This window comes from Chiloscyllium plagiosum, unplaced genomic scaffold, assembly GCF_037043375.1.
Source record: "Chiloscyllium plagiosum isolate Xiang-an unplaced genomic scaffold, Cpla_swu_hap1 HiC_scaffold_7, whole genome shotgun sequence".
Classification (NCBI taxonomy): Eukaryota; Metazoa; Chordata; class Chondrichthyes; order Orectolobiformes; family Hemiscylliidae; genus Chiloscyllium; species Chiloscyllium plagiosum.
Window position 1 is genome coordinate 28,343,054 of NW_028270145.1, and position 288,358 is coordinate 28,631,411.

The 288,358-nt window shown below is 43.1% G+C and overlaps 4 protein-coding genes across 14 annotated transcripts; 3 read left to right on the forward strand and 1 right to left on the reverse strand.

The window, feature by feature from the left end:
* The first annotated feature begins 1,102 nt into the window (after window positions 1-1,102).
* On the forward strand, window positions 1,103-112,255 carry plekhm3 (pleckstrin homology domain containing M3). 7 transcript variants are annotated; one of them, XM_087988871.1, is made up of 10 exons: window positions 1,103-1,226; window positions 3,302-3,408; window positions 5,602-5,624; window positions 10,913-12,332; window positions 22,375-23,280; window positions 54,144-54,289; window positions 59,769-59,962; window positions 82,829-82,892; window positions 97,222-97,379; window positions 109,679-112,255. In XM_087988871.1, the coding sequence occupies exons 4-10, from the start codon at window positions 11,750-11,752 to the stop codon at window positions 109,851-109,853; spliced, it is 2,226 nt and encodes a 741-aa protein (XP_087844997.1). In that variant the 5' UTR covers window positions 1,103-1,226; window positions 3,302-3,408; window positions 5,602-5,624; window positions 10,913-11,749; the 3' UTR covers window positions 109,854-112,255. The 7 variants fall into 7 exon arrangements, 5 of the variants coding, with proteins under 5 accessions (XP_087844997.1, XP_043549221.1, XP_043549222.1 ...); XM_043693286.2 differs by lacking the exon at window positions 5,602-5,624; XM_043693287.2 differs by lacking the exons at window positions 3,302-3,408; window positions 5,602-5,624.
* A 53,472-nt stretch (window positions 112,256-165,727) lies between these two features.
* fzd5 (frizzled class receptor 5) lies at window positions 165,728-168,407 on the forward strand. The gene has a single exon (XM_043693292.2). The coding sequence runs from the start codon at window positions 166,621-166,623 to the stop codon at window positions 168,313-168,315; it is 1,695 nt and encodes a 564-aa protein (XP_043549227.1). The 5' UTR covers window positions 165,728-166,620; the 3' UTR covers window positions 168,316-168,407.
* A 36,475-nt stretch (window positions 168,408-204,882) lies between these two features.
* On the reverse strand, window positions 204,883-272,622 carry ccnyl1 (cyclin Y-like 1). Of its 2 annotated transcripts, XM_043693293.2 has the most exons (10): window positions 272,118-272,622; window positions 250,679-250,753; window positions 240,380-240,414; window positions 231,798-231,898; window positions 230,920-230,955; window positions 222,586-222,637; window positions 220,521-220,640; window positions 211,568-211,734; window positions 208,418-208,580; window positions 204,883-206,584 (listed from the first exon to the last, which is right to left on the reverse strand). In XM_043693293.2, exons 1-10 carry the CDS (start codon window positions 272,311-272,313, stop codon window positions 206,468-206,470), a joined length of 1,062 nt encoding a protein of 353 aa, XP_043549228.1. In that variant the 5' UTR covers window positions 272,314-272,622; the 3' UTR covers window positions 204,883-206,467. The 2 variants fall into 2 exon arrangements, with proteins under 2 accessions (XP_043549228.1, XP_087845000.1); XM_087988874.1 differs by lacking the exon at window positions 220,521-220,640.
* Window positions 272,048-281,774, forward strand: mettl21a (methyltransferase 21A, HSPA lysine). Of its 4 annotated transcripts, none has more exons than XM_043693300.2 (4): window positions 272,048-272,151; window positions 278,986-279,168; window positions 279,848-279,959; window positions 280,655-281,774. In XM_043693300.2, the coding sequence occupies exons 2-4, from the start codon at window positions 279,022-279,024 to the stop codon at window positions 281,050-281,052; spliced, it is 657 nt and encodes a 218-aa protein (XP_043549235.1). In that variant the 5' UTR covers window positions 272,048-272,151; window positions 278,986-279,021; the 3' UTR covers window positions 281,053-281,774. The 4 variants fall into 4 exon arrangements, with proteins under 4 accessions (XP_043549235.1, XP_043549232.1, XP_043549233.1 ...); XM_043693297.2 differs by having other exon boundaries at window positions 272,113-272,199; XM_043693298.2 differs by lacking the exon at window positions 272,048-272,151 and adding an exon at window positions 272,159-272,302.
* The last annotated feature ends 6,584 nt before the right edge of the window (window positions 281,775-288,358 follow it).

Genomic DNA, 288,358 nt, shown 5'->3' on the forward strand with positions numbered 1-288,358 from the left:
GAGAGATGATGAATTCGTGAATACTGTACTAGGAGCGATCCAGTCAGGTTTTACCCAGAATCTGAGTCTCTCTAGATAGTTCTACAGTCTCCCTTCTCCGACCTCCGGTTTTCTCAGCTTTGCTGACCGTGCCCTATAGTCAGACGGTTAGTTGAGCAGTGGACAGCTTGATGCAACAACAACAACCTTGTTAGGACCTAATGGCCTTTTCTCGATTTATAGATGAGGTGTTGCTGGATGATAATCGGGGTGAGGAGGAATGTGAGAGACGGAGCAGGTCATTCTCACAGTTACTAAGGGAGGTGATGGCCTCGTGGTGTTATCACTAGATTATTAAACCAGAAGCCCAGAAAATGTTCTGGGCACCTGTGTTTAAATACCACCATGGTAAATAGTGAAATTTGAATTCAATAAGAATCTAGAATTATGAGTCTAATGATGATTCTAAAACCAGTGTCGATTGTTCTAAATGTCCTTTCGGAAGGAACTATTGTCGTTACCTGATCTGGTCTGCATGTGACTCCACACTTAGAGCAATTTATTTGCCTCTTACCTGCTCTCTGGACAATTAGAGATGGACAATAAACACTGATCTAGCCAGTGATGCCCTCATCCTGTGAATGAATTTTTAAAAACTATTAATCTCCATTCTTATTTTCTCACCGAAGGTGAGGTAGTTAACTGTTTTATTGTGGAGGTTGTGAACTGAATTGCTTTCCATCTCTGTACAGGATACCATTCGTTCAATGAACTCTCATGGTCTGTAATTAATGGGAAAGATGAAGAGCTGGTGTTGCTGTTTTAAAAGTTTGTGGTCTGGTTTGATTGATTTCCTTGAACTATGACTGCCGGTGATAAATTAATGCGGAAGAGAGCTGGTTAATCTGCTCTTAAAATGCTGTTAAATGCTGGAGTGATGGACCTGGGATTTCTGTAGTAGAGGTGGGATGCTGGAGTCAGGAATAGAATGTACCAGCGAGGAACTTGCAGGGCTGAAGGAAGTTGGAGAGCTAATGAGGAAGTTAGAGTTATTGAGGAAGTGAGGCAGATTGGTGGAGCTCAGGGCAAAAGGAGGAAGTGAAATTAGGCAACGTTTGAGATTGAGAGGATATGGTGGACAGCATATCAGTTCGCTTCATGCGAGCGATCATGGTTCAGGCCGTGGTTTGAATCAGCAGCGAGGGAGTGGATATGTCATCGACAAAGACGCTCCTCTCCACAAGGAGGTAGGGCAGATGCATCTGTGAGGAGAAACTGCAGAGGTCTTGCAGAATTCAATAGCAGAACCTCATCATTTATTTCTTCTTTTTCTGTCACAACATGTTGGCTTAAGTTGAAATGTTTGCCAGGAAATCAGGCTGTTAATGCCCCACAGGAGCTGGGAAGAGGGTTGTCAATTGGGGTGGAGGGCTACTGAAGGTCCTCTTCCATGTTAGTGCCATGTGGAGGACATTGACATTTGGGTAGGGGAAAGAACTCAACTGGACGGATGCCAAACGCTCCCTTGATGGGCTATTGTGGGATCTGGGCAATTGCTCCTTTATCCTTTTGATCCCTAAACAGTGCAATGAAAGGACACCAGAACAAAAGCAGAAATTGCTGGAGAAACTGCTGGCAGAATCTGTGGAGAGAAAGCAGAGAATGTTTCGAGTCCAGTGACCCTTCCTCAGAACTGATGGTAGCTAGGAAAGTGGGTTATTTATGCTAAAGCTGTAGGCGTTTTAGTGGTGGTGGCGGGGGCGGTGACGAGTGAGAAGAGATGGAGCCCTTTTCAGTTAGGGAGACCAAGGGGCGAGTAATAGTATACTCATAGAATCATAGTAATGTATAGCATGGAAACAGACCCTACGGTCCAACTCATCCATGCCAACCAGATATCCCAACCCAATCTAGTCCTACCTGCCAGCACTTGGCCCGTATCCCTCCAAATGTTTCCTATTCATATACCTATCAGGCTATTAATACTCATCCAGATGCCTTTTAAATGTTGCAATTGTACCAGCCTCCACCATTCTCTGGCAGCTCATTCCATGCACATACCACCCTCTGAGTGAAAACGTTGCCACTTAGATCTCTTTTATATCTTTCCCCTCTCATCCTAAACCTATGCCCTCTAGTTCTGGACTCCCCCTCCCCAGGGAAAAGACTTTGTCTATTTCCCCTATCCATGCCCCTCATGATTTTATAAACCTCTATAAGACCACCCCTCAGTCTCCGACGCTCCAGGGAAAATAGCAGCAGCCTATTCAACCTCTCCCTTTGGGTCAAACCCTGGCAACATCCTTGTAAATATTTTCTGAACCCTTCCAAGTTTCGCAACATCTTTCTGATAGGAAAGAGACTATAATTGCACACAATATTCCAACGGTGGCCTAACCAATGTCCTGTACAGCCACAATATGACCTCCCAACATCTGTACTCTGAGAAAGAAAAGCTGATAATGGGCACCATAAGTAGGTGAAAATGGGCATCGTGCCCCCACTGTATGCTCTGGACACGCTAACTTCTCAGCAAACATTGCTGTGTTAATGGTGGCTTGGGAATCCTCCCCCCACTCTCCCCCCCCACCACCACCACCACCACCACCAAAAAGCAACCTTTGACCAAGATACAGCTGGGTATCCTCAGCTTTGCAAGTAATAGCTAAGCATATCCTGCAGATGCTATTCCCAAGGGGCAACACGTGAATCACCAGAGGAGAGTACTGAAGATAGATTATTGAATTGGACAGGGGTGGGAAGAGCAGACTTTCCAAGAGGTTCTTTGGCGACCATTGGACAGGTGGAAATGGAACCAAGTGAAACGACCCCAATGGGCAGCGATGCAGAAGGATGGTGCCAAAGAGGGATCATGTCCTTGTCACATTGCTTGAAAATATTGTGGGCTTATAGACAGGTGATGTGGCTAAGGTGCATAAAGAGCAGGATCTTGTGTTTCCCCTGGACCTGTAAATGCCAAAAGCTCTGAATCCATGTTTGCACCTTTTAGCAGACCGTCAGTAAAAAGGTCTGCGTTGCAGTTTATCCTTAGGAAATGTATTAGAGATGAAGTAGGAGACCTCCTGAAAATGGGCCTTACTGTTGTTCCTGCTCTTTATGCAGAGTTGCAGCACTTGATTGGCTTTTCATTACGTAATGCTCCATTAAATATTGATGCTCCAGGATTATGAGTGCCAGCCTTTTTTACTGCAACTTGCTTCTGAATCTGCATGTGAGAGCTCGTTCTCTGCTGCACTCTAAATCAATGAGGTCACCTCTTCAGGGCCCAGAGGATGCATTGTTTTTGTTTCTCCCTCCTCAGCAGTGCTGATGACTGTGTGTCCTGCGCGACAGCTGAACAGGACTGGGCTGGGACGTGGGAAGAGAACCCGTAGTGCTTGAAGTGCCACTGCCTGTCACAACTGAAAGGTAACTCTGAGTGGAGAAGCTTAGTGGATGCTTTAACGACAGTGTGGGGGTTGCAAGAATAAGGGAGCGAATTAAAATATTGGTGATGCAATGTACAAAATTAACAATGAATAGAGCACAATAGGCAAAGAAGTAATTAAAGCTGGAACAGGAGACACTGCAAGCAGACTGGCAGACAATCCGAAATTGTTTCAACTACACCAACTGAGATTGCTTTTAGAGTCTGAGTTTTTATACTGTTGACAATTACGATATTATTGTTTTGAGTTGTCAGCTACAGTGCAGTGGGCCACACTTTCACCTCTTGAGCCAGAAAGTTGTGGGTTAAAGTTGTACTCCAGAAATTAGAGCACACCATCCTGGTGTCATTCCAGGACAGTGCTGCCCTGTTTGGAGCTGCCGTCTTTTGGATTTGACTGGGCCTCAAAGAGGACGCAATAAGTCTACAGAGGGATATAGATAGGTTAGATGAGTGGCCAAAAATGTGGGCAGTGGACTACAACATGGGGAAAATATGTGAAGTCATGCTCTTTCGGCAGGCAGAACATAGAAGCTGAATATTATTTAAATAGAGAAAGAGTGCAGAAAGCATTGGCACAAAAACAGATTAGGGGGTCCATGTGCATGAGCCATAAAAAGCTAGCTTGCGTGTCATAGGGAAGGCAAAGGGAATGTTGGCCTTTATTTGAAAGGAAATAAAGTTTTAAAAAAAAGATGTGAAACTATACAAGGCACTAGTCTCACCACCCCTAGAATACTGTGAATAATTTTCTTGTGAAAGATTTACTGGCTTCGGAGGCAGTCCGGAGCAGGTTCATGAGATTGATCCCAGGTACAGAGGATATTTCTTATGAGGAGAGATTGAGTAGGTTGGGCTTGTACTCACTGGAATTGAGAAGAATGCAAAATGACCTTACTGAAACATAGGAGATTCTTATTGCGCTTGACAGGATGGATGTGGAGAGGTTTTTTGCCATTGTGGGAGAATGTATGACAAGAGGGTGTAATCTTTGGGTAGGGCAGAGGGAAAGGTGAGGAAGAATCTCTTCTGTCATCGGGTAATGAATCTGTGGAATTCTTCACAGCAGAGAGCTGCGGAGGCTACCTTGTTCAGTATACTCAAGGCTGAGATGGACAGATTTTTAATCAGTAAGGCATTCAAGAATTATGGGGAAAAGGCTAGGAATTCTTCACTCACTCAACTGCTTATAAACTCCGTGCCATTCTAAGAAAAAGAGCAGAGGGTATCCCTTGTGACTTGTCCAGTATTCAATCCTTAACCAATAGCTGAGCTGCCCTATCGTTTGTCCGTCATAATAGCTCAAACTTTCTCATAATTGAGAGGTCCAATATTGTAGCCATTTAGTTGGAATTAAGGAACAATAGAAGAGCTATTGCTTACATTTAGTTGGCCACCAAATAATGAGATGGAGTAAATTTTCAGATTATGGAAATTTTCAAATGCCACACAAAAGTGATAGTCATCCTAATATGGACTCAGATAGTAACAGTGTGAAGGGCAGAGAGGGGAAGGAATTTCTGAAATGTATACAAGAGAACTTTTCAGTGTGTTTTGAGGAAGGAAGTCATGCTGAAAGTAGTTCTGGAGAATGAAATAAAGCGTATTTTAGTGTGAAATCATTTGAGGAGAAGTGATCATAATATCAGGTATGGAACAGTTATCGGAAAGACAAAGGAACAATCAACCATGAAAGAACTTAGCAAAAGGAGGCTCACTTCATTGAGTTGTAAAAGAATTTGGATCCAAATCAAAACTTGATTGGCAAAATAGTAATCGGACAAAGGGCGTACCCTCAGAGTGGAAATGTTTCAGAATAGACTAATTCCTCTGAGAAGGGCGTTCAAAGCTACCGTCTCTGGTGTACTGAAGATGTAGAGGTTAGAATGAGACACAAAAATGATGCATCTAACAAAGATAGTGTTTCATGCTACCAAGCTGAATACAGGAGGGACAGAGGAGATTTATCAATGGTAATCCAAAAGTCAAAAAGAGAGTATAAGAATAGATTAACTGTGTCTAAATAAAAGAAATCCAAAATTCCTTTTATAAACATAAATTGTTCAAAGGTAGTCAAAGGAAAAAGGAGGCGAGGACCTTTAAAATAAGAGAATCATGTGTGAGGTACTAAATAAGTATTTTGTCTCTGTTTTTCTTTTGCTGTCACATCAAAGGAAACATTACCAGTGTTGAATAGGTAAGAAGGTACACCAAAAGTTAGCAGTACTCAAGATTGAAAATTCAGAATATATGGAATGCATGTTGTAGGTTTGCTTGCTGAGCTGCTAGGTTTGTTCTCGGGCATTTCGTCACCGTGCTAGGTAAGATCATCAGTGAGCCTAAGTTGAAGGAATGCTGTACTGTCCAGCTTTCTATTTATATGTCCTGGTCTGTTAAGATGGGTGATATTAAATAATACACTAATTTTTTTTCTCAGATTGGACAACTTCACACCTTATCTATATTATATTTCATCTGCCATTCATTTGCCCACTCTCAACTTATCTAAGTCACCCTGAAGCCTCTTTACCACCTTTTCACCACTCGCAATCCCACATAGTTTTGTATCCACAGGCAAATTTGGAAATATTAATTTGATTCCCTTGTCTACCATCTTCCACTCTAAAACAGCTCATTTATTCCTATTTACGTTTTCTGTCTGCTAACCAATTCTCAATCCATGCCAGTACATTACCACCAATTTCTTATGTTTTGGTTTTGCAGACTAATCTCTTATATGGGACTTTATCAAAAGCTTTCTGAAAATCCAATTACACCACATTCATGATTCATGTATTCTACTGGTCATGTCCTCAAAATAAAAACTGCAGTACATTTGTCAAACACAATTTCCCTTTAAGTTTAAACTGACTCTGTATAATCCCATTCGCATTTTCTAAATGTTCCCCAATGACTAATGTTAGGCCAACCAGTCTGTATTTCCTGATTTTTCTCCTTCCCTCTTATATTAAATGGGGGTAATATTTGTCACCCTCTTTCCTGCCAGGACTATTCCAGAATTTTGGCAGATGATAGCCAATGCATCCACTTTTTCCATGAATGTACACTGCGATATAGTTTCAGGTCTGGGAATTTCTCAGCTTTCGATCCAATTAACTTTTCCAGCACTATTTTTGATAACTAATACTCATCTTTAATTTTTGCTTCCCTAGTATCTCTTAGGTGTTCTTTGTGAATTCTTATGTGAAGACCGAACTAAAGTAGTTGTTTAATTGCTCTGCCATTTCCTTGTTCTCCATGATCAATTTTCTTGCCTCAGACTGCAAAGGCCCTTTATTTGTCTGTAGTTTTTTTTTCTTTTTATATTCTTACAGAAGCTCTTACAGTCTGCTTTTATGTTCCTTGCAAATTTAGTTTCCTACTCTATTTTTCCCCTGTTATGTAGCCTCTTGTTCTTCCTTTGCTGAATTATAAACTGATCCTGATCATCAGGCTTGCTATTTTCTCTAGCAACTTTATATGATGCCTCTTTGAATTTAATACTATTCTTATGTTCTTTTGTTGGCCATGGTTGAGCCACTTTTGCTGTTCTTCCACCTGAAAGGAATTAATAACTGTTGCAATACATGCATTCATTCCTTAAGTATTAATCATTTCTGTATCACTGTTATGCCTTTTAATGATGCTATGCGGTCTGCAGCAGCCAACTCATCCCTCATACTTTTGTAGTTTCCTTTGTTTAGATTTAGGACATGCCTTTCAGATTTTCTTACTATACTTTCAATCGCAATGAGGAATTCTATCATGTTATAGCCACTTTTTCGTAAAGGATCTCTAAATGAAATTATTAATAACCCTTCCTCGTACAAAACTAAATCTAGGATAGCCTCTTCCCTAGTCGGTTCCTCTCTTGCTAGTTTAAAAAAAACATAACAGGTTTTTAGATTAGATTAGATTACTTACAGTGTGGAAACAGGCCCTTCGGCCCAACAAGTCCACACCGACCCGCCGAAGCGCACCCACCCAGACCCATTCCCCTACATTTACCCCTGCACCTAACACTACAGGCAATTTAGCGTGGCCAATTCACCTAACCTGCACATTTTTGGAGTGTGGGAGGAAACCGGAGCACCCGGAGGAAACCCACGCAGACACGGGGAGAATGTGCAAACTCCACACAGTCGGTCGCCTGAGGCGGGAATTGAACCCGGGTCTCTGGCGCTGTGAGGCAGCAGTGCTAACCACTGTGCCACCGTGCCGCCCACTTTTTTTTTTCTTTTCCCCGCCGAAGCGCAACCCACCCATACCCCTACATTTACCCCTTACCTAACACTACGGGCAATTTAGCATGGCCAATTCACCTAACCTGCACATCTTTGGATTGTGGGAGGAAACCGGAGCACCCGGAGGAAACCCACGCAGACACGGGGAGAACCTGCAAACTCCACACAGTCAGTCGCCTGAGGCGGGAATTGAACCCGGGTCTCTGCTATAACGTGTGTTTCGTTAACGTGAATTCGCTGAAATGTGAATGACGAATTGAGGACACTGTTTCTACAGCGTGAACTTTTAAAACGTGTGTTGGCTGCAATGCGATTACATCGCCAACACTTTAAGCGCTGTTTCTAAAGTAGGATTTTTCTATAATGCAGGGTTTCACGAGTATGCAACTATCGCACTATAGAAGAACTACCTACGGGTGTAAACACCAGGAATTCATCTGCCATAGCAAATCATGTTACCAATAATGTGCAGTCTATATGCAAATTAACATCACTACAGGCAATATATGGAAGTTTGCATGCGTTGGTTAAAAGTGAAACTGTTTTGTCTAGGTTGATTAAGCAATGGAGAGTGTTGATGAGGGTAGTACATTATTTGGAGTTTCAAAAGAAATTCAATGAAGTAATGTACCATGACATGGAATTGTTAGCAAAATGAAAGCTCACTCCTGAATTGTTGTGCAGCTCAAATCCCCTTCTAAACCAATGACAACTGATGAACTCCTCACTCCCCATGGTCCTTCTGGTCCTGACTTTCCTTATCACTCAGCAGACATGATGCCTCTCCCCTGCCCTGACAGTGTCTCCTCTGATACCTCACTCGAGGATTTATGTGACACTATCCCCTTACCCGCCTGGCACCCTATCTTCCCAGCCCACTTTGTTTTACGTACTGACCTCCTTCCAGTAGTCGTCAACGTGGCTTAAGGGCTTTACATCTATGGAATACAGCAATGGTAGGGGATCCAATCTGCTGTCATTGCGGATTGCTGGATTGGACTGCGTGACTTCGGCTTGGAAGTTGTTGAAAAGATCCTCCTAAGATAAATGGGCAACATTTAGTCTGACTTGGTTAGCAAATAGAGATTCAAACTGTGGAAACATGAGGAAAGACGTGGTGCTGGAAAAACACAGCAGGCCAGGCAGCATCCGAGGAGCAGGAGAATCGACATTTCGGGCATAAGCCCTTCTTCAGGAAACGTCGATTCTCCTGCTCCTCGGATGCTGCCTGGCCTGTTGTGTTTTTCCATCACCACATTTTTCAACTCTGGTACTCCAGCATCTGCAGTCCTCACTTTCTCCTAGTTGAAACATGAGGAAACTCTGGTTGAGTGTAAGTAATTAGACAGCTTGATTGAGGAATCAACATAGATAGTGCTTCATCTGCATCATTCAATGAATTACAATTCCCTTCCTTCCTTTTCCCTTAAATGTTTTTATTTCTCATTCCTCTATCTCTGTCTCAAATTCCTGTTATCTCTGCGTCATGGATCAAAAAGCAGCATGTTGCATGTTATCTGTCTTGTCTTTAATTTTAATAAATGATCCAAACTCCACTATCGATCTGAGAAAGATGTGTTAATGTTGTATGGTTCAGGAGTTGCACTTCCTATGTACAGTTCCGCCAAACTCCAAAAATCCTCATTGACTTTGACTTTGTTTCTTAGGGTGAGAAGAGTATTATCAAGACCAGCAGTGTATTTAGCTGGTATCTTTAACCCGATACAGTATCCTAAGGCTTTGCAGGAGTGTAAACTTAATTTGGATGCAAGCCATATATGGAAATACCTGGCAGGCAACTAGCAGCTGCACCAAATAGACAGACTGGAAGATGGAGCAATGATTAAGTGATGAAAGTTTGGCGAGTTCAAGTGGAGAATTAGAGATCTTGGATGGGGTTGGGGGCACTAGGAATGGCACTGGATGACATTATGGAAATAAAGAGGATCAAGGATGAGCATTTTAAAAATTTAAACATTGTTTAATCAGGAGCCATTTTCGATCAGCAAGCAAGTTGTGTTTGGTGAGCAATCTAATAAGAATTAGGATGCAGGCAGCTTTGGGTGATCTCATGTTTACAGAGAGGTAGACAGTGAGGGGCCAGCTAGGAATGCACTGGAATAATCAAGGCTAGAGGTTAGTAAGGCCCGGATCAAGCTTTCAGCAGCAGATGAACTAAGGCAGGGCAGTATAGGGTGATATTACTGAAGTAGAAATGGACCTGATGATGTGGATACATGGTTGGAAGCTCATCTTGGTGTTAGATATCATACCAAGTTTGTGAATAGTCTGAATGAAGGACATTGGAAGCACCTTTCCAGTCATTGAAGTCAACGTTGCAAAGTCGGGAAAAATGCCAGCTGAGTTTAGATAACTAGAAGAGGTAGGCTGGAATCTAATCAAGGTGGTTTAGGTGATTTACATATATTAATCTAATCAAACGGTTTAGAGATGTTACTATGCAGCATGGAAGCATGTGAGAATGAAAACACAGGCCTAGCCCTGTTATGGAGAATGAGGTCCTGCAAACAGTGCTGTGATAATGTCCAGCTAATAAATATGTCCTCATAATGTCTGGGACATGGGAACCGGAGTAAGGGAGTCCTGCCAATGTAAAATGGATGTTTTTACATCCTTGGTAGATGCATGGCAGATGAAGTATAATATGGATAAATCTGAGGTTATCCACATTGGTAGCAAAAGCAGGAAGGCAGATTATTATCTGAATGGGAATATTTGAGAAAGGGAGAGGTGCAACAAGACCTGGGTATCTTTGTACACCAGTTGCTGATAGTAAGCGTGCAGGTACAGCAGGTAGATGATATAATGGTCATTGTAGTGAGTGGATTTGAGTACAGGAGCAGGTATGTTTTGCTGCAAATGTGTAAGGCCTTGATGAGACCACACCTAGGGTATTGTGTGCAGTTTTGGTCCCCATATCCTGTTCCCCTTTTCCATCTGCCCTGCCCTGGTTCTGCAGTCCAAACTAGCCATCCATGTAATTAATATAAGTAAATCACCTAAACCACCTTGATTAGATTCCAGCCGACCTCTTCTAGTTATCTAATCTATGTCTAAACGACTCGAATTCTTCTTTATTTGTGTATTAGACGTGTGAGAAATAATGTTTTTAATGTTGATGTTGACCCTCTACCCTGCATGTCTTGAAATTAATGTCTGCTGTATCTTTTGCGATGGCAAAGACAGAATGCAAGTCATCTGTTTTTCCTTCTCCCCTCAGGGGTTGACCTGAAATGCCTGTAACCAACTCACGACGTGGGCAACAATTGAACAATGGGTATGGCATGCCTTTGAGAAAAACATCCGTACTAAACATTTTGAGAAACGACCCACGCTACAGCCCAGAAACGTTCTAATTGATTGTAAACTGACAGTCTGCACTCGCTTTCCCGGGACAGGTGTTTGTTCTACGATACAGGCACATTACTTTGTCAAGATGGATTTGTGATCTAAAAGCACCTCTATGTACTTCAATCACTCCACACTATTGTCGCACAATGATAGATGACAGGATTGCTGCATTGAAAAGATAGAAGAATTCAACATTGACTCTCTGACCATACTGGCCCATCAACGTGCCTTTGCTTTGATAGCACCTAAGAGGCCTCCAGCTGAAGAGCAGCAGGAGTTCTTTTATTTGCTGATGACAATATTTTCATTTTAGTGCTGTAATTTTAGATATTTTCAGTTTCTTTGCTCAGCATCTTTCTGTATTCCCTTGCATTTTGTCCATTTATAGCTCTTCCAGACTGAATAAAGGAACTACTCCTAATCTACCTTCAAGTGGGTTTAGCTGCCAAAGTGACATGCCCTGCTTGTTCTACAGTATGCTGTCAGATGCACGGGTTAAGTGTGTAATCCGTAAGTAATGAAACTGTCCTCTTGTAAGAGTTTGGTGATGAGTTGGAAGACTATGACTTATTGACATTCAAGGAACCTTTTGAAGAGAATAGGGTTGCTGAACTCTTGAGTTGGATTTGCTCCCTTTTTGATCAAAATATTTTGGACTGATCGCCTAATTGTTTGTGGCTCAGTCCAGAGCTGAAGACTGCAGCTGATGGAGGCACTGGAAGCAGATGATATCAGCCCTGCTTTGGAAGCTACTGAAGAGTTCTTCCTCTTCAGTGGCATTGATGACCAGGTAGGGCATAATGATCTCCCAAAACAGGAGGTGTTTGGGATCCAGGAGGTCCCGGTGATAATTGGGCATGATGTCCTCAAGGTGAAGGGTGAGAGGTCACACAAAACAGATGACACCAGAATTGCATCGCAGAAAATGAGCAAATCAGCGTACGCAGAGCAAATAGAAGTCAGAAGAAGTTCCCCCACCAGCAAACCAGTTGGAGTGGCTAATGGGCCAACACAGCAGTGGTCAGATGGTGCAGACACAAACAGCTCCATCTCAAATAGTTATGGAGCACTTCACTCCAGAATTGGCAATCCAGCAGAAGAATGGTCACCCAGCTGGTCACCGGCCTTCCAATCGCAATCTGACATTGTTCTATCTCACTGCAGATCACAGTCTGGGCCCATGCAAACCCACTGCCCATTGGATTCGGACATTCCTCCCTCCCGCATCTCTTTCCCATCCACACTTAGCAAAGGCGGGAACTTTGCTGTGGCCAGTCAAAGCCAAGACAGTAAGTACAACCCATCATGCAGCAACTCTCCCCTTCCTGTTATATCCATAAATGATAGTCATATTGTAACTATGATATCTACTGGATTGTTGACTTTTATTTCAAGTGGATTAGAATTCAAAGGGTTGGAGATTTATGTTAAATTTATTTAAATGCTCTGATCAGATTGCTTCTGGAGTACTGCGTTCTGTTTTGAGCTTTGCAAGTTAGGAATATTGTATTATCGTTCGAAGGGTACAGTGCAGATTCATCAGAATGATATCAGGGTCAAAAAGATTAAATTATGAAGAACAGTTGCGTATACCAGATTTCTATTCTGTTTAACATTGAAGATTAAGGAGAGAGCTCATTGGGATGATCAAATTCCTTAATAGGGTCGAGAGAAAGTGTTTACTCTGGTACAGGAGTCCAGAATAGTGGTAAAATTATAGCTGGACTATTCCAGGTAATGTCAGGAGCACTTCCTTCCCTAAAGACTAGTGGAAATCTGTGACTTCCCTAAAAATCTGTGGTGGCATTACAGGTATTATTGAATATCTCAAAACTGAGGTTCGTAGATTTTTGTTGGATTGGATGTTAGGGGTTGCTGAACTAATGTGGGGAAATGGAGTTATGATACAGATAAGCCAAGTACTAGTTGACTGGTGGAAGTGGCCCAATGAATTGAATGACTTCCTGTTCTTGTATAGGCCCACGTTAAATCAGAGTTTAATGGCACGAATCCCATCGGCTGTTCTCCCTTGTCCGCCAAGTTAAGAAAATTTACGTTACCAAACAGAACCTTGACACTGATCTAAAAGTACACAGGCTCACCCTTTGATAACAGCTTTGCAGATTTTTATTATTGTTTGTTAATTCTGTGCCTTTTTTTTTACATCTTCAGTCTGCTTTCTGTTGGTGCCTTACATCTAAGGTATGGTTTCACATTTTGGTTGTGACCCTGAATATCAAATGACATCAAAGGCTAATCTTTGTGAAACTGGGAAAGGGAGAGGGGAATCTTCCTAGGATTCTGCCTTTGATTGATAGCTCAGTGATCATTGTTATGACATCATGATGAATACATTAGGCAAACTATATCAAGCTACCTGGCATCTGTGGGTCCAACTTGGACTGGTACCTTCAAGAGAAAAGGGAATGAACTATTTTATCATGGTATAGAATAATAATAGAAGGAATTGTTTAGAACTAGCGAAAACGTTCCAAAAGAAGGTAGTATTGGATATCATAGGAGTTTGATATTGAATCCCAGAAGGACAAGTGGATCATTGATTTTAGATAAAAGTGAAATATTAAAATGATGAGGTTTGGGAAATTAGAAATATAACAGGTGAACCCCTTTGATGCTGTCTGCAAAACCAAGTCAAATACTGTTTCCCTTAGGTGCCAGCTGTGGCTCAGCAATAGGACTCCCATCCCAGAGTCAGGAGGTTATAGCTTCAAGTCTCCTAAGGCTTTGACAGTCTGACGCTCTAGAGCAATACTGGAGAGTACTGCACTGTTCAAGGAATTGACTTTTTGTTGCGATACAGTATCGAGGCCGCATCTGGCTCTGCAGTTGTAAAAGAATTTTACAACTGCACTATTTCGAAGAGGTGTAAAAGGGTCCTCTCCACTGCCCCTGAAGGGTATTTATCCTTCAGTCAAAATGGGATGATCTGGCCATTTCTGTTTATGGGACCTCATTCAGTTGCATTGGTTGCTGTGCCTCCTACATTATCTCAAAAGTACTTAATTCGCTTTAGAACCCTTTGGAACATCCTGAGATCATGAAAGGCACTGTACAAATGCAATTTTTTCCCTTTTCTCAAAATCAATCTTGATTTTTAAAAACTTCAATTGAGTTGATGCCAGGATTTGGCTCTGCTTTTACTTTGCTGATCTTGAAAGATTCTGACATTGCAACATTGAGAAAGGCAAAGCTGTGAATAGTCTTATGGTAGAATAAAATGGCGTCCAGAAAAGCTGTGTAATTTCAACAGAAATTTGAAGCATCCACCTTTACTGATGATCTCGAAGGCCTTGATGGAGTCTGTGAAAGCAGTGTAGAATGGTCAATGCTCATGGTAATTCTTATATAACTTCCAAAATGAAAAACTAATGGCAGTTGTTTCGTCTGTTAGTTCTGAAGTCACAAAGGTTTCAGGGTTTATTTTCAAGACTAAACTACTACTCCAGATTTATTTGCAGGTAAAACTATGTGCAAAAGTGAAAATAGGTCAGCACAAACCAAAAAGAGAGAGATTCTGGATTGACTGCTTAAAATCAAAGACTCCAATAAGTCCTTTAGGTGAATCTCTGGTGAAATGATTTCTCCAGGGTTCCCATTTTCTTCCTTGTACAGAAAAGGCAGTTGAGGTAGTTGTAGGTCAACTGTTCTCTTGAATCACAAAGACACTGTCTAGTTTGGTCCAGCAGAAACAGATGTATGAGGATCATCTGTTGTGAATTAGCTAAAACATAAACAAAAGGGTTTTACCATTTGACAGTAAAAGAAATCGTGAAAGAACAGACCAATTATTACACTCCCCTCCGTAATTTATTTAACAACTTGCCAGTTGTGACTCATGACGTTAAGCAATGATGACCTGATTCCAAGATACATTGCCCTCTTTAGATGTGAGAGTAACCAGGAAACATACACTTAATATAGCGCAGAATTCCAAGTTTCCTCGAATGTCTTAATGCCCTTAGGGAAGGTGTAGTGTATCGTTAAGCTGCCTCAACCATGCTGTGCAGTCACATGGTCAAACTTGGAGATCTCACACAGTTCACCAATTCATTCTCAGTAAAAAGGCTTCTTTTGATTTAAAAGAGAAAGGAGATTTAAGGTCATTTAAAATTTCTCAAATTGAAATCCATGATCTATGCACAAATGAAAAGTTGTAAGTGGAGCAATACTATATTGAAACAATTGTGTGCAAAACACACAAAAATACAGTTCTGTAGCAAGTAATACATTTCATCAAGGCTGCCTTGTACTGGACAGAAAGATGCAGTAAATGCACAACTTCACATATGAGTAGTGGTTTTTAAAAAATAAATAAATAAGGTGTATGTTGCCAATGGTTAGACCCAACATAAAAAGAAAACTTCCCTATGGTCCTTAATAAGGAGATGCCTTGGCAATTACTGCAATCAATATGGTCCCCTTTGTGTCTGAGCAAGGCAACTTTATTTGCATCACGCACATCTTGGGGCTTTAAATTTCCTTGCAACAGAGTCGAGGTTGTAGAGATGCTTCAATAATGTTGGTTTCTACTTTGATAACTTCACATGGATGCCCTCTCTCCCTAGCATGTAGGGAAATGGCAGTGTTTGAGTTTTAATGCAGTGGGTTCATTGTCCAGCTGCCCTCAGGCTAGGAAAGTCTGAAACAGCACTAAGAATGTTCTCATTTGCATAGAGTTTGAGGTGTTACTCCAACCTCCTTTCCAACTGCTTGCTCGGTTCGGTAGTGATCAAGGATCTCTGCCTTTCTCTTTAAGGAGTTGAAACTCTGGTTGAACTTTTGGTTGAAACTCTGTGACAGCAAGTAGTCTTGGCCAATGTTGAACCTTTGACTGAGACCCGTCAGCTCAAAGCATCAAGAATCCTTTTTTGCTAACAACTTGCTTGTAGTTCATGAGGCCTCTCCAGTTGATTGGGTGTATTTCTAGCAAATAAGCCTCAGCCCAATCAGCATCCACCTGATTTATTGTCCTTGCACAGTGACTGTAGAGTTATGTATGGTGTTGTGCAGATGTTCCTACTCTTGACATTACTCAGGCCTGAAGAAGGGCTTATGCCCGAAATGTCGATTCTCTTGTTCCTTTGATGCTGCCTGACCTGCTGCACTTTTCCAGCAACACATTTTTAAGCTTGGACGGTGTTGTCCAATTGAGGGAGTTGAGGAACTCATGGTTCCTTTCTGGATACAGCAGGCATTGATCTGAGGATAATCTTTCTTGAAGTGGTGTTGTTTACTTGGCTGAACCCTAATAGAATCATAGAGTCATAGAGATGTACAGCATGGAAATAGACCCTTTGGTCCAACCCGTCCATGCCAACCAGATATCCCAACCCAATCTAGTCCCACCTGCCAGCATCCGGCCCACATCCCTCCAAACCCTTCCTATCCAAATGCCTCTTAAATGTTGCAATTGTACCAGCCTCCACCACTTTCTCTGGCAGCTCATTCCATACACGTACCACCCTCTGCGTGAAAAAGTTGCCCCTTAGGTCTCTTCTATATCTTTCCCCTCTCACCCTAAACCTATGCCCTCTAGTTCTGGACTCCCCGACCCCAGGGAAAAGACTTTGTCTATTTATCCTATCCATGTCCCTCATAATTTTGTAAACCTCTATAAGGTCACCCCTCAGCCTCCGACGCTCCAGGGAAAACAGCCCCAGCCTGTTCAGCCTCTCCCTACTCTCAAATCCTCCAACCCTGGCAACATCCTTGTAAATCTTTTCTGAACCCTTTCAAGTTTCACAACATCTTTCCAATAGGAAGGAGACCAGAATTGCACGCAGTATTCCAACAGTTGCCTAACCAATGTCCTGTACAGCCGCAACATGACCTCCCAACTCCTGTACTCAATACTCTGATCAATAAAGGAAAGAATACCAAACGCCGCCTTCACTATCCTATCTACCTGCGACTCCACTAATACTGATCTCTTGTGCATTTGCAGTTTTGTGTGGGGTGATGTGGTAGTGGTAATGTTATTAGACTTGTAATTCAGAACTCTAGGCTAATGGCCTGGTTACAGGACTTCACATTTTGAATTCAATAAAAGTTTTGTGAATAAAAGGCCAACCTAATTATGATCCTATTTGTGCTTTTCTAATTCTGAACTCTATCATAAAAAGTCATCTGGTTACTGTTGCCCTTCTATATTATCCTTAACTAGGATAATCTGAATATGACTCCAGGCCTAAAGCAATGTGGTTGACTCTTGACTGTCCCCTAGACAATTAGAGACGGACAGTAAGTGCCAGCAACGCTAACATCCCATGAATAACTAAAGAAAATATCCTATCTGGCCCCTGTCTTCACTGTATGGATTCTCTGGTCCACTACTGGTAACAAGACCTTAAGATTCATGAGACCCAGGTTTTGAAATTCCCTTCTACACCTTTCCTCATGTATATCTAACTTGCCTCATTTAAGACACTTGTTAAATCACAAGTCTTACCAAATTTTTGGTCACCTGATTCGAAAATCTCATCATGTGGCATGATGTCATACTCTGTTTTGTAATGTTCCTGGGAAGTGCCTTAAAATGTTTCAATATGCTCGAAGAGCTTTATAAATTTGTTGCTGAAGTTTGAAGGGACATCACCCTGTTCCCTATGATCATTAAATGTTTTTCCTAGTCCCTTTGACATCTGATATTGATCTTATTGGCAAAGGTACACACTTTGCATCCAAAAGCACATATGGGATCAGCATCTTAATTCTAACTACCCATTTTTCTGCTATATCTCTTCCTTATCCAACCAGAGAATATAAACCAAAGGTTTCAATGTGGAATTGTTAAGCTATGATCTAATGCTATTATCGAATGGGGCCAATTCAATGTTTACAGTGGTACACATGATCTCTTGGACTGATTTCAGTTGTCTTGACTGGATTGTAAAGGAATTTTCTAGAGTATATTTGATTGGCCCTGGGTTGCTTTTCTCTTTTATTTTCTCCCCAGGAAAATACCTGGCTGTGCGGTTCTGGGAGAGGTGGGAGGGAAATGTGGGCTTAATGCTTCTGCCATCATGAATCATTATAGTAGTCGTTATGATAGGACCGGTCTTTTTCTGCTACAGTTTTGTCTCTCGTATCTTGTTCGCTGGCTTTCCATTTCATTTTCAAATTTTTGTTCTTTTAATGTCATGTAGTTGGGGGGAAAAAGTGATGGAAAGAGATGGGGTCTTGAGGTTCGGGCAGCATGGTGGCTTAGTGGTTAGCACTGCTGCCTCACAGCACCAGGGACCTGGGTTCAATTCCCGCCTTGGGTGACTATCTGTGTGGAGTTTGCACATTCTCCCTGTGTCCGCGTGGGTTTCCTCCAGGTGCTCTGGTTTCCTCCCACAATCTAAAGAGTGCAGGTCAGGTGAATTAGCATGCTAAATTGCCCATAATGTTAGGTGCATTAGTCAGAGTAAATTATAGAGTAGGGGAATGGGTCTGGGTGAGTTACTCTTTGGAGGGTCAGTGTGGACTTGCTGGGCTACAGGGCCTGTTTCCACACTGTAGGGAATCTAATCTTGTCTGCCTCGTTGGTGAACCAGCACGACTGAATACATCCTCCCTAATCCTAATGCGGTCTGTACCACTTTAATTGAGAAGCGCTCTTTTTCTAGCTTTTGTTCCCCATAAGTGACAGGAGTGGAGAGAAAATAAAAATAGCATTTTATGGAAGTAGAAAAATCCCAGGCCTGAATGAGGCTTTTTCTTGCCCGACAGCAGGTGGTGCAGATCTTCCTCTGGCAAAGAGTATGGTTTTGGTTTTGGTTTTGCTAATTGCAAAGCCTTAGTGTCTTCATTTTTTTTTTAAATTAAATCGTTGCAAAAAATGGGAAGTTAACTTCTGAGGCAAAAGTAGCTTGTCATTCTATAGCATCTTTTAACGCGGTAAACATTTTGAGGCTACTTCATCTGAGTTTTTTTTTAAATATACGGAGCCATGTGAAGATATATTGGGATCAGTGACTGAAATTGATGAACAGTGCAGGTTTTAAGCAGCCAGTGTAGGTCAGCTGCTAAAGACATGGGTGCACACGCACGCACACACACACTGGGACCCCCCCCACCCCAATCCACGTATAAAATAGCAGCAGAACTTAGGTGCTGGAAATATAAAGCAAAAATAGAAGCTGTAGGAAAAGCTCTGCAGGTTAGGCAGCATCTGAATAGAGAGTTTCAGATGTGTAACCTTCAATCAGAGCTATGATTTTCAAATGGCTCTCTTCCCAGATACCGTTTAACCTGTTAAGCTTTTTCTGACCTTTTCTGTTTCTATTTTACGTTAGCAGCATTAGGTTTGCAGGCATGCTTCACTGCTTGTTTAGCTTTCACGTTTCAATGCTAACACATTGAAGGATTTGTGAAAGAATTGTGACATGAAGGATTCCAACATCAAACCAATCGTACATGCCATTTTTTGTTCCAAAACCAATTCTTCTTGCAGAATTCTAATGGGTTTTTTTTTTTAAAAGCTGTATTCTGACTCCGCAAATACATCCAGGTGACATTATATCTCATATATCTTTTGAAAACTGACGTGTTATCAAACTTGAGAGATGCCTTGAAGATGGAAGCACTACCCAGTATGGTGCTGAAACTAGGATATAGAAGTTCCTCTGCTCAGTGTCCAATTAGCCTAATCTCAGCCCAAGCTCTGAAAGGGATAGCACCACTGAATTCTGAAGGAATAGCTCCTGCTGGACTTTTCCAATCCTGGTGGCTGTTCCTTGCACCGTGGCTGGATATTGAGCAATGTTTGATTGCAACTTTTTTTTTAAGGTCATTAATGGGATTTGAGTGTTGCTGTCAAGGCTGGCATTTATTGTTCATCCCGAATTACTGTTGAGAAGATGGTAGTGAGCTGTCATTTTGAACTGCTCCGCTTTAATCAAACACTTGAGTAATGTCTTGCCATCTCGCTGGCTGGTATCGCCCATCCCAACTGCACTGACTCTTTTCTTGGTAAGAAGGGAATTACTGTGGGTTGTGGTTTGTCGGTGCCTTGCCTGTCACTGTCAATCCTTCACCCGTTTCCATTTTCAGGTTTGCTAATCTGTTAAACAATCACTACTCATTAACCTACTGCTGGTTGGGCAACCTTGTTGTAAGAACACTGTAGCGAACTGAACAATACAGATGAGAAAAGAATCACACAGCATGTTCACAGAACTCAAGGCTTCTGGTACTCTTGTCTGTAAATGAGAAACACCCTACTGGCAAAGCCAACACTCACTGTCCTGACTGTGAAGAATGATTACTAGGCAAAGTACCGAAAGCAGACTGATCCAAGTCAGCACTCAAAAAAAAGTTTGCATTTATACAGTGACTTTCACAATCTCACAATTGCATATGTATATGAAAAGAACAAAGTTAAAAATCACACAACACCAGGTTATAGTCCAACAGGTTTAATTGGAAGCACACTAGCTTTCGGAGCGCTGCTCCTTCTTCAGGTGGTTGTGGAGGATGAAGGAGCGATGCTCCGAAAGCTAGTGTGTTTCCAATTAAACCTGTTGGACTATAACCTGGTGTTGTGATTTTTAACTTTGTCCACCCCAGTCCAACACCGGCATCTCCCAATCATAAAAAGAACAGCATAGGAATAGGCTAAGTCTTTGCTAGCACTTATATGCAACATGAGACTGATTCACATCTATATCTTCTAACCTTAACTATGTGCCCTTTGTCCCTCATTGTTCGCTTCAACTACTCCATATAGTTGCAAGTTCCTTTTGATGAAAAAAAATTATTAGAACTACCTCTTACTAACAAAACTGCATGTTTGTATCGGATCTGCCAAAGGTGAAAACATCTTCCAGTCTACCGATCAAACCTCTTTTTTTTTAAAAGAAATCCCAAAAACCTTTTCAAGTGTGGTCACTGTTTAACTGCTGAAATGCAATTTGCCAGTCCAAGAATAGCAATGAGAAAATGGACCAGGTAGTCTGATAGTAAATGCTGTATGCTGCAAGATGAATGTTACAAGACACTGGGAATCTCCCTTGCTCTTCAGAATTTTGTGGAGTGTCTTGCGTCCTCCTGAAGAGGAAAATTAAGGACTTACTTTCAGATTTCATCTGAAAGATGACACTTCTGACAAGTGTTAGCTCATATTTTCTGCTCCAGTGTCTGGATTAAGAATTGAACCCATAGCCTTTTGGCTCTGAGGGAGCTACTAACGGAGTCTCACCATTGTCAGGAGAGGAGCAAACAAAATAGGAAGAAAATCATATCTTTCAGGTGTTGGAGCAGGTGAGGGGGGTGGGGGGGGGGTGGGGAGGAGAGAGTAGTGTGAAAATTAAATTAAATTGGTGAGTTTTGATCTTTTGACTCTCAGACATGAGCTTGAATTATGCTCAAATTTGGGGAAAGTTGTCTTTTCTCACTCGATTGACATTTTTGTCTTAAAGTAAATAAGTTTAGAACAATTTTGACTTAGTTGCCTGGGATCAGTAACTTGCTATATAAAACTACACTTTAGTTTGATGGTTGATGAACATTTCTTGAAGGACCATAGTTACAGAAGGAATGAAAATGTTACAATCAAGTCCAGAAAGTGCAAGTTTAGCAATTAAGTGCTAAATGTAGAGTAATGCAATGACAAAAACTGCTGTTGTGAACTGCATGAAGATTTTCCTCAATTTCATGGATATAAGATATACTTCTGAAAAAAACACTATTGATATCCAATAACTCAGTAGTCAGTGCAATTTTTGAAAACTACATCAAATTTGGTATTTTTTTTAGTGTCCAGAATATATGAAGAACCTTTAAGATATATTAAAAGGTCCATGAGGTACTCCGTCATACTTTGATCTGCAGTTGCAGAAAAAGACATTAGATTATCTTATGTTAGCCAAAGGTAGGTTTTAGGGAGTGATTTATTTTAAAAAGAAGAGTTTAGGGAGGGATTTCCAGAATGTGTGGCTCATGCAGCCCAACAATATGATAATGAGTCATGAGCCGATGTATAATGGGAATACATAGGATGTCAGAAGCTCAACAAGTGCACAGATTGCTGAAAGTTGTGGGTCTGTTTACAGGGGTGAAGCTACAAGGGGATTTTAAAAACAGGAGTGGAAATATTGAATTCAAGACGAGACCACACTGGGAGCCAGTGTAGATCAATGAGGATGGGTGATAGGTGAATGGAACTTTGTGCAAGTTAGAATATGAACAGTAAATGTTTTGGGTAAGTTCCAGGTTTGCATGGGTGGAAGATGGGAAGACTGACTCATGCATTAAAATAGTTTGAATCTGGAATTGACAAAGACATGGGTGATCAAGGTACAAATCTTTCTCTGTCCCATCCTGCAGATCCTCTGCTGCTGGGTCGAGATGTCATAAAGAAGGGAAGCCTGGCCAGAAGGCAAGATAATGCCAGCCCGTGGAAGGAGTGTTATGTTGAGCTTTGTCCCCGTGAGCTGTGTCTGTACAGCGTGGGGACTGGAGATGACTGCCACCTCTGTAACGTGTACTACCTGAGCCACTGCCAAAGTATTACCATGTCGAACAACCATGGTGACCGTGTCCTGGAGGTTCTCTTCTCCAATGGCGCTCAGATGCAATTGCAAGCACGTTCCCAGCAGGAGGCTGAAGACTGGAGGCAGGACCTCCTAGCACAAACACTCTCCCTAAGCCTGCCGCAACCCTTGAACCTGCCAAACAGGACCCCACCACCAACAGACTGGCATCCTGGGACTAATCAAGTAAAAACCATCCAGCCTACTGTTGTCCAATTGCGCACAAAAGGTACCCTACGGATTGGGGTGCTTCACATGCTGATGCCTCAGAACAAGTGGAACTCTTACACTTTTGTCCTTAGCCAAAGTCAACTCAAGTACTTTCGAACTAATAACCTACAAGAGGAACCTTTGGCATCTTACAGGATTAACCGAAGTGTTGACGTTCAGTTTGAGGCAACGGTGGCGTCTGCACTTCGCTTCAAGATGTATTTTCCTGAAGAGGTTCTCGTTCTCATGGCCGACAGCCAACAAGAGACTCAGGAGTGGTTGGAGGCGATCAAAGCTGTGGTCAACTCCAAGCAGGTGGCTGATACCTCCGAGTGCTTCTCAGCCAGTGATCAGAAGACAAAAGGCACAGACTCCAGCGGTGTGGGCACAAAGAGGAATAAGCGCTACTCTGTGACCAGCAGCTTTCTCAGCCTCCTGACGGTGATTGCGGTGGAGAAGGGGCTCACAGCTCAGAGCTTCAGGTGTGCAGGTGAATGTTTACATCCTTTTACTAACTTAAAACGAAAAGTGATAGGAGCTCAATCCGCAGGGAAAGCCTTTTTCTTTCTTTCTTTCCTTCCGTCCGTCCGTCAGAAACCTCTTCTGATAATCTAACTCCCTTAGCCCCTGTATCATTCTGGTGATCTGGACTGAACCCAATCCAAGCTCGGTATATCCTTCCTGAGCGGTTTTACCAATAAGGCCTTAGAGCCTAAAAGCAAAGATATGATGAAACTTTATTAACATCACTCCAAGCTCAGCCAGAATATTGTGGAACTTTCTCAGCACCATTGTTTAGGAAGGGCACGAAGGCACTGCAGAGTGTACTGAAAAGAGTTGCTCAATGCAGATTGCTGGATACAGCCATATACATGGGCAGGATTACATTTGCATATGGATGTGATCACGTGCCTTACAGGTGCTGGCAGGTGTATTGATATACCAACAGCATGACCACAGATTGACTTGCTTGCACTAAATTTTCTAATGTGACCAGACTAAATAATTAGAAATATTTACGTGAAATATCTGAAAAGTTACTCATCTGAATTAAGAGATTGCAAGAATTTACATGTCATTTATCCTATCATGTCCACATTTGTCCCTAATTCCAATTTGCAATTCTTAATCTGTGACCTTGCAAAACAGAGTTTTCAGTGCATATCCCAGGGACTTTCTGAATCTATGAAAGTTCCTGACTTTACCATTCTTAAAGACAATGAGTTTCTGATTCCGTCGCTGAGTGAAGGAATTTCCCCTTGAATCCCTTCTCAACCTCTGTTTGCCTTTTCTAAATCTGTGCACCAGTTATGGCTCCCTCAACTAAGGGAATTATGACCATCCTATCGATTGTATGCAGATCTTTTGGAGTTTTTCTCACTTCTATTAAGTCTTCCCTGCCGCAACTCTTTTTTTTATTATTAAGAAAACAGCCCTCGCCTAACCAATTTTTCCTCCTAGCTAAAGTTTTCCAGTCTGCAAATCATCCTCCTAAATCTGGGTGAAAGTGAGGACTGCAGATGCTGGAGATCAGAGTCAAGGTTAGAGTGGTGCTGGTAAAGCACAGCAGGTTAGGCAGCATCCGAGGAGCAGGAAAATCATAAATCCTCATCCTCATAAATCTGCTCGGTAATGGTAAACTTTATCCAGATAGGGAAAATCTGGGGGGGGGAGATGGAGGGATGTAGTGATAGTAATGAGGTTTGCCAGTTGGACTCAGAACATGAGTTCCCTGATTGGGTCTGTTAATCTGGTCCAGTCAGGGAGCCCTGGCTGATAGAAATAAACAAGAATGTGGGAGCTGGCTCTGAGGGAGCCAGACTAGTGTCAAGTACTATGCACATGTAAATAAAGGATGACTTGGTGATGGGATACTGGTCTCTGTGGAGTTATTTCAGATTTGTTAAGCCTGATTTCCCTTTTGCTAATCCATGTTGACTCAGTCCAATCCTGTCACTGTTTCCCAAGTGCTCTGGTATTAATTTTTTATAATGTACTCTAGCATTTATCGATGTCCGAAATTAAGCTAAATGCCTACGATTCCCAGTTTTCTGTCTATCTTTTATTTAAGTTGTGGGGTTATGTGCGTCCTCCTTTATGAACATAGAATATGCTTTTAATTGGTCTGTCTTCTCATTTAAACTTGCCCTGTTTCTGACTGTAAGGGACTTGAATTTGTTGATACTAATTTTTTTTCTCTTTTTGTACGTAGTGAAGCTTTACAACCAGTTTGCACATTCCCTGCAATCTTGCTCTTGTATTTCTTACTAAAGCCCTTCGTCCTCCTTTGCTGAACAACTCCCAACCCACAGGCCTGTTGCTTTTCCTTGCCAAATTGCAGGCCCCTTCTTTGGATCTTGTACTATTTTCGATGTTAGCCATAATCAGACCACCTTATTTTTGTGCTGGAGAGGAGTGAACAGTTGTTTTTGACTCCGATGGATCAAGGGTGTTTTTCTTTGCAAGTGTTTCTATGAGGCATAGGTGATATAGAACAGTCCAACTATTTGGAGTGTTCAGCGGCAATGAGGGCAGACACCTCCTTCGCGAAACTGGGGACAAGGAGAGCCTCAGTACACAGTGACATTTAGTATTTGTGTACTGAGGCTCTCTGCACAGGTTGATGTTGCCATACACAAAAATGGCCATCAGGATGAGATCAGTGTTAAATTCCACCCCCATCTCCCCACCAAAATCTGGGGTACATGGTATCTTGCAGAAACAGCCCATCTTTGACCTCCACATTAAAAAGAAAATGGCTTCGGTTGCTGTTGTGCTGCAGGCTGAGAGAATGGACCAGACCTGTACCATATACAGCAGCGGCAAGAGTACTTCACACCTTACCTGCAACGGAGAGGGAGCAATGGTCTCTCCAACTGTCTGGTTTCTGCCTCCCCTTGGCAATACACTTCTCCCAAATTTTGACGGATGCTACGGTCCCAGCACCTTCAGGTAATCTGTCCTGACAGTGTAGAATTTAGGATAGTCTAGATGTCTGTTTCAGTTGAAACATAGCCTCTCAAGTCCGTCATTGCCATCTCCTGTGTCCTGTTTGTTTCTGGCTTTCGTAAGAAAAGGTTACTAAGAACCGAATGACCCTAGTAACTTCAAACATCACATTCATCAACAGTTGCAACAAATTCCAATGTTAATGATTCAGTGAAGTTGCTTTAAGTTAATCTTACATAATAACTTTCTCAAAATTTGTATTCATTTCATTTCCTGGCCAAATATTTCACATGCCTCCTGGGGTTGTGTCACTGGGGTATGTTTTAATGTTAGAGTAAACTTCAGTTCATTTATCGCTTCAGTCGAGGATCTTCTGGAGAAGTGAGTGAAGTTGAAGCAGTGTGATCTCAAATATCCACACTTAATTCAATAATAATATCAAGATTAAATTCAATGATATGAATTTGGCTATTTTTAGGCTATAATTTATTGAATTGTGTTAATTTGTTCTGGGTGGTCAGAACCCTATTGTGAACTCTCATTGCAGCCCTGATCCCATTGTAGGGTCTCCCTGGGGGTCCTGATTCCTGTTATAGGCATTCCCTGAGAGTCCTAACTCCACATAGGTCCATCCTGAGTGGGGCTGTCAACCTCTATTCTGGAGTGGAGGGATGGTGTGATGGGGCAGTCTGGCTCTTATTGTGGGCTCCTCCTGGTATTTTGTGGAGTTATAATACCAAAGATGATTAAAATCAGTTTAATTGGTGAGGTGAAAATTAGTGCATCTCAATTGAATACTTGTGTTTCATATTTGGGACAATTATGCAAGCCTAGCACAGATTGCAAGTCAATATTGTGAGGATCCTATGTGAACTAAGGTTGTGCAGTTCCAAGTGATTACAGAGCTACTGCCTGATCTACCCACAACTCCAGTTTATAATTCCACTCAACCCAGAGGATGAATGGTGTCTATGTTAGCAATACCAGTCTGATACAGCAGGGGCTGCTCTAGGGAGGCAGAGCTTAAAGTTCCATATTGGTACAGACCAGAGGGAATCCTGCACATGTTATTCCTAAATTGAATATCCTTGTCAACAGGACAATGAATGGGGCATCTTCAGACTGAGGAATCTTTTGCATTTTGAATAGCTTTATAAGTGCTACTTCCTATTCTGCCTTGCCTCCTGTTATTTTTTCAGAGAGAGCACATTTTTGCATTGACATCACATCTATTACAATCTGCGGACTAATAATGCATCTTGCAACCAATGAAGTACATTTCAACTGTGCACACTGTGTAGTGCAGGTAATGCCAAATTGTGCACCGCATTCTCCACAAATAGGAATATAACCAATCAAATCCATTTAGCTTTCGGCGAATGAATATTGACCAGGGCATCAGGGCGTATTCCTTTAATTTTCTTTGCAGTAATGCTGTGGGAACTTTTTAAAATCCAGCTGAAGTGGCCTTAACAATTCGAGAAAAGTGGCACCACCGAATGTGCAGAGGGGGATAGCCTTCTGACTAAAAACAAGAGTTCCAACAATTGCTCGTATCCCACAGTGAGTCTGGGTACCTCAGTAGAAAGAGCATGTAAGTAGAAGGAAACAAAAGTGCTCCTCCTACTCAGCATTAACCTTAATACTGCAGAGCATAAAACACAACCAAAAAAAAAACTAATCAGCAGAATGGACCTTGGAATGAAATCTCCCCTTGCTGATTGTGAAATTGGAATTATGTTATTTACTGTCGCTTTGATACTAACTAATGCAGGGCCTGTCAGCTGCACCAAGTTTGTGCAGTTAGTTGTACCTCATACCAAAGAACTTTGATTGACTGGCTGGTTATAAATCATATCACCGAAGCTTTAAGCTCATGAGAGCTGAGACTTTTTGCCTGCTATTTAATTTTCCTTTTGCGTCGCTTACATATTCTGTGCTTTCGTACACACCTGACAGGACGTGGTCAGGTAACCGTAGCTCTGGTGACCCAAGGTCATCACCTGAATACACCCAGCACACCCCGTGCCTATTTATCACTTGAACTCTCAGCAATTGACAAGAACAGCCCTGTTGCTTTTGTCAATGGATTAAGTGAGGAGGCAGCCACAGTTACATTGTGTGGGACTGTTTTTTAGGGTGGGGAGAAAAGGGGGAGGGGGGGAAAAAAAACAAGTTTTCTTTTAACAGCAAATTCCTCAGTCCCTCGGCACAGATTCCCGTAATTACTCCCATTGTCCTTGCCTGAATAGCGAATAATGCGCCAAAAGCCATGTCTAATTGAGACCTTACTGACCAAACAAATCCTGCATTGTTCAGCTTGACAAATTGAGGCCAGAAAGTGGCAGCGACAGTGTGGAAATTAAAAGAAAGTGCCAGAAAGACCATTAAAGCTACAGTAATAACCCTGTCTTGCTCTGCAAGGTCCGACCAGGCCAATGGATGGCAAAGCTTTTGTTTTTCTAAATACATATAATCCCAGCCACTGCACCTCAGGGCCTGTGTTATTTATTTAGTAAAAGTGATTTAAATTGTAATACAAGATGTGTGGGCCCTGTCCCTGGCAGCTAATTGATTGACGCTTAAATGCTATTACAAATGTAGAGTGGCAGGATGTGGGCTGGTGTGTTTTGTTGCTTTTATTTTGTGTATGTAGCTGTTGAATTGGGCTGTCAGAACCTGAGGAGGAGAATCGAGGGGTTGCAAGCAGCATACACATTAAGGTAACATCTGTGTTTACTGAACTGGGCAGGCTGGTCTGATTAAAGCTGCTGAGCTACTTTTAACTAACTTTATGCTGAGTGTTTTAAGTAACTCATAGAAATGGATGACCATTTGTTCTTTGAACCTGTTCCATCATTTAATAAGACAATCACTGATCCGCTGCCTAACTCCATTTACCCATCTTGGTTCTGTAGCCCTTGAATTCCCTGTGTACACTTCGCTACATATTAAAGATGCAATGGAATATGGCACTGGTGCAGGAAAATACTGTTGATATAGGCATTCTGCCATGATCAAGTTAAATGCCACAGCAATTTTGAGGGGCTGAATAGCCTACTTTTTATTTCCTATGTAAAAAGAATAGATCAACCTCAGTTCAGTTATCAGAGGTAGCAATGTTAAAAATCTCACAACACCAGGTTATAGTCCAACAGGTTTAATTGGAAGCACTAGCTTTCGGAGCGCCGCTCCTTCTGGTGATTGTGGAGGACACCATTGTAAGACACAGAATTTATAGCAAAAGTTTGCAGTGTGATGTAACTGAAATTATACTGTAACAGTTAACCTGAGAAACTTTTTTAGAAAATGTTTTGTGATTTACACATGAAAGAAGTGAAACTATCATGGTATTCGAACAGATGAAAGACTCCACAAACAATCAAGGTATTTTTCAATGTATAATTTCAGTTACATCACATTGTAGGCTTTTTTGCTATGAATTCTGTGTCTTACAATTGTGGCCTCCACAACCACCTGATGAAGGAGCTCGGAAAGCTAGTGCTGCCAAATAAACCTGTTTGACTATAACCTGGTGTTGTGTGGCTTTTAACTTTGTCCACCCCAGTCCAACACCGGCATCTCCAAATCAGAGGTAGCAGCGCAGTGTTGGGTAGCAGTTGCCTTGGGAGCCTTTGAAATTGTCTCCAGAAGATGTTTCATGGTGTTAGGTAAAACCTAAGTAAGCAAACTTGCTGATTACTATCTAGAGTCAGCCATTGAGATGTACAGCAGGGAATCAGACCCTTCGGTTCAACTAATCTAGTCTGATTTGCCAGCACTTGGCACATATCCCTGTAAGCCCTTCCTATTCATATACCCATCCAGATGCCTTTTAAATGTTGTAATTGTACCAGCTTCCATCATTTTGTCTGGCAGCTCATTCCATACATGCACCATCCTCTACGTGAAAAGGTTGCCCCTCAGGGCCCTTTTAGATCTTGCCCCTCTCACCTTAAACTTATCCCCTGTAGTTTTGGACTCCCCTACCGTGGGGAAAAGACCTTGCCTATTCACCTTACCCATGCCTGTCACGATTTTATAAACTTCGATAAGGTCATCCCTTAGCCTCTGATGCTCCAGAGAAAATAGCCTCAGCCTATTCCTACGCTCAAACCCTCCAACCCTGGCAACATCCTTGTAAAAGTTTTCTGTGCCCTTTCAAGTTTTGCAACATCCTGCCAAAAGCAGGGAGACCATAACTAAATGCAGTATTCCAAAAGTGGCCTAACCAATGTCTTGCACTGGTCCTTCAGCTGATACATTAGTACTCCTTCATGTAGAGCATCTCTTGGAGGAAGCACAGAGCAGGACAATGGCACAGAATGTACTCTGGGTGAGGAATTCAATGTTAATCACTGATTAACTCTTAGCACCACCACTGACCAAATCCTAAAGAGCGGACTTGTTATACTGGGCCTGCAGAAGGCAGTGAGGGAACTGACAAAAAGTAAAAATGTACTTGATCTCATTCTCACTTATCTACCTGCTACAGATTGATTTTTTTTTTAATGACATTATTGGCAGTTGTAACCACAGCACAGTGCTTGTGGAGATTTGGTTCAGAATTCACATTAAGGAAACCCTACGTCATTTTGTGTCACATTAGCAACTTACTAATTTCTGATTAGATTCTGACCGTCTCTAGCACGTCAAAATTGGGCACCTGTTAGGTGCTGAGAGCCATCAGTATCATCAGCGAAACTGTATTCTGCCACAGTCATAATCTCATGCTCTGGTCCACTCTACTATCACCAATCTTGGGACCAAACAAAACTGCAAATGTTGGAAATCAGAAACAAAAACAGAAAATACTGGACAAGTCGAGCAGGCTTGGCAGCATCTGTGGAGAGAAATCAGAGTTAACCTTTCAGGTCCTGCGACACTTTTTCAGAATGGTTGGTTCGAACCCTTGGTTCAGTGAAGAGTGCAGAAGGGCATGCAGGATTTGTACTAGGTGTGCCTAAAAGTGAGGTGTCAACATGGTGAAGCTACAGAACAGAATTACCTACATGCCAAACAGCAGAAGCCGCATACAGTGTTCAGAGCAAAGTGGTCCCACAATCAAAGGATCAGATCTAAGTTTTACATCCAGTTGTGAATGAAGGTGAGCAATTAAACAACTAACCGGAGGAGGACGCTACATAAATATTCTTACCCTCAAATGATAGGGTAGCCTAGCACATCATTGCAAAAGGCTAGGCTGGAGCATTTGCCATATTGATGATCCTTCTAAGCCTCTTGCCAAGATACCCAGCATTACAGATGACATTCTTCAACTCCCATTGTTCACTTCAAGATTATGGGTGCTGACATTGTAAGGCAATAAGTAATGAAGACTTGTGCACCAAAAAAACTAGTTGCATCACTAGTCCATCTGCTCTTGTGTGGCAACAACACTGGTATCCACACAACGAGGTGGAAAATTGTCCAAGGTTATCCTGCCTATGAAAAACAGGACAAATCCAACACAGCCAATTACTGTCCTGTCAACTCTTATTCATCAGAAAATAAAGTCCATGGAAGGGGTCATTTACAGTACTATCAAATGATACCTCAACAATTAAAACCTCGCAAATGCTAAGTTTGTTTTTAGCAATGGCTACTCAGCTCCCAACCTTCTTACAGCCTTGGTCCAAAAATGGACAAAAGCGCTTAGTTCCACAGATGAAGGGAGAGTGATTGCCTTGACATCAATGCAGCAATTGACTAAGTCATAGAGTCAGCATGGAAACAGACCCTTCGGTCCACCCCATCCATGCCGACCAGTTATCCCAATCCAATCTAGTCCCACTTGCCAGCACCCGGCCCATATCCTTCCAAACCCTTCCTATTCATATACCCATCCAGATGCCTTTTAAATGTTGCAATTGTACCAGCTCATTCCATACACGTACCACCCTTTGTGTGAAAAAGTTGCCTCTTAGGTCTGTTTTATATCTTTCCCCTCTCACCCTAAACCTATGTCTTCTAGTTCTGAACTCCCCCAATCCAGGGAAAAGATCTTGTATATTAACGCTGTCCATGCCCCTCATAATTTTGTAAACCTCTATAAGGTCACCCCTCAGCCTCTGATGCTCCAGGTGGCATCAAGAAATCTTAGCAAAACTGAAGTTAGTGGGAATCAGGTGGCGGGGTGTGCTCTCTACTAATTTGTCATATGTAGCACATTTGAAGAGGATTGTGGCTGGTTGAGGCCAATCGTCTCAGTCTCAGGCTATTGCGGCATGAATTGCAGCTACTTGACTCCGAGGTAGGGACTCGACCACTGCCCTGCTGGAGCCCTAATTCAGTTTGGGTAATATCCCCAGGCCCAACTATCTTTACCCGCTTCATCGTTGACCTTCCCTCCAAATAAAGTCAGAAGTGAGGATGTTTGCAGAAGATTCCACAATATTAAGTACCATTCGCAACATCATAGATGTTGAAACTCTCCTTGTCCATTTGCAGCATGACCTGCACAACATGCAGGCTTGTGTTAAAATGTGACAAGGAACATTTGAACCACACAAGTATCAGCCAATGTGCATCTCCACCAAAAGAGAACTGTTCCTCTGACATCTAAAAGGTGTATTGATGTTGGGATTGCCATCACTGAATTCCCCCACTGCTGACATTCAGGAGTTACCATTGACCCGTGGCTATAAAAGCAAGTCAGAGGTTTGGGATACTGTGGTGGAATAATTCACCTTTCTCACCATTGTCAGCTACCAGGCACAAGTCCGGATGGGAGCAGCTCAATGCCATCCAGGACAAAGGAGCCCACTCAATCGGTACCCCATCCACCACCATCAATAGTCACTCCCCTGATGCACAGGGTAATAAAATGTACCAGCTACAAGATGTACCAGCAGCAACTCACCAAGGCTGCTCCTACAGCACCTTTCAAAGATGTGACTCCTCCCATCTGGAAGGGCAAGGGTAGCAAACCCATTGAGGGGCACCACGTTCCAGCTCCCCTCCAAGTCACATACCCTGCTGACTTGGAACTGTGTCTCTGTAGCTTGAACTCCTGGAACTCTCTCCCGAATGGCATTGTAGAAGTACGTAAGTCTGAAGAACTGCATGGTTCAAGAACTCTGCTCATCACCCCCTTCTCAAGGATAACTAGGGATGGGCAATAAATGCTAATTGAGCTGGCAATGCCCATAGCAGAATAAAAACAAAAAATAAATTTTCAGTTGATGCAAGACCCAGTATTTTAGAGGAGTGCGTTCCAGATTTCCCCTACTTTTGTATTAAGAACTGCTTCCTCACATCACTGCTTTGAATTGCCTTGCCCTAATGTTAAGGTTTTGCCTCCTTGTGCTGCACTGCCTTGCAGAGAAAAAAAGTTTTGCTTTCTACTCCATCAATTTCTTTTATAAATTTTAATACTGATCTAAAAGCAGCAGGTCTGCTTAGGTCACCCCTCAATCTTCCACAGTCAAGGGGATATAAACTTGTGCAACCTGGCCTCATAATTTTGGCCTTTCAGTCTCAGTTACGTTCTACTGAATTTGCGCTGTATTCCTGCCCCACTCAAAGCAGTTGTAGAGTCTTTCATTTTGTTTTAGGCTGAAGGACCATCTCTCTCTGGTGAGTTTGCTCAATCTGTTGGAAGTGTAATGTACTTCCTCCCCAATTATTCTCTGCAATTAATTTTTGTCTTCCTCTCCTGATTTTGCTGGGATGCAGGCTCTTAGAAGCCAGCTATTCTCTCAGCCCTTATTCACAAGTTGACCTTGAGCTTAAGTGGTAGTGAACTAGTCTACTCTGGAGGACATCACAACTAAGTTTCCTGCTTTTAACCATTGCCTTCTGGTTGGAGTTGCAAGGCTGGGGGAACAGTTAGACTGTAACACTTGGGGGGGGGGGGGGGGGGTGGTGAAGAGAGAGTGTTAAATGTTTTGAGACAAATTATTGAAATTGGTTTCAATGAATTTGAAACATGAAATCTTTTTTCTCCAGAGATGCTGAATGACTTGCTGAGGTTCTCCAGTACTTTTTAAAATTTTAGGTCTCCAATATCTGCAGCACTTTGAGTGCTCTAAACTCTAATGTTGCTCAGTTCCCAGAATAATTTGTAAGAGGCTGTTGTCGAGTATCTTTCAAACATCAATACCTGAGGGCTTTTGCTGCCTTGGCTAAACAACGTATTTAGCTGTTTGTTCTGGTTTGATAGTTCCGTATTGTGAAGTGAATGAGACATTCCGTGTTCTTAATGCTTTTCTGTATTGCTACAATTCAAATGCCTTTGGGTCCTTTTCGGAGCATTGAAGTGCGACTCCAAGATTAACAGTTACATAGAAGTCCCTTATCCAATTATTGTGACAAAAATAAAGTATTTTTGCTTAAATTTTATTAACAGTTCTCTCATGATGCTACATTTTAAAGGCAGGTCTTTTTTTTAAAGAAGATATCACCTTCAGAGTACCACCTTGCAACTATAGTATGCTTCTTATTCTTGATTGTATTTTCTGCCTTGCATCTGTAATTCCCACATGCCCTGTCATTAGACTCAGGGTGGTATGCCACTCAGAAAAAAATCCTTTTGGTCCAGTGAGTCTATGCCAGTCAAAAACTGCCACCTAACTATGTAATCCAATGTTCGTGTATTTGGCGCATATCCTTGTACACTTGTCGTGCCAAGGTGTACATCTAAATAGTCCTTAAATGTTAGTGGATTTCTGCCTCTCCAAACCTTACAGGCAATGAGTTTCAGATTCCCACCACTACCTTGGTGAAATTCCTTTTCCTCGCATCCCCTCTAAATCTGTGCCCTCCATAACTGACTGTTCCGCCAAGGGAAAAAAGATTTTCATAACATTGGACCAGGTTGATGTGGTGTAGGTGAATTTTCAGAAAGGTTTAACAACATGCCACATCGCAGACTTGTGTGGAAAGTCATAGGTCATGGTATAAGAAGGTCAGCAACCACGTGGATGCAAAATTGGCGAAGTGAATGTAAACAGAGTGCAATAGGCAATAGATTTTTTTGGCCTGGAAAAAAGTTTGCCAGGGCTTCCCCAGCCGTTGATATTGGAACGTTTACTACTCCTGATATATATTCATGTTTCAATCTTGGCCTGTAGGGAGCAATAGGAGAAAGTGAGGACTTCGGATGCTGGAGATCAGAGTCGAGAATGTAGTAATGGCAAAGCACAGCAGGCCAGGCAGCATCTGAGGAGCATGAGAATTGATGTTTCAGGCATAAGCCCCTCATGAGGTTTTCATGCAGAGAAGTGGAGTGATGCACTTTAGTCAGAAGAACATTGAAAGACAATATAAAGTAATGGATACGGGTCTCGGTGGGGTACAGGACCTAGGTGTAAGTGTGCACAGATCATTGAAGGTGTCAGAAGTGGTGTGAGCAGTTAATAAAGCATATGGTACTCTCCGTTTTGTGAGCTCTGTACCAATGGTTCTGTTCCAACCTCTCAGCCAGAAGCCCTTGGTTCAAGCCCATCAGCTCCAGAGGTTTGTAATAACATCTCTGAACAGGTTGATTAGAAAATATCTACAGTGTTCTTGGCTTCGTTAATAGGGACTTAAAGTACAAGAGCAAGGAGGTGATGTGGAACTTGTTTAAGGTATTGTTAAACCTCACCTTGAGTGCTGTGTACAGTTGTGGTCGCCCTATTATAGAAAAGATGTGAATGCTTTGGAAAGCACGCAGAAGCGATTCACAAGAATGGTTACCAGAATAGGAAACGTTAGTTATGAGGGTAGATTGAAGAAGCTGGAATTGTTGTTCTTGGAGACGAAAAGGCTCTGAGGAGATTTGATAGAGATTTTCAACTCCTAGGTGAGCTGGACTGTATGAGTAAGGAGAAACTGCTCCCACTCATGAAAGAAAAGAGAACCAGAGGACGTAGATTTAAAGTGATGCGCAAAAGAAGTAAGGGTGCTATGATGAAATCTATTTCACCCAGCCAGGATATCGAATGCACTGCCAGGAAATGTGGTGATGGCAGGGTCAATTGACAGATTCAAGAGGGCATTCAGTGATTATTTGGATAGCAGTAGTACACAGAGATCTCTGGAAAAGGCAGGAGATTGGCATTAGGTTATAGAATCAGTGCAAGCACAATGGACCCAATAAACTGCGCCATACCAGTTCTATGATTCCACAGTCCCATTTGCCTCTGTCCACCTTGAAGAGTTCCTAGTTCCTGACCTCAACTCCTTGCCTTCCAATGATAATTCCCATATGGACCATGATATCTGACTGCATTCATCACCACCTACCTCCTCAAAATGGTCTGCATTCTCTCACTGATATCCTTTGCCCTGGTCCCAGAGACAATGCCACTGTGGGATTTGTGTGATAGTTGCAAAATCTTCTAGAGATTCTGCAATGAATATTGCATTTCTATATCTTCACAATGTGGTGAATGTGCTCCCCAATGTGCTTTCATCCTCACTGGTATTCCGTGCTGAAGTCAATTTGAGAATGCCATATTTCCAGAGGATTCTTGTACTGTCTGCCCTGTAGTGACTGCACCCACACTTCAACCTCAAAAGCAACGGTATAGAGGGCCATTTGGCCCATTAAATCCACGCAGACTCTCTGTAGGGCGTTCCAGTCAGTCCCAATCCTCTGCTGTGTCCCTGCAGATGTGCAAGTTTATTTTTCAGAAGTGTGGAACCACTTTCCACATGTTGCTACCCAAGGTGCATGAAGCACCCTGGAGTTCCTGCAGGCACTGTTGTTATGGGAATTGGGGTGTTAAATAAGGATGTCAACCAAACCTGCAGGCCTTCCTGTCTCAGTGTTTGGAATTATGTGATGTATGACTGCTGTACTTGGAAAGTGCCAGTGACCAGTAAAACTGTGCAAGAGGCAGACCTTTTAATATAGTGCAAGTGCCACAATACTTGCTGAAGCAATAAGTATCTAGTACAATTCAACAGAATGGAATGTGAAATGTTGCGGTTCATTGCAACTACAAAGTACATGTGGATGAAGCTGATATATCTCCATAATCATTCTCTCTCACTTAATAGAGGAACTTTTAATATGTGGACATCATAATATTTTCGGTCTCTTCTTGTTACTCCCTCATCTCATTTTGCAAACCCCCTGCAAAAAAGCTAATGTGGTTGCTTAAGACTGCTTTGACAGTGAGTCCTTAAGAAATGCTGTAAAAGGATATGGATGGGAGAAAGGCAACTCTCCCTCCCATGATGTTACCGCGAAGGATATAAGGTTAAAACATGTTTCTTTTGAAGCCAATGTGTTTCAAAATGAAGCTTTGAATGAACAAAGCTTTGTCCCAATTTCTTATCCACCCCCCCCTCCCCCACCCCATCCATCCACACTAACACCAACGCCAACCTACCATGTTCACCCTCCCTTGTTTTTTAGTCTGATTGAATGTTCTATTCTTTAGCATTAGTCAAACCCTGACCCTGGGAAGTATGACAAAGGGCTGTATGGTCTGGACAGGGAGTGCACACTCTGCACCCTCTTCACTGTAGGTAGACTGTCTTCCTGTTGGTGAGGTACTGAGACTTCCCATTCATGTAACAAACAGGACTAATTAGTGCCTGAGAGTGAATACATTTCTCATTGCGCGTCGCTTTTGAATACAACATCAAAGGAACGACTTCCTTTTGTGGTTTTTTTTTCTCTTTTTTTTTTCCAAGATCTATGTAAATAAGTAATTGTATAACTCAATTCAGACATGGTGGTACCAAAAAAAATACTTATCCGCATTATTGAAGTACTGTGATGCATGGCATAGAATGCTGAATAGAGCAAGCGCTACTGAGACTCAGGGCATACATTTCTTCGATCGCTTGAGATAAAATAACTCTACCTTTATCAAAAGGAATCCTGCAACATCTGTGTTAGTCGAATCAGAACAATTCCAGAGCTGATGGGAGGTGAAGTGGTGACTGGGTTTGGTTGGGGGCAGGGTGGAATGGGAAGGTGGAGAGAGGAGAGGAAGGAGATCCCTGAGGCATTGTGGGATGGTCCTCTTCCACCCACTCAATAACAATGTCACTTCAGAACAGCTCAGGAGTAGGCATCTGGTGATAGCATGATCAGTATTGAATAAGGATCATAATAGTCATAAACACATTCCAGTTGAACAATTCCAAGGTTAATTTCACTTGCGTCAGTGCCTCAGATGGAATTCCAGTTGCATCTGTGCATTTGTCCAAGACAAATGCTTCTTTAGCAATATTTGGAACTTTTAAAAACTTTTTAGCAATAATTCAAACTGTTGAAGATAGTTGTATCTCAGTAAGACTGAGTGCAATAGATAAATACTGGGGCCCGTGTACCTAGTAACACCACGTGCAACCCTGTGGGATACAGGCAAATGTATTAGATCTAGTAACTTGGAGTGTTTATTTCTGATCTGACGGACTGAAATTTTACAATGCTATTGTGGCTGTGCAATTCTCAGTTTCAAGTACAGTCTGTGAAAATGTTGTAGAGCTGTATGTCTCCTGTCAGTTACAGGCTCCCCAGTGTAGAAATAGTGCATATGTTTGCCACTGTCATTTCTGCAAGAGAAGGATCCTTTTCAAGCTCTGCATTACCATCCATGCTCAGGAGAAGCTGCAAATCATGCTTCTGTAATAACCCAGCGGACAAGAACAAAATGACAGCAGACAGAAGTATGATCCCCTTGAAGTAAAATCTTCACAGCACATTGCAGATGGGGTACTCTCTCTGCATCCACATTCTATTACTGACGACAGTAGGTGAAGGGAGGTGCAAGAAAGGATTGGAATCTAAAGACAGTGTGGGCTAGTTGGGCCAAATGGCTCCCATGTAAGATATAATTTACTTTTTTGAAATCTTTGTCTTTCCTCTATAGGCTGTTTTCAAAGTGCACGTTCACATTCCCCACCCAAAGAAAATCAAAATTCCTGTCAGAAGGAGAAGCTCCCTGGCACAAGTGCATTGAATGCCCTTTCTCCTTGACACTCACGATGGGGTTCATTTCTTCCATTGATGTAACAGTGGTATTTTCTGTTTTAAGCACTTTCTCTGTGGAATCTGAAGGATGTCCTTCTTGCTCAGGGGATTAAAGTCAAATAATACAAACCTGCCAGTCAGCTCTTTGTCTCCCAGTCACTGGTGTCTCTCAGTCCACTGTTCTCGCAGAGAATGCCTAGACTGAGACATCAAAGCTTTAACTGAGAAGTTCCATGAAAATGGATTCTTCCACATTGGAAAGGAGGACGTGTTTATATAGCACCTTTCACAACCTCAGGGTTTCCCTAAAATGCTTTACAGCCATTACAGTACTTTTGAATTGTATTAACTATTGGACTACAGGAGCAGCCAGCAAAATTCCGCACAAGATTCAACAAACTGCTGATGCTCAGATAATCTGTGTCAATCATTTGTTTTGATTGTAGGACAGATATTCGTCAGGTCAGAGCAGTGCAAAACAACAGGTGTATCAGCTTAAATTTTGTGCAGAAGTACAAATCTGTAATGACTCGCTAGTCACTAACACAGCGGAATCAGTTAAGTCACACAAATGGGGAAAAGGAGTCTGCCACTTGGCTGTTTGAGGAGAAAGTGAGGTTTGCAGATGCTGGAGATTAGAGTCGAGAGTGTGTTGCTGGAAAAGCACATTCGAGGCGCAGGAGAATTGACGTTTCGGGCCAGAGCCCTTAATCAGGAATGAGACTGATACTGCTTGACCTGCTGTGCTTTTTCAGCAACACACTCTCGACTAGGCTGTTTGAGCCTGCTCTGCCATTCAATAAAATCATAGCTGTTCTGATTTGAGTCTCAATTCTACATCTCCACATATTCCCAATCATCTTTGATCTCCTTGGTCATCAAGAATCCACATAATTCTGCCTTAAAAATATTTAAAGATTCTACAACCCACAGCCTTTCTGAGGAAGGGAATGCTAACATCAACCTGAAGCTGACATCTTTTGGATTGAGACAAAAACACCAAATCTTTGTTAGACAGCGTCTTGAGTGACCACTTTCAACAGAGCTTTTTCACTCTTCTTTGAGACCTAGTTTTTATCTCGTTGCGCAGTTGCTGTGGCAACGGACAGCCATTGTGTTTTTACTTGTGCTTATTTTTATTTCCAGCTGGCAAAACTGAGTCACCTGAGGTGGAGTGGTATGTCGTTTGGACATGCAGTCATCCTTTACAACTCTGGCTGACAATGCTGTGTACACATCATATAGTATTCCACCCAGGTGTGTTGCACCAGCCTAAAGGACATAGCATTAAGGAGCATGGAAGGGTGGGTTAGACACTGTGACAAAGAGAAATTGGCCTTGGGGTCGTTTATTAGTTTAAAAGCTGGTGGATAAATTCTCACTTCTTTGTGTTTGGTTCCATTTGTTTTTCGCATTTTTCCAGCTGAACCCCATGTTTGGGAATAACTCCCTATACTCTCCAACTAACCTCCAGTATTTCTTCAAAAAGGGCAGCCATTCGTGATCTTAAAAGTTTATAAAATCATGAGGGCATGGATAGGGTGAATAGACAAGGTCTTTGCCCCAGGGTAGGGGAGTCTAAAACTAGAACACATGGGTTTAAGGTGAGAGGGAAAGATTTAAAAAGGATCTAAGGGGCAACTTTTTCATGCAGAGGGTGGTGTGTGTATGAAACAAGCTGCCAGAGGAAGTGGTGAGGCTGGTACAATTACAACATTTAAAAGGCATTTGGATACGTACATGTATAGAAAGGGTTTTGAAGGTAATCAGCCAACTGCTGGCAAATGGGGCTAGATCAGTGTAGAATATCTGGTCAGCATGGACATATTGAACTGAAGGGTCTATTTCCCTGCTGTATGTTTCTGCGACTCTATTTCTGAGCCTTGATGGCAAATGTTACTGTGATGTTCTGTACAGAAAGCAACAGAGCAACTTTTCTGAATCATTCTTGGGAGATGAGCATTGCTGGCAAGGCCATCATTTATTTTTGATTATTCCTAATTACTCTTAAGATGGTGACTATTTGACCACCGCGGGCTACATGATGTAGTCATGATTTGGAGATGCCGGCGTCGGACTGGGGTGTACAAAGTTTAAAAATCACACAACACCAGGTTATAGTCCAACAGGTTTAATTGGAAGCACACTAGCTGATGAAGCAGCGTCGCTCCGAAAGCTAGTGCTTCCAATTAAACCTGTTGGACTATAACCTGGTGTTGTGTCATTTTTAACTTTGTACATGGTGTAGGTTTGCGTCAGTGCTGTTATGAAGGGAGTTCCTGGATTCTGACCCCATGACAGTGACGAGTCAAAGTGTGGCACTGGAAAAAAGAACACTTTTTTTGTTTGACTCTTACTGTCCAGCATCTGCAGTCCTCACTTTCTCCCGTGACAGTGAAAGAATGGCCATATGGCTCTAAGTCAGGATGGTCTGTGGCTTGGAGTGAACTTGTACATAGTGGGTCTTCCATACATCTGCTACCCTTGTTCTTCTGGCTATTAGAGATTGCCATTTTGGAAGGCAGTATTGAATGAGTCTTGGCAAGTTTGCTGCAGTGCATTTAGTGGATGTTACATTTCGCTGCCACTGTATAGTGAGGTAGTGAATGATTTTTTAATTATTCATTGATGGGATGATGGTATCACCAGCTAGGCCAGTATTTATTGTCCAGACCAAATTAACGAGAGGGCAGTTAAGAGTCAGCCACAGTGCCGCAGAGCTGGAATCCTATGTGGCTTGACCAGTTAATGACAGCAGGTTTGTTTACCTGAAGGACATCAGTGAACTAGATGGATTTTTATGACAATGGACAGTGGTTTCAGGTTGCCATTTTTATTGCGAATTTTTCTTAAATTCAGATTTCGCCATCTGCTGAGGTGAATTTCAAACCCTAGACCCAAGAGCATTCTGGATCTAGTCCAGTGATATTACAGTGAATGTTGAAGATGCTAGATGTTGTGCTGATCAAGTGAGCTTCTTTGTCATGGATTATGTTAAGGATATGCTCTTATAGTGGAACCTTGTCTACACTATGGTGTCAGGGATCACTAGCTAGCAGGGTAACAAGAATCCATGCCACCATGTTCTGAGAAAGGGTCACTTGACTCGAAATGTTAACTGTGATTTCTCTTCACAGATGCTGCCAGACTTACTGAGCTTTGTCAGCAACTTCTGTTTTTATTTCTGATTTATAGTTATTTCTGTTTTTATTAAGAAATCATACCATGCTACTCTCCAAAGCTGAAATTAAAATTGATGAAATAATGGAAGGTATAGCATGTCAAGCAGAAACATAGTTGGTCCTTTCGGCAATACAATATTGAAGTCAGTTTGCAGCTCGACATTCATCCTGACGCAGGCTATGAAACACTTTTATTACCATCAATAGATGACAGAAGTGAAACGTAAACCATGGAACAGTACAGCACAGGCCCTTCAGCCCTCAAAGTTGTGCCAACCTTTTATCCTACTCCAAGATCAAACTAAGCTACATAACCTTCATTTTACCTATCCAAGACTCAATTAAATGTCCCTAATGTATCTGACTCTACTACCACTGCTAGCACCCACCACACACAGTGTAAAGAACCGAACTCTGACCTCTCTCCTAAACCTTCCTCTAATCACCTTAAAATTATGCCCCATTCCTGCCCTGGGAAAAAAACTCTGACTATTTACTCTATGCCTCTCATTATCTTGTACACCTCTATCAAGTCACCTCTCATCCTTCTTTGCTGCAATGAATAAAGCCCTGGCTCCCTCAACCTTTCTTCATAAGACATGCCCTCCAGTCTAGGCAGCATCATGGTATATCTCTGCACCCTCTCCAAGGCTTCCACATCCTTCCTATAATGAGGCGACCAGAATTGAATGCAATATTCCAAGTGTGGTCTAACCAGGGCTCTGTAGAGCTGTAGCATAACCTCATGGTTTTAAACTCAAACCCCTGCTAATGAAAAGCAACACACCAGACGTCGTATTAACAACCCTATCAACTTAGGTGGTAACTATGAGGGATCTATGGACAAGGAACCCAAGATCTTTCTGTTCCTCCACACAGCCAGGAATCCTGCCTTCACACTTCACACTTTTCCAGGTTCAATTCCATCTGCCACTTATCAGCCCAGTTCTGCATCTTGTCAATATCGTATTGCAACCTACAACAGCCATCCACACTATCCATCATTCCACCAACCTTCATGTCATCAGGGAGGAGAAAGTGAGGTCTGCAGATGCTGGAGATCAAAGTTGAAACTTTATTGCTGGAACAGCACAGCAGGTCAGGCAGCATCCAGGGAACAGGAGATTCAACGTTTCGGGCACAGGCCCTTCTTCAGGAATCTCCTGTTCCCTGGATGCTGCCTGACCTGCTGTGCTGTTCCAGCAATAAAGTTTCAACCTTCATGTCATCAGGGAACATACTAACCCACCCTTCCACTTCCTCATCCAAGTCATTTATAAAAATCACAAAGAGCAGAGGCCCAGAACAGATCCCTGTGGAACATCACTGATCACTGAACTCCAGGCTGAATACTTTCCATCTTCTGTCTTCTATGGGCCAGCCAATTCTCTATCCAGACAGCCAGATTTTCCTGTATCCATGCCTCCTTACATTCTGAATGAGCCCACCATGGAGAATCTTATCAAACACCTTGCTCAAATCCATATACACTACATCCACTGCTCTACTATCATCAATGTATTTTGTCACATCCTCAAAGAATTCAATGAGGTTTGTGAGGCATGAACTGCCACTACAAAGCCATGCGGACTATCTCTAATCAAACTATGGTTTTCTAAATAATTGTAAATCCTGTCTCTCAGAATTCTCTCCAATAATTTGCCCACCACTGATGTAAGACTGACAGGTCTGTAATTCCGAGGGTTATCCCTATTCCCTTACTTGAACAAGGGAATAACATTTGCCCCCCACCAGTCATCTGCTACTACTCTAGTGGACAGTGAGATGACAAAGATCATTGCCAAAGGTGCCGCAATCTCTCCCCTCACTTCCTATAGAAACCTTGTGTGTATCCTGTCTGGCCCAGGGGATGTATCTGTCCTTATGGTTTTCAAATTTTCAGCACATCCTCCTTAACATCAACTTTTTCGAGCATAACAGCCTGTTTCATGCTGTCCTCACAGACAACAAGGTCCCTCTCGGTAGTAAATACTGAAGCAAAGTATTCATTAAAGATCTCTCCTACTTCCGACTCCAAGCATAAGTTCCCTCCACTATCCCTGATCGGCCCTACTCTCACTCTGGCCATCCTCTTGTTCCTCACATGAGTGTAGAATGCCTTGGGGTTTTCCTTAATCCTACCCGCTAAAGCTTTCTCATGCCCCCTTTAGGTCTCCTAAGTCCATTCTTCAGTCCCTTCCAGTCTACCTTGTAACCCTCGGGAGCCCTGTCTGATCCTTGCTGCCCCAACCTTAAGTAAGCTTCCTTTTTCCTCTTGAGAAGATGTTCCATGTCACTTGCCACCCAAGGTTCCTTCACCCTACCATCCCTTCCTTGCCTCAGTGGGACAAATCTGTCCAGCGCTATCTGCAAGTGCTCCCTGAACAATCTCCACATTTCTGTTGTGTATTTCCCTAAGAACATGTATTCCAAATTTAAGCGCCATAGTTCTTACCGAATAGCATTGTAATTTCCTCTTCCCCTCCCCCAATTAAATACTTTCTCATACCACCTGCTCCTATCCCTCTCCATGACTATAGTAAAGGTTAGGGAGTTGTGAACGCTATCACCGAGAGATCTGACACCTGGCCTGGTTCATTGCCAAACACCAAATCCTCGAGTCTGCCTATCTACATATTGAACTAAGGAGGTTCCAATCAATATTAGGGAAGTTAAAGTCACCCATGACAACAACCCTGTTACATTTGCACCTTTCCAAATTATGCCTCCTAATCTGCTCCTCCATGTCTCTGTTGCTATTCGTGGGGAGGGTTTGTAGAAAATTCCCAACTGCTCCTTTCCTGTTTCTGACTTTCACCCATACTGACTCTGTGGACAAACCCTCCTTGACAATCTCCCTTTCTGCAGCTATGATACTATCCCTGATTAGCAATGCCACACCTCCACCTCTTTTACCCCCTTCTCTCTTCTTTTCCCCCCCACCCCCAAATATTCCTTTTGAAACACCTAAATCCTGGAACATCCAACAGCCACTCCTACCCCTGTGATTTCCAAGTTTCTGTCATGGCCACAACATCACGGTTCCAAGTGTTGATCCATGCTCTAAGTTCATCATCCTTAGTCCTGATACTTATTGCGTTAAAATAGACAAACTTCAACCCATCACATTGACTGCACCTTTGCCCTATCAACTATCTAGCCCTCCTCACAGACTCTCTGCATGCTGTATCTGGCTGTTCACTAACTACTCCATCCTCTGATCCATTGCTCTGGCCCCCACTCCCCTGCCAAACCATTTTAAACCCTCCCGGAGGCTCTAGCAAACCCCCCACCGCCCCTCCAGTTCAGCTGCAAACCATCCTCCTTGTACAGGTTCCACCTTCCCCAGAAGGTATCCCAATGATCCACATATCTGAAGCCCTCTCTCCGACACCAGCCATGCAGTGACATGTTCAGCTACACTTGCTCTCTGTTCCTAAGCCTCACTAGCCCGTGGCACCGGTAGCAATCCTGAGATCACTACTCTGCTCATCCTGTCTTTTAGCTTCCAACCTAACTCCCTATATTCCCTTTTCAGGTCCTCATCCCTTTTCATTGGTACCAATGTGTAGCACAACTTCTGGTTGTTCTCCCTCCCCTTTTAAGAATCCTGTAGATTCAATCCGAGACACCCCTGACCCTGGCACCCCAGAGGCAACGTACCATCCAAGAGTCTTGTTTATGACCACAGAATCTCCTTCTGTTCCTCTCACCATTGAATCACCTATCACGATCACTCCTACTCTCCACCATTACCTTCTGAGCCACAGAGCCAGGCTCAGTGCCAGAGACCTGGCCACAAAGGCTTTCCCCTGGTAGGTCCCCCCCCAACAGTATCCAAAACGGTATACTTATTGTTGAGGAGGACAGCCACAGGGGGTCCCTGCGCTATCTGCCTATTCCTTTACCCTCTCCTAACTGTCACCCAGCTACCTTTATCCTATAACTTAGGTATGACTAACTCCCTATAACTCCTCTCTATCACCCCCTCAGCCTCCCGAATGATCTGAAGTTCATCCAGCTCCAGCTCCCTCATGTGGTCTATGAGGAGCTGAAGTTATTAACAAGCTTGTCTTTAATTAAGTCAATCTCACTTCTTTGCTTGGATATGTGATATGTTCCCATGTTTTCAAGTTTATTATACTTTAAATCAATAATTTGAGCCTCAGGCTTTTGTCTTGATCTCTGGGCTGGTCAGAACAAGGCGGCGAAAAACCCTGATTCCAGATTCCAGCTCCCAACTTCTGAACACTGGAATGTGCAAAATGTGGAGATGTTCCTTGAAAACTGAATTGGGTTAAGACGTGAGGCAACCTCAGGCTTTTTAAAATTCAATCATAGGTAGTAGGTATTGCTGGCTAGACAGCATTTATTAGTTTTGCTAGTTCCTATTGAGAAAGTGGCAGGAAGCTGCCTCCTTGAACTGCTGCAGTCAATTTGGTGAATGTATACACAATACTGTCAGGGAGGGAGGTTCACAATTCTAATTCCAGCATAAAGGAAGTGATGTATGTCAAAGTGAGGATGGTGAGTGGCTTGGAGGGAAACTTGCAGGTGGAGCTCCCATGTATCTGCTGCCCTTATACTTATAGATGGTGGTTGTCATGTGTTTGGAAGGTGATAATTTCTGCAGTGTATCTTGTGGATGGTACATTCTGCTGCTGCTGATGGTGGCGATAGAGGGAGTGGGTGCTTGTGGATGTGATGCCAGTCAGGTGGACTATTTTTGTTGGATGGTGTCAAGCTTCTTGAATGTTGTTGGACCTGAACTGATCCAGGCAAGTGGGGAGTATTCCACAGTACTCGAGAATTATGCCTTGTAGATTTTGCTGCAAGGTTCTTCATTTCTGACCATTACTCTTGTAGCCACAGTATATACATGACTAGTCGAGTTCAGTTTCTGGTCAATGCACTTGTCCCCATGACTTGCCCGGACTTGTCCTCCCTGCCTATCTCCTTTTCCACCTATCCACTCCACCCTCTCCTCCCTGACCTATCACCTTCATCCCCTCCCCCACTCACCTATTGTACTCTATGCTACTTTCTCCCCACCCCCACTCTCCTCTATCTTATTTCTCCACGCTTCAGGCTCTCTGCCTTTATTCCTGATGAAGGGCTTTTGCCCGAAACGTTGATTTTACTGCTCCTAGATGCTGCCAGAACTGCTGTGCTCTTCCAGCGTCACTAATCCAGAATTTAATCCATATAAGACCATAAGAATCAGCAACAGAATTAGGCCATTTGGCCCCTCGAGCTTAATAGGATTGGATAGGGCCATGGCTAATCCGACATTCCTCATGTCCACTTTCCTGCCCGTTTTCCAGAACCTTTGATTTCCCCCATTGATCAATAATTTATCTATTTCAACTATAAGTATGCACAAGGACTGTGCCCCCCCCCCCCCCCCCTTCTGGCAAGGAGTTCTAAAGACACTCAACTCTTTGAGAGAAGAGATTCTTCCTCTCAGTCTTAAATTTGCACTGCTTTATTTTGAGACTATGTCCTCTGGTCCTAGACCCTCCCATAAGGGGAAACATCCTCTCGGCATTTACCCTTTAAAGCCGATTGAGAATCGTATATGTTTCGATGAGATCACCTCTCATTCTTCTAAACTCCAGTGAACAGAGTCAGAACCTCTTTGGCCTTTGCTCATAAGACCATCCCTCCATACTGTGGATCATACCCATGAGCCTTATCTGAATTGCATAATATCTGTCCTATTTGTTACCTTCTCAAAGAACTCTAGTAAATTTGTCAGACATAATCTCCCCTTCATCAAGCCATACTGATATAGTTTGATCATATTCTGTTGCTTTGTCATCACATCTCTAACCATAGACTCTAACATTTTCCCAGTAATCGATGGCAAGTGAACTGGTCAATAGCTACTTGTTTTAGATGTAGGTTTGCTCGCTGAGCTGGAAGGTTCATTTTCAGACATTTTGTCACCATACCCGGTAACATCTTCATTGAGCCTCCAGAGGAAGCACTGGTGGTAGAGCCTGCTTTCTATTTGTGTTTGGGTTTCCTTGGGTTGGCGATGTTATTTCCTGTGGGGACATCATTTACTTTGGTGATGTCCTTTCCGTTCTTTTTCTCGGGGGTGGTAAATCGGATCCAAGTCAATGTATTTGTTGATAGAGTTCTGGTTGGAATGCCATGCTTCTCGGAATTCTCGTGCATGTCTCTGTTTGGCTTATCCTAGGATGGATCTATTGTCCCAGTCTCAGTAGTGCCTTTCCTACTTGTTTATTTTTTGTCTCCTTCCTTTTTTAAATCCAAGAGTTTTACAATGGCAATTTCCCAAACTGCTTGAACTTTTCCAGAGTCTAAGTATCCTTGGAAGATTACTACCAGTGCATCCACTATCTCTTTAGCTGCCTCCTATACTATTCTGCATCCCAGCAGGTGCAGGGTACTTCGAGGTCTCTCGCCCCCGTTAGTTTCTCAAGCACTTTTTTTCTTGTGATTGTAATTGTATTTATTTCCTCCTCTTTATGTCCCTTGATTATTTGGTAATTTTGGATTGCTATTAATGTCTTCTACTGTGTAAACTGATGTATTATTTACTCAACTCCCCTGCCATTTTCTTATTACCCATTACAATTTCCATAGCCTCACTCTCTAACGGGTCTCTTTATGCCTTCTCTGCTCCTTTTCATATGTTTAAAGACACTGTTGCTGTCAGTCTTTTTGTTACTTGCAAGTATGCCCTCAAAACTTATTTTTTCTCTCCTTTTTATTTGGTCTTCTTTTGGATTTTAAAACTTTCCCAATCCTCTGCTTACCACTAATCTTTGCCACGTATGTTTTTCTTTTCAATTTGATGCTGTCCTTAACTTCACTGATTAGTGATGGTTGGCACTTGTCCCCACTAAAATATGTTTGCTGTGAATCTTGAACTATTTTCTTAAACATTGATGGCTATTTCTCAATCATCTTTGCTGCTAAACTCCTTTCCTAGTCCACTCCAGCCAGCTCTGCCCCACATTCTTTGTGATTGCATTTATTTAAGCTTAGCACCAGTTGTTTCTGACCCACGTTCTCTTTCCAATCCTCCCACTTCCTCCAAACCAAAGGAGTAGCCATGGGCACCCGCGTGGGCCCCAGCTAAGCCTGCCTCTTTGTAGGATATGTGGAACAGTCCATCTTCCGCAGCTACACTGGCACCACCCCCCACCTTTTCCTCCGCTACATCGATGACTGTATCGGCGCTGCCTCGTGCTCCCACGAGGAGGTTGAACAGTTCATCTACTTTACCAACACCTTCCACCCCGACCTCAAATTCACCTGGACCGTCTCAGACTCCTCCCTCCCCTTCCTAGACCTTTCCATTTCTATCTCGGGTGACCGAATTGACACGGACACCTACTATAAACCGACCGACTCCCACAGCTACCTAGACTACACCTCCTCCCACCCTGCCCCCTGTAAAAACGCCATCCCATTCTCCCAATTCCTTCGTCTCCGCCGCATCTGCTCCCAGGAGGACCAGTTCCAAAACCGTACAACCGAGATGCGCGCCTCCTTCAAGGACCGCAATTTCCCGCCAGACGTAGTCGACGATGCCCTCCACCGCATTTCTTCCACTTCCCGCTCCTCCGCCCTTGAGCCCCGCCCCTCCAACCGCCACCAGGACAGAACCCCACTGGTCCTCACCTACCACCCCACCAACCTCCATGTACAACGTATCATCCGCCGTCATTTCCGCCACCTCCAAACGGACCCCACCACCAGTGATATATTTCCCTCCCCTCCCCTATCAGCGTTCCGAAAAGACCATTCCCTCCGTGACTCCCTCGTCAGGTCCACTCCCCCCACCAACCCAACCTCCACTCCCGGCACCTTCCCCTGCAACCGCAAGAAATGCAAAACTTGCGCCCACACCTCCCCCATTACTTCCCTCCAAGGCCCCAAGGGACACTTCCATATCCGCCACAAATTCACCTGCACCTCCACACACACCATCTATTGCATCCGCTGCACCCGATGTGGCCTCCTCTATATTGGGGAGACAGGCCGCCTACTTGCGGAACGTTTCAGAGAACACCTCTGGGACACCCGGACCAACCACCCCGTAGCCCTACACTTTAACTCCCCCTCCCACTCCACCAAGGACATGCAGGTCCTTGGACTCCTCCATCACCAGACCATAGCAACACGACGGTTGGAGGAAGAGCGCCTCATCTTCTGCCTGGGAACCCTCCAACCACAAGGGATGAACTCAGATTTCTCCAGTTTCCTCATTTCCCCTCCCCCCACCTTGTCTCAGTCAAATCCCTCGAACTCAGCACCGCCTTCCTAACCTGCAATCATCTTCCTGACCTCTCCGCCCCCACCCCACTCCGGCCTATCACTCTCACCTTGACCTCCCTCCACCGATCGCATTTCCAAAGCCCCTCCCTCAAGTCCCTCCTCCCTACCTTTTATCTTAGCCTGCTGGACACACTTTCCTCATTCCTGAAGAAGGGCTTATGCCCGAAACGTCGATTCTCCTGTTCCTTGGATGCTGCCTGACCTGTTGCGCTTTTCCAGCAACACATTTTCAGCTCTGATCTCCAGCATCTGCAGCCCTCACTTTCTCATCACTACCATTGCCAGAATGTTAACAGGACCAAGAGTCTTTGAAGTATCCAGTGTCTCCAACCATTTCTTGATATCATGTGAAGTGTATCAGTTTGTGTATATATAGACTGGCTTTTTAGCAGTTGATAATGGCTTGCTAGGCTATTTCAGATGGCAGTTAAGAGTCAACCACATTATGGTGGATCTAAAATAACATGTAAAAGTGAAGTTGCTGTGAGATATTGTGTTACAGATAATCTTTATTAACTCACATACCAGTTTGCTATTTTCACTGTATTTCCACACCTTATCAGTCCTTGCTTACAAGCAATGTTTACCTCTGAATAAGTGTAGCATGCAGAACAATACCATCCCTATCAGGTCTCCACAAAACATTATAATATTAACCAGCCCTTACCAACCATTTCCTGGACCTGAATAGATTTCCCAATTAGTAAGTACCTGTTAAGTACCTTTTAACTGGGCCATTATCCCTGGAAGAAACTAACTGACAAAACATCACTTCCATGAAATTGCATGAATGCATGAAACACCTGCCGGCAAATATTAAATAAATCTCTCAGCCCAGCTCCAGTAACTAGTTTAATATTCTTTATTCTTATTAAGTATAGGTATGGTTTCTAGTTTACTTAGAGCATATAGGCCTAGTATTTTTACTAATATTTACTAACTTTAAAAGACAAAAAGGACTAACACTTCTTAATTATGCAGGCAGACTGGATAGACACTCTTAATCCCATCAGAAGTAGCAGGCAGCATTTAGCACGTTTTAACCCATCTCTGTCTCCCAGGGCAGAAGCCCTTCAAACCTTTGTGTAGTATAGATAAAAAAATGTAACACCATAGTAGTGGAATTTTAATATATGTAAGAACAGTGTATAAAGGGGCTCAAACTTGTGCTGGGATTGCTGAATAAAGAGGCTATTTTTGCCACTCACCGATTTTGGTCATTATTTGAACGTGATCCTGAAGCACCCCCGTGTCTCCACCCAGTTAGTCATAGAGATGTACAGCATGGAAACAGACCCTTCGGTCCAACCCGTCCATGCCGGCCAGATATCCCAACCCAATCTAGTCCCACCTGCCAGCACCCGGCACATATCTCTCCAAACCCTTCCTACTTCTTGATATCATGTGAAGCAAATCAGTTTGGCTATAGACTGGCATTTTAGCAGTTGTTGCAACTTAATGGCTTGCTAGGCTATTTCAGATGGCAATAAAGAGTCAACCACATTATGATGGATCTAGAATGACATGTAAAAGTGAAGTTTCCATAGACCCATCAGACCATAGAGCTGCTGGCTGTCTCATTGCTGTGTGTCAACAATCACCATGTAAGCCAGACCAGGTAAGGGTGGCAGTTTTCCTTCCCTACAGGGCAATAATGAAGCAGATGAACTTTAATGGCAATCAGCAATGTTTTAATGGCCACCATTAAACTTTTAATTTCAGATTTTATTGAATTCAAGTTTTATCATTTGCTGTGGTGGGATTTAAACCCACGTCCCAGAACATTACCTTGGTCTGTGAATTGCTAGTCCAGCGATAATAATCCTCTCCTGACCGTTGCTGCACAATCTGTTACAAAGACAAATGCTCACTTGTGGACAGAGTTTGTGGTACAAGATCCTGATATTACTTCATGTAGTCACTGTACTGGAGAGAAGAGCGAGCAAGCTAGGTGTGGCCTGTTGTTGCTTCTATTTCGACTGAGGGTTCAAAGCTTTGTGTTTTTGGGACAGGGACACTTAAGAGTGGTGTGTGCACTTGACTGGTTTTTTTTTGGAATATCTCTTTGCAAATGCTGCCTTCCACAAAGTTGTCTTCAAAGTGCTTCTGTGGAGTTCTGCTCTTGTTCAATTAATTGTACATCCATCCCGTATGAATCCAGCTCGGAGCATTTGGTGGCACAGTTACTGAAATGGGAATGATGCAGTTATTAGCATGGCCTTGTTGAGGGGGGTGAGCTGTTAGTTGGTGCAGTGTTACATATTATGGCAATCGTGGAGATATTCGGTGACACATTAGCCTTTCACCTCCAGGACCTGTGTTGAAATCTATTGTGGACATGTGTAATAACTTCATAGGGGCAGTATAAATCCTGTTTCCAATAGATATAAAGGCCATTCCCAATTTGGAACGAGTTGGCAAAGATGTACAAAGCTATCACTGGTGCAGGAACCTGAAAAAGCAGGGTGCATGACTGGATCACTGTAGAGTGAACTGTAAATAAAACCAAACTGACATATTTTCCTATGGATGCATAACAATTGCTCTTTTTTTTGTTAAAGGAAAATTGTATACGGTAGTAAATTAGAAAACCTGTAGTTTCTACATCCAATTCATCACTTTCTCTGAACAGTTAGCAGCTTCAACATTTGATACATGTAGTTCTTCCACAGCACAATAGTTGTGTTATTGTGAAACACTGTGTTAGAGAAAAATCACACTTTAGGAACAGTGCTTAAAGTGTTGGCGATGTAATTGTGTTGCAGCCAATACGCGTTCTAAAAGTTCACTCTTTAGAAACAGTGTCCCCAGTTCGTCAATCACGTTATGGCAAATTCGCTTCAATGAAATGTGTGTTATAGCAGAAATATCTTGACACCCATGGCTCAACAGAGTGACATTCTCACAGCTGAGTCTGAAGGTTGTGAATTCAAAGCTCACCTCCAGAGATTTACGCTTAAAATCTATGCTAACTCCCCTTTGCAATGCTGAGATGGTCACACTGCCATTCATACCAAGTTTTAGATAAGACATGAAACTCGACTCCTGTTAACCACCTTGGGTAGATGTAAAGTGTTCCATTTTAAATAAAGGCTGTTGTCCACAGTATCTTGGTTGATCAGCAACCAATATCACTGAAAAATATAATCTGGTCATTATGTTGCTGTTTGTGAGATTTGTCAGTGCACGTTGTCTTCTGTGTTTCATAGAGATGTACAGCATGGAAATAGACCCTTCTGTCCAATCCGTCCATGCCGCCCAGATATCCCAACCCAATCTAGTCCCACCTGCCAGCACCCGGCCCATATCCCTCCAAACCCTTCCTATTCAAATACTCATCCAAATACTAGCCTCCACCGCTTCCTCTGGCAGCTCATTCCATACATGTCCCACCCTCTGTGTGAAAGAGATGCCCCTTGGGTCCCTTTTATATCTTTCCCCTCTCACCCTAAACTTATGCCCTCTAGTTCTGGACTCCCTGACCGCAGGGAAAAGACTTTGTCTATTTATCCTATCCATGCCCCTCATGATTTTGTAAACCTCTATAAGGTCACCCCTCAGCCACTGACTCTCCAGGGAAAACAGCCCCAGCCTGTTCAGCCTCTCCCTATAGCTCAAATCCTCCAACCCTGGCAACATCCTTGTAAATTTTTTCTGAACCCTTTCAAGTTTCACAACATCTTTCTGATAGGAAGGAGATCAGAATTGCATGCAATATTCCAACAGTGGCCTAACCAATGTCCTGTACAGCCACAACATGACCTCCCAACTCCTGTACTCAATACTCTGACCGATAAAGGAAAGCATACCCAAAGCCGCCTTCACTATCCTATCTACCTGCCACTCCACTTTCAAGGAGCTATGACCCTGCACTCTGAGGTTTCTTTGTTCAGCAACACTCCCTAGGACCCTACCATTAAGTGTATAAATCCCTTCCTTTCATTATGGCAACTTGCATTGCAAGAATTCTCTTTTTGTTTTCAATAGGATGTCAGAGACCGGTGGGACTGTCCTATGGGAACGCAAAGGTATGTGCCTACAGTGGTTGGTACTATTGCCACACCTGTCATGTCGATGATGTGTTCCTGATCCCTGCTCGACTGGTTCACAACTGGGACACCGCAAAGCACAAGGTGCGTTGCTCCTTCTTGAGCTGCAACAACAACTCACATTTATATAGCACCTTTTTAATGTAAGGACTCCACAAGATATTTCCTCTGGGTTGAAACTTTATTGCTGGAACAGCACAGCAGGTCAGGCAGCATCCAGGGAACAGGAGATTCGACGTTTCGGGCACAGGCCCTTCTTCACGAATATTTCCTCTGGGCTACATCGGGAGATATGGCAAGTGAACAAAAGCTTGGAAGTGTGTGGAGGAGAATCTGAAAGGTGGAGAGGCAGAAAGAGAGATTTAAGTAGGCAATCACACAACGTAGTACCAAGGCACATGAAGCACAACCAGCAATGATGGAGTGGTAGCAATGCGAGGATATATGAGAGACCCATAGTGGAGGAGCGTAGACCGTTCAATGGTTTATTTTCTGTATGGCTGAAAATTTAAAAATCAAATCTGTGCTGATTTGGGCCCTAGTGCAGATCACTGAGAATATTGGCAATGGCTGCATGGAATCAGGACAGGCAGTACCAAATTTCATAGCAGCTTTATTAATTCTCGAGGTGCTATTTTTTTTCAATTTTTTTTTTGCTATACATTTCCTAATTCTCTCATCAGCTTCTCGTGATTTCTCTTTCATCTCTTTTGTGGAATCTGGGTATATAGGAAAGGTCAGCATTTGTGGCCCAACCCTAATTGCCCTTGAACTGCGTGTTCACAGAAACATAGAATATTCGAGCAGATATGTTGGCCATTCAATATGGTCATGGCTGGCCATCTAACTCTGTATCTGTTCCTGCTTTTCCCCCATACCCTTTGATCTCTTTAGTCCTAAGAGCTATATCTACTTCTTTCTTGAAAGTCTATGCTGTTTTGGACTCAACAGTTTCCTGTGGCAAAGAATTCCACAGGCTCCCCACTCCATTGGCGAAGAAATTCCTCCTTGACTCATCTCTGGTTATTGAACCTGGAACATCTCTAGTTTAGTCTGTCTGATTTATCTCCAACTCTTCTTAAACATGCCAAGCTATCAGGAGAGTTGTACAAAATAAAAGCAAATTACTGCAGATGCTCGAATCTGAAACCAAAATAGAAAATGCTGGAAAATCTCAGCAGGTCTGGCAGCATCTGTAAGGAGAGAAAAGAGCTGACATTTCGAGTCTAACTGACCCTTTGTCAAAGCTGAGTTGTACAGTTTCTTTTGAGAGAACATTGTATGAGCCATTGTACTAGGATGATAATCATGACTTGACATCAGCATTTTGAATTCATTTGGTATTGTAGTTCTGTGCTGTATCCTCTGAGAATATGAATTGGAATATTTAGTCCCAACAAGGCCAATTTTGACGGTATTAGGCAAGAACTTTCGAAAGCTGATTGGAGGCAGATGTTTGCAGGTAAAGCAACGGCTGGAAAATGGGAAGCCTTCGGAAATGAGATAACAAGAATCCAGGGAAAGTATATTCCTGTCAGGGTGAAAGGGAAGGCTGGTAGCTATAGGGAATGCTGGATGACTAAAGAAATTGAGTGTTTGGTTAAGAAAAAGAAGGAAGCATATGTCAGGTATAGACAGGATAGATCGAGTGAATCCTTAGAAGAATATAAAGGAAGTAGGGGTATACTTAAGAGGGAAATCAGGAGGGCAAAAAGGGGACATGAGATAGCGTTGGCAAATAGAATTAAGGAGAATCCAAAGGGTTTTTCCAAATATATTAAGGACAAAAGGGTAACTAGGGAGAGAATAGGGCCCCTCAAAGATCAGCAAGGCGGCCTTTGTGTGGAGCCACAGAAAATGGGGGAGATACTAAATGAATATTTTGCATCAGTATTTACTGTGGAAAACGATGTGGAATATATAGACTGTAGGGAAATAGATGGTGACATCTTGCATAATATCCTGATTACAAAGAAGGAAGTGCTGGATGTCTTGAAACGGTTAAAGGTGGATAAATTCCCAAGACCTGATCAGGTGTACCTGAGAACTCTGTGGGAAGCTAGAGAAGTGATTGCTGGGCCTCTTGCTGAGATAGTTGTATCATCGATAGTCACAGGTGAGGTGCCGGAAGACTGGAGGTTGGCAAACGTGGTGCCACTGTTTAAGAAGGGCGGTAAAGACAAGCCAGGGAACTATAGACCGGTGGGCAAGTTGTTGGAGGGAATCCTGAGGGACAGGATGTACATGTATTTGGAAAGGCAAGGACTGATTCGGGATAGTCAGCATGGCTTTGTGCGTGGGAAATCATGTCTCACAAATTTGATCGAGTTTTTTGAAGAAGTAACAAAGAAGATTGATGAGGGCAGAGCAGTTGATGTGATCTATATAGACTTCAGTAAGGTGTTCGACAAGGTTCCCCCTGAGACTGACTAGCAAGGTTAGATCTCATGGAATACATGGAGAACTAGCCATTTGGATACAGAACTGGCTCAAATGTAGAATAGAGGGTAGTGTGGAGGGTTGGTTTTCAGACTGGAGGCTTGTGACCAGTGGAGTGCCACAAGGATCGATGCTGGGTCCTCTACTTTTTGTCATTTACATAAATGATTTGGATGCGAGCTTAAGAGGTACAGTTAGTAAGTTTGTGGATGACACCAAAATTGGAGGTGTAGTGGACAGCGAAGAGGATTACCTCAGATTACAACAGGATCTGGACCAGATGGGCCAATGGGCTGAGAAGTGGCAGATGGAATTTAATTCAGATAAATGCGAGGTGCTGCATTTTGGGAAAGCAAAACTTAGCAGGACTTATACACTTAATGGTAAGGTCTTAGGAAGTGTTGCTGAACAAAGAGACCTTGGAGTGCAAGTTCATAGCTCCTTGAAAGTGGATAGGACAGTAAAGAATGTGTTTGGTATGCTTTCCTTTATTGGTCAGAGTATTGAGTACAGGAGTTGGGAGGTCATGTTGCAGCTGTACAGGACATTGGTTAGGCCACTGTTGGAATATTGCGTGCAATTCTGGTCTCCTTCCTATCAGAAAGATGTTGTGAAACTTGAAAGGGTTCAGAAAAGATTTACAAGAATGTTACCAGGGTTGGAGGATTTGAGCTATAGGGAAAGGCTGAACAGGCTGGGGCTATTTTCCCTGGAGCGTCGGAGGCTGAGGGGTGACCTTATAGAGGTTTTCAAAATCATGAGGGGCATGGATAGGATAAATAGGCAAAGTTTTTTTTTCCCTGGAGTCGGGGAGTCCAGAACCAGAGGGCATAGGTTTAGGGTGAGAAGGAAAAAATATATAAGAGACCTAAGGGGCAACTTTTTCACGCAGAGGGTGGTACGTGTATGGAATGAGCTGCCAGAGGATGTGGTGGAGGGGAGGCTAGTACAATCGCAACATTTCAGAGGCATTTGGATGGGTATATGAATAGGAAGGGTTTGGTGGGATATGTGCCGGGTGCTGGCAGGTGGAACTAGATTGGGTTGGAATATTTGGTCGGCTTGGACAGGTTGGACCGAAGTGTCTGTTTCCATGCTGTACATCTCTATGACAGTCCTTCCATTCCTTTTAATTGTAATTAAAAAAAAATTTCCTCATGGACATTGGGTGTTGCCAATATTCATGGCCAATATTTGTTGCCCATCCTTAAACACCCTTGAAGTGAGTGGCATGTTGGACCACTTGAGAGGATAATTAAGAGTCAACCACATGGTTGGAAGTCTGGAGTCATATGTAAGTCATAGCAGATAAGGTTGGCAGATTTCCTTCCCTGGGGGCAATTGGGTTTGCACAACAATCAATCATCATTGTCAAAGTTACCATTACTGAAGGAGAAAGTGAGGACTGCAGATGTTGGAGATCAGAGTTGAGAGTGTGGTGCTGGAAAAGCACAGCAGGTCAGGCAGCATCCGAGAAGCAGGAGAGTTGAAGTTTCTGGCGTAAGCCCTTCCTGATGAAGGGCTTGTGCCCGAAACATCGATTCTTCTGCTCCTCGGATGCTGCCTTACCATTGGTGAAACTAGTTTTCAGTTCCATATTTTCGTGACTGAATTTAAATGTTGCCACTTGCTATGGTAGGATTAGAACCCATGTCCCCAGAGTATTAGTTTGTGCCTCTGGATTACTAGATTTTTCTTCTTCTTCATTCACAGGTTGTGGGTGTTGCCTGCTAGGCCAGCATTTGCTGCCCATTCCTAATTGCTACCACTTTGAACCATTGCACTTACAACTGAGTGATTTGCTAGGTAATTTCAGAGGACATTTAAGAGTCAGTTAATTTGCTGAGAGTCTAGACCAGACCAGGTGAGGAAAGTAGTGAAACAGATGGGTTTTACAGCAATCAACGATGGTTTCATGGCCACCATTATTAATCTAGTTTTATAATTCAACATTTATGAATTGAATTCAAATTTCACTTTCTGCTATTAGCCCGGGTGTCTGTATGACTAATCCAGTGACCGTACCTCTACCCCACTGGTTTTACAGATATTTCATTTGATGTGAAATAATGAGAATGCAAAGCTAAGACTCCGGACTTCTGTGCTGTGCAGCTATCCAGGAGAATTGGGTTTCAAAATAAGAAAGAGAAAAGGTGCTTTTAGATAGCAGCAGCTTTTACAACCTCAACATCCCAAACTGCTTTCCAGCCATTTGGGTACTTTCTGAAGTCTGGCCGCTATTGGAACCTTGGAAGGTCCCACAGCAGCAGTGACTAATTTTCTTGAACATTTCTGATTGAGGGATTAGCATGACCAGGGCATCAGGCAATTTGTTTCTGCCTCACAAGTTTTCACATACTGCATTGTAATAATGACCAGATATTCTTTTTCATTAATCATTTTGGTTCAGGGTGACATTTTAGCCAGGACATTATGCAGAGTTCCCCTCATCCTCTTCAAGAGAATGCTTTGGAATCTTTCAAATCAACCCAGGAGGGACAAGTGGCTGAAGTTTAAGGTCCCATCTGAAAAGTGACACTTCATCAGAGTCATACTCCCTCAGCACTGCACTGTCCACCTAAAATATGTTCCTACCTTCCAAGTGGGACTTCAAGCCAAGACCTCCTATTTAGAGGCCAGAGTGCTATGCACGGAGTCTGTTGATTACAATAGAAGTTGTTTTATTTTGACTGAAACCTTCTACAATTACTGTCTCACAATTTTAAGAAAAAAAATCATTGTCAAAATGTGGGTGTTGGTGGTTGGACTGGTAGGTATTTATTGCCTATTCCTAGTCACTTTGAGAATTTGAAGCACTTTGATGTAACTGTATGTGGTTTGCATAGGTGCTGGAAAAGAGAATTTAAAAAGTCAACTATGTTAGTGTGACCTGGAGTGTCTCAAAGGCCTGGATGGTTTAAGGACAGTGGGTTTCATACCCCACTGGACATGCATCAAGCAGTGGACTTATACAACAATCAGATTTTATAAACCGAATTCCAGTTCTTCAACTATGATTCAAACTTCCGTTAGTTGGATTAATAGTAAAGTAACCTAAACACTTACCCGATCATATTCTTTCTGCCACTAATCATCTGTTTTCAAACTTCCTCTTTCTCTGTAGGTTTCAAAACAAGCAAAAGAATTCCTGGAGTACATATCCGAAGAGCCACTCATTGATATCCGGCAGGATAATCCACATCTGTACGAGCACGTGGAAGCATTGGCCACTGTCCTCCGCTTACGGCAACAGCTCAAATCGCTGAGAGCATACCTGTTCAGCTGCAGAGCCTCTGTGGCAGAAGATTTGCGCAGAAGGTATGCTTCTCAAACATATTCCCAGTTTTGACATGAAACTGCTATATAATAACTTCCTATTTCATTCAGTGGATGTGGGCATCACTGGTAAGGCCAACATGTATTGGCCAGTTTCCCTGAGAAGGTTATGGCGTGCCACGTTCTTGACCTGTTCCAGTCCATGTGGTGAAGGTACTCCTGCAATGCTATCAGCATTTTAACTCCGCAATGAACAAGCAGTGGCATGTTTCCAAATTGGGGTTGAAGTAACTCCACAGTTACCAAGTCCCCCTTTATTTACATGGGGAGAGTCCTTGACACTGATCCAGCTCCCTCAGAGCCAGCTCTGAGTGAATAGAACCTCTGACACTCCTGTTTATATCTGTCAGCCAGGGGTCCCTGTTTGGGACTATTAATCTGATTGAGCTGGGCAGGGACCATCCTAGGAGCAGGAGAGTCCACGTTCAAGCATAAGCCCTTCATCAGGAGTGAGGTTTGTAGTCCAAGGGAGCTGAGAGATAAGGGGGGGGGGGGGGCTGTGGGGAAGGTGGCTGGGAATGTGATAGGTAGGTGAAGGTGGGGGTAAAGGCGATAGGTTGGAGTGAAGGGTGGAGCGGATCAGTGGATGGAAGGTGGACAGGTAGGACAGTTCAAGAGGGCAGTGCTAAGTTGGAGGGTTGGATCTGGGAATAAGATGGGGGAAGGGGAAATGAGGAAACTGGTGAAATCCACATTGATCCTGTGTGGTTGGAGAGTCCCAAGGCGGAAGATGAGACATTTTTCCTCTTGGCGTCGGGTGACTAGAATCTGGTGGTGGAGGAGGCCCAGGGCCTACATGTCATTGGTGGAGTGGGAGGGAAACTAGTGTTCAACCACAGGGCGGTGAAGTTTTTTAGTGAATGTGTCCCAGAGATGTTCTCTGAAACGTTCCACAAGTTGGCGTCCTGTCTCCCCAATGTAGAAGAGATCACATCGGGAGCAGCGGACACAGTAAATGACGTGGAAGTACAGGTAAATCTCTGTCGGATGTGGAAGGATCCTTTTGGGGCCTTGGATGGAGGTGGGGGGGGGGAGGTGTGGGTGTAGGTTTTACACCTCTTGTGGTGGCAGAGGAAGGTGCCTGGAGTGGAGGGTGGGTTGGTGGTGGGGGGGGCGGCGGCGTTCTGTTCTTGTTGCGATTGCAGGGGTAGCATTCAAGGGAGGAGGTGCAGGAAGTGGAGGGGATACGCTGGAGGGCATAGTCAACCATGTGGGAGGGGAAATTGCTATCTTTGAAGAAGGAAGCCATCTGGGATGTTCTGTGGTGGAAGTTTCTTGGTAATCCAAGATGGAGGATGGGAAAAATTTCTGGCTGTAACAGGCTGCTCCTTTTTTTGAGGTATTTTAGGTGTTGGAGGTGATTTCCTTAAATTCCAGGAGCACCAATTACTGTTTTATATGCTGTTGCATTGTTTTTGAACTTTTGGAGAAAAAAAGTCAAAATAATGGCAGTTTTGAAAGGCAGAGGGACAGACAAAGACAGCACATGTTCAGGTCAGTGCAGGGGAGGGGGAGAGAGAGAGAGAAAGAAACCCACATTGCTAACTGACATAGCAGTGAACCTGTGCAGTTACTGCCTTTGCTGTTGAATTCATGTATCACCAGACATTGGAGTGCGTCTAGGAAAATTAAGTGACATTCACAACTGATCTTGGAGGAGCCTGTTTGGGAGAGGTCACAACACAGAAACAGATAAGTGAATAGTTTTAAGTGTGGCCTTGCTGTAAATCTACAATAATGAGTAGAGTGGGGTCTTTCTTGATTACGTTTTATTGAGATATGTCTCTTGATTAAACGTAAAGCCACAAGTATTAAATTAGCCTGAAGCAGTGTTTTGTAGAGCACTAAGAAGGTGCTACTTTCTGGGTCTGCAGTTTGGAAGAAGCGAAAATGTAGAGTGATATGCTCTTGTTGGATGTGGGAGTTTAGGGAGAGTTTACGTGTTACTGAGGATTATATCTGCAATAAATGCCATTGGTTGCGATTCCTAATCAGATTGAATGGATCAGTTGGAGAGACAGTTCAAGGCAATGAGGAATTTACAAGAGCAAGGGGATGGATGGATGGCAGTTATTGGAAGGGAGAAAAGTCGCAGATGCAGTCACATAGATGGGTTAACTCCTGGTAAGGTAAGAGAGATAGGCAGGTAATGTAGGAATCTTCTGTGGCTATCCTATTTAAAACAAGTATGCAGTTTTGGAAAATGAAGGGGGTGATGGATTTTCAGAGGAATGTAGCACGAGCAGCCAAGTTTCTGGTATCGAGACTGACTCTAATGCAACGAGGGATACGTTGGGTTCCAAGAGATCGATTGTGTTAGGGGACTCTCTAGTCCGAGGTACAGACAGACCTTTCTGTGGCCAGCAGCGAAAAAGCAGAATGGTGTGTTGCTTCCCTGGTGCCAGGATCAAGGATGCCTCAGAGAGGGTGCAGAATGTTCTCACGGGGGAGAGGGACCAGCAGGAGGTCATTGTCCACATTGGAACCAACGACATAGGAAGGGAAAAGGATGAGATTCTGAAAGGAGAATATAAAGAGTTAGGCAGGAATTTAAAAAGGAAGTCCTCGAAAGCAGTAATATCCAGATTACTCTCCGGTGCTACGAGCTAGTGAGGGTAGGAGTAGGAGGATAGAGAAGATGAATGCATGGCTGAGGAGCTGGTGTAAGGGAGAAGGATTCACATTTTTAGATCATTGGAATCTCTTCTGGAGTAGAAGTGACCTGTACAAGAAGGACAGATTGCACCTAAATTGGAAGGGGACTAATATACTAGCAGGGAGATTTGCTAGATTTGATCAGGAGGACTTAAATTAGTAAGGTGGGGGGGGGTGGAACCCAGAGAGATAGTGAGGAAAGAGATCAATTTGAGACAGGTACAGTTGAGAACAGAAGTGAGTCAAACAGTCAGGGCAGGCAGGGACAAAGCAGAGAACAAGGTAGGACTAATAAATTAAACTGCATTTATGTCAATGTAAGGGGCCTAACAGGGAAGGCAGATGAACTCAGGGCATGGTTAGGAACATGGGACTGGGATGTCAGCAATTAGAGCACCATGGCTCAGGGATGGGCAGGACTGCAGCTTAATATTCCAGGATACAAATGCTATAGGAAGGACAGAAAGGGAGGCAAGAGCAGAGGGGGAGTGGCGTTTTTGATAAGGGATTGCATTGCAGCTGTACTTGGGGAGGATATTCTTGGAAATATATCCAGGGAAGTTATTTGGGTGGAACTGAGAAATAAGAAATGTATGATCACCTTATTGGGATTGTATTATAGACCCCCCCTAATAGTCAGAGGGAAATTGAGAAACAAATGTGTAAGGAGATCTCCGCTATCTATAAGAATAATAGGGTGGTTATGGTAAGGGATTTTAACTTTCCAAACATAGATTGGGACTCAAGATTAGAGTGGTGCTAGCAATGCACAGCAGGTCAGGCAGCATCCGAGGACCAGGAAAATTCCTGCTGTGCTTTTCCAGCATCAGCAGTACCCACTTCTGCACAGACTGGGACTCCCACAGTGTTAAGTGTATAAAAGAACATTTTCTGATTCAGTTTGTGAACATACCTACTAGAGAAGGTGCAAAACTTGACCTAGTCTTGGGAAATAAGGCAGGGCAGGTGACTGAGGTGTCAGTGAGGGAGCACTTTGGGGCCAGTGACCATAATTCTATTAGATTTAAGATAGTGATGGAAAAGGATAAACCAGATCTAAAAGTTGAAGTTCTAAATTAGACAAGACGATATTAGGCAAGAACTTTCAAAACTGAAAATATGTTGCTGGAAAAGCACAGCAGGTCAGGCAGCATCCAGGGAACAGGAGAGTCGACGTTTCGGGCATAAGCCCTTCTTCAGGAGGTGAGGTGCGGGAAGACTTGGAGGTTGGCTAACGTGGTGCCACTATTTAAGAAAGGGAACTATAGACTGATGAGCCTGACGTCAGTGGTGGGTAAGTTGTTGGTGTGAATCCTGAGGGACAAGATGTACATGTATTTGGACTGATTAGGGATAGTCAACATGGCTTTGTGTGTGGGAAATCATGTCTCACAAACTTGATTGAGTTTTTTTGAAGAAGTAACAAAGAAGATTGATGCGGGCAGAGCAGTAGATATCATCTATGTGGACTTCAATAAGGCGTTCGACAAGGTTCCCGAGACTGATTAGCAAGGTTAGATCTCATGGAATACAGGGAGAAGTAGCCATTTGGGTACAGAACTGGCTCGAAGGTAGAAAACAAAGGGCGGTGATGGAGGGTTGTTTTTCAGACTGGAGGCCTGTGACTAGTGGAGTGCCACAAGGATCGGTGCTGGGTCCTCTACTTTTTGTCATTTACATAAATGATTTGGATGCGAGCATAAGAGGTACAGTTAGTAAGTTTGCGGATGACACCAAAATTGGAGGTGTAGTGGACAGTGAAGAGGGTTACCTCCGATTACAACAGGATCTGGACCAGATGGGCCAATGGGCTGAGAAGTGGCAGATGGAGTTTAATTCAGTTAAATGAAAGGTGCTGCATTTTGGGAAAGCAAATCTTAGCAGGACTTATACACTTAATGATAAGGTCCTAGGGAATGTTGCTGAACAAAGAGACCTTGGAGTGCAGGTTCATAGCTCCTTGAAAGTGGATAGGATAGTAAAGAATGTGTTTGGTATGCTTTCCTTTATTGGTCAGAGTATTGAGTACAGGAGTTGGGAGGTCATGTTGCGGCTGTACAGGACATTGGTTAGGTCACTGTTGGAATATTGTGTGCAATTCTGGTCGCCTTCCTATCGGAAAGATGTTGTGAAACTTGAAAGGGTTCAGAAAAGATTTATAAGGATGTTACCAGGGTTGGAGGATCTGAGCTACAGGGAGAGGCTAAACAGGCTGGGGCTGTTTTCCCTGGAGTGTCGGAGGCTGAGGGGTGACATAGAGGTTTACAAAATTATGAGGGGCATGGTTAGGATAAACAGGCAAAGTCTTTTCCCTGGAGTCGGGGAGTCCAGAACTAGAGGGCATAGGTTTAGGGTGAGAGGGGAAAGATATAAAAGAGACCTAAGGGGCAACCTTTTCATGCAGAGGGTGGTACCTGTGTGGAATCAGCTGCCAGAGGAAGTGGTGGAGGCTGGTACAATTGCAACATTTAAGAGGCATTTGGATGGGATCTGAATAGGAAGGGTTTGGAGGGATATGTACATCTCTATAACTCTAATTTCTTGTTTGGGGTCATAGTGTACCAACACCTCAGAGGATGATAGCTGTTTTTTCACTTCCCTGAAGTCTATGGCTTGGCTCCATGATCTTTTCCAAGGCTGGCCCTTATTTTTAAGAGTTGATGCACAGGTGCCAGGATATGTATGAAATTTCTGTCATGGTTCACCTAGCCCAAGGAAAGACCTAAGCTCTGGTACTAACATCGTTGTCAGAGCACCTTTGATTTCCCTCACTTTATCTTCCAGTGCACGAAACCTGGTCTAGTCCACTCTAGCCTAAATAGATCATTGGCAGCACTTGGAACAGACATCTATCCCTTCTAAGGTATGCGACTGTCTGGGAGAAAAGTCTAAGGACCATATTCAAATTCTCTACATGCTCCTTATTGGTCTCCCCCAAATTAGTACATCATCCAGATAAATGGCAACCTGAGATAGACCTTGTAAAATGTTCTCTATTGTCCGCTGAAAAATTGCACAGACTGACGATACCCCTAATGGCGATCTCATATATTGGCACAAACCCTAATGGGTATTAATTATACCTCTGGGAATCCTCATCTATCTGCAATTGCCATATGCATGGGTCATGTTCAGCTTTGTGAAGGACAGACCCCACCCCGCCCCCCAAATCCTCGATGTGAGGGACTGGGTATTTATCCAGCTGTGAAAAGCAGTTTACAGTTTGTTTCAAATCCCCACAAAGGCTTCACATTCAGTACAACTGGTGCTGCCCATACACAAACTGGACAGGGTCTGATCATTCTGCTTCCCTGCCTCCTGATTTCTGCCTCTGGTTTTGTCCATAAAGTAAATGGCACTGGGCGGGCCTTGCAGAATCATGGAATTGCTTCCTGCCAATATGCAAGGTGGCCTTGGCTCCTCTGATAGTCCTGAGACCTTCCTGAAAAACCTCCGGGATTTAATTAGGATTTCGGTCAGGCAACCATTTTCTAATCTAAACGTTGAACCAATCTACGTGAATCTTTCTCAACCAGTTTTGCCCCATAAAGCTGGGCCCAAGCCTTTTATTGCAATCAGTGGTAACCAGCTGCTTCTCCTATGAGACTGGAACCAAAGTTGTACCCTTAAGGGTTCCCCAGTGTAGATTCTCAGTCTGTCTGAGGTCTTGTGCAAACTTGAAAGGTTAGAGTCCAGAGTGAATTTTGTTAAAGACAGGTTCTTCAATCGCTGAAACAGCTGCATTTTTTTCTCTCCTATTTATTTTTAAAAGTTTTTTTTAATTACCCGCACTACTGCCTATCAGCGGTAGTGCTTATATTTTCCCCAGCACCCATGATGTGCATGTGCAGATGTGAGACGCTGAGAGACAACAGGGGTACAACTCTTTATTCATTTTCCACCACCAGGAAGAAAGGAAACATCCGAGTGGCCAGTGACAAGCAGTGCCCTTCAAAGGGCAATGCTGCATTATCAAAAAAAGAGAAGGGGAGGGTAGGGATTAAATCAAAATAGAGTTGGGGGGGGGGGGGGAATAAAACATTCCACTCCCTGCAGTGCCCACCTCTCCCTGAAAACCTCAAGGGTGTTGGTACTCACTGTGTGCTCCTTCTCCAGGGATACCCGGGCACAGACATAACCACAGAAAAGGGGCAGGCAATCGGCCCTAACAACCCCCTCCACAGCCCGCTGCCGCAACCTGTTTATGGCCAGTTTGGCCAGGTCCAGGAGCAGACCCACGAGGAGGTCCTCAGACCTACCCTTCCCACCCTCTGCACCAGCTGTCCAAAGATCAGGAACGTGGGGACTGAAGTGCAACCAAAAGCAGAGATGAATGTTGTTAAGAAAATCAAAAAAGAGTGCAAACGCCCACACCCAATATATACATGGCCCACGGACTTCACAGCATCACAGAACAAGCAGTTGGGCTGGGAGTCTGTGAACCACTGCAATCTGCGGTTGCAGGGGACTGCTGCATGAAACGCCCTCCATCCCAGATGAAACAGGTGTTTTGGTATTGACCTCCATTAGAACCAGGTGACCATTTAACCAGATGTTTATTGTGATCGGTTCTGATTGAATGTTGCTAAGCAATTTAATTGTTCCAAACCAGATGGAGGTGGGTTTTCTAGGGTGTGCATTCTCCTGAATACCTGTGTATGAGCTATTTTACTCAATTTAGGTCTAATGGGACTCTTGTTACGCTCTTAAGCGCGCATACTGGCAGAAACTGCAATGGCCTACTGGCCTGGATCCTGAAGAACATTTTAACTGTTTGGCTGAGGTTTGGCTTTGTTTTTGGGTTTTGCTGTGGGCTGAGTCCCTCTGCTCAGGATATATCCTGAGTGAGGCTCTGCAATTGCCTTCATTTAAATTATGTTCCCTTAGTTCTGTAGGACTGGCGAGGGTATTCATTTCCATCAGAATACCCTGTAACTCATATACTCCACTTGCTGCATTTTCCATTGATAAAGCCAGTTATGGTGCCTGTTTGAAATCTAGTTGGGCCTCAACTAGTTGGCACTTTTGTATGGTTACATGATTAATTCCACAGACCAGTCTCCCAGCGTCTCACTTGGGGTTAAACCAAAGTCATATGCCTCTGCCAGTGATCTTAACCTTATCAAAAATCCCAATATGATTCACCACGTTCACAAACTGTCGAGTAAAACAGCATCTTAGAGTTAGAGCAGGCTCGGAGCTTTAATGTTCCTCAGCTAAATCCATCAAAGGTTTTAGTGTGTGGTGTCTCTGGGAAAGTTAGTCTTCTAATAACCAAAAAAGCTGCAGGTCCACACGCTGTCAGGAGAATTACTCATTACTTTTTGTCTGACCCAATGTCATTTGCCTAGAAAAAAATAACACGTTAATTCCCACATACTGGGCCCAGTCTTTGATGGCTGGATAAAATGATTATCCAAGCAAGATGGGCGGGCATTATTTCGTTCAGATCATCGATTATTCAGTTAATCAATTAAATGCATTTCCTCTGGGGCCCGGAGTTTTTAAAGTCTGCTTCCCGTTTTAGGAGATGCAGAAGCGCACAGTGCACAAGCCCCCACCCCAGCCAACTCCACCTCCTACACCCCCTCCCCCTGCCCCGTCCAACACCACTCCCCCAAAACCACCCCAGTCCAACATCGCCACCCCATCTAAAAACGCCCCCACACACCCACCCCATCCCTGTCTCTGTCCAGCACTGCCGCCCTCACCCTGTCCAGCACTGCCCCCGCCCCCCCATCTGAGGCAGCCAGACTGGACACCACGAGGTGGCACAGTGGTTAGCACTGCTGCCTTACAGCACCAGAGACCCGGGTTCAATTCCCGCCTCTGGCGACTGACTGTGTGGAGTTTGCACATTCTCCCTGTGTCTGCGTGGGTTTCCTCCGGGTGCTCTGGTTTCCTCCCACAGTCCAAAAATTTGCAGGTTAGGTGAATTGGCCATGCTAAATTGCCCGTAGTGTTAGGTGAAGGGATAACTGTAGGGAATGGGTCTGGGTGAGTTGCCCTTCGGAGGGTCGGTGTGGACTTGTTGGGCTGACGGGCCTGTTTCCACACTGTAAGTTACCTAAACAAGACTGGTAGTGTCTTTGTGGGGTATGTGTCCAAATAGAGCATGTGTACGCACACGCACACCCAATATTATCTGGGGAAGGGGGTCGGGGGGATTCGGGTATACCCTTCCGTAGAACCGCAGTGCAAGTGTGGTGAGAGAGGGTGGGAGGTCAGTTATTTGGAGACGGTGCCTGTTTAATCACTGTAAACAAAAGACTTTTGGAAACATGTCTTTAATGTTTTTATTGGGACCTCAAGATCTCCTTCGGATAATCGAGGTTCCTCTGTTCTAGAAATCCTTACACCTATTCAAAGACAATTGTTGCGAGTGACTCTGTTCAGGGGTGTGTTTTTCTCTCTACACGTGTAAACTGAAATATCTCCACCAAGTCACATTTGTATTAGCCGTGTATAATACGTGACACTGACCCAGCTAGCGTGTAGACAGAATCCCTGCCGTTCCTCTTTCTTTTTCTTTATCATTTTTTTGTGCAGGTGTCAGACGCAGTAAAAAACGTGTGTAAATCTTTATTTATATTCCACCACCAGGAAGAGAGTAAACATCCGAGTAGCCAGTGACAAGCAGTGCCCTTCTCCGAGGGCAATGCTGCGTGATCAAGCAGTGAAGGGATTAGATTAAAGTAGAGTTGGAGGAGGAAATAAAACACTCCACTCCCTGCGGTGCCCACCTCTCCCTGAAAATCTCGAGTGTGTTGGTGGACACCATGTGCTCCTTCTCCAGGGGCAACCACTCCTTGTTTTTTTTTTAAAAAGTGGAGAGTCCTTCGCTCTCAGATCCAGTTCCCTCAGAGTCAACAGGATATTTAACACCCAGTTCTCTTTTTTTCCTTTAAGAAAAGCCAGAAAACAATCACAATAAACAACAAAGAAAACCAACAATTCAGAATAAACCTCTCCTCCATAGGAAGACATCAACAACAGTAAATAAGCTACACTGACTGTATGTCTCCTCCTCAGGACAAAAAGTGGAGAGTCTTTCACTCTCACTGATCCAGCTCTGTCAGAGCCAGCTATCAGAGGGAACACAGCCTCTCGCACTTTTTTTTCTCTCTTTTGTTTCCTTTTTCTCAGTGAATAGAACCCTTGATCCTCCTGTTTCTTTTTTGTGTGTGCGCAGGTGTCAGACACAGTGAAAAGGAAGTGTGTAAATCTTTATTTATATTCCACCACCAGGAAGAGAGGAAACACCTGAGTGGCCAGTGACAAGCAGTGCCCTTCTCAGAGGGCAAAGCTGCGTGATCAAGCAGTGAAGGGGAGGACAGGGATGAAATCAAAATAGAGTTGGAGGGGGAAATAATGCACTCCACTCCCTACGGTGCCCACCTCTCCCTGAACAACGCTAGAGTGTTGGTAGACACCGTGTGCTCCTTCTCCAGGGACAACCACTCCTGTTTATATCGGTCAGCCAGGGTACCCTGATTGGATCAAGTTGACACCCCCAGTCAGGGAACTCTCATTCTGAAATCCACTTCGCTCACCTTGTTCCAATCATGACAGTCATAATGTCTTTTCTCAGCAATACTTAATTATAAAATGTAGTTATATGTATATAGAGTCATAGAAATGTACAGTACGGAAGCAGACCCTTCGGTCCAACCCGTCCATGCCGACCAGATATCCCAACCCAATCTAGTCCCACCTGCCAGCACCCGGCCCATATCCCGCCAAATCCTTCCTATTCATATACCCATCAGATGCCTCTTAAATGTTGCAATTGTACCAGCTTCCACCACTTCCTCTGGCAGCTCATTCCATACATGTACCACCCTGTATGAAAACGTTGCTCCTTAGGTCTCTCTTATATCTTTCCTCCCCTCACCCTAAACCTATGCCCTCCAGTTCTGGACTCTACCCCCTCCCCCCCAGGGAAAAAACTTTGTCCCTCATGATTTTGTAAACCTATATAAGGTCACCCCTCAGCCTCCGACGCTCCAGGGAAAACAGCCCTAGCCTATTCAACCCCTCCCTATAGCTCAAATCCTCCAACCCTGGCAACATCCTTGTAAATCCTTTCTGAACCCTTTCAAGTTTCACAACATCTTTCTGATAGGAAGGAGACCAGAATTGCACGCAATATTCCAACAGTGGCCTAACCAATGTCCTGTACAGCTGCAACATGACCTCCCAACTCCTTTATTCAATACTCTGACCAGTAAAGGAAAGCATACCAAACACCACCTTCATTATCCTATCTACCTACGACTCCACTTTCAAGGAGCTATGAATCTGCACTTCAATGTCTCTTTGTTCAGCAACACTTCCTAGGACCTAAACATTAAGTGTATAAGTCCTGCTAAGATTTGCTTTCCCAAAACGCAGCAACTCACATTTATCTAAATTAAACTCCATCTGCCACTTCTCAGCCCATGGGCCCATCTCATCAAGGTCCCATTGTACTCTGAAATACCCTTCTTTGCTGTCCACTACATCTCCAATTTTAGTATCATCTGCAAACTTAATAACTTTACCACTTATGCTCACATCCAAATCATTTAGATAATGACGAAAAGTAGTGGACCCAGCACCAATCCTTGTGGCACGCCACTGGTCACAGGCTTCCAATCTGCAAAACAACCCTCCACCACCACACTCTTTCTACCTTTGAGCTAGTTCTGCATCCAAATGGCTAGTTCTCCCTGTAGTCCATGGGATCTAACCTTGCTAACCAGTCTCCCATGGGGAACCTTGTTGAACGCCTTACTGAAGTCCATATAGATCACATCTACCGCTCTGCTCTCCTCAATCCTCTTTGTTGTTGCTTCAAAAAATGCAATCAAGTTAGTGAGACATGATTTCCCACGCACAAAGCCATGTTGACTATCCCTAATCAATCCTTGCCTTTCCAAATACATGTACATCCTGTCCTTCAGGATTCCCTCCAACAACTTGCCCACCACTGACATCAGGCTCACTGGTGTATAGTTCCCTGGCTTGTCCTTACCACCCTTCTTAAACAGTGGCACCACGTTTGCCAACCTAGAGTCTTCCGCCATCTCACCTGTGACTATCGGTCATACAAATATCTCAGCAAGAGGCCCAGCAATCACTTGTCTAGCTTCCCACAGAATTCCAGGGTATTTATCCACTTTTATGTGTTTCATGACATCCAGCACTTCCTCCTCTGTAATATGGACGTTTTTCAAGATGTCACCATCTATTTCCCTACATTCTATTTCTTCCATATTTTTATAAATATTTTATTTAATCTACCTTTCGATATGTTTCTCTCTGCGTGTAAGAATTGAAGGTGTGGCATACACAGTGACTCCTTTGAAGTATTTCTAACTTCCTTTTCATCAACATTTGTTGTATCTTTTATGTTCCACTTAGTGCCTCCGAAGGAGAGACAGAGATTGAAAGAAGGAATTGTAGTGTAGGGCCTAGGAAGCTGAGAGCCATGTTGTTGAGTTCAGGGATTGATGCAAAACTAAAATTGGAGAAATACAGGTGTCTCAGAGGTTTGTAGAGTTGAAGCAGGTTAGGGGGACAGTGAGGAGCAAGAATGTGGACGGGATTCAGTACAAGAATAGATTTTTAAAAATTGACAGTTGCTGGGCGAGAAACCAATGTCAGTCAGCTAAGCACAGGGATAATATGGAAACTAGACTTAGCATTAGTTAGAAAACAGCAATGTGTGTTTTTGATAAGCTGGACTATACTAAAGATAGAATGATGTAGGTTGGTCAGGAGCGAGGTGGTGGAGATGTAAGGGCATGGGTAAAGTTTGTGTAACAGATGAGCTGGAGACTGTAGCACCAGCGTTTTAAGCCATTCTCCCAGGCAAGGTGTTGCGGTGTGCCGGGTGTCTCTGTAGTACTGCTGTGCTGCACAGTATTATATGGCAAGCCAATTGCAGTACAAGGCAATCAACTATCACTTGTTTTGAGCTTGTGTTAGGCTGCTCACTGAGGCCACTCGAACCAGTGAAAGAGCTTTCACACTTCAGAAATACTGCTCCACTCTGAAAACCATATGCCTTACAAAAAGGGTTAATCAAAAAGCTATTTGTCAGTTGAGACATAAAACTGAAAGCATTTCTTTCATGATTAGAAGATGCTTTGGATCCAGTGAAGTTCTTTTCAGGTGTAACCACAGTACTGTAATGTGGAAAATGTAATGGTGTGTTTCCATAAGTAGCAATGATAAATGTCCGAACCATCTTCGTGAACGTGTGTGGTAGAGAATTCCAAAAGACTGTGGAGTCCAAGTCATAGAACATAGAAAAGTACAGCACAGAACAGCCCTCGGGTCCACGATGTTGTACCGAGGTTTAATTCTAATGTAAAATATAATAACTTAGCCTACGCTCCCCTCAATTCACTGCTCTCCATGTGCACGTCCAGCAGTCGCTTAAATGTCCCCAATGACTCTACTTCCACCACCACTTGCAACGCATTCCATACATTCACAACCCTCTACGTAAAGAACCTACCTCTGATGTCTCCTCTATACCTTTCTCCTAAGATCTTAAAACTATGACCCCTTGTACCAGTCAATCCTGCCCTGGGGAAAAGTCTCTGGCTGTTGACTCTATCTATTCCTGTCTTTATCTTGTTTACCTCGATCAGGTCTCCTCATCGTCGTCCTCCTCTCCAGAGAGAAAAGTCCGAGCTTATTCAACCTTTCTTCATAAGGCAAGCCCTCCAGTCCAGGCAGCATCCTGGTAAACCTTCTTTGCACTCTTTCCAAAGCCTCATATCTTTCCTTCGGGGCGGCACGTTGGCACAGTGGTTAGCACTGCTGCCTCACAGCGCCAGAGACCCGGGTTCAATTCCTGACTCAGGCGACTGACTGTGTGGAGTTTGCACGTTCTCCCCGTGTCTGCGTGGGTTTCCTCCGGGTGCTCCGGTTTCCTCCCACAATCCAAAAAATGTGCGGGTCAGGTGAATTGGCCATGCTAAATTGCCCGTAGTGTTAGGTTAAAGGGGTAAATGTAGGGGTATGGGTGGGTTGCGCTTCGGCGGGTTGGTGTGGACTTGTTGGGCCGAGGGCCTGTTTCCACACTGTAAGTAATCTAATCTAATCTAATCTATAGTAGAGAATATATCCAAAAAAAAGATTTTTCTTTTTAGATTTTAAAGGCATTCGGGATTATGAAAATAAAGCAAGATTATAACATTGAGATCGAGGATCAGCCATGATTGTATTGAATGGCAGGACCGGCTTGGATGGGGCCGATGGCATTCTCCTGTTCCTGTGTCTGTTTTTCCGTCTGTTTATATCAATGGCGGGCGAGAGATAAATATTGGCCAGGACAAGGGGAAGAACAACTTTACTGCTCTTCATGCAATGCACACTAGAATCCTAATGTCCAAGTGGGTGAAAAGACCAAGCTTCAGTTTATCCTCCCCTCCATCAGTGTAGCCTTCCCTCAGTACAGCACTCAAATTTCAGTCCAGCACTTGAGTTTCTGGAGCGAGACTTGAATTCACAATCTTCTGAATCAGAAGTGAGAGCACAGTTGTGATCCCAGCCAATTGTAATATTAAACAAGTTAGATCCCAGAGTGAGACCGGGTTTGATATCAGTGAGTTTTATTTTGCAATTGGGTTATTTTGGTCAGCTACTGAACGCTCACAAGATGCTGCCAGAGTACATTTTAGTTTTAAACAAACATCAAAGTTTGTTACACAAGAGGGAAACGAAGCAGGGATAGTCAACATGGCTTTGTGCATGGGAAATCATGGCTCACTAACTCGATTGGGTTTTTTGAAGTTGTAACGAAGATGATTGATGAGGGCTGTGCAATGAACATGATCTGTATGGACTTCAGTAAGGCATTTAACAAGGTTAGCAAGGTTAGATCACGTGGAATACAGGGAGAACTAGCTATTTGGATACAGAACTGGCTCGAAGGTAGAAGGCAGAGGGTGATGGTAGAGGGTTGCTTTCCAGACTGGAAGCCTGTGACCAGTGGAGTGCCACAAGGATCGGTACTGGGTCCACTGCTTTTTTGTAATTTATATGAATGATTTGGATATGAACGTAGGTATAGTTAGTACATTTGCAGATGACACCAAAATTGGAGGTGTAGTTGACAGCAAAGAAGGTTACCTCCAAGTACAACAGGATCTTGATCAGGTGGGCCAATGGCGCAAGGAGGGGCAGAAGGAGTTTAATTTAGATAAATGTGAGGTGCTGCATTTTGGAAAGGCAAATTAGGGCAGGACTTTAGTGGTAAAGTCCTGGGGGGTGTTGCTGAACAAAGACCTTGGAGTGCAGGTTCATAGCTCCTTGAAAGTGGAGTCGCAGGTAGATAGGATAGTGATGAAGGCATTTAGTATACTTTCCTTTATTGGTCAGAGCATTGAGTATAAGAGCTGGGAAGTCATGTTGTGGTTGTACAGGACATTGGTTAGGCCGCTGTTGGAATGTTGTGTGCAATTCTGGTCTACTTCCTATTGGAAGGATGTTATGAAACTTGAAAGGGTTCAGAAAAGATTTACAAGGATGTTGCCAGGGTTTGAGGATTTGAGCTAGAGGGAGAGGTTGAATAGACTGGGGCTGTTTTCCCTGGAGTTTCGGAGGCTGAGGGGGGATCTCCTAGAGGTTTACAAAATTATGAGGGGCATGGATACGGTAAATAAACAAGATCTTATCGCTGGGGTGTGGGAAGTCCGGAACTAGAGGGCATAGGTTTAGGATGAGAGGGGAAAGATTTAAAAGGGACCTAAGGAGCTGCCAGAGGAAGTGGTGAAGGCTGGTACAATTACAACATTTAAAAGGCAACTGGATGGGTATATGAATGAGAGAGGTAACATTAGTCCGTTAGATAGGCTGGAGCTGTTTCTCAAGAGATGTCAGAGTATTTTCAGATCTACAAATTGGGATATGGCCATGTGGTGGCAAATGGGACTAGATTAATTTAGGCTATCTGGTCAGCCTGAACGAATTGGACCGATGGGTCCGTTTCCATGTTAAACATCTCTCTGACTCTGACTCCAAACTCAAACTATTTGAAACTGCTGTATCACAAATAAAGTTTCAGCCCTTTTTCTCTGTCAATATTCTTATATATATTCACCTCCATGAAATGTCCCTGTTTCCACTTCAAAGATCCCAATTGATTTGGCATGGCTGTACTTGTTTTTCCCAGCAAGCATTGCACATTTACTCAATGCTGTCTTCTATAGTTAATGGCACTTCAAGTGACCCTTAAACTGCTAATACATCTCAGTACGTAACAGGTGTTCCCTAAACAGCCTTGTCGGAACTTTTTTGCTGACACCTTAAAGCCTTATTTTTCTGGAGCTTTTTTTCTTACTAACGTATAAAACACTAGGATTTCATTTCTTCTGCTCTGACTGTTGTGGAAACTGCTCAACAGCACAGTTGATAGTACAGATCTTTTTCCCTCTGAATGACCTGGGACACTGGTTAGCACTGCTGTCATACAACTTCAGGGGCCTGGATTTGATTCCACCCTTGGGTGACTATCCGTGTGAAATTTGCACATTCTCTCGGTGTCTGCGTGGGTTTCCTCAGGGTGCTATGGTTTCCTCCCGCAGTCCAAAGATGTGCATGTTAGCTGGATTAGCTGTGCTACATTGGCATAGTATCTGGGCATGTGCACGCTAGGTGGCCGCAGCCTATCTAAAGGTCTAACGTTATCTGGCAGACTATCCTGAACAATTGGGACCTCACAATCAATTGTTACAGTAACGTGTTTTGGAACTGCATGCACTTAACAGCAGTTGTCATGTTAATTCATTTCCAAACATATCTGCCAGTCAATCATCTACTTAATTGCAGGGAGGGTGACTAATTGTGGTGATAATGGAAGACTTTGTACTGCACTGTTGCTCAACCATACTTGTTAGGTGCAGCCAGTCCTACTGTGTATGTGATTTGTGTTGATTGACAGAAGTGAATAAGGAGATAAATCATGACAGTTGCAAGCTTGTGTCAAATGTTTCAAGGGCTTGAGGAATGTCTGCAATTGACTCTGAATATTTAAATCCCCACTGTGTCCTACCTATTGTCGGCTTTACGTGTCCTGAAGGCGTGAATTCCTGCTGTGGTGCGGTTCCACCCTTGTCAGCACCATCTTGGCACCTTGCCCAGGTGACATATTTCTGTTTAACAGCCTGGGTAGCCAAGAATCCATTCAATCATATGGGGTCAGTAGTAGTAGTAGTAGTAGTAGTATTTTTATTTTCAACCAGTCCCTGCCTCAGCAGCACCAAGACTGGCATCACTCACTTGCTGAATTTACTGGAGATTATCTAAATCTGCACAGTCTGGGAGATTCTGGTCTATATATTTAAGTTGCCCTCCATGCATATAACCTTAATAAAGTCAAGAAGCTAGAAGAGTCTGCATCTGTGTGAGCATTTTGTGACCCCATGACATTCCAAAGAGGTTTGGTATTAAAAACCTTCTAAAACACAGAGAAATTCAACGAGGGAATGCCAAAGTGTTACGTCCTCAGTAGCTGAACAAGAGTAAGAAAACATCTCAAGTGGTGGAGTAATGAAATCAAAGATAGGAAGATTAGATTTATATAAAAATAGTCACAATGTGCTTTACAAGCAACAAAGTGCCTTTTGAAATGTTGTCACTACTACCTTGCAGGAAACAAATAATATACAGACAGGAGGCTGGGGGAACACAGCAAGCCAAGCAGCATCAGGAGGTGCAGAAGCAGATGTTTCGGGTGTAACTCCTCTTCAAGGCTGAGGGTGGGTGTAAGGGGGAGCTAGGGGCAGGGTGGTGAAGTGGGTGTAGGTAAAGATAGGTAGAGGGTATGACCTGGTCAGTCAATGGGAGGAATGAATCTGGTAGGTGACAGGGAAGGTGGAAGGGAGGGGGAAGGGCTGGGAAGGGACTTGGGGGTTGGGAAGGGAGGTTATTTGAAATTGGAGAACTCTATGTTGAGTCCATAGGGCTATAGGCTGCCCAGGTGAAAGATGAGGTGTTATTGCTCCAATTTGTAGTGTGGCATCCCCCAACTCCCTTCCCAGCCCCTTCCCCCTCCCTTCCCAGCCCCTTCCCCCGCCCCTTCCCCCGCCCCTTCCCCCGCCCCTTCCCCCGCCCGGATTCATTCCTCCCATTGACCAATCAGGTCATACCCTCTACCTGTCTTCACCTATCCTCACTTCACCACCCTGCCCCAGCCTCTGCAGCTCCCCCAAAACCCACCCCCAGTCCTGAAGAAGGGTTACACCCGAAACATTGACTTCTCCACGTCCTGTTGCTGCCGGGCTTGCTGTGCTCTTCCAGCCTGTCTATCTTGGATTCCAGCATCTGCAGTTTTATTTTGTCTCTTGCAGGAAACACAGCAGCTAATTTGTGCATAGAAAGCTCCCACAAACAGCAGTGTAATAATGACCAGGTAATCTGTTTTTCTGATGTTGATTGAGGAAAAAATTGGCCCTTCTCTTTAAATTGTGTCATAGGGCCTTGTTCTAACATCTTGTGGGATATAGGTAAAGTAGTGTTACTTCTGCAATCATAATTGCTTATGCAAGGTAAATGCACTCACACCAGGGTATAATTGTTTCAACCAAGAGCTGAGTCAACAAGAATGAAAACTATATGAAGGAAATATATAATTGTTTTTGTATTGGCTAAAATGTACATACAAGAATGAAACGTGCCTGCAAACAATGGTAGATGTTACAGACAAATAGATAAGGTGCTGTGAGGATGTAGGTTAAGCCAGATATGCTTGTACAAGCAGTAGTTATAAGCATCTGTTTCCCACTTGTGCAAAAACAAAAACAAACCTCAACTAAAAGGTCATAAAGATCAATATGGTTGGGGAAAGGGATGAAATGTCACAAGTGGGGGAAATAGATAGCAGTGAAAGAGGATATACCTAACAATGGACCACAGCAGGATGTGGTGAAATGGCCAAGTAAAACTTGTACTTTGTTATGCACACGGCCGGAGAAGGCAAGAGATAAACAATAGTAATGGGCACCAGGTTTGGAGTAGTGAATCCTGTATAAGATATGTATTTGCTAAACTCTGCGTGTCTATTCTAGGCACCATGCTTGCAAGCATATAATAAACATACTGATTGCTTCAGATCTTGTCTCGGACTGAAATTATTGAAGTGCATGAGCTTCGTTTCTCACACATCTCATCCAAAAGTTGACATCTCCACCATTGTAGTGCTCCCTTAATATTGCTTTGGAGATTTTTGTGATCAAGCCTTGGAGAGGATGTCTTCAACCCAGAACCTTGTCACTCTGAGTGAAAGTGTTACTAGTTGCTGTCATCTAATGCCCAAGAGGCCAGAGTTGGAGGAATAGGCGGAAGTGGATACTGCTGATGCTGGAAATTAGAGTCAAGATTAGAGTGGTGCTGGAAAAACACAACAGATCAGGCAGCATCCAAGGAGCAGGGAAATCGATGTTTCGGGCAAAAGCCCTTCATCAGGAATGCAGGGTTCTCCAAAGGTTATGAGCCTGGAGGAGGTTGCAGAGTTATGGTGGGGTGAGGCCACGAAGGAGATGGGATAAGGCTAAGCATTTAATGTTTGACATATTAATGGATTGACAGCTAAGGTAAGCCAGAGAGGGCACAGGGTATGACTTGGCCTGAGTGAGGCTACTGGAGGTTATGTTTTGGATTTTAAAAAAAAGAGTAGGAGAGAAGTCGAGCACAAAGTTTCAGAGCCTCTGCAGCAGTAGCAGCTGAATTTGTTTTAGGAATGCCAGCTTGGACCACAAATTAGTGCCTGCAATCTGAGGCAGCTGGATAACTAGCATTCAAAAACTTGCCTCTTATTGTAAAGCAACATAGTGTATTGCTTACTAATAATTTGATTTCAAGTTATCACAGTCATGCCATGAACCTAATTACCTGCTAAATGGTAATTGAGAGCAGAAATCTTCAATCAAAGTATGATGTTCTAAAGGAAAGAGAGGCAAACTTAAATTTCTCTCGTGACTTTTGACACTCCTGTATCTCCTCAAGTAGATTATAGTCGATTAAGTACTTTGGAAGTTACTATTGCAATGTAGGGAATGCGAATGCTGATTTGTGTCCGGTCAGATCTCTCAAACATCATGGAAATGACCAAACAATCTGTTTTTACCTCTTGATTGAGAGATAAATATTGTCCAAGGAGAACTCCCCAGTTCTTTATCAAAGGATATTTACATCTGCCACAGAGGGAAATACATGGTCTCAGTTTTGTTTCTTGTTTGAAAGATGGTATCTCCAGGGGTGGTACGGTGGCTCAGTGGTTAGCACTGCTGCCTCACAGCACCAGGGTCCCAGGTTCGATTCCAGCCTCAGGCGACTGTCTGTGTGGAGTTTGCATGTTCTCCCCATGTCTGTGTGGGTTTCCTCCCACAGTCCAAAGATGTGCAGGTCAGGTGAATTGGCCTTACTAAATTGTCCATATTGTTAGATGCATTAGTCAGAAATGGGTCTGGGTGGGTTACTCTTCGGAGGGTCAGTGTGGACTGGTTAGGCCGAAGGGCCTGTTTCCACACTATAGGGAATCTAATCTAATCTAATCTAAAAGCACATCGCAACACATTCAATGCTGGAGCCTCTGTTTTGTGCTTGCGTTGTTTTTTGGGCGGGGAGCTCTTCTGACACTGAGGTAATGTGCTTCCAATGAGCATTGATTTGCACCTACTATTTACTTTCCTGGTTCATACAAGTTAAAATAGCACAGACCACCAGGATGGATTGTGATGCTCATGTTTTTGATTTTCCTCTCTGTTATAGACACTGTGACTATCAGCAGCTATGGACTGAGATCCTTGCAGGGGATAAGCAACTGTCTGTATCTGTGGCAGGTGTTTAAGTACTGAAACAATATTTAAATAGTAAATCCTCCAGGAAATCAGTTGTATTTTAGAATACAATTTTTGTGCAGCATAGGTGAGCTGAGCTGAGTGCATCATGGAAGAGAGCTAGGTTCTGGTGATGCTAGGGAAATTTAGGCAGTTGTAATAGTTCTCAATTAGTCCCACATTTGAGGGCAACTTTTAGTTGTTTAAGCTGTCCATGAGGATGAATGGATAGAAGGTGCTTGTGAATCTTAGGGGCAAATGTACACTCCATGGAGAGTGGTACTCAGACTGACACCAGTCTCTCCTGTTTATTGTAATTGGTGCCACCTTTTGTGATTGAACTCTTTTTTTTTTGAAAGCTCGGAGATCTGTACTTCTGTTGACAAAAAGTTGAAAATGGGGTTTACCTCCAAATGAATAGGTGCAACAGCAGCTCATTTGGTTCAATGCCTACATTTATGTGAACCAATCAGGAATTGACAGGCTCGGAGACTGCTGTCCGCATCAGGGGTGCCAAATGTCTCCCCTTCCTCATTGTGACATGCCTTCAAAGGGGCATGTTAACACAAATGAAGGACTGAGTCCCAAATGAATGATTTGAAACATGAGCCCCAACTGGTTGGCTTCCCTAGTTGCAACAACTAGCACAGTGTAGCACCCTGCACCGTATGAAAGTCACAGTGTGCAGTGAGGGGTGCTGTTATTAGCTTGTGTATCTTCAAGGTGAAGCTCCCATGACTGATTCCTGTCCAAAAAATCCTGCTAGTAGACTTATTGCAATGGTCAATAGCTTCAGCACTCACTTTTCAGCTTTGGCTCCCTGGGTAGTACTTTTACTACTCTGACAAAAGATTGTCGATTCAAGTCCCACTCTAGAAACCTGAGTACAAAATCCAGACTGACGCTGTGGTGCAGCTCTGCTGGAGCACTGTAATCCAGACCCCCCCTCTACCCTCTCTGGTAGATATTGGCGATTCCCCTGCACTGTTTCAAAGTCCATTTGAGCCATGTGACCTATTTCTGTGCTGTCCAGTCAGTGTTAAAGAGCAGGGTCTTTGCCTGGATGACTTGGCCAACATTTCTAGATTAGCCAACAACTGAAATGAACTTTCTGGATATTGCCTACAGCTGATTATTATTTGTGGGAGTTTATTGTGCCATGTGCAAGCTTGCTGCCTGAAGTTGTGAAAGATGCTATGCAAATGTTAATTCCATCCTTCAGCTTTGCACTCCCATACCTGTAATCACTTATTGCACTGCCCTGATGCATCTCAAACTATTGTTCTGGGTTTCGTTTCTCCAACCAAATAAATACCCTTTCTATAAGGCACTTCTTATCATTAGGATCCATTTTGAAAATCCATGTGGTTAGTGCATAGGTGTAGTAGATGATGTTTGCTCGCGGAGTTAACAGATTTTACCACTGTAATGTATCTCAGTTGGAAGCTCTCTCACTTCACAATCCTGGTCGGCATACCCAGTGTAGTGCTGAGGAGTGCTGCACTGTTAGAAGATGCAGTCACCAGACTGGTCCTTGATTCGGAGTAAAAGATCCGATGTAAAAGCTAATTGAAAAGGAATGGCTGACTTTCCTCCTGTGTCCCAACCAACACACAAGTTGGAATTGTTTTGTCGTCATTGCATTGTGGTTAATGGGATCTTGCTGTGTGCATACTAGTGCAGATGTTGCTGCACTTCAACAATGACCACATTGTCAAAAGTATGTCTTTGGGGCATCCTGAGATTGTGATTGGCGCTTTATAACATGGAGTGAACAGACTTGGTTGGTGACTGGCATCTATGAAGCTGGGGACCTCGGAAGGGGTTCAAGATCCATCTCGCTTCATTCCTAATTTCCTTCCTATTGGTTGATACAACTGAATGGCTTTGGCCAGTTAAGAGTCAACCTTATTGCTGTGGGTCTGGAGTCACACATCGGCCAGACAGGTAAGGACGGCAGTTTTCTTCTCTAAAGTGTACAGTGCAAAATGGTAGCAATCATCAGTAGGCATTTCCTTCCGGATTTTTATTGAATTCTACCAGCTGCCACAGTGGGATTCGAAGCCAGGTCCCCAGAATATTAGCTGGGTCTCTCCATTTACTAGTCCAGTAACAATACCACTAAGCCATCATCTCCCTGTGCTGCCAATTCCAACAAGTTTTGCCGCTTTCAGGAATGTGAGAGCATGATGCAGAAACAGCTGCTAGGTCGAATAAGTAGTGGGATATTGAATTGCTTGACACTGCTTTGTAGTGCTGCAATGGCAAAGCTTGCTATTTTACAAGCTTCAAGTTTAGCTTTGCAATTCAGTAATAGCAAAATAAGGTTCTAACATTTCACTTGTCTTTTTCTCGGTAGGATTTTTCCCAGGGAATACATTCTGCAGCACGTGCATTTGTATTCATTAGCTGACCTTCAGCAGGTATGTAATACAGCGACCACTCGTTCGAATTTCCAAGTCATGGTGCCTGTTAAAAATAATCCAATCTGTTCCAAATTATGCTCTATTGCTTGTCTGCTGTGTTAGCCATGCTTAGCTGGGGCACAAGGAGAGGGGAGTGTACAATGTTCCTCAGCTGTTTTACTGTCTGCTTCAGTAGGAGAATATCAGGTGCCCATTTCCAATGAGCACACCCCAACCCCCCCCCCCCCCCCCAAAATCTGATTTCCATCTCCCAAGTATTGGTGTCTGTGCCTTCGTCTTCTTCTAAGCCGTGCCTTAAAATATACAGCTCTAACCAAGCATTTGTTGACTTGCCTTAACGTTGTCAAATTTTGTTTGATAAAGCTCCTATAATTATGGGATGCTTTATTACTTGACAGACGCAATGTAAATGTGCATTGCGTGTGTGTGCATGCATATACATGTTGCGTTCGCTGGATAATTGGAAGTAAATTCATGTCCACTGCAACTGGCACGCATGGAGCCACAAGATACAAGTGGAGTATTATGCAACACCAACAACTTGAATTTGTGTAGCACATTTAATGAAATAAGCCATCTCAGGATGGTTCAAAGGAGTGCATTTGGACAAAATGTGAAACTGAACCGCATAAAGTAATGTTAGCCCACGTAACCAAAGTTTCGGTTCAAAGGTGTAGGTTTTAAGATGGACCTGACAGGAGGAGGGAGGGTGTTTTCAGACCAGTACTCCTGATGAAGGGCTTTTGCTCGAAACATGGATTTTCCTGCTCCTCGGATGCTGCCTGGCTTGCCGTGCTTTTCCAGCACCACTCTAATCTAGTCTATGATCTCCAGCGTCTGCAATCCTCACTTTCGCGTCGGAGGAGAAATGGGTAGAGGCAGAGAGGGTTCGGGAATACATTCCAAAGCTCATGGCCTGGGCAGTTGCCAATAATGGGACAAGGTGAATACACAGCAGTAAAGGGTTGTTGTGTCCGCTCTGCAGCACAGTGCTTGTCTCTAGTATTTTGGCGTGTGATTGATGTGAAAACCAGTAAATGATAACAGAAAGCCTGTGGATTGGGATTGCAGTTCAATAAGTGACTCTAATCAGGTGGAAATGTTATTTAGTAGATGCAGAATTCTTTCAACAGCTTTTGAAAACCCTCTGGGCTGTCCTGTCCTCTCATGTGTTCAGATTGTCAAATTGCTTATTTGGGAGACAAGCTCAAGCCTGTTCCTCAGCAGTCCCAGTAGACTGTGTGGTTTAGCATGACCTGAGTCGAGGCAATCGATCAGATCAGCTTGTGGACATAGGATGTGGCACATGCAGTCCCCAGAGCAGAGAGTTCCATTGAAGGTAGCTGTTCACCGTAACTAAAATAAACTAGCTTTTCTTGTGATTTAATGTCCAGATCCTGCCTGAACAATCAGTGCAATTAAAAAGAAAGTCAGAGTAATTCTTCATTTTTAAAATAAAGCTGTTCCACTTGCTTGACGGTTATTTATTTTTCCTGCCAATTTTCTTGCCTCCTGCAGGTGTTGTTTTTTTTTTGTTGGCAACCAATGCCATTGTCCATTATCAGTGTGCGCGAGTTTTGCCTGTGACTGTTGGCAGCTTATTCACCCACATGAGGTCACACAGGCAGAACCTGGTCAGTTTTTCACCCAAAGCTGTCTTTCTCCAACTGGACTGACTGGACACGGCGCAGAGCAGCAACTCCGGCTTATTTTTACTCCTTCCTAATCAAGGGCACCAAAGCCAATTGTTGCACTCTTGGCTGTGTTCCCTATATTAACAATAGTGACTATCCTTCCAGAAGTGCCTCACAGGCTGGAAAATGCTTTTTGAGGTACTTTATTGAGACCTTAAAAAAAACTGTGATGTAAATACAGTTTCTCTCTTTCCTCACCTTTCCAAAAGAAGGCCTGACTTTAACAGGGATATTTTTAATATAGGTGATGGGTTGAATGGCATTTCTGTGTTATAAATGTCTGTCTGTCTGAGTCTTGAGTCTGATTCACAAGGTTTGGGTTTCAAACTTGAGTCTTGCAAACTTCAGTTCTGTACTGAGGGAGCTGTTCTGTCTCAGATACCAGCTTTTAGATGAATCATTAAACTGCATCATCTGCCCAGTCTTGTGCATGTTAAAGATAAGTTGGCACAACTTTGACGCAGAGCTGGGGCATTATCCCCTGTGTCTTGTCCAATAATTTATCCCTCAGACACCACAAAAAAAACTTATCTAGTCATTATCACATTGTTGATTGTGAGTGTTTGCTGTGGGCATTCTGTCTGCTGCCTTTCCTCCATTACAACAATGACTATGCTTCAAAAGTACTTAATTGGATGTAAAGCAATTTGAGATATCCAATGACTGTGAAAAATGCTGTATAAGTAGAAGTCTTTTTATTTAATGTGGAAACAGTAACATTAACATCCAGATTTGTTTCAAATAAAGTGCTGCAAGTGTCACGCATTAATGCTATCAATCGTATTATGTACCAACTAATTCCCAGTAACAGGAGTAAGAAAAATACCTAGTGTGCAGTTTTTACTTTGTTCACTTCCCCTCTCTGGTCCCTTCTCCTTCCCATTCTAACGCTGCTGTCCCTCTCCCACACACACTGTCTTTCTCTCTTCCTTTTTGTCCCATGATGGTTTCCCTTTTATTTGCCCCTCCCCCTCTTGTGCTTCTGCCATCCTTTCTCCAATCCTTCTGCTTGTCATTAGGTGCCGCAGAATCATCGACAGCAAATTAATGGTAGACCTCCAGTTTCCTGCATTTGTATTGACTGACTTGATTCCTCCCTTAGCGGCAGTCTCAAAAAAAAAACACTTGAGACCTGAGCACATTATCTAGGCTGACGCTAAAGTAGCAATGCAATTTGAAATAGTCCATCTATATATTGAAACATTATATTAAGGTCTTGCTCAATGATCCTATGGCACTATGAAGAAAAGGAGGCGAATTAAAGTATCCTGGGACCTTGGAATCAAAAATATTCTCTCCATGCCTGCAGATGACAGACACTAAAATGTCAACATTGATGAAGATTGGAGCAAATTACAGGAGGTTAATAAACTTGCAGAATGGTCAAAGACATGGAAATGAAGTTCAACACAGATAACGGAGATGTAGTGTATCTTGGTTGGAATCATACTTACCACTTGGCAGGCTCAATTCCAGAGGAGCACAGGGATCTCAGCGTACAAAGACATCAATTACTGAAAATTGTGTCCAAAAGAAATAGAAGCCAAGTGTCAGGTTTTATTCCGAGAGGGACAGAACCGAAAAGTAGGAAAGTTGTGCAAAATCTGTATTGAACACTGGTTAGAACGCAATTAAAGTACTGTGTGTATTTCTAGTTGTTCTCATACAAAAATCATATAGAGGCACTCTCTCGAGTGCAAATAAGATTCACAAGGATGGTACCGTTATGTGTGAGTATATGTTTCAGGAGAGGTTGGGTGCAGTAATGGGAAGACCAACATTTAAGGGAGAAGGGAATAATTGGTTATGCTGGATCTGCAGATTTTGATGAGAAGAAACTCAAATGGGGCATTAACATGGAGCAGCTGGTCTGTTTCTGTTCCATATATTCTACATACGGAAGTAGGTTTTAAGGAGAATCTTCAAGGCTTGTGGATGGAATTCCACTGAAGCTACCCCACCCCACCCACCCAGGTTTGATAATCAGGAAGGGGCAGGAAAAGTAAGGAAGGCCGAGGGATCCATTGAGTTTACAGGCCTGTTTTTTTTTTTTTTTGACCACTTATCTCAGTGTGGGCATATCCAATTGATAGCATCCAAGGAGCAGAAAGAGCTTGTGCTCGAAACGTTGATTCTCCTGCTTCTCGGACGCTGCCTGACTGGCTGTGCTTTTCCAGCATCTCACTTTTCGACTCTGATCTCCAGCATCTGCAGTCCTCACTTCCTCCAATATCCAATTGATGCCCAGATTATGAAGCTATTCTTCACTATCTTGGTATGGTCACTTAAAGGTCACTTCTGTATTGGCCTTGCTTTAAATCCTATTCCTATATCTACATGGCAGAGTATTTGCAGGAGTCAGGCTGGTTCCCTTTCCCAGTGACATAAGGTCTCTTATCACAAAAAGAACTGAATAGTTTGTGCCAGCTTTAATCCTTCGAATTAAACAAAAAAAAACTTCATAATAATCCTGAGCTGCCCTGGTGTGTCTGCAGTTTAATCAGGGCAGACTCTGATCTTATGGAAGCTACTCTGGAGCTGTAAGACCACAGGACCAAGGTATACAAGCAGGGCTTGGCAACATTTATTATGATATCTTTAGGTCAGTCTGTGTATAAACTGAACAGTTTTCTGCAATAAAGTACCCTGTTCTGAATATACATCAACAGAATCCACTACAAATCAGTGGGTGGGTCTCCACTGGTGCTCATTCAGGACATGTTTACGTGGTCATTTTCACTCCAAATGTACCTTGAGCCTGTAATTGCTGTTATAGAGGATAATCCTTTTAGTAAGACTCTGAGGAGCAGTGTATTTGTTGGTGCCTCAAACCTTGTGCCAAGCTCTTGGTCAGCCGAGCTGTGGTGTTAACTGCCCTTCTCTCTGTATTAGAGACATGGGCAATTTACTGCAAATGTCCCCAATCCCTGGAGAAAGTTTATCAGTGATGCCTATGCAAAATCCTGCAAATCCGATGGCATGATAGGCAGTCCAATGTCAGTGTTCTCTTTTAGGCCAGCATCCAGGCACTAGTTACTATCAGTCAGCTATGTTGGGTAAGCCACATCATCCACGTGCCTGACTCAATTTCCGAAACAAACTCCCCACTCTTGGTTTCTTCACAGTAGGTAGTTACAAGGAAGACTGTGTGTGTCAAGAGTGTCCTTAAAGCCTCCATAATAGAATATGATGTGTCCACCAACTTTTAGGATCCTCTTCCTCAAATACAGAGAAGAAGCATCTATGATGGTGCCGACCATTTTGAGCATCTTCAACAGGGCCAAAGTGCAAACAGCAGAAGGAATGTGTGAAAAGTCCAGCATCTCTCACCCCCTTTAGCGAAGTCACCTGCTCCACCTTTGGCAGGATGTGTGGATCCAGCATCAGACTGTTTGGTCACCTCAGGACCCACAACAGTAGACTGGAAGAAAGTCGTCCTACGTCTTGAGGGATTGCCTAAGAGGGGGAGTAAGGATGATTGACTAGCAACAGGACTTTCACTTGAAACATTCCTGCTCGATCGCCTCCATAATATATCAAGGTTCTGTGAGACTTTTGGCCCTTTTGTCAGATGCAGCAAAGCTCTCCCACACCCATCACGTACTTCTGTTGAATACATTGAGAGCAGCAGTATTCCTGGGATTGTCTTTTGACATTACTCTCTCTCTCCCTCTCTCTCTGTCTGTGTCTGTCTTTCTCCACGCCCCCTCCTCCTCCCCCCACCCACCCACCCTTCACTGTAACTTCATTATCAACAACTCAAAACCTGCTTTGCAAGGCAAGATAACTAATTACAGCAATTCAAACTCAACAGGCAGAAAAGCAATGCTTGACAGGCCCCTAGAACAATTGTTGTTATTCACTTTACCCATTGCTGGCTCCCCAAGGCGTTCTGCAGACCTAGTCAGCTTTGAGCTGAAAGGATGTCTGTATCGCACGCGGGAGAAGCTGCATTAGGGTATGAGCAGGGAACGAGGTTGTATTGAAATATTATATTGGTTGGAGGGGTGGGATTTTATTGCTGTTGCAACTCTTCTGCTGACTCAGTATGGTACAAAACTTTTACAAGAATTATACCAGAGCAGAATGGTTACAGCTGTTGGATCTAGCTAAATAAATTGGGGCTTTTTTTCCCCTCCCTAGAAAAGAGGTGATTTAATAGAGGTATTCAGGATTATGAAACATGTCAGCTAGGGTAGACACCGAAGTAATGTTTTGCAGCCCGACAGGCCAAAATTACAAGCTACTGATGAATTTAAAGGACCTCTGGGGAAACTTCTTCACCCAAGGAGAAGTGAGAAAATGGAATTAGTTTAACGAGCAGTTTATATGCAGCATGGTGGCTCAGTGGTTAGCACTACTGCCTCACAGCACTAGGGACATGGGTTCGATTCTAGCCTCAGGCGACTGTCTGTTGGCGGCACGGTGGCATAGTGGTTAGCACTGCTGCCTCACAGCGCCAGAGACCCGGGTTCAATTCCTGACTCAGGCGACTGACTGTGTGGAGTTTGCACATTCTCCCTGTGTCTGCGTGGGTTTCCTCCGGGTACTCCGGTTTCCTCCCACAGTCCAAAGATCTGCGGGGCAGGTGAATTGGCCATGCTAAATTGCCCGTAGTGTTGGGTAAATGTAGGGGTATGGGTGGGTTGTGCTTCGGCGGGGCGGTGTGGACTTGTTGGGCCGAAGGGCCTGTTTCCACACTGTAAGTAATCTAATCTAATCTAATCTAGGTAAAGTGAATGGCATAAGTGTCTTTAAGAGGAGCCTTGGTAAGGACATGAGGGTACAAAGGGATGAAAGGTTGTGTTAACAGGGTTAGGTAAGAGGAACAGGGCAAGGTTTATGTGCGGCCTACACCGTTTCTTTTCTGTGCTTTCTATGTTATCCTGAGTGCGAATATCAGGTTTTTTTTTTAAAAAAAAGGTATTTCTGTATATCCCAGAAACATTGTAAAATATCTCTACAAAAGGTCCCTTTTTAATTTTATTTGTAAATTAATTCTCCTAGTACTCCATCTCTCAACCTCTGACATCCTGTGTTCCTTTTTTGTCTGATAGGTCATACATCCTGACTAAAGTTATGTTTGTTTTAAATTTCATTGCTGTTGTTTTAAATCATAGTATCTGCATTGACTTTTTATCCAGTAAGAGGTTCCAAGTCTGAGAAGTAAAAAAAGGCATTCTCCCCTAGAAGTTTAATTTAAGATGTACCGGAACTGAAGATCACCTACTTTATCACAACAGTTTAGATTTAGATTACATTACAGTGTGGATACAGGCCCTTCGGCCCAACAAGTCCACACCGACCCGCCGAAGCGCAACCCACCCATGCCCCTACATTTACCCCTTACCTAACACTGCAGGCAATTTAGCATGGCTAATTCACCTGACCTGCACATCTTTGGACTGTGGGAGGAAACCGGAGCACCCGGAGGAAACCCACGCAGACACTGGGAGAACGTGCAAACTCCACACAGTCAGTCGCCTGAGGGGGGAATTGAACCCGGGTCTCAAGCGCTGTGAGGCAGCAGTGCTAACCACTGTGCCACCGTGCCGTCCAGTTTGTTCCAGTAACACTGTCTTTACTTCACAGAACCACAAATTCACAGATTTGTTGCGGTGCATGAGAGGCCACACCTGAATCTAGTTCACATCACAATAATTCTACCAGTCGACTGAAGATTCTCATTATGTGCATTCGCTGAACAAAATTTAAAGGGACTTTTAACAGCAGTAGCCTGCAGTTATCTCAGCATCAGTAAAGGCCTAAAACAACCCCATTGGTTTCACAAGAACTTCATCCTACAAAATTTGACATTGAAAGCTACAAAGGTTATTTGGATAGGTGAACAAAAATTTTTTGTTAAGGAGGTTTTTAGAAGAGAGAGGCAGAGCGTTTTAAGGAGGGAATTGCAAAATGTAGGGTCGAGCAAACTGATGGCATGCTGCCATGGCGGGATGAGGAAAAACTGGGATCAAAAGTGGCCAAATTCTTAAAGCTGCTTTCATATTGAGCTGTACGTGTGGTGTCGGTTGCTGACAGTAGATCTCATGCAGCTGCCTACAACTGGAAAATAAACCTGCCTGGATTTGCTAAGGCCTGGTTTTTCTTTTTTCTTTAAAAAAAAGGCTGAATAAAAACAAACTGAAGTGAATATGAATGTGATTACTCAGGGTTTGCTGTGTGATTCATCAATGGAGGGTGCAACTGTCGAGCAATGAGTTTCGTGCTGAATAACGACTGCTTTATACTTGAATTTGAGTCTTTTTGTTCCCTTTTCAAAAGATTAGTCTCCTTGCACCTGTAAGGAACCTCCCTTGGTACCGTCACGCATTCCTCTCCATGTTAATTTGGGGACACAATGTTAGCATTAACACCCACATTGGATACCTAGCTGAAAAGATCATTAGTTCTCAAGTTTGCAGTAAGTATCTAAATAAAATTTGCTCTCCATTCCAGTGTTTCCCCTGAATCCCTTGGCAATCTGTTGGAGTTCGGTTTTACAAGCAGTTAACAGGTCCCTCACCACCACCACCACCACCTCAACCCCCACCCCAATCCCATGAATGATGGTTGAAACTCAGTGTCAACAAGCCACTCACCAAAAACAACTTAAATTTTTATTGTGTCTTTTGCACTGGAAAATGTCCCAAGATACTTTTTTAAAAAATGGTTACAGGGCAGAGAATGATGTTTGGGAGGATGGTTGGTGTTAGGTGCCGTAGCTGATCCTGATCCACTTGTGTAGTCGTGTAAGGGTGTCTCTTTTTAGAGCAGTTTGGAGCAGGAGTCCTGACTGGTTTTATTTCCAGCTGAAAATCAACTGTTGTGTCCTTGGCATGTCCCCAGTAAAGCCGAAGACTGAGCCTGAGACTATCCTGCTCCCTCTAATTATTTATTCAAATAGACTTTGTTACAAAATTTTGCAAATTGCCTGTTTTTATTTTACATTATACAGTTTATAGGATCCTTGTTCAAGCGTAACATTTCTTGGCTCGCCAATTACACTTTCATCAAGATTCAACTATGCTGCTAACCAATTAATAAAACCTGGCGAGAGGCAGGAGTCTACTTTTTCCTCATTAATTTACTGAATTTGTTATTAATCATTTGAGGGGACAAGCAGACTGTTTAGTTTTTCAATAATTAATTGGAGTGGGAGTCTGGCCAATGTGTCGCCTTTTATAAGCAAAACCTCACCTACAGGATGCCACTCAAAGTCTAGCAGTTGACTGGCATATAACTTTACTCTTCACTTTGAATCTCCTGCTTTCTTTTTCCTTGTGTTCTTGTATGAAGATGGAAAGGTGCAATGTCCCATTGTTGGCCAGTAGCTCAGAAAACAGCTCTGTTGCTCCAAGTCAGAAAGTTATGGATTCAAGCAGCGCTCCAGCAATTTGAATGTAAAACCCAGGCTTAAACTGCAGTATGGTACTGAGAGAGTGCTGCACTGTTGCAGCTGTTGTAATACAAATGGAACTTTAAACTGAGGCTCCATTTGTTTCCTCAAGTGAATGTAAATGATTACGTCCCACCATTTGAAGAAAAGGGGGGTTCTCCCTAGTATCCTGGCCAATGTTTATCCCTCAATAAACATCACTAAAACTGGTAATCTAGTTTTAATCACGTTGATGTTTTGCTAATCTTGTGCCAATGCATGTTGCAATTTATATTTGGAGAACAGTAACTGCTCCTCCGAAATGCTTCGTTATTTGTAAACTGGTGTATATATTGGAATCTTTTCTTCACATATTGACCAAGGCTAATGTTTAAGTATAGTAAAGCTGCAGAGAGTATGCTCAATAGTGCAAATATTCCTGGAAGGTTAGGATAAGATCAACTCTCTTCTGTTTAAGCACCTTTTTGTAGCTATGTTTTCTACCGTACTGGATTCATCAAATACTGGCCTTAGTGGTTTACACCATATCTATGTTCTGCTATAATGGTTGCATAAACTTTATCTGTCCTATCAGAATATAAACTTGCAACGTGATCTGCTCTTCTGTCAGCGCAGGATGTGGATTCTCTTAACAACAGGGCTGAAACTTTATCCATCAGAGGAAAAGGGGAAAGCCAGCCTCAGAGCATTCCAAATATTTGACCGCTAATTAAGTACTTTTGAAGTGTAGTCCCTGTTGTAACGCAGGAAACACAGCAGTCAGTTTGCACATGGCATGCTCTCACACACTGCATAATAGTGATTCAACCACCGTTGCTAAAAAAAGTTGATTGTGAGATACATTTTACCAGGGAGAATGCCCACGCTCATCTCAGAAATAGTGCCAAGGAATGTTTTCTGTCCACCTAGGATGGCAGTTGGGTCCTCTGTAATGTCACGTGAGAGATACATGACCTGTGACAGTGCTGCCTTCCCTCAGTACTGTACTGCAGTTTCCATGGGGGTTGTATGCTCAGGTCTCTGGAATGGGACTCTAAGCTGGGACCTCTGACGCTGGCAAGGCTGCTATTAACTGAGACTTTAGATTGAGTGAATGGCATTTAACATTTGAGGACCATACTAAAGCCATGCACGTACTAAAGCTAAGTAGAGGTGCAAGTTGAACTCACTCGTCCCACATCACATTTGAGATCTATGGGCAAATGTGCTGTAGCCAAACTTGCTTAATTTACGGGGCGGCATGGTGGCTCAGTGGTTAGCACTGCTGCCTCACACTGCCAGGGACCCGGGTTCTATTCCCACCTTTGGTGACTGTCTGTCGGTGTGGAGTTTGCACATTCTCCCCGTGTCTGCGTGGGTTTCCTTCGTGTGCTCCCACAGTCCAAAGGTGTGCAGGTCAGGTGAATTGGTCATGCTAAATTGTCCGTAGTGTAGGTGCATTAGTCAGGGGTGAATGTAGGGGGGTGGGTCTGGGTGGGTTAGTCTTCGGAGGGCCAGGGTGGACTTGTTGGTCTGAAGGGCCTGTTTCCGTACTGTAGAGAATCTAAAAATAAGTAAGTTGGGGTCAGCTGAGCTAAGCAATGGGCAGAGGTTTTGTATCACTTCATAAATCTGTCACAACATTAAGGATTTTGATTGTTCAAAGGGTGGCACAGCGACTCAGTGGTTAGCACTGCTGCCTCTCAGCCCAGGGACCCAGGTTCGATTTCACCCTTGGGTGACTGTATGGAGTTTGCACATTCTCCCTGTGTCTACTGGGCTTCCTCTGGGTGTTCCGGTTTCCTCCCACAGTCCAAAGATGTGTAGGCTAGGTAGATTGGCCGTACTAAATTGCACATGGTGTCCAGGGATGTGCAAGTTAACTGGATTCGCCATAGGAAAAACAGGTTTATAGGCATAGGGTAGAGTGGGGAGATCCTCTTTGGAGGATCAGTGCAGACTTGATGGGCCAAATGGCTTGTTTTATACAATAGGGATTCTGTGAAAGGCATTGTTGGATAAGGAATCTTTTTGAAAACTCATAATAGAATCTGTGGAATTACTAGTTTTGGGGTTTTTTTAGGTGAATGTTCATTGGATAAAGTACTGTATAATAGACTTGTAAAACTGAGTCCAGGTAATTCCAGAGTAGGTAATACCATGAACATGAATTTGTCTTAAAGGTCGAAAGCAGAGATTAGTGGTGAGTGGTTATTTTTCAGATTGGAGGGTTGTATGCAATGATGTCCACCAGGATGATTAGTATCAGTGTCCTCAACATGGACATGCAGGGCATTTGTTTCAGAGCTTTCAGATGACTCAAGGCTTGCAAGTGTAATAAACACTGAAGAGATTAGGAGCAAATGTCAGGAGGACATACGTAAATCGATAAATTGCACAGTGACAGATGTTCTTTAATTCAGAACAATTTCTTTGAGAGGGAGACTGGAGAGGCAAGGCACACTAAATTCTAAAATTTTAAAATGGGGAGCAGGAGGAGAAAGAGCTGGAGTTTGCATACAGATCTGTGAAGGTGGCAGGATTAGCTGGGGTGGCTGCTTCAAAAAAGACGGCATGCGGGCTTGGCTTTATTAATGAAGGAGTAGCCTATAAAATTGAGCAAGTTACCAATTCAGGCTCTGCTGGAGTATGGTACCCAATTTTGGAAACTGGATGTTAGAAAGGATGACCAGACCTTGAAGAGTGTGCAGGACATTTACTGGAGTTTAATAACATTGTGTGAAGAAATTGGAGAAGCTGTTCCTCAAGTAGTGAGGGTGCAGTGGACATTTAACAGAGGACTTAAAATAAAAAGTAAAGGAGTCAATTGAAGTGAAAGACTGACTATTTCCACCAGCAAGAATGTTGGTAACCAGAGAACATGAGAGTTGTGGTTGTTAGTTTTACCCAAGTGTATTTTAGAGGAGCTGAAAATGTGTTGCTGGAAAAGCGCAGCAGGTCAGGCAGCATCCAGGGAACAGGAGAATCGACGTTTCGGGCATAAGCCCTTCTTCAGGAAGGCATTTTAGAGGAGCCAGGGGAACATGGGTTGAGCCTGTGCTTTCTTTGATGGAGTGTACTAGGATTAAATTCATTGGCTCAGCATACTTAACTATTCATGGTATACGTAAGGATTTATGTTAAAAAGGAGTTTTGGACAGATCAGGAAAATCACCAATCTGCTATAAACATGTTGAAATTGTTGTGGGAAAGTCTGAATCATAAAAATAGTGGTGAAGGAGGTTGCAGTGACAGAAGAAATACTGACTTGAATTTTGTAGCACATTTCATGACCTGAGGGTGTCTAAGCACATTGTAGCCAATTGAGTATTTTTGACATTAGATTAGATTAGATTCCCTACAGTATGGAAACAGGCCCTTCGGCCCAACCAGTCCACACCGACCCCCCGAAGAGTGACCCACCCAGACCCTTTTCCCCCTGACTAATGCACCTAACACTATGGGCAATTTAGCATGGAGAAAGTGAGGACTGCAGATGCTGGAGATCAGAGCTGAAAATGTGTTGCTGGAAAAGCGCAGCAGGTCAGGCAGCATCCAAGGAACAGGAGAATCGACAATTCGGGCATAAGCCCTGAAGAAGGGCTTATGCCCGAAACGTCGATTCTCCTGTTCCTTGGATGTTGCCTGACCTGCGCTTTTCCAGCAACACATTTTCAGCAATTTAGCATGACCAATCTACCTGACCTGCACATGTGGTCACTGTTGCAAATGTTGGAAATGCAACAGCCAATTGCACACAGCAAGCTTCCCCAAACAACCATGTGTACGTGACAAGATAATTTGCTTTGTTACTGGTATCAGTAGCGGGATAACACTGGAGAAAATACCCCTACTGTTATTTGACAAAATGTCATCATTTGTATCCACCTGAGAAAAAAGACAGGATCTAAGTTTAATATCTTGCTCCAAGAGTAGGAGCTCCTGTGTAGCAGCACTCCCTTACTGTTGGACTGGAGTTTCAATCTGGGATTTTGTGCTGTGGTCTTTAGAATGGAACTTAAACCTGTCATCTTGTGATTTAGAGACACGGAATATTAGCACGAGCCAAGGTTGGTCTCTGCCAAGCTGAGGAAATAGTTTACCATGGTTTTCTAATTTCACAAGATGCCATTCAGGAGAGGCAGTGAAAACGTTGCTGTTGCCAAGCTCAAAAAAATTGGATAAAAGTCTTTGAGACCCTGTTCTCAGTTCAGTTTCAGTCTCAGGAGATCATGGCTTCATGTTGGCTTCGCCACCCCAGGGTTAAGAAAGTGGAACCTAAGGCAAGTTCCTGACTAAAGATGGGATCCAGCTTTGCAGTTGAGTGGCCTGTCCGCGCTCATTGTCTGGTCTTGCATACAACCTATGATCACTTGGAAGGATGATTGTGGGATATTGTCAAGGCCAATCGATCATTATTCCAATGAGGTAATGTCTTCAGGAGAGTAGAGAAGGAGAGAAGAAATGGTTGTCATTGTGCAGCAACAAGTTGCATTTACTTAGCACTGTTAACATTAAAAACACCCTGAAATGTTTCACTTGAAGTGCTGTCAGACTGAGCCTTGTTAGAAGTGATTCTTCAGGTGGCTAAGGCTTGGCCAAAAGGTAAGTTGTAGGGACCATCATAACAGGCAGAGAGATTTAGGGAAGGAGTTGTAGAAATTGGGCCCCAGGCAACTGAAGACACAGCCAATATTAATGGGACAATTAAGTATGCAAGGCACAAGAAACCAAGACTGGATTAACGCCAAGATCCCTTAGGGGTCGTAGATCTGAGGAAGCTTTGCAGAGATAGGAAGGGATGAGGCCAGGGAGGAATTTGAATACATGGAATAGAATTTGAAACACTGCAGGACCGATAGCCAGTGTCGGTCAGCAAACATGGGTGATTAATGAATGGGACTTTGTGGGAGGTAGAATATCAGAAGCAGAATACTGGATGAATTGATGTTACAGAAGTTGAAGGAAGGAGGTTGGGTCAGGGGACTGTTGGAATAGGTGAAAGTGAGGACTGCAGTTGCTGGAGATCAGAGTCTAGGTTAGAGTGGTGCTGGAAAAGCACAGCAGGTCAGGCAGCATCCGAGGAGCAGGAAAATCAACATTTCGGGCAAAAGCCTTCATCAGGAATGAATAATTGAGTCTGAAGATAGTAAAGGCATGGAAAGAGCTTTTAGCAGCAGACTCATTCCCCTTTTTTTGAAGTATTTCTTGCAACCTCTGATTTTCGTTTTTTCTCCCCCCATTTCTTCCCAAGGTCTTTGAAGGGAAACTTGCTCCATTCCTCATGAAGATCAATAAGTTTGCCAGTGCTCATGTGTATAACTGCAGTCTGTGCAGCCAGAAAGGTTTCATTTGTGAGATCTGCAACAATGGGCAAATCATTTATCCTTTCGAAGGAGCTGCTACCAAAAGGTGAGTTTGCCAGTGTCTAAATAGTTCAGTGGACTGATTGTTAGAGTTAGGATTAGAGATGACATTGCAACCCTGTGACCACTTTCAAATTGGGCTAGACCGAGTGAGAAGGGAATTGAGAGTTACTGAGCATTCCAACATCCTTGTTTAACTTTAAGCTCACTTAAAAATCTTCTGCTTGTGTCCAAACTTGTTAACATGTTGTATCACTTGCGCTATTGTGCTCATTGACCTACGTTAGCTCCTAGTATGGCAGCACATGGTCTTTACAGTTCTCATTCTTGTTTTCAAATTCTCAGTTTCCTTGCCAACTCCTACCTCTGCAATTTCCTCCAGCCCTAAAACTCTCTGAAATGTTGGCATTCCCAAATTTAATCACTCCACCATTTATAGCTGTGCCTTCAACTGTATGGGCCATAAGCTCCAGGGTTCCCCCCCTAAATCTCTCTGCCCTCTCTGAATATCCTCCTTTAAGACACTCATTTGGCCAAACCGCTGGTCACTTGACTTAATATGTCTATTTCCATGGTTCAATGTGAACTTTTGTCTGATAGCTCTCCAGTGAATCACATTGGGGTTTTCACTGCATTAAAGTCACTAAACAAATGCAGTTTATTATTGTTCGTGGGAGCTCTTCCATTATCCCAGGGTACAGCCCATCCCTGTTGTATTCCTCATTTGTAGAATGTTCCCTAATCTTCACCATACTAACTTTCTTGTGGCAAAAGTGTAGCAGCTGAGTTTTGAACCGAGACCTTCTGATCTGGGTGTAGGGACACTACTGTTGCACCATGAGAGCCCTAGAAAGTTGAGATGTTGAACATTACTTGATTAAACATGTTCATTGCACCCATACTCTGACAGAAACTTTGGTTTTAAACAAGGTCTCACATGGGAAACTGAACAAGATGGTTAGGGCCCACGGCAGCTTGGCAAATTGGATCAAAAATTGGCAGAGGGTGATGATCAAAGGTTGCGACTGGAAGCCTGTGTCCAATGATGTACTTTAGATTACAGGAAAATATATACGGGCAGGTTAGATGGGCAAATGGGATTTTATCCTGAAAAGTCAGAACATGGAGTATAGGAGTTGGAAGATCATGTTGCGGCTATACAGGACATTGGTGAGGCCACTTTTAAATACTGCATCCAATTCTGGTCTCCCATCTATAGGAAGGGTGTTGTTAAACTTGATAGGGTGCAGAAAAGATTTACAAGAATGTTGTTAGGATTAGAGGGTTTGAGCTATAGGGAGAGGCTGAATAGATTGGAAGCTTTTTTCACCCTGGAGCGTTGGAGGCTGAGGAGTGACCTTTATAGAGGTTTATAAAATCAAGAGGGGCATGAATAGGGTAAATAGACAAGGTCCTTTTCCCAAGGTGGATGGGTCCAAAACTACAGGCATAGGTTTAAGGTGAGAGGGGCAAGATTTAAAAAGGACCTGAGGGGTAACTTTTTCACATGGAGGGAGGGTGGGTAGAACGAGTTGCCAGAGGAAGCGATGGAAGGCTAGTGCAATTACATCATTTAAAAGGTGTCTGGGTGGGTGTGTGAATAGGAAGGGCTTTGAGGGACATGGGCCAAATGCTGGCAAATCAGACTGGGTCAGATTGGGATATCTGGTCAGCATAGACAAGTTGGACCAAAGGGTCTGTTTCGCTGTATGACTCTAGAAGTTCAATTCCAATTGCCAATGTAAGCTTGCCTTCTCTTAAAGGGCAAGTGGATTTTGGCCATGAATTAATTTATCTTATTTTCAAGCTGGAGGACTTCTTAACAATATGAATCTGCTGTTGTAGGCATATGTAGCCTTCAGTTAATTAGGCATATCTTCCATCTTTAATTGTGCTTAATGTGAAAAGGAGTGACTCTACAACAGGGGCTTATATTGCCAAGCTAAAAAAGGGAATTGAGGAATGGTTTATTGTGGCATCGTTGACTTATCATGTTGAATAGGGCACCTCATGAGTTCAGAAATGAACTAATTAGAGATTGAGTCCGTATTTACTTCTAATATATAATGAATTCTGATTTTCTCTCTTTTCTATCTTTTCAATCCTTCCACCACATTAAATAGTTAGAATAATGCCTGTTCAAGTTGCTGTAACTTAATTAGACAATGACCAGTGCCTTTAATGAAAGGAATGTACAGTACATGCTTAATGGGTTCTTGCCCTGGTGACATTCCTGCTGAAGGGCTTATGCCCACAATGTCAACTCTCCTCCTCGGGTGCTGCCTGACCTGCTATGCTTTTTCCAGCGCCACACTTTTCGACTCTGACCTTCCAGCAGTCCTCACATTTTCCTGGTAAAATATGATCTAAGGGTTATGTTTGAACATTATTTTCACCTGTAGAACCAAGTTCCTTTCAGCTGCACTTTGCGAAGTTTCTTGAGTTTCGTGTCAGGGCAAGCTGATTTTTTTCAAGCCCTTTCTGTTTCTGATCCTCGTCCATATGACTCATTTTGCAAGCATGCTTCCTTACTGTCCCTCCATTTCACAGTTCTGTGGTCATTGTGAGTTAATTCCATAACAAACAAGGGAACTGTTCCAACACAGAAACAGTTAAAAATTCTTGTCACGATTTCTGCTGTTGACTCTTGGTCAGTGCACTCAATGCTGATGTTAAATATTATTATAGCGACAGAGTGATCTCAATAGCAAATAACAACTTGCATTTATATAGCACCTTTTAATAGGGTGATGCATTCCAAGCACTTCGCAGGAGCATTGACGCCAAAAAATTCGATGTTGTGCGACATAAGGAGCTGTTGGTCAAAACAATCGCTTTTTATGTAACACCATAAAAGCTGAGAAAGTGGGAAGAGGTTTAAGGGAGGGATTCCAGAGATTGAGGTCCAGACAGCTGAAGGCAGAGCTGCTACTGAAGTAAATGGTGGTGCACAAGGTGAGGTGTGAATTGGAGGAATACAGAAAGATAAGTTTTTTTTTAAATTTACTCACACGATGCGGTCAGCATTTATTGCCCAGAGGGCAGTTAAGAGTCAACCACACTGCTGTGGGTCTGGAGTCGCATGTAGGCCAGACCAGGTAAGGATGTCAGATTTCCTTCTCTAAAGGACATTAGTGAACCAGATGGGTTTTTCCAATAATTTACAATGGTTTTGTGGTCATCCTTAATTCCAGATTCTTAAATGAATTCAAATTCTGCCATCTGCTGTGATGGAATTTGAGCCCAGGTCCCCTGAACGTTAGCTGAGTTTCTGGATTAATAAATCTTGCGACAATGCCACCAGGTCATCAAGAGCTGGAGGAGGATACAGTCAGGATGTAACAATTGGAGATCAGGGAGATCACATGGAAAAGCCCCTGATCAGTACTGAGGACTATATATTAAATCACATATACTAACCGCACATCGCCTGTTAGATACATGCAGCTGACTGTCCATAGCTGATTTTTGGAGAAGACTTTTGGACCTCTGCTTGCTGCTTTGTGCAAAACGGTATCTTTCAGCTAAAACATTAATCTGAAGCCTGTATGGTGAGTGTAAAAGATCTAGTGGCGCTATTTTGAAGATCGGTGGAGTTCTCATGGGTACTATAGCCAAAATTCTGTTGTCTTAATCATGATTGCCTTTACTCCCTGTGATTAATCTTCAGTAACTGAGATTAAATAGTTAAAAATCACATAACACCAGGTTATAGTTCAACAGGTTTAATTGGAAGCACACTAGTTTTCGGAGCGACGCTCCTTCATCAGGTAGTTGTGGAGGACACAACTGTAAGATACAGAATTTATAGCAAATTTTTGTTATAAATTCTATGCCTTACAATTGTGGCCTCCACAACCACCTGATGAAGAAGCGACGCTCCGAAAACTAGTGTGCTTCCAATTAAGCCTGTTGGACTATAACCTGGTGTTGTGTGATTTTTAACTTTGTACACCCCGGTCCAACACCGGCATCTCCGAATCATCATGAGGTTCAATAATTACTTAGTAGTTGTTATGCAATCTTTGTATTCAAAAATTGGCCACTACCTTAGGCTGTGTAACAAATGACCCTATTTCCATTCTCTGTGAAACTCACAGACAATTACCTTATAAACATGGATGCATAACAACTCGACAGTCAGCAAAGAGCAAGTTGAATCTCAGTCATTATTTGCAATTATGAAATTAAAGCACTATATGCCTAAAGTGGTCATTAGCCCAATATGTCTGGGTTTCTGGGTGATCATTCCTACTCCTTTGTTCTGTTCTCATTAGCCTTGTAAATGATTCCTTTTAAAATACTTTTCTGATTTCCTGTGAGTATTACTATTGAACCTGCTTACATCATGGATGCAATACGATCACCATCATTCAGTACATTTGAAAACATTCTCATTCCCTGCCCAAATTTCTTTTGCCAGTTACCTTAAATTTTTGTCCTCTGGTTTCTCCTATTCCTGTCTGTGGCAATAGCTTCTCCTTATGTAATTTACCAAAGTCTCTAGAGGAAATTTAAATCTCCCTTTAGCTTCCATTGCCCTAAAAAGAACACCGCAGCCTTTCTGCTTAACCGAAGAACCTAATTCCTGGTACCACTCCAGTAAACATTCTCTGCAATACCGTAACACTTTTCCTATAAATGTGGTGCTCAGAATTGAGGACAATTAATCTAGCTGGGGACATAACTAACTCAATCCAGGTCACAGGTGAAAAGCGGGACTTTGCTGTTTTTGGTTTATTTTGTTCCAATGCTGAATAGATTGCAGACCCCGAGGGGGCTTTGCTAACACTGTAGCTTGTAGAATGGTCTTTTCCCTAAATTCACCAGCAATAGATGTGAGAAGATAATGCATCTGACAGAGACCAATGGCTCTGCGGTGTGAATGACTGAACAGTGCTGAGAAATTTTAGAATAGTGTAAGTAACTTTGGGGCAAAGAAATGAGAAAAGAGAAGAATAAAACTTGCATTTCAAAATATTAAACGTTCACACGGTAGCTTTTCAAACCTAGGACACCCACAACACTTCACAGCTAACTAATTTTTCTTCTGGAGTGTAGTCTCTATTGTAATGAAAGCACGGCAACTAATTCGTGCACAGCAAGCGTCCACAAAAAGCATCGTGACAGTGACTAGATAATGTGCTTTAGTGATGTTAATTGAGGGAGGCCAGACTGTAAAGGGAATCACCCCTGCTCTTCATACTTCACATTCACCACAGAGAGATAACAGGGCCTTGGGTCAGCCTGCCTCGTGCTCGTGCTCGTGCTCAAGCACCAGTAATTTGGGAAAAACCACGGTACCCTGTCAGCATTGATCAAAATTAAAATTCAGTCTTTGTGAATTCAATGTTATGGGGATAGGGTGGGGTGCTACTTTGGAGGGTCAGTGCAGACTTGATAGGCCAAATGGCCTCTCTCTGCACTGTAGAGATTTTATTTTCTTATGGTGACCCCACTTTGTTTTTGCAAAATAGCCAAGAGCCCCACACATGAGAGTGGGGGTTGGGTGGTGACAATGCCTGAGAGGGGGGAGGGGGGGTTGGTTAGCGGAAGGAGGGTGAAATATCTGATTGATTGAGATGGGTTATGGACGGGGATGGGGAGGAGGGGTTGATTGACGTTACCCGTGAGAATTCGGTGCGGGTGAGATGCTGGTGAGAGTCATGAAGAGGGGAGTGTTAATGTGTGGGTGGTTGTGGGGTGGTGGTGGGGGGGTGCTGGATGCTGGAGAGTTGTTTTATCCGTATGCTTTTTAGTTTAAAATCTCCGACTAAAGTTACTTGCGACAGGGTTCAGGCCTCCAACATCAGGCTGTTTGACTATACAAAATGTAAAGGGGCCATTGGCACTAGTTTGGAGCTGCACCGTAGTCATTGTGGATTGAAGCTCACAACAGCCAAAAGGTGTTTGCTGAGCCCAACAGGAGTCTTCTCCAACCCCTCCTCCATCTTAAAAAAAACAAAAATTAGTTTGGGAAGCCCAGGTTTAATGTCTCATTTGAATGATAACTTTGACAGTGCAGCTGTCCATTAGAATAGCAGTCTAGGTTAGGTACTCAGGTCTGTGAAGTGGGACTTTAACCAGCACCTTCTGACTGAGGAAAGACAGAGCCACAACTTGCATGTACTGTGTTTTCACACACGGGAGAACATCCCGTGTCACTTCACAGAAGCACAAAAGGGAAGGGATCAGAGAATTTATTGTTGGATTAGAGCTGGAGGGAAATAAAGAGATCAAGGAGGTTTGATGGGGATTAGCAGTAGTAAGACAGGAAAAATAAGTTATTATTACCCTTAGTGACATAGCTGCTTCTGAAATAACACAATAGGCATGATAAAGGCAGTTGATTTTGGTTATTTTGTAAAGCCTGTTCATGTCTGTTATGAATTGGTAGTATTAGCACAGGGCAAACTTCTTACGCCTCATCAACTAGACTGTTACTTAATGTTTGTTTAAACAGTCTGAACCAGGCTTTTTTTTCTCTCTAGTGTTTCTGTGTTGTGCTTCTCTTCAAAGCAAGTGTGTGATTCACCAAGCACAGGCCAACAATTCCTCTTCACAAAAACTACAAACAAGGCCGAAACAGCTGAGTGCAGGTGGCTGGGTGGATCAGTGGTCCATCAGCAACACCCCATTTCCTTTTGAAACAAAGCCCAGGTGCCTGGGTGAACCACGTCCTTTGCGTTGGTTAAAGGTGTGTCGCACCAGTGCAGCTGCCTTCTCCATTTTGTAACCAAATGGAAGGCACTTCAGCTTAGAAACTGTCACAGAGGGTACGGTACCAGGGATGGTGCAGAAAAGTGATCTGGTTATATATAAAATCAGAAAGGAAAAAGAGACTTGAATTCAACTTGTATTTATATTGCACCTTTCATGATTCCAGAATGTTCTTTGCCACATGTGTACTTTTGAAGTGTGGTCAGGGAATAATGCAAGCAATTTGCCCATACCAAATACCCAAAAATAGTAATTAAGTAAACCTACTTTGGATATTGATAAACAGGTCACTATTCACTAATTTAACCATGTTGAGGTGGTAGTGTAGTGGTAATGTTACTGGATCCAGAGCCCCAAACTGATGTTCTCAGGACGTGGGTTTGAATCCCATCATGGCAGTTAATGAAATTTTAATTCCGTTGTGAATAAAAGACTGGAATTTGAAAAAAATCAAGTCTAATGATGACTATATAACAATGACAATTGATATAACAACCCATCTGATTCACTTATGCTCCTTTTAGGAAAGGAAATCTGCTATCTTTACTTGGTCTGGCCTACATGTGACTCCAAACCCACAGCAATGGGGTTGATATTTAACTGCCTACTGGGAAAATTAGGATGGACAATAAATGCTGGGCTAGCCAGCAACACCCACATCCCATGAATGATTAAAAAGAAAAGACACTGGAAGAAATGTCCTGTTCTTCTTGAATAATACTGGGACTCTTAACAGGGTCTCGGTTCAATGTTTCATGCAGAAAATACCTCCTCCAGCAGTGCAGTAGTCCTTCAGTACTTCAAGTATCAGGCTGGACTGTGGACTGAATTCACTGGAACAGGACTTGTGATCATGACTTTCTGGGCTGGAGAATTGAGTGCTAGATGTGGAGAAACTCTTTGCATTGGTTCAAAGAGTTCTGGAATGTGGGTGTCCCTCTACATCAGCATTTATTGCCCACCCCTAATTGTCCTGTAGAAGGTGGTGGTGAGCTGCCATCTTTAACTGCCATTGTCCTTGGGGGTGTAAGAACATCGACTGTGCTGTTGAGAAATGTGTGTTTATTAAGAAGAAGAATTGGAGTGTGGATAACTGGCTTGTGCTCCAAAGGTTTTAATCAGTGATCTATAGCCTTTAAATTCTCATCTATATTTTGGCGAAGGTTTACGAGGGTGTTGTCTGGTATGGAAGGTGCTAACTATGAAGAGAGGTTGAGTAGGTTGGGACTGTTTTTCATGAGAAAAAAAGGAGATTGTGGGGAACATGATTGAGGTTTACAAAATCATGAAGGGTATAGACAGGGTGGGTAGAGAAGCTTTTTCCCAGGGTGAAGGATTCAATAACGAGAGGTCACGCGTTCAAGGTTAGAGGTGAAAGGTTTAAGGGGGATATACGCAGAAAGCACTTTACACAGAGGGTGGTAGGTGTCTGGAAGGTGTTACCAGTAGAGGTAGGCACGGTAAGGTGCGTCTGGACAGATGCTTGAGTAGGTGGGGAGCAGAGGGATATAGATGCTTAGGAATTGGGCGACAGGTTTAGACAGTACATTTGGATCGGTTCAGGTTTGGAGGGCCGAAGGGCCTGTTCCTGGGCTGTAAATTTTCTTTGTTCTCTTTGTATATAAATATTCAAAAGAAAGTCTTAAACATTGTTAAGTGACAGAAATAGTCCAAGCTGGAGACTAAAAATGACTAAAAGCTGAAAATGCTAGAATCATTTTATAAAAGGTTTAATAGCAGAAAGCTGTGGCAGGATTGGACACAGTCGGCCTGGATTTACAAAAGGGAAATCACACTTGAATAATCTATTGGAATATTTCAAGGACATTACTAGTGGTGTTAATAAGGGAAAATCAGTAGATGTGGTTTACTTGGACTTTCAGAAGCCATTTGATAGGGTCCCATATAATAAGATTAGCATGTAAAATCAAAGCTTATGGGATTGGGCTAGTGTATTGACATGGATGGAGAACTGGTTGGCAGATAGGAAATAAAGAACAGGAATAAACAGATCATCTTCGGATTGTCAGCCAATAATTAGCAGGGTACCACTGCGATCAGTACGATTCTCCTAATTATTAAGCATTTAGGAGAGGCAACTAAATATAATATCTCCAGGTCTGCAGACTACACAGAGCTAGGTGGAAGGGTAAACTGTGAGGAGGATGCAGAGATGCTTCAGTGTGATTTGGACGGATTGGGTGATTTGGCAAATGCCTGGCAGATGAAGTATAATGTGGATAAACCGTTAGGTTATCCACCTTGTTAGAAAAAAAACAGGAAAGTAGATCCTTCCTGGCAATAGATTTGGAGGGGGGGGGGGGGGGGGAGGAGGGAGGTCCAGTGAGACCTGGGCATCCTCACACATCAATTGGTGAAAGTAAGCATGCAGGTGTAGAGGACAAGAGGCGTGTTGGCCGCCTTAGCAAGAGGATTTGAATCGAGGAGCGGGGATGTCTTGCTGCAATTGTACAGGTGAGACCACGTTTGGAGAACAGTGTACAGTTTTGATTTACTGAGGAAGGATCTTTTGGCCAAGGAGGGAGCGCAGTTAAGGTTTACCTGCTGATTCTGGGAAGACAGGACTGAGGTATGTAGAGAGACTGGATCAGTTAGAAGAGTGAGGAGCGTTCTCATAGAAACAGACAAAATTCTAACAGGACTGAACTGAGTAAACGTAGGGAGGATGTACCTGATGACCGGGGAGTCCAGAACAAGGGGGTCACAGTTTAACAACTGTGTCAGCCATTAGGACTGAGATGCACAATCTCTTCACCCAAAGGGTGGTGAGCCTGTAGGAATGTCTGTAATAATGTGACTGAGGCTAAGAGATTGAATGTTTACAAGAAGGCATTAGATATACAGGGGAACCTCGATTATCCGAATACCAATTATTCAAAAATCTGATTATCCAAAGGAGATCTCTAGGTCCCGATAGAAACATTACATCAAAGACGTGTTTCCAATAGTGATTTAAACAGGCACGGTCTCCAAATAACTGACCTCCCGCCCTCCCTCTCTCCCCACACTTACCCTGGAGTTCCACAGAGGGGTGTACCCTAACCACCTCGCCCCACCTCTGGCTTCCCAGGAATAATCTCTCCAACATTGACCTGTGCAGGGCAAATGTGGAACCTGTCAAAAATTTGTAGTAAAAAGTTGCGTGTGTGGCTGTGTCTGTGTGCTATTTGGAGACTTACCCCACAAAGGAAACTGCAGCAGCAGCAGTTTTTGCTGGGGGGCAGGGTTGGATGGGGTTGGGGTCAGGGTGTGGGGTTGGACCGAATTGGGGGCAGGGTTGGACCGAGTTAGGTCTGAATTGTGGGTGGGGATGGGCCGGGTTTGGGGCGGCGGGTGGGGTTGGACCGGGTTGGGGGGGGTGGTGCTGGACAGGGGGGGGGGGCCTCTCGTGCTGTGTGCAGCTGCTAGTCTCCTGAATGGAGAGCAGACTTTAAAACTCCGAGCCTCAGAGGAAAGGCATTTAATCGATTTTCTGAATAATCGATTATCCGAACAAAATAGTGCCCGCCCACCTCGTTCGGATAATCACATTTCCACTGTAGTTCTTAGGGCTAAAGGGCATGGGCGAAAGCAGGAACTGGTTACTGAGTTAGATGATCAACCATGATTATATTGAATAGGAGAGCAGGATCAAAGGCCCTAATGTTGCTCCTATTTTCTATGTTTCTATAATCTAAGATGTTGTGTTGAGACAATTGAAAGGTTCACCCAGTGTTGAAATGGGCATCTACTAGGTAGAAGAGGCCAAGATAAGGTTTTGAACAAATAACTTTACTTTGGGCTACTTTGGGAGCTTGGAGGAGGGAGGAGTGCTTCCCTGACAGAATTAGCAAGGAGTTTGAGGACACCTCTGCCCTGGCCTCTCACTCTGCTCACTTCTTTGTGCCTTTTAATATCTGGTGTCTCACTCTAAGCATTTCAAATTGATAGGTTATGTTGTGAGAAATAGTCGGGGAGTTAATCACTGAGTTTTCAATCACTGGTATACAGGATTGTGAAGGCAGCAATTGTTTTGCTGTTTATCAGTAATGATTAACCAAAAGAGTTGATGCTTTTAAATACGCGGCGCCAAAGGTAGTTGGTGGATTTTGATCCCTCACCTTGCTCGGTTTCCATGAATGGGTCAGAGTGTTGAACAACTTTATTGAACTGTTTGCTATTCATACATCAATGATCAGTAACAGGAGTGAAGAAACAAAAATGAATCCCAGTCATGGGAGGTTCTTGCTGCTGCTGCTTCAGATAATTTGCACTTTCCTGTACAGGGGTCCAGTTCCACAAACTTCAGATACTCTTCTGAAGGCCCGATCTTCACATGTGGTACTGGAAAGTAAGTTGGCATTAGTTGTCTGATTTGTCGGGGTGTCAACGGCATCACTGTGTGGTGACATGATATCTGGACACCTGACTAAATTTGGGTGTAAAGCTTATTGGATCAGCAAGCAAGTATAGATCTCTCCCACATTTCCAATGAAGCATGTGCAAGTTTTGGTGTTAGTTTTGAGCTTACTTTTGTTTCTGCTTGTTCATTCTGGTATCAATCAAGAATCTTGATGAGAAGGCCGAACTACCCATCGTTAACGAGAGTATCCAATCAAAAACTAATGCTATGAATTGTGAAAACTAGTCGTAGAATAAGGGGGCATACATTTCAATCTGGAACGTAAAGGAATTTCTTCCCCCAGAGGGTAGTAAATGTTTGGAATTCTTTGCCCCAGAAAGTTGTGGGGACTGAATCACATAAAGTATTCCAAGAGGCAGTAGATATGTTTCTGAACATTCAGGGAGTTGAGGGCTATGAGGAGCTGGCTCCGGAGTGGAGTTGAAGCTAATGTTCCCATAAGCTGCATGACCATTCATCTGCTGGGAGGGTCCGTGCACCCCAGTCAACGTGCAGATACATCGACTTCTGATTCACGAAACCAAGCTCTGCACAAATATGAGAGAGAATGTAGGTTGTGGTCTGGGGTAGATCAGCTATGATCTTACAGAATGGTGGGCCAGGCTAGAGGGGCCAAATGCCCTTCTTATTTCTTAAGTTCTTACTGCTGTTCAGCTTAATTACTGCCATAAAGGTCATACAACTTGGCAATGCATCTGTTCATATGTTATAAAATTGTGACTTTAGAATGTAGTTGTGAAACAATTACTGAGGACATTAATTGTGTATATCGTTTTAGAATATTGTTCACATCTCAGTGCTGTTGGTTATGATTGACATGCAGTTTGTGGAAATGTGGCAGAAGCAAATTCAATTGCAACTTTCAAAAGAGAATTGCCTGCATTTATCAAACGGAATATGGGGGCAATGGGGAAAGCACAAATGAGTGGGACTAACTGGATGGCACTTCCACTGGAATAGGGAACTGAGTGGCTGTTTTTGTTGTATTGGGTTAAATTTTGCCTTTATTTAAACTAGATACTTATCAAAATCTTTTAGTTCATCGATTAAAACTGTGATTACCATTCACTAAGTACTTAATTGGTTGCATAGCTGTTTGGACCATCCTGAGGTGGTGGGATGGGCCCTATTGAAATCAGATTTAATTTCTGCTTTGATTATAAACTGAGATGATGAACACAGGCTTTATTATTTCTCTGTAGGTGTGAGATTTGCGGAGCTGTGTTCCACGCTGAGTGCAAGTCGAGGAGTGTTCCCTGCCCACGGTGTGTGCACAGGGAGCTGCAGAAGAAGCCGCGTTCTTTCTGGCGCACGTTGGACTTGGATGGCGACTTTGAGTTTTGCGATGCTTTCGAATTCTCCTGCCCAAACAGCTGATGTCGAGGTCAGACTTGACTCAAACATCGAATTCTCAATCTAATCTTTCGTGAATGAAGAAATAGGGCTGGGTGCGTTCGGATCCCTGTGCTCAGGAACACAGTGAATTGAAGGGGGATCTTTTGGTGATTTTAAAATAAGCTGGATGAGGTGGGAGAAGGTATGGTATCGAAAGATGAATTGAGTGCAGGAGACTGCCCCTTCTACATTATAATGCACAATGTAGGTTGCTGTTAAAATATATCCGTTGTGAATTTGTTGTCATGTATCCACCATCTCGGCCCTCGACAGTCAAAAACGCTTGAGTGACACGATTGGTTTCCAGCGGTGTACAGAATTCCACTTAACTTGGTGCCAAATTCCCAGCCTCATTCCAGTCTGTGTGCAAAACGGTGGGGTGACATTGATGTCGTCGTGTTTTTACGTTGGGTTTAAAATACACCCCCTTGTCAGAGCAGACCCAAGATTGTATGTTGCACCTCATTTTTACCGTGTCCAACCTTGGAGGTATTTGTGGGCACTACGTGCCAAAGAAGTAAACAATTCCATTTCCCTTTGGCAATAAGCCTCTCCTTCGAACTAAATCGACTGTGTATCCCAGAGGAACAGGATGTATACCACCAAATCCCTGACCCTCCAGGATTCCCTTCAGGTTATTTTCCTTTCTGTATTCTCAATTATTCTGGAAAATATGAAGTCACCATCCAAGATCCATATATAGTTACCATTACTTACAGGTCAACCAATGCATGGGAAAAATTATTTTAACAGCAATTTTCCTGCAGCATCTGATCTATTCTAAAAGCTTAATTGGTTGGACAGCAGATTGTTAGTTTGTTTTATTTCACCTTTTCCCTGCCACTGTTGGCCACGCCACCAAATTTGGAACCTGTTCTCACAACTTGCAACATTCTGAGGATTAATCATCAAAAAGAAAAGGGGTGATGGTGGTGGGGTTGACTAAAACAGGTCGAAGTGAACAACAGGGTGAAAATCAAAGGGCTTAAGCTCAAAACGTCTGATCAGGAATCAGTGTAAAATTTTGTTTTATTTTATTTTAATAAGTTAGTAAGACTCTGAGGGTTAACAAAATGATATGAATCAGTGCACACCTAGGAACATTGATCAACATTGCAAACCTGGAACCCACAGGTGAAGTTTAGATCTCCACAATCACTATTACATGAGAGAGAGCCTACAGTGATTAGCAGTGAACTCTAGACTATGCACACTGAGCAAGGACTGGGATAAATAGGTGCACTTGGGATAACAGTGGGCACACACTCAAAGACTTTTAGGGAACAATGGGAATTTAGGGATACCAAAATGCGAAGGGATCAAGCAGAGATTTTGTTTCACTCGGTGTCTAAGAATTGCACTTTTCCACTAGGCTCATTTGATCAACTCAATTTGAGAAGTGAATTTTTAGCCATGTTCAAAATATGTTTGTATCTGGTACATAGTGAGTTTAAAAGCTGTTTTTTTTTAAAAGCCTGATTGATCCCCTGATCTATAGTAAGTGTTTTGTTTTAGAGTCTGGCTACTGCTGGTAACAATTGGCACCTGTACATGGCACCTTTGGGTGTATCCAACCAACCGGTAGATATAGAATTTCAGCATGGGTTATGTAGCCACTTTGGATTAGGGTGTAACTCAGGTGCAATACCAATGAAATATGGTTCCCAAGTAAGTTGCTTGGGAGATGAGTGGGCTCTGGTGGTTCACTGGGGAGAGGGGATGCGGAGATCACATTGAAACTCAACACCAACCACTGTCTTAACCCTTCCAACAGATTATATCTGTATCTGAATTTGGCTTTGAATCCAAAAGTCCTTGGTCTCACTAATATGCATATGTAAATGATACATTTATTGTGGAAGGTGCTGTTGAGCACATTAAGCAAGTGGCATTGCTGTTTAAACAGTGAAAAGCAGAAATGATTGCAAGAGAAAGCTTGATGGAAGAACTGGAAGTGGAACTGTTGTAGCATTTTGGTACACCACGTTAGGCAGCAGACTGTGTCCATGGAAGCATGGGAAATTGTGGGATGTAGTGGCTGCTGTTGCCTGCTTCAGATTTGGGACATTGTCTCCTCCACTCACAGATTTTAAAAAAAACTTATGATCACTCACAGTCTGTCTTGTCCTTTCCAAGATAGGATTACATCACATGAACCAAGGAGTCTGCTGTAGATGTGGAGGGGCTATAAGGGACAAGTGCGAACTCATATCTGTCATCTATTATTTGCTGTGGTGGTAAAGCTCTAAATTTGAAGTCTGCTGCTTTTATAATATAATATATTTATGTACATACATCTTAACAGGAGGAATTATCCTGAGATACATTTTTGTAAGGTTGGAGCCACTAAAGCTGATCTGAAAATAAAGCTGTTTAATTCTATCGCACCAGTATTTTGCATTTTATTAATTGTGTTGCACAAGCAAGAGCTGTCATTCAGCAGAAGCTGCAAAGCAGGAAGATCCCAAATTTGATCCCCGATGTGTGCTACCTTCGTTGATCTCTACCTTCTTCAGAAATGGACTCTAAAGAATCATAGCAGACTCAAAACGTTATCTCTGTTTTTCTCTCCGCGGATGCTGCCAGACTGGCTGAGTTTCTCCAGCGTTCAATGTTTGCATCAGCTGGTTGTTAGATTAGATTAGATTCCCTACAGTGTGGAAACAGGCCCTTTGGCCCAACCAGTCCACACCGACCCTCTGAAGAGTAACCCACCCAGACCCACTTCCCTCTGACTAATGCACCTAACACTATGGGCAATTTAGAACGGCCAATTCACCTGACCTGCACATCTTTGGACTGTGAGAGGAAACTGGAGTACCCGGGAGAAACCCACGCAGACACGAGGAGAATGTGCAAACTCCACACAGACGGTCGCCTGAGGCTGGAATCGAAATGGGACCCTGGCGCTGTGAGGCAGCAGTGCTAACCAATGTGCCACCGTGCCATCCCTGGTCTGCAGAATAATGCCATGGGATCTTTTACAACTGGATATGAGCACAATTATAGTGTTTAAAAGACATTTTGATAGGGTTTGGAGGGATATGGGCCAGGAGCAGGCAGTTGGGACTAGTTTAGTTTGGGATTACGTTCGGCATGGCCTGGTTTGACCGAAGGGTCTGTTTCTGTGCTGTATGACTCTATGACTTGACAGGATAGTCATGGCACTGGTTTGACATTTTATCAAGAAGACAGTTGTTCCAACAATGCTGCACTCCCTCAAAACCAAGATGAAAAGGAGGGGGCGCGGAAGGGAGGTTTTTTTTTCAGCTGGCCTTTCGATCACTTTTGAATGGTGCAGCAGGTTCAAGGGATTGAATGGTCTCCTCTCGATCACGTGTTCCCTCAGAAAATGCACAGTGTGTCCAGAATGAAACAATGTCTGCTCAAACTTGGAAAGCCTGGTTTCCGTTGCTTACTTTTCACACAATAATTTTTGATTGATTCACACAATTAGGATTTTCCACTTTGATGGAAGCTTACCTTCACAGGTGGCTAACATTTCAGCACATTTGTAGTACCCGTGTTCGTTCCCCATGCATTGGAGTTGTCAGCCCCTTTGATGTTTGGGGGATGGAGTGGGGGTGGGTAGGTAGGTGGAAATTTTGAGGTGGGGATGGTGATTGACTACGCTTCGTTTCCTCTGTTTAACTTGTGGGACTTCGTGTGAACTCAACTGATTTTTTTTGTCATCGTCAAGCTGTTTTGCTGGGGTGATTTTTTTTTATTTTTAAAAAAACCTGAGGATCTCGCAAATTAAACTTGAGCGGTCTCAGTGCGTCGTTGTCGCTTCCAATTAGTGCATTGTCGATCCACACAATAGCATCACTGTAGCAAGCGCCTTGGGGGCTTTCTGTGCTTCCCTTGTGTACTGCAGGCAGCCAAGATTCATTTGGGTGGGGGAGGTGTGGGGATGAGGTTGGGTGGGGGGGGGGGGGGGGGTGGAGTGCGTGGTAAATATGAGCCGGGGGGGGGGGGGAGTGCAGAAGAGAGATTCCACAACCCAGACAGAAAATGCCATCAGGAAATCGAAGCAGCTGCAATGCAGTGTAAGGCCCTGGCCCTGTGAAAGCTTGGAGTGGGAGCCTCCCATTCATGGCCTACCTCACTGCACAAAGAGACTGGGTGAGGTGGTGGGGGGGTAGTTGGGTGTAATTAGACGATTCAGCAGAGGAAGGAACGCTGTTTGCTTCATTCCAATGGAACCTCGCTTTCAATAGACAAGCACTAGCTGTTATTTTAAAGTTCTTGAAAGGGGTGGATTCCTCCCCTCCTTCAACATCCCAGCACCGTTTCATTTTGCTAGAGCAAGGGTGGATTTTATTTTTAAAAATGAGGCAATCTCAGAAAACGCATGCAAAAAAAAAGCCTAAAACATCCTCTCTCTTTTGTTTTCAAATAACTTCATTCTATGAAGGAAAGATTGCAGAAGAGGAGCAAAGGCATGGGATCCCTCTTCCAGAGAGTCAGCACCATGTTATTGTTATGTGGCATGATAGATAAATGGACAAGGCACTGTCATATATATGTATGTGTATGTGTATAGCTATATAAAACCTCTCAACATTGGCCAGTTATGTATTGCAACGAGATTTACATCAAATTCTACTTTACTGCTGGGAAATACCATGGCTCCTCGGATTGTTTCCCCATTCCTTGACCATAAGGGAAAAATGCTATATTGTCCAGAATATACGAAGATGTAAGTGTTCTCAATAATCAGCATCATTGGGTAAAATTCTAAGTTTATGACATGAAGATCCTGTGAATTTTACTGGCAATTTCCGATTTCATTCCTACCACACTACTGTTGAAAGCTGCAAAACAATGGTCTCACTTTGGCCGTGAAGGATTTCCATACAAGCAAGTGCTTCAGTTCCCTTTGACCTGTATGGTATTGTGATTTCGTGAAACAATCCTTCTGCTCAGTACAGGTTTGGTGTTGAGCATCAAATTCAAAATTGTACATACCCATGTTCAAAGTGCCCTTATCCTTTCACTGTGATATCTTCAAGATGTACAGCCTTTTGACTAATCTGCATTCTTACAATTTGGCCTTTTGTACATCACTGATTTCTGTTTTTTTATTTCAAAAATATACTTTATTCATAAATATTTTGATGATCTGTACAATTGGTCATGCCATACATACATGCATACATAAACATTCCATTTCTTTGCATACAGAGATAGAGTAATCATTCGTATATACAGGTCTGTATGTTTACTATCCATATGTTTAGCTGAGGCGTCAGCAGAGCCCAAATGACTGCATGGGCCCCCTGTTCTTCTTAGGCAGGCAGATGTTACACGGTGGTCTTTCCCCACCGCGCCTTGGCGGCAGCTGCCCCAAACTCCAGCGCGTCTCTCAACAAGTAGTCCTGGATCTTGGAATGTGCCAGTCTGCAACACTCAGTCGGGGTCAACTCCTTCTGCTGGCAGATCAACAGGTTTCAGACCGCCCAGAGAGCGTCCTTCACCGAGTTGATGATCCTCCAGGCACAGTTGATGTTCGTCTCGGTGTATGTCCTGGGGAACAGGCCGTAGAGCACGGAGTCCCACGTCGCGGCACTGCTTGGGAACGAACCTCAACAAACACCACTGCATTCCTCTCTAGACTTCTTCTGCATAGGCACATTCCCGAAGAGCATGACCTCGCTCTTGCCTTGGTTTACCTTGGCCCCCGAGGCCCATTCGAACCGGTCACATATGCGCATGAGTCTGCGCACGGACAGCGGATCCGAGCAGAAAACGGCGACGTCATCCATGTACAGGGAGGCCTTAACCTGCAGGCCCCCGCTGCCAGGAATAGTCACCCCTCTCAGGCTCGCATCCTTCCTGATGGACTCGGCAAATGGCTCTATGCAGCACACAAACAAGGCAGGAGAGAGAGGGCAGCCCTGTCTGACTCCAGATCTGACTGGGAAGTTATCTGATTCCCACCCATTGATTGAGACTGCACTGACAATGTTGGTGTAGAGCAGTCTGATCCAATTGCAGATTCCCTCCCCAAAGCCCATTTTGGAGTGAACATTTCTCATATACCTGTGTGATATCCTGTCAAAGGCTTTCTCCTGGTCCAGGCTAATGTAACCCTCTGTCCTGCACATAGGCGATCGTATCCCTGAGGAGTGCGAGACTCTCAGCGATCTTCCTGCCCGGCACAGCACAGGTTTGGTCAGGGTGAATCACGACCCCAGAACAGACCTGACACGGTTGGCGATTACCTTTGACAGAATTTTGTAATCCACATTCAGCAGTGAGATTGATCTCCAATTTTTGAGTTCCTCCCTCTCCCCCTTCCGCTTGTAGATGAAGGTGATGATGCCTTTCCTCATGGATTCACTCATGGTACCTACCGAAGCATACTGACATACACCTCCAGCAGGTCCTGGCCAATCAAGTCCCACAGAGCGGAATAGAGCTCGACCGGTAAGCTGTCGCTTCTGGGAGTTCTATTTTTTTCGAAGGACTCTAGGGCCATGGTCATCTCGTCCAGAGATAGCGGCTGGTCCAGCCTCTCCCGTGTTCTGTCGTCTAAGACTTCTGTAATAGAGGATAGGAACGACTGGGAGGCCGTGCTGTCGGTCGGCTTCGCATCATACAGACTGGCATAGAGGATTTGCTGATCCTCATGACGTCGGCCTGAGATCACGTTATCGAGCCATCTTCTTCCTTCAGGCTGCTGAGCACGGAGCTCTCTTTGTGCACCTTCTGGAAGAAGAAACGTGAGCACGTCTTGTCCTGCTCCACCGAGCAGACCTTGGACCGGAAGGTTATCTTGGAGGCCTCCGAGGCAAAGAGCGAGGCTTGCTGGCCCTTCACCTCCTTGAAGTCCTCCATGACATCCACCCCCATCGTCTGCAGCAGGAGCAGGTTCTGCATACTTTCCTGGAGTTGGGACAGTTTTCCCCGCCTCTCTCTCACCTCCTGAACACCTTTGAGGATGAAAAACCTCTTGATGTTCCCTTTTGCTGTTTCCCACCAGTCCGCTGGGGACTCAAAGAGGGGCTTCACGGTTCTCCAACCTGTGTAGTCCCTCTTGAGCTCCTCAATGTTTCCCGGGGTCAACAGCTTTGTGTTCAGCTTCCACATTCCCTTACCAGCCCGCTGCTCGTCCTGTAGGTGACAGTCGGCCAGCAGGAGGCAGTGGTCAGAGAAGCACACTGGCGTTCGGGACACAAACAGGTAATCTTTCCTTGAGCGAATAGACCATTGACGGGCAGGATTTCAGTTGTCCAGTCTCTAAGGTCTGGAATTCCCTTTCTAAACCTGTCTAACTACCTCCTCTCGTTTAACACACTTGGTAAAATCTATCTCGCCAACCGAGTTTTTGCCCATCTGCTCTGATCTCACCTTGTGTTAATCTGGTGACTGCGTTTGTCTGATGGTGCTTCTGAAAAATGGCTTAGGACTTTTTACTGTTAAAGGCACTACGTAAATGAACAATGTTGTCCAAACTCTTCTGGAGTATTGTGTGCAGCTCTGGTCGCCCTATTATAGGAAGGATATTATTAAACTGGAGAGGGTTCAGAAAAGATTAATCAGGATGTTGCCCAGACTGGAGGGTTTGAGATATAAAAAGAGTTGGGAAAGGCTGGGGCTTTTTTTTTCCCACTGGAGTGTAAGAGGTTGAGGGGTGACATTATTGAGATTTATAAAATCATGAGGGGCAAAATTAAGGTCAATGATGAGGGTTTTTTTCCTTTGGGTGGGGCAGTTCAAAACTAGAGGGCATATTTTTAAGGTGAGAGGAGAAAGGTTTGAAAAGGACATGAGGGGCAACTTTTGACACGGAGAGTGGATTATGTGTGGAATGAATTTCCAGAGGAAGTGGTGGATGCGGGTACAGTTACAATGTTTAAAAGACGTTTGGATAAGTTCAGAATAAGGTGGCTCAGTGGTTAGCACTGCTACCTCACAGCACCAGGATCCCAGGATCGATTCCAGCTACGGGTGACTGTCTGTGTGGAGTTTGCACATTCTCTGTGCCTGCCTGGTTTTTCCTGGGTGCTCCGGTTTCCTCCCACAATCCAAAGATGTGCAGGTCAGGTGAATTGGCCATGCTAAATTGCCCATAGTTAGGTGCATTAGTCAGTGGGAAATGTGTCTGGATGGGTTACTCTTCGGAGGGTCGGTGTGGACTGGTTGGGCCGAAGGGTCTGTTTCCTCACTGTAGGGAATCTAATCTAATCTAAAAGAAAGGTTACAGGGATATGGGCCAAATGCAGGCAGTTGAGACTTGTTTAGTTTGGGAATATGGTCAGCATGGGCGGTTGGACTGAAGGGTCTGTTTCCGTGCTTTATGATTCTATAGCTATTTCAGCATAGCTTCTTATTTTCTTAGCATTTGCCTGAACTGTAAAGCATTGGTCTGAGACAATATCGTGCACCCCCCTCAAAACAGCCTGCTGCTTACCTGCTGTAATACCAACTGTCTGGGCTAGTCTCCCAACAGCATTGTGGCAATCAAAAGCAGCCGTTATAGATAATTTACACGTCCTGGAACTGATTATACAATGGGAACATAGCAGTTTATGGCAGCTTGATCCAGCTGTTATAAACCATAATGAAACCTGGGCATTGTCGGAGCAGAAGCCAAAGGGGGGGGAGGGAGGGCAAAGGTAACAAAATTACGTATAACAACTTCTTAATGCCACTTTATACATTAAGACAAACAGCAGCAAGTATTCTTTTATGCATTATTTATTTGGATTGTGTGCTGTTACAAACAGGCAGTTGATCTCCGTTTTTCTTGGTGTCATTCATGACCTGTGGACATCCGAACCACTTTAGTGATAAGTAAGTTGCTTTGGTGGGGAGTTGGAGTTTTGTGACTGTGGAATGAGCTGGTAGAGGAAGCAGTGGAGGCGAGTACAATTACAACATTTAAAAGGCATCTGGATGGCAACATGAAAAGGACAGATTTAGAGAGATATGGACAAAATGCTAGCAAATGGGACTATTCACATTGGGCTGGATGGCTGGCACGGATGAGTTGGACTGCAGGGTCTATTTCCGTGCTGTATGACTCTATGACTGCCGTGATATAGGGAAACGTAAAGCCAATTTGCTCACAGTAAGCTCCCACAGACAGCAGTGTGATTTAAAAAGCTATTATTGTGCTGCATGAGGCCAGGACCCTTGACATTAGGGCCTATTAGATCTGCCTGAAAGGACAGACGAAACTTCAATTTAGGTCTCATTTGAAAGACAGCATCTGACATTGCTGTAGTCCCTTAATACCACACAAGGAATATCAATCCAAATTTAATCCTGAAGTCTGCAGAATGAGACTCTGATCAACAAACTCTTAATTTGGAGGCGAAAGTGTTGGCAACAGGCCCACGCTTCTATCTAAGTTACAGTCATACACGGTAGCTTTCTATAGTTAGGGCAGTGGTTACTCAGATTAGAAACACAAAGACAAGTTGCGATTTTTCTTACTTAACCATTGCGTGAAAAGTTATTACTTAACCAGCAACATGTTGTTCTCTTGTCAACTTTGATTAAACTGTGCAGATATATCATTCAGACAAGAGGTGCTCTCCTGCAAAATGGCCGCTACAATTATAATTACTTTCCCCAATTTCACCTTTCTTTCGTCCCTCTGAAGTGTTACCATTATCACCACTTCAGGGCCCTCTCCTCACGATCCCCATTCTTTCATTCAGCTGGGTTCAGGATGGGAAGCTTCCAAGGGAAGTACATTTTAATTTTATCCAATTTTCATACCCTATGATATGGTTTAAGGTCTACTCTCATTGTGAAACATGAGGACCTGTGTGGAGTTTGCCTGTTCTCCCTGTGTCTGTGTGGGTTTTTTCAGGGTGCACCGGTTTCCTCCCACAATCCAAAGATTAAGTGGATTGGCCATGCTAAATTGCCCCGTAGTGTCCAGGGACCTATCCAGGCTAGGTGGGAAATGTGGGGTTACAGAATAGGGTAGCGGGGAAGCTGGATCCCAGTGGGATGCTCTTTGGAGGATCTGTACAGACTTGATGGGCCGAATGACCTCTCTCCATCCACACTGTGGGGATTCTATGATTCTGTTCTATGACCTCCGAGGAATGAGGGAGATGCAAGGGAGGAGCCGTGTTGATGACAAGCGATGGATTGGACGGATGGGAGACATATGATGTTTAGTACAGAGAAGTATTTGTTTGGAAGAACTTTAAAAGGCAATATAAAATACAGGATACAATTCTAAGTAGGGTACATTAGCAGTAGCACCTGGGTGTACATGTGTATATATAACCTTTTTTTTTCTCTTTATTATTGGTACATACGTGGATCAAAGTAACTGGAGCTTTCCCCGCCCACTCAATGTTGAAGGTGTTAGAACAGGTGGAGAGAGCAGTCACATGACAAGATGGCGGCAGTAGGGTAGGAAGCTCCTGGCCCGTCTGCTTTCTTTTCACCAGGCCTACCACATCCTCCTTTTTTCTCTTCCTTCAAATCTTTTTTTCCCCTCCCGACACCAAGTTTATCTTACCTTCTTTTGGCACCTTTGGGTGAGGAAGAGGTTTCCGACAGGCTGCTACAGCAGAGAATGCAGTGTGGATCTGGCCGTTCCGCACGGCTGCATCCTGATGGGTCCTTGAACCGGGCTGATTCGGCAGTGGCTGAAGGCGTGGTGGGTCCCAGCCCGGGATTCCAGTGGCCCAGATTTTCAGCGAGGCTTCTGCGGTGTCTTTGGTTGGTCTGATCCGGCCCAGGAATCCTTTCAGCGGCTGTTTTCGTCAGCATGGGTCTGGGTCTCCTTATGGCACCTTCAACTATGGCACATCTACTACAAACCAACCGACTCCCACAGCTACCTGGACTACACCTCCTCCCATCCTGCCCCCTGTAAAAACGCCATCCCATTCTCCCAATTCCTTCGACTCCGCCGCATCTGCTCCCAGGAGGACCAGTTCCAAAAACGCACATCCCAGATGGCCTCCTTCTTCAAGGACCGCAATTTCCCCCCCGACGTGGTCGACGATGCCCTCCACCGCATCTCTTCCACTTCCCGATCCTCCGCCCTTGAATCCCGCCCCTCCAACCGCCACCAGGACAGAACCCCACTGGTCCTCACCTACCACCCCACTAACCTCCATGTACAGCGCATCATCCGCCGCCATTTCCGCCACCTCCAAACGGACCCCACCACCAAGGATATATTTCCCTCCCCTCCCCTATCAGCATTCCGTAAAGACCACTCCCTCCGTGACTCCCTCGTCAGATCCACACCTCCCACCAACCCAACCTCCACTCCCAGCACTTCCCCTGCAACCGCAGGAGGTGCAAGACTTGCGCCCACACCTCCCCCCTCACCTCCCTCCAAGGCCCCAAAGGAAACTTCCATATCCGCCACAGATTCACCTGTACCTCCACACATATCATCTATTGCATCCTTTGCACCCGATGTGGCCTCCTCTATATTAGGGAGACGGGCCGCCTACTTGCGGAGCGTTTCAGGGAACACCTCTGGGACACCCGGACCAACCAACCCAACCACCCTGTAGCTCAACATTTCAATTCCCCCTCCCACTCCACCAAGGATATGCAGGTCTTTGGACTCCTCCATCGTCAGACCACAGCGAAACGACGGTTGGAGGAAGAACGCCTCATCTTCCGGCTAGGAACCCTCTAACCACAAGGGATGAACTCGGATTTCACCAGTTTCCTCATTTCCCCTCCCCCCAGCCTGTCTCAGTCAAATCCATCAAATTCAGCACCGCCTTCCTAACCTGCAATCTTCTTCCCGACCTCTCCGCCCCCACCCCAGTCTGACCTATCACCCTCACCTTGACCTCTTTCCACCTATCACATTTCCGACGCCCCTCCCCCAAGTCCCTCCTCCCTATCTTTTATCTTAGCCTGCTGGACCAACTTTCCTCATTCCTGAAGAAGGGCTAATGCCCGAAACGTCGATTCTCCTGTTCCCTGGGTGCTGCCTGACCTGCTGCGCTTTTCCAGCAACACATTTCCATCTCTGATCTCCAGCATCTGCAGACCTCACTTTCTCCTTATGGCCTCCTTCACTCAGTCTGTGACTCCATGTGGTGTTGTCTTCAGCATTGCGGTGGGTCCAGCCTGGGATTCCAATGGGGGTGTCAGGTTTTCAAGCCCAGAGCTGTGAATTGGATAAAGTGGACTTTGTCTTAAATTCTCTTTCTCTTAATTTTTTTTACATCTTTATCATATTACTGTGGAAGGATTGTTATTCTGAACTTTTTATTTCCGTATTTTTCTAATTTATTACTATGATTTGGTAGTTTAGAAGATCTGTAACACCGGACATTTTATTTCTTACAAAAGAAAATTAAGAATTTGTACTCCAGGATCTGTACCTCGGTACTTTTGTTGCTAAGATGACACCATAAGTGATGACTTGTTAACTTTTCATTGTACTCATGTGGGTACATGTGCCATTAAAGCTAATTCAATTCAACTAATAAAGCATACAATGTTCTTGGCTTTACTAAAAGGGACATAGAGTATAAAAGCAGGGAGATGATGTTAAACTTGTACAAGGCATGTGTTAGACCTCAGAGTCTAAAGTGTGATGCTGGAAAAGCAGAGCAGGTCAGGCAGCATACAAAAAGCAAGAGAATCGACATTTCAGGCATAAGTCCTTCATCGCGTCGATTCTCCTGCTCCTCAGATGCTGCCTGACCTGCTATGCTTTTCCAGACCACACTCTCGACTCTGATCTCCAGCATCTGCTGTCCTCACTTTCTCCTCTGTGTTCGACCTCAGGTAGAGTACTGTATACAGTTGTGGCCGCCACATCATAGGAAGGCTGTGAATGCGTTGGAGAGCTTCCAGAAAATTGGTTGACAAGAATGGTTCCAGGAATGAGAAACTTCAGTTATGTGGAGTGATCGAAGAAGCTGGGACTGTTCTTGGAGAGAAGGAGGCTGAGAGGAGAATCAGTGGTGGCTTTCAAAAGCATGGGTGGGCTGGACAGTGTAGATAGTGCAAAGCTTTTCCTCACTCTTAAAAAGAGCAAGAAATGGGAGCAAAGAGATTCAAAGCAATGTGCAATGGGTGACGTGAGTAAAAACAAAAACTTTTCATTCAGTAAGTAATTCAGGTACAGAATGCACTCCCTGGAAATGTAGTGGAGGCAAGTTCAGTTGAAGCATTGGATGATTATTCAGATCAAAATAGTGTGTGAGGGTTTAGGGACTAAACCTGGAGATTGGAATGAAGTAATGTTGCTCATTTGAAGAGCTAGTGGAAGCACAATTGGCTGAATGTCGTCATTTTGCATCATAACAATTCTGTCATTGAGAGTCCAAATCAAACTACTCCAGGTGCACTGAGACACTACAACTTAGTGAATTCTGTGCCAGTTGTGTTATTGCTGGTGATACTGTTGGTGATTTATGCTTTGTGCTTACTAGCCTCTACCACCGAGAGCAAGATAACAACCTCACATCCAAGTTGTCTTCCAGGTCTTACCAGCTATTCACTGTTGGACATGTACCTCTGTTCCCTCATTGTTGTTGGACCCAACATTCAGCCATGATAGCTGTACAAGTGTACATCCATCACACAAACTGTAGCTGCTCACCACCATCTTCACTTTGAGAGGAATTAGGAGTAGGCAATAAATGCTGGGCCTGCAAACAAAGATAACAAACCCAAAGATGAATTTTGAGGAAAAAGCTGAAGTAGGCCAGAATTGGTAAATGAAATACTTTCCAACCCACAACAATTGAGCATCAACACAGGGCACTCTGATTAAGCAAATCTGGCTTCACTACTGGATGAATGCAGAGCTGCAGGGATAGGGTGGGATGCTCTTCAGAGGGTTGGTGCCGACTCGAGGGGCTGAATGGCCTCTATCTGCACTGTTAGTATTCTATGAACGTCTGCTGTGCTCAGCCAGGGCACTTATCACTGTCTACTCAGACAGCTTCAGGCTAGTATGAGTGTGAGTTAGCGTTGTAAGGTTACAACTGCAGAAGACTGTCACACGTAAGATTAGGTGCCAGGTGTCTCCATCGCATGCCTCAGATCTATCGATCAATTGCAGCTAATCTATAGCACTACCTGCACACAGTGATGCTGTATCTCTCATATTTGCCAGGGTTCACACTTAAACACAACACCCAGCGTTCACTATCAGCTTGCTGATCTTGCTTCACAACTATGTGAATATACACAATGGTAGCTTTTCACCAAAATCTTGCTTGAATAACCACAAAAAGTATCTTTGCGACGAACATAACACAGCTAGGTCAGACACGTGTATCGTATAATGGTTATTATTTTTCATAAACTGTAGCTCTTTGATGACATTGAGCTGATTTCATTCAGATCCCTTTAACACATAACTTCCCCACAACTGTATTCTCCATATGAGGGGTGCACACAGACAATCATAGCCCTGAGGATTGACATCTCTGTCCAGACCTATTAATGTAGATATAGTGCTGCCGTATCCATCCTACTGTCTCTTAATACTTGTCTCTTTCAACAGAAGGGCAGCATGGTGGTTAGCACTGCTGCCTCACAGCACCAGGGACATGGGCTCAATTCCACCTTCGGGCGACTGTTTGTGTGGAGTTTGCACGTTCTCCCCATAGGTTTCCTCTGAAGGCTCCACAGTCCAGAGATGTGCAGGTTAGGTGGATTGCCTGTGCTAAATTTGCCTGTCATGTTCAGGGATGTGCAGATCAGGTGAGTTAGCCATAGGAAATGCAGGGTTATAGAAATAGGGTGGGATGGTCTTCAGAGGGTCAGTATGGACTCAATGAGCTGAATGGCCTGCTTCTACATACTGTATAGGGATTCTATGAATATGCCTAACAAAAGGCTCCTGACCCACTTCAAGTAACAGGTAACCATGCTGTCAACAGAGCAAGGGGAATATACCTGTACTGAAGGGAAGGTTGAATCATCAGACTGAACTATCTGATGGGAAGACCTCTAATCTGCTATTTCTATCTATGCATCAAGCACCATGAATGAAAACTTGGGTAAGGTTGGCAGCTCACGACACAAACAATTTTTTAACGTTTTTCGATGCAGCTGCTAGATCCCAATCCCAAGGCAGGACAAAAGAAGAAGAGACCCAACTCTATCAGACCCTCAAATCATAGCTCTTAGGAGAATCAGTCACGGGTCTCCGAGGATGTAACACCGAGGCCTTCCCCATTCCAAACTCCATCAGCTCAGAGCCCTATACAGAACGCATTCTGGTAAATACAAGACTCTAGAGCACTGCTAGAGGATGAGGAAATGTCTGATGTCCCTGACATTCAGAGGGCAGCTGGAGTGTGGGAACTGAAGCTAGGTGTTTAGCTTGCAGGGGTCAACCTGCATCATTCAGCCTCTGTATCTTTACAATAGTCAAATACATTGTAAACTGACGCATACAGTGTAGTACCCACACAGCCTTGCAAACTCCATCCTGATGTTCTAGGATTTAGGGTGGGGGCACCCCAGTCTGACCTATCACCCTCACCTTGACCTCTTTCCACCTATCACATTTCCGACGCCCCTCCCCCAAGTCCCTCCTCCCTACCTTTTATCTTAGCCTGCTGGACAAACTTTCCTCATTCCTGAAGAAGGGCTTATGCCTGAAACGTCGATTCTCCTGTTCCCTGGATGCTGCCTGACCTGCTGCGCTTTTCCATCAACACATTTCCAGCTCTAATCTCCAGCATCTGCAGACCTCACTTTCTCCTCCAGTCTGTAGTTAATGTCTTCTTCCAGCTGGTCACTAAGACCATAAATCATAGATGAAGTAGGCCATTCAGCCCATCAAGTCTGATCTGCCATTCGAAGAGATTATGTTTGATCTGATAACCCTCAACTCCACTTTCCTACCTCTTCCCCATAACCCTTGATTCCTTTACTGGTTAAAAATCTCAGCCTTATATATACTTAATGACCAAACTGCAACAGCACTCTGCGGTAAAGAACACTACAAATTTACTGGCCGCTGAGAAAAGAATGTCCTCACCTTTCTCTTAACGTTGTGGCTCCTTATTCTGAGATTATGCCCCTCTGGTCCTAGACTCTCCCAAAAGGGAAACCCACCTTTCTGCATCCACCCTGTCAAGCCCCATAAGAATCTTATGTTTCAATAGGGTTGCGTCACATTCTTCCATACTTTATTGAGTATTGGTCCATCCTACTCAAGCTTTCCCTGCAGAACAGCACCTGATGTCAACAAATCAATCATTTCTGAATGGCCTCCAAAGCCGTACCTTAGATAATAGACCCAAAGCTGTTCACAATATTTCAACTGTGGTCAGACTCATGCCTTGTATAGTTTTAGGAAAACTTCACTACTTTTATATTGTATTCCCTATGAAATAAAGGCCACCATTCCATTTGCCTTCCCTATTACCCACTGACCTTTGCTTGCTAGCTTTTTGCGATTCATGCGTAAATATTCCTGACTCCAATGAAGAGTCATATAGAGTTGGAACGTTAGCTTGCTCTCTCTTTCCATGGATGCTGCCTTACCTGCTGTGATCTCCAGCATTTCCAGTACAGATTCCAGCCTCTGCAGTAATTTGCTCCTACTCCTGAATCCCTCCATGCTGTAGCTTTCCGCAGAGTTTTGCCATTTAAATAATATTCAGCTCCTCCTGCCAAAGGGAATTACCTCATGTGCACCCACATTACATTCTATTTGCCAAGTTTTTGTCCACTCCCTTAACCGTTCTATACCCCTCTGCAGACTCGTGGCATCCTCATCACTTGCCTTTCACCTAATTTTGTGTCATCCACAAACCTGGCTTGAATGCATTCACTTTCCTCATCCAGGTCATTGATATATATTGGAGATAACACTGGCCCCTGTGTCACACCACTAGTTACAGGCCAAAATGCCTCCCCTCTCCCCCCTCATCCCAACTCTCTATCTTCTATTAGTTAGCCAATTCATTATCCATGCTAATGTACGAACTCAAACATGGTGGGCCCTTACCTCAGTAGCCTATTGTGTGATACCTTATCAAATGCAGACATCCTATGAAAATCCAAAAATATTACACCTGCGGCTATCAGTTTATCTATCCTGCTTGTTACCTCCTCGAAGAATTCTGGCAAATTTGTCAGGCATGGTTTCTCGTCCATGAAGCCATGCTAACTCTGCTTGGTCATACTATGTAGAGGCACAATGCTGGCAAATGGGACTACATTAATTTAGGGTATCTGGTTGGCATGGACAATTTTAACCGATGGGTCAGTTTCTGTGCTATACATCTTTATGACTGTGTGACTATGTATTTCTAACTGGTCTATTATTACATATTTTGTAATGGACTCTAACATTTTCCCAATAAAAGACATCAAGCCAACTTGTCAATAGTTAGCTTCTGTTTAGTTTTTTTTAACCTCCTATTTTAGATAAAGGTGTTACATGGCAGTTTTTCAATCTTCTGGGACTTTTTAAAATCCAAGGATTCTTGAAAGATTACTATGAGGGCACCGTGGGCGGCATGGTGGCACAGTGGTTAGCACTGCTGCCTCACAGCGCCAGAGACCCGGGTTCAATTCCCGCCTCAGGCAACTGACTGTGTGGAGTTTGCACATTCTCCCCGTGTCTGCGTGGGTTTCCTCCGGGTGCTCCGGTTTCCTCCCACAGTCCAAAGATGTGCAGGTCAGGTGAATTGGCCATGTTAAATTGCCCGTAGTGTTAGGTAAGGGGTAAATGTATGGGTGGGTTGCGCTTCGGCGGGTCGGTGTGGACTTGTTGGGTCGAAGGGCCTGTTTCCACAATGTAAGTAATCTAATCTACTATCTCTGTAATTACTTCCTTTAATATCCAGGGATGCATCCCATTGGGTCCAGGACACTGATCAGGTTGTAGCCCCATTACCTTCATTTGCATTTTTTCTCTACTTGTTTTCTCTCCTGTTAATTATTTAGTAATTTTAGAATGTTTTTAGTGTCTTCTACTGTGAAGACTGATACAGAGTATTAATTAAACTACTTTGCCATTTCCTGGTTTCCCATATTATTCCCCATATTATCCGCTCCACCCTCCTCTCCGACTTGTCACTATCACACCCCATCTACATCTACCTATCGCCTTCCCGCCTACCTTCCCCCAACCCAAGCCCCACCCTCCTATTTATCGCTCAGCCCCCTTGACCCCACTCCCACCACATTCCTGTGAGGGGCTTATGCCCGAAACGTTGATCCCCTGGTCCTCAGATGCTGCCTGACCTGCTGTGCTTTTCCAGCTTTTCGCCTCTGATCTCCAACATCTGCAGTCCTCACTTTCCTCATATTATTTCCCCAATCTCATTCTTCAATATTCACTGATGTTCACTTTGTCTTCTCTCTCATTTATTTGGATATTTATATATGTTTATCTTCTCTATATTATCATTTTAGAACATAGAACATAGAAAAATACAGCGCAGTACAGGCCCTTTGGCCCTCGATGTTGCGCCGATCCAAGCCCACCTAACCTACACTAGCCCACTATCCTCCATATGCCTATCCAATGCATCTTTTGTCATCTTTTGCTGATTTTTAAAACTTTACGAATCCTTTTGACTCACCACAATCTATTTTTGCTTCAATGCTATGCTTAACTGTGATTGGCTTATCCCATTCCTAGAATTCTTCATCCTCAGGGGATATCCTATTTTGCTAGATCAATGTAATAACTTCTCCTATGGCCACCAGCAGACAAAGGAAGTGGCGGAAGGCCCTATAGGCTGTGCTATAGCATGCATCTCACAGGTTCAGGTTCTGATTCACTGCACTCATGTAATACTTGAGTAATAAGCCAGTAACTTTCCTGTGCCCAAAAGGCTATCGTAGTGACTGTAATGAGGTCAGCCAGGTGTACCTTGTAGAATATCGGTTCCCTGATTGGGGCTGTTAACAGGGAGCTCTGGCTGACAGATATGAACAGGAGTGTCAGAGGTTCTGTTCACCCTGAGAGCTGTCTCTGAGGGAGCTGGATCAGTGTCAAAGTCTCTCTGTGTGCAAATAAAGGGTGACTTGGTGATGGAATACTGGCCTCTGTGGAGTTATTTCAGCAGTGATGAGAGTGGGATTAATGATGTAACCATACAAAAGCACCTACTAGCTGAAGCCCAACTGGACTTCAAACAGGCACTACAATTGGCTTTATCATGGGAAAATGTGAGAAGTGGAGCTAATGAGTTGCAGGATGTGCTGATGGGAGTGGACACCCTCACCAGTCCGACTGAGCTTGGGGAGCACCACTTGGGTAAGGGCAACTGCATAGCCTCACTCAGGATATATCCTGAGCAGAGGGACTCTAGGTCAGCCCACAGCAAAACCCCAAAACAGAGTCAAACCTCAGCCAAACCGTTAAAATTGTTTCAGGATCTGGGACAGCAGGCCATCATTGGGAATGCAGACCCTAGACAGCAAAAGAGTCCCATAAGCTCTAAATTGAGTAAGAGAACACATAGGCCAATATCCAGGAGAGTGCACAGCCTGGAAAGGCCACCTACATTTGGTTTGGAACAGTTAAATTGCTTAGCAACATTCCAACAGAACTAATCACAATAAACATCGAGTTAGATGATTCTAATGGAGGTCGATGCAAGTATAGCTGTTTCAGTGGTTGCAGAACCTGTCTTTAACAAAATTCACTCTGGACTCTAACCTTTAGGTTTGCACAAGACCTCAGCCAGACTGAGAACCTACACTGGGGAACCCTTAAGGGTACAACTTTGGTTCCAGTCTCATAGGAGAAGCAGCTGGTTACCACTGATCGCAATAAAAGGCTTGGGCCCAGCTTTATGGGGCGAAACTGGTTGAGAAAGATTCACGTAGATTGATTCAACATGTTTAGATTAGAAAATGGCTGCCTGACCGAAATCCTAATTAAATCCCGGAGGTTTTTCAGGAAGGTCTCAGGACTATCAGAGGAGCCAAGGCCACCTTGCATGTTGGCAGGAAGCAATTCCATGATTCTGCAAGGCCCGCCCAGTGCCATTTACTTTATGGACAAAACCAGAGGCAGAAATCAGGAGGCGGGGAAGCAGAATGATCAGACCCTGTCCAGTTTGTGTATGGGCAGCACCAGTTGTACTGAATGTGAAGCCTTTGTGGGGATTTGAAACAAACTGTAAACTGCTTTTCACAGCTGGATAAATACCCAGTCCCTCACATCGAGGATTTGGGGGGCGGGGTGGGGTCTGTCCTTCACAAAGCTGAACATGACCCATGCATATGGCAATTGCAGATAGATGAGGATTCCCAGAGGTATAATTAATACCCATTAGGGTTTGTGCCAATATACGAGACCGCCATTAGGGGTATCGTCAGTCAATTTTTCAGTGGACAATGGAGGACATTTTACAATGTCTATCCCAGGTTGCCATTTATCTGGATGACCTGCTAATAGCAGGAAAAACCAATCAGGAGCACATAGAGAACTTGGACATAGTTCATAGACCTTAGGGGTACACCTTAGAGAAATGTGTGTTCCAGGCACCCCAAGTGACCGAGTTGAGCTGCAGCGTCGACAACACTGGGTTACACCCCCGTTGGAAGATAAAGTGAGGGTGATCAAAGGTGCCCAACTCCCACGTCTGTACTGGACAGCTTAGGCATTCCTTGGGCTGGTGAATTATTGTGGAAGGTTCATACAAAATTGCCTATTCCTAGTTTCCCTTGAGAAGGTGATGGTGAGCTGTGTTCTTCAAATGTGGCAGTTGATTTGCCTTAGGTACACCCACACTGCCAAGAATGGGCAGATAAGCATTCAGGGCTTAGAATGTTTCAAGCAGGAGATGAAGTATTGTTCTGATTGCCCAGACGGGTAGATCAGTGGCAGATGGGATGTAACCGTGATAAATGAGAGGGAAAAATAACAAGGGAGTACTCAATGAATGGCAAGACATTAGGAAGCTCAGAGGAACAGGGTGCTTGTCCTCAGATCCCTGAAGATGGCAAGGCAGGTTAATAGGATAGTTAAGAATGCATACAGGGCACTTGCCTTCATCAGTAATAGCATAGATTATAGAGCAGTGAGGTCCTGTTGGAACTGTACAGAACTTTGGTCAGGCCACAGCTGGAGTAGGTGTGCAGTTCTAGACTCTGTACTATAGGATTGTACTAGAGGGAGCACAGTGGAGATTCGCATGGATGGAGCAGTTTGGCTCGGAAGAGAGGCTGGATAAGCTCAGTTTGTTTTCTTTGGAGCAGAGAAGGTTGGGTTGGGGGACATGATAAAGGGGTATAAAATTATGAGGGGCATGGACAGGGCGAATAGAAAGCAGCTGTTGCCCTTAGTTGAAGGGTCAGTAACAAGCATAACGTCAAAGTGAAAGGAAGCAGGTTCAGAAAGGATTTGAGGAAAGGCTTTCTCACTAGAGGGTGGTGAGGGTCTGGAATGCACTGCCTTGGAGAGTAATTGAGGCAGGTAACCTCACAACCTCTCAAAAGTATTTGGATGAGCAGTTGAGTGCCATAACATTAAAGGCTATGGGAATATGGGACTGGTGTAGGTAGCAGTGTATGTTTGGCAGTTCCCATCTGATGGGCCGAAGGGCCTCTACTGTGCCATCTGTTTCTATAAGGGATCTTGTGAGACTACTTCAGAAGATAATGTTATCAGTAACTATACACATGATGTACACCATTAGCTGGTCATGATATGGGCATGGGTGAGTCAGTCCCAATAAAATAGTACTCTTATCAATTGAGTCCAGAAAACAAGTTCAGGTGGAATCAGAGATTCAGTACATGCAGACAATCATTTGACTTCTGTTTTATTCAATCGTAGATGACAGCATTGCTGGGTGAGCCAGTGTTTATTGCCCATGCCTAGTAGTGTTGAGAAGACAAGTTAAGTCACTTTCTTGAATCCCTGTAGTCCACTTAGTGTAGGTAGACCCATAATACCACTTATCTGCTCCCCTGTCCCTCTAGATCCTAGTGGCCATGGGTTTTGAAGGTACTGCCAAAGGAGCTTTGGTGAATTTCTGTAGTGTATCTTGTAGACCATACACACTACTGCAACTGAATGTTGGTGGCAGAGAGAATGGATGTTTGTGAATATGGTGCCAATCAAGCAGACTGCCTTGTCCCGGATCGTGTCAAGCTTCTTGAGTGTTGTTAGAGCTGCATCCATCCAAACAAGTGGGAAGTATTCCATCACTCCTGACTTGTGCCTTGTGGATGATGGACAGGATTTGGGGCGTCAGCAGTGAGTTACTGCAGTATTCCTAGCTTTTGACCTGTTTTGGTAGTCGCAATAATATATGAATAGTCCAGTTCAGTTCCTGATCAATTGTAGCTACCAGAATGTTGACAGTGGGGGAATTCGATGATATTGATAACATTGAATATCCACAGATAATGGTTAGATTGTCTCTTGTTTCTGAGAAATTCCTGCAGAGATATCCTAGAGCTGATACTCTTGATCTCCAACGACCACAACCATCTTCCTCAGTTCTGAAGAAGGGTTACAATATCCAAAACATTAACTCTGACTTCTCGCCACAGATGCTGCCAGACCTGCTGAGATTTTCCAGCAATTTTTGTTTTTGTTAACACGGCAGATGTTGTTTACTTGGACTTTAGCAAAGCCTTTAGAAGGTTCCTCATGGTGGACTAATTCGTAAAGTTAGATCACATGGGATTCAGAGTGAGCTTGGCAAATGGATACAAAATTGGCTTCACAGTCGGAGACAGAGGATGGTGGCAGAGGGTTGTTTCTCAGACTGGAGGCCTGTGACCAGCGGTGTTTCACAAGGATCAGTACTGGGTCCACTTTTGTTTGTCACTTATATAAATTATTTGGAGAAGAATATTTGCATGAGGCATGGTTAGTAAATTTGCAGATGACACCAAAATTGATGGACAGTAAAGAAGGTTAACTAAGATGACAAAGAAATCTTGATCAATTGGGTCAGTGGGCTGAGGAGTGGCAGATGGAGTTTAATTTGGAAAAATGTAAGATACTGAATGTTGGTAAAACAAACAAGGACAGGACTTACACAGTTAAAAGTAGGACCTTGGGTAGTGTTGTAGAACAGAGAGACCTAGAGTTTCAGGTACATCATTCTTTGAAATTTACATCACAGCTAGACAGAGTGGTTAAGGCATTGTTTAACTCACTTGCCTTCATTACGCAAACCCTTGAGTATCGGAGTTGGGTCGTCATGCTGAGGTTTTAAAGGACATTGATGAGGCCTCTTCTGGAGCACTGTGTCCAGTTCAGATTGCCCTGTTATAGAAATGATATTATTAAGTTAGAGAGAGTTCGGAAAAGATTGACCAGGATGTTGCTGAGATTGGACGGTTTGAGTTTTTAAAACAATAGGCTGGGATTATCTTCTGTAGGAGGCTGAGGGGTGACTTTATAGAGGTTTTTAAAATCATGAGGGACATAGATAAGGTGAATAGCGGAGGTCTTTTCCTTAAGGTAGGGGAGTTCACTACTAGGGGGCATATTTTTAAGGTGAGAGGGGAAAGAGATTTAACAAGGCCATGAGGGGCAACATTTTACACAGAAAGTGGCTCGTGGGTGGATCGAACTCCCAGAGGAAGCGGTGGATGCAGGTACAGATACAACATTTAAAAGACATTTGGATAAGTACATGAATAGGAAAGGTTTGGAGGGATAGGGGCCAAGCGCAGGCAGGTGGGACTAGTTTAGTTTGGGAACATGGTCAGTATGGACTGGTTGGACCAATGGGTCTGTTTCTGTGCTGTATGGCTCTGTGGTGGAGGTGTCATGTACTGGGGGTGATTGTTAGACTGAGGTCCTGTCTGCCTTTAGTTACAAGACTCCATGGAGCTATTTCAAAGGAGAGTGGGAGAGTTCTCTTCATGGTCGTGATGATTTTTTTTTTTATCCTTCAACCAGAATCCCTATAAGACAGATCATCACATTACTGTTTGTGGAAACCTTGCTTGCTCACAGGATCAGATTTACGAGAGAGGAAAAACCAACAGTCAACTTCCTGGAGGTGATAGTAGAAAGAACACAGAATGGTGAATGAACCACAAAAGTGTACAGAACAACCACACACACCGACCGGATACTGAACTACAAGAGCAACCACCCGAACACACACAAGAGAAGCTGCATGAGGACCCTGTTCAAAAGGGTCAAGAGTGTGGTGGTGAAAAAGCACAGCAGGCCAGGCAGCATCCGAGAAGCAGGAGAATCGACATTTCGGGCAAGAGCTCTTCATCAGAAAGGATCTTTCCTGATGAAGGGCTCTTGCCCGAAACATCGATTCTCCTGCTCCTCGGATGTTGCCTGACCTGCTGTGCTTTTCCAGCACCACACTCTCGACTCTGATCTCCAGCATCTGCAGTCCTCACTTTCTCCCTGTTCAAAAGGGTCCTAATGCAACGCACTGCAGCACTGCCGACCTGTGAAGAGAAGAAGACGAACAGCTCTACAGAGTCTTTGCCAAGAACAGATATCCCCGCAACTTCACCTGCAGATGCTGAACAGACAAATAGCATGACGAGGACATACCTCAACCTAACTGACTGGCCATGCAACTTTGTCTAAAAAATGTCTCAGAACTGATGGCCAGACCTCTCTAACCACACGGATTCATGACAGCCCATAAACCGACAGGCATGCTCAGACAACAACTCACCAGGACAAAAGACCTGATAACCATCTTGTGTAAGACTAACGTAATTTGCAGGATTATATGCAAAGACTGCATAAAACACTATCTAGGATAAGCAGGCAGAAGTCTAGCAATCTGTATCCATGAACACCCACCAGCCACTAAACCCCATGACCAGCTGTCCCTAGTAGCCCCACACGCAGATGACAAGGACCACAAATTCGACTGGGACAACACAACGATCATAGGACAAGCTAAACAGAGGACAGCCAGAGAATTTCTAGAAGCATGGCACTCAACCACAGACTCCATCAACAAAGTCATAGACCTAGACCTAATATTCCGGCCACTACAACAAACAACCGGAACTAGCAACTGGAAGCAGCAGGAACGGAACCAAATGAATTCCAGAAAACACAGCAACACTTCAAAGGAGGTTCCAAAGCACTGAAAATGTCACCTAGACAGGGGACGAAACATCTGCAAATCAACTTCCCAGCTCAGCGAACATACCCACAAACACTGCAAACTTGCTGTGCGTAAATTGGCTACAGCATTTACAACCGTAAAGTATTTTGCAGAATCCTGAGTCTATGAAAGGGGCTATACAAATTCGGGTTAGTTTGGAGACAACTCTGATATTCTCCTCCCTATCCAAATGCATTAACTTGTTCCTGTACATTAAGGAGGTCCGCTTGGTTGATTCTGGAGTTGAGGGAATTGGCTTATGAGGAAAAACTGAGGAGACTGGGATTATATTCATTGGAATTTAGAAAAATGAGGGGGATCTTATAGAAATGTATAAAATGATGAAGGGAATAACTAGGAAGACATGGAGAGGAAGTTTCAACTGGCAGTTGAAACATGAACAGAGGGCGTAGACTCAAAATTAGGGGGATCTAATTCAGAAGGAATTCTCAGAAAGGGAGGTCATCGAGGAGGGTTTGTCTACAGAGTCATTATGGGTGCAAGTCAGAAACAGGAAAGGAGCAGTCTATTGGGAGCTTTCTATAAACACCCCAACAGCAACAGAGACATGGAGGAACAGATTGGGAGGCAGATTTTGGAAAGGTGCAGAAGTAACAGGGCTGTTGCCATGGGTGACTTTAACTTCCCTAATATTGACTGGAAACTCCTTAGTGCAAATAGTTTGGATGGAGTAGACTTTGTCAGCTGTGTCCAGAAAGGAGACCTGACGCAATATGTAGCCAGGCCAACTAGAGGGGTGGCAATATCGGATTTGGTGCTTGGCAATGAACCATGCCAGTTCTAGATTAGAGATTAGATTCCCTACAGTATGGAAACAGGCCCCTTGGCCCAACAGATCAACACCAACCCTCCAAAGAGTAACCCACCTAGACCCATTCCCCTACATTTACCCCTGACTAATGCACTGAACACTGTGGGCAACTGAACATGGCCAATTCACCTAACCTGCACATCTTTAGATTGTGGGAGGAAACTGGAACAAACCCATGCAGATACAGGGAGAATGTGCAAACTCTACAGTCACCCAAGGCGGGAATCAAACTCATGTCCCTGGCGCTGAGAGGCTGCAGTGTTAACCCTTGAGCCACCGTATCACCCAACTGGCACTGCTATTCCATTTTTCCCCTCAAGACATCCCCACCATTCAAGATATATCCCAATAACCCTCAATTCCCCTACCCAGCAAGAGTCCATCTAGTTAATGACCCTATCTCCACCACCTTCTTAGGTAGAGTGTTTCAAGATCACACTTTGAAAAAGAAAATTTCCCAATATGTGTCTTGAAACAATGGCCCCCAATTTTTAAACTATGCCCTCTAGTTCCAGGCTGCCCAAGAGGAACCATTCTTTCGACATCCACCTTAAGAGCAACCAAGATCTTCTGCACTTCAATCAAGACAACCCAGTCTTCTAAACCCTTGTGGAGAAGAGCCCAGTCAGTCAGATGATTGGTCAGGATATAAACAATGGAAGAGAATGAGGAAAACCTTCAATCAGAAGGGCAGAGACTTCAGTATGAGAGGAAGAAGCTAGCTTGGAATGTAAAAATGGATAGCAAGAGTTTCTATTGATATGTTTAAAAAAAGGAAGAGAGTAAGTAAAGTAAGTTTATTCCTTTTAGAGGGTGTCAGATCTCTCGGTAGGAGAGCATTTTAGTGATAGTGATACAACTCCCTGATGTTTACTATAGTCATTGAAAGGAATAGGAGCAGACAGTATGGGAAAGTATTTAATTAGAGGAGGGGGAATGACAATGCTATTAGGCAGGAACTGGGGCACCTAAATTGGAAATAGATGTTCTCAGGGAAATGTAGAACAGAAATGTTGGAAGCTGATAGTGGTGGACAGGTTTGTCTCACTGAGGCAAATGGTAGGGTGAAGGAACCTTGGATGACAAGGGATGTGGAACATCTAGTCAAGAGAAAGAAGGAAGCTTACTTAAGGTTGAGGAGGCAAGGATCAGACAGGGCTCTCGAGGATTACAAGGTAGTCAGGAAGGAACTGAAGAATGGACTTAGGAGAGCTAGAAGGGGGCATGAAAAAGCTGCAGTGGGTAGGAATAAGAAAACCCCAAGACATTCCACACTCATGTGAGGAGCAAGAGGATGGCCAGAGTGAGGGTAGGGCTGATCAGGGATAGTGCAGGGAACTTATGCTTGGAGTCAGAGGAGGTAGGGGAGGCCCTTAATGAATACATTGCTTCAGCATTTACTACTGAAAAGGACGTTTGTGAGGAGAGCATGAAACAAGCTTTTATGTTCAAACAGGTTGAGGTTAAGAAGGAGATGTTCTGAAAATTTTGAAAATCGTAAGGATAGATAAGTCCCCTTGGCCAGATGGGATATATCCAAGGTTACTATGGGAAATGAGGGAAGGGATTGCTGTGCCTTTGGCGATGATCTTTGCGTCCTCACTGTCCACTGGAGTAGTGCCAGATGATTGGAGGGTGGCAAATGTTATTCCCTTGTTCAAGAAAGAGAAAAGGGATAATCCTGGGAATTACAGACCAGTCAGTCTTACATCTGTGGTGGGCAAATTATTGGAGAGGATTCTGAGAGACAAGATTTATAATTATTTGGAAAAGCATAGTTTGATTAGAGATAGTCAGCATGGCTTTGAGATGGGCAGGTCATGCCTCACAAGTCTTATTGAATTCTTTGAGGATGTGATGAAGGTAGAGCAGTGGATGTGGTGTATATGGATTTTAGCAAGGCATTTGATAAGGTTCCCCATGGTGGACTCATTCAGAAAGTAAGGAAGCATGGAATACAGCGAAATCTGGCTGTCTAGTTACAGAATTGGCTGGCCCATAGAAGACAGAGGGTGGTAGATGGAAAGTATTTAGCCTGGAGCTCAATGAGCAGTGGTGTTCTGCAGGGATCTGTTCTGGGACCTCTGCTTTGTGTGATTTTTATAAATGACTTGGATGAGGAAGTGGAAGGGTGGGTTAATAAGTTTGCTGCTGACACGATGGTGGATTGATGGATAGTATAGAGGGCTGTTGTAGGTTGCAATGGGACATTGACACAATGCAGAGCTGGGCTGATCAGTGCCAGACGGAATTCATTGGAAAAGTGTGAAGTCATTCACTTTGGAAAGTTGAATTTGGATGCAGATTACAAGGTAAAAGGCAGGATTCTTGGCAGTGTGGAGGAACAGAGGGATCTTGGGGTTCATGTCCATAGATCCCTCAAAGTTGCCACCGTATGTGAATGATTTATTAAGGTACTTACTCACAGAAGGCGTCATCACCACTGTGAAGATAGAAGGTGTCCTGTTAAAATCAACATTGCCTTTGTGTTGTCAAGCAAGAGCTCACTTACCTGTGAGTGGAGCTGGTGAGTAAGTGGAGCTGAGGCCATGAAACGATCAGCATGATCTTATTGAATGGTGGAGCAGGCTCAAAAGGCCAGATGGCCTGCTCCTGCTCCTAGTTCTGATGTTCATATGTTCTTGTGTTATGTAGTCTTATCACTAGCTGTGACGTGCTGTACCTTGCAGTTCACATTTCATATTAAGAAATATTAAGTATTAAAAAAGCAAACATATGCAGCTAAGAAATGTGAACTGCAAGACACAGCTCATCGTAGCTACAGTAATAACACTACTACACTACAATAGAGTCCGATACATTAGGGACATTTAAGCGACATTTGGATATGCACACAGATGGGAGTAAATTGAAGGGTCTGTAGGTTAGTTTGATCTTAGAGCAGGATGAAAGGTCGGCACAACATCAAGGGCCGAAGGGCCTGTACTGTTCTATGTTTCATGAACCTCTTCACCCAGAGGTTTGTGAATCTATGGAATTCCCTGCCCAGTGAAGTCATTGAGGCTTTCTCAGTAAATGTTTTTAAAGCTAAGATAGATAATTTTTAAACAGTAAAGGAATTAAGGGTTACGGTGACAGGGCAAGTAAGTGGAGCTGAGGCCATGAAACGATCAGCCATGATCTTATTGAATGGTGGAGCAGGCTCAAAGGGCCAGATGGCCTACTCCTGCTCCTAGTTCTGATGTTCTTATGTTTTTAAATTCTTATGTTATGTAGTCTTACCACTGTAGCTACGATGAGCTGTGCCTTGCACTTCGCATTTCTTAGTTGCATTTCCTTGGATATCCTTGCTTTTTTAATACTTAATATTTCTTTAGAAATTACAACAGGTAAGTGAGCACTTGCTTGACAACACAAAGGCAATGTCAATTTTAACAGGACGCCTTCTATCTTCACAGTGGTGATGACGTCTTCTGTGAGTAAGTACCTTAATAAATCATTCACATCGAGTTACACACGCCTGAACTATTATCAGGCTGTGGTGTTAAAGGATAAACAGTTTGTAGATACCTCGCTGCTGTCTCACCCTTAATCCACATGGCGAGAGATAACACATTTAGTGTGAAACTGAGAGAGCCACACAGTGACGACAGGATTGCCATGGAGTCCTCAGGAACTGAAGCTAACCACCGGCGGCCCTGTGAGCAGCCCACACAGAAGTGAAAAACAATTGATTATTTTTCATTATCTTTGATTCTTTATTGAATCTACCATTCATTAGTTGTAAAGAAGAACATTGGATTCGCATTAGGAAGGTTGTCTGGCCGAGTGAGGCGGGAGATAATGTAATGGATCCACCCAGAATTGCTGCTTTTCCAGTGGGTTTGAATTTACTGCTCTGTTCCCATGTCCACCACATGTGTGTACGTGGACATACCAAAAATAACATCAAATTAGCCATGGCTGCTGAGAAGCGAAAAAGAATGCACTGTTCCGTTATGATGTAGTGATGCTGGTGTTGGACTGGGGGTGGACAAAGTTGAAAATCACACAACACTAGATAATAATCCTGTTGGACTACAGCCTGGTGTTGTGTGATTTTCAACTCTGTTCTGTTATAGGAGTGATAGAATTTCTCATTAAGGACCCATTGCTTGCTGGTCTTCCCAACTATCCCCAAGTTTGGAAGAGATCAGCAAGATATCAGAGCGCATCTCCCACGTTCCAGATTCTTAGTGATGTGACTCCTCTGCACACTTTCACCACCCCCGACTTGTTTCTTATCAGTTTATGTAATCTGTCCCCACATTTTAAGCTTCAGTGTCAATCTGTCAAGTCTGTGCCATGCCTTGTCCAAGGTTATTATATTCTTGGAGTGGACACAATAACGAAGGATATGGACCCATCTTCCACCGATGGCGATTGAGTTATAAACACGACTCTGCTCCTAAATGAGGTGGTGGTTGAGCCTGGGATCTTTCTGTTCTCTGTTCCCTCTTCAGCACTGTATCTCTGTCATGTCTTATAGACCAGTGTCTTCAATCCCTCTAACTCCAATCACAGTTTCTATCTCTGTAACTTCCTCCCGTCCCTACAATCCCTCTGTACATTTGAAACCTACTCCCATCCCTACAACACTCCCTGTCTCTGTAACATCCTTCAAACACAGCAACCTTCCTCCTTTCTGAATCCTCCTTAAACCATTAAAAGGCTCAGTTTCTATAAAACCTCCTTCAGTCCCTACTCCCCTCCCATCTCAATAACATGCCCTATATCAGTAACACCCTCCTCCACTCCCTGTCTGTGTAAACCACTCCCATCCCAACCAATATCCTTATCTCTGTAAACTGTTTCAGCCCTCCAAATCTCCCTATCTCCATGAACTGCTGCAGCCCCCACAGCTCTCCATATCTCTGTAACTTCTCTACTAAACCTGCTCCAGTCGCTACAGACCTCCCTATCTGTTGGTAGGAGGAATTGTAAAACCTGCAGGATGTCACTGAGGTAGAAAGGGTTGTGAAATCTGTAGGGATGTTACAATTTTCTTACTTTGTGGATGGGGAGTTGAATTATGGATCTTCCCAATCAGACCATGGGATTCCAAAGCAAAATGTACATGCAGCTGCACAAGCCTGGGATCATGCTCGGTTGGTTTTGAAGCTCATTTCTCGAACGACTAAGCACAGCTTCAGGTTCCCAGGCTGGGAGGTGTGAGTTCAGATGTGAATCTGTTTACCCATTCTGTCTGTGTGCCTGACACTGACCTGGTGCTGCTCTGGTAAAAAGCATCCTCCGTGCATCTGATGAACTCCAGATCTACAAGACTGACCAGAGCTCGCCTTATCAAATACTTCGTTTGGAAAACGTTTTTTTCTCCCCCTAGTAGTTTGGGAGAAGCAAGAATTAATTTCCAAGTGGAGGCAATGAGACCTTTATCACTGACCCTGCCCCATGCGGAGGAGTTTCATGGTTTCTGTTGGTTTCTACAGAATGTCAATAATAGGCTTGTGTAAGCAGGGCTCTGAGTATGGATTTTCTTTGCTTGGTAGAGTTAGTTATCATGTGAATTTTATATTTTAGACCTCTGCTAGGACACAGTATTCCTGGTCAGTCTGTACCAGTCTAAATACCTATACAACTGGTTCAGAGTTACTGCACTGGGGCCTGAGCAGCAGGAACTGGGAAACCTCATGTTCCTTGTATGTGGGACTTGGCACCAGATCTCAACAAGACCAGCTCACTGAGTAAATGACAGGTAGGAAGCTTGGGATCTTCCTGTTCTATGTATCTCTGTGCCATGGAGTTATCTACCTCTCATTAAGTGAGCCTGTTAGGTCCTGCAGTCCTTACAGTACACCCTCACTGTAAGCTCCTCCAGCTGCTGAACATCTATCTAACCACCTCCAGCCCGTACAGTGAAAGGGAAGAAGGGTTTATTGTTTGACAAACGCTGAAAAGAAAAGTTCCACAAACACCTTTTCGAAATCAGTCATCCCAATGTGATTGTTCCAGACTATGTGAAGATTGAACTCTCCACAATTATCACAGTGTCTTTGATACAAGTTCCAATGATTTCCTGTCTAATGTAGTGCCTAATAACTCAGTGCTGTTAGGGCCTAACTGCAGTCCCACTTGAGTTTTCTAACACTTCTTACTGCTCATTTGCATTCATACTGATCCCGCTTCATAATCTAAGACCAAATCCTTCCTCGGTAATATCTTTATTATTCCTAGCTATTATGTTTATCCCTCCTGTTTTCCCACACGGCCTCTACAATATTGTGTGGTCCCATGTTGATGTCCAATCTTTTCTTCACTCTGTACCCACCCACGTTTCCCTGATGATGATTTTCTCTTAATCATTTACCCATCTGTGTCACAAGTATACCTTTCATATTACAGCTGCTTGTTCATTCTAGTAAAGAACATAATAGTTTAATTTTGACCACGTTTTCCTGTCACAAAGTTATTTGTTGATTTGCTGATGTAGAAGTTTAATTAAGCTCTGTGCTTGTCCTCACCCACATCAACATGCTGTTCTAATGATTCAACCTAATGCTTTGGATTTGGAAATCTTGTTTCACCTGAACCCTATCCCCTCCTCCTCTCTGTCAATTTAAAACCCCATCCTTCAACCCACTTATGTGATGGCCAGGTCACCTGTCCCAGCTGTGTCCTGCAGCACGGTTCCATTCTGAAATCTTCCTGCATTCTGGATGAAGTGGTAAATTTTGATTTTGATTTGATTTGGTTTGATTTTATTATTGTCACATGTACCCAGGTACAGTGAAACATTTTGTTTTGCTTGCGGTTCAGGTAGGTCATACCATACAAAGTGCATCAAGGTAGTAGATCAGAGTGAAGATTGCAATGTTACGGCTGCAGAAAGAGTGAGATCAACATTACATTTGAAATTTGAGTGGTCCATTCAGAAGTCTGTTCATGAATCTGTTGGTACGTGTGTTTAAGCTTTTGTATCTTCTGCCTAATGGAAGAGATTATAACTGGGGTGGGAGGGGTCCTTTGATGATGTCGCTGCCTTCCTGAGGCAGCAAGGAGTGTAGATGGAGCCAATGGATCGAGGGTTGGTTTGTGTGATGGACTGGGCCATGTTCACAACTCTCTGTAGTTTCTTATGGTCCTGGGCATTGCAATTGCTGCACCAGGTCGTGTTGTATCTGGATAGGTTGCTTTCTATGGTGCATCTATAAGAGTCTTGGTAAGAGTCTTGGTAAGATAGGGGTACAGTTTCAACACTTGAAAGACATTTGGAAAGGTGCATGAATAAGAAAGGTTTAGAGGGAAGTGGCACCAATTTAGTTTGGGAAATTGGTCAGCATGGCCATGTTGGACCAAATGGCATGTTGACTCAATGACTGTATGACTGTTTTGTAACACCTTTGCTCTGTCCATAGGAATGACCCTGACCTTCCAGTTGCTTGTCATTTCAATAAAACTACCATTTCTGTATGAAACTCAGCACAAGCTGGATGAGCAATGCTTAATTTTCTGTTTCGGGACTTTACAGCATTGAGGACTCAATGCAGAGTTCCACAACTTCACGGCATTGACTCTTTACACACTCCACTCTTTTCCGTCCCAATCCTTGACCCCCCCCTCCCCCGCCCCACTCTTTGCTGGTGTATCTTGTTGACTCTGCTAGCCGTAGGGTGGATCCATTTTCTCCTTTTCAAGCCATTTTGCATCTCCATCGCTCCTTTACCATGTTGGCTTTCACTTTCTGCCTTTAGCTTTTGCCCTGCCCACCCTCAGCATCTATTTCACTTGCTCTTCCCACACCCCCTGCCAAAAGCATGAAACCATCACTTTCTAACCCCTTTCAGTTCTGAAGGAGTCAGGCTGGACTTTGAAACATAAACTCTATTCCTCGTTCCACAGATGCTTCCAAATCTGTTTAGTTTCTGCAGCATTTTCTGTTTCTATTCCTGCTCCCTAAATGATCCACTTAAGCATATAAACTTTTTTGTTTCAAATGGATCCCATTCCACCCATTTCTTGCGAACTCTTCATAAAAAGAAGCATTCAAAGACACTAGCTGAGCTTGCTTCTATTATTTGTAGATAAGTTTTACCACATTCCTTTACTCGACTTTGAAATAATGTCTCTGGATCTTTTACATCCATCAGGGACGGCACAGTGGCTCAGTGGTTACCACTGCTGCCTCACAGTGCCAGGGACCTGGGTTCGATTCCTGTCTCAGCTGACTGACTGTGTGGAGTCTGCACATTCTCCTTGTGTCTGCTTGGGTTTCCTCTAGGTGCCCTGGTTTTCTCCCACAGTCTGAAGATGTGCAGGTTAGATGGATTGGGTCATGCTTAATTGCCCATAGTGTTCAAGGATGTGCAGGCTAGGTTGGTTAGCCATGGGACACACAGGGTTACATGGATGGATTAAGGAGGTGGGTCTGTGGTGATGCTCTTCAGAGAGTCAGTATGGGCTGAATGGCCTGCTTCCACACTGTAGGGAACCTATGATTTTACGTGAGAGGACAGAGAGGGCCTCTACCAAAGGTAATTCTTTCAAATATGGCAGCACTCCCTCAATTTTTCAGTTTTATTGTTTCACCTCTAGAGTGGTGAGCATGGAGGTTGATGAGAAGACAAGAAATGTGGAGAGTATAGAGCTTTGATTTATTTCTGACATTTTGAACCAAGTACTGTATCACAAGAGTCCCCTGACTGTAAACCCTGTTTAAGAACAGCTGGAGCTATTGATCAGAGCTGCATAACATTCGTGTGGGATAACAACAGCAACGTCATTGATAGATTTATTGTTGTCACATGTACCGGGATACAGTGAAAAGTGTTGTTTTGCTATACAGGCAGATTGTGCCACACAAAGTGCATCAGGCTAGCAGAGCAGAGTGCAGAATACAGTGTTACAGCCACAGAGAAGGCACAGAAAGAGAGAGAAAGAGATCAGAATTAACGTTTGAGAGGTCTGTTCAAAAGTCTGATAACAGTGGGGAAGAAGCTGTTCTTGAATCTATTCACACATGTATATAAACTTCTGTACCTTCTGACTGATGCAAGAGGGTGGAAGAGAGTATAACCAGGGCGGGGAAGGTTTTTTATTATGTTGGTTGCTTTCCAGGGCAGTGGGAAATATAGATAGAGTTAATAAACCTCCCGAGATGCATCACAGGAGCGTTATAAAACAGAATTTGGTAAAAAACCTGAAATTGAGACATTAGACACAGGGAACAAAAACACTTGACACAACGGACTGTCTTAAATTGAGAGGTAGAGACAGAAATGTGGAAAAGTTTAAGCAGGACAGTCTGCCCATTGGAAAGTTTTAGATAATTTGACTGAAACTAAGGACAATTAAACTAATTAACATACGAAACAATTGCTTACAGGGCTATTTACCCATGAAGGCTCCTGTGAGAGGCCACCAATTATGGGTAACTCGACAAGTAAATTTAACAATATCAACATCTCTTGAACAAAGGCCCTAGACAGTCAAAATGAGTTCAAAACAAATAACCATCCAGGAATTTATGTACCGTGGGTGTTAAATGAAATTGGAGACTAAATCGACTGAGTGCTGATGGTTATCAGGAGCGAGTCAATGCAGACAAGGGAGATCAAATGAATCCTATCTTTTTTTGAAAAAATGGTGACGAGTAAAACCTAGTTAACTACAGTTCCCAGAATATTGATTATGTTTCTCAAACATTGATGGTTGTTATAAAAGCTGTGGCAGTATAAGTTTTACAAATAGTGGCTTAAAATACAAAGTAACGAGATAGTGATAAAGGTGCAGGCTGTGGCTAAGTAGGTAGTGCTCCTATCTGTTTGTCCGAAAGCTGAGTTCAAACCTGACTGTAAAGTCTATCCTGACACTCCCAGTGCAGTAGCTGTGCTTCAGGTGGGATAGGAAACCAAGAGCCAGTCTAACCTCTCATAACCTCCCATGTGTCTACTACAAAAAAGGCCCCAAGAGTTCTCTCTAGTGTCCTTCATTATGTATCCCACAAACAACATCAGGAAAGGTGTGGAGGTGCCTGTGTTGGACTGGGGCAGACATAGATAAAAATCACATAACACCAGATTACAGTCCAACAGTACATCCAAATAAACCTGATCAGCTTTAATCTGGGGTCGTGTGATTTTTATCAACATCAGTAAAGGCAGTTAGTTCTGCGATAGCAGTGTTTCTTCAATGCAAATTGGCTTTAACACGATTGAAGAATTTCGACCTTTATTTGCAAAACCCAACTTTTCCTTACCTGTATTGGCTACAATGCCATTCTGGCTCATTAGTCTGGCTATTGTGTGATATTCTTATAATGTGAGATCGCGCAAGAAGGGAACTATCGCATTATATCAGAACTGACTGTATCTGCTCAAGAGTATATTGCTGTTTGCCTGAGCATAAAGCACAGAAACAGACCCTTCAGTCCAACCGGTCCATGCTGACCATGTTCCCAAACTAATCTAGTCCCGCCTGTCTGCGTTTGGCCCATATCCCTCCAAACCTTTCCTATTCATGTACTTACCTAAGTATCTTTTAAATGTAACTGTACTCTTTTAACTGTACCCAAATCCACCACTTCACCTGGCAGTTAATTTCACATGAGAACCATTCTCTGTGTAAAAAGGTTTCCCCTTCAGGTCCCTTTTAAATCTTTCTCCTCTCACCTTCAAAATATAGCCCCTAGTTTTGAATTCCCCCACCCTAGGGAAAAGACTGCTATTCACCTTTTCTCTGCCCCTCATGATTTAAAAAAGCTCTATAAAGTCACCCGTTGTGAGAAACGAAGCTCACTGTTCAATAATTTCTGTCTGAGTAAAATTCTAAGCAGTCTTTATTCATACGGTCTTGCAAGCCGGGTGACCATTAAAGGAGGCACCTTGATCAGGAGGTTACATTACAATTTATACAGTTCAGTTGAGTCTCTCGGTACTCCCCCTTTTACTTCATATCTGATAGTTGTATTGCTCTGTGCAGTTGCTAATCTAATCGGTTTACCACATCTGTCTGTGGGCCTGTTGTTGGTGTGCAACCCCCCCCCCCAACCCTGATAGCTGGGTCTTGTTACTTTTGCTAATGTAAGACTGGGTCTTATTTGGTTATCTTATTCATACTAACTCCCTATGTGCGTGACAATTGCAACGGTCATGTCAAGACATCTGTTTCTATCAGTCCACCACCTCCCTTTTCGGTTAGTTATTTCTTGGTATATACTCTCATGATTCCGCCTATCGATTTTTGCAGAAGCAAGATACAGCTACTTGTAACTGCTTGCAAGTATATCTAGCTTAACATATACCCCCCACCCCATGACTCAGTCTTATGATTTTTGCAGAAATAACAACCATCGCAAGGGCCGCTCACACCCGTCAACCCCCTACCCTCCAGTGAAAAACACCCCAGCCTATCCAACCTTTCTTTTATAACTCAAACCCTCCATTCTCAGTAACATGCTAGTAAATCTTTTCTGAACCTTCTCTAGTTTAATAATGTCCTCTTAATAACAGCGCGATCAAAACTGTACATAGTACTCCAGAACGACAGGCACAGTGGTTAGCACTGCTGCCTCACAGCACCAGGAACCCAGGTTCGATTCCAGCCTCAGGCAACTGTCTGTGTGGAGTTTGCACATTCTCCCTGTGTCTGCGTGGGTTTCCTCCGGGTGCTCCGGTTTCCTCCCACAGTCCAAAGATGTGCAGGTCAGATGAATTGGTCATGCTAAATTGCCCATAGAATTAGGTGCGTTAGTTAGGGGGAATGGGTCTGGGTGGGTTACTCTTCAGAGGGTCAGTGTGGACTAGTTGGGCCAAAGGGCCTGTTTCCACACTGTAGGGAATCTAATCTAATCTAATCTAAGAGGCTTCACCAGCATTCTGTACAACCTCAACATGACATTCCAACTCCCTACACTCAAAAGGTCTGAGCAAAGAAGGCTAGCGTGCTAAACATCTCTTAACCACCCTGCTTACCTGTGACATAAATTTCAAAAAAGTGCGTACCTGAACACCTAGGTCTCGCTCATCAACAACACTATCCAGGGCCCTACTAGTAAGTGTATAAGTCCTGCTCTCGTTTGTTTTACCAAAATGCAATACCTCACATTTACCCAGATTAAACTCCTCAGCTCATTGCCACAACTGATCAAGATCACTTTGCAATCTTAGATAACCTTCTTCACCATCCACTATGCCACCAATTTTGGTGTCTTCTGCAAACTTACTAACCATGTCTGCAATATTGCATCCAAATTGTTTATATACGTGTAAATGACAAACAAAAATGGAACAAGTACTGATCCCTGTGGGACACCACTGGTAACAGGCCCCCAGTCCAAAAAACAGCCCTCCATCTTTCCTTTGCAGGATAATGCATATCCAAAGTAATTCATGGGCTGTAAGTCATTTTTGGACAATACAAAAGGCAAAATAAAATGCTGTTTTTCCCACCGTGTAAGTTTTGAATAATAAATGAGTAGAAATAGCAGTTTTACTTCAGAAAGAAGTATTTAGCCAGAGGAAACTCCAGAACCTGTCACTCACAATGATTGTGGAAATGAAAGGTCAATATGATGTCATCTCTCCTGCAAACTGACCACTAATGATGGTAAGTTTTACCGCTAAAGAGTTTTTCTTTTCACGGTCAGTCCAGTCGATGTTTTCAGGATGTTGTTAAACTTGAGAGGGTACAGAAAAATATTTACAAGGATGTGCCTGGACTGGAGGGTTCGAGTTATAAGGAGAGACTGACTAGACTGGGGCTTTTCTCCCTGGAGTATTGGAAGCTGAGGAGCAATCTTGTAGACATTTGTAAAGTCATGAGTGGCATGGATAGGGTGTATAGACAAGGTCTTTTCCCCAAGCAGAGAAGTCCAAAACCGGGGGATATAGGTTTCGGGTGAGAGGGGAAAGATTTAAAAGGGACCGGGGGGAATCTTTTTCACACAGAGGGTGGTGCATGTATGGAATGAGCTGCCAGAGGAAGTGGTGGAGGCTGATACAATTGCAACATTTAAAAGGCACCTGGATGGGTATATGAATGGGATATGGGCCAAATGCTCACAAATGGCATTTTTGATAAGGGATAGCATTACAGCTGTACTGATGGAAGATATTCCCAGAAATACATCCAGGGAAGTTACTTGGGTGGAACTGAGAAATAAGAAAGGGATGATCACCTTATTGGGATTGTATTATAGACCCCTTAATAGTCACCGGGAAATTGAGAAACAAATTTGTAAGGCAATCTCAGCTATCTGTAAGAATAAAGGGTGGTTATGGGAGAGAGGTTTTTAACTTTCCAAACATAGACTGGGACTGCCATAGCGTTAAGGGTTTAGGTGGAGAGGAATTTGTTAAGTGCATACAAGAAAATTTTATGATTCTGTATGTGGATGTACCTACTAGAGAAGGTGCAAAACTTGACTTACTCTTAGAAATAAGGCAGGGCAGGTGACTGAGGTGTCAGTGGGGGAGCACTTTGGGGCCAGCGACCAAAGTTCTATTAGTTTTAAAATAATGATGGAAAAGGATAGACCAGATCAGAAAGTTGAAGTTCTAAATTGGAGAAAGGCCAATTTTGACAGTATTAGGCAAGAACTTTTAAAAGCTGATTGTGGGCAGGCTAGGGCTGTTTTCCCTTGAGTGTCGGAGGCTGAGGGGTGACCTTATAGAGGTTTATAAAATCATGAGGAGCATGGATAGGGTAAATAGACAAGGTCTTTTCCCTGGGGTCGGGGAGTCCAGAACTAGAGGGCATAGGTTTAGGGTGAGAGGGGAAAGTTATAAAAGGGACCTAAGAGGCAACTCTTTCTCACAGAGGGTGGTACGTGTATGGAATGAGCTGCCAGAGGAAGTGGTGGAGGCTGGTACAATTGCAACATTTAAAAGACACCCGGATGGGTATCTGTATAGGAAGGGTTTAGACGGATATGGGCCAGGTGCTGGCAGGTGGGACTAGATTGGGTTGGGATATCTGGTTGGACCGAAGGGTCTGTTTCTGTACTGTACACCTCTATGACTCTAAATGCAACTAGATCAGATTGGGATGCCTGGTTGGTGCGGACAGAAAGGTCTGTTACCATGCTGTACATCTCTATGACTCTATAACTATTTACAGGTTATATGAATATAGCCTACAATAAACTTGTCTGTCCCCAGCCAGAGCTGACTTTACTATGACCAAGACTCCATGGATCATCACAGTGGTTGGTTCTTTCTTGTTTTTTATTAGTTTGTAGGACTTGGGCATCACTGGCTGGGCCGACATTGATAGCCCGTACTATTTGCCCTTGAGAAGGTGGTGGTGAGCTGCCTTCTTGAATCGCTGCAATCCATCTGCTGTGGGTTGACCCACAACGCTGGTAGGGAGGGAATCCCAGGATTTTGACCCAATGACTGTGAAGGAATGGCTTTATATTTCCAAGTCAGGGTGCTGAATGGGTTGGAGGGTAACTTGCAGGTGGTGGTGCTCCCAAGTACCTATTGCCCTTGTCCTTCGAGGTAGAAGTGGTCGTGGGTTTGGAAGGTGCTGTCTCAGGATCTTTGGTGAATTTCTGCAGCAGTGCATCTTGTAGATAGTATACACTGCTGCTACTGACTGCTGGTGGTGGAGGGATTGAATGTTTGTAGATGTGGTGTCAATCAAGCGGGTTGCTTTGTCCTGGATGGTGTCAAGTTTCCTGAGTGTTGTTGGAGCTGCACCCATCCAGGCAAGTGGGGAGTACTCCATCGCACTCCTGACTTGTGCCTTGTAAATGGTGGATAGACTTTGGGGTGTCAGGAGGTGAGTTACTCACCACAGTATCCCTAGTGCCTGACCTGCTCTTGTAGCCACTGTGGTTATGTGATGAGTTTAGTTGAGTTTCTGGTCAATGGTAACCTCAAGGATGTTGACAGTGGGGGATTCAGTGATGGTAATACTGTTGAATGTCAAGGGGCGGTGGTTAGAGTGTCTCTTAGTGGTGATGGTCATTGTCTGGCATTTGTGTGGCGCGAATATTACTTGCCACTTGTCGACCCATTTAAACACAGACTGCTTCAGTATCTGAGGTGTCACGAATGGTGCTGAACACTGTGTATTAATCAGCAAATGTCTCCACTTCTGACCTTATGACAGAGGGAAGGTCAGTGATGAAGCAGCTGAAGATTGTTGGGCCTAGGACACTCCCCTGAGGGACTCCTGCAGAGATGTTCTGGCGCTGAGATGATTGACCCTCCACAACCACAACCATCTTCCTTTGTGCCAGGACTCTAACCAGCAGAATCCAATGATTCCAGGGCTCCTTGGTCAAATACTCGGTCAAATGTGGCCTTGATGGCAAAGGCTGTCACCCTTACATCACCTCTGGAATTCAGCTCTTTTTGTCCATGTTTTGAACCAAGGCTGTAATGAGGTCAGGAGATGAGTGACCCTGGTAGAACCCAAACTGGGCGTCACTGAGCAGGTTATTGCTGAGCAGGTGCTGCTTGATAGCACTGTTGATGACCCCTTCCACCTCTTTACTGATGGTCGAGAGTAGCCTGATGGGGCGGTAATTGGTCAGGTTGGATTTGTCCTGCTTTTTTGTGTACAGGACTTACCTGGGCAATTTTCCACACTGTGTGGTAGATGCCAGTGTTGTAACTGGACTGGAACAGCTTGGCTAAGGGACAGCACGTTCTGGAGCACACATCTTCAGTACTATTGCCGGAGTGTTGTCAGGGCCCAGTGCCTTTGCAGTATCCAATGTCTCCAGCCTTTTCTTGATATCACATGAAGTGAATCAAACTGGCTGGAGACTGGTATCCGTGATGCTGGGAACCACTGGAGGAGCCCAAGATGGATCATCCACTCGGCACTGAAAGCTGATGTATTCGCAACAATCTTACCTTTTGCACTGATGTGCTGGGCTCCTCCATCATTGAGAATGGGGATAGCTGTGGAGCCTCCACCTCCAGTGAGTTGTTTCATTGTCCACCTCCATTCACGACTGGATGTGGCAGGACTGCAGAGCTTAGATCTGATCCATTGGTTGTGGGATCGCTTAGTTCTGTCTATTACTTGCTATTTATGCAATTTGGCATGCAAGTAGTCCTGTTTGGTAGCTTCACCAGGTTGACACCTCATCATTGGGTATGCCTGGTGCTGCTCCTGGCATGACCTCCAGCACTCTCCATTGAATCAATCTGCATTCAATCAAGTATTATCCCTTTCAGACATTTTCATGCCCATATGATACATCTCCCCCAGAGATTGTTTACCCTCACACTACTATTATTTTACATTTATTCATATATTTACATTTACAACTGTCCCATCCTTTTCACCCCCTCACTTCAAGTCTTTATAAATCCAAAGTCAGAAGTCACGTGACACCAGATTATAGTTCAATTGGTTTATTTGAAATCATGAGCTTTTGGAGCCTTGCTCTTCTGTCAGGTTATGTGATTTACAAATCCAAACAATCTGGTTGTTAAACTATTCGCCCCAAACATCTTCTTCAGACTTGGAAAATGCCAATTTGTTGGGTAAAAGATATTGATTTTGACTGACTTGCAGACACTGTACAGTCTGTCTTCCTCTGTTGAACTGGACAGTCTTTAATCGCTGGTATTTCTTCCCTGGAGGACTTCAATGATGCATGTCTGTTCTTTATTGCTTTCGGTGTGCTCCCTGCTATAACAGGTGCTTTTCTTTCTTTGCAGTATTTGGATCTTTCTACCCTGTCTCTTCTTCACAACATCTTCCCTGAAGTTGTGTGCACCACCTCCTTAAACAATTTGTTTCTCATTCTGCCTTGATATCTGTGTTAAAGTAGATAGAGTTATAACATCAACCTATTTCATCAACACTGAAAATATTGGGTGTTTCCTTCTCTCTCAGTGTTTGAATTATTGGTAAAACCAGCTGCTCACTCCCTCAACTGGAGTTTCAATTCTTACCTGGTATGATATACTTTACAGTTTCTTCTTTGGAAAGTACGTAAGTCTAAAATGTTAGTTGAACTTGCCCCCTCCTGTCCCCTCTCCAAATAATGCCAGTGATGAAGTTGCCATCAATAGTTCTTCATCGTGCTGTGTCGCAGACTGACTGTATTCAATTGCAGACACTTCCATTCTCACAAGCGTATACTGTTCAGTTGCTGCCTCTTCATATGCACTTGGTTTTAATCTTTGTTGCAACTTGCTATTTGAACACCCTTCCGTGCTGATAATATTTTGGTCAAACCAGTATGGTCAAACATCTCTTTGATGGTATGAAACAAAATCTTCACTTCAACATAACTAACCTCAGGGGATTCCATGTTTCATTTAGCTCCTGACACACGTTTCTCCTTCCAGCTTTGCATTAATTTTTTTTTTTTGCTGAACATCTTCTTGCCTTCAGAATGACATTGAGGTCAATATATCTCCTTTCACTCCAGAGTGAAAAATTCTTGGTTGGGAAGTATGTATGGGTTTTGTAATATTTGGTGTACCCTGTGTTGGAGCAAACTTTAGCATATCTTTTACATTCAATGTAATGACCTCCCCAGACCACGTCGATTAAATCATTCCTATCAGATGTTGTGAAACATGAAAGGGTTTAGAAAAGATTTACAAGGATGTTGCCAGGGTTGGAGGACTTGAGCTATAGGGAGAGGCTGAATAGGCTGGCGCTGTTTTCCCTGGAGCATTGGAGGCTGAGGGGTGACCTTATAGAGGTTTATAAAATCATGAGGGGCATGGATAGGTCATTTCCCTGGTGTGGGGGAGTCCAGAAGTAGAGGGCATAAGCTTAGGATGAGAGGGGAAAATATAAAATGGACCTAAAGGGCAACTTTTTCACGCAGAGGGTGGTGTGTATATGGAATGAGCTGCCAGAGGAAGTGGTGGTGGCTACAGTTGCAATATTTAAAAGGCATTTGGATAGGTATATGAATAGAAAGGGTTTGGAGGGATATGGGCCGTGCGCTGACAGGTGGGACTAGATTGGGTTGGGATATCTGGTCGACATGGATGAGTTGGACCTAAGGATCTGCTTCTGTGCTGTATATCTCTATGATTATCTCTATGATTTCAGTGTTCTAACCACATATTTCTGGTCTGGAACTAAAACTCTTACACTGATATATCAAATTTCCTAATTTTTATGAGCTTCTCTAGGAGAAAGGGTTTCATGCATCGAATTTCATCGAGGATTACTGCAAGCTGAAACTAAAAGTGTCCAAGCTAAAATTTAGAAACCATTCTACACATCAAAATTCTTTTCTCGAAGCTGCAATTTAGCTCATCTCTGGCATTAACACTTCCTGGTAATATTAATTCTGATGTCATAGCTGCCTATTGTGATGAGCTACAATGGTCTGGATCTACCAAAGGCCAAACAGTCATTATTTAATTGTTGATGGGAGTTTTGCATAGGGATCCTGTGGAATCCCCACTGAAGTACTCTCTGAAGAAATTTCCCAGGAAATTATCCCTTCCACTGGGCAATTCATCTATACCTAAAACCTTACAAAAGTCCTCATTTAAATGGCCAATTAAGTAAATAGTTACTCAGGAAAAGTTAGGCTTTTTTTGAGAAGATTTGTGGCAGTTCAATACAAAGTCTGAGTAACTGTTCAATTGATTCCATACTTGTTTCATACACACAGCCAACTGCACCTCCCCCAGACACCTTACAGCCCCCAGGTCCTGACCCAACACCCCTGAGGTTCTGACTCCACTCTTGACCTGACCCCCTTCCAACACCAACACCAGACCCAACTCAATGCCTCTTCCCCTGCCACACCTTCCAGCTTTCCCTGCTCTGTACCTGACCCACTCAAGTTGCTTCACCCACATTACTGAATGCTGAATCTGATAACACCCCCCCTTCAGATTTCTCCCACCACCACTCCAACTTACACTGCATCACTTATCTAGTCCCCTTGTCGCCTTGTACCCTGGCACCCTAATCCCTTCTCATTGGGGAATCCTTTACCCTATTCCTGTCTGCTACTCAATTGGCATCCTATACTGTGGGATCATACTCCCTCCACAGCTGGCACTATAATTACCTGGCACATTGACACTCTACTCACCTGGCATCCAACCCCCAGCACGCAAGCCCTACCCACATGACACCTCACTTACGTGGCATCCTATCTCCCTTTACCCATCTGGTACCCTACCTTCACACAAATCTTATTTAACCACGGTTTGCCAGCAGCTGTTAACGTGACTGCCTGGGATTTTGATCTTTCAAATGTCAAAATTGAGCAGCTGACAGCCGTGGAGAGAAGATGGGTGAGCTTCACCTCCCTCTGGCTCTGAAAACTGTCAGAATGGAAGTTCGGCTCCACATTCCTGAGAGAGCCCTGATCGAAATCTCCTCTCGGAGAGACAGAGCTCCCTTCCTTTGTGAAGGAGCAGGCCTAGACTGACAGGCTGCATGAGACTGCCACTCCCTGGAATGTCCAGCCCTTTATCTTCTCTTATCTGCTTTAATTATCATGATCAGCAATTTCCCGGCTCACCACACCCTGAATAAATGAGCTGTCCCTCATGGTCCTCTTAGTTTTGTTTCCCCAGCCCTGTCTTATGGCAAATGATAACCAATCAGAGCTGCAGCTTCATCTTTTAAATGATTCCCCTTACAGCTTGAATTACTGTGTACAGTAAAGGTTTTCCCCAGGTGTACAAGGGACCTTTGACTTGAAATTAAGCAATCCTTGATAAATGTTTGGCTTTAGGTTCCACTCTGATCAGAACCTCTCCCACAGTCCATTGCCTCATGATACTGGCTGCACCTCTGCTTTGGAGCTGCAGATACCTTCTGTCAGGCCTGAAGTGCTTTCTGTGTTGTTGTGTGGGCCTCACTGTCATCAGCAATCAGTGGTATCTGTTTGTCTTGAAATCTTTTGGGTCAGCAGCATGCTTTTTTCCTGTTTGTTTTTTTGCCTCTGAAGACCCAAAACCTAATTTACCTTAGTTGGCAACATGTGGAAGATATCGCCAGTGACTGCAGCCTCACTCATTTGTGGGAGTGGCCATCATTGTCACCACATCGTGTGTGTTTCTGTGTGTGTGTGTGTAAATTTCTGTGTGTGTATGCCTTTTTATTTTTGCATGTGTTTGTTTCTCTGTATGCTTGTGTCTCCCTATGCGTTTGCCTGTGCGTTTGTATCTGCCTGTGCTTTTGTCTCCCTATGCATTTGTATCTGTCTGTGCGTTTGTCTCCCTATGCATTTGCTTCTGCCTGTGCGTTTGTGTCTGCCTGTGCGTTTGTGTCTGCCTGTGCGTTTGTGTCTGCCTGTGCGTTTGTGTCTGCCTGTGCGTTTGTGTCTGCCTGTGTATTTGTCTCCCTATGCGTTTGTGTCTCCCTATGCGTTTGTGCCTGTCTGTGCGTTTGTGCCTGTCTGTGCGTTTGTGCCTGTCTGTGCGTTTGTGCCTCTCTATGCATTTGCTTCTGCCTGTGCGTTTGTATCTGCCTGTGCGTTTGTGTCTCCTTGTGCGTTTGTGTCTACCTGTGCGTTTGTGTCTACCTGTGCGTTTGTGTCTGCCTGTACGTTTGTGTTTGCCTGTACATTTGTGTTTGCCTGTACGTTTGTGTTTGCCTGTACGTTTGTGTTTGCCTGTGTGTTTGTGTCTACCTGTGCATTTATGGATGCCTGTGCGTTTGTGTCTGCCTGTGCGTTTGTGTCTGCCTGTGCGTTTGTGTCTGCCTGTGCGTTTGTGTCTGCCTGTGTGTTTGTATGTCCGTGTGTGTGTGTGTGTTCTTTCAAGAGTGGTGTGGGGTGGATGAGAATAGCCACTGCAAAAGTCGTCTTGAGTTAAAAAAGATGATATTGCACAACTGCAGCAATTTACAGATTACACAGCATTACAGTAGATATTCCAAGGAGCACACTAGCCGGAGGTCTGTCTCTCCCCAGCTTCCTTTTTGCTCATTACTTTATTTCTTTAGTCCTTACTATAGTTCTTGCTTGACTTTAGTCCTCACTGCCATCATCACAGCAGATAGTGTTCACTGCACTTAATCAAATATTACCCTTTGTGGTCCCTTCCAGACCCATACCCAACAGAGGGTAAGGAAGTCCCTGGTGTTATTGGACTTCCATAAGTTTGCGGTAGCGTTCCACCTGAAAGGCACCTACACAATGTGACAGTGAGGTTGGTGGTAGGAAATTAGTTGAAAGTGAACTGAAACTATCTTTAGGACAGTGATACCTACACGGAAGAGCTTCAGAAAGGAAAACTGCTTTTTTTATGGCCCCGAGCACAAACTCCATACTTTTCTTTGCACTTTCCAGACAATCAGCTATTTTTGGAAATGCAGCAAGTCCTCATAAGGGGGAATGTGATCGTGGTCAGATATTGTTTTTGCTATTGTTGGTTGAAAACCAGGGAGATCTGCCCTGCCCTTCATTGAAACATCACCATGGGATCCTTCACATCCACCAGAGAGAGCAGATGGGATATTACGATGACACCTCTGACAGTGTAGGCTTTTCTTTAGCACTGGAATATCAGCCGAGGTTTATGTACTCTCATCACTGAGTGGGATTGGAACCCAGGCGATCGTCATTGGCTGGTCAACATTTGTTACATATTGTTAGTTTCAGGGAATCAGAACTGGAACTCTCTGTGCCTCTCTGTGGGCGGCACAGTGGCTCAGTGGTTAGCACTGCTGCCTCACAGTGCTAGGGACCCAGGTTCAATTCCAGCCTTGGGTGTCTGTCTGTGTAGAGTTTGCACATTCTCCCCGTGTCTGCGTGGGTTTCCTCCGGGTGCTCCAGTTTCCTCCCACTGTCCAAAAATGTGCAGGCCAGGTGAATTGGCTATGCTAAATTGCCCGTAGTGTCAGGGGAATGGGTCCAGGTGGGTTACTCTTTGGAGAATCAGTGTGGACTTGTTGGGCCGAATGGATTGTTTCCACGCTGTAGGGGATCTAATCTAAAATCTAATCTCGATCATGCACTAGGGGATCATACTGTATTCTTAACTTACATCAATAACCTGATTCAAAGCGGCGATGGAAATCAGCTAGGGAGCTAAAAACCCATAGACTGTGCAACATCGTCAGATTGTGTGCAGCTTAATTCAGCTTCAGCATTGAGATTCTTCATGTATACCTGGTTAGTCTACACTACTGTATGCTGCCCCCAAGGTGGCTGTGAGAGGGGTTGAGACTGTCACACATCTCCTTCTGGAATGTGCCTTTGCAAAGGAAGTTCGGAGAAAGATGCAGTGGTTTGTGTCTAGGTTCATCCCAAGCAGCGCCCTGACACAGGACTCCATGCTCGATAGTCTGTTCCTGGGACGCACATCGGGACAAACATCCACGTGCCTGGAGGACCATCAACTCAGTGAAAATTGCCCTTTGTCTGCCCGAAACTTGGTCTTCCAGAACAAGGAGTTGACGTCGACTGAGTAGTGTGGACTGGCACATTCCAAGCTTCAGGACCATGTGCACTAAAGTTTGGGGCAGCTGCTGCTAAGGCAGTGGGAAAAGACCACTGTCTGAGGTTTTTCTGCTGAAGTTAAATGGGGGGCCCGTTCAGTTCTCAGACCCTCCTAGTGCCTCAAATGCATGCGAATGTAGTCTTGTATGTGTGAGAGATGTTAGTTGCTTCGATAAAGTCAAACTTCAATATTAGTTTGTTTCCTTGATATGCTACTGTATAGAACTGAACTGCATTTGGGACTATGTATAGATATTTTTAATGAATAGAGTACGTTTTTGAAATTAAAAAAACACTCTTTCCATGTGTATAGAACAGGCAGAAGCCTGATCCTTGGGAGAGAGAATTTTAACCTAACTTGCTGAATAAGGATTCCATGGGTCAAGTTGGAACCTTAGTTTCGCATCCGGTTTGATTTTACTCTCCATGAGAAGATTGCATTTAAATAGCACTTTTCAGGACATTTAAACAGCCAATTCAGTACCATTTGAAGTGTAGTCAATTTGAAATATGGCCATCGATTTGTACAAAGCAGGTTTCTGCAAAAAACAATGTGATCATTTGTTTTTGAGATACCTGGTGACTGTTGGTTATGATGGTGGAAGAGCTCCCTTGCTCTTCATCTACGAAGTTCAATGAACAGTGAAATTGGGTGTCTTGTAAAGCAATGCTGCTCTCATACTTAGCAGTCTTTGGACTGTTTGGTTTAATTGCCCTGGTTTCAGAGACCTGAACTAAGTTGATAGGTTTGAAAAGAACTCGACTCTTCAGCTTTGAAAAGAAGCAACTGAGAGAAGGACTTACTGAAGTGTGTGTCAGATTATAGATAGATTGGAAATGCGAATTGCATTCACCCCTTTTAAAGTTAGACCTCGATTGCAAGGTGAGGAGCTTCAGGTATAAACAGGTAAGTTCAGGACCACTATCGGGAAGTCTCCTTCACAGACAGCGATCAGTACCTGGCAGAGTGAGGAAATCGCATGTCTCTGTGGACATATGGGCTCAATCATCCGGACCTTGTGCTAATCCTATGAAAGGGTTAAGTCAACTCCTTCGCACTGTTCTGAGAGATTTGGCAGTATCCTGAGTGCAGACTGGTAGGGTTAACCCAGCCCACAGTGCCATACCGAGAGATTCCAGGGCACTGCATGCTGACTGTCTGGTAAAAGAGTTAAATGAGCTGTTACTTTTAGCAGAGACAAACAGTGGGCAAATCTAATGTTTTTTTTCTCGCTGCCAGCCTGTGCTATTATCGACTTATTGTTTCATGTGCCTCTTCCTCTGAAAGCAACTTATTTTAGGGGATGAATCATAATTCCTGAAGCCATAGAAACACTTTGGAGAAACACCCTGACCTCTTCAAGGCTGAGTAAACACACATTTGTTATATTACCAAAGACGTTTATTTGCTGAACATTTCCTACATCAAGACAGGGTGCAGTGCAGTAAAGATGGCCTTTTGTCTTTCTTTGCGCCACTTTACTGTGTCAGAGTAACTCACTATCTGATTTTTCATATGAAAATTTGCATGATTTGTGAGTATACCTAAACTGGGTGCAAGATGAGATCAATACTGCTGATCCCAAGTTTAACACTTATAAAATAGCTCTCACACCACTTGCTGCTGCTGATGCACTTTGCACTGAGGGCAGCTTCTCCCAGTTTCTGATCACACCCACAGGCACAATCCCTGGGCACTCAAAAGGCTAAATCATACTTCCGATGTGAAATATGACTAACGTGCAACAACTTGTTAGCCAAAGAGAACATGTGGTTCAGTCAGTAACACTCTCTCGCTCTGAGTTGTGGGGTTGAGTACCACTGCAGGGCTTTGACTATAAAATCCAGTCTTGCTGCTCCAATGCAGTACAGAAGGAGTGCTGCACTGTCAGAGGTACCGTCTCTCAGATGAGCTGCTCGAACAAGGTCCTGTATTGTCCTTTCTGAAGAAGTGACAAAGAATTCTCACTGGTGTCCAATATACAACACAAATAATCTGCTCAGTATCACATTGCAGCAGTTGGATCTTGCTGTGCACATGTTGACTGCCACATTTCCCTACATTGCCACAGTGACTACACTTCAAATGTTTCTTGTTAACTTTAAAGTGTCCTGAGGCACGATAAAAATAGAAAAGGGGGCAAGGAAATCAGCCAGGGTAGGCAGCATGTAATAGGCAACAGTACTCTAGTTGGTCAGGTAGACCTGCAGGTATTGGGTGTGGTGCCCCACTTCGTTGAATAGCCTGCCGACATTCACAGCTATTCATTCAGAGAATTGGAGGGTTCCCAGATCTCCTGTTTACCATGCCACTACATAAACTACCATTTTTAGGCAATGAAGGGCCAGAGTAGTGCTGTAATATGAAGATAGGTGACAGTGGAAACCTGGCTTTGGAAAACAGAAGCATCGTAGGGAGGGCTGGTTCAGTCCACAGAACATTTTGGCTCCCTCCCAAATTTGATGAATGCTTAACCTGACTAACTACCAATTCTGAAAATGTACATTGTACCTTTCTTGAAAGTAAGTGCCAGTAGCAAATATATCAACAGGAGAGCAACGTACAGACTCTAGCCCTGATAAGTCAGTTTGTTGCTGGAAACATTTCAGCTACAACAATAATGTGCATATTTGCCTTTCCTATCGAAAAGTGTCCCAACATTTTTCTTTAGCAATACATGATCCGATAAACCCTAATCCAAAGGAGATACTGAGAGGAGTGGCTAAGACTTTAGTCAAAATGGTACATTGTAAGAGGACTTTAATGGCAAGAGGTAGGTTGAGGAAGAGAATTCTGGAGCTTAGAGGCTGACCAGCTAAAAGCATAGTGTGACGAAGGAAATGGTGGTGGTGTATGTGTGTGTATACAAAGTTATAGGAATGCAGAAATATTAGAGTGTTGCAAGGCTAGCGAAACACAAGGGTAGTCATTGACCCACAAAGGCTCTCAATTCAGCAACACTCTACATTTAAAATTTTCATCCTATCTCTCCATGCCTTGGCCGCTTCCTGATCTCTGCAGCATCCTCCAATTGAGCAGCCCTTTGAGACCTCTGCGCTCCTCCACTCATGACTTCATGCTCCTCTCTGAATTGTATCACTCCACCCAGTGTCATTGAGTAATACAGCACAGGAATAGACCCTTCAGTCCAACTGGCCCACACCAACCAAATATCCTAACCTGATCTAGTCCCATTTGGCCAATAGCCCTCTAAACCTTATCCATGAGACAAAATTATGAAATCCACAGCACTTTAAAAACTGTCGGGAAGATTAAACATGGGAAACAGTAAAAACAGCTAGCTCCATGTTCTTTGGTTACTTAAAGATGGAAATTAAGTAAAAAATTATCCAGATTTATATTTCTTAATGTTTTATTTATCCTTAATTCAATTGACCAATCATGTTTTGTAAATGTCTCTCTTTCAGGTAAATTATTGCATTTCAGTGATGGCTCAGTATTACTTCCAGACGATTAATGCTTTAAAACTATTCCAGACCTACTTAGTTCAGCCAATATATTTAAACTCACCCAAGCCTACCTCCCAATTTTAAATTCTTTACAAACCCTATTAATAACAAAAGACTCAAATTCAGCAGCACCCTACAAAAAAAACAGTAACAAATATCGTGAAGATGCCAAAGGATTTCCCAGGCCAATAAACTATTGTGGGATCTGTTTTTAGTTGAATATAATGTATTTTGGACAAAACCACACCTCAATGTAAAATACCACACCTTGGGAGCATCATTTACATCAGAGGTACATTTGTTATTTTGTGTTTGGTATCTGCTGCCTTTGCACAGTTATGGCCCGCACAAATTTGCCTTTTTTGTTGATTGACTTATACTCTCATGAATAGGTAACTAAAAGAGCTAAAGAGATTTGTTTTTTGAAATGAATCTTCCAGTTGTGGGACAATTCTTTTACACATCTGTATCATCCAGCCCCTCTTTAAACCCCTCAGCAATGGGGATAAGGCATTAGCCTTTTGAATGTCCACCTACAAAGATCTTTCCAAAACAAATCTCCTATGTGTCAAAGCTGGTTGTCCTTTATAGAGTCACAGAGTAACACAGCACGGAAACAGACCCTTTGGTCCAACCCGTCCATGCCAACCAGATATCCCAACCCAATCTAGTCCCACCCGCCAGCACCTGGCCCATATCCCTCCAAATCCTTCCTAGTCATGTACCCATCCAAATGCCTCTTAAATGTTGCAATTGTACCAGCCTCCACCACTTCCTCTGGCAGCTCATTCCATACACCTACCACCCTCTGTGTGAAAAAGTTGCCCCTTAGGTCACTTTTTTATCTTTCCCCTCTCACCCTAAACCTATGCCCTCTAGTTCTGGACTCCCCAACCCCAGGGAAATGACTTTGCCTATTTACCCTATCCAAACCCCTCACGATTTCATAAACCTCTATAAGGTCACCCCTCAGCCTCCAAAACTCCAGGGAAAACAGCCCCAGCCTATTCAACCTCTCCCTATAGCTCAAATCTTCCAAACCTGGCAACATCCTTGTAAATCTTTTCTGAACCCTTTCAAGTTTCACAACATCTTTCTGATAGGAAGGAGACCAGAATTGCACACAATATTCCAACAGTGGCCTAACCAATGTCCTGTACAGCCGCAACATGACCTCCCAACTCCTGTACTCCATACTCTGACTCTTCACTATCCCACCTACCTGTGACTCCACTTTCAAGGAGCTATGAACCCACACTCCCAGGTCTCTTTGTTCAGCAACACTCCTTAGGACCTTACCATTAAGTGTATAAGTCCTGCTAAGATTTGCTTTCCCAAAATGCAAGAGTCATGGAGTCATACAGCATGAAAACAGAGCCTTCGGTCCAACCAGTCCATGCCAACCATAATCGCAAGCTAAACTAGTCCCATCTGCCTGCGCTTGGTCCATATCCCTCCAAACCTTTTTTTATTCATGTATTTAACCGAATCTCTTTTAAATGTTGTAACTGTACCTGCAACCACCACTTCCACTGCAAGTTCCTCCCACGTAGGAACCACTCTGTGTTAATTGCCCCCATGTTATTTTAAAATCTTTCTCCCCTTCAAATTATGCCCCCTAGTCTTGAATTTCCCCCACTCTAAGGAAAACGCACCTGCCATCCACCTTATCTACGCCCCTCATGATTTCATAAACCTGTATAAGGTCACCCCTCGACCTCCTACTCTCCAGTGAGAAATGTTTCACTCTGCCCCGCCTCGCCTTATAACTCAAACATTTCCCGGCCGCCTCCCTCAACATTCGGCTACTCGCATTTCAACTAGACTGTAGCTTTTTCCTGTCTGTAGCAGAAATGTCTCACCCCTACAATAGCCACCAACACCTCACCTCCCCCCCTCTCTCTCTCTCTCTCTCTCTATCTATCTATCTATCTATCTATCTATCTTTCTTTCTTTCTTTCTTTCTTTCTTTCCCTTGGAATATACGTCCCTTGAGTAAACTCCCCTGCATAATGGATCAGAGACCATCCTGCTTTCCCCAAGTCCTACCCCTCTTCAGCTCGAGTGATTGTGAATATAATCCTCGCTCCGTCCTCGCTAGTTTACGAAAAAACGAAATTACCCGGCGACAGCGGTATGGGCAGTGTTAACAAACAGTAGACACTGTCATAGCCGGGCTCTTCCAGGGAAAACGGGACACAGCAGCTTAATCCGGAAGACCATTGGTTTTAGGGGAGTTAGGGATAAGGAGGGACAGTACCATCAGTTCTAGTGTTCAGGTGTCCTTCCCCATTTTCAAACGATTCATTTGATCTGGTTTTCTTCTTCCGGTTTCAAGGGGGGGGGGGGGGGGGTAGAAATGTCTCTCTAAAGCCAATACAACTGGCTCTTTGAGAGGATTCGAGTAAAAAGAATTGTGCAGCCTTGAATGCAAATTACAGTGTTTGAAGGTGTTGCTTACAATTTTCACTAATGTCCTCATTCTGCAACTCGGAGAGTATTTTTCTTCGGGGACTTATCAGGGTAAACGAGGAAAGCTTGTTTCCCTTTGCGGGGGGTGGGGGTGCAGTCTCGGACCAAAGGTCGTAATCGCAGAATAAAGGGGTCGCAGACTAAAGGCTAAAGAGATGAGGGGTTTTGTTTTGTCTCTCAGAGGGTCGCTGTGGAATTCTTTATCACGGTGGGCTGTCGGGCTGAGTCGTTAAGCATCTTCATAGGTTTCTAATCAGTTCGGGAATGAAGTTACAGGGAAAGGGCAGAAAGTGATGTAGAGAATTATTAGATCAGCCATGATCTCAATCATTAGGCTAGCAGACTCGTTGGGCTAAATGGCCTAATTCTGCTCAAAGTAAAAAAAAATCACACAACACCAGGTTATAGTCCACCAAGTTCATTTGGAGCACTAGCTTTCGGAGCGCTGCTCCTTCATCAGGTAGTTGTGACTTCATCAGGTAGACAACCACCTGATGAAGGAGCAGCGCTCCGAAAGTCAGTGCTCCCAAATAAACCTGTTGGACTATAACTTGGTGTTGTGTGATTTTTAACTTTATCCACCCCAGTTCTACACGGCATCTCCAAATCATGATTACTTCTGCTCCTACGTTTAATGGACGCACCCGCCAGTAGTGATGCCATGGGTAAATGGTCGTCTGTTGAAAGGCTCTGCATAAATGCAGGTTGTTGTTAGCACATGGTTTAAAGATACTCGTCCCCGTGTATCCCAGCGTTGCAGCGCACCTGCCCAGCCCCACTGTAGCCAGATAAACGGACCTAACTGGTAGCGAAGTGCGTGAACTTTTCGTCATCGATTTCCAAAGATTGCTCTATACAAGATTGGGAGGAAGGGAGGGGATGCGAGGGGGTGGCGGTGGCAAGAAATGGGACTTTCGCTTTGATGTTGGAATTAGCTGGAGATGTGAATCACTCAGTTCATCGGCCGTTATAAGGAGTGTAAAACCAAATCACAGTTGCCGTCTAAGGTTAGCGAGGGGAAAAGAGGCAGACTTCTATTTAAAAATCCAGACTGCTGATGTCCGGTTTAGAGTTTCAAAGTTTCCAGACAGCGGACTTAAAACCTGTACCAGTGCCAACCCCTGACTGTCACTTCAACTGGATTGAAATGCGTTCTGGACTTGTTTAGTCTATTGCAAACCCGAGTAGTATTCTAAAAGCTCATGCTGCTGTGTGGAGGGGAGCGAGTCTTATTGCTCATGTGTAACTTTAACACTCCCTTCAAGTCGCACACAAGCTCAAATGTGAGTAATGTCTCTTTAAAATTGCAAAACAAATTGCTACCGTCCACAGGTACCTTTCATTGATTGGCCCAAATGGTAATGAGCGGGTCTTTGGTCAGACCATTTGACTGGACCAAAAGGAGGCGGGCGGGAACAGGGAAGCAGCATCTGTTCAATGATTGGCCTGAACACGCTTGGAGGCGGGGGTCTGGCTCCGCCTGGCCAGTTCGAGGGTTGTGAATGGGCAGCGCGCCCAGAGCCTGGGTCGTGATTGGTGGGGTAAAAGACAATGGGAGGCGGAGCTGTCGTTACACCGCGGCTCCCGATTGGACCAAACGGGTGATTGGCAGGCCGGGCGGAGCCAGCCCTTGGCTACATTGTGTTTGAAACAAAAGTAACAATGTGATCGCGGAGCCGCGAGTGGAGCGGAGCGGAGCGCAAGGAATCGGCAGGAAGGGAAGGAGCTGGATCCCGGCTCCCACAGCAGCTGGAACCTAACCAGCGGCACGTACAGATAGGGTAAGGGAAGGGCCAGGAGAGGAAAGAGAAACTGCGAGAGGAAAAGCCACGAAGGGCGTACGCACGGCGTTGTTCGGGGAGGAGAGCTGCAGAGCTTACCTGGGCTCTGAATCTGCTCCATGCGATTGGTGTCCGCTTTGGAGGAGGAGGAGAGTCGAGGGTGCCGAGAGGGCAAGCGGTCAAGACCCTCCTCCGGGCCTGGAGATTACTTTCGGAGAAGTTAAACATCGGAAGATCTCTGAAAGTTTCTAACCTGGAGCCCCCTGGTTTGCTTGTGCGGTGCCGGCGATTCAGCACCTTCACGAGTGGAGAAGAGGGAGAGCCGCAGATTATCGGAGCGGGGCAACCCCTGAAGATCACTCCAGACTGCAACAACATAGCTGAAAGTTACCAGTTCAGACACAGAGCGTGGAGAAACCGCCCGGGGACGACAGAAAGATCGCGGGAAGAGTGTCAGAGAGGTTATTGAGAGAATCACTGGGAGTGTTTTCATGGCTCGTGTGTCAATGCTGCATTTCCAGGGCGGCTTCTTCGCGCTGCAGTAGAGTGGGAGCTGGCCCGTTTCCTTTCAGTTTCCCCGGTGCGGCTGGGGCGACCTCTCTCCCAGTTGCAGCCAGTTATGGTCTGAGGCTGGCATCAGGAGTCTGACTGCGGTGTGCCCTAAGGGATTGCAGAACTGGAGGAGGAGGCGGGGGTCAAGGATGGTAGCTGGGGGGCTGTGAAGATCCGGTGCAGGTGGTCTGTAAGTGATCGGAGGCGTTCACTGTGACTGTTCCCCAGTGCCCACTTGGCCAAGCCAGTGACCATGCTGCGGGCACATTGCTTCCTCCTGCTAGCACTGGCGGGGGTCGCTGCCTGCGCCTCCAAGGCCATGGTATGCCAGGTGATCACGGTGCCCATGTGCAGGGGGATCGGCTACAACTTCACCTACATGCCCAACCAGTTCAACCACGACTCGCAGGACGAGGCCGGACTGGAGGTCCACCAGTTCTGGCCCCTGGTGGAGATCCAGTGCTCGCCCGACCTGCGGTTCTTCCTGTGCAGCGTCTACACCCCGATCTGCCTGGCGGACTACAAGAAGCCCCTTCCGCCGTGCCGCTCGGTCTGCGAGAGGGCCAAGGCCGGCTGCTCACCCCTCATGCGGCAGTACGGCTTCGCCTGGCCTGAGCGGATGAGCTGCGCCAAGCTGCCCGTCCTGGGAGACCCTCTCAACCTGTGCATGGACTACAACCGCAGCGAAACCACCACCCCATCGCCCGCCTTCCGCAAACCCACCCTTGTGCCCAACAAGCCGCCCTCCTGGCCTCGCCCCGGGCACCAGCCGAGCGAATGCCGTGGCAAGTGCCGGTGCAGGGAGCCTCTGGTTCAGATCTCCAAAGAGAGTCACCCGCTCTACAACAAGATCAAGACCGGCCAGGTGCCCAACTGTGCCATCCCGTGCTACGAGCCCTACTTCAGTGAGGATGAGAGGACATTTGCCACCTTCTGGATCGGGCTGTGGTGCATCCTGTGCTTCCTGTCCACCTTCACCACCGTCTGCACCTTCCTGATCGACATGGAGCGCTTCAAGTACCCAGAGAGGCCCATCATCTTCCTGTCAGCCTGCTACCTCTTCGTGTCGGTGGGCTACATCGTGCGGCTGGTTGCCGGCCACGCCAACGTAGCCTGCAACAAGGAATACCACCACATCCACTACGAGACCACTGGGCCCGCCCTGTGCACCCTGGTATTCCTGCTCATCTACTTCTTCGGCATGGCCAGCTCCATCTGGTGGGTCATCCTGTCCTTCACCTGGTTCCTGGCGGCGGGCATGAAGTGGGGCAATGAGGCCATCGCCGGCTATTCCCAGTACTTCCACATGGGGGCCTGGCTGATTCCCAGCGTCAAGTCCATCGCCGTGCTAGCGCTGAGCTCCGTGGACGGGGACCCCGTGGCAGGCATCTGCTACGTCGGCAATCAGAACCTGGACAACCTGCGCGGCTTTGTGCTGGCGCCCCTGGTGGTGTACCTCTTCACCGGCAGCATGTTCCTCCTGGCCGGCTTTGTCTCGCTCTTCCGGATCCGCAGCGTTATCAAGCAAGGGGGCACCAAGACGGACAAGCTGGAGAAGCTGATGATCCGGATCGGCATCTTCACGGTGCTCTACACCGTGCCAGCTGCCATCGTGGTGGCGTGCTTTGTCTATGAGGAGCATTACCGGGAGCGTTGGGAGAGGGCGCTGAGCTGCTCCTGCCCGGGAGGCCAGCCCCAGCCTCGGCCCGAGTATGCCATCTTCATGCTGAAGTACTTCATGTGCCTGGTGGTGGGTATCACCTCCGGGGTCTGGATCTGGTCTGGGAAGACTCTGGAATCCTGGAAGCGCTTTAGCAGTCGGTGTTGCCGGGCGAGGAAGCTGGCCAACGAAGCTGTGTACAACGAGGCCAGTGCAGCCCTGACAGCAAGGACAGGAGTCGCTGGCTCTGCTTCCTATCACAAACACGTGTCGATGTCACATGTTTAACGCTCCCTGCTCAAAGGGTTCGCTTATATTGTAAATAGATATATATATATATATATACATATACATATATATATAATGAAAAAGTGCACCGAGGTATTGTTGCCTCTTATATCATGAGTCTTTTACACTGTCAACTTGGGGATTTGAATCGTTGTACAATGCTCTATTTTGTGGTAAGTGCAGAGTCGGTCACGTGTTGCTGTGCCAAGAGTGGCTGGGATCTGGTCCATTTCAAACCACAAACAGGAGGTGCCTACATAAAAGAGGTGCACGTGTTGCAAGGGTTACATTTTACGTTTGCGATGCTCGTTTTTATTGGGAAGGTGTCTCTTTTTTGTGCGCACAGTTTCCAAAGCCCCGGGAGCTGTTTTACTCAACAGGACGTGAGGGGAGGCTCAGTAAAATACTAACAAGCAATACCAGCGCAGTTCATAGCTGCTGTACTCTCCCTGTCACCCTGTTTCTCTCTCTGTCCTGCGCTCTGTGGTTTGTTTGATAGGCCAGCACCACATTGTCTAGTCCATTTCAAATATTAACCCAGTGTTGTTAAGATTGTAGATTGGATAGAAGGAATAATTTTCTCCCTGGGCTGTTTGACAGACTCTTGCTACTGAAGAAAGAAGGGCTAATGCCCGAAACGTCGATTCTCCTGTTCCCTAGATGCTGCCTGACCTGCTGCGCTTCTCCAGCAACACATTTCCATCTCTGATCTCCAGCATCTGCAGACCTCATTTTCTCTTCAAAGACTCTTGCTACTAGCAACTGGGTGAGGCTCTCTTTCTGCCTGCCCAAGGACATAGCTATATAAGTCCCTTCCCCTGTGCTTTGTGTCGAAAAGTAATCTGTTCGAACCACTGTCAAAGTTAATACTGGTGCCATTAATACATCAAAGTACTGAATGATTTTACACAGTTTTAGATCGCTCCCAATATCACTTAAATCACAGTGCAGATGGGAGTGTTGATGGGCTTTTCCACCTCTCCATTCCCTGTTTTAAACCTTGGTCCTTATTTAGGGAGAGTGGTTTGTATCAGGATTTAGTGTGTGAACATAAGCACTCTGCACTTGCATACAGTTCTTGAAGGCATTCCCCAGTCAGTGTCTGGATTAAGGGTGGGCGATGTGTGAATCCAGGCAGTGAGTGGTCATTGAGTGTGAAGGCATTACTCATTCAGGCTTGATGAATACGTGCACAGATTATAACAGTAAGGTAAACTTCTGCTGTCTAATCGATGAATCTGGAGAGAGAGAGAGAGCCGAGGGTGGGGGTCATCCTTAACTGATGGCAAATGTGTGCCTGGCATTGAAAATTGAGTGATTTACAATCAAAACTATAGCAGAGACCAGTGTATCTACCAGTGGTTGCACCTCTCTGCCGTTTTTTTTTAAGAAAACTCATTAATGTGCACTGCCAGATTTAATGCATTAATTCACTCCCACCTTGAATTATTGGTCTTGGATTAAGAAGAGTGGGCAATGTGGAACTTAGCACTGCAGCCCAGGAAGGACCCAGCTTCCCAGTTAGTGTTGTATCAATTAAGGAAAGGACTAGCTTCTCGACTGTGATACCCCTCCCAGTTGCCGCCTGTAGATACACACCTGGGCAGCTTTCCCTCTGCTTGGAGAACAGGACTGTGAGGTCAAATCCACTGAATTCTGTCATCCATGTGCTTACTGATCTCCAGTGTCCCCAGACTATCAGTGTCTTAGTTTTGAGATTCTTGCCTCTGTGCTCATATCCCTTCAGAGCCCCCCCCCCCTCCGTCTTTGTCGCCCCTTCCAGCCCAACAATCCTCTGCCTCTGTGCTGCTTCAAATGTGGTCTCTTGCACATCCCTAATTTCCCATTGTTCACTGTTGGCAAACACACCTTCAATAGACTGGACAACAAGCTGTAGAATTCTGTTGCACCTCTTTGTGGATATTCCTTGAGACATGATTTATTTTAACCACTTGTTCTAACATCTTTTTTATGTGGCTCAGTATTGAATGTGTGTCTGATTAATCTCCCGTGAAATACCTTGAAGTGTCATATTGTCTGTAAATGCAAATTATTGCATAGCATCAGTGGGTGAGGGAGCAGGGGGTAGCCTAGGTCTGTTTTGCCCAGTTTTAATGATTATTGCTGCTAATTCAGTTCTGCGTTCTGCCTTCCTCATTGAATCTGCCTTAATGAAAAAGTCTAGAATGTTGGGATACGTACAGCAGGGTGTCTTGAACTTTCCGCCCACTAGTGTACAATTACATACTAATTTTTTAGAGAAAGGCCAATGATTCCTAAAAAACAGAACAAAAGGTCAGACACTGGAAAATACACAGAAGTAGTCAACTGCTCAGTGATGCTCAATTTGGTCTCCACCAGGGCCACTCAGCTCCTGACCTCATTACAGCCTTGATTCAAACATGACGAAAGAGCTGAATTCCAGAGGTGACGTGCCCTTGACATCAAAGCCTCATTTAACTGAGTGTGGCATTAAGGAGTCCTAACAAACCTGGAATCAATAGGAATTAGGTCAAAGTCTCTGCTGGGTGGAGTCATATCTAGCACATAGGAGGATGGTTGTGGTTCCTGGAGTTTAGTCATCTCAGTTCCAGGAATTCTTCAGGATAGTGTCCTACACTCTACCATCTTCAACTGCTTCATCATTGACCTTAACTCCATCATAAGGTCAGAAGTGGGGATGTTCACCGATGATTGCGCAGTGTTCAGCCCCATTCGCGACTCCTCAGGTATTGAAGTAAGTCTGTGTCCATAAGCATCAAGATCTGAGTAACATCCAGGCTTAAGCTGATCAGTGACAAGTAACATTTGTGCCAATTAAGTACCAGGCAATGATCTTCACCTGACGAGAGAAGGTAACCGCTGAAAATGTGTTGCTGGAAAAGCGCAGCACGTCAGGCAGCATCCAAGGAACAGGAGAATCGACGTTTCGGGCATAAGCGCTTCTTCAGGCTTATGCCTGAAACGTCGATTCTCCTGTTCCTTGGATGCTGCCTGACCTGCTGCGCTTTTCCAGCAACACATTTTCAGCTCTGATCTCCAGCATCTGCAGTCCTCACTTTCTCCTCGAGAGAAGGTAACCATTGTACCTTGGTGTTCAATGGCTTTACTAAGGTCAGAAGTCAGGTGACACCGGGTTATAGTCCAACAGGTTTATAAGAAATCACAAGACTTCACCTGACAAAGGGGCAACTCTCCAAAAGCTTGTGATTTCAAATACACCTGTTGGACTATAGCCTGATGTCTGACTTCTGAGCTTGTTCACCCCTGTCCAGCACTGACACCTCCATGTCATATCTTTACCATCACCGAATATCCTAATATCAACATCATGGGAATTATCATTGACCAGAAACTGATTGGACCAGCCATAAAGACACAGTGGCTAGAAGAGCAGGTCAAAGGTTAGGAATACAGTAGTGAGTAACTTGCCTCATGTCTCCCTGATGCCTGTCCACTATCTACATGCACAGGTCAGGAAGGTGATAGAGAGGTGGAGTGGAGAGTTAGCTTCAACTAAACGCAAGAAGCTTGACACCATCAAGGACAAAGTAGCCAATTTGACTAGCAACCCCATCCACCACTTTCAGCATTCACCCCCTTCACCATTGATGCACAGTCTGCCAACCACAAAATGCACTGCAGTAATACAGCAACTTCCAAACTTACTATTACCATTTAGAAAGATAAGGGCAGCAGATATATGGGAATGCCACCACCCGTGAGTTCCCCTCCAAGCCCCTCACCATCCTGACTTTGAAATATATCACCGTTCCTTCACTGTTGCTGGTTCAAAATCCAGGAACCCCTTCTTAATAGCGCTATAATTGTCCCAACAGCCCAAGGGCTGCAGCGATTCAGGAAGGTAGCTCAACACTATCTTATCCAAGGTCATGAGTGATGGACAATAAACGTTGGCTCAGCCAACAACACCCACATCCCATGGATGAGAAAAAAGAGTTAGATAAAATTTGGGGAGAGTGAAATTGACGTTTCAGGTCAATGACCTTGCCAGTCAGAGTTGGAAAATATTGAGATGTGTCAGGTTTTACAGACATACAGAGGCTGGGGAGACATAAATGAAATGGATTAGAGTAATTTCTCCACTGAGGTATCAAATTTCAGCCAATTCATTGGGTACTTCACAGTGTAACTTCAGGGTTCCTGTGTTGCTATCCCATTGCCCTATGGTCACTGGAACCGTACACAACAGTAGGAGGCCAATCAGTCCATTGTGACTGTGCTGTCTTTGTGACAGAGCCTGTCCCGATTGCCCCAGTCCACCTGATCTTTGTCTAAAGCCCTGAAAACATTTTTCCTTCAGCTATAAATCAGAACCAATATCTTATGCCTTAAGCAATGTTGCAAAAACAGGATATCTTTTCATTATCATTCTGCCATTTGTGGGGGCTTGCTCTGTAGAGATTGCCGGCTGTATTACTGACATTACAATAGTGACTTTACTTCAGAAAGAAATACTCCATTGATTGCAAAAATCACTGAAGTCATTGAAAGACGTTATGTAAATGCACCTTGCAGTTTCTAAAGTTCTAGAGGGCTTTTGATGGAATTTTTTTTTTAAAGTTCCTGTCGCAACTGCATCCGCCATCTTTTCATGGGCTAGGGTGCAGATATGGTTTCGTGAGTGAATGACCCCTGCCAGCCTTCCAGGTATTAGTGCCTGTGATTGGCAGCGTGTTGGGGTTAGTTTTGGGTCTGGATTAATTGCAATGGCTTTGTCAGTTAACCAGGTCTCTCATTGGCCTTTGCTCCAATCCATCTGGTTTTTGGGGCTCGATACACACAGATCTGTTTGCAGTTTGTTTGCAGGTGGATACTTTTAATGGTTCTCATTGGCCTCTGTGCTCTTTATTTGCGTAATTTGCACTTTAACCAACCTGCAGATAGTGACACTCCTTGAGAAATAGTTAGTTTGGTGCTTATTTTATTACCATTACTTTATCTTAGCTGGTGGTGGAGGACACAGAGTGTTAGTGAAACTTGCAGTCCCACACACACACATGCACGGAGTTCTCACTTTTGTACAGGATTCCTTTGCAGCTGTTCCTTTACAGTTCCTTTGACAGAGGAATGAGAAAGGCTGAGAACCGAAACAATTGATGCTATTAAAATTCTGAAGAGGTTTGATAGCATAGACACAGTGAAGATGCCTCCACGTATAGGGGAGCCCAACACTTAAAGGTATTAGCGGATCTTTGAGAAGATTTGTAGCTCAGGCTGATGATAAGTATGTAAGTTAGCTCGCTGAGATTGTTTTAGATGTTTCGTCACCATACTAGGTAACATCTCCGATGAGTGCTATCTCCCGCCTCTCTATTTATAGGTCTTGGTTTCTTAAGGTGGATTACATCATTTCTGGTTCTTTTTTGCCTTGTCAAGGGACGGTAGATAGGATCTAAATCGATGTGTTTATTGATGGAGCTCTGGTTAGAATGCCATACCTCTAACAATTCTCATGCGTGTCTTTGTTTCGCCTGTCCTAGGATGTGTGTGTTGTCCCAGTCAAAGTGGTGTCCTTCTTTGCCTGTATGTATGGAAACTAGTAGCATGATGTGGCCATGTCTTTTGGTGGCGAGTTGGTGTTCTGGTGGCAGGTTTCCTGCTAGTTTGACTGATGTAGTGTTTTTTTTATAGTTCTTGCATGGTATCTTGTAAATGCAGCATAGGGAGTCATAGAGCTACACAACACAGAAACAGACCCTTCAGTCCTACAGAAGATGCAGACCAGATAACCTAAGTTGCTCCAGGCCCATTTTCCAGCATTTGGCTTGTATCCCTCTAATCCCTTCCTACTCATGTACCCTACCAAATGCCTTTTAAATGTTGCAATTGTACCAGCCTCCACTACTTCCTCTGGCAGCTCATTCCATACACGCACCACACTCTGCTTAGATAAGTTATCCCTCCGGTCTTTTTTAAATCTTTCACCTTAAAGCCTCTAGGTTTGGACTCTCTATCCTGGGAAAAAGACCTTGAATATTCATCCTATTTTTTCTCCCAGTGATTTTGTAAACCTCTATGAGATCAACCCTCAGCCTCCGACACTCCAGCGAAAACAGCCCCAGCCTGTTCAGCCTCTCCCTGTAGCTCAAACCCTCCAACCCTGGCAACGTCCTTGTAAATCTTTTCCCTTAACCTTTCAAGTTTAACAACATCTTTCCTATATCAGGGAGACTGGAACTGTATGCAGTGTTCCAAAAGTGCCCTGTACAGCTGTGTTTCGTACAATGTCTTCAGAAAGCTGGAGCAGCAGTGCTTAGTACAACAGCAAGAATCAGAGCCTCGAGGAGAAGAATTAGATCCTAACATTCGTTAACAAAAAAGGGCGCGGCACAATCTAATCTTCAGAACCTCAAAAATCAGGAAGACGTGCATTTATGTAATACCTTTCACAACCTGAAGTGATTTACGGCCATGAGAATTTTCCTGTCATAAACTTACTGCTGTGCTATAGGAAAAACAGGAGTAGATTACTGCACAGCCAGCTCCCACAAACAGCAAGGTGGCAATGACCAGATAGCCTCTTTGATAGAGATGTTGGATGGCGGATAAATATTGACCGTGGCACCAAAAACTCCCATATTCTTCAAAATGTTGGCACAGGATCTTCTACATTTACTCAGGAGGCCAGACAGGATTTGTGGTTTAATGACTGCAAAAGATGGCGCACTTGCTTTGCAGTACTCCCTCAGTATTGCACTAGATTCCATTCAGTAGATTCCATTCCATTAATTGAGTATAATCGTAAGATAACCTAGTCATTCAGTACTGCACTAGGTTCCATTCAATCTTGTACTATTTATTTGCTTTATAAATCAACGTACAATAAGGAAGACTATAATAAAGATACACGAGAATACACACAAGAAAGAGAAAGGAATAGTAAGAATGCTGGCAGGGTTAGATGTAGAAAGGCTTTTGTACAGAAAGATCTGACAGAAATACCAGTGGTAGATTGACTCCGATGGTGTTCTCTTCCGAATTTGCACTTTGTTTCCATGATCCAGATGTGGGCTATTAATTGAGTATCGTAGTGAGATAACCTAGTCATTCCAAACTAATAACCTATTTGATAATCAGTTGATCCATTTGAGGTATTGAATTCAGTTTAAATTTTGAACTCAAGAAATAAAAAAAACACACACAAACAGCTCAACTGGATGGCATGATGGCTCAGTGGTTGGCACTGCTGGCTCACAGTGCCAGGAACCCGGGTTTGATTCCAGCCTCAGGCGACTGTCTGTGTGGAGTTTGCGCATTCTCCCCATGTCTGTGGGGTTTCCTACCACTATCCAAAGATGTGCAGGTTAGGTGGATTGGCCATGCTAAATTACCGTGGCGTTCAGGGACGAACAGGTTAGATGCATTTGTCAGGGGTAAATGTAGAGTGATAGGATAGGGGAATGGGTCTGGGTGGGTTACTCTTTGGAGGGTCAGTGTGGACTTGTTGGGCCGAAGGGCCTGTTTCCATACTGTAGAGATTCTAGAACTGATCCATGCCTGTTTGGTTTGGGAAAACTACTGGCTGTCTAAGGTGCATGTGACTCCTGCCTCACGCTGGTGGAGTAAAGTGACCAGTGAGCCGCTCAGCAGTGTCAAACTGTTCAATCGAAAGGCTCAGCACCAGATTTTCAGAGGCAGCCTTGCCAGTGGTAACTACATCTTGAGAATGAATTTACTGTCATTGATCACTATTGGCAACTTGTGTGCTGTTTGATCAAGGGATCCATGTAACACTGGATCCAAATTTTTTTTTTAAGATTAGATTACTTACTTACAGTGTGGAAACAGGCCCTTCGGCCCAGCAAGTCCACACCGACCCGCCAAAGCGCAACCCACCCAGACCCATTCACCTAAGTTTACCCCTTCACCTAACACTACGGGCAATTTAGCATGGTCAATTCACCTGACCTGCACATCTTTGCACTATGGGAGGAAACCGGAGCACCCGGAGGAAACCTACGCAGAGAATGTGCAAACTCCACACAGTCAGTCGCCTGAGGCAGGAATTGAACCTGGGTCTCTGGCGTTGTAAGACAGCAGTGCTAACCACTGAGCCACCGTGCCACCCATAAAAACAAGTTTAACTGAGAAGCCTTAGGAGATCCCATTCTCTTTTAGCTCTCGCTTCTCAGTAAAAGTGTTGGCAAATCTGAAGCGTCTAGGCATAAAAAGAAGCCTAGACTGCAGTGACAGTGTTTTGCACCTAGATGTCGCCAGTGTGTCTTCTGAAATTCGAGTGATGTCTTGCGGCAGAACATTGATAGATGCCTGTAGTCTTTGTAACATTCTCAAGAATCCCAGCTACACCGAGTCATAGAGCTGTACAGCATGAAAACAGACCCTTTGGTCCAACTCTTCCATGGTGACCAGATATCCTAAATTAATCCAGTCCCATTTGCCAACATTTGGCCCATATCCCTCTTCCTATTCATATACCCATCCAGATGCCTTTTAAATATTGTTTATTGTATCAGTCTCCACCACTTTCTCTGGCAGCTCATTCCATACACACACCACCCTCTGTGTGAAAACGTTGCCTCCTTATGTAAATCTTTCCCCTCTCACCTGAAATCTATACCCTCTAGTTTTGGACTGCCCAAGTCGGGGAAAAGGCTGTCCACTCTATCCATATGAAATGAGTGTTAAGAGAAGCCTTTTAGTGTCTTCAAGTGTATTTTCCAACTAGTTCCTGATCGTGCTAACTTCAGGGAAAGGCATCCCTCATCTCCTACAAAAACAGCTGCAGCCATTTTGCATGAAATCAAAGCTCAGAAGTTCTTTGCCAGCTCCCTAAGGCTATGAACTTTATCATTTGCAGTGTAGGGCTGAGGGGAGTGCTGCATTGTCAGAGCTGCCATCTTTTTGGCATGGTATTAAGCTGAGGCCACAGCTGCCCTGACATAACACAGATGAAGAATTCTCCCCAGTGTTTTGGGCCAATATTACCCTTCGTCCAGTATCATTGAAACAGTTTCTTTGATCATTGTCAGATTGGGAGCTTGCTGTGTTTCAATGATAAGTAAAAGGGAAGTTGTCACATTTTGGCCTTAAGCTGTTATGGGGTCAGGACTTTGCAAGGAACTACAACTGAAATGGCAACATGATACAATACAGGGCCCACTTTATCATAAGACAAGGACTAGAGCCAAAAGGATCCCATTTTGATTATTATTATTATTGGCCTTAGAGTATGAATTTACATTTTTTTTTACATGTAGAAAAGTACAGATATTTTAAGTGGAGCTTTGAACTTTTCTCCATGCAATGTGACAACATCTTGCTGAGGTTCAGTTCCACAGATTCTGCCTTTTCCCTACGTAGACATTTGGAGGACCACTCAGTAAGCCACTACAAAGCAAGCAGACGCAGGTGGAGCTTGCTCACAACAACAAAAGCCCAAATAATTCTTCACTTCTTTCACAAGAAACAGGCCCAAGTGCCTTCTTTGCATGTTCCAAGTGTTCCCAGACTGATTTCAGGCAGGTATCAAAGCATTGAGCACTGACATAGCAGAGGTTGTGTCGATGAGGAGGTTAGGCACTGAAATTTGTCTGTTATTCCTGATTTATGTTTGGAGAAACAGGTTGAACACACACACATACATACACACATATTAACTATTACACAAATGGGGAACAAGTACCTCTTGCTGAAAGTGGTCCATGCCAGCATGTTGATTCAGACTCATTGAATAAATTCATTTGGAGGCCCGAGATGTATAGCTCTTTGTTGCAGTTCCATTACTGTTAAGTTTGTTTGAAGAAGAGTGAATTTTAGGTCAGTTCTGAGGAAGGGTCACTGGACCCAAAACGTTAACTCTGATTTCTCTCCACAGATGCTGCCAGACCTGCTGAGCTTTTCCAGCAACTTCTGAATTACAGCATCCGCAGTTCTCGATTTTTATTTTCAGTCAGCATTCGCCTGTGATCTCCCCTGTAAAGGTCGAGTGTCTGACTGATCCCATCTGTAAATTAATTCTGCAGTCACCTTTACAAATGTTGATTTGAAATTCATTATAATTGGATGACTGCATTGCAGCTTTCAGAAGTTACTTTCATTAAGTAACCAACTGTTGATCTTTGTCCAATTGTTTTATCTCTCCCTCTCTCTCTGTATGTCCTCCCTCTGCATCACTTGTTCAGAGTCTGCTGGTGTGTGTGTGTGTCCCTCTGGCTGTTTTGTCCAGGTCTTCCCTGTGTGTATCTTTCTCTCTTTTATGTTGTGCCAGATTTCAAAGGTAGTCAGCGTCCTAGGAGTCTTCCTGTGCCATTAAGTTCCAGCTGTGGCTCGGCGGGTAGCCTCTTGAGTCAGAAGGTTGCAGCATGTAACGCCAGGGACCTTAAAGTACAGCTTAGACTGACAACTTTGAGGGCAGAGCTGGGGAAGGGGGGATAGAGTGCTGTTAGAAGTGGGTTTTGGGCAAGACTTTAAATCAAGGTCTGTCTTTTCAGGGGAGGGGGAAGATCCCACAACAGCACGTCAAAGATGAGCAGAGATAATCCTTATGGTGTCCAGGCTGATTATTAATCCCTGAAATTTAAATGATCTTGCTGTATGTACTGTGTCCATGAAACAAATTTGAACACTTTCAAGTGTAATTCATCAGAGGTCAGCTTGTTTTTGAGAGCCCAGTCAGGAAAACAGACACAATAAGCACATGTCACCTTTGTCAACACTGGCTTAAGTTAGTTTAACCGAGGGTCTTCAGGCTGGAAGGCTGCAGTTTGATGTAACTTTTTTTTTCCCCAAGATATATCCTGTGCAGTGGTTTAAAATATCGTTTAAAAATAATGCCTGAAGACAGGTCTATAAAAGGGCTGCGACCTGGACAACTGCACTGAATGCAGGTTGGATTAAGGGAGTGGGGGAGGAAGGGAATAGGTGGAAGAGAAGCAACTTTTGTTTATGGCAAATGCTTGTTTCCAGTTTAATCCAAACTTGTCCCTCTTGCAGTGTATTGCACGGAAAGTCTTAAGGACTGACAAAATGTAAATAATTCTGAATAACAAATGTAAATAATTTTAAAGGATTCTTAGCTAAATACGGGTTTGTTGCAAGTCTATTTATATGTGGTGCTCTCTAATTTCTAAATTCAAACTAGCAGATATGATGTAGCACCTGAAATTTGTCACATCTCCTTGAGGGAGGATGTCAATTGACTTTGAACCCACCTCCCTCTCTTGCTGTGGTCGTTTGACATAGTTGAACACTTTGTATGTATTATATTTTGGAAAGAAAGTCTTGAGATTTTATTAAAAAAAATGAAAAGTAGATATTTATGAAAAGGATTTCTGTTCTTTATTTTTTTGTTGTTGTTGTCACTGTCATTTGTTGGTTTTAATTTAGGGGAAAAATAAAGTTGGAGTTCATGGACATTTGATCCAGCCTGGGTTTTGTCTCATTTTCTTCTTTGCATTTGACGTAAAATCACTGAAAATGGCAGTAATGTGAGCTTAGATATTCCTGTTGACAATGGAGCCTACAACTCCAGTATATTAACCTGATATGAGACAATTTTCACAGATATTACCTCAGTTGTCATAGAGAAATACAGCACAAAAACAGCCTTTCGGTCTAACTCGTCTTTTCCAACCAGATATCCTAAATTAATCTAGTCCCATTTGCCAACACTTGGCCTGTATCCCTGAAAATCCTTCCTATTCATATACCCATCCAGATGCCTTTTAAATGATGTAATTGTACCAACCTCCACCATTTCCTGTGGCAGCTCATTCCATACACACACCACCCTCTGCATGAACAAGTTGCCAATTAGGCCCTTGTTAAACCTTTCACCTTAAACCAATGCTCTCCAGTTCTGAACTCACCCAGCCCAGGGAAATGACCTTGTCTATTTACCCTATCCATGCCCATCATAATTAATAAAGCACAGCACAAAAATTATGTGCTAGATGTAAACCTGACAGCATTCTCACCTCTGTCTAACTGATTGATTTATTGTTGATTGGTTTGTTGTTATGTGTGCGGGGATACAGTGAAAAGTGTTGTTTTGTGTACTATACAGGCAGATTGTACCATACAAAATACATCAGGGAGGCTGAACACAGTACTACAGCCATAGGGAAGGTGCAGAGAGTGTGAGACATCAGAAATAACATTTGAGGGGTCCGTTCAAAAGTCAGATAATAGTCGGGAAGAAGCTGTTCTTGAATCTGTTTGTACGTCTATTCGAACATCTTTGTCTTCTGCCTGACAGAAGAGGGTGGAAGAGAGTATAACCAGGGTGGTGGGAGTGTGGTCTTTGATTGTGTTGGTTGATTTCCTGAGTCAGCAGCAAGTATAGGTGGAGTCAATGGATGGAAGGCTGGTTTGCAAAATGGTTTGGGCTGTGGGCTGAACTGACTCTGAAGGTTGTAGGTTCAAATTCCACTCCAGCACAGAATCCAGGTTGACCATCCCAATGTGGAGTGTTTGACTGTTGGCAAGGCCTGAGAATGAAAGCTCACCCTGGCCAACATTAACCCTTCAACAAATACAAAAGAAAACAATATGGTAATTTTCTTGTTTGTGGGAGCTTGCTGTGAGCAAATTGGCTGCAATAATTCCATTACAACTGAGCCTACAGTGTGGAAACAGGCCCTTCGGCCCAATAAGTCTACACCGACCCTCTAAAGAGTAACCCACCCAGACCCATTTCCTTCTGACTAACGCACCTAACCTATGGGCAATTTAGCATGGCCAATCCACCTAACCTGCACATCTTTGGACTGTGGGAGGAAACTGGAGCAAACCCACGCAGACACAGAGAGAATGTGCAATCTCCACACAGACAGTCGCCCGAGGCTAGAATAGAACCTGGGAGCCTGGTGCTATGAGGCAGCAGTGCTAACCACTGAGCCACCATGCCGCCCTCAAAAAAGGGCTTCCAGTGGCTGCAGATTGTATTAGGATGACCGAAGTTAGTGAAATGCTATATAATTGCACGTCCTTTGATTGCCTCCCCTATTAAAAAGCTTCCAGTCTAATTAAGAGCAGCTTAAGGGAAACTCAGGCCAGGAACAGCAGCATGTAATAAAAGCAATTTAAGGTGCAGCTTTTGAGGCAGTCTAACATTGTGACTCCCGTACCTGCAGCCTTTTGGCACTGAACTAACCCAATTCTTTAAGGATGCCAGTGTTAAACAGCTACATTAGAAATGTAGTGGATTGCAATTCTGCAGTTATTAGTCACAATTGAAGGGACAGGATAGGAATATATTGTCTTTGTCAGCCTTTCATGGGACGTGGGCATCAATAGCAAGGCCAGCATTTGTGGTACACCCCTAAATGCCCTTGAGATGGCAGTAGGAATGTTTGCTTTGATTCTTTTGTCAATTGCTTTAAGTCTGTGTCCTCTGGTTATCCAGATGTCGACTGCGGGAAACTGCAGCTCTGAGGGGAACAACCACCGGCCATTCGAACAATAGAACAACGCGTCATACAGTTTAAACAATTGGCCCCATCAAAACTGTTCCAGCTACAGAGCTGCATTCATAGAATCATTGAATTAGAAAGAAGGCCATTTTCCTCTTCGAACCTTTCTCCCCACGACCCTATTGAGAATATTACCTTTTGAAAAGTATTGAATTTTTCCACCACCCTTTCAGATTATAATAACCCATTGCAAAATAAAAAAAAACTGCCTCATAATCCCACTGGCTATTTTCTTTTTTTTTAAAACCAGTTACAGTAAAACGTGCATTATCCTGCATCACACCAAAGGCATATTTCCCCAACATTCCCTGCTCCAGGGTGTCACTGCACACAATACCAGTCTGAAGTGACTGCAGAAGAAGCGGCGAGAGGTGAAACTACTTTCCTCTCAGTGGAAAGAGCCAAAAGTAGAGAAGCTCTCACCCGGAGTAAATATCAGGGCAAGGAGTTAAAGAGTCATAGAGATGGACAGCATGGAAACAGACCCTTCGGTCCAACCCGTCCATGCCGACCAGACATCCCAACCCAATCTAGCCCCACCTGCCATATCCCTCCAAACCCTTCCTATTCATATACCCATCCAAGTGCCTCTTAAATGATGCAATTGTACCAGCCTCCACCACATCCTCTGGCAGCTCATTCCATACACGTACCACCCTCTGCGTGAAAAAGTTGCCCCTACAAGATTTCTTGTATATCTTTCCCCTCTCACCCTAAACCTATGCCCTCTAGTTTCCCTGACCCCAGGGAAATGACATTGTCTATTTATCCTATCCATGCCCCTCAATTTTGTAAATCTCTATAAGGTCACCCCTCAGCCTCCGACGCTCCAGGGAAAACAGCCCCAGCCTGTTCAGCTTCTCCCTGTAGCTCAGATCCTCCAACCGTGGCAACATCCTTGTAAATCTTTTCTGAACCCTTTCAGGTTTCACAACATCTTTCCGATAGGAAGGAGACCAGAATTGCACGCAATATTCCAACAGTGGCCTAACCAATGTCCTGAACATGACCTCCCAACCCCTGTACTCAATACTCTGACCAATGAAGGAAAGCATAACAAACGCCTTCTTCACTATCCTATCTACCTGTGACTCCACCTTCAAGGAGCTATGAATCTGCACTCCAAGGTCTCTTTGTTCAGCAACACTCCCTAGGACCTTCCCATTAAGTGTATAAGTCCTGTTAAGATTTGCTTTCCCAAAATGCAGCACCTCGCATTTATCTGAATTAAACTCCATCTGCCACTTCTCAGCCCATTGGCCCATCTGGTCCAGATCCTGTTGTAATCTGAGGTAACCCACTTCGCTGTCCACTACACCTCCAATTTTGGTGTCATCTGCAAACTTACTAACTGTACCTCTTATGCTCGCATCCAAATCATTTATGTAAATGACAAACAGTCGAGGGCTCAGCACCGATCCTTGTGGCACTCCACTGGTCACAGGCCTCCAGTCTGAAAAACAACCCTTCACCACCAACCTCTGTCTTCTACCTTTGAGCCAGTTCTGTATCCAAATGGCTAGTTTTCCCTTTATTCCATGAGATATAACCTTGCTAATCAGTCTCCCATGGGGAACCTTGTCGAATGCCTTAATGAAGTCTATGTAGATCACATCTACTGCTCTGCCCTGATCAATCTTCTTTGTTACTTCTTCAAAAAACTCAATCAAGTTTGTGAGACATGATTTCTCACACACAAAGCCATGTTGACTATCCCGAATCAGTCCTTGCCTTTCCAAATACATGTACATCCTGCCCCTCAGGATTCCCTCCAACAACTTGCCCACCACCGAGGTCAGGCTCACCAGTCTATAGTTGCCTGGCTTGTCTTTACCACCCTTCTTATACAGTGGCACCACGTTTGTCAATCTCCAGTCTTCCGGCACCTCACCTGTGACTATCGATGATACAAATATCTCAGCCAGAGGCCCAGCAATCACTTCTCTAGCTTCCCACAGAGTTCTCGGGTACACCTGATCAGGTCCTGGGGATTTAACCCCTTTAACCATTTCAAGACATCCAGCACTTCCTCCTCTGTAATCTGGACATTTTGCAAGATGTCACCATCCATTTCCCTGCAGCCTACATCCTCCATATCTTTTTCCACAGTAAATACTGATGCAAAATATTCATTTAGTATCTCCCCCATTTTCTGTGGCTCCACACAAAGGCCGCTTTGCTGATCTTTGAGGGACCCTATTCTCTCCCTAGTTACCCTCCTGTCCTTAATATATTTGTAAAACCCCTTTGGATTCTCCTTAATTCTATTTGCTAACGCTATCTCATGTCCCCGTTTTGCCCTCCTGATTTCCCTCTTAAGTATACTCCTACTTTATTTATACTCTTCTAAGGATTCACTCGATCTATCCTGTCTATACCTGACATATGCTTCCTTCCTTTTCTTAACCAAACCCTCAATTTCTTTAGTCATCCAGCATTCCCTATACCTACCAGCCTTCCCTTTCACCCTAACAGGAATATACTTTCTCTGGATTCTTGTTATCTCATTTCTGAAGGCTTCCCATTTTCCAGCCGTCCCTTTACCTGCGAACATCTGCCTCCAATCAGCTTTCGAAAGTTTTTGCCTAATACCGTCAAAATTGGCCTTTCTCCAATTTAGGACTTCAACTTTAGATCTGGTCTATCCTTTTCCATCACTATTTTAAAACGAATAGAATTATGGTCGCTGGCCCCAAAGTGCTCCCCCACTGACACCCCAGTCACCTGCCCTGCCTTATTTCCCAAGAGTAGGTCAAGTTTTGCACCTTCTCTAGTCGGTACAACCAGATACTGAATAAGAAAATTGTCTTAAGAAATTCCTCTCCATCTAAACCTTTAATACTATGGCAGTCCCAGATGACGTTTGGAAAGTTAAAATCTCCTACCATAACTACCCTATTATTCTTACAGATAGCTGAGATCTCCTTACAGGTTTGTTTCTCAATTTCCCTCTGACTATTGGGAGGGTCTATAATACAATCCCAATTTCTTTAGTTCTTTAATGTTAAATGTTGATCTCTCTCTGCACCTTCTCGGCAGCTTTAACACTATCCTGCACTCTCTTCTGTTAGCCTGATGCACTTGTATAGTATGGTCTGCCCGTGATGCACATGAGACAACACTTTGCACTGTACCTCGGTTCATGTGACAGTAATAAATCAAATCAAATCACATTAATTCCTCCTGTTACCACAGACTGGTAACTGCCCTATCCCAATGCATGCTGGATAACACACCTGGATTTTAATTCTGTCTCCTCCTGTTACCAACCTGCCAGCCACAGTTTCTCACTTGCTCTCATCAAAAACGTTAATCACTTCTGTTGAATCACCCGTTCACCCATCTGCTCTAAAGGGAGCAACTCATTCCAGTCTCTGCACACAGTCACTTCTTCCTGAAGCATACACCAAAACTTCATATTTATAACACTGTGGGGAAAGTGCGGGGGATAGATACTCAGTGCATAGTTCTTTCAAAGAGCTAGGGCTGGTCTGATGGGCTGAATGGTTTCCTTCAGTGCTGTATGATTCAATTATCATCAGCCAGACCCAGAGTATTCTGGGCAGCAAAGCTTGGTGCTAACACTATATGGTGAGGGTCCTGTCTTTACGTGTTGGGTTCTAATAGCCTCTCGGTTCCATCTAGTTGAGCTAAGCATTACAGTGCATTTACAGTGACCCTGATTAGAAGCACTGCTGCCTCACAGTGCCAGGGAACCAGGTTCAATTCCAGTCTCAGGTGACTGTCTGTGTGGAGTTTGTACACTCTCCCGCGTCTGCGTGGGTTTCCTCCCACAGTCCAAAGATATGCAGGGTCAGGTGGATTGGCCATAGGAAATGCAAGGTTACAGGGATAGGATTGGGGGTGGGGTCTGGCTGGGATGCTCTTCAGAGGGCCACGACCGACTGAATGGCCTGCTCCCCCACTGTCAGGACTCAATGCAAGAGCTTCCTAAGTTGCTGCTGCCATTATGGTCAGATAAAAGAGCCAACATGAGGGAATGGTGCTTGTTTATTGTGGCTTAAATCATTGTCCTGTTTGTGCATGAGCAAAGACTAAATATTTGTTTTGCTGAACTCCCCCCCCCCCTCCCATTTGATTAGTTTGAGTGCTTACTAGTAAACCTTTGCACAAGAGTATACTTACTGATTGCGGCAAGCACACAGCCACTGTTGCCCCATCCCAGGCTGAATGTAAAGGAAGACCTGCATTTCTGTAGCAGCTTCCACCACTTCACAACATCCCAAAATGTTTTGCTGACTATTAAACGTGTAGTTATTGCTGTTGTTGTACAGGAAAAGCTACAGCCAATTTCCACACAGAAGGCTCCCACAAACATCAATGGGATATTTAGCAGATAACGTGCATTGCTGATGCTGGATGCGGGACCCTGGCATTCTCTTGCGCAGCTTCATGGGGTGCCACGAGATTTATTTCTACGCCCAGCAGAGGAGGGGTGGGGCCTCAGTTTAGCATTTCGATTGCACACGAATAAAATGCCAGTAATTGACAAAGAGACAAAGGTAAGTGAGAATATAAGAGCCCCTCCAGTGTGGAAACAGGCCCTTCAACCCAACAAGTCCACACCAACCCTCTGAAGACTATCCCACCCAGACCCATTCCCCTCCTCTACATTGCCCCAGAATAATGCACCTAACCTACGCATCCCTGAGCACTTTGGCAATTTAGCATGGCCAATTCACCTAACCTGCACATCGTTGGATTATGGGAGGAAACCAGAGCACCCAGAGGAAACCCACACAGACACGGGGAGAACATGCAAACTCCACACAGACAGTCACCCAAGGTGGGAATCAAACCCACCTGGTACTGTGAGGCAGCAGTGCTAACCACTGAGCCACCATCCGCCCCACAGAACCTGAGAGGACCTGGAAACAATCCTTATCACGAAAAAGGTAGTGATCGGCAAGCTAATGGAGCTAACGGTAGACAAATCTCCTGGCCCTGATGAAATGCATCCCAGGGTAGTGAAAGAGATGGCAGGAGAAATAGCAAGTGCACTTGTGGTAATTTTCCAAAATTCACTGGATCCTGAGGCAGTTCCAGCAGATTACAGAACAGCAAATGTGATGGCATTATTTAAAAGAGGAAGTAGACAAAGGATGGGAATTATAAACCAGTAGTGGGGAACTGTATAAGTCTATTATCAAGGTAGAAATAGCAAAGCATCCAGATATAAATTATCCTGTTAGGCAGACGCAGCATGGGTTCATGAAGGGGTAGGTCATGCTTAACAAATTTACTGGAATTCTATGAAGACATTGTGAGCACAGTGGACAATGAGGACCCAGTAGATGTGGTGTATCTAGATTTTCAAAAAGGCATTCGATAAGGTGCTGCATAAAAGGCGACTGTATAAGATGCAAAGTGTTACAGACAATGTAATAGCATGGATAGAGGATTGGTTAAATAACAGGGAAGCAAAGAGTGGGGATAAATGAGTGCTTTTCTGGTTGGCAATCAGTGACTCGTGGTGTGCCTCAGAGTTCAGTGTTGGGACCACAATTATTCACGATTTACATAGATTTACATGGAGTTGGGGACCACATGTAATGTGGCAAAGTTTGCAGATGACACCAAGATGAGTGGTATAGCAAAGTGTGCAGAGGACTGTGAAACTTTGCAAAGGGACATAGATAGTTTAGGTGAGTGGGCAAAGGTCTGGCAGATGGAGGACAATGTTAATAAATGTGAAGTCATCCATTTTGGTAGGAATAACAGTAAAAAGGACAATTACATAAATGGCAAAAAAATGCAGCATGCTACTGTGCAGAGGGACCTGGGTGTCCTCATGCATGAATCACAAAAGGTTGGTCTGCAGGTACAACAGGTAATTAAGGCGGCAAATGGAATTTTGTCCTTCATTGCTAAAGGGATTGAGTTTGAAAGCAGGGAGGTTATGTTGCAGCTGTACAGGATGCTGGTGAGGCCACACCTGGAGTACTGTGTGCAGTTTTGGTCTCCTTACTTGAGAAAGGATGTACTGGCATTGGAGGAGGTTCACTAGGTTGATTCCAGAGTTGAGGAGGTTGGTTTTTGAGGAGAGACTGAGTAGACTGGGATTATATTCATTGGAATTTAGAAGAATGAAGGGGGGGTCTTATCGAAACATGTAAAATTATTAAGGGAATAGATAAGACAGATGTAGAGAGGAAGTTTCCACTGGCAGGTGAAATTAGGACAAGAGGGCACAGCCTCTAAATTAGGGGGAACAGATTTAGAGCCAAATTAAGAAGGAACTTCTTCACCCAGAGGGTTGTGAATCTATGGAATTCCCTGCCCAGTGAAGTTGCTGAGGCTTCCTCAGTAAATGTTTTTAAAGCTAAAGTAGATAATATTTTAAACAGTAAAGGAATTAAGAGTGATGTTGAGAGGGTAAATAAGTGGAACCGAGGCCACAAAAAAGATCAGTCATGATCTTATTGAATAGTGGAGCAGGCTGGAAGGGCCAGATGGCCTACACCTGCTCCTAGTTCTTATGTAAAAGTGGTGCCATTGACAGTGCAGCACTCCCATAGTGCTACATAGAAGCATCAGCTTTGAGCATGTGCTCTATAGTGGGGCTTAAACCTTAATCAGAGGAGATGCTACCTCAGAGTCATGGTGGACTAACTTGAGGAACTAATTCCTTATATTTACAGAACATATAATCTTGCCGTTTAATCTCCAAATGTCTTGGAAAGAAAGGGCTTATATTTATACTATGACTGTCGGACATCTCGAAGTGTTTACAGCCAGTGATGTATCTTTTGAAGCCAAGCCATTGTTGTAATGGCAGACAAATTTCCCTCATCAAAGTCACAAAAACAGCTGCAGTCAGTTCTGCTAAAACACCGTAGTTGTTCTCATGCAACCCCATGTCATAACAAAACCCTATAATAGCAGAGCCATTTAAACTAATAGGGCCAGAATTATGTTATAACCAATACACGCTTTAGTAACAGTATCCCCATATTCATCAATTATGTTATAGTGAATTCGCATGAATGAAATGCCCATTATAGCAGAGCGATCTGTATTTGTTACCGATTGGATAATCTGTGATGCAAATTGAGGACTATGTATTGGCCAGGGGTCAGGGGATAACACTACTGCTGTTCTTCCAAGGAATCTTTACCAGCAAGGCAGCTAGGGTCTTGGTTTAACATCTCATTCAAAATACGGCACCTCTAACTACGTAGTGCTCCAACCAAAACACATTTACTTCAGAAATAAAGCTTTAAATCCTAATACTATTTTATTGAGGTGGTGCAGTGGGCAAGTAGGGGGTTGTGGACAACATAAAAACATAAATTGGAAGTTATGTTCCTTCATGGGTGACACAGTGGCTCAATGGTTAGCACTGCTGCCTCACAACACCAGGGACCCGGTTCGATTCTAGCCTCAGGTAACGGTCTGTGTGGAGTGTGCTTCCTCTCAGTGTCTGCGAGGGTTTCCTCCGGGTGCTCCGGTTTCCACCCACAGTCCAAAGATGTGCAAGTCAGGTGGATTGGCCGTTACTAAACTGCCCCATAGCGTCCGGGGATGTGCAGGCAAGGTGAGTTAGCCTTGGGAAAGGCAGGGATAGGGTAGGGGGTGGGATGCTCTTCGGATGACTGGTGTGTATTCGATAGCATGAATGAACTGCTCCCACACTGTAGGGATTCCATGAGTCCCAGTGGCTTCTTCTGTACCAAAGGCACTATAGTTCAAAGCACTTCAGTGGCTTTAAAGTTCTTTATGACATCCAAGGTTGTGAAGGTCAATGCAAGTCTATCATTCATTTAATTCTTAATAAGCTGAAATCTATTGGTTGCTGTTAAATATCACGAAGTGGGCTCTGGAAGGATAAAACAGCATAGCCAACTATAAAGTAAACAGTAGTTAAGCAACCTTCCTCTACTTCAAAATTCATATGTAATAGCACATGGAGCCTATAAAATTATTCTTGACCAGCTGATGAAACCTTATAGAACATTCTATAGAACCTCTAGACAGCACTGAAAGTATCTGAGGTAAGGAAAACTGGTCTGATGACAGTGAGTTTTGAGAAGATTTGTAGCTCAGGTTGAGGTTTTAGATGTAGGTTTGCTCACTGAGCTGAAAGGCTCATTTCCAGACGTTTCGTTACCTTACTAGGTAACATCTTCAGTGGACCTCAGGCGAAGCAATGCTGAACATTCTTGGTTTCTATTAAATGTTTGGATTTCTTTGGGTTGGTGATGTCATTTCCTGTGGTGAAATCACTTCCTGTTCCTTTTCTCAGAGGGTGGTAGATGAGGGTCTAACTCGATGTATTTGGTGATAGAGTTCCAGTTGAAATGCCACGCTTCTAGGAATTCTTGTGCGTGTCTTTGTTTGACTTGTCGTAGGATGGATGTATTCCTGATGAAGGGCTTTTGCTCGAAACGTCAATTTTACTGATCCTCGGATGCTGCCTGAACTGCTGTGCTCTTCCAGCACCACTAATCCAGAATCTAGGATGGATGTGTTGTCCCAGTCTTCTGACTGGAATCATCTGCTGCTTAACCAAGGCTGTAGGTTCAGGAAGGCAGAGATATCTAAAGCCTGCGAACTGAAAGCAACTCTCTCTTTCCCTCTCTCTTCACTAGGGTGTAAAGATAAGGAAAAACAGCAAACTTTAAATAAAGATTTCGAACAAGAAAAGCCCTAGGTTCATCAGATCAAAGTGAAGAATGACCATTGCTTTGCACATTGCAGAGTGCCAGGGCAGAAATCAAAAAGAACAGTGAAAGACAATTTTACCCATTTGACATTGAGACATTTTACCCTCAGAATTTTGTCTATTTTATTCCCACCCATATATATGTCAACCCATCTTTGTCTTTCGTAACTGTGAATGAATGTCTATGCATTTGGGTTTTTTAAAAATTCATGTGTGGGAGTTGGGCATTGCTGGCTGGGCCGGCATTGAGAGTCCATCCCTATTTGCCCTTGAGAAGGTAATGGTGAGTTGCCTTTTTGAATTGCTGCCGAGCACTTGCTGTGGGGTTTCTAAAGGGGTATAATTTAAGTTGCCTAGCACTAGCTGAAGAATCCCTTCTTTTCTCTGAACAAGATTGATTGGTATGCAAGACAACATATTTAGTACAACACAAAACCATTACGTAAACCTTTTAAAAAAAAGTCAACAGCTCCATTAGTATGATCAAGAAATCACGAGGCAAAACTTTAAGACTAGAGGAAATGGTTGAAATAATTTTAGTCGGAAAATGCATTTGGTAATTCAAAGGACTGGGAGAAAGAGAGAATAACCAAAGGAATATCAATTTTTTTTGTAGTCAATATATTGAGAGGACCGGAGATGAAAATCCACAAAAGACAGCTACAAGTAATTCTGAAATGGACAAGTTATTGGCTCATTTTAAAACTGTTTCTTTTTCAATAGAGTATGAGTGTTTACAGTATGGAAAGAGGCCTTTTGGCCCATCACATCCTTGCCAAACATCCATCTATTTTAATCCCATTTTCCAGCACTTTGATCCGTACACTGCGGCATCATGCCCCTTTTGCTACACCCTTCAACCTTCCCTGCTTTAAAAGAAAACACCACCAGTCTCTCTAATCTCTCCTCTTAGTTGAATCCCTCCAGCGAAGGCAACATCCTGGCGATTCTCCTCTTCACCATTTCCAGAAGAATCACATTCCTCTTTGAGAGTGCGGTGACCAGATTTGCACACAGCACTCCAGCTGTGGCCTCACATTATATCCAACTCCATCATAATATCCTACTCTTGCATTCAGTGATGGAAGAAAAACTCAAAATAAATCCAGGGAAACAGACCAATGAACTCAATATAAGAAAAATAGCAATTGGAAAAATAATGGGACATATGGAAGTTAAATCTCTGAGATCAATTGCTTTTCTACAATAAAGTACCAAATGACGTGGAGATGAGAATTACAGAAACTTTAAATCGCAAGCCTTCCAACCTCTCTTGATTCAGGAGTGACGTCAATAGACAGTAATTTTGCCAATGCCATTCCAAAACTTAAGAATGCTGGAAGAGAGAAGTTAGGAATTTATAGGCTCTTCTGGTTGTTCACCCAACAATAATGAAGGGACTGCAATATAATTCCACATTAGGATAGAGCGGGTTGGCAGAGAATTTACAGGTGGCAGTGTTTAAATGTATTTGTTCTCCGAGATAGTAAAGGTCACAGATTTAGAACACAATGTGAGAGCAGTGTTGGTAAGTTTCTGCAGTGCATCGTGCAGGTGATATACAATGTCAACAGCTCAGAGCGGCAGCAGACAGTGAATGCTTGACCTGGTCGATGGGGTGCCAATGAAACAGGCTGCTTTCTCCTAAGTGATGTTTTTTTGAAAGTTATTGGAACAACAAACAGTCAGGGAAGTGAAGCATATTCTATCGCATTCCTCATTTGTACCTTGTAAATGGTGAAAAAAAATATGGTCAGGAGTGAGTTACTCACTGCAGAGCTCCAAATCTCTGACATGCACTTGTCTAATTAAGTTTCAGGCCAATGTTGACAGTCTGGATGTTGAGGCTAGGGGAATTCGGAATTGACGAGGCAAAGTAGTTAGACTTCTTGCTGGAGATGGGTCATCACTAAGCACTTACATGTTGCAAATGTTATTTGCCATTTACCAAGCCTGGTGGTATACAGAATGCAATGCGTGTTGACAACAGCTGTTTAATTATTCAGGGAACTGATCATTGTAAAATCATCAACAAACATTCACCCTTATGATGGTGGGCGCTCATTAAGAAAGGACTGAAGATGATTGGATTTGGAACAAACCTTATGGAATGTCCTAAAGCTGAGATCATTTGGCTGTAATTGACTTTCCTTGAGCTAGGTATGACTGTTGCCAATGGAGAGCTTTTCCTGATTCGCATTGACTTCTTTTTAACTGTTAGCTATGGAGAAACTACTGGATACTCAATGTATTCCACAACAGAAACTGCTGGAGAAACTCAGCAGATTTGACAGCACTTGTGGAAAGAGAGAGAGAGTGATTGCTCTAAGTCCAAAAGTTCTCCTCTTCAGAATGGTTTCAAAGAAGTCACAGTGAACTCGAAATGCCAAAATCTGCTTCTCTCACCACAGGTGCTGCCAGACCTGCTGAGTTTCTTCAGCACTTTGTTTTTACTTCAGATCTCCAGCTTCCGCAATATTTGGTTTGCATTTCTCAACAAATATGGACTCATCAAAGAGAGCTAATACGATACCAATTTGGGTAAATTCTGTCAGACATTAAAATCAAAAGCGGATAGATACATTAAGACCTTTCCTGGTTTTACTAGCTGCTTTGCCTTTTTTTTTGATCTAGGAAAATTGAATGAATAATTTGTATCTCAAGCAGGGTTCACTGCAATTTTATCAGTCTCACCGGCTCCATTACAAAACTGAGAGAACAATGTACTGCTTGTTTTCCTATTTTTCAATTCTGGCCTTACTAAATTAACATATGCCACACTTGGAATTGCATTCACTTCAGGTCTGTTTATCAGCCTCTTATGAGGTACTTCCATTAGTTACACTTAAAAAGAATTCAGTGCTTGTACAACAAAATATCTGAATCATGAAATTAGAAGTCTTTGCAGTCACTTTCTCCATTCTCATATTTGTATCATCCTCCAACTTCGAATTAGTCCTATAGTACCCACGTCTATGTATTAAAAGAGAAAAGCAAGGATCCTACAGGTGAAGCAATGCTCCCTCCCCCCAAAAGGAAGCCCAGTATTCTTGCTCATTCCAGTCCAAAATAAAATCAATTCACCACTGCTTTCTGCCTCATCACGAGGGGCATGGTTAAGATGAATAGCCTAGATCTTATTCCAAGGATAGGCATGCCCAAAACCAGAGGGCATACGTTGAAGGGTGAGGGGGGAAAGATTTGAAAGGGGGACCAGAGAGGCAACTCTCCCCCCCCCCCCCCCCCCCCGAGTGGTGCATGTATGGAATGAAGTGCCAGAGGAAGTTGTGAAAGCAAATGAAGTTCCAACATTTAAAAGACATTTGGATGATGCAAGAATAGGAAATGTTGAGAGAGATATGGGCCAAACAGAGACAAATGGGACTAGTGCAGTTTAGGATATCTGGACCGAAGGGTTTATTTCCGTGCTATATGTTTCTATGACTTGTTTGAGTTTTCTGAAGAACACGAATATGCATAGTCATTTATAGATAGGAAGTATACAGATTCACCGGAGATTATTTGCAAAAACGAAAGTAGAGTTAATGGAATTGGAAGTAGCCTTTTGATTTGGATTGAAAATTGTATGAAAAAAAGAAAGCAAACTAGGGATAAAGGATTGCTGGGATGTGATAAATGGTGTTCCTTAACATTCTGTTCAGCAAAGTCATCTGCTCACTACATCTATTAATAAGCTGGTTGGAAGAATTGAGTTTACGTCACTTCAAACTTTGCAGGGTTGGAGTTAAGTAGGAAAGTAAATAGCACTGACAGGGGCAAGATGCAAATTACATCAAATTGTTTTGCTTGTCTTCACACAGTACTTTTGTCCTTTGTGGCAACAGTGGGAAAGTGCTGGAAGGATTAGTAAGACAACCTGCAACCTGCCTGAACCACATCATTAATGACCCCATAGCTAAGTTGTCTTGAACTGGGAGCTTCTTAAAAGTCTTGAAGTCAGAGTCAGGATGCTACCTACCAAAACATCCAACTCTTGCTATAAATTAAATAAGTACAAGAATGATAAAGAACCAAATGGGGGCAAGCATATTATCCATTTTAGACCGAATCAAGATAAATAGGGAGGACTTTTCAAACAAAAAAACGTTGATAGAAACTAGGGCTTGCAGAAGTTCAGAGAATTAGGGGTTCTAATACACAAAGATGACAGGTACAGAACACATACCAGTCCAAGGTATACCCACAAATATGGCAACGTACCACTGCACAGGGTTCAGAGATTGGGGTGCATCAATTTTATTGGTATTCCCTCTGACTTTAATCTGATCACTCTTCAAATCTCAGTGTTAAAAAGGTGAAAAGAATTTGATGGAGGAAATAAGGACATCGGTCATGGAAATCATGTGTAAAGGCATAATTTTAAATCCAGAGCTAGGCTATCCTGGGGGAAAATTGGAAAGCATTTTATGACATTGAGGATAAAACTTCTAATGTCATCAGAGGCAGTGGATGCTGGAACAATTGAAGCTGTCCAGTCAAGAGATTGACAGGAAATTGGGAGCTGTATAAGTCACAATCTAATTAATGGAAAGCAGAAAGTTTGCCGGGGGACTGACTGACCATTTCTACTCCTATCTTATAGAGACCAAGACTTACTGCTATTTTATTCCTGCATTGTTGTACAATTAATGTTGAAATTTAATTATAAGTACACGCTGGTTTAAACTCATCCATAATGGAGATGGACAGTGATCAGATACAGTTCCGTCTCAGTAGCGACCTCCCATAAGATTAGGGAAGGTAATTTCCTGAACAAAAATGAGGACAGTAACCGCACAACGAAAAAAACCGTCTCATCTTAGGCATCATAAGAATTCAAATAAATGACCTCAAGACACTTGAATGAATCATGTTTATTAGTTTAAAAAACAGGTTAAGAACTGAGGGTGTTCATTTTTTGCCTCAGAACAAAAAGTAGTCCAGGAATGAAGACTCAAAATGCTAGTCATTCTCAGCATTTGAGAAGCATGTTTTGGTGGTCTTTCAGACACTGACAAACCTGCTATATTGCCCGAATTCTTGTTCTAAATTTTCAGCATTCACCTCTTGCCCCCATCTCTTCCCCCAGATTCTCTCCTCTCCCCACCCCCCAACATATATAAAATTAAAAATGGCCCTTTGGTAGGGTTTTCAAGTACACTAAAGTTCAGAAATGCTTCATCAGCCCTGCTATATGAAGGTGCCTCCTAGAGCAATCTGCTCCCTCGCTGTAGGAAATTTGCTTCGACTAGGACCTGGTTAGACAGTGGGAGCACCTCAGTCAACTTGAGATCAATGGCAGCAACAAAAGTGTGTTTCACATTACCACCTTGTTCTTAACTAAGAACAAGCAAAATTTGGGAGATTAAACTGTAATGCCCATTAGCAATTAACATTTTGTTGTGTGCTAGCTGGCTATGGAACCAGAAGATGAGCATAGAGAGGCTTGATCATTCAAAACATCTCATACCATGGCCCACTGGTTAAAAATGGATGGGAGTGTTTGTGTTTTGAAAACAGGGAACAAAATCCCTAATGAGCATTCACAGGCAGCATAGCAAGATAACCAGTGTAATTCTGTATCCATCCTTCTGAATGTATTATCACATTATAAAAGATCTAATTTCATTTGCATCAAAAAGCTTAAATGAACACAAGCAACCAACATTTCTCTGAAAACATGGCTTCCAGAAATGTTCAAGGGTGGCGGATAGCAAAGAAAGTATTGAGTAATAAAATTCAGAAATAATCATTTATTTTATTCCATTCAACCTAAAAAAAAGGACCCACATTCCTCGAAAGCAGGTTTTATTCTGCAGTATTAACACACATCCCTAACTGCGAGGTACGTACATCCACCCCACACAAAGCATCACGTTATGATGCATTGGGGAAAAAATACGTAACTCCGATTTGCCTCTCAATAATACCCTTTCCCTTGAATATTTTTCTTAGTTCTGGAAGTAGGTGCTAATCCACCAATAGCAAATGCCCTCCACAACCTGTCTCAAGTGGTCACTACTCAGGTACAAGCCTCAACAATGCCAGTACACTATCAATTGCAGAAGTCATGGCAATTGAGCTAAGTCAGTCCCCATCACACAACACCATCCATCATCCTCTACAATGGTTGCGGGTTAGCAATAAAGGAAGAGAGAAATCTGCCTAATCTGCCCCTTGTGCCAACGGACATTTTACAAGATACAGCAACAAAGGGGTAAATTCCAGAACCATAAAATACCTCCTTTTATAAAACTCAACAATTATGGGACAAAAGTCAAATAAATATAATTAGTCCTTAAATAAGCACCAATTAAAAATATTTGCATTCACAATTTCTCTTAGTAATACTGATTTAGTAAATGACTAATATTTAAGCTGTGCACAACTGTATTTTCCTTCCTTCTTTCCATCAACTACTATACATTAGTAGTGGAGCCTGAGGATTTACAAAATTTACCATTTCCACAATCATTCCATTCTTGCTACAAAAAAGAAGTTGATTTATAAAGTTGTTTAAAACTATCTTTTATATTAAAAAATTCTTCCATTAGTTACAAATTATAATTTGCAGGTATATATTATTCTACCATTACTATATATGTATATATAAAACATATGTATATATATTATTTTTTAAGTCACACATAGGTACAGGAATTCTACTCGATATACAGCAGGTATCAATCAAGATTTCACAAGATGCTGAGATTGAGTTACAGCAGCAGTGTCTGACCAGTTTGAGGATGCAGTGGCTCACACTTCCTTCCTATTGTCTGCTCTTGCCCTCTCCACAGCTCATGCCAGCCATTGAAGTAATACAAATCTGACTGACTGACCCAGGGTTGTCAATCCTCCAGTCTGCCTAGAAATGTTTAAGAACTAAAAGCTTTCCTGGCTACAGAGATTGAAAAGACTGGAAATAAAAACAAGCATAGGGAACTAAACCTACTTTTTAAGTACTTTGTTAGAAACATTTGTTTATTAATCGGACAAATATCGGAAATGGAAAAGAGGTCTGTTTGATTCAGCAAAGCAGAAGATCAGATACTCTATGAAGCTTCCAGGAATATATCCGACTCGACAGTTCTAGCTGCACATTTCTTAATTGCAGGTTTCAACTTCAAGCGACTAATCAAAAAATACATTTTCGAATGGCTGGCAATGCCGGTTTCTGTGCAACAACAGAAGATATTAAATTGGGCGTGTTTGGTTTTATGGTTAGTCAGATGCACCAGTTACACACACTTCTGTTTGCAAAGCTTATGTAGCATCACTATCATGTTTTAGCATCCTGTTTTGTGTGCGCAACTGCATTGTCTATGGGATCCTCCTATAAATTGTGTTCGGAACATCTACTCTTGGGAAATGTAACTAAATATTCCAAAGAATTAAAAAATATAAAATACAACAGGAGGGAGTCTACAGGCAGAACATTTGGGTGCTGTTGAAAGTTGTACTCAGCAGCACTTGGAAGGGTTCGTGTGCACTGGAGTACGTTTTGTTGACCTCCCACTAGTTGAGGCTGCAAAAAGATCATCAATTCTTTACCAGCACCATGTACAAAATTGTAGATTCATTTATTAGGAAAAGGTGGATCTGAAGGTGAGCAGCTTGCCATAATTGGATATAACCAAATAACTGGGCTGAAAGGAAAACTTACATGTTAAGCAGTTTGTGCATTGACACCACATGAACAGATATTGATCACTCACTCACACACAAAGATCAATGAATACATTAGAATCCTTCATTGCTTAAGAATGTTATGTTTGTGAAAAGGCAGTTTTAAGTCACAACATCCACAAAACTAAGCTCTTCAATGCCAGCAGAATGTTGGGTAAGATTCGGTCATTGTTTCAACTGATTTTTGATCAGTCACTACTGTTTGTGGACTTGTGATCACTTGTTGTGATCCTTACTTCCAGCAAATGTTGGATGTTCTGCTGGTGAATGCCAGCTAGCGTCTGTAAACAATGAACATGCACAAAAGGTTCAATAAAGTCAGTGCTACATAATCTGTTGTGGTCCAACAGGTTATCCATGGAGTGAAAGGAAAAGGGCTTCAAAAGCCTGTAAACACAGACACAAATGCACAGAAAAAGGACCTCAACCACACCAAAGAGTGCAGGAACCTGGAAATTTGTAAAAGCAGACTGAATAATAATTGAATACGCTGAAGGGGCTAAAATTGTAATGCTATGACAACATATTGGGAATAGGACAAATTGGGTAGCTCCTTCAAACAGCCTTCACAAATATGATGGGCTAATTTAAAAATTACCAAGGCCAACTTTACACCCTTTCAATGAATGAGCTTACTAGCCTGGGAGCATTATTTGAATATTGATGCATGCTAGTCGGTATTTCTGAACATATACAATCACACAGTAAACATTCTGTGAAGACTCTGATGGAGCTACCTAATTTGTCCTATTTCAAAACTATGTCCCATAGCATTGCAATTTCAGCCAGTTCAATTTACAGAGTTATCTGCATCTACCAGTTCTTGAGAAACTGCACTACAGTTTATAACATGTGCTTATAGTATTACTCAAGTACAATGGACATTAGACCATTGCTGAGTTCAAAGGCCTAGACTGGCAATATCTAACTTAATCCTACTTTAAGAATGAACTCATCCACTTTGGCATGAAGGAGGGACAATGGTGTTTGAATGTTTACAGTGTTACATCTAAGTAGTGTTACAAGATTTTCAACTGCTGGAGGTAGACTTGACTTGTAATACAAAATCGGATTCCTCTTTTTTGATCCATGCACATGCACCAGCACAAAATTGAGGATATGTAAAACGTGAAGCAAAAAACGTCACTGCAGCAGCTTCTTGAGGTTTGAACTCATTCAAAGGCAAACTGGAAGCAGTTAGATAACACTATAAAGGAACATTTATGAAACAAGTGTTTGAGTGAAGGAAAGAGGTATATTGATTCAACCAGAGACGCTGTGAATGTGTACGTTGCACACCAGATTGCAAGATGCAGATATCATTAAACAGACAAAACATCCTTCAATGAGCAATCTGGGGCAGAAAGAGTGTTAAGTTACCATTCCAGCATTTTGAAAAGGAACTCAAGATTCAGACTGGAGTTAGATTTTGGGAATCAAAAAGCTAATTCTGCAGTAGAACACATTAGACAGAGCTCAAATTCTTTTACAGAAGAGATAAAAAAAAAGTTGAATGTTTTAAAATCAGGATCAGAATGAAGGTGATGCAAATTTAAAGTAAAATTGTGGGGAGAAGATACAGGGGCAAGGTGAGGCCAGAACAAAAAGATACTAAAACAGTAATCTGTGAAGATTCTATGGTGTCCCTGCCAAGGTCATAAGGAATATTACAGATTATTCAACTAATTGCAACAAAGCAACATTACTTCATCCAAACTGAACAAAACAATGCATCATATACTACACACATCATGCCAATTTCACGTTATAATGCATTATAAAGAAAAGATAACTTGTATGTAATGGTCAGTGAGCAATAAATATTTGCATCAAATTCATCTGCGACATTTATGATCGAACTTCTTGTGGATCAGATCGTCAGGTCACAGTGAATACGGATGGTGGTAAATCATTGTTGTTCACAAGGATCCATTGAATTCCATTCCTCCACTTACATTTTGTTCAAAAGAAATCTCATTGAATATATAAATTCTGGGACAATCACTGTAAAGGGGATTTAAAATAACACAATTGGTTCCCTCCCCACCCCCAATCTGTTCTAATTGTCTAATAGGTAAACAAAGGTAAGGACTTACCAGGGATAGTCAGCATGGCTTTGTGCGTGGGAAATCATATCTCACAAACTTGATTGAGTTTTTTGAAGAAGTAACAAAGAGAATTGATGAGGGCGGAGCAGTAAACATGATCTATATGGACTTCAGTAAGGCGTTCGACAAGGTTCCTCATGGGAGACTGGCTAGCAAGGTTAGATCACATGGAATACAGGGAGAACTAGCCATTTGTATACATAACTGGCTCCAAGGTAGAAGACAGGGTGGTGGTGGAGGGTTGCTTTTCAGACTGGAGGCCTGTGACCAGTGGACTGTCACAAGAACCAATGCTGGGTCCACTGCATTTCATCATTTATATAAATGATTTGGATGTGAACATAAGAAGTACAGTTAGTAAGTTTGCCAATGACACCAAAATTGATGGTGTAGTGGACAGTGAAGAAGGTTACCTCAGATTACAACGGGATCTTGATTAGATGGACCAATGGGCTGAGGAGTGGCAGATGGAGTTTCACTTAGATAGATGTGAGGTGCTGTATTTTGGAAAAATAAATCAGACCAGGACTTATACACTTAATAGTAAGATCCTAGTGAGTGCTGCTGAACAAAGAGGCCTTGGAGTGCAGATTCATAATTCCTTTAAAGTAGAGTCATGATAGATAGGATAGTGCAAGTCGATAGGATAGTGAAGGCGGCATTTGGTATGCTTTCCTTTATTGGTCAGAGTACTGAGTACAGGAATTGGGAGTCATGTTGCAGCTGTACAGGACATTGGTTAGGCCACTTTTGGAATATTCTGGTTTCTTTCCTATCAGATGAATGTTGTGGAACTTGAAAGGATTCAGAAAAGATTTACAAGGATGTTGCCAGGGTTGGAGGGTTGACCAGTCAGGAGAATAGGCTGGGGCTGTTTTCCCTGGAGCATCAGAGGCTGAGGAGTGACCTTATAGAGGTTTATAAAATCATGAGGGGTATGGATAGGATAAATAGACAAGGTCTTTTCCATGGTGTGGGGGAGTCCAGAACTAGAGGGCATAGGTTTAGGGTGAGAGGGGAAGATATAAAAGAGACGTATGGGGCAACCTTTTCACAGAGGGTGGTGCATGTATGGAATAGGCTGGCAGAGGAAGTGGTGGAGGCTGGTACAATTGCAGCATTTAAAAGACATCTGGATGGGCATATGAATAGGAAGGGTTTAGAGGGATATGTGCTGGCAAATGGGACTGGATTAGATTAAGATACCTGTTCAGCAAGGAAGAGTTGGACTGAGGGGTCTGTTTCTGTGCTGTACGTCTCAATGACTATGACATGTTGAATGTTGCAATGAACTATATTATAAACCTGCTTTAGATTCTCAGTCACAGCTATTTTCCATTCATGGTTATAAGTCTATAATCAGCCCATGAGAAATGTTACTAGGCCATTTAAGATTATGTTTTCTTTTAAAAAACCTTGAAACACATTTTAAAATATTGAAGATGGAATATTGACCACTTTGGCCACTTGACTAACAGTCAGGAATCATTCAATGAGTTAAAGAGATGTGCTTTACAATTGGTGTGAGAAGTTTGTGTACCCTGAGGATGGCGAGCATTGGAGGTCATGCAATGGCACATCCAGGAAAATGCCAAGAGTTGGCTAGTCCCTTTGCACTCCTGCACTCCAGTTAGCTACGGGACCCCTTGGGAAAGTAAAAAGCTTAGATTATCTGCAGAGGATGGGGAGCTCAATCATTATATCCCCATGGGGCAACGCTCAGTGTTAAAGTCTCAAGCCCGGTGAATGGACAGTCAGCCAAGGCACTGGAAATTCTTCTTCCTGGAAAGTGCCTGGTCATGTGTGACTACTTTCTATATAAAACTTTAAAATCTAGAACACACCAATGAAAGTACATTTCCTTCCACAAATGCCCAGCTACACCCTTCCAGTCTGCTGATCACAAAGGGAAGTCTTACAAAGGAAAAGGGAGATTTAGAACCAAACTAAAACAAATCTGTTTATGCATGAATTCTACGTTACACAAAATGTTTCTCGCAACATTTTAAGCTAAGTGGCATACTTTCATGAAGCTGGTAGAAAACACTTGACTGATAACTGGTTTAAGAATTGCTCACTATTCACAAGGGAAACAACATGACGGAGCTTGGATCCATCAGTAGAAAGGAATGCTTGCTCTCTCTCATATCTGTATAACCATTTTAAAAATGCGTTATTATACAAGCCTCAGTCGCCAAATGATTAGTTTTCCTAGACCACACTCCATGGGTTCTTAAGTTGACACACAGCAATGAACAACATTAATACAGACACTATAGTCCGTATCAAACCAGCATGGATGGTAGATGGTAATAGTATACTTCAGTAAGATGTTGGCTCAGCTTGCACTATGAGAAGCTACTATAAGAAATAGGGAAGGAAAATATCCTCAGTGTAAGCCAACACTCCACTCTGACTGTCTTAATTGTCATCCAAATTGCCAGTCCTTCTGTTTTTTTTTTAAGGATTGGGAAGTCATAAGATTTACATCAAGAACTGCAATGTGAAGTAAAATTCTTAATAACTTTTCACAGGTTGCAAAAGCAGACTGGAAATTCAAAGAAAACAATTCCTCTGACAACTGTTCAAACTCTCAGTGTAGACATGTCAAGCAATATCAGTCTTTCATTTCAAACTACCTCTCCACCTTTAAGGTGCTGCTTAAAAATCTGTCTCTTGCTTGTTCTAATATCTCTTCTTATCTCAATGGCAAAGACATCCCTCAAGTTAGAATGGTTGACCAGCATTACCTCAATCAAAATCGCTGGCACTTGCTGGTCCAGATGCCACAAGGGTGCCCCGTGGTGGAAGTGGAAGAAATTACGAACATTAAAGTTGGCCTGACACTTTGGTTCATATCCCACTCAAATACAGTGACCAGTCCCTTATACGACAACCATTTCATTCCTAGCAATAGCAACCTGTAATTGCTTGTCTAAGAACATGAATTCCTATAACTCCTTTGCTTCAACAGGTACTCAGGAAACCCATCCATTCATCCATCCAGGCTGTAAAGTATATCAGCTCCAGTTTAACTTGACCGCGCTGCATCGACGATCCAGATCATACATTATTCACTGCTAATGAAGTAAATCAATATGCTCTCCCACTACCTTGTGTGTTGCTGTTTCCTTTAATCGCTACCTTTGAAGATGTCAGTTTAATTAGTTGAAGGATTTTTCTATAGACAGCAGTTTTGTTCACAAATCAGGAGGAAAGGAAGTCTTCACAATCCACTTGACTACAAACACCATTAATTTCAGTAGACGTGGCTCTCAGCATCTTTGAACACACTGATCTGTATCTACTTCCACCACCTGATGACTTCACAAGTAAAATGCTCAGCTGGATTGGTACATACAAAAAATAATAGAGTTAACTATTACTACTCGGCAATTGAGCTCTGGATAAGCTCCTCCCAACATGATGCAGATACACTTCACTCCCTTGTTTTTTGAACTCTGCTAAAGAGCTGTTTCATAAAGAATTACTCTTCAAGAAGAAAAAAAGAAAGGATTAATGTCAGTACTTCACATGGAACATCTCCATTTTGCTGTTTTACGTTAACTGATTTGCACATGCAAATTTTCACCACCTTTCCGTCACGATTTAAAGGAAATCGTGAAAATTGTAATGTCTTCGTATTATTTTTGCATCTTTCATACAAAGATTTGCAGCTTAGCTTTAAAATGGAAAGGAAGCATTTCGACTCCCCATCTTGTTAAACCACAGGAGAAAAGAGTTCAGGCTGCTGCTTGGATTGTGCCATTAGCTACTACTGGGTATTAGTTAAAAGAGAAATACTACAGACTTAAGGGTTAATAACATTTTTTAAAAACTTAAGCACCATAATGCTGCACACTGTGTGAACTAATCTGTGCAAGATGGGCTGGTGGTGAAAACCAGCAATAAAACTCCAGCCTACTTTCAACAATTTATTACCAGAACCTCTGGTTTCTGGTGAACAAACAAACTATGGTAAACTTGTCTTTCTCAGATTAAATGGAATTTAGTGATTTTCTTTTTTAAAACCTACATTCTGGCAGCCTAGACTAACGATTCTGCTTTTACCAGTAACTTTCTTCATCAAAATCTCACCACTCCTCAGACACTGCTAGGGCCTCATGTCCTGCCTGGGAGAAACTCCAGGTACCTCCCATTTCACTGATTGCAAAAATATGAAGTTTACTCACTCAGAAATAAATGATAGAATATTGCTTCCTCTCAGTCAAACGAGACAAGTTACAGCTTATGATGGGAACGTAACAATTATGCAGCTGCACATCTATGTGAAAGTAGTGATGTCCTACAGTAAAATATTTTTCATTCGAAACACAAGTTGTGAGATACACTTATGGTTATGAAAGATTTGATATAGAGAAGATGTTTACATTTCGTGGGGTTGGGGATTAAAATTAGGGACTGTACTACAAGATAGCAACTAATATATCCAATAGGAAATTTAAAGGGAACTTTTTTTTAAAAAAAAAATCAAGACTGGGTAGAACATGGAGCTCCCTAGTTTTGTTAGCATATGTGCATCTAAGGGAAAGCTAGATAGTTACATGAGAGAGAAGGGAATGAAGAATATGATAATCAGGTGATATGCAGAAGGACAGATAAACAGAGGTACTGACCTGTTAGGCCAAATGGCCTGTTTATGTACAAATTTAATGTCATTTGCTTACAAGCATTCACATTTTGTATTTAGGGTCACGTATATGTCAAGAGAATGAGACAATGTCACAAATCAGAGAACAACTGATGACTGGCAGTATGGGCCCCTATGTGTAGTGAAGACATTGGACTGCTGTGCATGATTACTTACAGGAACTGAGTGAACCAGATATGGGGCTGGCAGACCCTGACACTCAAGACACCCCCATCAGGCTTGCCTTCCCTTTGCAGACTCTCAGCTTTTTCGGCTCCCTTCCACAGCCAACATTCAGCAAAGGAAAATAATCCCCAAAATAAAAAAAACAGCAGTTTAAAACCCAGTAGCTTCTGTGGAAATTGTTTTCACACTGCAGAGTGGTGGTACATTTTTATTACAGGCTGATTACACAGTAAGAGCCCTTTATCTGAGGTAATACTGTCATCTTCAAAACGCTAAGTTTTGGACTGATGGACACATCAATTTAAGGCCCTCGATCTGAATTTTAACTTTTTTTTTCATAACAGATGCTGCCTTGCTGCTGCGTGTTACTATTATTTTTGCTTTTGTTTCAGATTCCCAGCCTTCTTGGGAATTTTTGCTTTTGGACACATTAATGGTGGTGGGACTGAGCTTTCAGCAGCATAGATGCACACATAGTCATACATCATGAGTCAAGCTGCTTATCCCCTGAGCTCCGGAATCCCAGCCCTGAATCTCTTCACCTATCTACCCTCCTTTAAAATTATCCGTGAAAACCAAGTCTTTGAACAAACCTTTTGATCACCAGTTCCAATATCACCAGTGGTTCAATGTTGGTAAGCTGGTGAAATGCCTTGAGAGTTTTTACTTCTTTAAAAAGGTGCTAAAAAAAAATGCAAGTTCTCATCTATACCAGCCAGCAAGGCAATTATATAGATAATGTCCAAAACAAATACGTCGAGGACCAGCTGGTTTTGAGGTGGGGGAGGGAAGGGAGAGGAATTATGAGGAAATGATTGGTGGCAAAAGAGAAATCTATTCCAGCTTTAAAATCTGCATCACAGGAATATGTGCGAATACATGCTGGTTAAGTCCTTCCTATGCCTGAGAGACAGCTTTACACCTGGAGAGCCTTGATGTTTGTTTAACTTGCACAGTGCACATGGTCAGTTATTCGCCCCTGTTCTGACACTATTTACTCTCACACTTGGCTTCTGTTGTCCCAGCCTACCTATAGGGTCCACACAACATGATTTCAATTTGGTTTGGATATTGTTTCTTTGAATTAGGACAAATTAAAATAAAAGCTTGAGGAACGTCTCAGTTACAGGCCTACACAGTAAGCATTAAAAATCTCCACACTGCTGTGTCAGTGTAGTGTCAAATCATTTTTTTTTCCTTCCTTCTCCTAAAAAGGGCCTTGTAGCCAGGTGGGCAACATTTAATGTTAATTTCTTAAGTGTGCTCTTCAGTGCCAGGAGCTGAGACTTGGGATTCAGCTGTAGAAAGATTCAGTCACCCAGCTGGAAGACTCTGTCTCTGCTGGTGCAATACATGCCGATGGGATAAAGTCTCCTTCCTAGGACAGGATGGCATTAGAACGACTAATTCCTATCAAATTGCCAGCGCTGAGTGACCGCCTTATAGCAGCTTTGCTCATGTCTTTGTATTTGTCCTCGCACAACCTGGAGATTGCCTGGAGAAGGGAAAAGAAAGGGATTATTGTCAGGTCCATTTGATTTTTGTTAACCTCATTTTGTTATTCTCCCCCTTTGACCAATCCACAATTTTAAGGTTCCTTCCTCCTCCAAATCGCCCATGCCATGGAATATCTGTCACCCAGCTAAAATACCCACACCCCTGTCAACGGAATAATTTGGTGTTACTGGCACACTCTTGGGAGGTATTGCCAAGCCTGGAAATTTCTGGACAATAGTATATTCCAACCTAGTTTAAAAGATTCAATACAACAGTATAGAGAATGCCGCAAAATGACTTCACAATGCTTCCCCTCCATGCCCATCTTTCCTCAAGGTATAGTTTCCAAGCCAGATGTTCTTCTATACCAAGTAGTGTTCCAGTGTGAAATGAAGGCACTTACTCAAATGTTCACTTTTGGAAAGTAATTCATCCAAATGAAATATGCACCCTTTTCAAAAATTGAATATATTTAATTCAAGAATGTGCTGATGGAGTAGAGGAATTAAAAAGGAGCAGGGAATAAGAAACATGACAAGGGGTATCACAGTGAGGCAGTGATGTGCATCTCTCAGTACTAAATTACAAACCTAGGGCCATGCCACCCCTCAAGCCAGATTCACCAATAAAAGTCAGACCATTGTTGATCTTAACATAATTAACCCATTTTGGTTCTGTAACTGTTGATGACCTTACTTAATTGAAAAACAGTTTTGAAATGTTCAGTTGTCCCCTGCATTAAGGTCAACAGTTTTTCTTCAAGAATCCTAGGTTTCTATTCTGTTGTTGAAATGTTTCCTGATCCGATCCCTAAAAGGCTCAGCTCTAATTTCAAGGATATTCCCCCTTGATCGGCACTCCCCAGCTGGAGGAAATAGCTTCACTCTCTTTACTCTAACAATTCCTTTAATCATTGTTAACATCTCAAGTACTTGTACCCCAACATTCTTCAATTGATTCACTGATGTTATTTCTCACATTACACACTATTACCAATAATAAAAACAAAGCCCGACATCCTATAGACCACGTAACATCCTTAATGCCCTAACCTCATGAACAATCAAATCATCCATTTTCCACAATGAACACAATATACCGACAGCACTTTTGCACCAATACATTCTCCTGAAAATGAATGATTTGATTGTTCATGAGGTTTGGGCATTAAGGATGTTACATGGTCTGTAGGATGTCAGGTTATGTTTTTATTATGATGCCAGCCAGGACAGTAGGGGGGTCACGAGGAGTATGTTGCTGTTTGAGGTGGTGAGGGGGATGGTGCATTTGATAAATTATGAACAATGGATTAGTAGAGGACTGGGGGTACACTGTTAGCCAAACATCATGGCCAGGAGTTAGGATATGACACAAATGTAACTTAAATTAGGAGTAAATTATTTACTGTCAGTCACAGACTTTGTGGCAGCTTCCTAAAAGGAGAGTGTGTTGGCACAAATGACATTAGTTGCAGTCCTCTGAGCTGGCAGCTAGGAGGTTTAAGGACTTGAGCACGGTGTCAGTCTGGAGAAGGGACAGTCTTTTGACTGAAATTTTAAGCCAAAGCTGTGTCAAAGGCTTCTTAGGTGGATGTAAATGGCAATTATCAAATAGCAGTTGGGTTCTCAACTAAAATCTCAAAGAAAACAGACTATCCAGTAAACTATCTCATAGCAGTTTATGCAATGTTGCTGTGTGCAATTTGGGTGCTGCACTGTCCAACTTTTCAGCAAAGTTATGTTTCAGAAGTATTTATTAGACTGGACCATTTGGAGATCTTGAAAGGCATTGTATAAATACAAGTGTGCTCGTTCTTTCTCTCAGTCATTACCTCTAGTTTCTGTGCTCGCTCTTTGCTGAGTGGCTCCAAAGGAAAATTCATATTGTTGTCATCTGCCAGAGAGCGCAGATCAAAGTAATATTTGGCGTAAACACTAGCAGGAACATTAATGTTAAACTGTAGCAGCTCCAGGAACTGTCTCTCCATCTCATTCCTGTGGGGTAAGGAAGGAACATGAGAGCCTTTCAAGAAAGAAAAAAAAAATACTCGATTGATAGAAACAGAAGATAATTAATGAGAAAGCTGAGCCACAAGCATAATTGACTTCAACAAACCAGAAACATTGGAACAAGCAGAATAAATAGCTGTGGCCAACAGCCAGACCATTGTGTTGTACCTTATGATCCATTGCAACTCTTAACATTGTTTTTAAATCTATTTGCACATTTTCACGCTCCAGGAGTTTCTAGCTCAAAGCTGTCTGCTCTCACTGGTCAAATAGCCTGTTGATACTCACCACCTATAACTGCCAATGGAAAACAGTCACTAGAGCATGGTATTAGAGGATGATTTCTATTTGTGGAATGGTGTCCTGACACAAATCCCTACCTTTGGGAAAGGAAGGGGGAATAGAGAATTTGCTTTATCTACCTGGTAATGCTGAACGAGCAAAGAATTAATTTTTCGACTGGAGCCGCTCCTACCTGCAACTGCAGGTCCTCTTACCAGTCAACAACACATTAATGGAACAACCGTCACTTAACCAAAGATAGGAAGTTTAAAATAAGAGCTTAGTTATTTAGGTGTGATGTCAGGAAACACACCTTTACATAAAGGGCAGAGGAAACCCAGAACCTATACCCTTCCCCCAAAGCTGTTGTGGTTGAAGAAGAGGATCAACTGATAAAAGTTAGATTAATAGACTTTGTTAGGTAAGAGTATGAGTGTTATTGAATCAAAGCAAGTAAATAAAGTTAAGATACAGATCAGCTGTGATCTGACTGGCAGACTCTAGGAACTGAATGTTCTAGTCCTGTTCCTAATGGGAACACAAATCGTCAGATCCAATTATTAAACTTATAGGCAGCCTCACACTATGGGTTTTCTCTCTTATTCAGTTTCACTCTCAAGGGAGTCAACTAAATCTGCAAACAATGAAGGCTAAAACATGGTTTTAAAGGTACTTCTTCAACCTGCAAAGCTAGCCAATCCATTTTCACTCCAGGTTTCTGAATCACAAAGCAGCACTCAGTGGATATATAGAAACTGAATTCATGAAACTTGACATAAGCAAGCAACAGATGCAAGCCATTCATTTAACAAATGGAAAGCATGATTGAAATGCCGGTGTTGGACTAGGGTGTACAAAGTTCAAAATTACACAACACCAGGTTATAGTCCAACAGATTTAATTGGAAGCACTAGCTTTTGGAACTCTGCTCCTTCATCAGGTGGTCACTCCACAACCACCTGAAGGGGCAGCGCTCCGAAAGCTAGTGCTTCCAATTAAGCCTGTTGGACTATAACCTGGTGTTGTGAGATTTTGAATGTAACAAATGAAAGCACAGATGTAAACACACCTTAAAAGATGAAATGTGAGGCTAATTTGCACTAAATAAAAAAAAAAGGACTGTGGATACTGGAAATCAGAACCAAAAACATAAATTGCTAGAAAAACTCAGCAGGCCTGGCAGCATCTGTGGAGAGAAATCAGAGTTAACATTTCAGGTCCAGTGACTCTTCCTCAAAACTGATGGTAGCTAGGAAAAAGTTGTTTTTTTTTGGCTAGTTTGTATCACCAGGAGTATCTTTGCAATTATAATTGGAGTACACGCAAGGTGTGAAGAAAGATGACATGAATAGGGCATTCTCTACTTCAAGCTTCATAACAGAATACATCACCCATAAATAGAATTAACAAAATAAAAAAAACTGAGCGCATACACGTGTTGTGGGGCTAGAGGAGGATAGACACAGAGAGAGAGACAGACAGAGACAGAGACAGAGACACAGAGTATTTGCGTGTGCGTGCGTGTATCAGTCCTCCTTTCTGAACTCTAGCATCGCTACAACAGATGAAAAGGATTCTTATGTTATGCATTATCAACAAATGACTCAGAGCCACTTTCACCAGGATGATAGCAGAGAGAGATTTACCGGGGAGGGAAAAATCAAACACAAAGGCCTTGGGCAGTCGTCACGGCAACAAATGGACTCTCAGAATGCTGCTGTTATCATGTCAGAGGATGAGGGCCCTTGAACCTGCAGAGGCGCATTATAGAAAGGCTTTTAACAGGAAACTGCTCTTCGTTATGCAACAGGCTAATACATAGGTAGCATATACTAGGAGTGCTGCACTTTGCTACCCTTGACATTCTACAGCCACAGAAGCCGTGCGTTTCTCGATGAGCTTTATTTAATAATTATCTTAAAATGAACCACAACGTCCACTTACTCTCATCTTTCTGAGCTTCCATTTTGAGCAAGACTGAACAAAGGCACTAATGTGAAAGACAGCCTCAACCTTCTTTTTAATTCACTTGTCATTCACTCCAACAATCACAACAAAGGTCTTAACAGAGAACATCTAAAAAGTGTAGCAAGTAAATAAAGCTGCAATATCTCACTGAAATTTGCAGCAAGCTTCCCTCGGTGTGCGACGCATGCATGTTCCAGACAGCAGTCAGGATCATTCATCCAGTTTGTTTCCCGAGCATTGAAAAATCACTCAGTACCTCTGAATGGACTGATTTTAGTAAATAAATTACAAATTCATAACTTAGACCCTAGTATTATATCGCCACCTCACACAATTAGGCTTAAAAAGGGTATCATTTAGTAAATTCTATGGTTTAAAAACATTTTTTAAAAAAGGCAGGAAGCAGCCTTATTTAGCAGCATATTAAATATTTTTGTTTACAAAGTACCCAACTTTGAATTGGAATGCACCACTTGAAAGTGGTGGAAGTAGATTCAAATGGGAATTGGACAGGCAATTGAAAAGGTCAGTAGGCCTATTGCCTCCTATATGATTCTACCCAACTATAATCAGAAGTTTTAACATGTTTCTGTCGGACTCCCTTCAGCACAACATCAAGCCGTTGTCTACTTTTATGTGGGTATGCAAGGAGCTCTAGGTTCTGTAAAGCAAACTTCAAACTGTGAACAGGTTTAACAAACAACAACTACTCAAATACTTACATATCCTCGACCGTCATGTCTTTCAGGATCTGGCAATAGTCCACGTTCCAAACAGCCTGATCATCCCAGACCTTAGAAGCAAGTAGGATGGCACCCAGCACGATCCGTTTCCAGTTACTAGGACAGATATCTATCTCAGCGTACGTCAGTAACCTTTCTAGGTATACCTGCAAGAAGCATTGTTCGATCAGTTATTAAGGCATTTACAAACAAGATCGAAAGCAAAAAAATCTACTGTGTAACAAATGCCCAAAATACTCAGCTAACTCATTCATGGGATAGGGTGTAAGGGACTGCGAAAACAACCAGTGCTGTGCAGCATACAGAGTGAAGAAGAATCATTCAAATCCTAAGACTGACTCGGAGTAGAAGCCAAGCATGTTCTTGCAGCAAGGGCTATTCAGGCTATCTTTTTACATGGATGTCACACTCAAGCACTACTGTGATACACCTGGAGGTAGAAGAATCTAGAACTGTGCTCACGAATGCCCATCTGGTTTCAGCTGCACTGCCCAAAAGTGATGGGAACTAGAGTAAGAACAGAGATCTAGACAAATTGGTCTGCTCTTACAGGTTTCTTGGCAGAGGCCTCATTGCATTGCAGCTGCAGTAACTAAGGAGTGGTAAGCCTGCTTGGTTGGGTAGTGGTGCATGTTGACCCAAGAAGAGCAAAATAATGAACAAAAATTTAAACAAAAGCCACGTCATTGTGGAACTCCGACAGATCGTGCCAGTGAATGAATGTGGATTTGAAGCTGTGGTTCACAACTAGCCAACCTCCTTTCACTTCACCATCCACAGGTGGCAAGAGTAGATCAAATAACTTCCCCACTACAGGGGAAAGAGAGGACAGAGTTGAAATTTACACCCTCCACAGCAGCGTCAAGCAATGTAGGGAGAAAGGCCAATGAGCTTTCTTGGCCTGGGTTTCAATCTCTCAATAGCAGAGAAGATATATACAAAAAACATACACTTCAACACAAAAGCAGTCGGTCACCCCAAATCAAATCTGTCCCTCTTAGCAGATAGTTTCATTGCTGGGAAAGCAGAGGACTGGAAACAAATCCATACCTAACTTCTCAGTTCAGGAGAATGCAGTACAAAAAACAAAAAGGTCAAAGTGGCATTAGATTGTATCTCCACTTCCCTTCCCCACAAAGTCCTGCAGTTTGTTGGCTTCCCTGTACAAACCAAAAACCATTGGGATAAGGTTCTGTGCGAATCAGTGCGTTTATTCTCTCGCCCACATGATCTTCGTTCATGTAGAAACATAGAGGCTTCAGACAGACAGTACTCAAGAACTTATTGCTTGCTGAGATCATTGCAGAAGAGGCAGACATGAACTCACCAGCTCTTTTGAGGACAGCTCACTTAAACTGCAATCAGAAGCATGAACTCTAAATAACTATTGCCTCCCAAACTTGGGATATGGAGAGAAGAATTCTTGCACCAAAAGAGATCACCTCAAGCAGCAGAGTCCAGGAATTAAACTTTTTGGTCACAGTTTTGAAGGTGAAAACAATGAGAAGTCAGAGTGAGACATGAAGAGAAAAGGTGCGAGGAAAGAAAAAGTAAGAGATACTCGGTGGCGTATACGAAGGGCAAATGATTTTGAGAAGCTTAACCTACCAGTCACCAAGTGAATTCTACTTACTACTTGAAGGAGTATGAATCATAAAATTGGTTCCTTTGCCAACACTTTCATCAATATGCTACAGTGTTAAGAAGAATTATGCTGATGGCAATATTTTTAAAGCATCACTTGGAAACAGGTCATTGGCTTTGAGTAGATTCGACATAATTCTGTGTTGGCGTCTCAGGTGAACACTCGCAAGAATACAGAACAACCTCGATTATCCGAACAAGGTGGACAGGGAGTATTTTGTTCAGATAACTGATAACATTTTCACAGGACCTTGAGCTTTTGTTCATATAGTCTGAAATCCGGATAATTGACACTCGGATAACCGGAGTTGTTCTGTACAAGGGACAGAAGGAGGAGTACACCATTAAGCCCATCGAACCTGCTCAACCATTTCACACGTGGCTGATCTTAGGCTTCAATCTCACTCACTCTCACCCACGCCCACCCCACCACCAACATCCTTTGACTCCCTTAAAGCCTTACATATAGTCAATAACTCGCCCTGTCAAGACCCTTCAGAATCACATCTGTTTCAATGAGAACACAACCAGCTATCCTTAGTAGCCACACACGCAGATGACAAGCAACATGAGTTCAACTGGGACAACACTACTATTATAGGACAAGCCAAACAGAGAATAGCCAGGGAATTCCTCGAGGCATGGCACTCATCAACAGATTCTATCAACAAACACATCGACCTGGACCCAATATACTGGCCACTGCAGCGGACAGCTGGAACTGACAACCGAAGTGGCAGGGACAAACCACTGCAAATGGCGGAGGAAACATCACAGAAGCGCTTCATAGGAGGCTCCCAAGCACAGAGGATGTTACCGAGACAGGGGATGAAACATCTGCAACACAAATTCCCAGCTCGGCGAACAGAACCACAACAACGAGCACCCAAGCTACAAATCTTCTCACAAACTATCATTTTTCAAAGCTCCAGAGAATCTAGGGCCATTATACTCTGCTTCTCATCACATGAAACAGGAGCAGGAATAGACCATTTGGCCCACTCCTACATTCAAATTAATCATGACCAACTTGCCCTAAGCCTCAACTGTTCTTTCGTGCCAGCTCATCACAGCCATCAATATTTCAAAAATCTACCTTCTCTTAAAATGCTTTCTATGGTAGAGAATTGCAGAATTCAGTACTGTCTGGGAGAAGAAATTTTTTTTGCACCTCAATTTTAAAACAAGGTCTCTTTTATTCTACAACTGTAGAATCATAGAATCCGAACAGTGTGGGAGCAGGGAATTCAGCCCATCAAACTATACTGACCCTCTGAAGAGCATCCCATGCAGACTCACACCCTACACTATCCCTGTAACCCTGCAGTTCCCATGGCCTATCCACCTAACCTGCACATCTCTGGACTGTGGGAGGAAACTGGGACACCTGAAGAAAACCAAAGCAGACATGGGGAGAATGTGCAAACTCCACTCAGACAGTCAGGTCCCTGGCGCTGTGAGCCAGCAGTGCTAACCACTGAGCCACCATGCTGCCCCGAGTTTGAGATTCTCCCATCAGTGAAAACATGATCTCAACATCTAATCTGTCAAGCCCAGTCAGAATTATGTACGTTTCAAAAAAATCACCCCTCATTCATCTAAACTCTAGCAATTAAAGGACTAATCAGTTGAACTGCTCCTGATAAGCCAATCCCTTTATCTTAATAACCAAGGTGAATTGCTTCTGGACTGCCAGTATCAGCACATATTTCTTAAATATGGAAACCAAAATTGTACACAGTACTTTGGACGCAGCCTTACCAGTACCCTGTGCAACTGTAACAAGACTTATTATTTTTAAACTGGGCATCCCTAAAAATAAAGACCAAAATTCCATTGACCTTAATGATCATATCTGCATGCTAAATATGCAGATTTTTAGGGATGGCACAGTGGCTCGGTGGTTAGCACTGCTGCCTCACAGTGCCAGGGATCGGGCTTGATTCCAGCCTCAGACAACTGTCTGTGTGGAGTTTGCATATTCTCCCCGCGTTTGCGCGGGTTTCCTCTGGGTGCTCCGGTTTCCTCCCATAGTCCAAAGATGTGGGGGTTAGGTTAATTGGCCTTGCTAACTTGCTCATTGTGTTCAGGAATGTATAGGTTAGGTGCATTAGCCAGGGGTAAACAGAGTAGGGGAATGGGTCTGGGTGGGTTACTCTTTGGAGGGTTGGTGTGGACTTGTTGGGTGAAAGAGCCTGTTTCCACACTGTAGGGGTTCTATTCTGTTCTAAAAATATGTGCTTCATGCTCAAGTGCACTTAAATCCCTTTGTTTATTTTAAAAAAAAATTAGTCTGCCTTTTGATTCTTCCTATCAAAGTGCATTGGTAGAAAGTGATGACTGCAGATGCTGGAGATCAAAGAGGAGAGTGTGGTGCTGGAAAAGCACTGCAGGTCAGGCAGCATTTGAGGAGCGGGAGAATCAATGTTTTAGGCAGAAGCCCTTCATCAGGGAGGCTCAAGCCAGAAGAACAGCACCACACTCAGCTTGGGGACCCTGCAGCCTGCTGGACTCTATATATAGTTCAATAACTTTGGGGATTGAGCTCTCCCCTGTCCCCACTGCAACCCCCACACACCAGGCCTTGTTATCAAAGTCTGCTATTACACACAACCCAAAGCTAGCCATTAACAGTCTCCATTAAAACCTATTCATCCTCCTAGCCAGATTATTATCCAGTCCTTTGCCTGCCAATTGTTCTTCTCCCTCTTTGGGCTCTATCCCCACCAACTGGCCCCACTCTATCTTTTGCAAACTGACACTTTCCTAGCTACCATCAGTTCTGAGGAAGGGCCATTTGATCTGAAATATTAACTCTGACTTCTCTTTACAGATGCTACCAGACCCAGCAATTTCTGTTTTTGTTTCCAATCTTCACTGGGCTACTTCTCGTGCAAGTACATCATTCCTGATGAAGGGTTTATGCCGAAACATTGATTCGCCTGCCCCTCGGATGCTGCCTGGCCAGCTGTGCCTTTCCAGCACCACACTCCAACTCTGATCTCCAGCATCTGCAATCCTCACTTTTTCTCAAGTGTGTCATTCCCCAAATATGAAGACCTAAACTGCACACACTACTCCAGGTGTGGTCTCACGAAAGCCCTGCACAATTGTAGAAAAACTGTTATTCCTGTACTCCCACATGCCTCAAAACAAAAGTCAACCTGGCATTTGCCTAATATTAAAATATCCCAAACTCTATGAACCTTTATCTAGCCTATCAACCTTTTGTGTACCACCTCATCAAATGCCTTTTGGAAATCTAGGTAAAATGCATCTACCAGCTCCATGTACAAAAAAAACTCTATGAATAAGCATTCTCTTCCATAAAACCATATTGATTTTGGTTGATCATATTATGATTTTCAAACTACATTGTTAAGAGGTCCTTAATAATAAATTCTCGCAACTTTCATGATGAATGATATCAGATTAACTGGTTCACATTCCCCTGTTTTCTCTTTCCCGCTTTTCTTCAGCAGTGCGACATTCTAATTTGTTAGCGCCACTTCAGAATCTAGGGATTTCTGGAAAACTAGAGATTTTACATTCACTTTGTCAGCAAATTTCTATTTTAGAATGCGAGGTTGTAGGGCATCTGCTCCTGGGGATCGGTCATATTTTAATTCATTTCATTTCTTCCGTTCTTTCCCCTTGCTGTTATTACTTCTCTCACCCTACATGCAACAACAGCTGGATGGTATTTAGGCTTGGGCTGAAAAGTGGCAAGTAACATTACATGCAACACCAATGCTAGGCAATGACCAACTTCAATAAGAGACATTCTAACCATTGGCCCATGACAGTCAAAGGTGTTAACGTCAGTGAATTACCCCATGCCACCATCCTGGAGGGTTACTGTTGATCAAATACTGAACTAGACTAGCCAAATAAATATTTTGACGAGAACAGCAGGTCAGAGACTGGGAATCTGAATTGAGGCTATGGGGAAAGTTACTATCTACAGGACACAGATGAGGAGTGTGATGGAATACCCACCACTTGCTTGGATGGGTGCAGCTTGACTCCATGCAGGACAAAACAGCCCACTTGATTGGCATCACATCCACGAACATTCAGTAATTCCATCACCAAAGCTCAGTAGCAGCAATGTATACCACATACAAGATGCACTGCAAAAATTGGCCAAAGTTCCTCGACAGCACCTTCTAAACCCATGACGACTTCTATTTAAAATAGTAGGATGGATAGGAACACCAGTCACAACAAGTTCCCCTTCCAAGCCACTCTTCATCCTAACTTGGAAATACATCATCATTTCTTTATTGTTGCTGGGCAGTAATCTTGGAATTCCCCTTCCCAATGGCATTGGTGAGTCTGACTACAGCACATGGACTGCTCACCACCACCTCCTCAATGACAACTAAGAAATATTGGCTGGCCAGTGACACCCACACCCCATAAATGACTAAAATAATAAAACGTCCCTGTCCATGCTTCCAAGGGACCAATGTTTACTTCTTATACAGTTGTAAAAGATTTAACAATGTTCTGTTAATAAACTTAGCTAGTTTTTTTCTTACATTCTCATTAGAAACCAAAGCTACAAGAGAATTGATCTTAGTCTAATTTGTTTCTTTTGCACAATGAAAATTGCAAACAATGTTTTAAATGAGAAAGCGAGAGCATGATGACAAAAATATCTGTACTCTCACATAAGAGTTGAGAATATTTAATGGTGTTAGGAGAAAATATAAAAAGGTAAGCACTTCATTGTCATACAGAAAGGAACAGGCAATATAATTCTATCCAGAAATCTCTTGCAGACACGGCATTCCTGTGGTTTTTCATGGTTGCCTTGGTGTCTTACCTAGGTTACATCGGTTTCACGTGCTAGGGTCAGTCTCTAGTATGATTCACTGACAGAACCAGTATAATACAGCATGAGAGGCGAACATTTGGCCCATCAAGTCTGCACAAGCTCTTTCAAACAGCAATCTAGGTTATTCCAATACCTGGTTCCCAAATTCCTCACTGAAAGCTATCAGGCAATGCATTCCAAATCCTAACCACTGAACATTTTGAAACCTTTTCTGTTTATTGACTTTGATTGGCAAAACAATCTCCTTAAACCTGAGCCTTCTGGCTGTCAACTCTTCAGCCACTGAAGCATTTCAGTTTATTCATCTGAACCCAACCTGACTTCAGTTTTACTAAATCTCCCCTCAGCCTGTTTTTGTTTAAAGAATAATTCCTCCAAGGTTGAGTCTATACACATTACTGCATCACTAACAAAATTCTCCACAAAAAAAGGATCTGCAATGCAGATGAGCTGTTAGGTAGAAAGTTGTAAATTTGCTTGTAACAAGCTTGAGATCAATCTTTTCATCCTTAGTGTGATTAGAATAGGATACTTACTAATATGCAGAAATAGTTGAGGTAAATGGCACTGAGATGAAGCTAGATAAGCAAATGAAGGAAAAAAGAAATAGAACGTATGGTGATTGTTGCAGTGACAGAGTGGAACTAGCGTAGACCAGTTCAGTCAATTAGCCTGTTGCTTTGCTGTGAATGCAACATTTACAAAACAACGGAGTTGCAAACAAATGGTTCAGATTCACAGTGCAAGTTGGCAAACTATTATGTAACATTGGCCAAAATATACTGCAGGGATGAGAAGCAATATTACCACCTAGTGGTGAGGTTCTTTTAAGAAAATACAAATACAAGCACCTCCGCTACATGCCCCAACATTCAGACCTTAAGCAACTAAAGGACTCAGCATGAGTCAGCCACTCTTATATTTCAAATTCTGAAAGTCGATGCACCACTTCACAAACAAAAATCCAAATATATTTAGAATCTTACACAGGAGTCCATTTGACTCATTGTACATGTGCGGTCTCTTGAAGGAGTTATCCAAATAGTCGTATTCCCTTGCTCTTCCCCCATGTACACGAAAATAAATATTTACACATTCCCTTTTGAAAGTTGTTATTAAATCTGCTTCCATCACTGTTTCAGATTGTGCATTCCGGGTAATTATAACACGTTCCTAAAAATAATCTCTCATCTTGACCTAGTTCTTTTATCAATTACCTTAGATCTGTGGTTAGTGTCTCTTTTATCCAGTGAAAACCGTTCCTCCCCATTTACTTTCTCAAACACTTCAGTTTTAAGCAACTTTACTGAATCTCCCTTTAACATTCTCCACACCAAGGAAAACAATTCCAGTTTTCCTAATCTCTCCACATTATCTTTGATGATTCATATTAAATAAAGATATGGAAAGCACACAGACTTCCAAGAAAACACAACTTATGCAAGTGGTGGACCTTGATGAGTTGGCAGGTATCCCATTTTTCAGGAAGAGTTAGAAGTGCAACATGGAACAGCTTGGCAGATTCATTAAGAGGTGCTTCTATGTGCATGTAGGAGACTGAAACACCACAGTATCTGACTGAAAACCCAAGGCAAAAAGGCCTCCACGAAAATGTAAGTACAATGTAGTGTGAATAGATGGCAACAATGAACATGCAACTGTTTGGTTTCATTTTAGTATGCTGTACTCAACCTTCAAATACTGAGCAGAGCCACAATTTTGTAAGATAGTATATGCTAACGGCATTCTTGTTTCAGGCTCGTAACTTGCAGAAACATTGATGAAATCATCAGTGACTGGACTTTAACTTTGAAATGGAGGAAATTCTGTTGAACACCCCATATGCAGCAAATAGGCTACACTAGGCCCTAGGAATATTCTGCAATCAGGACAGGGAACTTTTTTCAACTTGTGGATGTGGGGAAGTAGTCAGGAGTAATCTAGTTCAAGACTAGTGACAAGAGTCATTGTGCAGTGAGTTGCAGCTGTAGCTGCTAATGCTCGCTACAGCTTGATACAGAGAAACAGTAGGACAGGCCTGCAAGCAAGCAAAGAGCAAAAAACTATTTTCAGATTTATATTGTTTGGAGAAGGGAACAACACGAACAATGATTTTTCAAAAGAAAAATCATTTGCACTAAAAACAGACAATCACTTCGTAGCTCGTGTCTTTTGCTGAATGATGACTTATTTCAGGAAATATTGAACAGACCCTAGAAACAATAGCAGTTCTGCTATGGATCTCTATTCTTTTACAACTTCACCGACTTTGAGATAAACAGAAAAACTTCCAAAATCTTGCTTTGGAGACACTAAATGTGAATAATGCACAGATATTTTGTTCAGATAACGTACGTAATTAATCATTGCTGGAATGTTGCAGTTGGTGCAAAGTATTAGAAATGCATGGTACCATAGACGTATGCTCTTGGGCAAGTTCCTTACCAATGTTACTATTGCACATTCTGCAGTCAATTGGGCAGCACCAAAGAGAGTCCGTACAAACCGATATATGTGTTTATGCTCTGGGTCACGTTTATAATAATCTACTGGCACCTCTTCTCTCTGCAGCAAGATACAAAATCTCAAATAGTATATTGATAAGACAAAACAAAAACAATAATTTGACTTCCTTTACAGATGAGTTCAACGGCATTAAACAGCATTACACTCGATCATCCAACTCAGTACCAGTGCCCACTTTCTCTACATATCCGTTGATCCCTTTAACCCAAAGATTGTTGTCTGAATAGCTATACAGAGTGTGGAACATGCAGCGAGACCTGGGTGGCTTCGTACACCAGTCGCTTGGGGTGGGCATGCGGGTGCAGCAGGTAGTCAGGAAAGCAGGTGGTGTGCTGGCCTTTATAGCAGGAGGAATGGAGTGCAGAAACAGTGGCGTCTTGCTGCAAATGTACAAGGCCTTGACGAGACCACGCCTGCAGTGGTGTGTGAAATTTTGGTCTCCTTGCATGTGGAGGAACAGGGTTACTGTGCAGGGAGTGTGGCAAAGGGTTGCTGGGTTGATTCCTGGGAATGGTGGGACTGACGTGTGGAGACAGGGGAGGATTATTTTTGTTGGAGTTCAGGAAACCAAGGGATCTCTGAGGGAGGGAATCTCATGGAGACCTATGGAACTCAGACAGGGTGACTATAGGAGGGATGTTCCAGATGGCAGGGGTTCCGGAACCAGGGATTGCAGTGTGTGGATGCAGGATGGACCAGAATGAGGAGACGTTTCTTCATCCAGGGAGTGATGAGCCTGTGAGAATTTGCTCTCACGGGAACTAATCGAGGTCAAAACTTTGCATGATTTCAAGAAGGAATTGGACGTTGCACGTGGGGCTAAAGGGATCAAAGGATACAGGGGAAAGGCATAAACTGGCGATTTGAGTTAGAAGATTAGCTATAATCAAAGGCAGAACAGGCTCGAAGGGTTTAATGGCCTACCCTCCTCCTGTTTTCTATGATCACAGCTAACCTTTCAATGACTGAACAACTTGAAGGACCTCAGGAGAATATTATGTTCATGACCTGCAATCCAACTACTTAGAGGGTGCAGAACAAAGGAAACTAAATGACTCTCCCTAGTTATCCACAGTATCTGGGCACAGTACGCAGGGAGCTGTTGGAATGAAGATTCCAGCAGTGCTAGCAACCTCAGGCACGTTATGTAGCAAGTACAAACCAAGTAACTGGCTGTACGGAATGCCACAGCCAGCCCACCAGCCCTTACCTTCCTGCACAATAGACTTCCCAGTGGAATGAATGGACAATATATCAACAAATGGAACAGTTTTGCATCTGTGCTCATGCGCAGCACATGATGACTCATGCTATCTATTACCATTGCTGCTTTTTTAAATAAAGAAACAGATTATTTCATAACTTAACGGAAGTATACTGCTGAAACAACATGTCATTGCTACACAGCGCATTGCCAATCATGTGTTCTGTACAGGGCAGACTGTGTAGCACTACACCCTGCTAGCAAATACAGGGGGGAGAACAGAAACTTAAAAATAAATTGAAATCTTATCTCCTTGAAGAACCGGAGTAAGTTAACTGGTTGGCATGCCAATAAATTAGAGCTCTTATTCCTGATCCCTATCCAGCTACTCTGACAAGAGGGCTTGGCTGCTACATTCATTCTAGCATTCTGAACTACATGCAATCTGACTAAATTTTGCAGAATGAAAGTCAGAGGATAAAGGGAAAGAGGTGAAGAACAAGTACACTGGAAGAGCAATTTGATAGCTCATGTAATGGCAACAACAGGAACGGAAGTTCAAAAGGGCCAATGGACGGTAATATTTAGTATATTTCAGAAAGGTACAGACCTACTAGGTTAAACTACTAGAGTTCTGTAAATTCCAATAAACAATACAAGCTTACGGATGATCACAAGCACATTTAGACCCACCACGTCTACATAATAAACACAAGCACTATTGATGGCTTTTGAGACTGATTAATGCGGTGAGATTTGAATAAAAAGAAAAGCACTTACAGTCAGCGGGTGCATTTTCTCATCAAAAATATCTATTGATCTGTCTGAATCTCTGCAGAAAGAGCACAAGTTAACATTTACTCCTTTCATCACCTTTGTCACTTGCAAGCTAAATTCTGCTTTACTTTGCTGCCACCCTCTGGAATTTCCTTGGCTCAACCTTTTACTTGTTTCATGTTTTTTTACAGCCTTTTTAAAACTCTATCAACTGAGCTTTTAATACCCCCCCCCCCCCCAAGTGCACAGTCTATCTACACTGACTTCATTAACTGCTTCCTTTTTAAGAATTTGTTCCTCTCTATAATCATTCTGCGCAATAATAGCAGCTTTGGCATCCTTTGCCATTTCTTATATTGAGAACAAATTGCCATAAATAATCTTTAACCACCTAAGGGTCTCCCAAAATACTTTATAGCTAATGAGGTAAATGCAGTGTAGGAAATTACTCTATAATGTGATCTGGCTAATGCTTTGCAGAGTGTCCCTTCCTTTATCCTGTGAATCATGAAGGTTCTTATTACACTTAATGTTTATTACATAAACTATACAGTCTCCCATATTCAACCAACTCTATTGCATGCGAGGTTACCACTAGGTCTTGTGACTCTTCAGTTGCTGCAGAGAATTCTTTTCATTTCTCCACGTGATCAGCTTTTTTATTGCCTGATAAATTGAAATGCCTATGAGCCAACCAATACTCTGCCCATGCTGGTATCATCTCCTATACTTTGTATGCTAACCTTTGATATGGCATCTAGTCAAATGCCTTCTAGAAATCCAATTACAATACACCACCTGGTTCCCCTTTATCTACATGTTTACTTCCTCAAAAGGAACCTAATAAATTAGTCAAACACAATTTTCCTTACACAAAACTCTGCTGACTCTGCCTGATTGTACAGAAATTTACCAACTGCCCTGGTAAAACTTCCTTAACAATAGATAGCAGCATTTGACACCTTATGATAGATGTTAGGCTAACTGGCCCATAGTTTCCTAGTTTCTGTCCCTCTCCTTCCTTGAATAAAGGAATCACATTTGCTTTTTTTAAAAAATCTTATGGAACCTTGCCAAAATCTCAAATTTTGTAAAGTTTACTCTCAGAAATTTACTTCACTCTAGTGTGAAGTCCATCAGGCTTCTATTTTAGTTTGAACAATTTCCGCAGCATCCTTGCCCTGGTATTTGTAATGGCTTTAAGTTCCTTGCTCCATTTCTCAATCTGATTGATGATTATTTCTGACATGTTATTTATATCCTCTACAGTGAAGGCAGGCACAAAATAACTGGTCAATTCATCTGCCCTTGCCCTATTTTCCACTACTAATACCCATACTTGCTCAGAGAGCCAATACTTACTCTTATCCTTTCTAAACACCTTCAGGAACTTCCAGTTTTTTTATATTTCTAGCTAATTTTCACAGGTACTCTAATTCCTCCCTCCTTATTAATCCTATTAGGTTTAGTCACTCTTTGCCCTTCTATTGCATCCAATCCTCTGACAACTCATCTTTGCAAATTTATATGCTTTAATTTCAGTTAGATATTATCTTTAATGCCTTCAGTTAGATGGGGAATCCTTTCCTTAGAATCTTTCTTATTCAATGAAATATATGTTTTCTAAGTATCCTGAAATACCTGCTTAAATGTTTTCAACTGTATCTCAACTGATCAATCCTCCTGTTAAATTCTCCTGGATTTGAGGCCAAAACAGTGAATGTTTTAAGAAGGAGTTATATGCAGTTCTTAGGGCTAAAGGGATCAAAGGCTATGGAGAGAAAGCAGGCACAAGATCACCGATTTCGCTGATCACCCGTGAACATATTGAATGGTCGAGCATGCTCAAAAGGGCTGAATGGTCTACTCCTTCTTCTATGTTTCTATGCATTATTAGATTACTTACAGTGTGGAAACAGGCCCTTCGGCCCAACAAGTCCACACCGACCCGCCAAAGCGGAACCCACCCATACCCCTACATGTACCCCTTTTTACCTAACGCTACGGGCAATTTAGCATGGCCAATTCATGACCTGCACATCTTTGGACTGTGGGAGGAAACCGGAGCACCCGGAGGAAACCCACGCAGACACGGGGAGAATGTGCAAACTCCACACAGTCAGTCGCCCGAGTTGGGAGTTGAACCCAGGTTTCTGGTGCTGTGAGGCAGCAGTGCTAACCACTGTGTCACCGTGCCACACACCATTATATGTTGAACATAGTTTCCCAGTTTGCTTTAGCCAGCCCTGATTTCACACCTTTAATGGCCCTTGTTTTCATTTAAACACTAAGTCTTAGATCCACTGCCTTCTTCCTCCAACAGAAAGCAAACTTAAATTATAATACAATCACTGTCCTAACTGAGAGGTCATTAATCAACTGTATTTCACTACATATTAATAGGACTAGGATAACAGTCACTGGTTGGCCAAAAACACACTGCTCTAGGAAACTGACCCAATTAGACTTCCTGAACTCATCATCTAGGTTACCACTGCAAATCTGATTCATCCAATATATTGACTAAAATCACCTATGATTATCACTAGTTTTCTAATAAATCCCTTTTTTTTCTTGGTTACCCTGTCCTGTAGTGTGATTAATGTTCAGTGTCTATAGACCACTCTTACAAGTGACTTCTTACCTTCGCTATTTCTAATTCCTACTCAAACCGATTCTACTTTCTGATCTCCACACTAAGATCTGCTCTTTATATTGTGGCTGATATCAGCTTTGATTAACAGAATTGTCCTTCCACTTTTACCTAGCTTCTTGTCTTCCCTAAGTGTCTTGAGTATTCAGGACTCTATCTTTGTCATAGATAGAGAAACTGAAGAAACTCAGCAGATCTGGCAGCGTCCAGGGGAAGAAAGCAGAGTTAGTGCTTCAAGTCTGCTGCCAGATTTGAGCAACTTTGTTTTTTGTTTCAGATCTCTAGCATCTGCAATACTTTATTTTATCCTAGTCTTAGTCTCCTTGTAGCCATGTCTCTAAAATGGTTATCAGGTCATACATATTTATTTCTATTTAGATATAAAATCACCTTCTTTTTAAATGAACACTATGTGCATTCAAAAATACAAAGGCTTAGCTATGCCACTTTACTATTTTTGCAATCTATAGTCCTTTCTACTGTTGTACTCTTCGATTTGTGTATTCTAGCTGTTCACATAACATCCTGATGACCAAAGCTCTTCTTTGTTTTCTTGTCTCCTTGCCTTATTTGATGTAGAAACAGAGAAACCAGGGCAAAGTGTAGGTCCTTTGAATCTGCTCCACCATTTAATATTGTCATTACCAATCCTCTATCTGAACACCATATTCCTGTTTACCTACCTTACCCTTTGATGCCTTTAACATCTAAAAAAGAATCAATCGTTTTCTTGAATGTACACAATGACCTGCCTCCACTGTCTTCCTTGGTAGCAAGTTCCATAGGTTGACCACCCAGAGTGAAGAAATGTTGCCTTATCTCAGCCCTAAACTCTGTACATGAGATTGTGACCTTCTTTCTAGACTCTCCAACCAGGGGTAACATCTTTCCTGCATTCAGTCTGGCTAGTCCTGCGAGAGGTTCGTAGATTTCAATTAGCTCCACCCAGATTTTCCCTATTTAATTTACAGAACTTCATCAAATTTTATTTCTCTCCTCCATTATTTAGCTTAAGGCCTTAATCTATTGCTCTAGCTATACAGCTTGCCAGACCACTTGCCTCAGCACGATTCAGGTGAAGACCATACCAACAGTACAGATCTTACTTTTCCCGGTACTAATGTCAGTGTCCCAGCAAGCAAAACTCATTTCTCAACACCAATATATTTAATCCAGATTCAGAGTCAGAGACATTAGCGGAGAGTTCCGGGAACAGTGAAATTATCTATTAGAAATTGAAACTTGCCACGCAATTCCTACATAATTCGTGCGCACAATCTGCACAGGGTCCTGCAACATGTCTTCAGTTGAACGTCTGGCCTCTGACAACTGGGAGGGGGGAAGTTTTGGCACACTGGTTTTTTGTATTTGTTCTATGGCAGAAGATACCAAGTGTTTTCCCATTATAACTTGCCCATCTCGAGGGCAACCACATGTACTTTCGCTAACCCCTCACTTCTGACACAGCGATCTGATTTGTTATGCTAATCTACTCATTTACTACTTCTCTTTACCAATTTCTTGGCATTCCTTTTCTGAATTCAGAGGTTCTCCTAATCTTCAGGCAATGTACTCTTACTGGCAGCATTATAAACATTTTTTTAATTTAATGACAGAGATGAACAGCATGGAAACAGACCCTTCGGTCCAACCCGTCCATGCCGACCAGATATCCCAACCCAATCTAGTCCCATCTGCCAGCACCCGGCCCATATCCCTCCAAACCCTTCCAATCATATGCCCATCCAAATGCCTATTAAATGATGCAATTGTACCAGCCTCCACCATATCCTCTGGCAGCTCATTCCATACACATACCACCCTCAGCGTGAAAAAGTTGCCCCTTAGGTTTCTTGTATATCTTTCCCCTCTCACCCTAAAACTATGCCCTCTAGTTCTGGACTCCCCGATCCCAGGGAAAAGACTTTGTCTATTTATCCTATCCATGCCCCTCATAATTTTGTAAACCTCTATAAGGTCACCCCTCAGCCTCCGACACTTCAGGGAAAACAGCCCCAGCCTGTTCAGCCTCTCCCTATAGCTCAAATCCTCCAACTCTGGCAACATCCTTATAAATCTTTTCTGAACCCTTTCAAGTTTCACAACATCTTTCCAATAGGAAGGAGACCAGAATTGCACACAATATTCCAACAGTGGCCTAACCAATGTCCTGTATAGCAGCAACGTGACCTCCTAACTCCTGTACTCAATACTCTGACCAATAAAAGAAAGCATACGAAACGTCTTCTTCACTATCCTATCTAGCTGCGACTCCACTTTCAAGGAGCTACAAACCTGCACTCCCGAGGACCTTACCACTAAGTGTATAAGTCCTGCTAAGATTTGCTTTCCCAAAATGCAGCACCTCGCATTTATCTGAATTATACTCCATCTGCCACTTCTCAGCCCATTGGCCCATCTGGTCCAGATCCTGTTGTAATCTGAGGAAACCCTCTTCGCTGTCCACTACACCTCCAATTTTGGAGTCATCTGCAAACTTACTAACTGTACCTCTTATGCTCACATCCAAATCATTTATGTAAATGACAAAAAGTAGAGGACCCAGCATCGATCCTTGTGGCACTCCACTGGTCACAGGCCTCCAGTCTGAAAAACAACCCTCCACACCACCCTGTCTTCTACCTTTGAGCCAGTTCTGTATCCAAATGGTTAGTTTTCCCTTTATTCCATGAGATCTAACCTTGCTAATCAGTCTCCCATGGGGAACCTTGTCGAACGCCTTACTGAAGTCCATATAGATCACATCTACTGCTCTGTCCTCAATCTTCTTTGTTACTTCTTCAAAAAACTCAATCAAGTTTGTGCGACATGATTTCCCACGCACAAAGCCATGTTGACTATCCCGAATCAGTCCTTGCCTTTCCAAATACATGTACATCCTGTCCCTCAGGATTCCCTCTAATAACTTGCCCACCACCGAGGTCAGGCTCACCGGTCTATAGTTCCCTGGCTTGCCTTTACCGCCTTTCTTAAACAGTGGCACCACGTTAGCCAACCTCCAGTCTTCCGGCACCTCACCTGTGACTATCGATGATACAAATATCTCAGCAAGAAACCCAGCAATCACTTCTCTAGCTTCCCACAGAGTTCTCAGGTACACCTGATCAGGTCCTGGGGATTTATCCACCTTTAACCGTTTCAAGACATCAAGCACTTCCTCCTCTGTAATCTGGACATTTTGCAAGATGTCACCATCTATTTCCCTACAGTCTATATATTCCATACTTTTCCACTGTAAATACTGATGCAAAATATTCATTTAGTATCTCCCCTATTTTCCGTGGCTCCACACAAAAGCCGCCTTGCTGATCATTGAGGGGCCCTATTCTCTCCCTAGTTACCCTTTTGTCCTTGATATATTTGTAAAAACCCTTTGGATTCTCCTTAATTCTATTTGCCAAAGCTATCTCATGTCCCCTTTTTGCCCTCCAGATTTTCCTCTTATGTATACTCCTACTTCCTTTATATTCTTCTAAGGATTCACTCGATCTATCCTGTCTATACCTTACATATGCTTCCTTCTTTTACTTAACCAAACCCTCAATTTCTTTAGCCATCCAGCATTCCCTTTACCTACCAACCTTCCCTTTCACCCTGACAGGAATATACTTTCTCTGGATTCTTGTTATCTCATTTCTGAAGGCTTCCCATTTTCCAGCCGTTCCTTTACCTGCGAACATCTGCCTCCAATCAGCTTTGGAAAATTCTTGCCTAATACCGTCAAAATTGGCCTTTCTCCAATTTAGAACTTCAACTTTTAGATCTGGTCTAGCCTTTTCCATCACTATTTTAAAACGAATAGAATTATGGTCGCTGGCCCCAAAGTGCTCCCCCATTAACACTTCAGTCACCTGCCCTGCCTTATTTCCCATCTTTAAATTATTTTAATAATCACAAATGAACTACTTTTCCAATGGGGTTTTTATTCTTCAAGGGAATAAACTATTTGTTATGCATTAATATTTTAAAAATATGCCATTGCTTTTTTATCAAGTGTTTTAAACTAATTTCTCAGTTGAAATTGACCCTCATACTAATGCAGTTTTCTTTGGTCAGATTGAACCCTGGCTTCGATTTAAGTAAAACATGCTCAAACGGAATTAAAATTACATCATAACAATTGATCCACCCAGAGCCTTTACAAGACCATTACCTATTGGGCAATGCTAATTCAGGCCTTGAGATATTCATCCAGAAAACTCTCAAATGCCACAAATTCTCAGTTTTCATGCGAATTTTGTTTCTTCTGGTTTATAAAGTCAAGATTGCATTGGTTCAACCAAATATAGTTGAGGTATCATTCAAGTTAGCTAAGTGCACAATTCGGTCAGAAAAAGCTCTTTTCCCAGAGAATAATGGATTTCTGGAACTCATGCAGTAAGTTCATGGTCACTTTATCTCTTCAATTTAGAAATGGTGTAACTTTAGATTAGATGAGATTAGATTAGATTAGATTAGATTACTTAGTGTGGAAACAGGCCCTTCGGCCCAACAAGTCCACACCAACCCGCCGAAGCGCAACCCACCCATACCCCTACATTTACCCCTTACCTAACACTACGGGCAATTTAGCATGGCCAATTCACCTGACCTGCACATCTTTGGACTGTGGGAGGAAACCGGAGCACCCGGAGGAAACCCATGCAGACACGGGGAGAATGTACAAACTCCACACAGTCAGTCGCCTGAGGCGGGAATTGAACCCGGGTCTCTAGCGCTGTGAGGCAGCAGTGCTAACCATTGTGCCACCGTGCCGCCCACGACTGGAAGATTGCCACCTACAACCTCAACGTTGACTGAAACTGGTCCAGAAGATCTATGTGGCCCAAATCATTTGAAGAGGTCACACAGAAAATGGCCAGACTTCACACTTGCACAGTTGGCCTGGATTTTGTTTGCTTTCCCTAAAGCTTTACATTGTTTTGGCTGGGATGGCAAGTGTACGTAACAATGACAAGGACGTCGTAATTGTACAAAGGTGCCATATCTTGATTTAACTACTCTAATACTCTCCTGGCCAGTTTCCCATCTTGTATAAATTTCAGACCATGCAAAATTGCTGTCCGCATCATAACTTGTTTCATTCATCTATCACCCTAATGCCCACTATTTGCTGACCTAAAATTTGCTTCGCGAGCAGAAAGCCCTCAATGTAAACCTTCCACCCTCATATGAAAATTCTCCATGGCTTTACTCCTCCCCTAACTCTACAATCACCTCTAGCAACACATCTCTTCAGGAGCACCAAATTCCTCCAATACGGACTTCTTCTACAGGCCATTTTACACTACTTTAACATTTATCTAAGATTTCATTATAGTGAAGCGCTAATATGAATGCAAGTTGATGAAGATGACAACCTTTCCTTTCCTTTTAGTTTTACTCCATTAAAAATTATTACAGACAATAGTTTAGGGCAGATATCAGAAATGAGTGGAGCAGAAAACCTCTCAGGAGAACCCAAAGCAACGCATTGCATTAGCTTTTAAAAATTAACTTCCCGCAAGTTGACGATGGATAACTGAGAGTACCAACATGATGTGATGTGCACTTTGTAGAAAAACCCCACCTGCTTCTGGTGAAATCATACCAACTAGCTGCTAAAGGACGGCACGAGATAATTAGTAGCGCATAAAGGAACAATTTGAGAAAATCAAGATTACCTGTTCTTTGTGTGATAATATATTGCAAGCGTAACGCTGTTGGAAGGGGTAAACAAAAATTATTAAAACTTAAAGCTGTTAAACATGTGCAAATTTAAATACAAGTTTTCACTATGGCCTGGCTGACAAATACAATCTTTCACCATTTCTCGCCATTAACTGCCCTTCAAAAAAAAAAAAAACAGCATTTCCCTACTATCCCCATACCCTCACTTAATGTCAAACGAAACTTCCTTGTGGAACTTTTACTGATCTACTTACATCTGCATTTAAAATATAAATGAATCACAGTTGAAGATGTAATGTAACTTGCCAATGGACTGGAAAGAGAGGACTGGCATAGTGCCATCACATTCTCCAGACACCTCAAAGCACTTCAAGACTAACAAAATTACTTTTAAAAAGTGCAGTCATTATTGCTATGTAGCCAAATGCACCAGCCAATTTGTACATGGCAAAATCCCATAAAAAGCGAAGGAGATTAAAGATAAATTAATCTGCCCCTGTTGGTGCTGGCAATGGAATAAACATTGGCTACAAGCAAGAGAAAACCCTACTTTAAGCAGTACCAAGGGATCTTCCACACACAGCCAGAATGGCCATATCTTAATCTGAAAAATGGCATCTCCTAGCTGGTCAGCCCAAATGATGTGTGTATATCCTAGACTCAGGCTAGAGTCCACAACACATGATGCAGAAGGGAGCAGAAGGGCAGACATCTAGGATAATTCATTCAGATAACTCACAACAGTTTAAGATAATGCAAGTAAACATACTTGAACTTATGGTGCCCCAAAATTAGATAAAGAAACTCAACCAATTTCATCTACTTTAAATCTAAACTGACAGAAGGGCATTCTTACTTGTTAATCACCTACCATTTAATTGTGCTTTTCAAGTTAGGTTGGCTTACAGTACTGTCATCAATAAATATTGTTGAACATGAGCTGTATTTTTTAGTAAGTTGACCAGGAGATACCTGTATATATAAAAAAAGAAATCAAATCAGTTTGGTAGAAAAAGATTTGGAGCACAGCAGCATAAGACACTGATAACCTACACAAAATAGGCATCAAATCTCATGCAGTGAAAAAGCCCAAAACATTAAGAATTTACATTAATAATTTACATTAATATAAATAACTCTGGTTTTGTAGCTCAAATCACATTAACATTTCTTAAGCCGGCTCATACATTGAGTTATTATACAGGTACATGCACCAGCTATTGTGTAAACAACTCCTCGCAAATACCAACAGCCTATTATTTGCCCAATCGTTGGTTGAAGGAGGAATACTGACTATGACACTTGAAGAACTCCCTAAAAGCTACTCCTTTCACCAAGCTTTTAGTTTCTTTCCATGACTTGGAGTCAGGTTCTATTTAACAATATCGAGCAGCTTTGGATGTGCTGCTCTGTTAAAAATGCTTTATAATTGCAAGCTTAGCTGCTGTTGACCTTGAAACAATACATTGGAAACCATGATATCTACTTGAACAGCTTTTCCTTTAATGAAACTATGTTTTTGGTGAATCGGGTGGGGGGGGGGGGGGGGGAGAGAAGAGAGAAGCCTTTTGGTTTTACTATTCCCCAAATGTTTTGATAACCTCACTCAAACATGAAGCCATAGCCTTTTCCCAAGAAAGGGGAATCTAAAACGAGACTGAATAGGTTTAAGATAAGAGTTTGGGAAAGATCTAAAAGGACACAAGGGTGGTGGGTGTATGGAATGAACTATGAGAGGAAATGGTGGAAGCGGGTAAAATTATAACATTTGAAAGGCATCTGCAAGAAAGGGTTTAAGAGGGGTATGGGTCAAATGCAGGTAAATGGCACATCTGGTCAGCCTGGATGAGTTGGGCAGGGTTTACCCATATTCTTGAAGAGAAACCATCAGATATTCACAGCAGTTTTAAAAGGCAGCTTAACTCTTAGTATCCAGACTGTAGTAGGAGCAAAGAAGTGTCTGATAGTTGAGAGATGGAGATTGACTTCAACCTCTTGACTGGAGTATTGCCATCCACTTTAAATTCGGTTAAATTTTGTAGTTAACCATTATTCTCTCTCACTTGCAACATAGTCCTTGTTTGATATTTATCTATAATTTAAAAATGCCTTGAAAATCCTTTTTAATTACCAAGGCTCATCCCGTAGAACTTTCCAAAGAGTGATGGTATACAAACGGTCTTCAACTTTCTATGAATGCTACTGTATCAGGAGAGAACGATTAAGAAGAGTTCAGTGGGACCCATCATGATTGTGACACATTGTCTAAACACTATCCCCATTTCGCTAATAGCGTTGCCATGTTTTTGTTTATCCCAGTGTCGCCAAGAATTAAAGATCAACCTCATCTACATCGCTTTGCGTAACCCAGATGAAAAATCATAGGGACATTTTAAAAAAGATGACATCATAGAATCCAGACAGTGTGGAAGCAGATCATTCGACCCATCCAGTCCACACTGACTCTTCAAAGAACATCCCACTCAGACCCATCCCATCCCCATCCCCGTAACCCTGCATTTCCCACAGCCAATCCACCTAACCGGCACATCTTTGGACTGTGGGAGGAAACCCATGCAGCCATGGGGAGAATGTCTACGTGACGTTTGCACAGTTCAGAGGTGGAATCGAACCCAGGTCTCTGGTGCTGTGAGGCAGCAGTGCTAACCACTGAGCCACCATGGCGTGCTTTTCTAATTTCCTTAAACACTTTCATTTATTACTCAAAATAGAAAAGAAATCTGTATGATTAGACAAGTAGTTGGATGAAGTATTCCGCATGAAGCAACCTCCAGGTGCATGTATCTCCTGACCTATGGCAAATCTTTCATCAGCCTTCTCGTGTAGTGCTTTAACATTAAATACACAGCATCCAAATCCACTCTGCAATCTGAATCGTATATAGGCAGCAGCAGTCAATGCAAAAACAATTTAACTCTCAAACTGATATTTCAGCTACAAATCAATACTGAACGCCAAGTGTACGGTCCTCCATTATTGAGATCTGCAATGTAAGAACACCAGTAATATCCGCAGGAGTGGGTCATATGGTCTCTCAAACACACACTGTCATTTGATAAGATCACAGCTGATCTCCTATTTCATCTTCAGTCCCCACCTTCTCCCCATAACTCTTCCCTCTTAAGGCTGTTTTGACATTTCAGTGGTCAGCTAAGGACATTGTCCAAATTTTCTGACTTCCTCTCTCAATATTGTTGAGTCTTGCTGGGATACTGTTCCAACTCTGCCAACTATCCTCTGCTTTTTCCTGCAAGTGGGTGTCCTTTATGTATCAACCTGGCATGTTAAAACTATGACTTGCATTTCTATATCACTTTTAACATTATAGAACATCCAAAGACATATCACTGGAGGACCACCAGACAAAAGATAAATCTAAAAGTTTGGTTCCATAAGGAATAGAAGGAAAGTTGAGCAAAGATTTAAGCAAAGAGGCAGGTTTTAAGGAGGCTGTTAAAGGAGCTAACAAAAAGAGAAAGAGGCTTAGGGTGAAATTCTAAAATTAGGGGCCATGACAGCTGAAAACAGAGTGGGAGGGGAGAGTAGGAATAAAGTCAGAATTGGAGGAATGCAGAGCAATGTGCAGGATTATCAAGTTGGAGAAGGTTACAGAGTTGAGAAGGTTCAAGTCAAGAATGATTTGAATGTTCAAACATGGATTTATCATAACTGAGCCCGATGCTATCTTCAGTAAGTGTGCTTTGTAGTAGGCATCTTTGTGAAGCAGTTCATAATAATTACCTTGATTGATCTTTCTTTTTTAGTCAGTTTTTTTGGCAATGTTGTCAAAAAAAAACTCTCAAAAGGAAATAGGAGATCAAAAGACATAGTTTGCTCTGAAGTCAAGACTTGCATTTATTCAGTGTCTTTCACAACTTCTGAATATCCCAAAGCACTTTTCATCCAAAAGAGAAGTTACAGTTGCAAGGTTGGAAATATAATAGTTAGTTTCACGTTTAGTAAGGTTTCACAAACAGCTACATAAATAGGACCAGTGAACCTCTATTAAGTAATATTGGATGAATATTAACCGGACAGCACGACCATCCTCTTCTTCGAAATGGTGTTATGGAATTTTTGCAAGCAACTGATAGAAAAGCAAAAAAACTTGCATATAAATCAGGAGTGTGAACAGGCCATTTGGCCCTTCATGTTTTCTCCGTCAATTGATAAATTTAGGCCGATCTCAACTCTACTTTTCTGCTGCTCTCCATAACCCTTGACTCCATTGTTAATCAAGAATTTGTCCAACTCAGTATTAAAATGTTTCAGAGTTGAAAAATGTGGGGCTGGAAAAACACAGCAGGCCAGGAAGCATCTGAGGAGCAGGAGAATCGACGTTTCGGGATAAGCCCTTCTTCAGGAATGAGGCTGATGTGCCAAGCGGGCTGAGATGAAAGGTAGGGGGGAGGGAATTTGGGGGAGGGGCGCTGGGAATACGATAGGTGGAAGGAGGTGAGGGTGAGGGTGATAGGCCGGAGAGGGTGTGGGGTTGTCGGGAAGAAGATTGCAGGTCAAGAGGGCGGTGCTGAATCCGAGGGTTGGGACTGAGATAAGGTGGGGGGAGGGGAAATGAGGAGAAATCTACATTCATCCCGTGTGGTTGGAGGGTTCCTAGGCAGAAGATGAGGCGCTCTTCCTCCAGGCATTGTGTGGCCAGGTCTGGCGATGGAGGCGGCCAAGGACCTGCATATGTCATTGGCGGAGTGGGAGGGGGAGCTAAAGTGTTCAGCCACGGGGCGGTTGGGTTGGTTGGTGCGGGTTTCCCAGAGGTGTTCCCTGAAACGTTCCGCAAGTAGGCAGCCTGTCTCCCCAATGTAGAGGAGACCAGATCGGGTGCAGCGGATACAGTAAATGCTGTGTGTGGAGGTGCAGGTGAATTTGCGACAGATATAGAAGGACCTGACTTCCCGCACCTCCACCCTTGAACCCCGCCCCTCCAATCGCCACCAGGACAGAACTCCACTGGTCTTCACCTACCACCCTACCAACCTCCGGATACATCTTATCATCCTCCGTCACCTCCAGACAGACCCCACCACCAGGGTTATATTTCCTCCCCACCCCATCAGCATTCAGGAGAGACCACTCCCTCCGCGACTCTCTCATCAGATTCACACCCCCCCCAGCAACTCAACCTCCACTCCCAGCACCTTCCCCTGCAACCGCAAGTGCAAAACTTGCGCCCACACCGCCCCCCTCATCTCCAAGGCCCCAATGGATCCTTCTATATCTGTCGCAAATTCATCTGCACCTCCACTTTAGCTCCCCCTTCCACTCCGCCAATGACATGCAGGTCCTTGCCCTCTTCCAGCTTCCTCATTTCCCCTCCCCCCACCTTATCTCAGTCCCAACCCTCGGATTCAGCACCGCCCTCTTGACATGCAATCTTCTTCCCGACCACTCCTCCCCCACCCCCTCTCCGGCCTATCACCCTCACCCTCCCCTCCTTCCACCTATCGTATTCCCAGTGCCCCTCCCCCAAATTCCCTCCTCCCTACCTTTTATCTCAGCCCGCTTGGCACACCAGCCTCATTCCTGAAGAAGGGCTTATGCCCGAAACATCGATTCTCCTGCTCCTCAGATGCTTCCTGGCCTGCTGTGTTTTTCCAGCACCACATTTTTCAACTCTGGTACTCCAGCATCTGCAGTCCTCACTTTCTCCTCCTTAAAATGTTTCAGTAAACCTGCCTCTGTGGCTTGCTGGGGCAGAGAATTCCACAGACCAACACCCTCAGATTTTTCATTACCAGATTATGTAGAAGACCCTTTAATTTTAAGTTGCATCCTCTAGTTCTAGTCGCTCTCGCAAAAGGAAATGCATCTATCCTTCACATTCTTTCAGCATCTTATCTCTCTCCATAAGATCACTTTTAAACTCCAAGGAGACATCGGCCCAACCTTTCCTCATAAGCCAACACCTTCATACCCAGAATCAGCTGAGTGAACCTTCCTGACACTGCTTCTAATGCAATCAAGTCCTTTCTCAAATTAGGAGATCAAAATGATCCAAATGTGTTTGCACTATAATGGTGAAGCTTTCCTGCTTTTATATTCTATCTACCTTGCAATAAACAACTTCCCATTTGTCTTCAGAATCATTTGCTGCACTTGAAAGCTACCTTTTCCTGATTCACGTTCCCTTTCTACCACACATCTGCAATCTCTTTCCATTTAAATAATATAACACTTCTCCATTCTTCTTGCCAAAAGTGGACAAGTTCACATTTAACCATTTTTTGTCTAAATCCCTTTGCAGACTCTGGATTTTCTCTTCAACCTTACTCTTTGCCCTATCTTTGCATCATCAGCAGAATTAAGAATCCTTCATTTGATTCTTTCATCCAAACCATCAAGGTAGATTGGTTGACACCCCCGCACTGATTACATTGGCACTCCACTGGTTATGTCTTGCCAAGTTATTCTCACTCAGTGCTTCCTGTTAGCTAACCAACCCTCTATCCATGCTAATACCTTAATCCCTACACTATGAGCTCTTAATTTATATCTTAACCTCGGATACGGCAGCTTATCAAATGCTTTCTAGAAATCAAGTACTGTACATCACATCTGCAGGGTCCCCAATATACATGTGGTTTGTTATTTCCTCAAAGAACTTGAATAAATTAGTCAACAATAATGTCCCTTAAAAAAAAAAGACTACCTGATTACAGTGAGATTTTCGAAGTGTCCTACTATAATCTCAATGGCATCAGCATTTTTCCAATGGCAAATGTTAGGCCAACTGGGCAAGTAATGACTCACTATCTAGTCAACACAGACAAGTTAGACTGGAGGATCTGTTTCCGTGCTGTATGACTCCAAAACTGGTCTGTGGTTTCCTGCTTTTGGTACCTCTCTTTTTTTTGAATAGAGGAGTTACATTAATCATTTTCCAATCTAATGTGACTTTCTGGAATTGTGGCAAATTGAACCCAATGCTTCTATTATCTCAGTAGCTACTTCTTTTAAGTCCTTCGGAGAAGTCCATAAGACTGTCAGCCTTTAGCTCTAATATGTTGACAGTACCCTTTCTTTGATGATTGTAATTGTTAAGTTCCTTCTTCTCTTTCACCTCTCAATTTTCACTTACTTCTTACAACAGAGACATGAAAGGGCATGACCATGGAGGGATTTGAAACAAGGACGAGAAATTAAAAATGGAGATGTTTTGTAACCAGACCTGATGGTGCAAGTTAAGACACAGGCTGAAAAAAAAATCTGGACAAATTTATATTTACAGAATGCAAAATATGGAGGCCGGCGTAGAATTATCAAGCAGCAGAGGCATAAGTGAGAGTTTCAGCAGCAGACAAGTTGAGGTGAGGTGCACATGGGCAATGTTATGGATGTGGTCTTTGGAATGGAAAACAATTACACCTCAAACAACACAGCACACACTCCCATACTGCACTGGAGTGTAGGTGAAGACTAGTCATTTTCCCACATTTGCTTTTCTTTTCAAGCCACACGTACAACATTGTTGGCTGACGAGCATTTATTGCCTGTCCCTAGTTGCCCTTTGGAGGTGGTAGTGTTGAGCTACCTTCTTGAACTGATGCAGTCCACATGCTATACATAGGTCATGCAGGGCCTAGCCTTCTGAATGCAGGTCATCTAATTGTAGCACATTCCCAATCATGGTAGTATGTGAATTGATTTCCCAACATTGCAGCCAAACACTCAACTGCAAAGTAAAAGTCAGGTTTCCTTTGTTGTTCACCCAAGAGGCCAAAACCTGGCAGATGTTATCAATTGGCTGTGAAACAAAAAACATCAGCTGCAGTAGCAAAAATTAGATAAGCAACCTCAAGCTGTTTTGAATATTAGTTGTTGATATTCAGATGTTTTTGGGGGCACCATTTCACACCTGAGTTGTGGTAACACCAAAGAGAACAATTCCACTTAATGTTTAACATTCCAAAGGGATGCCAAACAGTGTTAACTGATTCAATTAGAAGTCAGTTTTACATGTGATAAATGGATTTGCATAGTCTGTCTAGAACTACTGGGAATGATTTGGCTATCTAATTGTCTGGCGAGGCAGCAGAACCCTTTTCTCCCACTGTAGTTCTTAGGGCTGAACAAGAGCGAGATTGGAGTGTCTTCTCCATCCACTGGAGCACATGCAATTTCTCCCAGTGCTGATATTATTTGTACCTCTTCCCTATTTCCTTCACACTCAGGCAGGAGGGAGTACAGAAGAGAGGGATGCATCAAGCAGGATGGAAGAGCAAGCAGTTAGCAGACTGCAAGTGGATACATTGCTAGCAGCATTGTGTTCTTTTCTGCCTCTGTCTAATCTTTGATTCAGGCAGCTGCCTGTGATGCCTCTGTCACTTGTTTAGGACATTCTGAAGTTGTGACAGGCTATATAAAAGAATCTCCACAACCATCTGATGAAGGAGCAGTGCTCTGAAAGCAAGTGCTTCCAAATAAACCTGTTGTGTGATTTTTAACTATATAAAAGAAAGCCTTTAAAGAATGGAAGAACCAATAGATGGTTACAATGTATTTCACATCTGGGATCAGACCTTAGGAAAGAATTCTCTCGGTTTGGATTGTCTCAGACCTAGCTCCTAATGTGAACTGCTCAGCTTTCCTAACATTAGTCTATATGCAAATTCAAAGGACTGTTATCCATGAAATTGCACCTAAGAAATTAGTGAGCAAATATTTGTGCTTCTGTGAAATACCTTGCTTTCAGCATAACTGCTATGCTACTGTTAAAACAAACAGATTAAGCATCAAATAAAAATCAGTGGCAAAAATGTAAGCATTCATAAGCTATATTCCTAGAGGGTGATTTCACATCTTACATGATTTAATAGCTCACACTACCAGCTTAGTTCAGATAATTTAAGAAATTTAATTTCAAAATGATCTTCACTGATAATCACCGAAATTTGTTTCTTCCAAATTCTAATGCGTATATTGGACATAAGGCGGCTTTGAAAATTCTTCTGTAAGTCTGATGCTGCTCAGGTTGGTGCTGAGCGAGATAACTATTTCAAACTACCCACCCCCAACATATTCAGATCATTTTTGCAAGTTTCAGGATGAGGAGATGCTTATATATACACTCCACTGATATCAGAGCGTCAATGAAAACACACACTGCAAGATTAAATTAATCATACAAATGATATGATAATTTGGGTCAGCAGACAGAGAATGTAAAACAGTCTGTTAATTAAACAGCAATGCTAAAATAAAAAAGAAAAAAAAATGTTAAATACAAAAAATAATGACAGATATATTACAGATCCACCAATGCATTACAACAAAACTGGTTAAATTTTGGGCATTTTCATAAAGGTTTGAAATTGATGAATGCCATTTTTAAAATAATAATATCCTAAAGCTTTACTAAAGGTTGATGGCCTCAATAGTGGAGCAAATAGACAGCATGTTTAAAAAGATTGCACTTACATGGTTTATGTGGTTGCTTTTCCTCTTCTCTCTCACTGTTTTTTTAAAAAAAAACACATTTAAAACATGTCAGTACACTAAAGCAAATGGTTGTTGTTTTTAGTCAAATTACAATTTTTAACTTGATGTGTCAGATAAAGTACTGCTGAAGAACTGCAAACAATCTAGCTCGGCAAGTTTTTTTTTACAAACAATGCAAAATGCTGGTGCGGCCACACTTGGAACATTGTGTACAGTTCTGGTTGCCCCATTACAGGAAGGATGTGGAAACATTGGAAAAGGTGCAGAGGAGATTTACCAGGATGTTGCTTGGTCTGGAGGGAAGGTCTTATGAGGAAAGGCCAAGAGACTTGAGTCTGTTCTCATTGGAAAGAAGGCGGCTAAGAGGGGATTTGATAGAGACATACAAGATGACCAGATAGGGTAGACAGTGAAAGTCTTTTTCCTAGGATGATGATGTCAGCTTGTACAAGGGGGCATAACTACAAACTGAGGGGTGATCGATTTAAGACAGATGTTAGAGGCAGGTTCTTTACACAGAGAGGTAAGGACGTGGAATGCCCTACCTGCCAATGTTGTCAACTCAGCCACATTAGGGAGGTTTAAACAATCCTTAGATAAGCTCATGGATGATGACGGGATAGTGTAGGGGGACAAGCTGAGAATAGTTCACAGGTCGGTGCAACATCGAGGGCCAAAGGGCTTGTTCCACGCTGTATTCTTCTATGTTGCTCACATTTGCAGGGTGTTTGAAACACTTCACAACCCAATAAAATACTTCTCAATGGTAATCATTGTATGGCAACCAATTTCCCCACAGCAAGGACCCACAAATAGCCATAGACAAATAAGTAGTATGACCTTCAATGGCCTTGATCAAGGAATAAATGTTGGCTATGATACCAGGAGAATTTGAGTTCAATCTTGCCCTGGGTGGATTCCAACTGAAGTTCCATCCTTTCCGTATAGAATCCACCTTTGATTAAATATCTCTTCAAGATATACAACATTTCTAGAGTTGCTGTTCATGCCACATACTGAGATTGACAGTCAGTGCCATGCACCGCCACACATTTACTCTCCACATTTCTTTCAATTAGCACTGACTCACTAACTCAAAGCTCTCTTGGCCCCACTCCATACAGTTCTTCATCTCATTCGACAACTTAACATGATCTCTCTCACGCTCAATGTCTTCATCTCAATTAATCTCAAATGGTGCACGATGCTGATCTCTTCTTTCATCGCTATTGCCCCAGTTCTCGCTTCTTTGGGTAGGAATCTGCTCCCCACTCCATGGATCCATTTAGTCATTTCCAATATTGTCCCATCATCTCTGGTCAGTTACACACCCTACTGGCGTGCAACTGGCTGTCTTGATTTCTCTACACTCCTTACCCAATCTAACCTATCTTCTGAAGTTGTTGCATTCCATTCTCTCAGGTCTGACCCTGGTTCCAAGGGTGGTGCTGTTGTCACCTGGCATTGCTGAGCGCCCACCCTCAGGCACTTCTCATCAGTGTTTTGGCCATGACCCCATCACTGAACATCAAGCTGTCACAGTTCCCTGACCGTCACTGACTTCATCTTCTCTGGGATCCCTCCACCCACATCTTCCCACCTTACAGTCCCCCAACCAAAAATAGCTCATTCAACTCCTTCCCAAAATTGACAAACAGGACTATCCTGGTCTTAGTTCACTGCACTTATCTTATTTTCTTTCCATCAAGTCTGTCCCAACCTATAGTCTTGAATCCCCAGACATGCTATGTCATTACAACAATTTCCAGGTTCCTAGTGCTGACTGCTTCCTCTTTATCCTGGACATCCAATTCCTCTACACTTTCTATCCCTCATCAGGGCCCTCTGCTTCTTTCTTGAACAAAGGCCCAGACAGTCCCGATCCACTACTACCTTCCTCTTAGTTGAGATCATTCTCTAATGGAACAATTTCTCCTTTAACTTTTCATCCTTCCTCCAAGTAAAAGGCATGGCTATAGCTGGTCTACTCATTCAGTGAATTGTACATTTATTATTCCAGTCCTACTTAGGCTTCCTCTACAAGATGTTTTTCCAATGCATCAATGAAATGTGATGATACTGTGGCTTTAAGTGGTGTGCCTTGCCCTTTTTCTTTGAGAGAGATGGAGGGACAGGTGACACGCAGTCTATGGGAAGATAAATGACTCGAGAAGACTTAGGTTTTTTGTTTAAAAAGCTGGAACAATAGAAGCAGTCTGAACAGGTGTGGTCAAGCTCCCACGCAGGGATCTTTGCTTTAGTTTTCAGCAGTTGTTGCTATGGTCTCAGCAGTGAATCTCTACTGACTGCTACACTCTCTCTCTCAGAATTGATGTTTTCTCCTGGACTGGAGGACTGCATGTCAGACAATCTGTTTTCTGTATTTGCCTTTTGCCAAGGGTATGTTTATGGGATGTTACTACATTAGAACATTAATTGTTCAGTTGTAAAATAACTCTATTGGAAAACCTAACAGAATAACAGTTTAAATTATTCAAGTTCCTCTTTCTTTCTACAGTGTTTGAATAAAGTGTGTTTTGCTTAATGTTGAGAAATCTGACCAATTGAATTGCATCTGGAACACAGCACCTCACATTTACCTTTAAAATAAGAAAAAGTTAGGGTCTCGGCTACTTTCCTAACATATTTTGACGGGGTTTGTACAGGCCCATTATAGAATGTATACAGACTGCTTCCTGCCCAAACTGGAAAAAAAACGTCAATTTTACTTCCAACTTTCATTTATCTTAACCTGGTGCATCACATATTTGTCCCTTCGTTGACTTCGGTTTCTATTTCTAGGGGATAGGTGTCTATGAATATTTATGACAACCCAGACTCCACAGCTACCTCAACTCCTCACACTCAATTTCCTTTTAGGACTCCATTCCATTCTCTCTTTTTTTTCCTGTCTCTGCCATGTCTGTTCCTAATTTATAGCAAAAGATCACAGTGTCGTGCAACTAAAACAATATATTGAACAAATTGCATGATACGGTGATCTTCTGCTATAAATTCTGTGTCTTATGATCCTGTCTTCAGAGTTACCTGATGAAGGAGCAGTGCTGAAAGCTAGTGCTTCCAAATAAATCTTTTGGGCTATAACCTGGTGTTGCATGATTTTTAAACTTTGTCCACCATCTCCACATCACGTTCCCAATTAGGCTAACTTCCCTGACAGTGCATCTCTTTTTCCACCAGAGAAGGATTCCACTTACAGGGCTCTGAGCCATATCTGTTCTCACTCTTTCCCTTCTCCTCCCTTCCAGAATTACTATAGGATTCTCCGGGTTCCTACTTTCCACCTCACCAGTCTCATACTTAAAGGGTAATTCTCTGCCTTTTCCAGACTTATAACATTTCGTTACCATCTAACACATCTTTCCCTCCTCTCTCCTATCAACACTGGGGCAGTTCCACCCACAACACCCAGGTCCACTTTTCAAACCCCAAACATCTCACCTTCCTCCTACACCATGTGCCCATACAACAACAGAAGATATAAAACCTTGGCTTTGAATTGTGCAAGGCCTCAAAAACTCCATCTAGGTGAAGTAACAACTTACTTGCATTTCTTTCAATATAGTCCATTATATTTGTTTCTCACAGTGCAGTTGCCACTCTGCTCAGGAGACGAAACATAGACTGGGTGCTGCTTTAGTGGAACACCTCCACTCTATCCATATGCATTACCCCTTTCTGGTTGCTTGACATTTTAATGCATCATTTGCTGTCACTCTCACAATTCTATCTTGGACCTCCTTCACTGAGCCCAGCAAAAGCTGGCAGTTCAATTTCCCATGAGGTACTTTACAGCTTCTGAAACATTTGGTTTAATAATTTGAGACCATGAACTCTGTCCTCCATTTCAATATTTTCTGCTCAAACGTCTATCTTATATTTTTACATTGAGATGACCTTTATTCTGCTATTAACATCCCCTCTCTCTCTCATTTACAATCATTACCACTTCGTTTGCATTTTGTTCTAATTCCTTCATCTTTAATCTCCCTTGCCCTTTGGAGCTTTTCCAGCACTTTTGATTTTACTTCGAGTTAAAGCATCACCACTGAGCTTGTTTACAGGATGATTGCCAGCATTTATCATTCAAGTTACAGCCTCCACTGACCAACGCAGCAGAAGACAAGTGCTTATGACATTTATTGGAAAAATGGCATAGAGCTGAGGACCACTGTCCTGTCTTGATGGCATGCTTTACTACCCAAACATATCTGACAGAAACTGATGCTGATACTATAATCACTTCGTTTGGAAGGGTAAAAGCTTCAAAGATGTTTTGACGGATACGGGCCAGGAGCAGACAGGTGGAACTAGTTTGGGATTATGTTCAGCGTGGACCGGTTGGTCTGTTTTTGTGCTGTGACTCTATGATTTCTATTACCCACTGCCTCTTTCATTTTTTGAATTTTCACTGTTGTGGCAAAATGCACTTAAAAACTTTAATCAGGTTAAACTTTTCATAAAGACAAGAAGCATTTTTTAGCCTGAACAACAGACAACACTTCTTTCAGAGGCGTACAATCACCAGATCTTCAGAATGCAGAACTGACAGGTTGCTGTACTGCCAGGAGTGCCAACTTGTGGATGACACATAAAACCAAGGTCCCATTTGCCCTCACGCTTGGGCATTGAAGATTCCTCAACACAGCTTTGAAGTTGAGAAGGAGAGTTCTCTGCAATACCCTTGGTAACATTTAGCCCTCAAGCAACATCACTAACATGAATTATCTGGCTTGCATCACAGTTTTGTCTGTGGAATGCTGTCTACAATGTGGCTGCTACATTTCCAATATTACAACAGGAAGCACTCTTCAAACGTACTACAATGTTTGCAGAACACGGTGGAACATTCTAAGTCATGTAAAGTACAATGTAAGTGCAAGACATTTTTTCATTAAAGTGGTGCAATCTTAGAACATACTGAGGGCTTAACTATCTTGGCCCTTAAAAGGTATAAATGAATTTGCCTGGTCAAAGATACAATCCAATACGGAGGATAACTTAAAACACAATTTACAAGCAAATTATCCTGAAAGACCAGTGGCTTCCTAACTATGGTATGAATATCCCAGAGACATGAGAGATATCACTGCAGGATACGCAACAGACATTGTCTAAAATTGAACTTAAAGGTCCAGTTTAAACTTGTAGATTATTTGCTCGTTTAGGTTTTTTTGAAATGCTTTAATCTATCTCTGCAATTGCACGTGTATTTGATAAAAGAGAAAAAAATTTGCAGTGGACACGTTTGGTTTGCCTGGATATTTCTTAAATGCAAGGGCACATCTTTGGGATGATTGTCTGGTTTCTGCTGGGGCAACAGTTGTCTGTCAGAAACCCTTTGTTCCGACTCTAGGGTTCCTAGAATGGGTCAGAACTTTCCAAAGAAATCCCTAACTCTTCTAACCTACCTAGCAGTCATGGAGTCATACTACCGAAGTTGTCCATGCTGACCAGGTCTCCTAAGCTGAGCTAGTCCTATGTGCCTGCATTTGGCCCATATCGCTGTAAATCTTTCCTACACATGGACCCGTCCAAACGTCTTTATCATAATGAAATTGTCCTTGCCTCTACCACTTCCTCTGGCAAGTGCAGCAATGGACTGCCTGTGAGACCGTCACATATGCTTACCTAGCATTTTGCCTGGAGAAGCAAGTCAAGCCACTGGCCTCCTGGTTTCCTCGCAGAGTCAGATCATATCAACTTAGGCAAGAATTTCAGCGTGCCCAGACATTTTTTTTTTAAAAAAGCCTAATTTTCAATCTCATTGAATCAGAAAAACAACATATCATTCCCAAAAATTCCACGAAAGAAACATCAATTACTTTTTATACAAATTTAGGTATCATGGCACCAATGTTGAGATGGGTACGGTGAGAAAGAAAAACAATGATGTTGATGAAGATGCAACAAAATAAGCCGAATAACAAATTTAAACAAAAGCTTTTATTCACAGGTCACTCATAATGTGAAGAAACATGCTCCATGGCACTTCACAAATGGAAGCTGCCAAGGAAAGCTATGCAAGTCATTGAGAAAGAGACAGGTAAGGTATGATCAAAATCTGGCATTAAAAGATGCTTTTTGCGAAGACCATGAAAGGAGCAGAGTCTGGCAGTCACATAAGAGAGGTTACAGAGCAAGTGAAAACCAACGTCATCAAAGGATGCAGCAGTGGTGATTCAGAATGACAGTTGTAGTTGGAGAAAAAGGATTAAAGAATGCTGTTAAAGGTTGCTGCAAAAGGTGCAGCAAGACTATGACGAATTTGTTAAAATCAAGCAACTTCAATTTAATATTTTGAGGGACAACAGCCACTGTAGATCAATGATGAGTAAACTGGACATTTGGTAGAAAAGGATTTTGATGCTTTTGACCAACAGGAAGTTTTGGGTGACAGAAAGGCAATAGGATGATCAAGTCGAAAGAATGGATAAGGCAAAGATTTTGTGGCAGAGGAGTAGCAATGTTGCAAAAGTGGAAATAGGTGGCATTAGTTCCCAGGAAGTGAAGTATTTAAAGTTGCCACTTTAAGCTTTAACTGTTCCCAAAGCATGCATAAAGTGGTAGCAGAAGGCGATCATTCCCATTGTGAAATCACTGGCAACAAACAACTGGGATGTTAGTGAAGAGTTAGGCACAGAAGGCTAACAAAAGGGAGCAGATTTTGGACTGAGTTGAGGAGGAACTTCTTCACCCAAAAGGTTGTGAATCTATGGAATTTCCTACCCAGTGAAGCAGTTGAGGCTACCTTGTTGAAAGTTTGTTACTGTTCAAAAATCTATCTTTGTCTTAAAGGAATTAAAAGTTATGGTAAGTAGGCAGTAAAGTCCAGCCAAATCCACAAAAAGATCAGTCATGAGCTGACTGAATGACAGAGCAGGCCCAATGGGCCAGAAGGCCTACACCTGCTCCTAGTTGTTACGGCTTTATGTTTAAAAATATTGGTTTCATCCAAATGTGGAATGCACAAAACTTTGTGTTCTGAGCTGCTTAAGACTTAGGCGATTACCCAACGCTCACCTCCTTAAAGTAATAGTGAGTAGTGCTGGCACAGACACCGAAGATGTTGTAACTAGGGAATTTGAACATTTTAAACATTATTTGGCCAGTAATTGGTGTTGAAACTATTTAAAAATATCTGTTGGCGAGTAATATCTGGAGGTGAGCACTTTGGAGACAGTGACCACAATTTGGTGACTTTTACTCCAGTGATGGAGAGGGATAAGTGTGCACTGCAGGGCAAGAGTTATAGCTGGGGGCAGGGAAATTATGATGCGGTGAGGCACGACCTAGGATGCGTGGCTTGGAAAAGTAGGCTTCAAGGCATGGGCACAATTGATATGTGGAGCTTGTTCAAGGAGCAACTATTGAGTGCCCTTGATAAGTATGTACCTGTCAGGCAGGGAGGAAAGGGTTGTGTGAGGGAGCTGTGGTTTAATAAGGAATTGGAATCCCTTGTTAAATGGAAGAGGGCGGCCGATGTAAAATTGAGGCGTGAAGGTTCAATTGGGGCGATTGAGAGTTATAAGGTAGCCAGGAAGGATCTGAAGAGAGAGCTAAGAGCAGCGAGGGGACATGAAAAGTCCTTAGTTGGTAGGATTAGGGAAAACCCTAAGGCTTTCTATAGGTATGTCAGGAATAAAAGAATGACTAGGGTAGGAATAGGTCTAGTCAAGGATAGTAGTGGGAAGTTGCGTGTGGAGGCTGAAGAAATTGGGGAGACACTGAATGAATACTTTTCGTCAGTATTCACTCAGGAACAGGACATTGTTGCCGATGTGAATATTGAGTCACAATTAATTAGAATGGACGGCTTTGAGGTATGTAGGGAAGAGGTGTTGGAAATTCTGGAAAGGGTGAAAATAGATAAGTCCCTGGGCCTGATGGCATTTATCCTAGGATTCTCTGGGAAGCAAGGGAGGAGATTGCAGAGCCATTGGCCTTGATTTTTATGTCCTCGTTGTCTACAGGAATAGTGCCAGTAGACTGGAGGATAGCAAACGTGGTTCCCTTGTTCAAGAAGGGGAGTAGGGTTAACCCTAGTAACTATAGGCCAGTGAGTCTCACTTCTGTTGTGGGCAAAGTCTTAGAGAGAATTGTAAGGGATAGGATTTATGAACATCTGGATAGGAATAATGTGATCAAGGATAGTCAGCATGGTTTTGTGAAGGGCAGGTCGTGCCTCACAAACCTTATTGAATTCTTTGAGAAGGTGACTAAGGAGGTAGACAAGGGTAAAGCGGTAGATGTGGTGTATATGGATTTCAGTAAGGTGTTTGATAAGGTTCCCCATGGTAGGCTACTGCAAAAAATACGGAGGTATGGCATTGAGGGTGAGTTGGAGGTTTGGATTAGGAATTGGCTGGCTGGAAGAAGACAGAGGGTACTAGTTGATGGTAAAGGTTCATCTTGGAGTGCAGTTACTAGCGGTGTTCCGCAAGGATCTGTTTTGGGACCATTGCTGTTTGTCATTTTTATAAATGACCTGGAGGAGGGGCTAGAAGGTTGGGTGAGCAAGTTTGCGGATGATACGAAAGTCGGTGGAGTTGTTGACAGTGAGGAAGGATGTGTCAGGTTACAGCGGGATATAGATAAGTTGCAGATCTGGGCAGAAAGGTGGCAAATGGAGTTCAACCTAGGTAAGGGTGAGGTGATTCACTTTGGTAAGAGTAACAAAAAGACGGGGTACTGGGCTAATGGTCGGATACTTGGTAGTGTGGATGAGCAGAGGGATCTTGGTGTCCATGTACACAGATCTCTGAAAGTTGCCACCCAGGTAAATAGTGCGGTGAAGAAGGCATATGGCGTACTGGCTTTTATTGGTAGAGGAATCGAGTTCCGGAGCCCTGAGGTCATGTTGCAGTTGTATAAGACTCTGGTGCGGCCGCATCTGGAGTATTGTGTGCAGTTATACTATAGGAAGGATGTGGAGGCACTGGAACGGGTGCAGAGGAGGTTTACCAGGATGTTGCCTGGTATGGTAGGAAGATCGTATGAGGAAAGGCTGAGGCACTTGGGGCTGTTTTCATTGGAGAAAAGAAGGTTTAGGGGTGACTTGATAGAGGTGTACAAGATGATTAGGGGTTTAGATAGGGTTGACCATGAGAACCGTTTTCCACGTATGGAGTCAGCTATTACAAGGGGTCATAGCTTTAAATTAAGGGGTGGTAGGTATAGGACAGATGTTAGGGGTAGATTCTTTACTCAGCGAGTCGTGAGTTCATGGAATGCCCTGCCAGTAGCAGTGGTGGACTCTCCCTCTTTATGGGCATTTAAACGGGCATTGGATAGGTATATGGAGGATAGTGGGCTAGTGTAAGTTAGGTGGGCTTGGATCGGCGCAACATCGAGGGCCAAAGGGTCTGTACTGCGCTGTATTTTTCTATGTTCTATGTTCTATCTGCTGGCAGTTAGTAAATCAGGAAAAATATGTGCAATTGGATTGGGTGCCTCTGCCTTGGACTAACCTGCTTCAAAAACCTTTAAAAATTAATAACTCTTAATTTGATTGAGTTACTTAAGTATCAATGTTAAGAATTTATTTACCTTCAGAGTTGCTGGTCACCATGACCCCCAGGTTGCTGATATATTGGAACCTGCGGTCCTGGTCATATCCTTATGGATGACAAACAGCTCTAAAAGGTAAATAAGCAAAAATAACCTTCTCATTATATCTCAGCAATTCATAGGGAACAAAGGTGATAACTCCCTTCTGCCACCTTCGCCAAGTAATTTTGGGTAGCGCAGTACTTAATGGAAAAGAGTTGCATAGGGAAGAATAAAGGAAGACCAATGAAACTGTTCACCACTGAATTAAAGGCAACCCATTCACCCTGCAGGTTAGAAATCTTTAGGAACTTAGCTATAAAAGGTAATATTTCTTATCACGTGGAAATTTGAAAGTTGGTGAATGAATATTATGGATAGTGTAGTTTCGGTGGTTGGAAATAAATCACAACATATTTCTTGCAGGAATAGGATAATTACTCCAGAGTGGAAACTGTAGTTAGCTATTGCAATGGTGACCATGAAACATCCCTCCACATTGATACATGCACAACATTACTCTGGTGGCCAATGGCCAATGAAGACATGTGGATATTACGATATTAATGTGGCTCATACATACTCACTGTCTGAAGATTCCTGTGGTATAGTGGTAGTGGGGCCAGGAGTCAAGGGTTCAAGTCCCATCTGCTCCAGAGATATATAATAATATCGCTGAACAGACTGATCAAACATATCTATACTCACCATCTGGCTGCGACTTGCTCAGGAAGATGGTGCTGGCTCTTGGATGATCAGATGGATTGGATTCTAAGTTCATATCTAGAAAAGGGAGACAGAGGAATAGGTAACAACTGTATCTCATGTTACAACAGCTGAAGAGCTTTTACAAAATTATAAATTTAAAGAAAATATTTCTGTTTGTAGAGAAGACCAAAACTGGGGGCATTTACAATGAGATAGTGGTTAAAAAAATCCAATTATGAATTCAAAGGTAACTTTAATCATTCAAAATGCTAAGAAAATAGAATTTGCTACCATATTCAGCAATTTGTGAAAACATAAATGGATTTAAGCAGCAGCCACAGAAACACGAGGAAGAAAAGATATTTATACTGTTAGATGAAGTAGGGGTGGGAAGATGCTCATGTGGAGCTTAAACAACAGTACAAAGCTGAATGCCCTACTTCTGCACTGTAAATGCTACGGAATTCAATGCAAATGGAAAATTTCCATGCAAGTTTTCTCATACTTTATTTCCTGTCAATTTCCTCACAGTCCCATCCCACAACTCTCAGTAAACGGCCATGCTTGGTGTCCCACAGTCTGTATTGGTTGCACAGAAATATCAGGAAGACTAAAGTCATCGCCTTCACTCCTCATTTCAAAATACTACTTCCTAGAAAACAATTTTATCTTGCTCTCTGGCAACAGTCTTAAGCTGAACCAGACTGTTTGTAAGCATGGTGTTATACACAACCCCAAAATGAGCTGCTAGTCATTTTTCCATGCCATCATCAAGACCACCTATGTCAACCTTCATAATACCACCCTGAATCTGCCCCTTGTTTTAGCTTAACTGTTGCTGAAACCCTCACCTCTGCTTTTGTTACCTAGAGACTTAAGTATTCCAACACACTCTGCAATAAGCATCAAAATTCTAATCTCGGGAAACCCGAGATCACGCAAAACTGCTGTCCATGTTTTTACTAACACCAAGACCTATTTGTCATTCACTCCTGCACTCACTGACCTACAATTGGCTTCCAGTTAAGCAGTGCCTAGATTTTAAAACAACTATCTCTGTTTGCAAATCTCTCCATGATCTTGCGCCTTCCTGATCCCTATAATCTTTTACAGCTCCACAATGTCAGTGCTTATCGAAGTCTTGCTTCATGAACCGCCCTAATTTCACCAAATGTTCATCACTGGTGATCAAACATTTAGCTAATATAGCCTGCAGCACTAGAATTCCTTCCTCAATTTTTCTGCTTCTCTTTCACTTTAAAAACCCATCACTTTGATTAAGACTTCGTCCTTTTGTCTTAATATTACCTTAAACGCCTGGAGTCAAGTTTTATTTTAAAAAGCCTAAGAAGGGGCTACAGACTTTAAAATAGCTCAGTTAGTCAAATTCTTGGCCGAGTCAAAAAATTGCCAGGCCAAAAAGAAATCAAGGCTGACACTTTAATGCAGTACTGAAAAGGCTGCTGTCAAACATGCCTTATTTTAGACGACATGTGAAACAAGGGCCGCATCTGTCCTCTTCAGTGGAAATAGAATATTCCAAGCACTACATACGCAGCACAGCAATATTGATCACTCACACACCCACAAAGAAACAGATTACTTGGAAATTTAACACATTGCTGTTTGTGAGGTCTTATGCACAAAGTAGCTTGCATGTTCAACTGCAAGAAAAACCATACCTAGACTCATTGAGAGGTATACCACGGAAACAGACCATTCAGACTGACTCGTCCATGCAAACCAGACATTCTAAATTAATCCAGCCCCATTTGCCAGCATTTGGCTTATATCCCTCAAAACCCTTCCTATTCATATACCCATCCAGATGACTTTTAAATGTTAGAATTGTACTAGCCTCTACCACTTCCTCCAGTTGATTCCATACACACACCACCCTCTGCATGAAGAAATTGCCCCTTACGTCCCTTTTAAATCTTTTTCCTCCCACCCTAAACCTATGCCCTCCAGTTTAGGACTCCCTCCCACTAAGGCCCCGCCCTCCCCCCCAATGCTAAAAGACAATGTCTATTCACCCCATCCATGCCCATTATGATTTTATAAATCTCTTTCAGATCACTTCTCTGCCTCTGACACTCCATGGAAAATAGAGTCAGAGAGTCAGCTCTGGCCTATTCAGCCTCTCCCTACAGCTCACACTTCAAAAGTATTTATGTAATGACAGGAAGAGAACTTTAGAAAAGGAATTGTCTGTGCTAAGGTAGAGGCCTCATTTGCCAATGATTATGGGCTAGAAAATGTGGATCTGCAAAAGGGCAGAATTGGACCAGTACAGAGATCTAGGAGGATGCTATGGCAGCATGGTGGCTCAGTGGTTAGCACTGCTGCCTCACAGCACCAGGGTCCCAGGTTCAATGCCAGCCTCGGGCGACTGTCGGTGTGGAGTTTGCATATTTTCCCCGTGTCTGCGTGGGTTTCGTCTGGGTGCTCCGGTTTCCTCCCACAGTGCAAAGATGTGCAGGCCACGCTAAATTGCCCATAGTGTTAACTACATTAGTCAGAGGGAAACGGGTCAGGGTGGGTTATTCTTCGTGGGGTCAATGTGGATTGGTTGGGCCGATGGGCCAATTTCCACACTGTAGGGAATCTAATCTAATCAAACAATTTGACTGATCATTTGTACATTGCATAGTTCAAATTGCAAAGCAATTGGACTGATGGGCATTAAATACCTATGAGTTGACAGAGAAAAATTGAAATTTGCACCCTACCCACCCCTCCCCTTAGTGCAAACTTTGAGTCAATTGGACTTTGGCAGCAGAAAAATGAGTTCGGCTTACTGATCATTAATTTAATAGGTCACTTTAGTGGAAAAATTAAATGTAATGTTACAAGAACAAGACTTTCAGGAATCATCGTTTCTTCCAATAATTAAGTAGCACTTGCCAAAGTCAGCTCCTTTTGCCTTAAGATACACAAGTTATTCATTTTCATGTAGTTCGTCTATCCAGAGAACTAGGCATTTAAAATAATCAGGACACACTAGACTTCTCAATTATCTTAGATAAAGACACACCAAACACAATAAAATTTCACATCTGAACTGCTATACAAACACAAAAATGGCAAACAAAAATATAGAAGAATACCCTTAATGGTTTTAACCGTGAATTTCTGATTTGTCACAAGTGAATTTATTTGCAAACAATCGGTAAATAAAGTTGTTTTTACAAGATGAATTCAGCATTCTTCTCTTTTTTTTCCCGGTAACTACTTCTTCCTCACCAACCGTCCAATCAGCAGAGTTTCGCTGCAAGAACTCAATACTGTTCAGACGACGGGTTTTGGAAGGGCTTCCAGGCACATTTCTAGGTTCCTTCTTTAATTCAGTTAACACTATGCTTCATAAGATTTGATTCTGTCTTGATTCTGTTTGAATCTCCTGTTCCCTGGATGCTGCCTGACCTGCTGTGCTGTTCCAGCAATAAAGTTTCAACTTTGATTCTGTCTTGGTCAATCAAGGATCTCACGCAATCTGAACTGGAGTTCTCTGATGGATTTTTAATGCAGGGTTCAATTCAAAAATAGTAGAAAACAACCCTTACCAGCTGGTAATCATCTAACCACACACTACAGAGGAAACATATGATTTTGCCTGTGGGATGTAAAAGACAATTAGGAACAGATGCAGCCCTTTCAACCTCAGGAGGGTTAGTGCAGACATAAGGGGTATCCTTCTGTACTGTCAAAATTCTGTAATTCTGTGAGCGAGCCCATACTGCCATTTAAGCGACTGATTTGTACACATTCTGCGACTACATGATACTTGGAAAAGTCAGAGTGGATAAAGAGTGAAGCTGGAAAAAGCACAGCAGGTCAAACAGCATCAGAGGAGAAGGGAGTTGATATTTCAGGTCGGAACTTTTCACCAGGACTGGTTGCGGGGGGAGAAGGGGGGCTGCGAACTAAATAGTGGGAGGGATGTGGGGCTGGGGGGAGGGTGGGTGAGATGGCAATAGGTGGGGGCAGGTAGGATGGGGCTGTAATTGGTCAGTGGGAAGGGTGGAGTGGATAGGTGGGATTGAAGATGGACAGGTAGGGTCAGGTTAAGGGGGCAGGGTGGGCCTGGTATGAGGTGGAGGGGGCGGGGGTGGAGAGATTTGGAAGCTGGTGAGTTCTATGTCAAAGCCGTATGGTTGCAAGCTCCTGAGGCGGAAGATGAGGGGTTCTTCCTTCAGCTTGCGCGTGGCCTTGTGTTGACATGGAGGCGGCCCAGGATGGGCATATTGTCGGGGGAGTTGAAAGGATGGCAACCAGAAGATGGGGTTGATTGGAGCAAACTGGATTTGAGCTCCACTCCGGGTATGCTCACCCACTGTAGAACTCAGCTATTGGTTCAGCTTAGCCAAAGATTGTCACTGTTAGTCTCCAGGGAGAAAGTGAGGACTGCAGATGCTGGAGATCAGAGCTTAAAAATGTGTGGCTGGAAAAGCGCAGCAGGTCAGGCAGCATCAAAGGAACAGGAGAATCGACATTTTGGGCATAAGTCCTTCTTCAGGCTTGGTCTCCAGCCAGGGTTATTTGGGGAGGGTCAGTGACAGGAAGGTAACTACTTGAAATCTCAAATCCAAATAAAAAGGTCCACATAAAGGATGATCAATATTGCAGCAGCCTTAAGAAACAAACAGAACTGGAAAGGCTGAGAGGAAATTCAGAACTTAGTACCAGGCTAAGGCATGCCCATCATTGGTGAATTGGTAAGAAGTAGAGATGCACAAATTAGAATTGGAAACTTTAGCTTAATAAACGTTGTAAGTTTGCTCGCTGAGCTAAATGATTTGTTTTCAGACGTTTCATCACCATGCTAGGTATTATGAAGATGCAGGTACTATACCTTTAAGGGAGTTAAAAGCTCAAAGTTTGTGAGAAGATTTGTAGCTCGGGTGCTCGTTGCTGTGGTTCTGTTCACCGAGCTGGAAGTTTTTGTTGCAAACGTTTCGTCCCCTGTCTAGGTGACATCCTCAGTGCTTGGGAGCCTCCTGTGAAGCGCTTCTGTGGTGTTTCCTCCGGCATTTATAGTGGCCTGTCCCTGCCGCTTCCGGTTGTCAGTTTCAGCTGTCCGCTGTAGTGGCCGGTATATTGGGTCCAGGTCGATGTGTTTGTTGATGGAGTTTGTGGATGAGTGCCATGCCTCTAGGAATTCTCTGGCTGTTCTTTGTTTGGCTTGCCCTATAATGGTAGTGTTGTCCCAGTCAAATTCATGTTGCTTGTCGTCTGCGTGTGTGGCTACTAGGGATAGCTGGTCGTGTCGTTTCGTGGCTAGTTGATGTTCGTGGATGCGGATCGTTAGCTGTCTTCCTATTTGTCCTATATAGTGTTTTGTGCAGTCCTTGCATGGGATTTTGTACACTACATTAGTTTTGGCCACTACAGTGGACAGCTGAAACTGACAACCGGAAGCGGCAGGGACAGGCCACTATAAATGCCGGAGGAAACACCACAGAAGCGCTTCACAGGAGGCTCCCAAGCACTGAGGATGTCACCTAGACAGGGGATGAAACATTTGCAACAAAAACTCCCAGCTCGGCGAACAGAACCACAGCAGCAGAGTTAAAAGCTAGCAAAAACTACCTGACATCATCAAGTGTTCTGGAAAAAGATAAAATGTAACATGTGCTCCAGCTAATCGGGTAGCTGGTTGCCTAGAAATGACAAAACAGATTCGAATTAGGCCAGTTTAAATTATACCCTGAAAAACACTAAACTCCAATCCAGTTTGAATTTAGTATACTGACAATCTTAAAAGCTAATTACACAATCCAATGCTTTGGAGGTATAAAACCAGGGAAAACAGAACAGTTAGGAGGAGTACTGCCAAGCTACTAGCATGTAAAGTCTGAAAAATAGCTCTTTTAAAAAAGGTACCTTTATCGATCAGTAACCCGTGCAGCAGAATCTCCAAAAGAAAAGACGGCAGGAATACAGAGAAAACTGAAAGCTGCCTGGTTTTGAGATAAGTAGTTTTGTTTTATAAATCATAATTGATCGTTTTATAGGACTAGTATTATAGAAGGGAAGGTAAAAGATAGGTTAGCGAGGAGTTGTAAATAGTTGATTATTCTCTGTTACACTTTAAGAAATAAAGTCGTTAAGTTTTACTTTAAATAGCTTTTGGCTTCTCGAAGTTTCACAAATTACTGCATGGGATAAATCTTTTCTATGTTGCTGATTTACAGTAAGCAGGAGAGTTTACCCAGTGTCGTAACATTAGGTAACATCATCAGTGAGCCTCCCATGTAAGGTGGGTGATATCATTTCCAGTTCTTTTTCTCAGAGATTGGTAAATACGGTCCAGATCGAAGTGTTTGGATGCCAGGCCTCTAGGAACAAGTAAACAACACACCCAGGAACTCTAACTACACTACCATAAAAAGACATCTTGGAGATGACTATCAGACTACTTGACCCCTTGGCACCATGGTAGCTAACAAATCTACCAGCACACCGAAACAACTCTGATGAACCTAAAGGACCCTATACCAACAACTGTAGTGGTGAATAAGGTGAATGCCTTTCCTTCATGACTTTGGATTTTCCTTGCTAAACTGTTCCTGAATAGCTACACTGGCAATGATGCAACAGTGTGGAAAATTGTCCAATCCATGAAAAGGACAACTTCAATCAAGCCAATTAATGACCCATTCATCTGCTCTCAGTAATGAGAACAATGGAAAGTGTCAGTGACAGTGCTATCAAACAGCATAATAATTGGCTCATCAAGGCTCAGTTTGGATACCACCAGGGCCATTCAGCTCTAGATTTCATTACAGGCATGGTGCAGACAAAAGAGTTGAACTCCAGAGGGAAGTGAGAGTAACTGCTCTTGATATCAAGTTAGCACTTAATCCAGTGTGGCATCAAGAAGCCCTAATAAAACAAAAGTAAAATGGGAATTGAGTTAAAATCTGCCACTGCTTGAGACATAACCAACACAAAGAAAGATGGTAGAGGTGATGGTTGCTGGAAGTCAATCTTGGAGCTCAAGGACTTCATTACAAGAGTACCTCAGGGTAGTGTTCTAGGTAGGCTCAACCACGTTCAGTGATTTTTTTTCTCCATCATAAAATTCATAAGTGGGAATACCTTCTGGAGATTGCTGAATCATAGAGATGTACAGCATGGAAATAGACCCTACGGTCAAACTCGTCCATGCCGCCCAGATATCCCAACCCAATCTAGTCCCACCTTCCAGCACCTGGCCCATATCCCTCCAAACCCTTCATATTCATATACCCATCCAGATGCCTGTTAAATGTTGCAATTGTACCAGCCTCCACCACATCCTCTGGCAGCTCATTCCACACATGTACCACCCTCTGCGTGAAGAAGTTGCCTCTTAGGTCCCTTTTATGTCTTTCCCCTCTCACCCTAAACATATTCCCTCTAGTTCTGGACTCCCCCACCCCAGGGAAAAGACTTGAATTGCATGCAATATTCCAACAGTGGCCAGCCGCAACATGACCTCCCAACTTCTGTATTCAATACTTTGACCAATAAAGGAAAACATACCAAATGCCTTCTTCACTATCCTATCTACCTGTGACTCCATTTTGAAGGAGCTATGAATCTGCACTCCAAGGTCTCTTTATTCAGCAACACTCCCTAGGACCTTACCATTAAGTGTATAAATCCTAAGATTTGCTTTCCCAAAATGCAGCACCTCGCATTTATCTAAATTAAACTCCATCTGCCACTTCTCAGTACATTGGCCCATCTGATCAAGATCCCATTGTAATCTGAGGTAACCCTTTTTGCTGTCCACTACACCTTGAATTTGTGTCATCAACAAACTTACTAACTATACCTCTTTTGCTAACGTCCAAATCATTTATATAAATGACGAAAAGTAGTGGACCCAGCACCAATCATTGTGGCACTCCACTAGTCACATGCCTCCAGTCTGAAAAGCAACCCTCCACCACCACCCTCTGCCTTCTACCTTTGAGCCAGTTCTGTATCCAAATGGCAAGTTCTTCCTGTATTCCATGAGATCTAACCTTGCTCACCAGTCTCCCATGGGGAACCTTGTCGAACGCCTGACTGAAGTCCATATAGATCACATCTACCGCTCTGCCCTCATCAATCCTCTTTGTTACTTTTTCAAAAAACTCAATCAAGTTTGTGAGACATGATTTCCCATGCATAAAGCTATGTTGACTATCCCTAATCAGTCCTTGCCTTTCCAAATACATGTACATCCTGTCCCTCAGGATTCCTTTCAACAACTTGCCCACCACCGAGGTCAGGCTCACTGGTCTATAGTTCCCTGGCTTGTCCTTAATATCCTTCTTAAACAGTGACACCACGTTAGCAAACTTCCAGTCTTCCTCACCTGAGTGTGTTCAGTACCACTTGCAATTCCTCAAAAACTGAAGCCATCTGTGTCTGCATGCAACAAAACCTGTACAATGTTTAGTCTTGGGCTCATAAACTGGGTGATATTAATGTCAAGCGAATGTCAGGGAACCATCACCGACAAGAAAGAAATGGAGCCTCTGCCTTGACATTCAAAGGTAAGACCATATTGCTCATGCTGAAGCCCCCCCCCCCACCAATAGATGGTGTGGGAATCACCATTGACGAGAGACTCCTATGGACCAGCCACACAAATACTGTGGCTACAAGAGGCTGGGAATTCTACAACCTCCCTCCAAAGCCAATTTACAATCAACTAGGCCCAAGTCAGGAGAGTGATGGAATACTCTCTATTGGTGGATGGGTGCAAACACCAACAGCACTCAACCTTGAAAACATCCAAGACAATCCACTTAATTGGTAGTCCATCCACAACCTTCAATATTCACTCCCGCACTAAAACACAGTGGCAGCAGTGTGCACCGTCTACAAAATGCACTGCAATAACTAACTGAGGCTCCTTCAATAACACCTTCCAAACCTATGTACCCTACCACCTAGAAGGACAAGAACATCAGGTGCACTGGAACATCAGCTGTTAGGTTCCATTCTGGCGTGGAACTATATTGTGGGTCCTTCACTGTCATAGTCACCTTAAAACTCCCGAACACTATAGGTGCATCTATATCCAAAAAGTAACAGTGAATCAAGGCAGCAAATCATTACCACGCTCAAGGACAGGTTAGCGATGGGTGATAAAGGGCAGTGATGCCAATATTGTGTGAATGCAACATCAATACAATCCTGTAATTCAACTTTCTGACAGTTGTACTTGGTGGGTAAATGTCCTAAGATGCAAACTGGGGTCTCTGATGGTCAGGCCAACTCACCTGTTAAAGAACAAAGCAAGAAAAGTTTGAGAGCATTTCTAATTCAGATTATGTCATCTGTAGTGAGGAAGCTATCCAGAGCACTTGATTGAACGCTATACAGGGGTAACTCGGTTATCTGAATTTCAGATTATCCAAAGAATATTTCAAGGTCCCACAAAAACGTTACATCAAAGTAGTAAGCATGTTCAACTTACTTGTACTGAAGAACATGTGAAAACGCTGGCAAAAACAAAGAAACGCAATCAGCTCAAGCATCAGCGACTGGATTTTTTTTTTTTAAGGTAAGGGTTATTACACAGCCCTTTACAAAAGCAACTGTTTTACATTACTGTAGAGGTATTCCCGTCACCTTACAGAGCCATTTATTTTTTTAAAAAGGCCAAGAACTTAAACGCATGCGCAAGGCGCTGCTTCTGCCTTTCTACTGCGAGACTGCGTTCCTGGAAACTGACAAGGGCTGTTGCGGTTGTAGAATCTGTTCAGGATTTTGTTTAATGCTGCCTCCATGACTCCTTGTCAAATGATAACTACCACTGCATTTTAAAGAAGTTTTCTCATGTTATCATTGCTTTATTTTGTTCATCATGTGAAATCAGTGTCCTCTTGCACTCAATACATTAAAATTATAGATTTAAATAAATTCACCAGTAGCGCATAGTGTTAGATCAGCATGACTTTCCTTGTTTCAGGTAATATTGATTATCCAAATAATCAATTATCCGAACGAAATAGTGCCCGCCCATCTCATTCGGACAATCAAGGTTCCTCTGTAATTGACTCAAGCATCCTACTACAGAAAGAGAAGGGAAAATTGTACATGGCCACTGCTTCATCCCTTGAAATGCACGTGTATGGATGTAAAGCTGGGATGGGGTCAGGCTCCACAACCATGCACTGCAGAGGTTCAAGACAGCAGCTCACCACTACCTTCTCAAGGGCAAGTAGAGAAAGGCAATAAATGCTGGCTCGCATCCCATATAAGAACTTTTAAGAAGCTTCATGCAATCTTTGGGTAATTGGCTGAATGTCAAAAGGTCACAAATGAAGAATAATCTCTGTTTCAGGTTGGGAGAGCTCTCATTTCAGAGTCAGATTTGTGTGGTTCAAATTCCACTCCAGCTCTCACCCCATCCCATTTCTGCCACCACCACAGTTGAGCCCAACTGACTCAATAGAGACCAACTGATAAAACATAGACCTGGGACACCTTGGCCCAGGAGTCTATGCTAGAGCAATTCCAGAGGGTAGATAAACAGAGAATGTTTCTGCTCTGCAGGGGTCAAATTCCAATAGGGAGTTCGAGAGAATCCTCTTTACCCAGAGAGTGGTTAGGCTGTGGAACTCACTACTCAAGCGATTGCAAAGAGTAACCTAAAGAGGTTAAGAGTCTAAGAGCCCTACCATTCCAGGGTTTAAAATATTTACAGGAAGAAGGGCTCATGCCCGAAACGTCGATTCTCCTGCTCCTTGGATGCTGCCTGACCTGCTATGCTTTTCCAGCAACACATTTTCAGCTCTGATCTCCAGCATCTGCAGTCCTCACTTTCTCCTTTAAAATATTTACCTACTTTAAAAATAAAACACACCAACTAATCCCCATAGCAAAACATTCTGTGCTCTCACAACTCATAAATCCCTATCTGGAGGCATTGCAAAAAAAAAATTGCACAATGACCTCTTCATTGTTAGTTCCACCACTGGAGAAAACAGCCTCTCTAAATTCGTTCTTCGTCTGGTCAGTTCCTAGCAGAAATAGCTTTAATATCCCAGCGTTGTAATAGATGTTTTCCATCCCACATACTAATCTTGTGAATCTAAACTGTCTGCTCTCCAAATACTGGCCTAAATGGGGCAGTTAAACCTACAGACAGGCCTCTCACTGTGGCCACTACCATTAAGGAATTCAGGAGAAAATTCTTTACACAGGGAGTGGTTAGCATATGGAATGCACTACTGCAGGAAATAGTTGAAGTAAACAGAGTAGATCCACTTAAGTGCTGAATAGATAGGTAATGAGGGAGAGAGAGGATATGGTGAGAGGGGGAGATAAAATAAAACAGGAGGATATTACAACCTTATCGTAGCTCCTTGCTTTTCCTTCTGGACACACTGCACCACTTTATCCACCTGTACTGGAAAATTAAAGCAATTATACATTCCCTGATTAATTACCTATTGGTTAATTAAGTCATCAGGAAACTCTTACTCACTTCTTAAATAAATTGTTATTTCAGACAATCCCAGATACACTGGTACAAAGACAACGAAAGACACAAAAACCTTTAACATCCTGAACAAACTAACCTTACAACCTGGTTGGTTTTTTGCTATAATAATACTGATAGTTACTCAAGAAGCAGACTGGCAAATAGGCAGAATTTCCACACATTTCCATCAACTCTCAAGAAAAAACTGACATGAAGGGTCCAAATGAGCCTCCTCAATTTTTCTTCATCTATTTCTATTACCCGTTTATCCCTTTCTGCCTTCTGGGTACACACTCACCTTCCTCTTTAGGTTACTCTTTGCAATCGCTTGAGTAGTGAGTTCCACAGCCTAACTGCTCTCTGGGTAAAGAGGATTCTCTTGAACTCCCTATTGGAATTTGGCCCCTGCAAAGCAGAATCATTCTCTCTTTATCTACCCTCCGGGATTCCTTCACAGATTTAAATATCTCCACATGGTCATCTCAGTAATTTTTTGCCAGAGAAAACAGGCCCACACCATTGTACAATTATCAGAAAAGAGGCAATGTAAATCTTATACTTGAGACTGTGCTCAACCTAAGACTGAGAGCCCCAGTTATGGGTTTCCGAGTGATCAGGAACATTCTTCCTGCATCTACTGTGCACAGTACGGTTAGTATCTTGTAGGTTTCAATGAAAGCCATTCTTCTGAACTCTAGTGACCATATTCTTAAACGATCCAGTCTCTTCCTGTATGTCAGACCTACCTTTCCAGGAATTATTCTGGCAAACATTCTTTGCACTTCATCGATATCCAGAACAGCCTTCCTCAGATCAAGCATTGAAAATCACACAAGTACTCATATGTTGTCTTACGAAGGCCCTGCACAGTTATAGCAAGACATCCTTACTCCTCTATTCGAATCCTCTTGTTACAAAGACCAACGTACCATTTATTTTCTTCACTGCTTGATGCACCTCCAGACTTTCTTTCAACAACTGGTGCCCGAAGACACCCAGGTCTCATTGCACAATCCTTTCCCCAATTTAATCACCATTCAGATAATAATCTGCCTGTCTGTTTTTGCTACCAGAGTGGATGCCTCACATTTCCCCACATTGTACTGCATCTGCCACGTGTTTGCCCACTGCTCAACTTGTCCAAATCACACTGAAGCTTCTCTGCATTCTCCTCTCAGCTCACCCTCCCACCCAGCTTCGTATCATCTGTAAACTTGGTGGTATGACATGTAGATTCCTCATCTAAATCATTCATATATATTGTGAATAGCAGGATTAGAGTCATGGAGATGTACAGCATGGAAACAGACCCTTTGGTCCAACTTGTCCATGCCAGCCAGATATCCTATATAAAAGTCTAGACCCACGTGCCAGCATATGACCGATATCCCTCAAAAATCTTATTTGTGTACCCATCCAGATGCCGTTTAAATCTTCAATCATACCAGCATCCACCACTTCCTCTGGCAGCTCATTTCATACACGTACCACCCCCCACGTGAAAAAGTTGCCCCTTCAGTCCCTTTTACATCTTACCCCCCTCAGCCTAAACCTAAGCCCTCCACTTTTGAACTGCCCACCCCAAGGATAAGACCTTGTCTATTTATCCCATGCATGCCCCTAATGATTTTGTAAACCTATATAAAGATCACCCTTCAGCTTCCAATGCTCCAGGGAGAATAGCCCCAGCCTATTCAGTCCCTCCTTAGAGTTCAAATCTTCCAACCCTGGCAACATCCTTTTCTGAAGCCTTTCAAGTTTCACATCATTTGTATAGGAAAGAGACCAGAATTGCACACATTGGATAGTGACCTATCCAATGTCCTGTACAGCTGCAACATGACCTCCCAACTCCGACATTCAATGCACTGACCAATAAAGGAAAGCTTACCAAACGCCTTCTACATTATCCTTTTTACCTGTGACTTCCAAGCACTAATCCTTTCAAAAAGATCCATTCACTCCTACTCTTTTGAGAACTGGTTGGCAGACAGGAAACAATCTATTTAGTACATGGCCTCAAATCCCACATGCTTGAATTTTGCACACTTATCTCTTATGTGGGATACTATCAAAAGCTTTCAGAAAATCCAAACATACCTTATCCATTAGCTACCCCTTATCCTTTCTACTAGTTTTAGCCTTAAGAACTTCCAGCAGATTTGTCAAGCACAACTTCCCCTTCACAAATCCATGTCGACTGGCCAATACTGTCACTCCAGCAATTTTCACATTACCAGTGCCAAGCTAACCCATCTATAATATGATGTTTTCTCCCTATTTCTTAAATAGTAGCCTTACGTGTGCTGCCCACCATACCCAAAGGAATTGTTACTGTCTACAGAACTTTGGATGACCACCACTCATATTTGCTATTTCTAGGGTCACATCCTTAAGTACTCTATGATGAAGGTTATCAAGCACTGTGGGTTGATCTGATTTCAAATCTGTTAATTTCCCTTATAAGATTAATTTATTTCAATTCCTCCTTCCCATTAGAGCCAGTGTCCCCCTATATTTTGGGATGTTAAGGTTTGCCATTGTGAAGGCAGAACTAATCAGTCTTTTTGGCTCCCTTTACTAGAATCTAAACTGTTCCTAATCCTCAGGTCTGCTGCTTTTTTGAGCCAATTTGAACTCCTCTTCCCTGGATTTAATTCTGTCACTAATTGCCTGTTTTAGTCATGGTCTGACTGTGTTTCCCATTTTATTTTCATGCTAGACTAAATGAATAACTTTTGCAGTTTGTCCATGCACTCAATGTTTGCCATTGCCTACCTACTGTCATTCCTTAAAGTACCACTCCCAAATTTATCATAACTAGCTCATGTCTTGCACCATGTAATTCCCTTTATTTAAACTCAGGAGCCCAGTCTCAGAAACAACCATGTCACTTTTTATTTTAATGAAGTATTCTATCTTACTGTGGTCACTCTTCCCTAAAGATCCATCCATAGCTAAATTGTCAATTATTCCTTCCTCACTATACAATAGCCTTTCGGGGGGTCTTTTCTCTTTATTTGGTTCCTCATCATAATGATTCATAAAACTATCCCATGTACATACCAAGAATTCTTCTACCATATTGCTACAGATTTGACTTGTCCAATCGATGTGCAGATTGAAATTGCCCAAAATAACAGCCATAACTTTATTACTTGCATCTCTGATTTTCTTTGTAATGTCTTCGTCAATACAGGTTGTTGTGTTATAATACACATTCACTATAATGCAATTGACGAATTGGGGACACTGTTTGTAAAGCATGATTTTTCTAGAACACAAGGTTGCACAAGAACGCAATTGCGACAAAGGGGGTTTATTATTATTAACCTTTATTAACATCTTCTGCCCCTTAGCATTTCTAAGCTCAACACATACAGATTCTACTTCAACAGAGCAAATATCCTTCCTCACAATTGCATTAATTTCCTTTAAAATCAGCAGTGCTACACCACCTCATTTTCCTTCTCTCCTATTTTCTAAAAACTGAAAACCCATGGATATTCAGTTCCCATTCCTGGTCACCCTGCAGCCACATCTCTATAATTCCTAATAGATCATACATACCCATTTAGATCTACTTACGTGACTAACTCATCCATTTTACTGTACACGCTCTGTATATGAGTGCATAAGGGCTTAAGGTTCATCTTTTTAGCATTCTTACTCCCAATCACTGCGGCCTTGCTTAATTCTTACCCTTGAATTCTCAGCCTTTCATGTTTCTTATTTCCCATGCTTTTCGGAGAGTCAGTGCAGACTCATTGGGCTGAATGGCCTTTTTCTGCCCTGTAGGGATTCTATAATCAGCTGTATGCCAACACGGTTAAGGTACAGCTGGAGTAGTGTGCACAATTCTGGCCACCTCCTGATTAGAAAGATGAGATTGCACTAGAGAGCATAAGCAGAAATACAAAGTATATTGCCTAGACTAGAGAACTTTAATGGAAAAACTATGGTTGCCTTCTTTGAAACAAAGGAGATGGAAGGGAAATCTAATAGAAGTGATTAAGATAAAGTGGACAAGAAGGCCTATTTCCCATGGATGTGGGATCCTTAAGGGGATGTATAGATATAACAAGGTAAAAAACGCGAGGTTTAGAGGCAATTTAACAGGAAATCCTTTCATCCAGGGGGTGACAGACATCTGGATTGGTGCCTGAAATGGTGGTAGAGATAGAAATCTTCAAATGTTTAATCAAGTTTCCACATGGACCTCTATGAGCCCACTGGCTTACACTTCAATATTCACTTGAAGAGCTGTATCCTACAAAGTTCTGGACCAAAAAACTGAAAATGGGATGAGGTCAGATGTGTATTTGTCAGCTGGTGCAGAAATGGGCTAAATGGCCTCCTCCTGTGCTGTACATTTCTATGATTCTGTAAAGATACCTGGGTAAAGCCTTAAAGTCCTGCTTTTGCACTAATATAAATAACTCTGAAGAGTCCAAAACTGCTCTGTGGGTTTAGCGCACTTATAGAATCCCCCCCATACAGTTCAGGTATCTGCACACATTGCCAGCACACTGCTCACATTAAGTTCGGGAAGACAACCAGAATCTGAATTACGCCTTGAAGTTAAAACTAATCACCACCTTACAAGAGTGGAATTTACATCCTGCAGTCTCAGAACGACACATAGAACACCAGCTGCAGACTCTTTTACCATACCTATTATCTATACGGAACTGGATCATTTGGAAATAGCCCTCAGCTTCCCCCCCCCCCCCACGCGCCTGCCCTGAAATTATCGCATCACTGACTGCAGTGACTGAAATACTACACAGTGGATAAAGTTACTGAGAGAAAAAAAAAGTCTCTCTCCCTGAAACAAGACCAGAAGCAGACAGTAGCCTGCCCTTGACTTTTAAAACTCAAGGGGAGAGATTTGCATGATACGCCCGTTCTCTCTCTATTTCTCCCATCCAATCAGAAGAACAAATTCACCTCTCAATAGCAACCAGACATTTTCTATCATTCTCCAATTCTAGGAGTAGTTGATCACCACATCTCCAGCATCGACTGAATTCTATTCTCCCGAGACCAACTTAACATTCAACCGTACAACAATATTCAGTAGATTTTTATATGCATTATTTACTGCGCTGTTGATAATACATCCTTTAAACACTTTTCACAGAAAGCTGTTACATATTTGCACGGGTGTCTTCCATCTAATTTTTTCTGTATTATCTCAACATAGTCTGAGGCCTGTTAGGCAGTTTTGAAACATCTGTTTAGTAGTATCTTTCACACCATTAGGATGGTCCAAAGTACTTCTGTCAATGTATGTTACCTGATGTATAACTACAGTTGTCATATAATCAAGTCCAGCAAGTTACTGTACAGCAGCACTCTATGTTAAACGTCAAATTAATGATGACCAATTAATCTATTTTTGCTGGCTTAAATAAGGGAGAAAGTTCGCCCTAACCAGCTTGTTTTCCTTACAAATACTACCTTGGAGTCTGCTGCATCTATCTGAACAGGAAGGCTTCGCTTAAGGAGGCAGAACATCCAGTTTAATGGATCATCCAAAAATGGCATGTCCAGCAGTGCCTTTACAAATGTAGTCACTGATGTAATGTAGAAAACATAGCAGCCAAGTTGCAAAACGTAAGGTGGTGTATGAACCCAATTTATCCACTTAAATGGCTTGAACCTTCGAACTGAGAGACCAGAGTCTGAGAAACTGAGTCAAGCAGACACCTGCATTGGTTTCATTCAATCAGTTTTCTTCTGCCTCTGACAGCTTCCTCTTCTCACAATTGCATCAACTCAAGAGGGAATCAAACTAATACAAATGACAGTTCGAGCCTATTCTCAGTTAACCAGGCTTGTTTCATTAAAAACTTAGCATTATTGCACAATTGGAATGATGTTTTGTAGTTTTAAAATTTTTCATTAAGTCTAGTAAGAATGTAAAATTGCTCCTTATCAACTAATTTGCCTTCTTAGCTCCAAGTTGACCAATGAATACTGCACAGTATTCAGTCATTATACAAGCAGATCAAAAATATAAAAGCACTTTCAGGCTAGCAGTTCAAAGTGTCAGCCGTGGCTCAGCGTAGCATTCTCATCCTAGCATCTGAATATTGTAGACTGGAGTCCTGCTCCAGAGATATGAACACAAAATCTAGGCTGTCACTTTACGAAAATGATCCAATGTCAGAAATGAAAACTTTGGGATGAGATGTTAAACTGAGGCCTGTGTAAAAGATCTCATGGTAGAACAGCAAGGGCTTATGCCCGAAACGTCGATTCTCCTGTTCCCTGGATGCTGCCATCCCTGCTGCGCTTTTCCAGCAACACATTTCCAGCTCTGATCTCCAGCATCTGCAGACCTCACTTTCTCCTCAAAGTATTCACTAGTATCTGGTTTAACATTTATTCCTCACCTATCTCCAAACTCAGATTATCTGGTGACTGTCACAATTTTGCATATAGCAGGGTTCTATAAACAAATTATCTGTCGCATTTCCTACATTACATCAGTCGCAACTTTTAAAAGCACTCCGCTGGCAGAAATGCTTTGGGACATCTTGAGATTGTAAAAGGTACTACAGTAATGCAAGACATTTGTTTTAACAAAGAACTAGGATTATGAACATTAACCAAGTGCTGCCATCAGTATATCCTGCAAGATGCTACAAAAATACGATGTTGACAACAATTCACTGTCAGGCTATTTATGACACACACACACACACACACACACACACACACACACACACACACACACAACTGCTTCTAATAGTTGCCTTGCAGGAATTCAAATCATGCATCATTGAAATTTGCTGACATTGGAAGAAATAGCAAATCATACCACAATAATATCCCTACGGAGAGGGTCATTTAAAGTTGTGTGTTGTGTATACTTACACACCAATCAGGCTAAAATTCATGGATCACATACGTGCTCAATCTTAAGAGTGAAAAGAGTTAAAGATAGCAGAAACCCCGAATACAAGCTTTCTATGGACCAGAATGCACTCTAATCAATGAGATAGTTTGCGATAACTTTTCACCTATAGATACAACACATTACCATTCACCAGGTTCTTATTTGAAGGCAAATTTGCCATTCAAATTTCTTCCCTTGTGTCCTGAATCTATTAATTCAAGTTGGGTGTAGAGCCTGATGGACATCAGCCAAACTCTGGTATCTTCCGTCCAGTGACCCATCTTCATGTGAGTCATATTAGTGCTTAACAACATTCTATTAGAGCCTTTGGGAGTCACCAATGTCACAGATAAACTCAGTCCTGACCTTACCCAGAACAAAGAAAGGACAGCAAAACAAATTCGCTTTCCTGTCCCTGTGTATTCGATTCATGTCTGAAAATGTGTTGCTGGAAAAGCGCAGCAGGTCAGGCAGCATCCAAGGAACAGGAGAATCGACGTTTCGGGCATAAGCCCTTCTTCAGGATTCATGTAACAGATACTGACATGTGATTTTAAACCAACACTAGAGCCTAGCCTCTGACCTGCTGCTTTAGCCACAGAATTTGTATGGCTGGTCAAACTCAATTTCTGGTTATTGCTAACATCTAGGATGCTCAGAGTGGAGGATTCACCAATAGCCACTGAACATCAAGGAGCAATAATGAGGTTCCTTTTTTTGGAGATGGCCTTTACCTGGCACTTCTGTGATGTAAGTTTTGCATACCGCTTATCAGCCCAAGACCCAATTTCATCCAGATCTTGTGGCATCTGGATACAGAATGCTTTGGTGTCTGAGGAGTCATAAATTATACTGAATATTGTGCAATCAATAGCAAAATCCCCAAGTCTAACCATTTGCTTTAAGGGCATTGATGTGCAGATGAAGATAGCTGGGTCAAAGACACTATGTGAGAATCTCCAGTCATGTCCTGAGACAGACATGATTGATTTTCAACAACGATCTTCCTTTGTGCCAAGTACAACATCAAGCAGCACTGACTGTCCCCAAGATTCCAAAAGAATCCACTTCTGCAAGACCTCCTTGATACGATATTCAATCAAATGCTGCCATAATGACAAGTTTACATGTACAGAGACATGCACTCAGTGTGGTATGGTCCAACGGGAGATCTTAGTCATGTGGTCACAGATCTTTTTTTATTCACTTGTGAGCCATGGGTGTCCCTGGCCAGCAGTTATTGCCTGCCCTTACAAAGCTGCCTTCTTGAACACATGCTGTCCAGGTGCTGTAGGTGGACACGCAATACTCTTGGGGAGGGAATTCCAAGAAATTCATTCAGAAAAATACTGGAAAGCACACCTGAATAAGGTGCAGAATCAGGGCTCAGCAATGGCACACTCTTAGCAGCTTAAAAGACACAACCTTCCTGGATCACAAAGAGCCAGATAAGAGACTTCTTAATGACTACGTTCCTGCAATACCCATTCATGCAGAGAGTGGTGCATGTATGGAATGAGCTGCCAGAGGAAGTGGAGGATGTTGGTACAATTACAACATTTAAAAGGCATCTGTATAGGTACATGAATAGCAAAGGTTTGGGTCAAATGCTGGCAAATAGAACTAGGTTAATTCAGAATATCTGGTCAGCATGAACGAGTTGGACCGAAAGGTCGGTCTCCATGCTGCACATCTCAGATTCCAGGTGGGCATGCAGAAATGGTAACAGGAAGGAAATGCTCAGAAATGATGAGATAATACCTAAGCTCTTTTAGGTACCAAATATAAGTGTCAGATTGTGGACATATATACCACTATTACACGTGGGAACACTCACACCTTGTACATGGCAGGTACTCATGTGACTCAGCCAACGTTGTCTATCTTATACGTTGCAGGCAAGGAGGCCTGGAGGCATGGTACATTGGGGAAACCGAGCAAAGGCTACGACAATGGATGAATGAGCACCGCACAACAATCAACAGACAGGAGGGTTCCCTCCCAGTGGGGGAACATTTCAGTGGTCCAGGACATTCAGCCTCGGGCCTTCGGGTGACCATCCTCCAAGGTAGACTTCGGGACAGGCAGCAGAGAAAAGTGGCTGAGCAGAGACTGATAGCTAAGTTCGGTACCCATAGGACCTCAACCGGGGCCTTGGGTTCATGTCACATTACAGGTGATCACCATTGCACTACACACACACACACACTCTCAATAAGCACTGACATGAACACAGACACCCACACACACCCTTATAGACACACTCACTCCCACATGCACCCCCTCACAGACTTAAGACACTCTGCACTCACTACACACACACTTTCTCACACTCGCAACCCCCACCCCAGACAGACAAAGACCCACATGCGCACATATTTTGTCGGGTGAATTTGTACTTGCAGTATTACATTGTACTTTGCTCAAAAACTGCATGCATTCATGTAGAACTGAGCTCAAAAACTGCATGAATTTATGTAAAACTTTTATCTCACTTTTTAGATTAGAATCAATCTAAACATCATGGCATAGACAGAGAACACAGGGGGCTAACAATCTTCAACATATTGTCTAGCTATCACCGTTGTTAACAGCTAACCCGAGACTGCAACTTTAAAAAAAAGGGTTTTGTGATTTACACTGGAAAGAAGTGAAACTATCACTGTATTCTAACAGATGAAAGGCTTAACAGACAATCAATTTTTCAATGTATAGTTTCAGTTACATCACAGTGTAAATTTTTGCTATAAATCCTGTTAGGATTGAGCCCTCCACAATCACCTGATGAAGGAGCATCGCTCCGAAAGCTAGTGTGCTTCCAATTAAACCTGTTGGACTATAACCTGGTGTTGTGTGATTTTCAAAAATATAAGTAAGTGTGATTTTCTGCTGGGATGAAGAGGCAGCTGCCAATAGTCCAGTCTATACAATAATCCTTCAGTGAAGCTGCCTGCTTCAACCTTGCACCAACTTCCAACAACTCAGGCAGTGTCTGTGACATCACCAGAGCTACCGCCTCTCTCCTCCCACCAGCCGCGCGGTGTCGCCGCTCTCACCTTCCGGCGCTTCCCTGTCACTGATGTGCTGCAGGTTGGTTCCGGGGCTGGGCTCGGGTTCCCGGAGCTCCGCCTCCACTCGGTAAGCGTCGATCCGCTCCTGCTGCTGCCGCTGCTCCTGGCCCCGGAGCCCGCCGCGGCCTGACAGCGTGGGGCTTGCCCCCGGGGACACGCAACAGGACAAGGTGTTTCCCATCGTCTCTGAAAATGAGTGAAACTTTTAGCTCACACCCCCCCTCCTCCTCCACCCCGGACTCCTACGGCCTAAGAGCGGGTTTTCCTTCAGAGAGGGAAGGGAAAGGAGGAGGGGGGGGAAGCGCTTACGCTTTTACCCCGTCGCCGCCTCTCAGGTGAGGAAGGGGATCTTCGTTCTCCTCCTCTGATGAACGGCAGCCCCTCCCGACAGAACCTGGATGCCGACGGATCCTCTGCTCAGCCCTCGCGGCCTTGGCTTCATTCGGCCGCGCGGAATTTCTCCGCCATTTTGCGCCGCGCCTGGACCCCGGACTCCGGCATGGCAACAGGACCCGCCCAGCGGTAGCCCCACCCCTCTCCTGATTGGGCACCGTCAAGCCGATCGCTCACCAACCGCTCCCTCCGCATTGGGTGTACCGGGCATCAATCATCAGCGCGCAACCCCCATTGGTCGGAAACGATGTCAATCACCTGCCCTCATTGTGAATTAAAGGCGCTTCCCCCTCCCATTTAAGTCCGCCCACTTTTTCTTGGCGAAATTTCAAAGTGTCATAGACAGCTGTTCATGACTCAGACATACACACACACACACTCTTGTACAGGAAAGCCTGGCATGATTGAGTTGGGTGGGGACATCTTGCAGTTGTGAAATGTGCATTGAATTGGACTTGTTAATGTTTTCTGATCTCCAAATGAACCTTGCACTTTGTTTATCCCAAGGCACTGCCATGAAACCTATTTGATCTTCATATTGTGGGCTTAACCTACGGATGGGGAAAGTTAGAAAATAGTTTCCATCTGCTCCCATGTGATGGCTTCTGCTTTTTTTCTGTAATATAAATATAAACTTAAAACAGTACATTCAAAAATAATGTCTAGTATCTACATATTTTTACCCTTTTAAGTTTTCAGTCCATTATCTCTGCTATTTAATTGAAAATCCTGCATCCTCTTCCAAACCCACTGACTCCTTCATCATGAACAATTCCACAAGCACTGGTATCACAATCATGTGACTACTCATTTGTGTTTTAACGCTGAAGCTGTTCAACATCAGGGCCTTCATGGTTGAATTTGGTTCACTCCTTACTTGATGTGCAATATGCTGGATAGCAATGAGGAGTGTGATCCATGGCATCACCTGTAGAAGCTTCATTCTTATCATGAGTAATATCAAATCATCCTGTTCTGCCACTGCCATCTTTATTAATGAAGTGGTCCTAGCCCCCATTGCTTAGCAACTTCAAGGCTGCTTCCTTGAATATGATGTCTCTTGCCTAGCAAGAAAAGAAGCATTACTTGAATTAGCTTTCGGAAATTAAGTTCAGTCAAGAGAACTGATATGAGAGTAGGAGAACAATTGGGAAATAGCAATTGTGATAATGTTAGAATGTAAAGGATGATGTGTAGTCAAAGGTAAGGATGTTGGTTTTGTAAAAGGCAAAGTTCTGTGAGGTAAGATAAAACAAACTTAACTTGGCAGAGAGTCGAGAGTCTGATGCTGGAAAAGCACAGCATCCGAGGAGCAGGAGAATCAGCATTTTGGGCATAAGCCCTTCATCAGGAATTATTAACTTGGCAGAGAACTGAAGAAACAGTACTTATGGAGGATGTTAAGCCTGGAGACAGATAAAATTAATAGATATTTTCCTCTGATAAAGTTGTGCACAAAACTAAAAAAAATGTAAAAGGTAACAAATTGTAGCTAACCATACTGAAAAAGGTTTTTTACATTTCCAGGAAGGGGATGGGGAGAGATATGGTTTCATTTTAGTGTAAAGCATTATTGGAATGAGAAATACTTTGCAACAGAAAGAAGTTGAGCCACAATCTATTGCATCTTTAAAGGGAAAACTCAATAAATAGTTGTGTCAGAGGAAGATAGCGAGTTTGTTGGGAGAGGGGAAGGCTGGAGCAGCCAGATATAGCAAACCTACTATTCATTAAGATGAACCAGCAAAGGAATTATTGAGGCACTATGGATGTTATCATGTATTCTTACTCAAATTCAGGACTGGAGACCAGTTCCTTAATTCATGTTGAAGAATTTTTGGGTATGCAAAACTATAAATGCAGAGTTGATTTATCATAGAAAGAAATTGCATTTGTAATGTGCTTTTCACAACTTCAGGCTGTCCCAAAGTACTTTATGGCCAGAAAAAGCCCTTCCTGATGAAGGGCTTTTGCCCGAAATGTCAATTTTCCTGCTTCTTAGACACTGCCTGACTTGCTGTGCTTTTCTAGCACCACTCTGATCTTGACTCTGATCTCCAGCATCTACAATCCTCGCTTTTGCCCAGAAAGAATCCCCCTGCCCCACTCCTAAAATACTCGAAATTCTACCCTTGCCTTAGCTTGTCTTTACTTACATGGTTGAAGGGTCTTTGAGTGAAGAGTTGTTGTCTGTCTGGTTTTCAGTCTGTTGTTTGAGGAGGCTTTGTTTTGTTTCCACATATAGCTCAATTTTAGTTTGGTTTTCTGGTACTGTACAACATCTCACCCAAGGAGCAGGGTAAGGTGTGAGCTTTAACTCACACCCTCCTCATCCATGACATGGTGGAACATTTTGTTTTGACAGATTGTGGTTTTAGGTTTCACTCCAGAGGCCTGTTCAGAAATATATAGGAGGAGCCATTTTTCAACAACTTGTCTTTACTTAGCATCTTTACAATAATAAGATGTCCCAAGGCACTTCACAGATACATCACAAGACAAAGTTTGACACTGAGCCACATAAGCGTATGTTAGGTCTTGTTGTGTAACTTATCAGATGGGACCAAGGCTGCTTCCTTTGCTCTCTTGTGGATACAAGAGATCCTGTGCCACTGTTTGGAAGATGAACTGGGAGTTCTCCCTAGGGTCTTGGCCAATACTTATCCCTCAATCAGCATAACAAAAACACAACCAGTTAGTTATCACATTATTGTTTGTTAGAACTTGCTGTGCGGAAATTGGCTGCTACACTTCCTCTATTATAACAACAATTGCTTGCATTTATAAAATGTCTTTACCTTAGTAAATTAAACATGACATTTCCCAAGAGCATTATCAAGCAACATTTAATGCTGAATCACCTGATGTGATATGAGGACAACTGAATATAAGCTTTACTAATGAGTAAAGTAGTTTTGAAGGAGAGAGGGAGACAGGAAAACCATGACGTTTAGTCAGGGAATTCCAGAGTAAGCAGCCAAAGGCATGGCTATCATTGGTGTAACAATTAAAATCAGAGGTGTGCAACAGGCAGAACTTAGGACAGGTGCAATTATGACAGCACAGAGATCTTGGAGGATTGCAGGCTAGAGTAGGTTAGGGAGAGAGGAGAAGGGTTAAGCTGAAAAGGGATTTGAAATTCAAGCTGATGCAGGTATATGAATCAAAGTAGGTCAGCAAGCACAATGGTGATGGGGTGAAATAGGATTTGGTGCAGGAAAAACATGAGCAGCAGTGTTTTAGATGACCTTCAGTTTATGGAGATTAGTATTAGGAGGCTGGCCAGAGGTGTTGGTATAATGTTGGTACATTGATATAATGTTGGTGAAAGCTCAAAAACATCAGAGGAGACAATATTTTAAAATATTTTAATGGAACAGCCAAATATTAGTTTATCCACAAACAGAACCATGCAATGGGCGGCACAGTGGCACAGTGGTTAGCACTGCTGCCTCACAGTGCCAGGGTCCCAGGTTCGATTCTAGCCTCGGGCGAATCTCTGTGTGGAATTTGCACATTCTCCCTGTGTCTGCGTGGGTTTCCTCCAGGTTCTCCGGTTTCCTCCCACAGTCCAAAGATGTGCAAGTCAAGTCAAGTGAGTTGGCCAGTGTTAGGTGCATTAGTCAGAGGGGAAATGGGTCTGGGTAGGTTACCCTTCGGAGGGTTGGTGTGGACTGGTTGGGCCGAAGGGCCTGTTTCCACACTGTAGGGAATCGAATCTAATCTAATCAATGTATTCAGCCGGCAAATGGACACGGAATCCACAACTTCAAAAGGAATTCTGTTCTCCCTCCCAAAAGAATCTTAAATTTTCTATAAACACATCTCCAAAAATGAGTAATTAGTATATTGTTGTGTCATAGGAGAACATAATTGGCATGTAAATGCTTCGTAATGTCTTGAGATCATGAAAGGTGCTGTATTGACTGTTTTTGTAAATATACCCTTAAATGTCTGGTGTTGTGGGAGAAAGTGGAAGGGGAGGAGGAGCATGCAGGTAGTAAGAATTTTAAAGACGACGAAATATAAATTGCGTAGGAGATTTTTAAAATGCGTTTGTGCAATTTATGCTTTCGAAGCTTGGCTAGCATTTATTATCCATCCATAACTGGCCCCTAAACTAAGTGGCGAGCTAAGACCTTTTCAGTGAGTAATTCAGAATCAACCACATTGTTGTTGGTCTAGAGCCATATGTAGACCAGATCAGGTTAGGGCAGCAGATCTCCTTCCCTAAATTGGTGAAGTAGATTAGAACTTTTTTTTACAGCAGTTAACAATGGTTACAATTAAGCTTTTAATTTTTGTTTTTGCTGATTCAAATTTCACCATTTGTCATGACTGGATTTGTACCCATGGTGCCAGAGCATTAGCCTGGGTCTCTGGATTGCTAGTCATAGAGTCACGGAGATGTACAGCAGGGAAACAGCCCCTTCAGTCCAACCCGTCCATGCCGACCAGCTATCCTAACCTAATCTAGTCCCATTTGCCAGCCCATAAAGTCATTCAGCATGGATACAGACCCTTCAGTCCAACCGTTCCATGCCGACCATAATCCCAAACTAAACTAGTCCCACCTGCCTGCTCCTGGCCCATATCTCTCCAAACCTTTCTTATTCATGTCCTTATCCAAGTGTCTTTTAAACAGTGTAACTGTAACCTGCATCCACCACTTCCTCGGGAAGTTCATTCCACACGAGCCACCCTCTGTGTAAGAACATTGCCTCTCACATCTTTTTTAAATCTCTCTTCTCTCACCTGAAAAATATGCCCCCCATAGTTTTGAAATCCCCCATATTAGGGAAAAGACACCTACCATTAACTCTATCTACATCATTCATTATTTTATAAATCTCTGTCAGGTCGCCTGCCAACCTTCTATGCTCCAGTGAAAAAAAATCGCAGCCTTTCTTTATAACTCAAACCTTCCCTACCTGGCAACACCCCGGTATATGTCCTCTGAACCCTCTCGACCTTAATAATAACATTACTACTGCACTACCACTTCCCCTAAATAGAAAGGGAGACTATCAATGTGAGCTAACAGCAAGACAAAGCCTCATCCCAGTGACATGGTTGGATTTGTTCCCCATAAGTAAAGAGGAAGAAGGCAGTTGGTAAACTCCCTCCCTCCTTCTTCAGCAGCTGCCTGGCCTTCCCTTTTCTTTTGGCCCCCAACCACTCACTGCAGAGCTGCGTCAAACTCCATGTCGGAACAAAGGGTGTAAAAATAGTCACAACGGATGGCGAGAGAAGGAGCAAAGCGTGGCAAAGTGGAGACTGTTGCTACTGGATGGTTTTATCCTGTTGTAACCAATTGCATTATTTTGCTGTGTTCTGCTATTTATTCTGTCTATCAACAAAACTCTTGTGGCCTTTCAGTGAAACAGACCGTATGTTGTGTTATAGTGAAAGGGCTGTTATTGACAATCTGTGATAGGAAATATGTTACAGCAAGTTTACAGTTGGGGAGGAGGCACTATCTACAAAACTGATAGTGTAATTGTGGAAGAATTAATTATAGAAATTGCAGAAAAGTAAAATCCGTCAACATGCCTTCATTTCTAAACAGTGTAAGACACGGTTAATTATAGAGCATATATATCAGTACTTTTCTTGAAAAGTCATCAACCTGCAACATTAACTCTCTTTCCCTCTCCACAGGTTCAGTCAGACCTGCTGAATATTTTACTTTTTAGTTTCAAAATTGTTACTTTATTTTCTGGTTTAATCTGTATTTGTGACAATCTAAAGCTTCAGGGATCCCAAAGCAGCCCCTGAATCAGCACAAGTGCTGTACTGTCCAATGTGCTGTCTCTTGAAGGAGACATTAAGCCAAGCCTTGTCTCCCCTCCAAGGTGAGGGAGTTCCCCTCCATTATAAAAGCAGATAAGGTGGTCACTGTCATTTTGCTCTTTGTGCTGGCTTGTTACGTGCAAATTAACCACAGTGTTTTTGAAATTATAATGGTGACTGCACGTCGAAAATATTCTAGTGTGATTTTTGAATGATAATTCATGGATATGGGCATTGCTGTTGCCCATGAGATTGTGACAGGATGCCTCCATTTTGAACTGCTGCAGTTCTCAAGTGTAGTTACACCCACAGTGATGTTAGGGAGGGAGTCCCACAACCCATTGACACTGAAGGAACGGTAATAAATTTCCAAGTCAACATGATATGAGATTGGGAAGGGAACTTGCAGGAATTGATATTCCCGTGTATCTGCTGTCCTTGTCCTTCCAAGTGGGAGAGGTAGCGGGTTCCGAAGGTGCTGTCCAACGAAATTTGGCATGTAAAGGTTGGTGGATGGGATGCCAATCAGGCGAGCTGCTTTGTCCTGCACGGTGTCGACTTTACATGTTGTTGGAGCTGCCCTCATCCACGCGAGTGACAATGAAATACTTTAGGGCACCCTGGTGGAGTGAAAGACCCTGCATAAATGCTTGTCTTTCTTTTTTAGTTTTACAGTGTGCATGAAATTCTGGGCTGGAACATAATGGCTTTGCTGCCGTATGATGGTGCCATGATTCCTGGCCTCCGGAAGTTCCATGAGCCATCAGCAACCTTTCACTATGCCAAGCGAGACATAGTGATCCGACAGAACTGGAACCAGCTTGGTGTAGCAGCTGTGGTGTGGGATGCAGTAAGTATCAGACTAGTACTTCGCATATTGATAAAGACCACAACCAGGGAAACCTGGTTTAGTATCCCATTTGGCAGATTATTTTATAAGCATACAAAGCAGGAATAGATCATGCACCTTGAGCTTGGTATACCACTCAATAAGATCATGGCTGATCTGTTTGCACCTCAAATCCCTACTCCCCCCTACCCCCCATAACATTTCTTCCCCTTGTTTAGCAAGAATCTATCTACTTCTGCCTTAAAAATCTTCAAGGACTCTGCTTCCACTGTCTTTGCAAGAAGAGAGTCCTAAGGCCTCACAGAGGAAATGTTTTGCCTCATTGCTATTTTAAATGGGCCATCTCTGATCTTTAACCAGTGATGGAGGGGAGGCTAAATGTACTGGTGGGAAAAAAAATAAGACCGCAATAAGAAGAAAGTGTAAGAGAAAGGGTAAAAACTTTAAAATAGGTATAAAATTGAGGCTCAACATGAAATAGTGAAGAACATGAATGAAAACTACCTCCAAGTATTCATAACAGAAATAACAAAAAACAGAAATTCAGGAAAACTTAGTCTGTCATGCAGCATCATCTCACCACAGGTGGTGCCTGATCTGTTGGGTATTTCCAGCATTTTTTATTTTTAATTGACAAAATTAATTGAGGCTAAGAGAGGTCTTTTCTTATATGTTTCAGGCCATTGTACTTTGCACATATCTTGAACTGGGAACAATCCAGCTACAAGACCGAACTGTGATAGAACTGGGAGCGGGTACCGGATTAGTTGGAATAGTTGCAGCATTGCTAGGTAGGTAGTGGGTTACTGTTGTTTGTTATCCCCGTGTGACTGAAACCACGTGGCACTCTCGTTATTACATGAAGATTGCATGCACATGTAGACTGTTGACTCTGTTCTGCAGTGAGGAATTGCAGTGAGCAAATGGTTATTGTCCTTAAGTTGTCTTTAAGTTGAAATGATTATGTAGCAAGTAGGAAATTTCTGGCCTGAGCCAATGTGCAGCCTGACAGCTTGCTAGGCAATAATGAGCTATAAAGATTAACATTTCTTCAGTGCCTCTGATGATCTCAGGATCTTCCAAATTGCTTTAGAATCAATGAAGTAACTGTTGGGTGCATTAACTGTTGCTGTGTAGGAAACCCTACAACCAATTTGTTCATAGCCAGAAACATAAGGATCAATCTGTTTCAGTGATATAGGCTGGGTGCTGAGCATTGGCTAGGATACTGAAGTCTCTGGCAGTCACTCAGTACCGTGCTGAATTGTCATTTTCTCCATACCTTTTAATTGAGCCATCAGTCATTTTCCCCTTGTCACCTTGCCCCATCTCCTGTCCCCTCCCGTAATAATGAGTGGGTGTTTGGTTAGAGTAAAGATATTAAATAGCAGCAAGCTAGTGGTGGGTGGAAGGAAAAGAAATGGGGTTTTTTCACCTGAAAATGAGCAGATATCCTTGAAGACAATTTTTGTTTCTCTTAAAATAGGTGCTGATGTAACTGTCACTGACAGGGAGGTGGCATTACAGTTCCTTGAGTCTAATCTCCAAGAAAACATCCCCCCTGACCTGCGGGCCAAGGCACGGGCCAGGGAGCTGAATTGGGGGGTGAACCTAGACCAGTTCGACCCGGGCAGCTATGATGTGGTCCTGGGGGCGGACGTGGTTTACCTGGAGGAGGCATTCCCGGCCCTGCTGGAGACTTTAGAATATCTCAGCTCCGAGCAGACTACGATCCTGCTGTCCTGCCGCATCCGTTACGAGCGAGACCAGAACTTCCTGCAGAAGCTTGGGAGTCGCTTTGTGGTGGAGAAAGTCCACTACGACACTGAGAAGGATGTTCATGTTTACAAGGCACAGAAAAGAATGGCAAAGGAAGATCTTTAACCGGAATCTAGCCACTGTTTTAGATCCACATAGGAAGACGTTCATTCTGAAAGTTTGAGTTCCCTCCCGCCACTCACCAAACCTCAGCAGTGTTTGAGAAAGAGAGTTCTGTACTTCCACTGGCTTCTTGTGTGAAGAAGTGCTTTTTGAAATTACCCTTGAATGGTCTAGCTCTAGCTTTAGACTTATATCCTCTTGTTCTAGTCTTGCTCACCAGTGGTTTCTCTCTATCTACCTATCAAATCCTTTTTTAATCATCCAAATTAGATCATCTTCTTTACTCAGGGCAATACAAATCTCATCTGTGCAACTAGCCCACACCTAATCAAATCTACTTCTCCCTTCAAAGGCCGGTCTATTCTTTTTGAGGAACAGATGCTGGAAGTGGAACATGCACTCTTGCCTGACCAGCATTCTTCTCAGCTGTAAAGTCACTTCTACTCTTCAGTAAACCAGCATCTTCAGATAAAGGCCAACATTCCTTCAGATATGTGCATTATTTTTAATATGTGCCCCTACCTTAAATGATTTATCTGCTTGGATTCGCTAAGTCTCACTGATTGTCAACTCTTCCCAGCTTTTTGCTATTTGGAAAAAAAATTCTGGTCTATCTTTCTTAGGTTCAAAGCTAGCGACACTACACTTCTGAGATTTAGTCTCAACGTTTGTGTTCAAGAAAGTCCATGTGAGCAAGTCTAATAAAGAAATAGTTATGTTTAAGATGATGATTTACCTGTGTGGATTTTATTTAACTACATGTTATATTCATCTGCACGAGGGAACAGCTTAGTGGTTATCTGTCTCACCTCAGAGTAAGAATGTGGTGTGTCAGAGGTGCTGTTATTTAAATGAGATATGAAACTAAGGCCCCATTTGTAAGAGACTATTTTGCACAACACTATTTTGATGTAGAACAGGACTGTTCTTCCTGCTGCCCTCATCAACATTCAACCAGCATCATGACAAAGATTATCTCGTAATTTATCACACTGCTGTTTGTGTAGCCTGCCTGTATGCAAATTGACTACTGTGTTCCATCAGTGATGACAGTTCAAAAGTACTTCACAAACTCCAAATGCACTTTTGAATATCCAGAGTTGATGAAAGGTGCTATATAAATGCACTATATGTATTTCAGACAAAGCCCTAACCTGTGTTTCACTTTAAGAAAAAGTTTGCATTCTGCAACTGTTGTGAAGTATTGCTGGTTACTACTGGAGAAAAGTTGTCTACAGTACCCATTTGTAATGAAATAATAGCTATACTGACAAAAGAGCAGATTGAATTCAGTTGTGATAATTAATCATTAAATGCTCAAATCAGTCCTGACCTTGACCTCCTCCAATTTTAGCCCTTTGTGCATTCCCCCATTTCCTTAACATATGAATATCAGAACCAGGAGCAGGAGCAGGCCATCTGGCCCTTCGAGCCTGCTCCACCATTCAATAAGATCATGGCTGATCTTTTCGTGGCCTCAGCTTTACTTACCTGCCCTCTTGCCGTAACCCTTAATTCCTTTATTGTTTAAAAAAAGTTATCTATCTTAGCTTTAAAAACATTTACTGAGGAAGCCTCAACTACTCCACTGGGCAGGGAATTCAACAGATTCACAAACCTCTGGGTGAAGAAGTTCCTTCTCAATTTGGTTCTAAATCAGCTCCCCCTAATTTTGAGGCTATGCCCCTTTGTCCTAATTTTACTTGCCGGTGGAAACATCTTCTCTACTTCTTTCTTATCTATTCCTGTCATAATTTTACATGTTTCTATAAGAACCCCCTTCATTCTTCTAAATTCCAATGAATATAATCCCAGTTGACTCAGTCTCTCCTCATAAGCCAACCCCCTCAACTCCGGAATCAACCTAGTGAACCTCCTCTGCACACCCTCCATTGCCAGTACATCCTTTCTCAAGTAAGGAGACCAAAACTGCACACAGTACTCCAGGTGTGGCCTCACCAGCATCCTGTACAGCTGCAACATAACCTCCCTGCTTTCAAACTCAATCCCTTTAGCAACGAAGGACAACATTCCATTTGCCGCCTTAATTACCTGTTGTACCTGCAGACTAACCTTTTGTGATTCATGCACAAGGGCACCCAGGTCCCTCTGCACAGCAGCATGCTGCATTTTTTTGCCATTTGTGTAATTGTCCTTTTTACTGTTATTCCTACCAAAATGGATGACTTCACATTTATTAACATTGTCCTCCATCTGCCAGACCTTTGCCCACTCACCTAAACTATCTATGACCCTTTGCAAAGTTTCACAGTCCCCTGCACACTTTGTTCTACCACTCATCTTGGTGTCATCCGCAAACTTTGACACACTACACATGGTCTCCAACTCCAGATCATCTATGTAAATTGTGATTAATTGCAGTCCCAACACTGATCCCTGAGGGACACCACTAGTCACTGATTGCCGGCCAGAATAGCCCTCATTTATTCCCACTCTTTGCTTCCTGTTAGTTAACGAATTCTCTATCCATACTAATAACATTGCCCATAACATCTTTATCTTATTAGACAGCACTTTTGTATGGCCCTCTGTCGAATGCCTTTTAGAAATTTGGGATACACCACATCTACCAAATCCCAGTTGTTCACTGTGCTCATAATGAGTTCATAGAATGACAGTAAATTAGTTAAGCATGACCTACCCCTTCATGAACCCATGCTGCATCTGCCCAACAGGATAATTTCTATCTAGATGCCTTGCTATTTCTTCCTTGATAATAGTCTCAAGCATTTTCCCCACTACAGAAGTTAAGCTAACCAGTCTATAATTCCCCATCTTTTGTCCACCTACTTTTTAAAATAGTGACATCGCATTTGCTGTTTTCCATTCTGCTGGAACTGCCCCAGAGTCCAGTGAATTTTGGAAAATTACCACAAGTTGCTATTTGCTATTTCTCCCACCATCTCTTTTAGTGCCCTGGGATGCATTCCATCAGGGCCAGGAGACTTGTCTTTCCTTAGCTCCATTAGCTTGCCCAACAGTACCTCTTCCGTGATAATGATTATTTCCAGGTCCTCAGCTACCTTCGTCTCTTTGTCAATTACTGGCACGTTATTAGTGTCCTCCACTGTGAAGACCGACACAAAATACCTGTTCAATGCCTCAGCCCATATCCCTCATATCCCATTACTAATCCCTTTCTCATCCTCTAAAGGAGCAATGTTTACTTTAGCCACTCTTTTTCGTATTGTATATTTATAGAGACTTTTGCTATCTGTCTTTATATTCTGAGCTAGTTTATTCTCATAATCTATCTTACTTTTCTTTATAGCTCTTTTTGTGGCTTTCTGTTGACCAATAAAGCTTTCCCAACCTTCTAGTTTTCCACTGATCCTGGCCACATTGCCTTCTCTTTCAAATTGATGACGTCCCTTATTTCCTTAGATTGGTAGATTACCCCTTTTCCTACAGTCCTTCCTTTTCAGTGGTATATACCCACCATTGGTAGCCCTGCCTTCAGCTGTCTCGGACTAAGCTCTGGAATTTCACTCATAAACCACGCCACCTCTTCTCTTTTAAACTCCTCCTTAAATTCTACCTTTTTGACCAAACATTTTACCAATTTAGTTAACACCTTCAGTTACTTGGCACCCTAAACTCATCTTGAGCAGCCTGAGACATTTCACACTGTTAAAAGCACTGAATTAGACCAAGGTGTTGCTGTAGCCTGTGGGTTGACAACCGACCCGTGTGAGATAGAGGTTTGTAGGATGTTGATGGACCCCTATCCCAGCAGGACTCAGAAACCTGAGAACAGAGGAGGGCAGAAAACTGGACCAGAAAAATTCAGTATTGAAAAGAAAACCTCACATAACTCTGGGGCTGGTGATGGAGTGGTTTGGTTTATTATTATCAAATGTACCTAGGTAAAGTGAAAAGTTTTGTTTTGCGTGTAGTGCAGGCAGAACATATCGTACAAAGTGCATTAGGGTAACAACAGAGCATAGAATACAATGATACAGCTGCAGAGAAGATGCACAGACAGTGAGATCAATATTAAATTTAAAATGTGAGAGGTCCATTCAGAGGTCTAATAACAGCAAGGAAGAAGCTGTTCTTGAATTTATTTGTACGTGTGTACAAACTTTAATATCTTCTGCTTGACGGAAGAGGGTGAGAAAGAGTATAACCAGGGTGGGAGAGGTTTTTGATGATGTTGGTTGCTTTTCCAAGGCAACGGGAAGAATAGATGGTGTCATTGGATGGAAAACTGGCTTGAGTGGGGCTTGAAATTAAGAATAAAAGAATTAACGCACTGCACATTATGCCTCACTGCCTCGTTCACTTTAATTTGTGAGACATATGAACAATTTATGCAGAATACAGTGACTGACAATTTAAGCAACAGACATATGAAAGGTTACAGCCACAAAGAGCCTCAAACATCCCTTCTCTGGGCTGCAGGACCAGTACAAACAGACTTTAATCCCAGAGCAATCAAGGCAGGACTAAGCATTCATTTACATATTCTGTTTCTGAGTCTTGCATGACACTCATGATTAAGACTTACATTAAACAAGAAACCTGAGAACTTAACTATTATTTACCTAGCTGGAATATTTGCTATTCGCTCCACTGGATTTTTGCTGTGCTTGTCTGGTTTCATCTAATTGATTGATTTATAAGAATGAAATGTTAGTTAGAGGATTCTAATACTATAACACAATCATATTCTCTTCTTTAAATATTTTTATTGAAAAACTTTCTTTACAAAACTAGAAAGTGATAGCAGCATGGAAATGTAGCATCATAATATCAAAAACAACAATAAACAATAAACTAACTACCATACTACTCTACAAAAGAAATCAAAACTACACACATTACAAATCAATCAATAAATAAATAATGTCACTCAATGCAACAAGACCATAGCTGTCAACATTTGAGAGCATCAATTATTAAACCCACATTTGTTCGAAATTCTTCCTCTCATGGCCTTAGGTTTATCAGACCAAACCATCACGGCTAGACAAAAGCCATAATCAAAATAGCGGACAGATCTGCTTTCAAGTCATTCTAAAAGGGTTGCCACATCTTGTAAGTGTTGTCCATTTTCTGGTGCACCATATTTGTAAGAGAGTCGAAAGGAATGTGTTCCATAACTAACTTATGCCACCCAGCACATCAAATGTTCTTACTTGCACAATAATAAGCTTTTTCCCATGTACATCTGAGTGAGGTAAATTCAGCAAACCCAGGAGCAGAGAGACCAGGTCCACCTTGACATTGATCCCCACGATCCTTTCCATTACTCCTGCCACAGCGTTCTAGTATGTACTGAGCCTGTGGCAGGACCACAGACAATGAGTGAGGGTGCTTGTATTTATTTTACATTTGGGGCACATTGAAGGTGTTCCCTGCTTAAATTTCGCAAGATGATCTGGGGCCAGATGAGCCCTATGAAGAATCTTTAACTGCATAACATGGGTCCTATTACATATTGAAATCATCCTTGCACTCTCACAAATGTCCACCCATGTTTCCGAAGTGATCTCACCTCCTAACTCTCTCTCCCAGACCTCATGTAGACGCTCGATGTCACCCGAGGAACCTCACCCCAACAAATGATGTAGGGTACTCACTGAAAGAGTGCTCTCAGCCTGAAGCACCCTCTTTTCCCTATCAGATCCATAACACTCAGTCAAAAGCATGGTCTCCTCTCGGATAAAATCTCTAATCTGAAAGAAAATGAAGAGGTCCCTACTCGACAATTCATATTTCTGAGTTATTTGATTAAACAACATCAACGTTTCACCCTCAAATAGCTCACCCAAACAAGAGACTCCCTTCTCTGCCCAAAGTTTAAACCTGGGATCCGTTGTCCCTGGCCGGAACCCGGCATGCCAACTATGGGAGTAAGAAAAGATGTTTTAGACATGCTACCCTCCATCTGCCTCATTGCCCTCCAATGAGGTTGTCAACCGGAAGCGGCAGGGACAGACCACTATAAACACCGGAGGAAACATCAAAGAAGCGCTTCGCAGGAGGCTCCCAAGCACTGATGATGTTGCCTAGCCAGGGGACGAAACGTTTGCCACAAAAACTTCCAGCTCGGCGAACAGAACCACAACAACGAGCACCCGAGCTACAAATCTTCGCACAAACTTTGAACACTTACGTGTTAGTAACTATTGGATTATAGCAATGTTCTGCAACTTTCCTCATTTTGTCTAAAAACAACAGGTTGTTTAGAGGACACTTTGTCATGTCGACGCTGAGTTCCCCCAGGTCCAGTCACTTACAAAAGATAGGAGGAGGGATCTCAGTTGATATTGTCTAATGTCTGGGAGGTCCACTTCCCCCCCCCCTAGTCCCTGGGCAATTGCAGTTTTGCAAGCTTCATAAGGGGTGCTTATAGCACCAAATAAAAGAAGTAAACACCAGTTATTCAATTTCTGAAATGTTTTTCTAGGAAAGTACAAAGGGAGCATCTGCAAAGGGTACAATAAACGAGGAATAACATTTGTTTTGATAAGAGCGACTCGACCCCAACTGTGGTATTGGAAGGGCCCCCCATCTTTGAAGGTCTTGTTTAATTTTGTCAAACAAATGAACAAAATTAGCCTTGAATAACTGATCAAAGCTAATAGTAACAGAGAGGCCCAAGTAAAGAAAGCCTCCCTGTGTCCCCTTAAAGGGGAACTCACCTTTCACATCAGGTAGTCCCCCAAGACCCCTGTAGGCAGAGCCTCCGACTTTGAAAAGTTGATCTTGTAACCTGAGAAAGAACCAAATAAATTACTACACTGTATCAAACAAGGCAACAAGACTGCCGGGTTCGAGAAAAAAATAAGAACATCATCCACATATAGCGTAATTTCATGCACCTTCGACCCCATCTTTCGGACAGATATATTAGGGTCCCCATGAATGGCCTCCACAAAAGGCTCAATCACCAATGTGAAAAGCAAAGGTGAAAGCCTTGCTGACTGCCCCTACCAATGTTAAAATTGTCAGACTTTATACCATTGGTAAGAACTGCTGCCAGAGGATCACTGTAAAGGACTCATACCCATATATTAAAGATTTCATCCAGGCCAAACCGCTCCAGGGTATAAAAAAGATATGGCCATTCCACCGATCGAATGCCTTCTCTGCATCCAAAGAGACTACCAACCTTTGAACCGATTGCTGCTGGCACACTTGAATCATGTTAAGCAATCTCCTAACTCTGCGACCCTTTATAAAGCCTGTCTGATGTTCTTTAACAATAGAGGGCAACACCCCTTCCAACCTCAATGCCAAAGTCTTAGACATAATTTTAAAATCAAAACTTAAGAACGAG

Coding starts and splice junctions, on each gene's coding strand:
- fzd5 (XM_043693292.2), top strand. CDS start 166,621: ATGCTGCGGGCACATTGCTTCCTCCTGCTAGCACTGGCGGGGGTCGCT.
- ccnyl1 (XM_043693293.2), bottom strand. CDS start 272,313: ATGGGAAACACCTTGTCCTGTTGCGTGTCCCCGGGGGCAAGCCCCACG. Junction 220,641..222,585: donor AGAAAATGCACCCGCTGACT/GTAAGTGCTTTT, acceptor ATCTTGCTGCAG/AGAGAAGAGGTGCCAGTAGA. Junction 206,585..208,417: donor AGCGAGCACAGAAACTAGAG/GTAATGACTGAG, acceptor TCCCTTCTCCAG/GCAATCTCCAGGTTGTGCGA.
- plekhm3 (XM_087988871.1), top strand. CDS start 11,750: ATGGAGGCACTGGAAGCAGATGATATCAGCCCTGCTTTGGAAGCTACT. Junction 12,333..22,374: donor GGCCAGTCAAAGCCAAGACA/GTAAGTACAACC, acceptor CCCATCCTGCAG/ATCCTCTGCTGCTGGGTCGA. Junction 23,281..54,143: donor TCAGAGCTTCAGGTGTGCAG/GTGAATGTTTAC, acceptor TGTTTTCAATAG/GATGTCAGAGACCGGTGGGA.
- mettl21a (XM_087988875.1), top strand. CDS start 278,075: ATGCCTTCATTTCTAAACAGT. Junction 278,096..278,985: donor TGCCTTCATTTCTAAACAGT/GTAAGACACGGT, acceptor TTTCTTTTTTAG/TTTTACAGTGTGCATGAAAT. Junction 279,960..280,654: donor AATAGTTGCAGCATTGCTAG/GTAGGTAGTGGG, acceptor CTCTTAAAATAG/GTGCTGATGTAACTGTCACT.